At 38.1% G+C, this 288358-nt stretch overlaps 1 long non-coding RNA gene and 1 pseudogene across 2 annotated transcripts; one reads left to right on the top strand and one right to left on the bottom strand.

The window, feature by feature from the left end:
* Nucleotides 1-78272: 78272 nt before the first annotated feature.
* Nucleotides 78273-219116, top strand: LOC131278284 (uncharacterized). Of its 2 annotated transcripts, none has more exons than XR_011648691.1 (3): nt 78273-78500; nt 80931-81044; nt 218287-219116. It is a non-coding gene; the product is annotated as an uncharacterized lncRNA (long non-coding RNA). The 2 variants fall into 2 exon arrangements; XR_009185605.2 differs by lacking the exon at nt 218287-219116 and adding an exon at nt 83119-87074.
* On the bottom strand, nt 137477-138294 carry LOC101429206 (chloride intracellular channel protein 1 pseudogene; annotated as a pseudogene).
* Nucleotides 219117-288358: the final 69242 nt, after the last annotated feature.

The raw sequence follows: 288358 nt of genomic DNA, 5'->3' as shown, positions 1-288358 counted from the left end.
TTGAATTTATGTGAGGATCAAATGAGTTAATATATATGCAGTGTTCAGCACAGTGCCATCATGGAGGAAGTACTTAATAAATATCAATTTTGCTTCTGCCATGATGAAAGAATCTACTGGAGGCCAACATGTGAAGAAATGATGATGTATCAGTAGTAAGTGCTATTGTAAAGTAGCACAGAGAAGTGGACAGTTAGTTTTGTCTGAGATGTAAACAGATATTTAATGTAGATGACACACCCCACCCTGAGATATTATTTACATGTAGATTATGAGAGGGTTAGTTTTACCCAATATCATTCTATGGAAGCACAAGCAAATAATTCAAATATTTATTTCTATTATTGGTACATGATAGTGAGATATTCACTTTGTCTTGTGTTCTATTTCCCTTTGGATTATTCTCCAAGTCCTTGAGTGGTAAAAACTTTCATAAAGTGCAAATAAAATAAAAACTGGACCACTGGTCTTTTTATAGGAATCTATAGAGATGAGTCAATGCTGCTATGTGACCCAATAGCACAATATAATGCAGATGGAGAAAGAGTATTTTACATCACTAGAGTACTTAGCAAGGGTTATGTGGCATTGATCAGAGAAAAATATTTCACAGAGGCAATGAAATTCTCCAGATGGTGGTGACAGCTGTGTCATGGGCATTCTTAGGACAGCATCAGGTCATTAGAAACATAAGAAGTCACGTGGGGATGGTTAGCAAAGTGACCTCTGGTGAGAAATCCAGAGAGAAATGAAGGAGGAAAATAAGTGATGTACTCAAGAATCCTTCTATAATCCTTTTGAATCAGATATTTGAGCAACCTGATTTGGTAGCATAAAACAATTGTTAAATATGTTGTTTGAAAAATACATAGAAATCATCAAATGAGATTTGGAAAATGCAGGAATGCACCAACTCAGGTTGGTCCTTGCCTGTGTGTCCTAAGAATAAAACAAATGCATTTATAAAATATTCTCGTTTCTCTGCAAAGATTCTTAATCTGGAAGTATAGCATATTTTATTACTTCAGCATTCTTATTTCTAATATATTTTTTATTTATCTTTAAAAGATATTTAGATTACATAAAATATCACATAAAAAAAAATAAGGGATTTCCATTTGCCCCACTCCCCACACCTCCCACTTTTTTCCACATTAACAATGTCTTTCATTAGTGTGGTACATTCATTGCAATTGATGAACATGTTTTGGATCATTGCCTCTTAGCATGGATTATAGTTTACATTGCAGTTTACACTCTCTCCCACTCAGTTTGTAGGTTATGGCAGGATATATAGTGGCTGGCATCCGTCGTTGCAATGTCATTCAGGACAATTCCAAGTCCCAAAAATGCCCGCATATTACACCTCTTTTTCCCTCTCCCTGACTTCAGCACCTCTAGTGGCCACTATCTCAACATCAATGATATGTTTTCTTCTATTGCTGGGTCCTATGGGCATGGCAGATAGGTCTGGAGTTTGGTGCCTTGTCAGTGGAATTTATGCTCCCTAGTGTGACAGAGTTGGTCTCAGATCAACATTCTTAGTATTATGTTTGGGTTTTTGAATTGATTTTGCCAATAGTTATTTTGTTCATTGGTGTGGCCATTAGCAATTACTTATGACTCTCAAAAAGATAAAGATGTTTGTAAACTAATCTATTCCTCTGAGTTTTGATATTCTTTGATTGCATTAAATTCAGTTGCAGGACTTTTGATTAGATTAGCAGTTAAGATTGCTTTTAAGGCTTTTGATTATACTGTATCAATGAGGTGTGACTCAGGTTGACTCTCCACCCCCTTGCTGGGTCTAAAATAAACAATGGATTCACACATACAGATGGAGGAAAAAGGGGAGCAGGCATATTTTTTTATTTTGCAATGTGAGAGAGAGAGGATTGCTTAACCACAAACCTCTCAAGAGGCTGCGCCCATAGAGCAACTGACAAGGAGATTAGCCCTGCTATATGACTGATAGCTTACAGCCGAACTTGGAAAGAGAGCAGAACAGCCAAGACTGATATAGAAGGTCTGGAAAGAGATAAGCCCTATGCCAGCTTGAAGCTGAAGTTGAGAAGAAAGCAGAACAGCTGAGCCTAAGAGAAGCAGCCTGGGGGGAAAGGCAGAGACCAGTCAAAGATTGCCCACTATCTTGCTTTAGCACGTGGCAGCTGACTTTGGTGAGAAAGCACCTCTAATGGTGCCTGGAGTTGGACTTTTCATGGCCTTGGAACTGTAAGCTTTTACCCCAAATAAATACTCTTTATAAAAGTCAGCAGATTTCTGGTACTTTGCATTAGCAGCCCTTTGGCAAACTAAAACAATTGGTATATGGGAGATTGAGGGATGATATGGAAAAAAGGGACAATGGTTTTTAGTTTAGTGACTCACCTAAACAATTGTTTTTTTATTAAATCTTTTTTTTTCAATTGTTTTTTCCTCTCATCTGCATAATCAGATGGCCATTTGTCCTTCGGGATAATAAAGATTTTCAAACGTAGTATCCTGATTGCATGAAAACAAAACTATATTAAGCATAAATAGCTGTGAGTAAATACAAACTTTTCTGGTAGAGACCCTTGCGTTTTTTGGATGGAGAAATTCCTAAAGAAAAATGCACACTTTCAGTTTCACAATAACAGACATGGTGCCTGCCTTATTTCTCCTTTCTTAAACCAATCAATAATTTAATGAAAATAAATAAATAGAAAGAAAAATGTCAACTTTAATAAAGCAAGGAAAACATTTAGGCCTTAAACTTTGTATCTATTTGAAGGACAATAAGGGGCAGGGAAAATTTGAGCAAGATAAAGGATGACAGTAAGAAAAATGAGGTATTATGGAATTATTAGTTCGTTTAAGAAAGGATAAAGAGAAACAAAGACAATGTCTACCTTTCAACATTGAAAGTCTCCATTTGTCTTGAGGTACTGTTCCCCACAAAAAACTCAATAGTTTCTGCCGTTAATGTTTGTTTTCACTTATTTTGTTGCAGAACCAGTTGAAAACAGTTCTTCAAAATCAAAAGCTTCTTGCTTAGTACCAACCATTTGGAATATATGGGCTGGAGAAAAAAATTTTGTGAAGCCTGTTTGACAAGATGCCATCATGGCAATTAAATACAGGATAGCAAATCTGTAAACGATAAGCAGCACTACAGAGACTGATCTTTGTCAGCCAAAACAGAGAAAGATAAACCAACTCTCACATACAAACACAAATCATGTGTAACTTGGGGACTTCACTGAGAGCCAAAGAGGCTTCCTGCTAGGTTGAAGTACTGTCCTAGACCCAGCCCATACAATCTTCCTACAAATAAGTAGTCCAACAAGATGATAACACAGCAGCAATTAGAACGAGAAGAAAATAATATGTTGGGAAGCAATGGATAAAATAGTAGATAAAGAACATACAGCAGAAAAATAATTCAGAGGAGATGAAAATTGAAGAAAGCAATGAAAGTACTGTACTATAAACTAAGACTCCTCCGAAGTATCATTACAAGATCTCAAAGAAGCAATGGGAAGCAACAACAACAATAACAAAAAACAAACAAACAAACAAAATAACTATGGAAAGATGAATGGGTTAGGCTCAAGAAAAATGTTGAGAAATATGAAGGTCTCAAGAAAAGAAGGACATATTTGAAGCAGAATAAAGAACTGGCAATGCACTAAGGATCATTAAAGAAGCCCCAAGAAAAGTAAGAAAATGAAAATGGAGAAGACGAGCTAAAAAGATTAGAAGTGATGAAAGTCCCATTCTTCCACAGCCTCACTAATACTTATTATTGTCAGCCTTAATTTTTAGCCATTCCAATATAACATTGTGATTTTATTTTGCACTTACTTAGTGACTTGATGTTGAACATCTTTTCATGGGTTTTTCATGTCATCCATATATTTTCTTTGGAGAACTGTTGCTGAGATCTTTTGACCCCTTAAAAAAAATTGAGTTATTTGTTTCTGATTGAGATTTTTAATATTTTTAAAAAAATTTATTAAAGAACTTGTGTTTACAGACCAATCCTTCATAAAATGCAGGATTTCCATATACCACCCTATCACCAACACTGCACTGGTGTGGAACAATTGTCGCAACTGATGATAGCATTTTTTTGTAATTGTAATATTTTTAACAGTAATTACCTTTATTACAATTGATGGGAAAATATTGAAATAGTTATATTAACTATGTCCATAGTTTACATTAGATGTATTTTTCCATATACTATCCTATTATTAACACCTTGTGTTAGTGATGTACATTTTTTATACTTCATGACAGAACATTCTTATACATGTACTGTTAACTATAGTCCATTGTCTACAATAGGGTTCACAGTGTTATACAGTTCTATGTTTTATCCTTTAATTTTTGTTCTAGGAACATAAACAACCTAAAGTTCCCCCCTTTCAATCACATTCACCCAAATAATTCAGTGTGCTACCATCACCACCATCCATTTCCAAAACTTTACAGCCAACCTAAACAAAAATTCTGTACAAATTATGTATCAAGTCAACATTCTCCAACACCAGTCTATCCCCTGGTAACCTATATTCTATTTACTAACTGTAAATTTGCTTATTATAATTAGTTCATATCAGTGAGATCGTACAATCATTTTGTGTCTGGCTTATTTCACTCAATACAATGTCTGCAAGGTTCATCCATGTTTTCTCATGCATCAGCACTTCATTCCTTTTTATGGCTCAATAATATTCCATTGAATGTATGTATCACATTTTTTATACAATCAATGGTTGATGGACAGTTGGGCTGCTTTCATCTTTTGACAATTGTGGATATTGCCACTATCAACAATTGTATGCAAATATCTGTTGAAATCCCTGCTTTCAATTCTTCTGGGTATAAACCTAGGATCAGGATTGCCAGGGCATAAGGTAATGCTTTATTTAGCTTCCTGAGGAACCGCCAAACTGTCTTCTATAGTGGCTGTACCATTTTACATCGCCACTAGCAATGAATAATTGTTCTATTTCTCCACATTCTCTTAACACTTGTAAAAAATTTTTTTTAATAGTGTCCATTTTAATGAGTGTGAAATATCTCACTGTGGTTTTGATTTGTAATTCCCTAATAGTTAGTGATGTTAAACATCTTTTCATGTGCTTTTTAGTCATTTGTTTAGCCTTTTTGGAGAAATGTCTATTCAAGTCTTTTCCCCATTTTTGTAATTGAGTTGTTTGGCATTTTATTATTGAGTTGAGGATTTATTGATATAATCTGGATATTAAACCCTTATCAGATATGTGGTTTCCAAAAATTTTCTCCCAATGAGTACATTGTGTTTTCACTTTCCAGGCAAAGGTTTATTGATTCACGAAAGATTTTAAATTTGAGGAAGTCCCATTTATCTATTTTTACCTTTTGTTGTTTGTGCTCTGGATATAAAGTCCAAGAAACTATTGCACAACACATGATCCCACAGATGCTTCCCTACATTTTCTTCTAGGAGTTTTATAATCCTAGTTCTTATATTTAAGTCTTTGATCTATTTTTAGTTAAATATTGTATATCGTGTGAGATAGGGCTCCTTCTTCATTCTTTTGCATACGGATATCTAATTATCCCAGGAGGATTTGTTGAAGAGACTTTTTTCTCAATTGAGTGGACTTGGCAGTCTTGTCAAAAATCAATTTATCATTGAGGTGAGAGTCTATTTCTGAACTCTCAATTTAATTCCATTTGTCAGTATGTTTATCCTTGCACCAATACCATCCTCTTTTGACTACTGTAGCTTTGTAACATGCTTTTAAGTCAAGAAGTGATTCCTCCCACTTCATTCTTTTTTTTTTTCCTAGATGTTTTTGTTTATTCAGATCCCCTTACACTTCCAAGTAAATCTGAAAATTGGCTTTTCCATTTCTGTAAAGCAGTTTGTTGGAATTTTGATTGGGATTGTGTTGAATCTGTAAGCCAGTTTGGGTAGAATTGTCATCTTAACATATTTAGTCTTCCAATCCATGAAAACAGAATGTCTTTCCATTTATTTTAGGCCTTCGTTGAATTCTTTTTGCAATGTTTTGTAGTTTTCTGTGTAAAAGTCCTTTACATCCTTGGTTAAATATAGCCCTAGATATATGATTGATTTAGTTGCTATTTTAAGTGCACTTTTTTCTTGTTTCCAACTCAGATTGCTCACTAATAGTGTATAGAAACATTAATGATTTTTGAGTGTTGATCTTGTACCCCACTACATCACTGAATTCATTTATTAGCTATAGTAGTTGAGCTATAGATTTTTGGGGACTTTATATAGGATCATGTCATCTGCAAATAGTGAGTTTTACTTCTTCCTTTTTGATTTGGATTCATTTTATTTCTTTTTCTTGCATAGAGATGATCATGCAGCTTTTCTCCCTTTGTTTCATTAATGTGGTATATTACATTAATTGATTTCTTGTGTTGTATCAGTCTTGCATACTGTATTAGTCAGCCAAAGGGGTGCTGACACAAAATACCAGAAATTGGTTGGTTTTTATAAAGGGTATTTATTTGGGGTAGGAGCTTACAGCTACCAGGCCATAAACATAAGTCACTTCCCTCACCAGGGTCTTTTTTCTCATATTGGTGCAAGATGGTTGCCCACGTCTGCGAGGGTTCAGCTTCCTGAGTTCTTCTCTTCCAGGGTCTTGCTTCTCTCCTCTGGGTTCAGGGTTCCTCTCTTCCCAGGTCTTACTTCTTCTAGGGCTCAGGGTTCCTCTTTTCCTGAGGCTTGCTTCTGTTTCCTCTGTGAGCTTACTTCCTGGGGCTCCAGTTTAAGGCTTCAGCATCAAAATCCAACATCAAGAGTCCAACATTAGAGTAGAATGAGCCTTGTGAAGGCAGACTCGCCCACATGCCGCAGAGAGCTGTCCAGTCCACAAGTGCTGTGGAGTGCTGCCTGGCCCACAAGCACTGCGGAGAGCTGACTCAGCAAGGTGACGCAACATAAAGAGAGACAAGTTAAAAAAACACAACACACAGAAGAGCTTGCAGTGAATGGACAGAGAGAGCAGACAACAAGCAAGCTGCAAAGGGGGGGGGGATAAATAAAAATAAAATACAGACACAGAAGAATACACAGTGAATGGACACAGAAGAGCAGACAGCAAGCAAGCCACAAGGGGGTGTGGATTAAAAAAATAGACATTGGATTATGGTTGTAAACTGGTCTATTCCTCTGGGCATATTAGATTGTATTAGATTCAGAGGTTTCACTTTTACTTGATAAAATTATGATTAAGGCTTTGACTGGGCATTTCAGTAAGATATTGAATCCTTGCCCCTTGGTGGTTGGGGATTCACAGAGAAAACCACATGGCAGATGAGAGAGTGGGTGTTTTGATGCTGGGAAGTAAATACACAGGAGAAGAACACAAAGGAATACACATGGCTCCATAGAAACAGCAGAGGCTCCAGGAAGGGAGTGTGTCTGGTAGTCTACAGCTGACTGCGGCAGCTTGCTCTGTTGGTGGCGGTGGGGTCTGGCTGCGGACGAGGGGTCGGTCCAGCTTGGGACGAGGGGTCGGTCCGGCTTGGGACGAGGGGTCGGTCCGGCAGCAGACGAGGGGTCGGTCTCACAGGGGTTGCGCGGTTCGGCTGATGGGGTCGCCCGGCGAAGCCGGTGACGAAGGGGTCGCCCGGAGAAGCAGGCGACGAACTGGGGACAAGGGAGGCCAGGCCCTTGTCGGGGGCTCTCAGGACTGGAGGGCGCACGGCAGAAGAACTACCGCGGAGACGAGGTAAACACGCAGGTCCAATTTTATTGAGGAAGTAGCTACAGTCTTATAGGGGCTGGGGAAGGCTGATTGGTCGAAGCTTATGCCATGTTCTGATTGGTTGCCGCAAGCAGTTACTGGGGAGAAAGGTCAGTGGGAGGTACTGGAAGGGGGAGGGGTGGTGGTTAGGGATTGGCTGTTGCTGTTGCTGGGGGAAGTGGCAGGGTTTAGGGATTGGGGGCTGGTGTTGCTGGGGTAGAGGGAGACTTGAGTTTCCTGCCTTGCGCCTGGCTGTTGCTGCTGTCGGGGGGGGGGGGGGGTGAGGCAGACTGGAATTTTCCGCCCTGCACCTGTGCAGGGAGAAAGAAGAAGAAGGGTGTTGCCTCATAAGGCATCGTGTGGCGCTATCCGGGAGGAGGGGCGGCCGCGGAAGCATGGCTGCCGAGAAGGGGAGACCCGAGGGCACTCTGCGCCCATGCCGAGCTCCCTTCAGGGGTGGCGGTGAGTCCGACCAGCCACCCTATTATGGGGGCAGTGGCTTGGAATTAGGCCTACCGTGGCTGCTCCCCTGCCAGGCCAGCAAACCACACTTCAGCCCGAGGGGTGACCGCATTTCCCCCTTCTTTACAAATAAGGGCCAGGATGGCAGCAGCAACAAGTAGCCGAGGCCCAAGAGGCAGTAAGCAATGAGGGAAGTGGGGATGAAGAGGGAGGTATGACGGGGATATAAATGTACAATTTGGGGGGCGGTATCTTGCCGTTGCAAGCAAGGGTGGCCAATGTCCAATTCTTGTTGATCTCGGCGGCTATAAGGTCCATCTGCTGTTAAAAGTCCAGGATGACAGCGCGTTACAGGTAGTTGATCTCTTCTTGGCGGGGAAGAGCGGCAGAGGCAGACTGTGTGATGGTCTGGAGGATCGCAGCTGTGAGGACAAGTCGCATCAGGGCACCAGCGGCAGTGGTGGCGGCAGCGTCGGGAGTGGTGGAGATGTAGGCGAGGACAACAAGAAGGCCAAAGTCTCCACGGGCGCGAGAGAGGCCGATGTTAATGGGGCGGGCCGACATGGGGCGGCCCAATCTGCAACGCAATGGGGGTTCAAGCAAAAAAGGAGGGGGGCGGGGGACGAGAAAGGACGCTTTGGATGGCTGAGAAGAGGAGTGAGGTCGAGACAGGAGGAAGCTCTGCAGAAGTATGGGGAGGCAAAAGCAGAAAGGTTATTAGATGCTAGAACGTTATTAGATGCTAGAAAGCAGGCCGCGGGCCGGGGAAAGCGGGTTGTGGGCCGTTTAGCGGGGCTGGAGCTGCTTGAGAGCGATGGCGGCATGGGGGGCCGTGGTTACAGAAGACTTGGGGCACCTGCGGGAAGAGTGAGCAGGAAGAGGTAGGGTAGGAGGAGGCCGAGAAGATGAAGTGGGGGGGGTGTCCTCGGCAGTGGCGAGTCGCTGATAGCTGACCTGTACGTATGTGCTAAAAATTGCATTAGCCTGATCCTTGGCGAGTTGGATGATCCTTCTAATGGCCCATGGTCCGACTGCCAGTGCGAAGAGGACAATAATTAGGGGGCCTACGAAAGGGAGGATGTAGGGGAGGATGCCATTGAATCCCCAGGAGAAGCCTCCTTGGGATTTTCTCTCCCTTTTTCATTTTTCCAGGCCGGCCCTGACTTGGGCCAGATTGTCCTGAATGAGACCAGAGTAGTTAGCATAGAAACAGCACTCCTCGCCAAGAGCGGCACAGAGGCCTCCCTCTTTGAGGAGGAGGAGGTCTAACCCCCTACGATTTTGAAGAACCACTTCGGATAGGGAGTTAAGCGATTTTTCTAGGTGGCGGATGGATGTTTCGAGGCGGGCGACATCCTCGTCGACGGCTGCCCTGAGAGATGAGAAAGAGGTGCTGTGAGTGGTTAAGGCTGCAATTCCGGTGCCAGCTCCTGCAAGACCTAGAAGAGAGGCGATAGTAAGGGCGGTAATGATTTTTCTTTTCTGCACATGGACTGGAAGAAGATAGTGCTGCCAGGAATCAAAGAATTGGTTATTTGTATGATAAAAAACCCGGGGGAGTATGATTGCGAGCACGCAGGTTTCGTTGGTGGAGTTGAGGGTGCCGACATTAAGACACGGGGTGTGACCTGTGGAGGAACACAGCCATCTTGTATTATTGGGGGGTAAAAGAAATTTTGAGGTTACGTTAGGGGTGACTGTAAGGTTGCAAAGAGTCTTCATGGAGGGGTGAACAGCGCCTCCGATTCTGGTGACACAAAGTCTGCTTTGAGAGACAGATTGGATTGTCCTACCTTCGTTTGGTTCCAATTACAAGAGGCGGGATTGCTGCTATCAGAAGATTGGTAAGAGGCATTGGTGGCTATGGCCTCATAGAGAGGAAGTGAGGGGGAGAGGCATAGCCAACAGCTAACGGTAAGGTTAGAATTAGAGGAGTTAAGTGTCATGGCTGTCGTGACAGCCTTGGTGAAAGAAGCAGCCTGTTGGTCGAGGCCGTTACAGGCAATTACCCAATCGTCTATCGACTTTTCCCTCACGGGAGCGATCGCCTGTCGACAAATGGGGCTGGCCCCTTCAAGGATAATTTCACGGGCGAGGGCGTGCCGAGCCTGTTCATCGTGGACCCTGCGCTCACACGCCCGGAGGACTCTGGAAACATAGGTAGAAAAGTCCTCATCCTTGGTCTGGGTGAGCTTAGTGAACTTGTCAGCACTACTGGCAGTGCAGGCCCGAAAGGCCCGTAGGGCGACCTCACGAATCTGAAGCCAGAAGCCAGCCAGAGCACGGTAGTAGGCCGTACCCTGGCTAAACTGACCGGTGCTGGTGAAGGCCTCTGGTGGGTGGTTAACACCCATTGCGGTGTTGGCCGCAACCTGCTTTTCAGCCTCGGCATGAAAATGGGCGCGCCAATTTATAAACTGGCCAGGCGTGAGGATGGCACGGGCCAGTTGGAGCCAGTCGAGGGGGATGCACAGAAGGGTGTACATCTCCTCTAACAAATGCTGAGCATAAGGGCTGCCTAACCCGTCCTCCTTAACGGCCTTGCGGAGCTGCATCATGTGGGTACCAAGGAAAGGGGCACTGAGGGGTGGGAGTTACGTTAAGGGGAAAGCAGGTGGTAGGAGGCGGCAGGGAGGTAGGCGGAGGTGCCCCGGCGGGGGAGGAATACGGGTCCAAAAATAGGCTAGAGGTGGCCGGGCGTGCAGCAGCTTGCCACGGATTGGATGGAGGGGGCTGCCAGGGGGAGGCGGAGCCGGGGGGGCCGCTGGTGCGGAGGGCACGAGAGGAGCCATTGCCCATATGGTGTTACAAATGGCTGCGGGCCGTCCCCAGCGGTACTACAAAATGGTGGCGGGCCACAAAATGGCCGTGGGCTACAAGATGGCCACGGACCGCTTTGAGAAAATGGCGGGGTGGAAGCTTCCGGTGCCCAAATGGTGCCACAAGATGGCCGCAGGCCACCCTGCGTGGAGGGGTAAAATGGCGGGGAAGGAGCTTCCGGCCCACACAGGCAGGAAGTTGTCGGGGGGAGGGAGGGGTAAAGGGACCTTCCCTTTTTGGGCGAGGAAGAAGGCAGAAGTCCGCCATCTTGAGAGTGCTTCCCCTTACTGAGCGAGGAAGAAGGCGGAAGTTCGCCATCTTCACCGGCGCTCGGCACTGCAAGATTACACTGTTTAGGGGGACAATTTTTGAGCGCGTTATTAAGGCGCTCGACAAGCGACTCAGAGTCAGAGTCGGAGCCAGCATCAGGATCCCGATCAGGGTCCCGGTTAAAGTCACTGTCCTGAGAATCACGGCGGCGGCGGTGGCGTGGCCGGGGGGAGTCGATGGTAGGGGTGCCTTGAAGGCAGGAGCGGATGGTAAAAAGCGCTGGTAATAAGCCAGGAGGGAATCTTTTACCTTCCTGCTCCACAGCAGAAGTGACCCTACCTATAAGGCGAGTATAGGTATCTGGGTCTCAAAGCTGACACGTGGTAAGCCACAGATTAAAGGGGAGAAGAAGGTCCCAATATACTTGGAGCTGTTTCAAAGAGATCTTACACCGGTGAGTGTCTAGGAGACCGGTGAGGGCCCAAACTTGCGGGGCTTGCTTAGCAGAAAGGATGTTACCCATTGCTAATGGCCTTTTGGAGCCAATAAGAGAAGGGGTCCTTACCTTGAGAGCGTGGTGATGGGAGCCGAGGGGCAAGGTGAGATGAGGGGTCGGAGCCGGTGGGGCTCCGACGGTGGTCGCGGGCCAAGAGAAGGCCCCGACGAGGGGAAAGCGGAACTAAGAGTTCCTTAGGGGAAGAGGAGAACGACGAGCAGTGGAACAAGGCGAAGGGGGTCCTTACCCTGCCCCAGGTTGGGCGCCAGCTGTGGCGGCTTGCTCTGTCAGTGGCGGTGAGGTCTGGCTGCGGACGAGGGGTCGGTCCAGCTTGGGACGAGGGGTCAGTCCGGCAGCAGACAAGGAGTCGGTCCGGCAGCAGACGAGGGGTCGGTCTCACAGGGGTTGCGCGGTTCGGCTGACGGGGTCGCCCGGCAAAGCCGGCGACGAAGGGGTCGCCCGGAGAAGCAGGCGACGAACTGGGGACAAGGGAGGCCAGGCCCTTGTCGGGGGCTCTCAGGACTGGAGGGCGCACGGCAGAAGAACTACTGCAGAGACGAGGTAAACACGCAGGTCCAATTTTATTGAGGAAGTGGCTACAGTCTTATAGGGGCTGGGGAAGGCTGATTGGTCGAAGCTTATGCCATGTTCTGATTGGTTGCCGCAAGCAGTTACTGGGGAGAAAGGTCAGTGGGAGGTACTGGATGGGGGAGGGGTGGTGGTTAGGGATTGGCTGTTGCTGTTGCTGGGGGAAGTGGCAGGGTTTAGGGATTGGGGGCTGGTGTTGCTGGGGTAGAGGGAGACTTGAGTTTCCTGCCTTGCGCCTGGCTGTTGCTGCTGTCGGGGGGGGGGGGGGGGGGGGAGGCAGACTGGAATTTTCCGCCCTGCGCCTGTGCAGGGAGAAAGAAGAAGAAGGGTGTTGCCTCATAAGGCATCGTGTGGCGCTATCTGGGAGGAGGGGCGGCCGTGGAAGCATGGCTGCCGAGAAGGGGAGACCCGAGGGCACTCTGCGCCCATGCCGAGCTCCCTTCAGGAGTGGCGGTGAGTCCGACCAGCCACCCTATTATGGGGGCAGCAGCTTGGAATTAGGCCTACCGTGGCTGCTCCCCTGCCAGGCCAGCAAACCACACTTGAGCCTGAGGGGTGACCGCAGCTGACCTTGTGGAAAGAGCAGAGCAGATGAGCCAGGAATAAACAAGCCCCTGAAGAGCAACTGGCCTTATACCAGCCTACAGCTGAGACCAGAAGAAGTTTGGACTATAGAGACTAAAGAGGAAGCCTGAACCCTTATAGGGACTAGCAACCATCTTGCTCCAACATGTGACAACAGACTTTGGTAAGGGAAGTAACTTATACTTTATGGCCTTGTGACTGTAAGCTTCTACCGCAAATAAACACCCTTTATAAATGCCAACAGATTTCTGGTTCATTGCATCAGCACCCCTTTGGCTACTAATACAGCCCCATTTTTCTTACTCTTTTCACTTCTGGAACAGTAGTTCAGGTTAATACCCTTCCTTTTTTGTTTCTTCCTCAGAAGAAACCTGGGAACCAGATGAGGTCAATCCAGAAAGATGGGTCACTCCGATAAAGTCTCTCTTGTATTTAGGTGGTCCAGTCAACAGAAACTGGATTGAGTGAGCCCAGCACTTTCTAGTTTAGCATAGCCATTCTCTCTCTCTTTCTTTTTCCTCTTGGGGGTCCTTTTGTATATAGCACTCCTCAGCGGCTTGTGTTCTGCCCTTGGTCTCTGTGGACTTGAGTCCCTGTGCCTGAATATGTGTAGAGTTCTATTGCTCCTGTCCTCAGTTGGAGGTGGGAGGGATCCAAGCTGCTGCCTTGAGCAACTCCCAAGGTGACATGGGACCAAGTGAGGGTGAAGGAATGGCTCAGCAGACTGGGCCAGAAGTAGCCTACTTGATAATTTTCTCTTCCTTCTATTCAGCTTTTGTGGAGTCCTTCTCCAATCTCTATTTCCTCCAGAGCTCTAAGCAAAGGAAATTGTTCTTTTATTTACTCAGTCTCTGGGGAGCTTTTTTTTTTTTTTTTTTTAAGGTATATGTTACATTTCCATGTTGATGACGTCACTCTAATAATTCAGTTTTAAGAGTCCCTTATATATTCAGGATATAAGTAATTTTTCAGATAAATGATATGCCAATATTTTTCCCAATTGCTGACTAATTTTTTCATTCTTTTAATAGAGTCTTTTGAAGGGCAGAAGTTTTAAATTTTATTGAATAGAATTTATCAGTTTTTTCTCTTAAGGATCATGCTTTTTGTGTCACACAGAAGTCTTTGCCTAAATCAAAATCACAAAGATTTTTCTGTTTTCTTCTAGAAGCTTCTATATTAATTAACTGGTATTTTTACACTTATACTCATAAGAGTTTTTGCCTGTAGTTTTCACTTTTTTGTAATGTCTGTCAAGTTTTGGTATAAGGATAATGCAGGCCTTATATATTTCTTTGGGAAGTATTCTCTCTGCTTTAATTTTCTGGAGGAATTTCTGTACAATTGATGTTTTTTTCCTTAAATATTTGGTGGAATTCACAAGTGAAATTATTTGGGGCTGGGACTTTCTTTGTAGTCAGTTTAAAACTACAAATTCAATTGCTTTAATACAAGGTTTCTCAACCATGGCACAATTGATAGTTTGGGCCAAATAGTTCTGTTGGGGGGTTGCCTTCTGCATTGTAAGATGTTGTATTAGTCAGCTAAAGTGGTACTGATACTAATTATCAGAAATCTGTTGGCTTTTATAAAGGGTATTTATTTGAGGTAAAAGGCTACAGTTAACAAGGTCCTAAAGAGTCCAACTAAGCCTGTTTTTTCACCAAAGTGAGTTGCCATGTGTTGAAGCAAGATGGTGAGGGATCTCTGCCTGGTCTCTTCTTCCTTCTTCCTCTTAAGGCTCCATGGACCCAGCTTCTTCTGTCCTAAGCTGTAGGCTGGCATAGGGCTTATCATTCAGGCATTCCTGTATCAATCTGACTTAAGGCTTGCTTCCTTCCAGGCCTTAACAACTGCTCAGCTGCTCTGTTATCTTCAGCTGAAAACTATCAGGTGAATGGCTTGTCTCTTCTCAGGCTTTGGCTGTTTGAACTTTTTCTCCGGTAGCATCTATGGAGCTCTCTTTCTTCCCATGTTTCTTCTGTGTGTCGTTGTGAGTGAGTGTCCATTTATATCAGCCACCAAGGAGGCAGGAATTCAGCTAGAGTCATGCCCTAATCTTAACATAATTTAATCAAAGAATCTCAGCTGATTTTAACACAAGCAAAGGGTATCACACTCAGAGAATAAACATAATCTCTCTTTTGGGGATTCATAAATAATCTCAAATTGCTACATATATTTAGAAGAATCCCTGATTTCCACCCAGTAGAAGCCAGTAGTAAACAGTCCCCAGTGATGACTGTGTCAGTTTGATATTATTTATGAATTCCAAGAAGAGATTTGATTATATTTGCAAGTTGGTCTTTTCTTCTGAGCATGATACCATTTGATTGTATTAGATTCCGTGGAGACAACTTTGATGAAATGATGTTAAGATAGAGCTTTTTTTTTTAAGATTTATTTTTTGTTTATTTCTTTCCCCTTCCTCCATCTCCCCCCCCCCCATTGTCTGCTCTCTGTGTCCATTTGTTGCATGTTCTTCTGTGTCTACTTACATTCTTGTTAGTGACACTGGGAATCTGTGTCTCTTTTTGTTGTGTTATCTTGCTGCATCAGCTCTCCATGTGTGCTGTGCCACTCCTGGGAGGGCTGCATTTTTTTCATGCAGGGTGGCTCTCCTTTCAGGGCACACTCCTTGTGTGTGGGGCTTCCCTACACAGAGGACACCCCTGCATGGCACAGCCCTCCTTGCGCACGGCAGCACTGCGCATGGGCCAGCTCACCATACAGGTCAGGAGGCCCTGGGTACTGAACCCTGGACCTCCTATATGGTAAGTGGACACTCTATCAGTTTAGCCACATCTGCTTTCCAAGATAAGGCTTTAATTCAACCATGTCATTAGGGCAACTCAGTCTGAGTTCCTGCCCCCTTTGTGGACAACATATAAGGACTCACTCAAGGAGAACACAGAATTAGATACATGAGAAAAGAGAGCTCCATAGACATGGATAAGGATCCTGTGGCTCTGGGAAGAGAGATGAGTCATTCACCTGATAGTTTACAGCTGACCTTGTGAAGAGACCAGAGAAGCTGAGCCCAGAAAGAAATGAGCCCTGGAAAGAGAGATGAACCCTATGCCAGCCTACAGCTGAGATCAGAAGAAACTGGACCCATGGAGCCTTAAGAGGGAAAAGAAAGGCTGAACCCTTTTAAGCATCACCCACCATCTTGCTTCAACACGTGGCAACTGACTTTGGGTAAAGAAGTAACCTTGAGTTGTACTCTTTAGGGCCTTGTAACTGTAAGCTTTTTTAAAAAAAAATCTTTTTTTTTTTAAAGATACATAGACCCACAAAATGTTACATTAAAACATATAAGTTTCCTATATACCCCATTCCCCACACTCTCCACTTCTCCCACATCAACAACTTCTTTCATTAGTGTGATACGTTCATTGCATTTGATGAATACATTTTGGAGCACTTCTACACAGCATGGATTATAGTTTATGTTGTAGTTTACACTCTTTCCCAGTCCATTCAGTGGGCTATTCAGGATATATAATGTCCTACATCTGTCCCTGTAATATCATTCAGGACAACTCCAAGTCCCCAAAATGCCCCCATGTCACATCTCTTTCTCTCTCTCTCTGCCTTCAGCAACCCCTGTGGCCACTGTCTCCACATCAATGATATAATTTCTTCCATTGCTAGAGTCACAATAATTCTATAGTAGAATACCAGTCAGTTCACTCTAATCCATATTTTATTCCTCCATCCTGAGGATCCTGGGAGGGCAATGCCCACTCCACCTCTAAATTGAGAGGGAGGTTTAGATCCCATGTGGCTAATGGATGGGATTCTCCTGCTTGCAGTTGTAGATTCTCTTGCTTCTTTGGTGTGGTGGTTGACTATCCTTACCTCCTTGTTAGGACCTGGGTAAGTCCAATGAACTGGAGAGTAGGTGTTGCAACTCTGCTGAGGCTCAGGGCCCAGCTGGCATACGGACAGTATAGAGAATCAAGTCTCCTGGGCATACATTAACCCCAGCACCAACCACAGGCTCCGTAAAAGTGACAGAAGAGGCATATATGTAGAGAAGTCACATTTGAATCCAACTCCATCACACTCAGGAGCACAAATTCCAAAGTAACTATAAGCTTTTACCCAACTAAATACCCATTATAAAAGTCAACAGATTTATTGTACTTGCATTAGCATGTCTTTGACTGATTAATACAGAATTTTGTATCAGAAGTGGGGTGGTACTTTTGCAATTACCAAAATGCTGGAACAGTTTTATAAATGGGTTAGGGGTATTTTTTTGTAGGAATTATGAGATGCTTGCTAGGAAAGGCCTAAATTGTTTTAAAGAGCATGTTGGTATGAATATGGACACTAAAGAAACTTTTGATGAGGACTTAAAAGTAAATGATGAAACTATTATTGGAAACTGGAGGAAAAGCATTCCGTGTTTTAAAGTCACAGAGAACTTAGCAAGATTGACTCCTGATTGGTATGGAAGGCAGAATTTGAAAACTACAAGCTTGGACATTTAGCCAAGGAGATTTCCAAATTAAATGTGGAAACTATAGCCTGGCTGCTTCTTGCAGTTTGTAGCAAAATGTCAGATGAAAGAGATAAGCTGATAACTGAATTTTTGGGCACAAGGAAAACAGAAACTGATTCTGGAAAATCCAAGCCTCTAGAAATCAAGCCTCCAGATAATAGTGCCCCATTTGAGGAATTAACTGAACTTGGAACATGTAAGTCAGACTTTTGCAGTTATCTAGGAAAGACTTGTGGAAAGTCTTACTGTCTGATTACTTAGACCCCTGCTTCCTGCATGCTAAACCAACAAACATATTGTGAGATCTGTGTGAACAAAACCACTGTCATCCTGGACTAAAAGGACATGGAGAGGAGAGATGGAAGAGAAATAGCTCTAAGAGGAAAACCATGGAAGCTGTGGTCTGGAATTAAGACATCTCTTTGGGCTAAGAGAAGGACCCCACCCATGTGTACAGAGAGGGTAAGTTTGCCCCAGCATTTGAAGAGAGTGAATGTTGCAGCCCACTATTCAGGGAAAGTTTTGTGGCCCCAGGCTACAGAGAGGGTGGAACACATTCCCCAAGGGTTGGGGAGAGTGAGGCCCCACCTGAGTGCTATCAAAGGGGTGGATTTTTTGCCCATAGTTCTGGGAAAGTGTGGCATCTTCTCAATGTTCTCAGAGGGTGAGGTCTGGAGCTCTGTTGCCATCCAGATGCTTGATGAGGGTGGAACCAAGAAAATGGCCATTGGGAAAGACTCATAAAGAGTGGGACCCTGAAGCCCCAAGGATGAGAAGAAACCATAATCTTAAGAATGACTCTCAGACTTTGAAGTCTAATCAAGTATGCCTGCAAGTTTTTGAAACTGTAGGGGACTAGTGATTCATGTTTCCCTCCAAAATTCTCCTTATAGTAATGAAAATATTTATCCCTTGTATGTCCCTTTGTAAACTGGAAGCAGATAAATTGTTTTGTTGGTTTCACAGGTCTACAACCAGAGGGGACTTTGCCCCAAGACAAACTGTATTTCTATAAACTGATTGTGATGTGATTTTGTACTTATCATTGTTACTGATTTAAGGATTTAAAAAATGTATATATTGTAGTGTCTTTTTGGAAGTCAGAGGGTAGAATATGGCGGTTTGATATTATTTGTGAATTCCAAAAGGAGATATTATGTTGTAAACTTGTCTGTTCCTCTGGGCATGACATGCTTTGATTGTATTAGACTGAGCTGAGATGTCTTTGATTAAATTATGTTAAGATTAGGACTTTGATTCAACCACGTCATTAGGGCAACTCAGTTTGAGTCCCCACCAACTTTGTGGACTATATATATATATAGACACTCACTTAAGGAGAACACAGAAGCAGATACATGAGAAATGTGTAAGAGCTCCATAGACGTGGAAGAGGATCTTGCGGCCCAGAGAAGAGAGATGAACCATTTGCCTGGTAATTTACTGCTGACCTTGTGAAGAGACCTGAGCAGCTGAGCCCAGAAAGAAATGAGCCCCAGGGAAAGAGACAGGCCTTATGCCAGCCTACAGCTGAGATCAGAAGAAGTTGGAACATGGAACCTTAGGAGGAGAGGAGGCTGAAATTTGCAGACATTGCCTGCCATCTTTCTTTAACATGTGACCAATGGCTTTGGGTGAGAAAGTATCTCTTAGAGTATCTAGAGTTGGACTCTTTAGGGCCTTGTGACTGTAAGCGTCTACTCCAAATAAATACCCTTTATGAAAGTAAGCAGACTTCTGGTATTTTGCATCAGCACTACTTTGGCTGACTAATGCAGAAAGTATTTTTGTTTCAAGGAATTGTGCATTTCATCTATTTTGTTGAATTTTGTTATATAAGGTTGTCCATAATTTTCTCTATTATCTTTTTAATATCTGTAGGCACTATAGTTGTGTCACCTCTTTCATTCCTAATCTTGGTAATTTGTGGTTTTAGCCTAATTTCCTGATAATTTTGGCCAAAAGCTTAACATTTTCTTGATTTATATTATATTATATTATATTATATTATATTATATTATATTATATTATATTAATTTTCTTCACCTTTGTTTTTCTGTTCTTGATTTTATTGACTTCATTATTATCATTTTACCTTTTATTTACTTACTGGTCATCATACCAGTGCTCTAAGAGGGTGGAGCCTGTGCCCTGGCATTTGAGGAGAGCTTGGCTACCATCCTGGTGCTTGGAGAGGGGAAAGCCTTCACTTCAGTGTTCTGGGAGAGCATGGCTGCTGGGGAAGGGTTAGAGGCAGTGTGTGTATGTGGGGTTACTCAATCAGGTCTAGAGGAAAAGACATCATTGCATAGATGATGCAATGCCTTCCTAGGTTTTGGAATTGTTTGGAACCCAAGACCCTTATTTTCCTTCCAGTTTCATCCTGTGGGAGATGAGTCACTTTATTAGTCAGGGTTCTCCAGGGAAACAGAATCAATAAGAGATGTCTGTCAATAGTATATGATTCTATAAGAGTCTCTCACACAGCCGTGGGGATGCACAAGTCCAGGTTCCGCAGGCAGGATGCAACCAGGGGCTGCAATGAAAGTCCAGTGAAGGTCCTTGATAAGTTCTGGGAGATATTGGTTGTCTAAGACTAGCTGGGAAATTCTCTCTCAATGCTGGAATCACTTCCCCTTTTAAGGCATTCAACTGATTGGGTTAAGAGTCACTCACCGCTGATGGTGTAATTATAGCCAGCTATCTATGATTTACCACTGCAGTAAAGTCAATGGTGACTAAAGTCCATAAATGCCCTTGTATCACAGCCCAGTGCTTGCTTGACCAAACAACTGGTCAGAATCACCTTGCCAAGTTGACACAGTAACCTAACCATCACAGTCATTTTTATCAATTTTTATTAATCTCTTTGTACTGAAATCTACTTTTTCCTAATATTAATTAGGGAAAAAGCCTCTCCAACTTTTTTAAAATTAATTTTATGTTGGTGTGCTTTTTTCATCTTTTTACATTTAAAAAATATTAATTGAAGTATGTCATTCATACTTACATAAACAATAATTGTATAGTAAAAGTTGTGAACTTACAAAATAAACATGCATAACATCATACAGGGATCCCATACATCACCTCTCCACCAACACCTTACATTGTTGTGGTTCATTTGTTACAAACTATCCAAGAGCATCATCAAAATATTACTACTAACTATATTCCATATCTTACATTTGGTGTATTTTCCCCCCAACCCGCCCTATTTAAAAAAAAAAATCAGTTTTATTGACACATATTAATAAAGCATACAATTTATCCAAAGTGTACAATCAGTGGAATTTGGTATAATCATATAGTTGTGTGTTCATCACTTCAATCATTATTAAAGCATTTTCATTATTTTAATAACAATAATAATAATAAACAAAAAACCAGACAAACAAATACAGAAATTGTTTCCCTCTAATCTCTCTGTTTCTCCTGCTGTACATAACTGCTATTTCTGGTTATTCTTCACAATTATTTACTTGTTTATTAAGTGGTTTTATTGAGATATATTCATATACCATATGATCTATCCAAGGTGTATAATCAATAGCTTTTTTTAGCTGTTAAAAAAAACTTTATTGTAAAATTATAAAACAAATAGAAAAATAGATTGATAGAAATTACAAATTTTAAAAGAGAGTGGAAGGCCAGGTTAGATTTAATATAACCAATTATAAGAAACAGATAGTAGAACAACAAACCCTTATAAAGGAAAATGATGATTCTAATATAATAGATTAATTAATATTCTAATTTTTATATTACAGCTCTAACTATTGAACATAATAATCTCTAAGAATGAAATAAATTATTAGTTAAGTTAAATTTAATTTCCATTTAGGCCAGAATTCTTTCTGGATAAGCAAATTCCTATTTGGGATTTCTTCACATCTTATTGGAATGAATTACAGCAGAAAACAATATGCCAACTCATAATTTTATGAGGCAGAAAAACTCAGTCTTTTTCAACAATAGTTGTGCTAAATCATTATTGATACAGATTGACTATTTCAATTAGTGAATATGCATAAGAAAGGGTTAAAGAAAAATGAAGTGTCCAAAATTTTTCTCTTCTCCAGTTCTCCTCAATTAAAAAGCAAGAGTATTTTGTATGAAGAAATTTACAGAATACTGATCATAGAACCAATTTGCTAGTTGCACTGAGTATTGTTCAAATACTATAATATTGTTATTTTACAATTGTCTCATCTATTACAACTCTTTTTTGGTTACTATTTGCGTGCAATACCCTTTTCCAACCTTTCACTTTTAGCCCGGTTGTGACCTTTCATCTGAGGTGGGTCTCTTGTAGACAACATAGGGATGGCTCATATTTTTAAACCCATTTTATCAGTCTATGTCTTTTGATTGGAAAGTTCAATCCATTAACATTCAGTGTTATTACTGTAAAGGCATTACATACTTCGCCCATTTGTCCTTCAGTTTTTTCTTGTCATGTCATTCTAGTCTGTCTTCTTATCCTTTAGTTTACCCTTCCTACTAATTTTCTTTTCTAAACTCTTTTCCAAATTTCTCACCCTTGTTTCTTCCTTTCAAGCTGCAGGACCCCTTTTAATATCTCTTGTGAATCTGGTCTTTGGTAACATGTTTCTGTCAGTTTTTGCTTTGAACTCACTCTCATTTTTGAAGGACTGCTTTGCCAGATACAGAATTCTTGGCTGGCAGTTTTTCTCTTTAAGTCCTTATGTACATCATACCACTTTCTTCTCTCCTCCATGGTTTTAGATGAGAGGTCTGCACTTAATCTTATCAAGTTTTCCTTGTATGTGATACTTTGTTTTTCTCTTGTTGCTTTGAAAATCTTTTTTTTTTTTTTTTTTTATCTCTGATATTTGTCATTCTGAATAGTAGATGTCTCAGGGTAGGCCTACTCAGATTTATTCTGTTTGGGGTGCATTGTCCTTCTTGGATATTGATATTTATGTCCTTCATAAAGATTGGGAAGTTTTCAGTCATTATTTCCTCAAATATTCTTTCTGACTCTTTTCCATTCTCTTCTCCTTCTGGGGCACCAATAATGCAATTGAGTTATCTTTCAATTCCCTGAGACTCTGTTCCATTTTTTCCAGTCTCTTCTTTCTGTTCTCCTGTCTTTTCCAGTTCAAATGTTATGCCTTTGAAGTTATTAATTCTGTCTTCAAGCAATTCAAATCTGCTCCAATGTGCCTCTACTGTATTTTTAATTTCATCCATCATGTCTTTCATTCCCATAAGTTCTGTTATTTTATTTACAGGCTTTCACATTGTTCTCTATGTCCTCTCAGTGACTTCATTTTTTTAAAAAGATTTATTTATTTATTTATTTATTTATTTATTTATTTATTTATTTCTCTCCCTCCCCACCCCCACTCCCAGTTGTCTGCTCTCTCTCTGTGTCCATTTGCTGTGTGTTCTTCTGTGACCGCTTCTATCCTTATCAGCGGCACTGGGACTCTGTGTTTCTTTGTGTTGCGTCATCTTGTTGTGTCAGCTCTCCGTGTGTGTGGCTCCATTCCTGGGCAGGCTGCACTTTCTTTCGTACTGGGCAGCTTTCCTTATGGGATGCACTCCTTGAGCGTGGGGCTCCTCTACACCAGGGACACCCCTGTGTGGCACGACTCTTCTTGCATGCATCAGAACTGAGCATGGGCCAGCTCTACATAGGTCAAGGAGGCCCAGGGTTTGAACTGTGGACCTCCCGTGTGGTAGGCAGATGCCCTATCCATTGGGCCAAGTCCACCTCCCCTAGTGTCTTCTTAATATCCTTTACTTTAGTCATATTTTCTATAATTTCTTTGAAGCAATTTAAGAGAGTTGTGTGATTAACACTAATTAATTGTCTTAAATCCTGTATCTTTTCAGGATATTTGGTTTACTTTTTTGGCTGGGCCATCTCTTCCTGTTTCCTAGTATAGCTCATAATTTTTAGCTGATGTCTAGGCATCTGAATATGCTGGTGAATTTACTCAGATGGTCTATTTCTCTCTCATGCCTATTTCTATTCACAGCTTTTCTTTGATATTTAGTTCAACTTATTCCCAGTCTTTAAAACTGCTCAGCTTAAGTTTTCAAAATTGGGCCAGAAACTCACTAGTAGGGCACAGATTTTCTCCCACTGGTTGTATACAAAGAGCGTGAAGCTTTTGTCCATGCAATTTCCAGACCAGTCAGCAGATGGTGCCAGTTAGCATGCCTTGACACTGAGGTGTTTCAGTCTCCGTTTTCCTGTGTTCCTGTGTTGAATCTCCAGAGCAGAGATTCAGAGCAAGTTCTGCTGGCTGAATTCACTGAAGAAAAGCACCCTGACCTCCCCTCTCCTTTCCCTTGAAACAGTTGACAGGAAGGAAGATGTCTGTTCCTCTCTCATTTGGCTACAGCAAGCCAGGGGTTTTACCCTAGCTTAATGTCTTGGGGGTGGGAGAGGGCAGACCTTCCAGTCTGCCACAGGGGCTTGGTAACTCACATATGTTTTTCAGCTGCTTCTCTCTGTCCCTCACCCTCCTGGGGGTTGTGTAGCACTGTCCTTGCCTGCTGAGCCCCAAGGCAGCTCCCTCAGATGGCTATTGCCTCTCTCTCCATTGTTTCTGTGAGAGCATTCAGCTCTGCCTGTTAGTCCATTGCATCTTTCCACAATCCTCTCTAAATGCATTTTAATTCCTATTAATGGGTCACAGTCAAGTAGGAATATGACCTTGGAACACTAGCATAATTTTTCTGCTCTTCAGTTTCCATATGTGTAAAACTGGGATAGTAGCAGCAACCATCTCCAGGATAAAGAGACAACATTCTATACTTTTACTTTTAACCTATTTGTTTCTTTATAGTTAAATTCCATTTTTGTAGACAACATATAGGTTGTTTTGCTTTTATATCTGTGTTAGTCATTCAAAGGGGTGCTGATGCAAAATACCAGAAATCTGTTGGCTTTTATAAAGGGTATTTATTTGGGTAGAAGCTTACAGTTACCAGGCCATAAAGCATAAGTTACTTCCCTAACCCAAGTCTATTGTCATGTGTTAGGGTGTCTTGGCACATGTTGGCTGCTGACATCTGCCAAGAGTTCAGGCTTCTTGGGTTCCTCTCTTCCCAGGGCTGTGTTGCTATCTGGGCTCAGCTGCTGTGCTTACCCACAAGGCCAGTAGACTATCAGGCAAATGGCTCTGTCTCTCTCCCTGGGACTCCTGCCATGTGTAAGAAGCCATCTCTATTCCTCTGTGTTCTTCTCCTGTGTGTTCACTTTCTGGGCTCCAGCTCAAAACTCAAGCATCATAAGGTCTAACATCAAAACTGCAACTTCAAAAACTCTAACTCTATCCTTTTCCATGTCTTTTATTTGTGAGTCCCTACCCACCAAGAAGAAGGGACACAACTGATGTGGTGCAATAAAAGCCCTAATCATAATTTAATCATGCCTACGTACAGAGTGGTTTACAAACAAAATTCAATATTTCTTTTTGGAATTAATCAATATATCAAACTGCTACAACATCTAATCTCAAATTTTTGCCTTTTAGTTGCAGTGCTTATGCCATTTATATTTAATGTGATAATTGGTATGATTAGATAGAAACCTATCGTATTGCTATTTTTTTTCTATTTGTCCTGCTTATTATTTCCTCTTTTTCTGTCTTCTTTTGCATTAGTTGAGAATTTTTGTGATTTCATTTACATTCTTTGCTTATTGTTTATAATTCCTAAGTGGTTGCTTTGAGGTTTATAGTTTAATATTTAACATATCATAGTTTATTTAAAGTGGAATTATACCATTTCTGGTATAGTATGAAAACTTTACAATGGTATATTTCCATTTCTTCTCTCCCAGTCTTTCTACTATTGTTGTCATACATTTTGCTTTTACTAATGTTGGAAATGTCATGCTACAGTTAATGGAATACTTGCAACAGTTAGAAAAATGAGAAATCATTTATGAATTATTAATACATAGAATATTTTCCAAAATATACTGTTAAGTGAAAAAAGAAAAGTGAAGAACAATGTTACCACTTGTGTGTGTGTGCTTTTGTGTGTGTCTATTTTAATATATACCTCTGGAGAAAAGTCCTTCTTGGAAAGAGAAATAAGAAACAGATAACTAGCATAATCCCTGGCAAGAAGAATTGGGACACTTGTACCTTTTGAATTTCATACCTCATGTAGTAGTTTTGAAACTGTATGTATCCCAGAAAAACATGTTCTTAAATTTAATTTATTCCTGTGTGTGTGAACACATTCTAAGCAGGAACTTTTGATAAGATGAAGTCAGTTAAGGCGTGTCCCTCCTAAGTCAGGATATATCTTAATCCTATTATTAGAGTCCTTTATAAGCAGAGTGAAATTCAGACAGACAGAAAGAAACCCACAGAAAGTAAGAAGCTAAAATTGACAAAACTCTGAAGAGAACAGAGAGCCCAGGAGAGGCTGCCATGTACATTGCCATGTAACAGGGTAGCTAAGGACCAAGACCAAAAGTAGGTAGCCCCACAATGTCACAGTCTTTGGGGAGAAGGCATTGCCTTGACAATGCCCTGATTTTGACTTTTTCCCATCCTTACATCTGTGAACTAATAAATTCAAATTGCTTAACCTGAAACATTGCATGGTTTTTACTCGAGCAGCCTAGAAATCTAAAGCACTTAAAAATGTATTATATCCCATGGGATCTAAGCTCCCTTTCAACTAGAAGCAGAGTGGGCATCACCATCCACAAATTGTCAAGATAGGGAAATGAACAATGGACTAGAGTAGACTTATTATTCTAGCAATGGAAAACTCTTATCATTGATATAAAGCCAGTGGCCACTAGAGGTTCTTATGGATGGGAGAGGGAAGAATAGATGTAATATGGGGGCATTTTTGGGACATTGGGGTTAGCCTGCATAACATTGCCGTGATGGATGCCGGCCATTGTATATTTTGTCATAACCTACAAAATTGTGCAGGACAGAGTATAATGTAAATTGTAAACCATAATTAGTGTCAATGCTTCCATACATGTTCATCAATTTTAGCAAATGTACAATAATGAAGGAGTTGTTAATGTGGGAAAGTGTGCGAGGGGGAGGGGAAGGGAGTGGGGCATATGGGAATCCCTTATATTTTTTATGTAACATTTATGCAATCTAAAGCTCCTTTAAAAAAATTATTAAAAAATGCATTACCTAGTTGTAAGTATATAAATAATTGGAGGGACAAAAAGAGGGTATAATACTGGATATGGAGACATTACTAAAAGTCAGACATTTTCTGTGCCAACATTTCATTTAGTGAAAATCATAGATAAGGATCAGAGGAGGATGAGTACTGGAGAATGAATTTGGTTTTATGAATATTATGATTGAAAATGGAAATTTAGAAAACAAAAGAGAGAGGCATGAATTCGTAGTAAATATTTTCAGATCATTTGAACATAGACATTAATTGAAACATGCCAGTGAAGAAGCTCTCCTAGGCTGACTGTGTGTTGAGGAGGGAAGAAAGAAGAAGAAAGAATTCTGGGGTGGGTAAAAGTAGAGGCGCTAAGAAAGAGACATGAGAAAGTAGTCAAATTCTACAAAGAATTCAGGAGGCAGTGATATAAATGGAAACAGAGGGAATGCAAAATAGAGAAAGGGCTGAAATGAATATAAATTTAGGGAGTAGAAGATAGTATATGGCAGAGATTTTAGATCCTCATCTAGTATATCTAGCTAGAGGTAAATTACAGCATTATTTCCTGCAGTCAAACTTTCATAGATAAAAGGTTTTTGTTCTCCTAATTTTGTCTTTTAAAACTTTCCTCCTCACACCTGGATCCAATAAGAAAGAAACAGAGTTTCAAGAAAACTCTGTTTCTTATCTATGAACAGATTGTGAGGCTGTTGGCCAGGGATATGACCAAGGGTGTCATTCAGCCAGGAAACACTGTCAGCTGAAAACAAATGATATGGTCTGAGGTCAAGCTCCACAGCAGGTATAATTTGAACTTCTAAAAAGATAACAGGACATGCTTGTTACCGAAGTCAATTAAAAAGATATATTTGCCAAAGATTCTGTCATGGTATAACAATTTACTATGGTATTCCCACACCTTTCACTCCCTCCCACTCCCCAAACTATAGTCTGTGATATAACCTTGTTTCTTAGGGAAAAGGAGAAGAAATGAAAGAGAATATGAATTAGTTGCTTGTAGATATTAAGATCAGTGGCTTCTCAATGAAATGGATCTGGCTTATTCTCTACAGACTGCCTAAATAAAGGATAGGAAGCCAAAAGGCTTATTAGATTAATGCTTACAAATAATTTTGGTGATCTCAACTTTGAAAGTTAAGATTTAAGTCTCTACAAACCACTGTTTAATTAAGGCCAGAAAGTGATGAAAATAAGTGATTGTATTGAGATTGTAAATATTCCCTAGAGACTAATTTTGTCAGAAATAAGAAAGCTGCCTAGCCTATTTTTAAAGAAGCCAAATCGCATTTCTGTACTTTTAAGTTTTGTGTATCTTAGCAACGAGCAGAGCAGAACATGTATGCCTGAGAACAAGAGAGGATTCATACTTCTATATGCAGTTTTATGAAAATGTTAAAATTCATGATTTTCCACTCTATTTCTGGATAAGACGGTCCCTTTCCAAAATATAAGAAAGTCATTTAATTTTCTTATTTTTCATGGAGAAAAAGTTTTGCCAGATTTTCTTTGGTTTACAGAATTTATATAGTATTTGGAGGGATGAACCAAAGTTTTCACTATAGAATTTGTACAAAATGATAGATTCTAAGCAGGTATTTGCAAAGATGAGAAATTATCCAACTTCATAGAGAAGCCTGACTATTATAGTGGAATTAAGTAAATATCCTGTGAATAGACATTAAAAATGTGTAAGTCATTACATATTTATTGAGTGTCTACTATGTGCTCTGCACTATGCTAAGAACTAGAAATATCTAGGTAAAAATGTTAGTTTCTGTCTCTGATGTATGGACATTTTCATGGAGAAAACAAATTAAAAAAGAAATTACACAATATAATAAAAGCAATAATAAAAAATATGTGTCAGGTAATGTTAAGATCTCAAGTCACAAATATGGGTCAAACAAGCTAAACCTTAGGATATTGCATACACTGATTGTGTAAAACAAACACAAGAATTAAAGACTTGTAATAAATAGTTTTTAGTTATGGAATACACATTTTGGGCTAACTTGACCCTAAAATATATAACACATAAACATTTATATATAAAAAGAAAAAAAAAACCTCATACTTACCTTGAATTCTACTTAATAGATATTTGGGTAATTTTCCCCCTATCTAGTCTGCTTGAAGAGTTATCATTGCTATTACTGTACATATTTTGCTTTTTTTTGTTTTCCTAGGCCATATCATATATCAAATTATGTCAAATTATCCTGTAGGAAAGCAAAATGAATACCTGAAATTAAGAGGTTCTTTTGTATTATGAACTCAGAGTCATCAAATCAATTTACCTGAGCTCTTCCTCCTGTGGTTTACATGCTGCTTTGGTCTTCTTGTTGAAAACAATCTGGTTGAAGTACTCCTTTTATTGTCAGGATTTTTTCTTTGTTTTAAAACTCTGCCTATGGTAAGAGTTACTGACTTAAGCAGAATACTCTTCTTCCTTTTCTGCAGACCTTGTATAACCATATACATATCATATTTAAAACTTGTTAATGTTTTCTTAAAATTTCTCAGAAAGCTCTTATAAAAATAATTAAAGAAATAAAATGCTGAGACAAGAGAATAGTATGAATCATATCCTTGTATTTTCTAATGTATTGCTTACTTTGTTGTGATGCAAGAAGGACAAATGGGAATAGTTGGGGATTTGTCAAAAAATGTTTAATCCATGTATAATACTAAAAATTAACCCAATCCATATAGTATGCTAATAATTATAACAAGTCAAGAAAAACATTAGTCACTGGTTTCTTGATGAGAATTGCAGTTGATGGTATAGATGCAAGAGTATCCTTCTGTAAGCTAGAGCAGATGTATGTCATTACTGCAGGGTGGTGGGAGTGTGGAGAAACGTGGGAAAACTACAATTGGTGTGACCTATGGTTTGTGGTTAACAGCAATACTGTAATATTCTTGCATCAAAGCCCAAAGGTGTAACGGGAAGAGGCTATGGAAAACATGCACCAAATGTACATTATGGACCATGGTTAATGGTAATAGTTTGATGATATTATCTCATAATCTGTAACAAAAATTCCATCACACTGTGGTGTGTTGGTGAAGGAATGTTATATGGGAATTATACCCATGTGCCTGATTGTTTTGTAAGTTTTCAACCTCCATAATAAAAATACATTTAAAAAAATAATAATAAGGTAGGTTGAAGAAAAATATACCAGATGTAAGATATGGAATATTGTTAGTAGTAATATTTTGACGATGCTCTTGTATAGTTTGTAACAAATATTTCACAACAATGCAAGGTGTTGGTGGAGGGATGATGCATGGGACCCCTGTATGATGTTATGCATGTTTACTTTGTAAGTTCACAACTTTTACTATATGCATATTATTTATGTATATTCATGTATGAATGATATACTTCAATAAAATATATTTAAAGAAAAAGATTTCATGGGGCTCATAGGGAGACTTTACAGTTCTCTCTGTTGCTTTCTGCAGACAATACCAAAGTTTGGTGCTCAATTAGTACTTTTGCTCAAATAATGTATAGCTTTGATACATGTACTAAGTTTTTTTTTTTTTTAATTTTTTTATTTTTTATTAACTTTGTAATAATATTACATTAAAAATATATATGTGAGGTCCCATTCAACCCCATCCCCCCACCCCCCCTCTCCCCCCCCAACAACACTCGTTCCCATCATCATGACACATCCATTGGATTTGGTAAGTATATCTTTGGGCACCTCTGCACCTCATATACATTGGTTCACATCATAGTCCATACTCTCCTCCATTCCATCCAGTGGGCCCTGTGAGGATTTACAATGTCCGGTGATTGCCTCTGAAGCACCATCCAGGGCAGCTCCATGTCCCAAAGACGCCTCCACCTCTCATCTCTTCCTGCCTTTCCCCATACCCTTCGTCCACTATGTCCACTTTTCCCATTCCAATGCCACCTCTTCTATGTGGACATTGGATTGGTTTTATGCTGCCTCCTTGTAGATGCATTTGAAGTTTAAAGTTTGAAATTTGCCAATCTTCTCCTGTTGTTTCATATAATTTTCTCCAGAGGATTTTTCTTCTACTAATAAACAAGGCTCCAGTCAAGTCTTTCTCAAATCCAACCCTTTCTATTTCCACTTTGATTACATCCACTGCTTTGGCTCAGGCCTTGTTTCCTGGACTAGTCAATTAGCCTCCATGCCTCTCAATTTGCTCCACATTTCCCCCTCTGAATCCCAGGCAAACCAATCATTCTCAAATCTAATATGAAACCCCTCACTTAAAAAGAGGTCTATATTGCCATTAAGCCACTTTCTCAGGATTCTTGACAATTACCTTGAACAGGTAAAGAGATAGATGTTTCTGGCATTTGGTCAAATATGTATTAGAAATTCTTCCATTACCACTGTGTTAACAGCTTTGGACAAAGTGAGGAGGAAGGCTGCCTTAGAAAGAGAGGAAAAGGCAGCCCAGGCTCTGGGAAAGAAGCCACAGGGAGGATGGCCTCATTACAGCATGGAAGAGGCTAGTTATATACCAGAGACATTTAAAATTTCTGTTTGGACAATGGGAGAAAGGAGAGGAGGAGGGGAGGACCATAGATCAGCCACAATGGGCCTGGGGCTAGGTTGGGGCACTGTGTGTCTCAAGACGCTGAATTGGAAGGGATAGATTATGGCGTCTTCCCTTCTGTATTTTGGGGTTGGTTTTCAAATGGGATAAATATGAAAACAGGCAGTGACATCTAAAAAACTAACAAATTTAATATAATGGATTTAATTGTGTCTCCCCAAAAGACATGTTCATGTCTTAACCTCTGGTGACCTTATTTGAAAAGAGGGTTCTTTTGAAAATGTCGTTAGTTAAGATTAAGTCAAACTGCATTAAGATGGATATTAATCCAGTATGACTGTTGTCCTTATAAAAAGAGAAAATGTGGACATACAGCAGAGAGATGCAGAGAGCAGATGGCTACATGAGGATAGAGGAAATACCTTCACAGTAACAATCAGACTAGTGCTTGCTTGACAAATGACTTAGCTTGGTCAAGTTGACACATGAACTTAACCATCACAATCACCAGCTTCTGTGTTCCACATTAAGTCTTGTGTAGCAGTATGATTTTAAGAGTTATGTGGGGCTTAGTTTAAGTCTATAGATGGGCTTGAGGTGATCTGTTATCTCCCAAAATTACATGAAGAATTTAGTATGCATGTCAATCCTTTGGTGAAAGAATCCTATCTTTCATCATATTCTCAGTGAAGTCTATGGCCCAACCTTAACCCTTAAATAAGCGTAGATGAACTCTAGTGATTCTTATGCAAACATTTCTCTAACTGGACTATGACGTTTGGTGCACAAAGAAGGCCAAAATACAGTCCACGTAGACGAGAGTTAGCAGAAATAATTTGCCATTCTTTTTCACCTTACATCAGAACATCCCAATTTGAATGTCAAGTAATTACATCTCAACTGTAGCAGGATGTTACCAGGGAAAAAGTATTGCTCAGTCTGAGGAATAGTGTGAAAATTTAGATTATAAATGTCAAAAAAATTCTAAGTTATAATTGATTGAATATAAGATAGTCTAGATAGAGGAAATCATAAATTACAATTCTTACGTAACAAAGGAGTTCTATAAATTGTTCTGAAAGATACAGAGGTCTTTTTAAGAACTAGTTACTTTTATTAATAGAGTACTTAATTAAGTTAGAAAGTTTGCATTTTAAAATATCTCTTATTTTTCTTTGAGACCTGGCCCTCTCTATTAAAAACTGATGATGACCAGCATCTAGGAACAGAACAAGAAAAATTACAATATGGTACTTTTCTTTTTTTTTTTTTTAAAGATTTATTTATTTATTTCTCTCCCCTTTCCCTCCACCCTGGTTGTCTGTTCTCTGTGTCTGTTTGCTGCGTCTTCTTTGTCTACTTCTGTTGTTGTCAGAGGCATGGGAATTTGTGTTTCTTTTTGTTGCATCATCTTGTTGCATCAGCTCTCCATGTGTGCAGCGCTATTCTTGGGCAGGCTGCACTTTCTTTCGCCCTGGGTGGCTCTCCTTACGGGGCGCACTCCTTGTGTGTGGGGCTCCCCTACCCGGGGACACCCCTGCGTGGCAGGGCACTCCTTGCGTGCATCAGCGCTGCGCATGGGCCAGCTCCACATGGGTCAAGGAGGCCCAGGGTTTGAACTGCGGACCTCCCATGTGGTAGATGGACGCCCTAACCACTGGACCAAGTCCACTTCCCACAATATGGTACTTTATATATGGACTTCTTATAAGGCTTACATAGTCACAGATAAAAGTTATCACCAATAAATATTTCTTGCTGACATTTCTTAATGTATTGAAATGCTTTAACAGGGCTAGCCCTGTTTTCTGGGTTACATTCAGAAATATGATTTATATGTGTTATTTTATGAAAGCTTCTTGAAGATAGAGACTTGTCTGTATTGTTCAACAGCAAGTATTTCATATGTGTACAGCCACTGGCCAAGTCTGTAGTTACATAGTGCATAATAAGTATTCAGCTAATTATTGAATTTCAAATGTTAATGATAGTGAATGTTTAGGATTGGGGCCAGTTCCAGTCCTAGCCTTGACTTAATCTGTATCCTAAAGAGATTCTTCTCTAATCATTGCTGCTACAGAGCAGAGAATAATGTCCACTATTGTCATATGAAGTTTCGTATTCACTATTAAGTGTGTTTTAAAAGTCCACAAACACTTATAAATGGATATATTTGAATAATTCTCTTCCTCCATACTCTTTCAAAATATATTATCATATAAGTTTCTTTTTTAAAAAAATTGTCAAGCAATATAGAAAAATATCTCTAAGAAAGAAAAAAAAATTAAACTTGGTATCAGCTACCCAGAAACAGAATTATTCTTACAGATAAAAATATGTATTTTTCCATACATATAAAAAATATACATATAAATTTTGTGAAAATGGAATAAAAATAATCATACTGTTATATTTTATTGTTTTACTTCATAAAATGTTGTAGACATTTTCCATTCAAATACATATATATTATTTTAATAAATGAATAATTTAATATACCTTTTTTCCTATTACTTATTGATGAAAATTTACATTGTTTATGTTATTTCCAATTTTTCACACTTATAAACAGACTTTGTGTGTGTGCATTTCTGCATACTTGTTTATCTATATGGGATAAGTTTCTAGAGGTGCCTATTGTGTCAACAAGTATGTACACTTTAACATAGATTACTAAACAAGTCACAGCATTTTTGCAATGATTTGTATCATTACTTACACTCTATATTATTCATTTGCTTAACCCCTCATTAACACTGGATTCTATTTAAAAGTTCTTGTCAATGTAACAATTAAAAAATATATTGCTTTAATTTTCATATCTTAAGTTTTTGAGATTTAACTTTTTTTTTATTATATCGATCTATTGGGTATTTTGTGTATTCCTTGAATGTGCTAAGGACTGCTTATAGCATATACTAAATAAAAAGTCTTTTAAGGTTATTTATAGATTTGTTTTAAGAAACAAAAATAGGACCTTCAAGGTATTTAATATTGTTTATTAAATGTTTATTATGTGTTCTATGCTAAAAAGTTTATCTCCATTCTCTCTTACTTCTCATATCATTCCTGCAAGGTAAGTACTTTTGATATTATATAGATGATTTTCTGTCAGAGGCTAGTAGTAGGACTCTACTTACTTTACAACCTAATTCTTTTGACTCAAACAAATTTTGAATAAACTCATCACTGTAAACATTCCAAGATCATTTATGGGTCAGGTTAGTTTCTGCTCTGCCTCAATCAATATGGATCATGAATAATAGTACTTTTAAACTGAAATACCTGCACCATTAAAAAAAAAATCAAACCAGGAAGCAGACTTGGCCCAGTGGTTAGGGCGTCCATCTACCACATGGGAGGTCCGCGGTTCAAACACCAAGGCTCCTTGACCGGTGTGGAGCTGGCCCATGTGCAGTGCTGATGCGTGCAAGGAGTGCCCTGTCATGCAGGGGTGTCCCCCGCGTAGGGGAGCCCCACTTGCAGGGAGTGCACCCCGTAAGGAGAGCCACCCAGCGCGAAAGAAAGTGCAGCCTGCCCAGGAACGGTGCCGCACACGCAGAGAGTTGACGAAGCAAGATTGACGCAACAAAAAACAGACTCCCGTGCAGCTGACAACAGAAGCGGACAAGAAGAACACGCAGCAAATGGACACAGAGAACAGACAACTGGGGCAGGGTGGGGGGTGCGGGGAGGGGAAATAAATAAATGAAAAAATAAATCTTTAAAAAAAAATCAAACCTAGCCTGATTGGCAATAGAAATATTAAATTATTCTTGAGAGATAAACTGTGACCACTTATAAATGAAACTAATAGAAAGAATCACATTTACAAGCCTATTTAAACTGTTAAAATGATTTTTAGGGAAAGCAATAAAGCAATTGAAGTCAGCAAGAGCTCCTTGCTGTTAAAAACCACGGAGAATTAAGGTGAGACTGGAAAAGATGATAAGAAATTAATTTATAAGAGCCATTCAACATCATCCAGGTAATAAGACACACTTACTCCTTTGATAGATATTTGATTTTGCAGAGCACATTTTATTTTAAAAGGAGCCATAAAAGTTTTAAGTAATGGAGCATAATTCCTGGCCAAGGATCTGTGTTGCTGATAAATGCCGTGACTGGTAAAAACCTCAAATAAAACAGGGGACTGGAGGGAAAAATAAAAATTCCATTCACCAAAAATAAGATTGCTTGAAGGCATGGCTTCCAAAACCAACAAAACAGAGTAAACAGTGCTAGAGAGTTCTGCCAACAGGTAGCAGTTCTTATGAATCACTTTCCTCAACTGCTCAAGAATACTGTGGTGATTTTATTTTCTGCATAACCATATTCTTTCCCAACATTTTATATTATGCAGATTATGATTCTTTATAAACTATCTAGCTCATCTTCACTGGCATAGAATTTTATACCTCTACTTCTCTTTCTCTAATTCTTTCCTTTAAGGTTATTATTTAAACAATAAAGATGTTAAAAGCAAATTTTAAAGTTTCAACATAAAAATTAGAGGTGTTACACAAATTTCAGCACACTCTCAAAACCAGGGATGTTAAAATCACAGAATTTGGTGTGATTTTATTAGCCTATCACCCCAAAGTCACATGAAATCAGGAAACAGTTTTATAGATAATTCTCTTGATGACCATTTTTAAAAATCAAGTAGCATGAAAATTATCCAAAATGCTTTGGACATGGTCTTTAACTGGAGCAGTTCTCAGATGATGGAGTTGATGGGTGGACAGTCAGAATAATACCCTTTCCCTGACAAAGATGCCCACACTTTATCTCTAGAACCCGTGAAAAGTTGCCATAAATGGCAAAAGGGGCATGGCAGATATAGTTCCATCAGGACCCTCAGATGAAGGGATTATCCTGGATTATCTCCGTGGGACCTATGTAATCACAAGGGTCCTCACCTGTGACAAAGGAAGCAGGTGAGTCAAAGATGTGAGGAAGCTGTTGCGGACGGTCCCCTCCAACATAACCTTGCTACCCCGAGTGACTTTGAGTTTTTCCTATAATATTAAGTTGTAGAATGGATAAAAAAGGCCAACAGGGTACAGATGTGGCTCAAGTGGCCTGCTTCCCCCATGGGATGTCCCAGGTTCAGTTCCCCTTGCTTCCTAAAAACAAAAACAACAAGCAAATCAATGAAAAAACCAACTCAGAGGAGCTGATGTGGCTCAGTGTTGAGCTCAGGCTTCCCACTTACAAGGTCCCTGGTTCAATCCCCAGCCCCGGGTACCTCAAAAGCAAAAAACCAACAGCTAGTAATTATGTCAATTTTGTCTTTCTTAAAGAATGAGAAAGAGAAAGAAGGAAAATGATCCTTGCACATTTATAAAATAAAAAGTATCCTTGTGTCCCATACTAGTGATGATTAAGGCTTGAAAACAAGCCTTTATGACTCAAAGCTTCTCTCCCCAGTTATTCCTGAAATAAGTTCTCCTCCCCTAATTCAATTACCAGCATATTCCCTGAACCCTATGAAGATCAAATATTATTTTTAATGGAGAATTAATTGTCAAAATCAGATTTAAGTCAGATTTTTCTTCTTACACACACTGAACCATGAGATGCTTTTTCTTCTTCTGTATTTTAAGCATGCTTCAGACACACAGAGATATCAATGATAAACTATTTTTGACCACTTTAAAATTCCAATTCCAATTCCAATTTCTAACATCTACAGATTGCCTGTTTCAAGTATTTGTCTCCTCCAAGTAACCTTCCCTCATCCCCCATCTGAGTTTGGGGGGATCCTCTATTTAAGAGTCTTCAGTGTACCCTGAAATTCTCACTTTTTAGACTCTTTCCCATAATTTATTTGTTTCTTTGCCTACACAAAATAAGTGCTTAGTAACTGTTATGTGGAAGAATAATGAATTATTGCCACTACTACAGATTTTCTGTAATAGTCTGACTAAATTTTCCTTTCTTTGGGGCATTAAGGTATTTTAAACAAGTAGAAAATATTATTTAATGTAAAAAGTCATTGTTTTGATCTGTTATTAATCTTCACTGCAAAGTAGAAAGCAAAAATTTGTCTTTCCTAACAAGTGTCTAAATCATGGGTAACAAGTTTCAGTTTCTAAATGTAATTACAGTGCAGTTCCTAGTCATGTTGTTCATCTCAGATCTCCCTGTAGCATTCCTCTGGCCTTCTACCTGTGTGTCTTATTTTAAGAACATTCTTGTCAGTTGAAATTAAAATAACATTTCTGTGTGAAAACAAAAGTGGAGAAAGAGGAGAAAGAATTCCAACCACACTGCCTGAGGAACCTGTTGTGCTATTTAGCTTCTCCAGACAGAGTGGAAGCTGTCCCCAAAACAAGAGAGTCAACAGGTATAATTGCTGGGTAACAAAGATGTTATACAACAGTCCTTCAAATGCAACAAACAAGGCAATCACCAGCACCAAGGCCAGCCTCCTGCCATTCTATTGTACTAGAACTGATGTTTTTATAACTAATTCCAGGCTCAGGAAGGGGTTCATTCATAATATTTAGTCTATTTGTCCATATGCTTTCTTATTTTTATTGGCAAAATCATGAGTGTACAAAACAATCATTTATAAAGTGAAGTATTCTCATTTATCACCCTACCACCAACACTTTGTATAGTGGAACATTTGTTACAGATTATCAAAGAGTGTCATCAAAATAATATTGCTAGTGATGGTCTATAACTTACATTTGGTGTATTTTTTCCACAAACCACCCTATTATTAACACCATGTATTAGTACTGTATATTTGTTATAGTTCATGAGAGAATGCTCTCATATTTGTACTGTTAACCACAGGCCATCATCTACCACATGGTTCACTGTGTTATACAGTTCTATGTGTTGTACTTTCTATCTAAAGTGTACTCTCAGTGGCTCTCAGTTTCATCACAGAGTTGTGTTGTCATCAGCTCAATAAATTTTAGAATGTTTTACTTTAATAGAAAAAAAAATTCATATCCCCTATTATTGACCCTTAACATTGATATGGTAGCTTCTTGGACACTGATGCAAGAATATTATATTATTGTTAACTATGGTCCAGAAATTACATTAATACATTAATTGTGTTTCTCCCGTGTAGCATCCTTCCTTCCTCCTTCCTTCCTTCCTTCCTTCCTTCCTTCCTTCCTTCCTTCCTTCCTTCCTTCCTTCCTTCCTCCTTCCTTCCTTCCTTCCTTCCTCCTTCTTTCCTTCCTTCCTCCTTCTTTCCTTCCTTCCTTCCTTCCTTCCTTCCTTCCTTCCTTCCTTCCTTCCTTCCTTCCTTCCTTCCTTCCTCCTTCCTTCCTTCCTTCCTTCCTTCCTTCCTTCCTTCCTTCCTTCCTTCCTTCCTTCCTTCCTCCATCCCTCCCTCCCTCTCTCCCTTCCTTCCTTCTTTCTTATACACTTTCTTATTTTTTTAGAAAGATACTTAGATTACATAAACGCTACATAAAAAATATGGAATTCGCATATGCCTGCTCCCTAACCCATGCACATCTTCCCATATTAACAACATCCTTCATTAGTGTGGTACATTTGTTTCAATTGATGAACACATTTTGGAGCATTGCCACTAAGCATGGATTATAGTTTACATTGTAGTTTACATTCTCTCTCACTCAATTTTGTAAGTTATGACAAGATACATAATGGCCTGTATCTGTTATTGCAATGTCATTCAGGACAATTCCCAAGTCCCCAAAATGCCCCTATATTACACCTATTTTTCTCTCTCTCTCCCCTCAGAACCTCTCATGGCCACTGCCTCCACAGCAGTGATATAAGTTCTTCCATTGCTAGAATTAAAATAAGGCTATAGTAGAATAATAGTAAGTCTACTCTAGTCCATCATTCATTCCCTAATCCTGAGGATTCTGGGATTGTGAATTAGTCAGCCAAAGGGTGCTGATGTAAAATACAAGAAATCTGTTGGCTTTTATAAAGGGTATTTATTTGGGTAGAAGCTTACAGTTACCAGGCCATAAAGCCTAAGTTACTTCCCTCACCAAAGTCTGTTGCCACGTGTTGGAGCAAGATGGTTGCTGACATCTACAAGGGTTCAGGCTTCCTTGTTCTCTCAAGGCTCCATGGTCCCAGCTTCTTCTAATCTCAGCTATAGGCTGGGATAAGTCTCTCTTCCAGAGCTTGTTTCTCTCTGGGCTCAGCTGCTCTGGTCTCTCCACAAGGCCAGCTTTACACTATCAAGTAAATGACTCATCTCTATTCCTGGGGCTTGTGTCTAAATGGAGCCTTCTCTCTTTCCTCATGTATCTGCTTCTCTGTGTATTTACTTCCAAGGGTTCCAGTATTAAAACTCCAACTATGCCCTCTGCCTTGTCATTTTCTCTGTGAGTTGATGTCCTGCTGATGTGGCTCAATCAAAGCCCTAGTCATAATTTAATCAAGTAAAAGTGAAACCTTTGAATTCAATACAATCTAAGGGTATCATTAGCCCCAAAGAACAGACCAGTTTGCAAACATGATCAGTATTTCTTTTTGGAATTCACCAATAATGTCAAACTGCTGCAGATGGTAATGCCCACTCTGCCTCTAATTGAGAGGGGCTTACATCCCATGGGGCAGATGGTTGGAACTATCTTGTTTGCAGTTCCAGACACTGTTCCTGGGGATGGTCATTGTCCATCATCATTTCCTTGTTAGTTGTTCTGGGCAAGTCCAATGAACTGGAGAGTAGGTGTTGCAACTCTGTTGAGATTCAGAGCCCAGTTGACACATGGACAGCCCAAAGATTTAATTCTCTTGGACATCACCTATCAACTCTAGGTACTATCTATAGGTTCACATAGAAGGGGCAGAAGAGCCATGTGTAGGGAAACCACAACTGAGTCCAACTCTGTCACACTGGGGAGCATAACTTCCAAACTAAGTCCCACTGACATGGTGCAAACTCCTGAGGTGTCTGTTCTGTTTATAGTTTCTGGATGTCTCCAGAGCCCTCAGGAGTCCTGCTAATTGAGGCAGTACTTACTTTGGCAGTCAATGAAATCCTGCTGAGATGTGCATAAGCATAACCTCTGGAATGACCTTTCAACTCACTTTGAAGTTTCTTAGCCGTATAAACTCATTTGTCTTTACCCTTTCCCCCTTTTGGTCAAGGTCTTTTTCCAGTTGCATTGCTAGTAGGTGCTTGGGGAGGTTTTTGACGACTGTTTCAATCTCTTTAATTGGTTTGTTGAGGACTTCTATTTCTTCTAAGGTTAGTGTAGTTTGTGTGTTTCTAGGAATTTGTCCATTTCATCTGTGTTGTCTATTTTGTTGGTGTACAGTTTTATTTGCATCTTCTCTCCTTTTTGTCCTGGCAATTGAGCTATGCATTTTTCAATTTTTTTCATCTTCTTAAAGAAACAACTTTTGGTTTTGTTGATTCTCTCTCTTGTTTTTGTTTTTGTTATTTTGTTTTCAATTTTATTTATTTCTGCTGTCATCCTTGTTATTTTTCTCCTTTTGCTTGCTTTGGGAAGAGTTTGTTGTTCTTTTACTAGTTTCTCCAGCTGTGTAGTTAGGTCTTTGATTTTACATCTTTCTTCATTTTTAATGTAAGCATTGAGGGCTATGAAATTCCTTCTCAGCACTGCCTTTGCTACATCCCATTGTAGCTGAGCGAGAGGGTTTCGTCCTCGCTCAGGCCCAAGAGTCGGGGGGGCTTGCTCCTGCCGAACCACCTGCGGGGGGTGCCCCAAGAGGGAGCACCGGTTCTCCAGGCGTGGGGGACGCGCGGTTGGGGAAAAACCACGGAGACCGCTTGAGCGCAAGAACAGGTCTGCTTTATTACGGAAGTACACTTAGCTATATAGGGTTGGGTAGAGGGAGGGGCGTGATGAAGGGAGGGCTGGCTAAGGGGCGGCTGTGGATAGGCTGAAGCTGATGGATAGACCTGAGGTAAGCAGTTACTGGGGAAGAGGGCAGATTGTAGGTTGGCAATATGGGCGGGACTGGCGGGAAGGGCGGCGGGGGCTGAAAGGGGAGGAGGGGTGGAGAGAGGCGGTAACAATTGCTCCTTTAGTTTTAAAAGGAAATAGAAGCAACAAGTTTTGGTGCGCACGGTGGGTGTGAATGGCTCGGCGTGCGCAGCAACAAAGACAAGGATTATGAGGAGGAGAAGGAGGAAAAGGAGGTCATAGGGACGGGCACTGGGATAAGACGAGGGGTGGGGGGGAGACCACCAGGACCGGCTGGTCGCGAGCGGACAACATAGCATCTGGCCAGGATGCATGTGCCCGCCATTAGGGTCGGCACACGCCGGCGCCTGGCGCCCCGAGCCTTGCCAGCGAAACGGGCCTGTGATGCCCCTGTACCCCTCGCCCGAGGGGGAGGAGTAGTTGGGGAGAAGTAAGGAGAGGAAGACAAGAAGCTATAGGCGTGCGGTCTGGAGTAGGTGGCGCAGACGAAAGGGGCGTGGTGGACGGCTGGGGGGGGACTCAGCGGTGGCGAGGCGTTGGTAGTGGACTTGTACAAAGGAGCTGAACACTGCATTGGCTTGGTCTTTGGCAAGGCGGACTATCCTCCTGATGGCCCAGGGGCCCACAGTGAGGGCTAAAAGGATAATGATAAGGGGGCCTAGGAATGGGAGCAAGTACGGGAGGAGAGAGTGGAAGAACGCGGAGGAGTAGGTCGCATTGTCGCGTTCTCTTTGGCGTCGCTCCAGGCCTTTGCGGACTTTTTGTAGGCTATATTCTGCGAGGCCGGTGATATTGGCGTATACACAACATTCTTCCCCAAGGGCGGCGCAGAGGCCCCCCTCTTTGAGCAGGAGGAGGTCAAGGCCGTGGCGGTTCTGGAGAACGACCTCAGAGAGAGAGTTAAGGGAGTTTTTTAGGTGCTCAACAGCTTCTTGGAGATAGGTAATATCTTGATCGACCGCCTGCCGGAGGGAGGAGAGGGAGGCGGATTGCGTAGCAAGGGCGGCGATCCCTGTGCCTGCTCCAGCGAGACCTAAAAGGGTGGCGACGGTAAGGACAGCAGTAACAGGCTCCCTTTTTTGAAAGTGGGAAGAGAGGTGGCGGGTGTGAAGAGAGAGAAAGAATTCATCATCTCCATGGAAAAGGACTCGTGGGGTGAGGAAAATAAGCAGACAGGTTTCATTAGTGGCGTTGAGGGTGGCGACGTTGAGACAGGGGGTTAATCCCGTGGAGGTACAAAGCCACTGGGAGGTGTTATGGGGGATTAAGAATTTGGCGGAAGCGCCGGGAGAGGAGTAGTTAGAGCAGGCGTGCATAAGGGGATGGGAACCTTGGCGGGAATGAACGCAGCGCCCTGTGGAGGAAACAGATTGGAAGGTTAGGGGAGAACCGCTCCAGGCGGCACTGCTGCAGAGCGGCGCTAACTTGCCGGACGACTTCTCGAGCAGCAGGAGTGATGGTAATGCTGCGGGTGGCTGCAGTTGGTGGGCTGTCTTTGGTCTGCAAGAGCTCGAAGAGGGGTTGCATCTGCGCTGTTGTGATGGGCAGCGCCGAGCGAAGCCAATTGATTTGTCCGTTGTTGTTGTTGGAGTTCAGTCAGCGTCATCTTGTGAGAGACATGAATTTGTGGGCTTGTGGGCTGAATGAAGTGATGAAAATGAAAGCCCAAAAATTGAAAAGGAGGTTGGAGGTTTATTTTGTCTGATTGCACGGTAAGTCCGAGGCTTGAAAGGTTTGTCATCACTGCAGAGAGCAGGTCATTGAGGAGCGCGCTGGAGCTCGCTGCTAAGAGAAGGTCATCCATATAGTGGAGAATGTATGTTTGCTCTGGATGAAACTTTGAGCGCAGCGGCTCAATGGCATGGTTGACATAGAGCTGACATATGGTTGGGCTGTTCCGCATACCTTGCGGTAGCACTCGCCATTGGAATCGAAGCGCTGCGCCCTGGTTGTTGGTGCGTGGGACTGTAAACGCAAATCGCGGACAGTCTCGCGGGTGAAGAGGAATAGAGAAAAAGCAGTCCTTGATGTCAAATGTTGCTGCATGAAAATGTTGGGGGACTGCAGTGGGGTGCGGGCATCCTGGCTGAGGTGACCCCATTGGTTTGATATGCTTGTTGATCTCGCGGAGATCGTGGAGAAGGCGGTATTTGCCAGTGCTCTTTTTGCTGATGACAAAGACGGGTGAATTGTAGGGACTAGTGGATGACTCTATGTGCCCTGCCTGTAGCTGCTCTTGGACGAGGGCGGAGAGAGCTTGTAATTTGTGAGCTGGTAAGGGCCACTGCTCGACCCAGATGGGCTCCTCTGTGTCCCACTCCAGAGGGACAGGGTCAGGTCTTGAGATGTGAGCAGTGGCCCCTAGTGGGGGGGGGCAGCGCAGCTGAGAAGGCCTCTGTGGTAATTCGGGCTTTTAACTGGCTGAGGACATCTCTCCCCCACAAGGTGGTCTGGACAGACGAAAGGACGAGTGGGCGAATTTGGCCTTCGTGGCCTTCCCGGTCGCTCCAATGCAGAGGCTGGGATGTTTTCCAGGAGGTAGCGGCTCCCGTGGCGCCGATGACTTGAGGGCCGGTCTCTAGGGGCCAGTGATTGAACGCAGCGACTTCGAAGGGAACACAGGAGACTTCAGCGCTGGAATCCAGGAGCCCATCGAGCCATTGCCCATCGATTTTAAGCTCCAATGAGGGTCTCTGGCAGTGCGTGATGGGCATTGTCCACATTATGGCTTGGGAACTCTTCTGGAGGCCTCTTGGGGGAGGGGCTGAGGCCTGCCCCGCTGGGAGTTTAAAGGCTGCTGAGGACTTTGGACAGAACAGCAGTCACGGGCCCAGTGATATCCTTTCCCACAACGCGGACACGGTGTAGAAGGGCCCCTTGGCCGTCGCATCGGCGGGTCTGAGCGAGGCACTGGGCCTGGCTGGGAGCACTCGCGGACGAAGTGGCCGGGCTGGCCGCACCGAAAGCAGACAGAAGTGGGGGCGGATGAAACAGCCATGGCAGAGGCAAAGGCAGCGGTGAGTGTTTTGACTTGTGGGTCGACGTCACGGCAAGCAAGGACCCATTCGTGCAGAGCTTTGTCGCGTATGGGAAGGACCACGGCCCGGAAAGGCGCAAGGCACCCGTCTATGATAAGTTCTTTGGCCAGCGCAAACTGGGCGTCCTCGCTAGAAATTTTTCGCTGGCAAGCTTCCAGGACGCGGGCGACAAATGCGGAGAAAGTCTCATTAGAGTCTTGAAGCAGTTGCGCGAGCTTGGTGGGCTGCTTGGTGGAGACTAGAGAGAAAGACCGCTGGACGAGGACCTTTACCCGGTGCCAAAACCCTGGGTCAATTTGGAGGTAAGAACGAGGGTCTGCATAATTGTTGGTCCCCGTGTATGCATCGGAGGGATCGAGGACGCCAGCTTGGGCATTCTCCACGATTTGCCGGTCAACAGCCACTTGGTAATGGGCGCGCCATTCAATAAATTGACCCGGCGTCAGGATGGCATGGGCTAGTGCAATCCAGTCATATGGGAGAACGAGTTGGGTCCCCAACTCCTCAAGTAGTTGCTGCGCATAAGGGCTGCCAATTCCGTCTTCCTTCACAGCTTTGCGGAGGGTCCTGACCTCTTCCGCTGTAAAGGGTAGCCAAGTTTGGGGTCGCTGCGGCGTGGGCTGCGGATTTAGCGGATACAGCTGGGGGGTTTGAGAAGACGTGGCACCGGGGACTGATGGAGCAGCCAAGGCAGGTGAAGGGCTATTGCCGTACGGCGGCGGCAAGGGATAAGCGGAACACGGGTAAGAAAATGGCGGCTTAGCGGCTTCTGGGCGACAACAAGATGGTGGCGGGACTCTTCCGGGCGCAGGCCAAGATGGCGGAGCAGCCACATCTGGCAGCGGACAAAATGGCGCGAGGGGCATTTCCAGTTTAGCGGAAGATGGCGACCATGCAGTTTCCGGGCCCGAACCGGATGCTGACTGGGCAGGAAGAGGCGGGTAGAGGCGGGAGGAGGACACCGGCGAAGAAGAAGCCGGATGCGCGCCATCTTGGGCAGAAGTGGGGGAAGAAGGCGGAAGTCCGCCATATTGGGGAGCGGCAGGAGTGGTTTCTGTCTGCTGTGGGGAGCTCGGGCGGGGAGGTTCGCGCTCGAGAGCGGCAGCAAGTTGGTTAGACAGAGAGTCAGTGTCGGTGGGCTCATCGGGATCACAGTCTAGAGGCCGTTTGGGAGAAGCTTCATAAACGGCCTCGGTAGGAGCGCCAAGGAGGCAAGCGTGAATGGCAACGAGAATGGGTAAGAGGCCTGTTGGGAAGGTGCGTTTCTCGTGCTCCATGGCGGAGGTGACTCTATCTATGAGTCGCGAGTACGTGTCCGGGCTCCAGAGTTGGCAGGTGGCGAGCCACGGATTAAAAGGGAGCAAGAGATCCCAGTACTTTTGGAGCTGCCGCAAGGAGACACGGACTCCATTGGCATCGAGCAGGGCAGCGAGGGCTCTGACTTGCGGCGCCTGACGCAATGACAAAGAGGCGCCCATGACGGGATAGGGACGGGACGACGGCGAGGGGTCCCTTGGGGCTCGTCCGGGCAAGGGGTCCCTACCTGGAGAGGAGGACGATCACAGCAGCAGCAGCAGCAGAGAGGGGCCGGGGGAGGAGCTGCCACGTTGGGCGCCAGTTGTAGCTGAGAGAGAGGGTTTCGTCCTCGCTCAGGCCCAAGAGTCGGGGGGGCTTGCTCCTGCCGAACTACCTGCAGGGGGTGCCCCAAGAGGGACCACCGGTTCTCCAGGCGTGGGGGACGCACGGTTGGGGAAAAACCACGGAGACCGCTTGAGCGCAAGAACAGGTCTGCTTTATTACGGAAGTACACTTAGCTATATAGGGTTGGGTAGAGGGAGGGGCGTGATGAAGGGAGGGCTGGCTAAGGGGCGGCTGTGGATAGGCTGAAGCTGATGGATAGACCTGAGGTAAGCAGTTACTGGGGAAGAGGGCAGATTGTAGGTTGGCAATATGGGCGGGACTGGCGGGAAGGGCGGCGGGGGCTGAAAGGGGAGGAGGGGTGGAGAGAGGCGGTAACATCCCATAGTTTTAATTAATTAATTAATTAATTAATTATTTCTCTCCCCTTCTACCCCGTCCCCCCTGACCCAGTTGTCTGTTCTCTGTGTCCATTTGCTGTGTGTTGTTCTTTTTGTCTGCTTTCTGTTGTTGTCAGTGGCACGGGAAACTGTGTTTCTTTTTGTTGCATCATCTTGCTGGGTCAGCTCTCCGTGTGTGTGGCGCCATTCCTGGGCAGGCTGCACTTTCTTTCGTGCTGGGCGGCTCTCCTTCTGGAGCGCACTCCCTGTGCCTGGGGCTCCCCTATGGGGGGGACATCCCTGCATGGCAGGGCACTCCTTGTGAGCATCAGCACTGCATGTGGGCCAGCTCCACATGGGTCGAGGAGGCCCAGGGTTTGAACCATGGACATCCCATGTGGTAGATGGATGCCCTATCCACTGGGCCAAGTCCACTTCCCATTCCATAGGTTTTGATATGTCCTGTTCTTCCTTTCCTTCATCTTAAGATATTTGTTAATTTCTCTTGCAATTTGTTGTTTGACCCAGTGATTATTTAAGTGTGTGTTGTTTACTCTCCATATATCTGTGCCTTTTCCCTTTTTCTTCCTGTTATTGATTTCCAGCCTCATTCTATTACAATCAGAAAAAATGCCTTGTATAATTTTGATATTTTTAAATTTATTGAGTTGTGTTTTGTGATCCAATGTATGGTTTATTCTGGAGAAAATACATGAGCACTTGAGAAGAATGCCTATATTGCTGTTTTAGGGAGTAATGATTTATATATGTCTGCTAGATCTAGTTCATTTATCATATTATTTAAGGAGTCTGTTTCTTTATTGATTCTCTGTCTAGATGTTCTATCCAATGATGACAGTGGTGTATTGAAGTCTCCAACTATTATTAGAGGTGTCTATTTCTCCATTAAGTTTTCCCTGTGTTTGTCTCATGTATTTTGGGGTACCCTGGTTAGGTGCAAAGATGTTTATTTATGATTGTTATTTCTTCCTGGAGGATTCCCTCTTTTATTAATATTTAATGTCATTCCTTGTCTCTAGAAACAGTTTTGTTTTTAAAGTTTATTTTATCTGATGTAAGTATACCTACTTCAGGTATTTTTGTTGTTGTTACTGCATGTATGGATGCCTCTCACTTTCAACCTATTTGTACCCTTGAGTCAAAGGTGAGTCTCTCTAGACAGGATATAAATGACTCACATAAATGTTTTCCCATTCTGCCAGTCTGTGTCTTTTGCTTCCTTCTTGCCATGGTTTCTGGTGAGAAATTCACACTTAATGTTATTGGGCATCCCTGTATGTGATGAATCACTTTTCTTTTGCAGCTCTCAGAATTTTCTTTTTATCTTTATCATGTGACATTCTGATTAGTATGTGTCTTGGAGTAGGTCTACTTGGATTTATTAATTGGAGTATATTGTGCTTCTTGGACATGTGTATTTATTTCCTTCAAAAGAGTTAGGAAATTTTCAACTACTTTTTCCTCAAATATTCCTTCTGCCCCTTTCCCCTTCCCTCCTCCTTCTGGGACAGACATAGTATGTATGTTTGTATGCCTCTTGCTGTCATTTAGCTTCATGAGTCCCGTTCAGTTTTTTCTATTCTTTTCTTTATCTGTTCTTTTGTGTGTTTGCTTTCAAAGGCCCTGTCTTCAAGCTCACTGATTCTTTATTTTGACTCTTGAGATCTGCTGTTATATATCTCTAGTATATTTTTAATTTCATTTATTGTGCTTTTAATTCACATAAGATGTTATTTTTCTATGTATGTTTTCAAATTTTTCTTTGTGTATCTTACTAATATCATTAATCTCTTTAGCCATCTCATGGATTTTATTAAGGAGATTTGTTTGAACAGTTGTGATTAGTTGTCTCAACTCCTATATGTCATCTGGAGGTTTAGTTTTTTCCTTTGACTGGGCCATATATTCCTGTTTCTTAGTATGGCTTGTAATTGTTTGCTGGTGTTTTGGCGTTTGATTTTCTTATGTATTTATTTTGGGCCTAATTTCTTACTTTAGTCTAGTGCTTTCTTGTTGATTGGCTTTGTGCTAAAGCTCCTCTTTGATCTTTGGTTAACCTTATTTTGGAATTTTATATAGTTTGTGTTTCACCAATCTCAATTTTTTCAGCTCTTATTCATCTGTTTCTTTCCCTTTCTACCTTGCTGTAGGTGGAGTAGGAGTTGAGGGTGTAGTTGGTACTGTCACATGTGGAGGCTGAAGTGGCCCACATTGCCTCAGGAATTGATGAAGCTCTGCCCACCTTTTTCCCCTGCTAGAAGTGTGGATGGAGCTACAGCCATGGGCAGTAATCCAAGCCATGTGAGCCAAAACCTTCTGTAGATGCCCAGAGAGACTGATGACTCTCCATGCACCTTCCACCCCTGCCCAGGGTAGGGATGGAGCCACAGGTGTGGGTAGTAGTCTAAATAGTGCAAGTTGAAACTGATCACAGTTGCCCAGAGAGACTGAGGAAGTATTGCTCACCCTTCTCCCCTGCCAGGGGTGGGGATGGAGCTGCAGTTATGTGCAGTAATCTAATCTCTGTGGGCCAAAGGCAACTGCAATTGTCTGGAGAAACTAATAAAGCACCATTCCTCTTCTCCCCTACCAGGGGTGGGGATGGAACCACAAGTAGGCACAACAATCTAGTCAGTGTTGTCTGAAAGTGACTACAGTGGCTGAAGAGACTGATGCAGCTCTGCCCATGTTTCACCTTGCCAGGGGTGGTGCTGGAGCCTAGGGCAAAAATCTGGCCTGGGTGGAAAGAAGCCAGTCCCTACTGTCCAGGAAGTCACTAGGATTTTCAATCAGCCCCGTTTCCTCCCTTCCTAGGGGAGAAGTTAAAATGGAGGCTACCAGCTTCCTTCTGACTTTCACAGGTTCAAACTTTAGCTGTACTTCAGACTGGCTTTTAGCCAGCCATATTTACTAGCCAATAGCCAAAGTCCATGCCCAGCCATCTCTTCATCTCCTGTTTTTTGGCAAATGGAGCCTCCAATTTCAGCCAGGGAGTAGCTCTTGAAAGATCCTGCCTTACAGAGTGCTTTAATCTTGAATTTTCCCCACAGCTCGTTGGCCTTCTCCTTCAGTTCTCCCAAGGATGTTATAGGGTGCTCTTCTCATCACCTTAGCCCCAAAACAGGTGATTTTGAGCTTCTGGCTGCTTACTAACTGCAGTGTAGAATGAGCTGACTCTTGGAACTCCTTACTCTGCTGCTATCTTTCCTAACTACCTCTGCCCATTTTCTTTTGATTTAGTGACTATCCATAAAGGTGAACCCAATCATGGTGCATTTAGGCCATGGGAATTGCTGAGGTCAGGGAGAGGGAAGAAGAGGGGTGATGTGGGGGCATTTTTGGGATTTGGAGTTATCTTGAATGTTATTGCAGGGACAAATGCAGGACATTATATATCCTGCCATAACCCACTGAATGGACTGCGCAAGAATGTAAACTACAGTATAAACTATAATCCATGTAGTGCAGCAGTGCTCCAAAATGTATTCATCAAATGCAATGAATGTGCCACACTGTGTGATCCATGTATCTTTAAAAAAAAAAAGGACAATTAAAAAAAAAAAAAGATTGGAAAGATCCACAGGCCAAAAAAAAAAGTCATATGAAATACTTTTTCTACTCTTGTCAAGATGTCTACTTTTTTCTAAACTGATTTCAATTTGAATCCAAGATTACCCATAAAGTAAAGTTCTTTTTATTATATAAATATTTGTGTGCCTAAGATATCTTAGGAAATGTTAGAGTGGTGAATGAGACAGACAAACTAGGTGCTTGCTTTTATGTTGCTTTTATTCTAATGAATTTCTGTCCTTAATCATCATGGCCCAAAGTTCTGAAGAAGTTGCTTCCCAGATGCTACCTCACTGTATTTTCCAGAATTTTCCTAATACTTTCTCCTAGAAAGAGACAAAACAGCTTCACAAGAAATCGTCTCAGACATTTATTGAAAGTTTGGATTATCAGTGATATGCCAAGTACATACCACCAAATCTAAGTATTTGAAAATGTCCCTGTGGATCAATACTCTCAAAGTCTGTGTTCCCTGGCACTTTGCTCAGAGTCATTCAAACCCTCCTAAAAACATGACATTGTTGTTAAGATTGCACAGATTCTATATAAATCTATATAAACAAAATGAAGAACACATATTTCCAACTTTAAACTAGACTTGAAACACATAAGGAAATTATGAAACATTCTGAAATCAAACATTAATGAAGAATGTTAGACAGCAGCAATATTACCTGAAGACTTTCACCCAAAGGAACAAGAAAAATGGAAAAACTCTTACTTCTTGGTTTGAAATTTGCAAGCGTTCTGTACAAGTATGAGAGGAGATAAATCCAGAACAAATAAATCCAGATCAAATGGAGGTGTATAAGCTTGGATTATTCACTCTATTCTTTGATTTCTTGAACATCTAATATAGCTTCCTCAGATCCTTTTGAGTCTCTCAGCAGTCTAGGCTTTCCTCATAGAAGAATATTTATCTTTCATTTTACATGTGCAGGATGTACTAAGGCTCAACTATCCTCTATATTTTAAATAAATTCTTTCTTTAGAGACCCAGCCCTTTGGAGCTGAAAGGATTTGTTTTTTCCTGCATTCCCGGCTAAAAGTTGATACTTGAAGAGTTGATATCATTATCGCTGAAATAAGCCAGAAACCAGCTGTGAGCTCTTGTAAAAATAATGTATTAGATAGAGAACATTGGAGGGCAAGAAGTTTCCAAATGGAAGAGAGACAAATTAAACAGGATGTGGATCTGCAGCACAAACGGAAAATCCAGATAATTAAAGAGTTAAAGTTGAAAAGGAAACCTTTTTTAAAAAAAGAAAATATCACTGATTGTTTTTCATATATTTGGATTGGAAGGGCTTTCCAACACAAAAGAAAAAGATAGATATTAGTACCCAAAAACCATTATTCAAGAAACTACAAGTAAAATTAAAAGATACACTGGGAAAACCTTACACTTGAGAATTAACATATTTCATATTGATTTTTAAAAACCCAAGACTTGGGATCTTCAAAATAAGAAATTAACAGAATAATTTTCATATACCTCAGTAACAAACTACAGAAGAATAAATGTTATATATCTCAATCCTAAACAAAATGACTCTCACTTGGAAAAACACCCAACTCCAAAATAATACTTTTGCATTAAAAATCAGTGATTAAAAAAACAAACATGTGCCTTAAGTGTACTTAGTTCATTTACTGGGTAGCACATTTTCCCAGTCAGTATAATCATTTGAGTCAGAGATGGTCCTGAAAACAGTGCCTGCTTGTTACTGAACCATTAGGGCTATTAAGGCTGAGTTAGTAAACAAAAGGTGATTAATGGTGGCATGTTTGTTGTCACTTTTGTGGCAGTATAACCACATAGTTTTCCTAGAAACTTTGCACATTAATTTTTACTGGGGCGTATTCTAAAGGAAAATGTTCCTAAATCATTGATTATTCATGAGTCTACGTAAATTCTGAGATAATTCTCTGGTGTTGACTTAATTTCTGGTTTATGTAAGTGCTTTATTTTGCTTTCTTTTTCCTGTAGGCTTCTCCCAAACAATCTGTATGACTCTGAAGAAATGAGGATAGTAAACAAAATAAAGATAGTAAAAATAGGTGTGTGTACTTGTTTAACCTCAATCTTAACCTCAGGTCAGCTTCTTTCCTGCCTAGACTCCATGGAAGTGGTTGTCCTAGCAACAGACCAACAAATCAGTTCTCTCTATATTATCTAAATTGCGTATTATCTGTACACCAGCTACTGTCTCTTACTCTAGTTAAGTCTAGGTTAATTAACTTTGTTCTCTTTTTCTAAGGAAATAAGTCTCAATCTCTTTTCCGCAGTTTTAGCCATAATTTTAATATTATAATGAAAGGGAACTATGGTTTGAAATGCTTTTCTCAAAAATAAGCAGAATTTGCTTTAGACCCAGTGTTTCAGAATGAGGTCTGAAAATGGTATCTGGAGACTCCAAAAGTGTTTTCCAAGAATTTCATATGGTGCCTCCATTTTGATAAAATTAATAAGCACTTTCTGCATCATCTGGTTGCCTACCTTAGAATGAAATAGTCACATCAGCTCCCAAATCCACAATGGGATATTTTGTATTGTGTTTGAGCAAAGTGAAGTCTAAATGGCTGCACAGTTAAGGTTTCACAACAGTTGGAATTGAGAAGGCTTGGGTCAGTCATTACTTCTGTATGACATTCACACGGCAAATGGCTGCTTTATGCAGGAGTTTCTGACACTGACCTGTAATGATTCAGCAACACTAAGTGATTTTTAAAAATGCAATAGAGAAATTGGTTGCTTTCAATTTTTAATAATCAGTAAAATATAAAAATATTTAATTTTAATGTCTTCCTTTTTTTCCTTTTTTGAGGTATTGTGGGGTCTGTGGATTGAACCTGGGACCTCAAATGTGGGAAGCTGGTGCTCGACCAATGAGCCACATCGGCTTTCCTGAATTGTTTTTTTACGTTTGTTTTGCTTAATGTTTGTTTGTTGTTTTTTCAGGAGGCATGGGGAACAAACTCGGGAGCTCCCGTGTGGGAGGTGGGAGCTCAACCACTTGAGCCACAATGCTATTCTGAAATTCAAGTAAACAAAACTTTACCTATTTTTTTTTCCAGGTGTTATATTGGCATTTGAAGTTTGTTTGCTGAATAAATTGTGATTTTTCTGAGCTAGCTAAAAGTCGTGAAACTGTTCTATTTTATATGATAACACATATATGAACAGGAAATCCTTGCCTTAGTAGGATTCATGTAAAAATACAGGAACTCATTAAATATAGAAAATGGTCTAAGGCTGTATCTTTCCTCTATTAAACCCAATACAATCTGTCACTATTAATTTGAATATTTTAAATTTTGTTTGAAAATTTATTTGGTTTTATGGTTGCACATATGCTATAAATATAAGGCCTTTATTCTTATTTTTGTTGTATTTAACATTATACCTAAAGGATTTTAGTCTAAGCATTTTTTCTTTAAATAGGATCCAAATATCATTCAAGGTTGAGAAACAAAGCTTTTGCAAAAAAAAATTTTTAAAAACTACATTTCCTCTGTTTCATTCTAGGGAGTATTAAGAAGAAATTCCAACTCAAAAAGATAAATAAACTTGGGAAGGAATGGAAACATCTCCACCCCATTCAAGCTGTATTTACACCAGCATTAGCCAGATAAAATGCAAAATTTTTAAAATAAATATTTCATTTGGTGATTTCCCAACACCTTGAGAAAATAGATAATAGAAGCCGTGATTCTTTTTCAGTGAACATTTTCAAATGAAAGCTCTTAATTTTCATATCTGATTTTGGATAAGTACCAAAGTCTTGCCTTATAAAATGTGTCCATATAATTGCTTCACCATATATGCCTCTCAGAAGCTTCCTTTTTATACACAGATATTCTTACCTGGCTTCCTTGGCTACTTTTGCTATATGTCTTCAAAACACATGCCTTGTTATGATGGTGCAATATAGTAATATTAATATTCCTACTAGGAGTAACAATAATAAATTACAACTTGTGGTTTTATAGGGATTAATGCCTTATAAAGTACTGTCTCACATACTAGTTTTCACATTGGTATTTTGAAGAAGGCCTGCCTCTCCCAATTTAGAGGTGAAGAAATAGAGGTAAAGAAGCTTGCCTAAGATCATAGAGTTAATGAGTAATTTAACTTAGGAAACCATATGTTGGCAACTTCCAAAAAATATTTCCTTTCTGCTCTATCTTTTTGTCCTGGAACAATTCTAGCTGCTTCCTTACTGGTATTCCTGCCTCACTTTCTTTCCTCATCTGGATCATTCTTCACATGGCTGCAAGAATTACTTTCCTACTGAAATAAATCTGATCTTGTCACTGCCCTTTTCATAGATCACCTGCCAGCTTTCAGTTGACTGCAGGACAGAATATCACCAGCTTCAGCCATCTATCTCTAGGCTAATCTCACAGCCACCTTGTATTATAACCACTGAAATCTTGCATAGGACAAAGGACAAATAACTCTATAAAGTTCCAAAATCATGGGTGATAGGGGATTATAGCTAATGAGGCATAATGGTATTAGTAAAATTACTTGGAATCAATCAATTGTAAAGTCCCACACAGTTCTTTCTGTTCTTACATAAATTCCTATCTGCTTATTTAAGGTTCACTTGTGGAAAGACTTGATATGATTATGCCCCAACAGTGCTTCAAGCATTTGTCATGACATGCTGCAGCCAAGAATGGGACACATTGTTAGTTCACCTGGAAACTATATACTTTCACTTTACTATGCCTGGAATGTTCTTTCTTCGTTTACCTGACAAGCTTCCTCTTAAATACCAGCTAATACTCCTATGTTAATCTCCTTAACTTACTACTTGGGTTAGTGTCTCCATCCCATGCTCCGGCTATGCCTTTTGTCCATGCTTCTTCTGATCAGTCATTCCTTGTTTCTAATGTTTCCAACAAAGCTGATAAATATAAAGGAAGAGAAGCAAAATCACCCATCATTCCAAATACTTATTTTTTTAATAAAACTTTACTCTTGTTTTGGTTGATCATATTGCAGATTTTCTCCATGTCTAGCAAGTTTGTTTTGTTTTGTTTTTTGTTAATAGTTCAGTAATACTATACATATAATTGCCTTCTGTTTTTCCTGTCTCATCATAGTTTCAATATTTCCCCATACTTTCATGTATTTTTAACCACCAGTTTTAATGTCTGCACACTACTCTATTAAGTAAATACATCATCATCATTTATTTCACTCTTCCCAAATCATTCAAGATTTATTAAATTTTTAGTTCTTTCTTTTTTTTAAAAAAAAATTTTTTCTTTTTTTTTAAAGATTTATTTATTTATTTTATTTCTCTCCCCTTCCCCCCGTCCCTGACCCCCAGTTGTCTGTTCTCTGTGTCTATCTGCTGCGTGTTCTTCTTTGTCTGCTTCTGTTATTGTCAGTGGCACAGGAATCTGTGTTTCTTTTTGTTGCGTCATCTTGTTGTGTCAGCTCTCCGTGTGGGCGGTGCCATTCCTGGGCAGGCTGCACTTTCTTTTGTGCTGGGCAGCTCTCCTTATGGGCGTACTACTTGCGCGTGGGGCTCCCCTACGTGGGGACACCCCTGTGTGGCACAGCACTCCTTGCGTGCATCAGCACTGCGCATGGGCCAGCTGCACACGGATCAAGGAGGCCTGGGGTTTGAACTGCGGACCTCCCATGTGGTAGACGGATGCCCTAACCACTGGGCCAAGTCCACTTCCCAATATATATATTTTTTACTTAGTGTGTTAGCCAAAGGGGTGCTGATGCAAAATGCCAGAAATTGGTTGTTTTTCAAAAAGGGTATTTATTTGGGGTAGAAGCTTACAATTACGAGGTCATAAAGCAGTCTTTTATCACTTTCCCTTACCAGTCTTTTGCCAGCATCTGCCAGGGCTCAGGCTTCCTGGGTTTCTCTCTTCCCAGGGTTCATTTCTCTCTGGGCTCAGTGCCTATGTTTACTCCACAAGGTCAGCTGTAGACTATTAGGTAAATGGCTTGATTCTCTTCCTGGGACCTTCTCTCTTTCCTCACGAACAAGCTCCTCTGTGTACTCATTTCCTGAGGCTCCAGTTGAAGACTCTAGCATTAAAAACTCCAACTCTGTCCTTTGCCATGTCTTTTATCAGTGAGTCCCCACCCACCAAGGGGCGGGGACTCAACACCCTACTGACATGGCCCAATCAAAGCCCAATCATAATTTAATCATGCTCAGGTACAGACCAGTTTATAAACACAATCCACTATCTATTTTTGGAATTCATGTACCATATCAAACTGCTGCACTTAGATTACATAGCTGTTACACAGAAAATATAGGGATTCCTATATGCCCTACTCCCTATACCTCCCACACCTCCCACATAAACAACATCCTTCATTAGTGTGGCACATTCATTGCAATTGATAAAAACATCCTGGGGCATTGCCACTGAGCTTGAATAATAGTTCACATGGTAGTTTACACTCTCTTCCATACAATTCTGCATGTTATGGGAAGATATAAAATGACCTAAATCTGTTGTTGCAATGTCATTCAATATGATTCCCAAGTCCTGAAAGAGGTTTCATATTACACCTATTTTTCCCTCTCCCTACCCCCAGAACCCTCAGTGGCCACTGCTTCCACATCAGTGTTGTAATTTCTTCCATTGCTAGAATCACAAGTCTACAATAGAATACCAGTAAATCCACTCTAGTCCATAGTTCATTCCCCAGTTCCAAGGATTCTGGGATGGTGATATCCACTCCACCTCCAATTGCGAGGGGGCTCCAATGCCGTACAGCTGAGGAATGGAACTCTCTTGTTTGCAGTTGTAGGCTTTCTCGTTTCCTTGGTATGGTCGTTGTCAACCCTCACCTCCTTGTTAGTTGTACTGGGTGAATCCAATGAACTGGAGAGTGGGTGTTGCAACTCCACTGAGGCTCAGGGCCTAGCTGGCACATGGACAGCCCAAAGATTTAAGTCTCATACACCTACAAACTCCAGCACCAAATATAGGTTTAAATAGAAGCAATAGATGAGCCATGTATAGGGAAGCCATAATTAGTTCTTTCTTAGCCACATTTGCAGCTCCAATCTGAGCCATTGGGCTCGGACATGTTAAATATTCAATAACTGATTGTTAAAGAAAGCTTTAGTTGTCTAGGAAACTGATGCTAGTCCTCTACTCTCTTACTAATGTGATACTAACTGAATAACTGCCACAGTGTGAGTGGATTGGTGGAGTTGTGGAAAAACTATCCGAAGATTTTTAGTATGGAAATTTTCTTTTGGAAATATGGCAGATTAAAGTTCCCATGGTTATCATTGCCATTCCAGACAAATCATTGTGTGATTGTGTTTGCACCCCAGAAATATTTCATTTGACTATGTCAAGAGCAGAAACTATTTATACTACTCATAGAATATAAATAAGACACAAACATGTGTTCCAAAACATTCAGTGGGTTATATTTGGATAGGTATCATATTTGTGACATGCAAATATTTTTTAAAATTTAATTAAATTACTTGGAAAGTTGTACTCTTTCAGAACTGTCTTGGAGCTCAAGGAAATGTCACAGAATGAATAAGTGGGAGCTAATTTTGGACACTCGTGCCTAAAGTTTTTGGCCTTTTTACCAACACAAGTATTTTTTCACCAAATAAGTGGGAGGTGAGAGTGGGGAATGGGTTAAGAGGCAGGAAATAAATGAAAGAGGCACTTTCAATTTACATAAACATATACAAGTGGCCAGAAAAGTCTGCTACACAAGATTCCAACCAAATAATTCTTTGCTGAAATAAATGATTTATTGGGAAAATTCCTGACGTTAGTATTTTACACAATGGCTTCCATCACATAACAGGGAGCATATATGGAAAGAAAGTCTAAGACATGGAAAGGAACAATAAATTTGGAGTCAGACTTGGGTTCTAATCCCAATTCCATACCTTACAAATTCTGAGACCTTACACAAATCTTTTATCCATTCTGAGCTTTAGATTTCTCACCTGTAAAATCGGAATACCAGTCCCTACTTTGCTAAGCTGATAGCAAAGTAAAAAGGGACAAATACTTGGCATTAAGTAAGCATTCAAATAATGGAAACTATTATCACACTATATTGCATATGATGTAAAATATCAAATAGAAAAACGTGGTTTTTTTTTTTTTTCTGAAACAGAGGTGAATGACATGAGAATCTTGCTGGGAAGAATAGAGTATCATGGTACTATTGCCCTTTTTTGACACCTATAACTTAGTATATGTGAGACTGATTTAAATCCATGAGGCTCTCTATTTGTGGACACAGGCCACAGTTTCCCTGAAAGTCAACTGGAAACTTCTAATGCTTGAGCACCTATTATAGATTGAGTCAATTAACTTTGATTTTCTGCTCCGCCAATAGCAGGAATTTCTAAAATGACATTATAAGCTGCATAAATTTTGAGGGAACATGTGCTATGACATTTTACATTTGACTTATTCTATCTGGAGGATGTTATCTTAATCTATAAAGTTCTCTTGCAAATGAGGTTTCCAACCCAGGAGAACAACTATGCTCAGGTATTCCTTGATAATTAAAATATTTTTCTTCCCAAAGATATCAATAGAAAGGGATTTGGCTATTTAAATCAGGAGAGAACAGCAAGTTCACAAACAGAGCCTCTTCCTCCACGCCCTGTTCTTTCATCTAGAGAAAATAGAAATGAATGTAAGGGAACACCAATTTGGAAGGCAAAAAAGAAATTGCTAATGAGTAAACATGGAAATGGGAAGTTAGAGGAAGGAGAAAGAGGATTGGAATCAGGAATTTCTTTAAGTAAAATATACCAACAGAGTAAAGTTGAGGTTAGTAAGATGGTGTTAGAAATTAACTATCTACCCCACGTGGAGCCTAGAGAAGGTAAAATCAGTGATGGACAGCCTCCCAGTCCACCTCTTATAAATAGACAGTGGGACATGATCTGACATGGGCTCAGAATAGTCAAATCAACACTTCCTCACATTGACCCCGAAGAGGTCAACTGAAGGCTGAGAGGCTTAGGAAAAAAGTGTGTGAAAAGCCCATTTATAGTTTTTGTTTTATAGACCTCTGCTAAAATGAAGAAAACTGAAAGGCATGGGGAGAAATATTAATACCTTCTTTTTTCCTAGGTCACTTCAATGTCAAAATAATTTCCTGACATTCTTTAACTTAAGGAACTCCTGTTGGTCAAATGCTCCCTTAACAGAAGACCAACCACTAATTCATAGTAATGTTTATATGAATCAATCATCGAACCAGACAATTATCTTAATTCTGAGCTTCAGGACTTCTTCTTGATTGAATTCATTTGTTATAAAACCACTGCTTTTGAATCAAGTATTAGGCAAATGACTGCTCCTGATTTTGGCTGTTTCCTTGACTGTATTTTTCCAGAATTGTATAACATATTCTGATGGAAAGAGATCATTTAATAATGTTGGCTTCTTTAGAGTATTCCATTATGTATTCAAATCTTACCATCCTTAAAATTTATTCTTGGCACTTCTAAAATTAAATATTGTCAGGGGAAACAAGAACTTTGCATTTAACATCTAGTTAATTATATGCTTTGACCATTGTCTTAGTTTGCACGGATGCCATGACAACACCACACAATGGATTATCTTAAACAACAGGCATTTATTATCTCATGGTTTTGGATGCTAGAAGTCTAAAATCAAGGTCTAGAAGGCCATGCTTTTCTCCCAGAGCCTGTAATGTTCTGGTGCTGGCTTGCCACAGTCCTTGGGGTTCTTTCGCTTGCATCTGACTCCATCACATGGCTTCTCCTTCTGTCTCTACTTTTCCTGCTCAGTCATCTGTGTCTCTGTCTAGATTTGCTCTTATTATACCCTTATTGCATTCTTATGTCCTCATATTCTTATGGATCCTTCAGCCATAAGGATTAAGGCCCACCCCGATTCTATTTGGCTTCATCTAAACAGGATTTTTGACGATCCTATTCTTAGATGAGTTCATGCCTTAACTAATAACAATATCTTCAAAAATTTTATTTACAAATGGATTCACATCCCCAGGAAAGTGGATTGAGACATAAGCATGTCTTTTGAGTAGCACATCAGACAATTTACACAAAAGAAGATGTATCAGCCAACCACTCAAATTTGACATTGGTGGCCTTAGACTGGATTTGGGATTCAAGAGGACTTCCAGGGTATAGTGGTCCTCTCCAATTCTGCCGTTAAAATCAATATAAAACAACAGTACTCATTTCAGCACTTGCCATGTTTTTCTTTCAATTGTGTTCATTTCTTCATGTCAACAGGGACCATGTCTTAGTCATCTTTGCATTTCTTCACTGTGCCCTAGATCAAATAGATACTCAATGGAACTCTGTTCTGGTAGTCATAGGGTAGGTATGATATCGCCACACTTTGTGCATCAGTTTACCCCTTTCCTGATAAAGTCACTCACAGACCCTCGAGTAGACCAGAAGATGATCTAGAATACTGTGATTGCCTTATTTAGAAAAATTGAGGGCCATGTGTAGAAGTTAATCCCAGTATAGGGAATCATTTTGTGAAAACAAATTCTTTTTTCTCTTTTTGCTATTGGACATGTTACCCCTCTGAATTTTCCCCTTGTCAGTTTAATTGTTTAAACTCTTAGACTCTAAGATGGTCTTTGATTAGAGCACAAACTACTGTTAAGTTGGTGACTCATGGCACTTCCAAAGTTTTCTTCTACTGGTGTCTGTGTTACTTCATAGTGAGCATGGAGTCAAATGCAATTAACAGAATTACTTTAAATGTTATATTTCCTGAGAATGCAAGAACTAAATGTACATATTCTCTCTACCTCTAATGTGTGGCCATAGTTAAAAACCTCTTATCATGTCCATTTGAATAAAGATAGAAATGATATGTTTCTCATTAAGGTGATAAATAGCTGGAAAGTCAAATTTCACTTATTCTCCCTATTTAACAAAGCTTGTGGTCCTCTTGGCTTCACAAATACTAATCCCAATAAATTAGGAAATATGTTATAAGCCAACTTAAATTACCTAAGTTTGTACTTTTTGCAGAGCTATGCTTCCATATCCAAGGCAAACCTTCCTTCTCAGATTGGAGGTAAGATTGCCCCATGTTATGCCTAGAAGTTGAATTGCTTAAATTATCCTATGGGGCCATAGTGAAGTTAATAGACCATAAATCATTTTCAACAACAAAAAAGGTGAGGAATAAAAAGAAAGTTTCCTAAATTTTTAAAAGTTAGTAATAGGCTATTGTTATAAAGGTACTTTCCAGGCTACTTTGTAAGTTACAGAATGGATGGGAACTCTATTTCATAAGATGTTAGTTTGTGGTCACCAGCTAGCTGAATTTGAGCACTATTCTCCTTAATGATGGGTGCAGATGAGAATGAAACCAGCCTTTTATAATGACCTCAAACATTCCAGGAATGTGGTGTGACCCCTAAGAAAGGATGGCCAGCAAGAAACATTACCATGTGGGATGAGATTTCTTCATTTATTTCCCCAGAGGAAATTAAATGAAAGGTTCATACATTTTATTTTCAAGACTTCCTTTGGGTTCATTTCTGGAAGTTCCCTTGTGTATTGATGATGGCTTCTTTCCACAACATGTTGATGCTAAAGCAAATTTCCAGTATCTTAGAACAGGCAGCTGTATGCATTTCCTAAAACACAAAAGTTGCATGTTCAACTTAACTGCTCCTATGTTTTCCATATTTGGGAAAATTTTGAAACACTAGGAAAAATTAAAAAATGACAGAACTTTGGGTATAAATAGGGCCTTAAAATTTCACAAAAACCTTTGGTTTGAGTTCTAACTTTACTACTAATTAGTTACTTGATTTTCTCTAAGTCATAAACTCTCTACCTTCAGTTTCTAATCTTGAAATGGGAATAATATGACATATTTAGTGGTTGCCATATTAATTCAATGATAAAACCTTACAGAAGGACCTAACAATTCTTGGCTATGGTATACTCAATAAGTCTTGGTTCCTACTATTTCTAGTATCTTAACATTTGGGAGCTCATACTTGTAAATCTATAAGTACTTTATTTCTTTGACATATTTTAGATTACCGAGAAAGTGATAAAATAAAACAGTTGAAAACAATTCTTTAAAAAGTTAAAATTTTTATTTCAAGGGTTAGTGCTATAAGCTTATACTCAGCATTTATGAATAAGTGCTAGACTTATTGGGTAAGAATAATAAAGATTGTGAAATTTAGATTTTTTTCCTGATTCAAAGAATATCTGAGCTCAAAATGTGATGCAACTTCTGTGCATTAATTCCTTGCATACTCCCACAGAAACTTCCCATTATGCCTTGACAACAGCTTGTCATCCATTTGGCAGAAATTTTACCCTTTGAGAACAACCATATTCCAAATTGTGGAGGTGTTCTTGAAAAAGGGGAACTTGAGTTCTATTCTTTCTTTTTTTCCCCCTCTCTATGCATAGGAGTAGCAAGAAATTCAAATTCTTAAAGGTAAAGGATTTAATAAAATAATTTTCATATTTTGATCTAAGCTATATTTTAAAATTTAAACACAGAGAATGCTGACTTCCAATTAATTTACAAAGAATTGCAATGAGTTCAGACCATATACTGAATTCAAGCCAAAAAAATCCTTTTTCATGGGTCTGGCAACACATTTCCAGTTTGGTTCGCTTTGGAATTCCATGGCCTTTGCTGTAAAAACAGCTCACTCATCCTAGTTCCCCTCCAATTATTCTTATAGTTACACTAAACAAACAAACAAATATGAATATAGCAGAATGGCTTGGAACAAAGGAGAAATCTTGAGAACTAGATGAGCTTTAACCAATTTTTTTTCCCTATAGACAAAGCAGAAGTTTGGCTCACATGGTAAGAACTGCGATTTTAAGTTCTGAACTGAATGTTTGGTTTTGATTGGTTAATTAGGATCTACATTTCTATTTTAATATATTCACTTACTTCCAGTCTATGTGATAATACTGGCTTCTCTGAAATAGAATTACTGATTCCAAAATATGAGATAGGCTAATGACTTGAATCAGGTGGAAAGTCTTATAGAAATGCTACTATTTTGAAAGAAAACTAAAGGCACATTTAATCTCAGTCTTTCATTTTCACCAAGTATTACTGGTACTTCTGATGCCTAGAATTGCAATAGACTGTCAACACTGCATTGGTAACAAGTTTTGAATGGGACTAAGAACTTTGACAACAAAATCTAAAACCATTAAATGGTAAAATAATCCTTTGGAAATCTGATAAATACGTTTTTTTCCCAATGTGCTTCTCACACTAGAATTTATTCAGAAATAAAATCTTATCTTCCATGTGCTAACCCAGCAAGATAGTGTTATTTTTTTCATTTTTAAAGAAGAAAAATGAGTTTATGAGAAATTAATTTTATCAAGATCACTCAGCTAGATAGGAGGAATATCAGAAGTCTAATCTAGGTTTGCCTGACCCCACTGCTTTTATTTGTTCTACCATGGTCCATGCCTTGATACACAGAAACAAGGTGGTATCTCTGCCTTTCAAAGTTACTATCTAAAGGGAGAGATATGTATGTAAACAACTATTTGAAATATACTTGAAAAGCAGGATGAGCTTTACTAATTTCATGGGAACTTTATGATGGGTCTAACTCAATCGTGGAAAATGGAAGGGAAAATTTCACCGAGGAACAAGCCTGAGGAGGAATAGAAACTTTCTAGACAGAATAGGAATGAGGCCAAGCAAGCAAGAGGATTTTGTAGCATATACAAACCCTTTCAAATTTGAGAGCAGCTGAGTGTTAGGGAATTGCTAAAAGTTTTATGTAACAAGGACTTAGCAAAGAATGAATGCATGAAGTCATAGACATCATGCTTTGCCCTCTCTACAATAGGCAATTGGAAGCCATTTGGAGATATTAATCATGGGAGATGGCTTTTTTCATTCAACAAATATTTGAGTGCCTATTATTACCAGGTACTATCCTATTCGTAATTTAAAATGATTTCAGACAGAAATATAGAAGGTGGTCCAGAAGAAGAAATGACTGGAGACAGTTTCAAAAATTCAGGCAAAAATGGTGAGACATAGTTAAGGCAAGGCCCAAGTCCATTTCACCTTTGGGTAAACTATTGTGAGAGGGTAAAATAATAGCAAACTTGATTTTAGCAGGTTTCTCTTCTCATCTTTACTCCCTTTACCTGCCAAGCTTTCTAATACTTTCAGACCTCAAAGGGTTCCACAAGTTTCTCTTGAATGCAGATCCTGCCACCAGGCTTGTTCTAGTCACCACTGTATTTCACTACTGTGCCTGAGCTGCTTTCTCCACTGAAATTAGAAGTCAAGTTCAGGAACTGAACTGTTGAGACAGCTTATTCATAGGCCTTTGTCTGCAGCCCAGGGCTATAAAGCTCTCCTGCTTCAGACAGTGAAATCCTTTCCAAGTAACCAAACCCACTCAGTCTCCAGCCTTTCTTTGTAGAAACTCATTACAGAGTGACAAGGATACTTCTCCTTTTCTCCAGGCATCTTATGCTAGTAACCCTTTAAATCGTATCTTTTTCCCTTCTCCCTTTTGTTTTCTTCACACCCCAGTTATTGAGTGAGAATTTAGAAACATTCACGTTAGAAAAAGGGTAGAAAGTAGTTCGAGTAATTGAGTTTTATCACAGAGCTAGAAAATGAATGCATTGTTCACTTAAAGAAATCTTTGTCCACGTTCCCCAGGGCTGAGATCTGTGGTTCACAGTAGACAATAGTTTCTTCTTCAATGAATTTTATTAAGCAACAGTTTAGAAAGGAGTAGGGAATTAGAAATATCTGTTACAATTCCATGTCAGTTGACACTTCCAAAGCCCTTTGAATGCCTGATTATTTGAGAGGGCCAGATCATATCACAAACTGTGCTCTTTCATTCCTTTTACTGACTCCCCTCTTTCATATTCTACCACTTCCCAAAAGGCCACGTTACTCTCTGGTAATCCTTCCTATGGCAATCAGTGACAAAAGAAGTAAGGTCTACACCTCTGCTCTTACAGTTACCGGATTTTGTTTAGGTTCTTTGACTACGCTGGAGAAATGAATTTCAAGAGCATGCCGGGTGAGCTAAGCCAGTAATTTATTAAGGAAGGGAGGGAAGAGAAATGGGAGAAAATAACAGATGAGGGGTCCCAGGTAGAGAGGAAGGGGCTGAAAAGTGTAAAGAAGGCTGATGTACAGACTATAATTCCCCATTATGAATGCCCAGGTTTTACTTGCATGGTGAACCAAGTAGGGAGAGGCAGCTGGAGTCTGAGTCCAGAAGCAAGAGAGCATGAGAGAGCAAGAGAGAGCTTGTCCAGGCCTTGTGCCTGGCTTTTGAACTGTTAATTATCCCACTCCTTTGCTAATGGCAGGGGAGGAGTTCCAGCTGTTCACTGCTTTGATTGCTTATTTTCCCCATCAATCTCCCAGGAGGGCCCAATGATAAAGTCCTTGACAGAATATCCGGGGCTACTCCTGGTTCCAGAGGAAGTCTTCTTCTGAGTGGCAGAATCTTGGGGGAGGGTCCTCCAGCATCCATCCTGGGGTTAATGATGTCTACGTGGACCTCTTGCCAGGCTCCAGATCCATCTACTGATTCCCTATCTTACTAGCCTGCTTCATTACTGCTTCTCCATCAAGGAATAGCACCAAGAATTCTGGGCTTTGCAATTTTCTCCACTTTGTTACTCACCTGGCATTTTATGGTTTAAGGACTATTTTACTGTTTGAAGAATTTTATGTGACAAGAATTTTTTAAAAAATCCAGAGATGACATTCTGCTGTAGGATTCTAGAACCTTTTTATAAAGCTGTGATTCAAGGAGGGAGTCCCTAACTCTCTTAGAGGCATGCTGGGCTTACAACAAATTTTGAAGATTTCCTTCCTTTTCCATGCTCATGTGCCCATAAAATGTTTACTGTAGTGCTTGACACTTTGGAACACTCAAATCTTATTTCATATAAGACAACTTGTTAGGTTCTGGGGAATGCGTGTGAACCAGTCCAACAGCTCTTTACTGCTCATTCTTTTACACCTGGAAGGCTCACCCAGTGAGGCCATAAGGAGAATACTGTGGAGTTCAGACAGGAAAAAATGGATAGCACCAATTAATTAAAAAGATAATTTTTTTTCTCTATTTGTATAGCTCTATAGTTCTCTGCCTACACTATGAGCATTGGCAGTCCCATAAAATCATCCATTTCATAAGAAATATTAACTTCCAGATGGAGGTACAACTGAAAACATTTGCAGCGCCTCGCTTTGGGCAAAAAGACATCATGTTCTAAATTTGACATTTTTCCTTGGCTATAGCAACTCAGAGATTTCACATTTTCTGAGGTCTTAACCTGGGGTGCAGTGCAAAGTTTTTCCTATTTAAGACTGGCAAACTGGAGATCACATACAACAGATTTAGGTTAGGGGGCTAAGGTCTCACTTAAATTTGGATCTGAAAAGATATTTCTGGTATCAGATAAGTATCTCCCCCTAGGGTAATGAGGGCAGAAGAATTTATCTAGCAGTAGTACAAGGGAACTTTTTGGTTGATTTATATCTGGAACAAATGGAAGAAAAAAATAAAATGAAAACAAAATCTGTTTTCTCTAAAGCAGGTCTTGGGGGGTGGCGTGAACTCCACTGTTACCACTTCCACTACCACTGCCCTTTGCTTTTTCTTCCTTTACTCCCTTTGCTACTCGTATCTCATTTAGTGCTCTATATATACAGATAGAGAGTTGCTCTTGTTGTTCTCCTTTAATGTCACAAACGTGTGCTTCCCCAACTTTACTGGGAACAAGTGATGAAAAAGACTCACTTAGAACTCTACCTACATGTATTGAGAAAACTATCACCAAGCATCTCAAAATATTAAAGTTAACTAAATAATGTGCTTTAGTCAATATCATATTCAAATAAATATAGCACATAAACTGAAGCAAAAAGTTCAAAATTTTCCCACCCTTCATGAGGGCACATACATAAAAGAGGCTTAGCAAAATTTCATCCAGCAGTTTCTGGAATTAACTGGGCTGTTTGCCACACCCCACATCTTGGAATGCAGACAATCCAGACTTAGAGGGTGTAAATCTCCAACCAAATTAAGATGATGCAAATGATTGCTTTACGTGGTGGAGAAAATCTGCCCTTCTCCTTCTCAAAATGCCTGTGAAACAAGAAATGTGAGTTCAATTAATAGAAAAGTATTGTCTCATATCAGAGAACAGTGAAATAATACTATTGATGATTCTATGTTCAAAGGACAGGGCTTTTGCTGTTAACTGCAGATTTGTGAATCAACTCAGTAGGTTCATGACTAAATAATTACAATGAAAAAACTTGTTTTTGATTCTTGCTAGGGAAAGAAGAAGGCCAAGCCATGTCCAGAGTGGAAATAACTCAGCGTTCTCTCAGAGGCATATATAAGTTAGGTATGTAACAGTGTATTTTTTTCAATGCAAAGAATATGCTGGGCATCAAGATGCTGAAAACTTGAGTGCACACTTGCGTTTTGAGGCTGTTTAATATCCTATTTGGGGGTAATTTTAAATAGGATAATATTCTTCGGAGGTGGTTTCTCATTTTCCTCTACAAAAGGCACAAAGAACAGGGAACACTTTGGTAGCCAGGCGTGAAAATAATTTAGTTCCTTTAATTGGATTCTTCCACACATGACTCGTAATCTTTTACCTGTGATGCACACAAAGATGGCCATAATTCACTCACCATGGTTTTGATCCCATCTGGTGAGATGCTAAGAGATGGCCCCTTAGATAACTCTCCTATCAATTAAATGAAGTACTGATTTTCTGAAGAAAAAAAATATATATATATTTATACATATTATTTTTTACTTTCAAGATAGCTACAGTTTGTTTCTGTTACTTATAGCAACACAATATCCTAACTGATATAAAAAGTAGACTGACACAACCAAAATATCCTTGGGGAAGTTTGGTGAAAATGGGAGTAGTTATTTGCACTGAATGCATCTAATTAAAGTCCTATAATATTCTGGAATAGGAATTTAGCAATCCATGACAAAGAGTTGTGAAACTGCTAATTAAATCATCCTGTGTTCACTTGGGGATGGTAAAAAGAATTCAATGACTGAATGGTGAGAATTTCCTTCTGATATTATTAGATAATTTAAACTAGTAATTTATTAAAGAAAGGGAATTACGAACTCAAATATTTATCTTTAAGAAACAGGGATATGTAGGTGTAGCTTGTCCACTTTCCACTGAGCATTCCCTGCCCTCAGAACCAGATCTGTTTACTTATTTGATGGCTTTTTCTCAGTTGTTTGAAGATTATTTTATAATCATTTCACCATTTCAATGAGTATTCTTGAAGAGGCCCGTAATCGTCATGTTTTCATTTCTAGGCTGCTTAATGCACTAAACATGAAATGGTTAGGCTTAAACAATGGGAATTTATTAGTTTATTGTTGTGGGGCTGACAAAATGTATGCACCAAGGCAATGTTTTCTTCCCAAAGGCTGGTTCCCACAATCCTTGGCTCCTCTGTCATGCAGCAAAGCACATGGCAGTGTCTGCTAGTCTTTCTCTTCTCTTCTGGGTTTCACCACTTTCAGCTTCTTACTTCCCTGGTTCTCTCTCTCTCTCTTTTCATTCTGCTTATAAAGGACTCCAGTAATAGGATTAAGTCCCATGCTGAATGAGGTGGCTCACACCTTAACTGAAGTAACACATCAAAAGATCCTACTTACAATGGGTCTACACCCACAGGAATGGATTAGCTTTAAAAACATGTTTTTCTGAGGTACATACAGCTTCACATCACCACACCACATGTTTCTCTCCCCGCTACTTTATCCAGACCTATTATTACTAGAGTTGTGTGTGAATGTAGCAGAGGTCAACTACAAATAACAACCTGCAAGGTAAAGTCTTAAAATGAAACGAATCGAAGACTTGCTAATTTTCTCATACAAGGGAGAAACATTTTTAGATCACTGGTACCAATTGCTAAGATAAAATTTTTTCTTGCTGGTCTGTGAACATTGGTTACTTATATAACTTTGCTAAAACCTTCCCATGTGTATTTTGAAGAAACTATGATAATCATCATCATCATCAAGTGACTATTACATAAATAAACACATTTGAAAAATTGCAAGTTTAATGAATTATGCAATTTTGGACATTTTAATCAAATGTTTTCTTTTTATTCCTGCATCTCCTCTCCCTAGCTGCCTACATCTGTATTTTTTTCTATCACAACCATAAGTGATTATGTATATATATTCAGTCAAAAAGATTTTGTTAAGGAACAACATTATGTGTCTCTTTTAGAATTCTTACCTTCTATTGCCTGAATCCCAAGTCTTTCCTCCTGCTTGGCCACAACAACAACAACAACAAAAAAAGTTTTAGATTATTTTTGTATTTTTGCAACTCTCAAAAAGAGATTATGTTTGTAAGCTAATTTGTTTTCTGATTATATTGGATTTAATTGAAGGGCCCTTGATTAATTTATCTGTTAAGATTAGGACTTTAATTCCACCATGTCAGTAAGACCTGACTCAGGTTGAGTCCCTGCTCCCTTGATGGGCCAATATAAATGGACACTCATTCAAGAAGACACATGGGAAGAGAGAGAGCTTTGTATTTTTGATCCTGGGGCCCTGGGGAGAGATGAGCCATTCACCTGATAGTTTCCAGCTGACCTTGGGGATAGAGCTGAGAATGATATAGAAAGCCCAGAAAAACAGGAGTCCTCTGCCAGGAGAGAGAGGAAGCCCTGAGAGACAAGCCCTGTGACAGCCTACAGCTGAGAGAAAGGAAAGGAACCTTGAGTTGGACTCTTCAGGGCCTTATAACTGTAAGTTTTTATCCCAAATAAATACTCTTTATAAAAGCCAACAGATTTCTGGTACTTTGTACCCTTTGGCAGACTAATATAACACTTATCTTTTAGACCTCATCTCCATTCCTAACCTACTTTTCTCTTTCAACAAATTATTTTTTCCCCTCCCACCACTAGAAGTTACCCTTAGCAATGGCCTAGCATTCTTGTATTGCCTTTAATAATAACTCTCTGGGAACTATTTTAGGGAATGGGCAGTATTTCCATACATTTAATATATTGTCATTTAATGCTTTTCAATGACAATAGTTGATTTCATAAAAGAGAAAACCTCATTTGCCCGAAATCCACAAAAGATGATGAGACACACAATCATACTTCTTTCATTTACTCAGAGAGGAAAAGAATAAACTTTAATGCTCTTTGAGGATTACTATGAAAGAAATTGTAATATAAGAGTAAGAGAAGAAACTCAGGAGAGTTAGGAGAAATATGTGATAAATGGTTATAAGTGGCTACTATCCTTCTACTTATTGTTTTAAACAAAACACAAAGACATAATATTAAAATAACACTCTAAGAATGAACATTAAGTATATTCTATAAATTTTCACAAAGCATGGCAAATGACAGTTGGAAATTTTTTACACATTCCTTGCCTTGATTATTTGGAAGGTTTGGGGAGAAAGAAAATTCCATGATGAAGACTGTTTTAATGGTTTCCAGTTCTTTCTCTTATTGTCATTTTTCTCAGTTGATTTTACTAAAATTATGCAATGTTTTTGCATATCTTAGGTTGCAGATTTCTGTTTAGTACTTCGTACTATAAGATTCAGCTATGGCAAATTTTGCCACTGAATATGCTTGAATACATTATGTCCATTCTTTCTGCAAGTCAGCATCTGGTGGCACATGCTTTGCTTAGTCACTTAACACAGCAACCCACATATAAAAATAGTGTAAAGAACAGAGTAGACAAGTGCTAATGAAAAATGACACAAATAAGAGTTGTCCCCCAAAATGTAAGAATGAGAACACTGTGTTCTGACATACTGTAAATCAGATAGATGAATTAAACAGGAAAACATACTGGTGTACTTTAAATAGAATTGCAAATTATAAACCTACATGCTAACTGGCATGTGTTTCAAGTCACTTCTGTTGCTTAGAAGAACTTACTCTTATTTATATCTGGAGACAATGTACAGAAGTTTTGAAAAATCCATATCCCATAAAAATTCAAATTCCATCAAAGGTGATGGCACAAGATTAACTGTATTAAGTGTTTCTTCAGAAACAAAATCTGCTTGATATGACTTGATAATGGACACGTCATTCAGAAATAGTTTTCCTCCTTATCTTGATTCCAATGGCTACGTATAGCACATTAGAAAAGTCATCTAAAAAGAGATTCAGTAAACAAGATGCAAAATGAGCCAACATATGAATGACCAGTGCTAGATCTCTCAATAAAAGGTTTTATTTTTGTATGTGTAATGGACAAGGGTGCAATATTTTGCTCTGAATTCTTTAGTGTGATTAAAAAAAAAACTTGTTTGCAGCTCACATGGTAAGTCATTTTATGTTACTTCAATAGTTTCATGAATTTTTTCTCATGGAGATTCTACTGGTCTGGTAGAGAGCATTCAGTTGAATGGAAAATTAAGTAGACAAACATTTTTTTCTGCAATAATAGCTCTGGAGCATCTTAACTGAGTTTCAGTGATTCAGGTGATTTGAAGCTGGGCTTTATTTGAACTTGAATAGCTTTACTTGAACTTGACTAGTTTGTGCCTTTAAGATCCCAACCCAGTACATGGCCTGGACTCCACTTCTTGTCCCTTTACCCCAACCCGAAACATGGCCTAGACTCCCTGTCTTGTCCCTCTAAGCCTGGGAGGATGCCAAAAGACCAATTTCTCCATGGCTAATGTCTCCAGGGGAAGAGTTACCCCCAAATCTGGGCTCACATTTTTGGACTTTGGTGTTATTTTGTATTTTGACAGACTAATTCTTCACTACTTTGTGAGCTCTCCAATACTGTCAAGGTAATGGTTTTTATATCTTGTCTAGCTTTTCTATTTGTCTTAGCAATGTTGCATCAAATTATACAGCCCCACCTTACCAAAAATAGACTCCATCCCTAATTCTCAACTCTTTTTTTTTTTTTAAGATTTATTTTATTTAATTTAATTCCCCCCCCCCCCCCCCCCCCCCGGTTGTCTGTTCTCTGTGTCTATTTGCTGTGTCTTGTTTCTTTGTCTGCTTCTGTTGTCGTCAGCTGCACGGGAAGTGTGGGCGGCGCCATTCCTGGGCAGGCTGCACTTTCTTTCGCTCTGGGCGGCTCTCCTTACCAGGTGCACTCCTTGCGTGTAGGGCTCCCCTACGTGGGGAACACCTCTGCATGGCACAGCACTCCTTGCGTGCATCAGCACTGCGCATGGGCCAGCTCCACACGGGTCAAGGAGGCCCGGGGTTTGAACCGTGGACCTCCCATGTGGTAGATGGACGACCTAACCAGTGGGCCAAGTCCGTTTCCCAATTCTCAACTCTTTATATCCATCCTTGTCTCTCTTAAATTTGGATGTGCACAGTGACTACCATATTCAAGATTAAAGCTAAGTATTACAAAATCTCATTTACATATTGTAATGTGGATGATGTTGGTTTTTAACACTATATATCTTGTTATGCTGACTCCTAGTTGTGCTTGTTTGCATACTGCCTCTGATCCTCTGGTTGAGGCTCTCTTCCAATTTAAAAAGCCTTCCTACATGAAGGTTGTCTATTCTCCTACCTACGTGAAAATGTCCAGCTCAAAGTCAATTCCATTCATGGCATCTTCTTCTAGTCCTCCTCTCCACTTGGTCACTTCATCCCCTCAAATATCATTTTACTTTCTTCTCTGTATTATTTACTTAGTGTTTATATCTGTTATGGTTTAGCAAGCATGGTGGGCAAGATTTTCTTCTTTGCTATCCTGAATTGCAAACTCTCCTGAGATGGGGTTTAAACTCTTATTATTTTCCCTGCATTTGTTCTAGTGCTGTAGATACCACGGGAAGTCAAGCACTTGTTAGAGAGATCAATTTGACTATCTCACAGCATGTTTCCATTGTTCCATTGTTCTCTCTTTCTCTGTTCAAAGATTTATTTATCCCACCCTTCCCCCACCCCCCCGCTCCACCATTGTCTGCTCTCTGTGTCCATTTGCTGTGTGTTCTTCTGTGTCTGCTAGTATTCTTATTAGGCAACTCTGGGACCAATCCTGGGACCTTTCAGAGTGGGAGAGAGGTGCTCATTCTCTTGTGCCACCTCAGCTCCTGGGTCTGCTGCAGCTCTTATTGTCTCTTCTTTGTGTCTCTTTTAGTTGCATCATCTTGCTCCTCCAGCTATCTGCATGGGCCAGCACCCCGTGTGGGCCAGCACTCCTGTGCAGGCCAGCATTCCTGAATGGGGCAGCACTCCACATGGGCCAGCTCTCTGCTTGGGCCAGCTCGCCACACATGCCAACTTGTGTTCACCAGGAGGCCCCAGGTGTTGAACTCTGGACCTCTTGTATGGTAGATGGGAGCCCAATTGATTGAGGTGCATCTGCTTTCCTTCATTATTCTCTTGATCCCACATAAGATTCTGAATATTACCTTAATTCAATGTGTTTCACTGAAAGAATTTAAATTGGTATGTGGATAAGCTTTCATTGTTGCTAATAGTTATGATTTTTAATGTATGTAAAAAATAAAACTTTAAGCTCACAATTTCATGCTTTTGGTTTGTAGATCTCGTGAATAACAGGAACATTATTGAGGTAATAAGGGCATTTTGCAATTATCATTAACATCATAAGTAAATGTAGTTTTCTTGCAAAAATTTCTCCCATTTGTTTGCAAAGTGACTTTTTAGTTCCTCCCATCAGGATGTGGTTTCCTATTATCTTATGCTCTGAATCTAGGCTGACCTTGTCACTTGTTTTAGCCACCAGAATGTGGCAGAAGTAACAAGATAGTAGTTTCAAGTCAAGGCCTCAAAGACATTGCACATTTTGGTTTGTTCTCTTGAAGCCTTCCAAATAATTAGAACAGGCACAGGCTGGTCTGCTAGATCATGAGAGAGCATATGGAGCAGAGCTGAATCATCCCAGCTGAGGATATCCTATATCAATCAGTCCCCAACCAACCCCCTAGCCACTTCCAAATGCATAGATGAGCCCAGTCAAGATCAGTTGGCTTAAATCAACAAATCCATTAGTTGATTCACAGACCCACTAGCAAAAAAATAAATGCTTATTTTTTAAAAATTTATTATCTTTTTTTAAAGATACATAGATCACACCAAATGTTACATTAAAAAATATGAGGTTTCCATTAAGTGACATTATTGTGGCAATACATAACTAATATAGAGAAGAACCAAAATTTGAGAAATTCTAATACAAGTACTTTACTAGTTATTGTCTTTAACTTTTTATATGTATTCCATAATAAGGCCCCCTTCAGGATCAATTCCAGAGCTGGTTGTGGGAGTGTGGTGGTTTGAAACTATATGGACCCCAGAAAAAGCATGTTCTTAAAGTCAGTCCATTCCTGTGGGCATGGACCCATTGTAAATAGAACCTTTTGAAGAGGCTATTTCAGTTCAGGTGTGGCTCACCTCAATTAGGATGGATCTTAATCCTATCACTGGCGTTCTTTATAAGAGAATGAAATGCAGACACAAAGAGGAGAAAGCTATGGATGCAAGAAGGTGAAATTCTGAAACCTGGAAGAGAAGGGAGAGACCAGCAGACACCACTATATACCTTGTCATGTGACAGAGTAACCAAGGACTGCTGGCCACTGGTCTCTGGGGAAAAAAAATCACCTTGATGATGTCTTGATTTGGACATTTTCCCAGTCTCAAATCCATGAGCAAATAAATTCTGGTTGTTTAAGCCAGCCCATTGTATGGTATTTGCTTAAGCAGTCTCGGAAACTAAAACAGGAAGGAAAGACTCAAGCAGTCTTTTATTTATTGAACTTTGTGTAAGCAGACTTTAGAGTCTATTTCTTCCACTTTTCCCTGTGAATCCTTTTCCAAGTACCTTTCCTTACTCTGTCTTTAGGGATTCTAAAGCAGTGAATATGTGGGGAGAGAACAATGAGTGAGATGTGAAAGAGTCATCAAAGGGAGAGGGACACACCTCCCAATTGCTTTAATAAGCATTTATTAATCCTTTTAATTGTCTAAAAGTTTGAACCCCAATCATGGCAAGTCATTTCCCCAAATACTTTTTGCTCTTAAAGGAGACATGACACTGTTTTTTCTCTCTTAGACTGGACTAATAATTCTAGAAGGAAGGCTTTATATCTGTTGTTTAGAATGCTGAGTGGAAAATGTGGAATATTGGGTTTCTGTCCTGGCTTCACAACTGCCTGTAACCTTGTATGAGTTACTTTTTTATATTCCTCAGTTTCTTCATCTATAAAATGAGGATTACACCAATTTTTAAGAGACTGAAATTACTAAATGTAAACTACCTTCCTCCAGGCAAACTTGCTGCTTCATAGACACTGAGTATGTACAGGTACGCATGCACTTGACTGGTTGGCATATTTCTCCAACTATCCTAAAAAGAATAAAGTTAAACTGGTCTGAATTCTCTTCTTCCAAAAGTCACCTCTATGAGATTATTTGCAGGATCCTGGCTTTATTATGGCAACATCCAATTAATGCTTATTGAATCAAGGTCAATTGGTAAATTGATTATATTCTTCCAACATTTATGTAAAACATAGTAAGCCTTCCTAGACGGTTATTCCCTGTCCTATTCCTTTTCCTTTTCCTTTAAAAAACCAACTGGCAATTCTTCTTTGATAGCATTAAATATCCACTTTGTGGAATGCATTTAAACAAATTTTTTTTAAGCTTTAGATTACATGAATGTAACATTAAAAATATAAGGGATTCCCATATGCTCCCATATGGTGAGCATTATTTAAAACAATATAATTCAGAAATATTAGATCATCTAGGACGAATCTTTTCATCATTCAGGTGATGATCTGAGACCTAGAGGGGTGCAGAGTTTTTCTCAAGATGTAAGTCAGGACACCTAGAATTAGAACAATTAATGTGCTGATAAATATTTAAAAACCAGCCCTCCAAAAAGGAAAAATAAGTTAGAATAGAAAAGACCCTGATTTGTAGGGTTTTTAAATTTTCTTGATGGAACTGGGAATACTCAGGTGAGGAAGAGAGAATGCATAAAAAACAAGTGGGGTTTGAATGAACAGAAGTTGTCATGAACTAAACAATGTAATCAAAGCAACTTTCTGCACTTAAGGAATAGAAAGAAGAAAAAAAGCTAGATCTCAAGGCATTTACCCAGCCTTCATTAAGGGACAAATTATATCACATCAATATTTAATAATGTTAATATCTTCTCAGGATAATAAGATGACCAAAAAGATCTCAAGTCAGAGACAAGAATCTGCTTGGGTTTTGCCTTTGACAAAGGGCTGCCAATGCAATATTCCAGAAATGAATTGGCTTTTATAAGGGGAATTTAATTAGGGTAAAATCTTACAGTTTTGAGGTTGCAAAAATATCCAAATCAAGGCATCATTCATCACAGATTCTTCCTCACCAAAGTCAGCAACTGGTGATCATGACATCCTGTCACATGGCAAAACAAGATGGTGGCTGATCTCTGCCTCGGTCCCTGCCTTCTCCTTTAGGCTCACTATCTCCCAGAGCTCAGCTGAACCACCCAGCATCTCTCCCTGGGCTTTATATCCTTGAGCCTCTTGGAGTATTTCTGTCTTTCTGCAGCTGTAGGTGTACCTGGAGTCCTTTCTCCCACATAGCAGGGTCAAAATGATAGAGTTCCTTATCTTTGTGTTTCTCTCTTCTCTCTGTGTGTTCTCAGTGTATATAAGACCCAGAAAGAGGGCAAAGACTCAACCTGGGTCATGCCTCATTGATGTAGTACAATCAAAGGCCCTAAAGAGATTGGATCAAGCAGTCTAATCAAGGTTCTTTAGCTGAATCTAATCAAAAGGCCCCAAACTACACTGCATTTACAGGCACAAGAATAGGTTAGCTTAAAAACATAGTTTTTGGGGTCCACAAGAGACAGACCAAGACAGCTATTTCCTTTTTTGTAAATAGCAATTTTATTGAGATGTATTCATATATCATATAATCCATCCAAAGTGTACATACAATGGGTTTTGGTATAATCACAGAGTTGGGCATTCACCACCACAATCAATATTAGAGCATTTTTATTACTCCAAAAAGAAAAAAATGCAACCCTTAGCAGCTGCCATTCAATCCCTCTACCTATACCCTGCCATACATATCTGCTAATCTAATTCCATCTCTATAAATTTATTTATATTTACATTTTATATAAATGTAGTCAAACAATATGCAGTACTTTGTGTCTGGTTTCTGTCACTTATGATAATTCTTTCTTTTTTTTTACAATTGATATAAAATATTAATATATTACTATTTGTTATAGTCCATAGTTTGCTTTAGGTGCCTTTTAGCTTAGATACCACCCTATTATTAACATCTTGTAATATTAATGTATACTTGTTCTGCTTTCTTAAAGAACATTCTTAAATAAATTTGTACTATTAAACACAATCATCACCTGCAACAGGGTTCGTTATGCTCTATACAGTTCCATGTTTTATCCTTTAGCTATTCTAGTGACACACATGACCCTAAGCTTTTCCTTTCAACCACAATCAATTGACCTGTGTTGCTTATATTCCCAGAAAAGTCCTATGACACGAACCTCTCTTTTCCCAAAGCAGAGTTCTATTTCCTTGCCAATATGTGCTCATAGATGCTAGTTGATCTGTAGATCCATGGTTCTCAAATTACAGGTCTCTAAACAGCACCATCAGCAAATTCTTGTTAGAACTGCAAATTCTCATCCCACCCAGTATTTGCTGAGTTTAAAACTCTCTGAATGGAGCCCAAAAGTCAATGCTTTCATAAGCCTTCCAGGTGATTCTGATACACGCTGAAGTTTAAGAAAGACTGCACTAGATGATACTGTTCTTTCACGAGATGAACACTCTACAGAAATCAGTTTCACTTTTATTTCTCATCAGGCAAAACTGAGTGGAGAAAGAAACAGAGCTTCTGAGAGAGAGTTCTACTGTAGAGGGATTTAGGTTATATATCTTAATGTAATCACTCACTACTTGATCTTTCTCCCCTCTAACATAGCAGTTCATATGAATTCTTAACACTTCAGATTTAAAGAATCACAAACTATTGTGATGTCACTTCTCCTGAAGGGTTATATAGATTCCTCCTGGGTCAGGGGTTCCCAAGACCACCCCCAGGTTTGCTGATTCACTCAGAGGAGTCACATGACTCGGCAGATAGTCACACTCACAGCTATGATTTATTACAGCAAAAGGATGGAAAGCACCATCAAGAAAAGGAAAAGGCCATAAGCTGAAGTCTGGGGGAATCCAGGCATATGCTTCCAGGGGTTCTTTCTTGTGGAGTCACACAGATGTGCTTAATTCCCTCAGCAACAAGTTGTGACAAGAAGTGTGAAATGTGTCCAACAGTGGTGGTTAGGCTCATGTGTCTACTTGGCCAGGTAATGGTGCCTGGTTGTTTGGGCAAGCAAGTGATGGCCTAAATGTTACTATGAGGATATTTGGTGAACTTAAATCATTAGTAAATTGATTGCATCTATGTACGATTCCTTCTACAATCAACTGAGATTAACAGGAGAAGTAATGACTTCAGCAGCCATCTCTACTTTGATCATTCAGTTTCTCCTGCAGAATTCACTGAAAGTCTTCACTGGAGTTCCCAGCTTGCAGCCTGACCTATGAAATTTGGACTTGTGCAGCCCCAGAGTTGTGTAAGACAATTTTATAAAATTTCATAATATTTACAGATATATCCTGTTGGTTCCATTTCCCTAGAGAGCCCTGACTAATACACCAACCAACCAGGGAAGCTCATTAAAGACAAAGTGCCCAGCATTTTTATTAGGGATTGATTATGTAGGCACTCTCTGTTTAGCATATTCCAAAATTCCAGACTCCCAGAAACAAAGCAGGTGTTTAGCACCAAGCACATTGTTTACATAAACAGTTTAGGTACCATGAGTCATTATTTTCAGTTCTGGGAATGATGGAAACCCTCCTGAAATTCAAGTTCCCAGATGCCAGCAAAGGCAAACCTTGAAAATCAAGCCTGCTACTCTACCTCCTGGCCTAGTTTCCTTTATCTGTAAATTGGTAATAATAGGGCCTCTTTCATATGGTTGTTGTAGAGACTAAATGAGATAACATTGGTAAAGTATGGAAAAACTTGCACAGAGCAAGCCCTTAATACATAAATGTTAGCTAAAGTTGATGTTTGTTTTGAGGAGCATACCCACCACCGAAACTAGATGTTGACAATCAGTTGAAGGTCTGATGTTAACCTTTTCCTCTTTCTGTTGCCCACTATTTTGTCTAGCATGCAGTAGATGCTCCTTAAATATTTTATTATGATAGTAGTGATTTCTCCCCTCCAGTCCAATCCCTCTATTTTATCTTTCAAATCTTCCCATGTGGACTTTCTTACACGTAGTTAAGTCTTGAGTCAATCTCTATCACATCCCACTATAAAGAAGACTTGTTTTCCAAGCTCATGAAAAATGGAAGATTTCTCTCCAAAGTTACGTACAAGAAACTTTTTTTTATTGTTTTAAAACCACTTAGCTCCTGTCAGATTTGACATTCAAACTTTGTGACCTCAGATTCCAGGACAGTCTACTGTCTATCTCTCACCTGAAACTTTCTAACCCTACATCTGAGGTAGCAATCATTATTTCTAAAGTAAGCCACTTGTTTCTGTTAATCATACAGTCATTTACAAGATGCCAAGTATAGAGTTTTGAAGTTATCTTTTATTTATGCTTTGTACTTCTGTAAACCACCAAATATTGCTTATTGTTATATATTCCCTTTCTGAATTACAGAAAGCCCTCCTGATTTTCAGTAGTATTACTGATCATGACATGATAAACACTTTCTAAAAACCTCCAAGGTGGTTATTCCTTAGCATCATTAAATTTCAGTGCATTCTGAATACCACCATCTTAAATAAAGATTTATCCTCATGGAATCCCTTAGCCATTACTGAAAATCTAGTGACAGTCCAAGCTGGATATTAAATGTTTTGTTTCCTTGGCTTATATTTAAGATCTATATACAATTTTAAATGATTCCTCACATTCAGTCAAGGCGGGCTCTTTATGCCATCCATGAGAAACAAGCTATTCTGTCAACCAGTCTTAGTTGAGTAGTTTTTTCTAGTCCTAATTCCACTCACCTTCAAGAAGACTTCCTTACTTTCAAGTCTGTGAAGGATAGTCTCATTAGAAATAGCAGACCAGCAAAGACAGAGAAGTGGCATATAAACTGAAAAACCAATGCACAATTTAGGATATTGACACTATTTATAAATCATGGATCTGGGAGGATCAGCCATAAAAGGTGGTGTAGTCATCAGCCAAAGGGGTGCTGATGCAAAATACTAGAAATTGGCTGTTTTTTATAAAGGGCATTTATTTGGGGTAGAAGCTTACAGACACAAGGCCCTGAAAGAGTCCAACTCAAGGTATCATGAGAGGTACTTTCTCACCCAGAGTCTGTTGCCATATGTTGATGCAAGATGGCGGGCAATGTCTTCTTCCTTCTCCCAAGGCTCTGTGGTCCCAGCTTCTTCCAATCTCAGCCGCAGGCTGGGACAAGTCTTGCCTCTCTTCCAGGGGTCATTTTTCACTGGGCTTAGCTGCTCTGCTTTCTCCACAAGGCCAGCTGTAAACTCTCAGGCAAAGGCCTTGTCTCTCTTCCCAGGGCCTCTGCCGTGTCTGGTGGAGCCTTCTCACGTATCTGCTTCTCTGTGTATTTACTTCCTGGACTCCAGGATCAAAACTCCAACTAACTCCTCAGCTGTGTAGTTTTCTCTGTGAGTCCCTGCCCTTTGGTGGACAGGGACTCAGCGTCCTACTAATGTGGTCTAAAGACTTAATCATTATTTAATCAAGTAAAAGTGAAACCTCTGAAATATCTATTTTGAGAATTCGTAAACATTTTGAAACTGCCGCAAGTGGGTTGACCTCCTCTGTATTCTTTTTAACCAATCAACAGGCTCAAGGGAGAGGTTGGTTTTGAGAGATCAGTGTGAATGAGTATGTGGCTGCAGCTGACATGAGGATCATGACTCAAAGACCCACAAATGGCCTGATTAGAAAAACCATCCTGATATTCTTTTCCTTTTCATCTTCTCTCACCAGCCAAATAAAGAGTCTGAACACCATAATTACAGTTAATAGTGCTAGGAGCAAGACAAGGTTGATTGAAAGACCAACTCATTCATTTTAGAGGCGTGGTACATGAAGCACAGAGAGGTAAGTGATGGCAGCCCTCCCACATGCCAAGTGGGTTACTTGGTGAGAGTTTCTCACAAAGGGATATCTTCCTCAAGATGTTTTACTTCCATGAACTGGAAATTTTCACAATAATGCTACAAATATATGCTGATAACAATGCACAACAAAGCACAATCAGCAAAGACAGCCACAGTCCTGATCGACAGCTTTGGTTAGCAGAGTTGGGGCCTTCTTTAGACTAAGGCTGGTGCTTATATACCATGATGTATCCACATTGTGCTATTGCTGCCCTGGGATTTATTTTACTTCTGCATGTAATTTTTTAAAAAATCATCAAACTGAATTAAGCTACTTGAAAGCAAGAATCTTTTCTTTCATACTTTGATTTCCCTATAGTGTTATGTTTTAGGTACTCAATACCTGTATCTTGAGTAAATATTGACTTCCCATTATTCTTCAGAAGCTGCTCTTCAACCGTCTGTCAATTTTGCCTTCCAGGGCTCTTCCTCTCCCCCCGTACGTTTTATTCTTATTGATAGTAGTAGCATTTAAGAATTGGTGTGCGGCTAACAGACAAAATGCCCTAAGGTTCACCTGAAAGTTCACTTCTGCTTTTCTCCTCCTCACTTCTTAGTCCTTTCAAATGCCCTATCATTTGTTAGTACTGCAGGTATTTCCTTTAACATGTCTTTCTCATTACCTCCTGCATTTCCATTTTCACTATCATTACATATTAACCCCCTTTTCTTCCTCCTTCCTTCCCTCCCTCCCTTCCTTCCTTTCTTTCCTCTCTTATTCTCTTTCTCTAGAAATGTATATTCTTGGCTGTGCTAACTACAAAGCAAAGAAGATTGGAATGGGTCTTGGAAGATGCAGTCTCAATTTGCTTCTGATGCTAATTATCATGTGACTTTTAGCAAGTCGCCTACAGTTTCAAATGACTTGAATTAAATAATTCTAAAATCATCTCCTGACCTTTCCATCAACTGATCGCTTTCTGAAACACATTGCTACACTCCCTCTCTTGACTGCTTACTCCTAATCATGCCTTATCCTGCTCTTCTTTTAAGACCTTTCAAATTGTTCTGAGGTGTCTTAGAACACCTTTTGCTTATGTCAATCATACTTCATTCATCCAACAATAATTCAGTCTTTAACCATTTGTGAGACACGTGCTGGAGCCTGGAGACTCGTGTGAATAAGGAGACACTGTTCCATGCCCATTTTTCACCATGCACTATGTTACATTGCATTTGCCTATTTGTGTTTCTGTTTTCCACAGCAAACTGTCTTACTCTGAAGGCAATGACTGTCACATTTACTGTATTACCATATATGTGGCACCTTGCCCAAAACTCAATAAGTATTTGCTTAATGAGTAACTAAATATTCCTTCCAACTAACGATTCTAGATGTATTTGAGTCAAAAAGCTGTGACTTCTGCTCTCTAATATGGTCACACTTCTCTGGCATTAGTGATTTAAATAAGCTCACAATTTAAAGAAAAACGAATGATAAGAGGAAGCACACACACACAAAGCCAACCAATAATGTAAACTGAAGTGTGTACATTAATCTACATGTGATAAAAACTCAAAATGCTGAGCTCAGCTGTAGCATCCATGCCTCCAAGTAACCTAAACTATGTAATAGTTGGTATCACTGAAGGCAATTGCATTCACACAAGTGATTTCAAAATGTTTTCAAAACATGCAGTGTATGTTAATGAAAAAATGTGTTCAACCAAAAAATTTGCAAAATTTAATAATAAATTCACAATTGCACACAGTGTACCCACTTTTTATTCATTTGTTAAAAGTTGTTTGAAGTTTTCTAACACTATCATTTACACACAACATGTGCCAGTTGAACTAACCTGTTTCTTCACTTTTGAGATGCTTCAGGTCCAGGGTATGAAATAAAGCTAGACATTGGTATTAAAACTTTCCCCTTTAATCTCAGCGTTGCATTTCCATATCAGCCATGAAGCATTTGTCTTGTGTTACCCATGGTGGCCACTTGGTGGCAGGAGTATACCATAACATCAAAGACTTTTTTGTTTGGTTTTTCTCTTTTGTTTTTGTTTTTCTAGATGCAGAACTACTCCATTTATTTGAAGAGCAAATTGTTGAAGGGACTTTTTAAACTAAAGGTCAAAAGGTTAAAATATGAACGGAACATAATTTCTCCCTGCTTCTCTTTTCAACCTCATATCTGGATTTCTTCACTGTGGCCAAAAAGAGTACAGGATTTGGAATTGCCCAGAGATGAGATATAATTATTTTCTTCATAACCCAACTACAGAGTTATCAGAGGCAAATTGATAAATCTCATGGAAACTTTGTTTTCAAATTTGTAAGTGCATGTATATGTTATTATTACCTGTCTTGGCAATGAAAAAAACTTGTATACAAACCTAGAAATAATACTCTTTAATCCTCAACAACTTTCCTTAGACTTTTGCTTTCAGGGTAAGATGTTATTGAGTGTGGAGATGACAAAACAAAGTAGAGGAAGGGATTAGAAAAGGCAGAGAGGATTAATCCACTAAGTGGAAATGAAGTCACTGGGTGATCTATATTTAAAAATGATTATAAGAAAGGAACTCTTTCAAAGTTGTGTCTAGATTTTGGGTGGGGGGGGGAATAAAGAGAATTAAATTATGGATTAAAATAAGTTGAAAAACAAAGAACTTCTGTCACGACTGGTTGATCAATGTTGAAACATTACTGAAACAGGTGAAGTTACAAGTCATGGTAAAGAATACTGAGTATGCTATGTGCCCACTCCTTAATACATATATGGAATTTCCAATGTTTCGAATTTGTGTTCTCAAAAAGTGGAAAGATAGTACAGGATACCATTGTTATTTACAAAAGAAGATCTAGTCTTAAAATAAACCCTGTTTTTGACAAGAGTGTCTCCATCGCTCTTTGTTTTCAAAGAGAGCAATCTGTTTAGAAATGTAGAGAAACTTAGACATCCTATTGTTAGACAAATTCTTTTATCAATGAAGTGACTGAGACCTTGAGAGTTTAAATGAGTCGTTCCAAGCTGCAGAGGTAGTTATTGACATAGTTTGCCTCATTCCTAGACCAATAATCCTTTGATTTTAGCATGCTGGCTTGAAAAAATCTCACAATTCGATTTTATTTTTTTTAATTGAACAGATTGGTATGCTTTCCTTTATTTAGCTGGACAAAAAGGGTGCTGATGGCAAAAAAAACAAGCAGACTATAACCTGAAGTCCACATTTATGAATCCAAATTCAGAGGATACTTACATTGGATGGTTTTAGATATCTGGAGGGATTCTTGCTCTTTTTTTATTTCTTATTTATTCAGGAACCAAGAGTATAAACAACCAGAGTACATTAAAATAGCTGTTTTAGCTGTTGCTGATCTCAAAAACCAAACTGAGGGAACATTGGAAAAACAGCCAAATCTAGTTGTAAACTGGATAGAAAGCCAAACACTTAACTGAATTGGATGCCTTTTCAAATCTTGCCTTGCATTCCCAGGGTGGTAGAAAGGTGCTCAGATGCCTCCATTATATTGCTCACTCCCACTGGCCAAAGAGGCCAAAGTTTCTCATTAATGTAATGGGAATCTGCTAAGCCCTTACCATTCTCACCGCTAAAGGCACCATGGTCAGCGCAAGCAGTCATTCTCAATTTATTATTGTCTGATAGCTAAAGTGCTGCTGCCCTTGGAACACTTTAAGGACCATTCTCTTTTGGTAGGCTTTAGATATAGATATTTTAATATCAAATATCAAAAGCCTCTTTTGGTAGGCTTTAGATATAGGTATTTAAATGTCAAATAATAGACAATACCTGTAAACGAGTTATTTTTTTTTTCTGTGATAATTGAGTTCTTTAAAAAAAAGTGTTTGTTGGCATACAGTGGCATTAGAATGTATAGAGAGACCAAGCTTGTTTGAAGGCTGTGGACAGTGTCCCTACTTGCAATTTACTGATTAAATGTGAATTTAAAGGACACCTAAAAAACATATCTACTGAGAGATTCCATTATGGTCAGAGGTGGGTGGAACCCAGATCACAGAATTCCTCGGCGGCGTAGTGGTTTTCATTATACTAAGTTGTTCTTGGTTGGGTCTTATCTGAGGTTTATTTGCCCAGAAGCATGAAAGAATAAGGCAAGTTGCTTTTATAAATTAGAGTTCTTGCCATGGGTAGAGGGAAGAATACCTAGGCTGAGCAGACTTTTTAAAGCAGATAGCATTTAAACTACCATGGTTTGGATCAACATGGATGTAGGCTTTGTACAATGGAAAGATCATGAACCCTGATGGGGTTTCCAATATTCACCTGCAAATTTCTTTGGCCAGAGCAGAAAGGGAAAGTTGCTTTATCCCTTGATTCTTAGTTTGTTCGAGTACTAATAGGAATGAAAACATGAGACTTAGGGACATTGTGTCAAGGTTAAATTAGTTAGAATATGTAAAGCATTCAGCAGAATGACTCAAACACCACCATTTGATGTTTTCTAAGCATTAAAACTAATTTACCACTTTCTTAAAGGCAATTAACCGTTTAAACAGAATCCCGGTAAAGCCAGGTATGAGTAAGAAAGCAAAAGTGAAGGAGACTCCAGAGTTTGGTATATTTTAATGAAGTTCAATTTGAAAAATCAACTGCAGAATTTAATAAAATATTAGTGAGGCAGGATAGAATAGGGACCTAAGGAGGGAGAGGACAGAAAGCCTAGTAAGCCACACAAACAGAAACTGAGGCAATGGCCTGCTGACTTATATCAGCCTGCTGACTCACATAGGCAAGAAAGGAAGGGGCAACTTACAAACACACACACCCAAGGGCTGTGTTATCAGAAGGCAGTCAGCAACATTATTACATGGTGGCAAAGAGGGAAGGGGCAGGAGGGCCCCACCGCCACCCTTACCCACTTTCAGGTTACCTTACATCTAGTGGACAGTGACCAGAGGCCAATCTCCACTGGCCAACACACCCTGCAAAGCTCATGGACAGCAGCCAGAAGACAATCAGCACCAGACAACAGTTCCCACACCCGAAGCAAATCAAACCACCTATAGATTTCCCTTGCTTAGTCTCAAATATGTCAATCAGCATAGACCCTGGAGTCCTGTATACTCATAAAACAGGGAAACCCAGGGCAGAACTTTGCATTTCTCTCCCGTGAGAATGCCCACCCTCATTCCTGAAGGTATACTTTCTCTTACTTTAACCCCAATAAATTCTGTTTATCTGATTAATTTGTAGCTAGCCCTTAAATTCTTTCTCATGACAAAGCCAAGAATCTAGACACTGATTCCAATAACATTAAGTGTAAAATCGGTGTCTACATTTCATTTTTATGGCATACAAAATACATTTAATAACAAAATTATAAGGCCACCTAGACCTGTTTCTTAAATATTCCATCTCACTTTAGTACTTCTCAGTCTTAGCAGTTGCTAGACTGTAAAAGGAACAATTGCAGGAGGCAGCAAAGAAAGACTTCTAAAAGCACATTACTAAAACTAAGAATGTTTTCTTGGTAAAACTTATATCATTTTATTTTTCCATTTGTGCTGCATTGGAGGCAGATTTTCAGATGATATATTATTAATCTGAAGCAAATAGCATTTGGAGGAAAATGTTTTCTTTGGGTTTTGCTCCCTTTCATCCACTCAGGTAAAACATCAAATGAGCAATTTGGGGATCCAGCTGATTGTTTTTCTTTATTCAATTCTGCCATGCAGATGGATGTTGTAGATCACAGGTTCCATTGGTCTTGAGAGAATTAACAATATAGTCTCAATTAAATTTAGGAAAACTTCCCCATGAGGGAGGAGTCTTAGGAAATATTACTGAACAATACATTGTTGTCCTTAGTGAGCTCAGAACTTAATGCTTGTTTATTAAGCTTCTAGAACAACTTAGAGAGTTGTCTTTTTACTCAAGGAAATGAAAGAAGTGTTCATAGAAAAGCATATTTCCTGTTTTAAAAAAGTAATTCCATACACAGAAGTTTGCTGCAATGTAATAAAGAGTTATTGAAAAAGAAAGGAGTAATTGTACTCTCGTTTTTTGTTGTTGTTGTAGTTGGAAGTTTAATTACACACTTCCACCTTGGCAGAAATTTAGATTTAATTTAAGGATATCTTAAATATATTGCTGTTTTTTCCTCTTATCATTAATTACTTCCACTCAAAGTTTAGATGGACCGGCTATTAGAAGTCTTAATGAATGGTTCCTCCATTTTTCCTTCATTACTCCATTCATTCACTCATTCATTGTTCAACAACCATTAATGTTTATTAGCCAGGATCTGAGAAGTCACAGATAAATTAACATGTAATATCTGCTTTTATAAGAAACACAGAGTATGTTAAATGTTTCAAGACTGTATTTACAAGAGGAATAGGGATGAAAAAGAGCAGCTTGAAATTTGCAAATCTTGATTAAACTATATAAACCTAAAACTTCATTTGTAGAACCTTATTTTGTTTTATCTGAGGTATTTGATAATGCAAGGAAAACAGTTAAGAGGATTATGTATGCTCCTTTAAAACAATCATATGGGATGAAAATTTACAAATATTAAGGCAATAGAAGGTGGTTATGAGCATCTAAAATGGTAAAAGAAACAGGTCTTACTTCTACTTTTACCATGTAAAATTGAAAATAGTTCCATTTTCCATTTTCAGTTTTCACTTTTTTGAATATCTGTTTTGAGCCTATTTTAATATTAACAGCATCTCATAATTACAGTGATTATTTTTTTCTTCAAACACAAGTGTCAAAACAACACCAAATGAGAACAAAGGCTATTTATTCAGAGCTTGCTGTATAGCAAAGGTGTTGGCTACCATCACTTGAATTTGGCAGAGACTGAAAAGCACACAGACAAGTGGGATATCCTGACTGGAGGCTATGGAATGGGGAAGTTAGAGGAGGGCTAACTAGAAGTGATTCAGAGAACATCCTCTGTGATTGGTTAGGGGTGTCTATTTACCTTTCTCCAGTTGATCCCAAATTGGAAGGGGTGGTGAGCAAAATTAGGGAAACTGTCAGTATTCAATCAAGTTCTATTTGGGGTTGGTTGGTTTTACTTCTTGGGATATTTTCTATAGATAACAGATTGCAGTTAGTGGGCCAGATTTTTCTGTTCTGGTTATAGCTGATAGTGGGTTGAAATTTCCTGGCCATTGTCCATTTGTATAATCAGTCTCTCACATACTTTATATGAGTTTGATCAATTGTATATTTGTTTGGGAACTGAATTGTTTCAAATAAAATTGTTTCCCCAAGTTTCAATGGGAATTAATTTTAAAACTTTAATATAAAAATTTGCTGTATGGTAGCTTTTAAGGAATCCATCAGATCCATATGTATTGAACAATATGTCTACTGTAGCCATTGGATGATTCCTCAATGGGTTGACTGGGTCAATGGCAGAGCACGCTGTCATCTAGGCAAAGGAAGGGTAGAAATGATAGGCACACAAGTAGTTCCCCACTCCAGAGAGCTTTGGATGCCTAAATATTCATTTCTTTTAGGGTATAGACAAGACTGCAAATCAGAGAATTTCCAATATAATCATTGTTAGAGGATTTTGCATGGATTTAGCAGACTGCAATTTGGGGTAGATGCATGTGGTATGTGAGGGTGTAGATGTGTCTGTGTATGTCCCTGAAAAACAGTGACTTTCTCTATTCCAAACTCACAATCTCTAGAAAAACCTGGAGACCCCTGGGATGAATATGGTTTTGAGGATGCTTGTAGCATAGAACTAATATAAATGTATTCACTTTGAACTGTGAAGATGAAAAAGTTTTGGGCCAGTCTTTAGCAAGTGCTGTTCTTACATGCAGCCATTGATTTGATCACCCAGACCATTCAAAAATATTTATTAAGCTCCTAAATGTATGATACAATGCTAGAAATATATTGGATACAAAAAAGGAAACAAGACTTGGTCTTGCCTGAAGCCAGCTTATAAACTAATTGGGGAGAAAGAGACAAAGGGAGAATGCACTTAGCTAAGAAGCTTCAGAGGAGAAAGCTCACATTCCATGTGGAGCAGAAAGGTGTCAGGGCTCCACTGGTGATTTTTTTCTTTACCTCTTATATTTGGTTTTATTGAGGCATATTTTACATAAAAGTGAATGTGCAGATCTTAAATCTTATAGCTCAGTGAGTTTTGACAAATGTATGACACACACTGTGTAACCCACCCCTTTCTCAAGATACAGAACACTACTGTCACCCAGAAAGTTCTCTTGCATAATTTCCCAATCATTGTACCTCCTACCTGCTAAAATAACTCATTAGACAAGATTTTATTAAAATGAGTTTGTTTGAGCAGTTAATGATGAATTGGGGCAGAATCCAAACAATAGGTTGAAAGAAGCTCTTCCAAGACAAAGAAGAGAGGTAATCAGTAAGTGGTGATGCAGAAACTTAAAGCAAAAATATTTGATTGGTTACTGTAAAATTTCTTTTTTCTTTTTAGGAATTTGTTGACCTTAGGGTTAGGTATGGTATCTAGTGGACATAGAGATTTCCTCATTCAATTTATTCTTATACACTCTCTTGGCTACTATTATATTTATCATACCAGGAGTAGCCATTGTTTTTACTCCTTGCACCAGGTGATGAATTTGGTGTAGTCTAGAATGTCATCTAAATGGAATAATATAGCAAATGCATTTTTTGTGTCTCCTGCTCAATATTCTGCTGAGATTCATCCATGTTATTGCATATATCAGTAATTCATACCCTTTTTATCCCTGAGTGGCAGTTCATTTTATGATTATATCACAATTTATTCATTATCTTGCTGATGAACATGTTTTTAGCTATAATGAATAAAGGTGCTATAAGCATTCTTGTACAAGTTTTTTTTGGTGCCCATATGCTTTTATTTCTCTTGGGATTAATGGAATTGTTGGGTCATTGGATAGATATTTGTTTACATTACAAGAAACTGCCAAACATTTTCTAAAGTGGTTATACTGTTTTATATTTCTACTGTCAATATATGAGGTTTCTGGTTGTGCCAATATCCTCAGTAGTATTCAATGTTGCTTGTCTTGCTGATTTTAGGCAGTTTATCTACTTAATTTATTATGTTATTTCATTGTGGATTTAAGTTGTGTTCCTCTAATAACTATGAGGTGTGGTACTTTTTCAGGTACTTATTGACACCCATATAGATTCCTCTTTCTTCATTTGTTTTTGAGATTTTGGATGGAATTTTGGCAGCTAGAGTTAAGGGATAGAAAGAGTATTCCAGAGAGATGAAAAACAATTGGCAAAAAAACTTTTTTTTAAACACAGGGAGGAGAGGAAACATATGTTGGCTAGTCTTGATAAAGATGGTCATTAGGAGACATTCACCCACATTTCTCTGCAGATTTTGTGATACAAATTAAACTTTAAAAATTGTTTGCTCTGCCTTTCCTGTTTTTAAATTATTATACAAGCGATACATTTTATGTTGAGCATTTAGAAAATACAGAGAAGCCAAAGAAGAAAGTGAAAATCAACTGAAATTCTATTACATGAAGTTAACTAACAAATATTTTAGTTAGTGTTATTTACTGCTGGTCTGCCCTCTCTTTTCTTTCTCTTGCAATGTGTGTGTATATAACAGACAGAAAACAAAAATAGAACACAGCACAATTTGTTAAACTGTTTTGCTTTCAATTGATGTATATAATTTTTTTCTATAGATTTAAATATTCTATAACATAATTAAAAAGGGCTGGTTAGTATTTAACTGCATAAATATATTATAATTTGTGAAACATTTCATAGTCTTAGATCTTTTAGTTGCTTCCCATTTTTTACCTATGAAGAGTATTTCAGTAAACATTTATTGAAGCTATATCTCCAAACATTTACTGAAGAGTCCATCTTTTCTCTACTTGATTTGAAAAGTTAATTTTATCATATATTAAATTCCTATAAATATCTGAGTCTCTTTCTGGTCTTTATACTGTTTCATTTATCTTCTTGCTCTTCCCAAAATTGCTCCACTCTATTTTAATATTTATTTAGTACTTAATAGGGCATAACATATTTTATTACTTCCCTTTTCCAAATATCTTTTGGCCATTCTCCTACATTTATTCTTTCAGGTGATATTTTTAATAATTTTGTCATTTATTGGATTTGCAAAACATTTATAGATTAATTTGGGGAGAACTGACATTTTTAAAGCAGTGTATCCTTTCAGCATTAAGATAATCCATGCTACATTGCCTTCCCATGGTCCACAGGATGGAGAAATAAAATATGGATTAGAGTGGACTTACTGGTATTCTACTATACAACTATTGTGACTCTAGCAGTGGAAGAAATTGTATCATTGATGTGGAGACAGTGGCTGCGGGAGTTGCTGAGGGCAGGGAGAGGGAAGAAGAGGTATATATGGGGGCATTTTGGGGACTTGGAATTGTCCTGAATGATATTGCAGAGACAGGTGCAGGACATTATATATCCTGCCATAACCCACTAAATAGACTAAGGGACAGGGTAAACTACACTGTAAACTATAATCCATGCATGGTAGCAGTGCTCCAAAATGTATTTACCAAATGCAATGAATGTGCCACACTGATGAAAGAGGTTGTTGAAGTGGGAGGAGTAGGGGTGGTGGGGAGTGGGGTATATGGGAGCCTCATATTTTTAATATAACATTTTGTGTTATCTATGTATCTTTTAAAAAACACAATAAAAATTTACTAAATAAAAAAAATATATCATTTAAATTATAAAAAAAAAGATAGTCCATGTTAATTGGACTGAACCTTAGTGAAAATAACACTAGTAATTTTTTTTTACAAATGATCTCAGCTTTTAAATTGAGATGTATAGTCTGTAACATATTAAATAGAAATTTTATTAATGAAATAGATTTCTTGAATCAAGCTGATCATATGATTTTTCTTCCTTTACATAGGATAGGATAAGTAATATTAATGGAGCCCAATTCTGAATCATTCCTTGCATTTCTGGAATAACCATATATTGTATGTGTAATGCTTGTTTTGTTTGCTATTTTATTGGGAGCTTTAGTATCTAAATTTTTCACTAAGACTTTTTTTTTTATTAGGGAAGTTGTGAATTTATAAAACAATCATGCATAAAATACAGAATTCACATACACCACACTACCACCAATACTTGGTATTGTTGTGTAACATTTGTTATTTGTAGTTTGTATTTTTAACAGTAGTTACCCTTTACAATTGGTAAAATATTATTAAAATAGTTTTATCTATTGTGCATTATTTACATTAGGTATATTTTTCTCATACGCCACCTTCTTATTACTATCTTATATTAATATACGTTTGCTATAATTCATGAAAAAATTCTTGTACTATTGCTTATAGTCCATCTTCTACAGTAGGGCTCACTGCATTTACAGTCCTATGTAATTTTTTATTCTAGTAATATATATATCCTAAAGTTTCCTCTATTAACCACTTTCACCTATAGATTTCCATATTGTTGATTCCCCTCAGAACAGTATGCTACCATTACCACCATACCTTTATCATCAGCTTAAATAGAAATTTCTTACAAGTTTAACATCAACTCCCTGTTCTCTAACCCCAGTCTATCTCCTAGTAACCTAAATTCTAGATTCTAACTTTATGAGTTTGCTTACTATGATTAGATCATAACAGGGAACTCATACAATAATTGTTCTTTAGTGTTTGGCTTATTTCACTCAACATAACATCCTTTACGTTCATCCAGATTGTCTCATGCATCAATAATTCATTCCTTTTTACACCGGAATAATAATCCATTGTATGGTGTATACCACATTTTGTTTATCCATTCATTGGTTGATGTACCCTTGGCCTGTGAATAATGCCATCATGAATACTGTTGTGCAAATATTAGTTTTTGTCCCTGCTTTCGATTCTTCTGGGTATAAACCTAGTAGTGGGATTGCTGGATTATATGGTGATTTCTATACTTAACTTCCTGAGGAACAGCCAAATTGTCTTCCAAAGTGGTTGCATTATTTTAACATTCTACCAACAATGAATGAGTGTTCCTATTTCTTCACATCCTCTCCAACACTTATAGTTTACTGTTTTTTTTTAAAAATACTGGCCGTTCTAGTAGGTGTGAAATGATATCTTTTTTTTTCTTTTAAACAAAGCAAGTTTATTGACACATATTAATGAAGCATACAGTTCATCCAAAGTGTGCAATCAACGATGTTTGGCATAATCACATAGATGCGCACTCATGACTTCGATCACTATCAGAGCATTTTCATTAGTTCAATAATAATAAACAAAAATCAGACAAAAAACAAGAAAATTCTTCACTTCTCAATCTACGGTTCCCCAGCTGTACATAGCTGCTATTTATGGCTATTAATTCACAATTAATTACCATTAATTAATAGGCAGTAACTTAGGAATTTAAGCAAGAGTAAGACTGCAGCACAGGGAGTAGAGTCTGAATCACTTTAGACCAACCTTGGGTTCCTCTCTGCACACACAATAAATATAAGTTCTGCTTAACTCTCATGATAAAAGATTTTTTTCTCTGGTTATCCCCAGAGGCCCAACATTGGGGCCTGACAGTTTCTGGTCTGGGCTGAAGTGTTATTAAGAGAAAGGCCCGCTAATACCAAATTGCAGATGATGAAGTTACATTCCTCCTGAAAATTGCTCATTCTGAAAATGGGACACTCTCTATGCCTTCAATGTAATATCATGTGCTTGACTGATGTTATCTCTAAGTTCTTGTCGGCAAAAGCTTTTTTTTTGTAATAAATTACTAATTCATGGAATAACACACTGCCAGATTCTGGTTTCTGGGGAATTCTTTAACCAATGAACCCACAATTGTCCATGACTGACTTGTTTTATTTACATAGTTTCATTTACAATTCCATTCTAAAGTGTGATGGCAATATTAAGTGGTATTTTAAAAGGAGTACATATGTATCATATGCATTAGTTCAAAAGTGTTTATTCATGACTATTTTTATACTTTCCATAAACATATTGAATACTAATAGTTAAAAATCATAAATTTGTATGCTAAATGATTGACATTGAAAGTGAATTTCTGCTTGAATCAAATCTTTGTGTTTAGAACTGCTCAAAAACAAAACGAAAATGTAACCAATGGTTTTGATTTGCGTTTGCCTAATAGCTAGTGAGTTGAACATCTTTTCTTGTTCATTTTAGTCATTAGTATTTCCTCTTCAGAGAATTGTCTCTTCAAGTCTTTTGCTCATTTTAAAATTGGGGTGTTTGCTTTTTCATTGTTAAACTGTAGGATTTCTCCATATATTCTGACTACTATACCTTTATCCAATATGTGGTTTCCAAATATTTTCTCCTATTGAGTATGCTGCCTTTTCTGTGTACAAAGTCATTTACATCTTTGGTTAAATTTTTTCCTAGATATTTGACTCTTACAGTTGCTATTGTAAATGGAATTTATTCCTTGATTTCCTCCTCAGATTGCTTGCCACTAGTGTATAGAAACATTACAGAGTTTTGCACGTTGATTTCATATGCCATCACATTGCTAAGCTAGCTTATTAACTGTAGTAACTTTGTCGTAGTTTTTTCAGGTCTTTCTATATGTCATCTGCAAATAGTGAAAGTCTCACTTCTTTCTTTACACTGTGGAAGTCTTTTTTCTTTTTTGCCTAACTATTCTGGTTAGAACATCCAGCACAATGTTGAATAACAGTAGTGACAGTAGGTATCTGTGTCTTGTTCCAAATCTTAGATGGAAAGCTTTCAGAGTGTGACGTTAGCTGTGGTTTTCTTATATATGCCCTTTGTCATGTTGAAGAAAGTTTCCCTCTATATCTATTATATTCAGTCTTTTTATCAGGAAACAATGCTGGATTTTGTCAAATGCCTTTTCTGAATCAATCGCAATGATCATATTGTTTTTCCCCTTTGTATTATTAATGTGGCCTATTAACTTTCTTGCATTGAACCACCCTTACATACTTGGGATAAAACTCACTTGATCATAGTAGATAATTCTTTTTTAACATGCTGTTGGATTCAGTTTGCAAGTATTTTATTGAGGTTTTTTAAAATCTAAATTCAAAAGAGAAATCGGTCCATATTTTTCTTTTCTTGCAGTAACGTATCTGGCTTTGGTATTAGGGTGAGGTTGGCTTCCTAGAATGAGTTAGGTTGTGTTTCCATCTCTTCAATTTTTTCAAAGACTTTGACTAAGCTTGTTAGCAATTCTTGGATGATTTGTAGAATTCACCTGTGACATCATTTGTTCATGGGCTTTTCTTTGTTGGGAGGTTTTTGTTGCCTGATTCAATGACTTTACTTTTAATTGGTCTGTTGAGGTCTTCTCTTTCTTTTAGAGTCAGTAGAGGTTGCTTGTGTGTTTCTAGGAATTTGTCAATTTCATCTAAGTTATCTAACTGTTTGGTATACAGTTGCTCACCGTATCTTCTTTTTTTTAAAAGATTTATTTATTTATTTATTGTTCTCCCCTTCCCTCCCACCCCAGTTGTCTGTTCTCTGGGTCTATTTGCTGCATCTTCTTCTTTGTCCGCTTCTGTTGCTGTCAGTGGCATGGGAATCTGTGTTTCTTTTTGTTGCATCATCTTGTTGTTCAGCTCTCCGTGTGTGAGGCACCATTGCTGGGCAGGCTGCACTTTCTTTCACGCTGGGCGGCTCTCCTTACAGGGCACACTCCTTGTGCGTGGGGCTCCCCTATGCTGGGGGACACCCCTGCGTGGCACGGCACTCCTTGCCCGCACCAGCACTGTGCATGGGCCAGCTCCACACGGGTCAAGGAGGCCTGGGGTTTGAACCACAGACTCCCATGTAGTAGATGGATGCCCTAACCACTGAGCCAAGTCTGCCGCCCATCGTATCTTTTTATGATCCTTTTATTTCTGTGGGGTCAGTAGCAATTTCCCCTTCTCATTTCTGATTTTATTTATTTGTATCTTCCCTCTTTTATCCTCATCGGTCTAGGTAAAAATTCACCAATTATTTTCTCAAAGATTCAATTTTTGGTTTTTTAAATTCTCTTTTTTTTAATGCTCAATTTAATTTATTTCTGCTCTAATCTTTGTTATATCTTTCCTTCTGCTTGCTTGGGGATTTGTTTGCTGTTCTTTTTCTAGTTCCTCCAGATGTGTTATAAGTGTGACTTTAGGTCTTCTTTTTAAGTATAAGTATTTGGGGCTATTCTTTCATTGCATCCTATAGGTTTTGATATGTTGGGTTCCCATTTTTATTTCTCTCAAGGTATTTACTGATTACTCTTGCAATTTCTTCTTGACCAACTGATTGTTTAAGAGTGTGTTGTTTAACTTCCCCACATTTGTGAATTTTCCTCTTCTCCACCTGTTATTGATTTCCAGCTTCATTCCATTATGGTCAGAGAAAGTGCTTTGTACAATTTCAATCTTTTTAAATTTATTGAGACTTGTTTTGTGACCCAACATGTAGTCTATTCTGGAGTATGATCCATGCACACTTTAAAAGAATGTATATCCTGCTGTTTTGGTGGACAATATTCTTTATAGGATTTTTAGGTCAAGTCTCCTTACATTATTCAATTTCTCTGTTTCCTTATTGATTGACTATTTAGATGTTCTAGATATTGAAGAGAGTGGTGCATTGAAGTTTCCAACTATTATTGTTGAGATATCTATTTCTTCCTTCTGTTTTACCTTTGTTTTCCTCATATATTTTGTGCTACCATGCTTAGGTACATAAATATTATGACTGTTCTTTCTTCTTGGTGGATTGCCCCTTTTATTAATATATAGTGTTCTTCTTTGTCTCTTTTAACTGCTTTTGACTTAGTCTATTTTGTCTGATAACAACATAGCTACACCAGATTTTTTTGATTACAGTTTCCCTTTTCTTAATATATAGTGTGTCCTTTGTCTCTTACAACAGTTTCGCATTTAAACTCTATATTGTCCTATATTAGCATTGCTATCCCAGCTCTTTTTTTGGATACCATTTTCATGGAATCTTTCTCCAACCTTTCATTTTCAACCTATTTGTGGTTTTGGGTCTAAGGCGAATCTCTTTTAAACTGTATATAGTTGGATCATACTTTTTCAAATTCATGCTGCCAATCTGTATCTTTTGATTGGAGGGTCTAAACCATTTATATTCGATGTAATTACTGTAAAGTCAGTGCTTTAGCCATTTTGTTCTTTGATTTTTATAGTCATATTTTTGTTATCTTTTTACCCTTTTAGTTATCCTTACTGATAATCTTCATTTCTTCACTGTATTCCAAACCTTTCTTTTGTGTTTTCCCTTCAGCCTGTGGAACACCTTTTAGAATTTCTTGTAGGGCAGTCTCTTTGTTGATGAACACCCCCAGTTTGTTTTATCTATCAATATTTTATACTCTCCCCATTTCTTTTTTTTTTTAAAGATTTATTTATTTATTTAACTCCCCCCCCTCTCCCCTCGTTGTCTGTTCTCTGTGTCTATTTGCTGCGTCTTGTTTCTTTGTCCGCTTCTGTTGTCCGCGGCATGGGAAGTGTGGGCGGCGCCATTCCTGGGCAGGCTGCACTTTCTTTTCTCACTGGGCGGCTTTCCTCATGGGCGCACTCCTTGCGCGTGGGGCTCCCCCACGCGGGGGACACCCTTGCGTGGCACGGCACTCCTTGCGCGCATCAGCACTGCGCATGGCCAGCTCCACACGGGTCAAGGAGGCCCGGGGTTTGAACCACGGACCTCCCATATGGTAGACGGACGCCCTAACCACTGGGCCAAAGTCCGTTTCCCTCTCCCCATTTCTGAAGGATGATTTTGCAGTATACAGAATTCTTGGCTGGCAGTTTTTCTCTTTCTGTACCTTAAATATATACCACCTTCATGGTTTCTCATGAGGAATCTGCTCTTGGTCTTATTGCAGCTCCTTTGAATGTGAGAGATCACTTGTCTCTTGCTGCTTTCAAAGTTCTCTCTTTATCTTTGGTATTTTACATTTTGCTTAGTTTGTGCCACAGAGTACAGCTATTAGTATTTATTCTGTTTGGAGTACATTGAGCTTCTTGAAATGTATATTTAGGTCTTTTGTAAAAGCTGGGAAATTTTCAGCCATTAGTTGCACAAATATTATTTCTGCCCTTTTTCCCTTCTCTTCTCCTTCTTGGATACCCATGGTGACAGTTTGAATTTGTTGAATTCCAAAAAGAGAAAGATTATGTTTTTGCATATGGGTGTGAGACCCTTTTTAATTGGACCATGTCAGCAAGGTGTGACTCAGGTTCAGTCTCCACCATTTTACTAGAACTGATATAAACAGAGACACAGAGACACACAGGAAAAGGGAGCTGCCATATTTGATCCCTGCAATGTGAGAGAAAGGACTCCGGTTTCACCCACAGCTTAGGTGCAAGGAGAGAAGACCCCAAGAGTTTCAAAGAGCTAAAGCCCAGGGAGAGATGAGCCATATTCCTGACAGTTTGCAGCTGAAATTGGGAAGAAAGTGGAGCAGCCAAAACTGATTGACGAGGCCTGAAAAGAGACAAGCCATATGCATAGCTGCCCACAGCTGAGCTCCAGGAGATCACAGTAGATTCTGAAGGGAAAGGCAAAGACCTTGGAAAAGATTGGTAGCCATCTTGCTTCTCCATGTGACAGCTGACTTTGGTGAGAAAGCACCTCTGACAGTGTCTTAATTTGGATGATTCATGGCCTCAGAACTACAAGCTTTTGCACAAAACAAATCTCCTTTATAAAAACCAACCCATTTCTGGTACTTTGCATCACAGTCCTTGGGCAAACTAAAGCACCCAAGATGTATGTTTGCATGCTTCATGGTGTCATTCAAATTCTTGAGACTATGCTCAATTTTTTCCATTCTTTTCTCTATCTGTTCTTCTGTCTGTAATATTGGTTGTCTGGCCTTCTGGTTCACTGATTCTTGCTTCTGCTTGGTCAAATCTGTTTTATGCTTCTAGTGTATCTGTATTTTTAAATTCTTGTATTGTGACTTCCATCCCTATAATTTCTGTTGTTTCTTGTTCTACTATCAGATTCTTCTTTATACAGTATCTTCTTAATATCCTTTATTTCTTTATCCACATTTTCCTTCACCTCTTTGAATTGATTTAGGAGATTTATTTGAATATCTTTGATTAGTTGTTCTAAATTCTGTGTCTTCTATGAAGTATTAATTTGTTCCCTTGACTGAGCCATATCTTCCTGTTTCTTAGTATGGCCTGTAATTTTTTGCTGATGTCTAGACATCTGATTACCTTAATGAGTTAACTCTGAAGGTCTTTGTTTCTCTCTTGCCTAGGTTTTTATTGCTGATTGACATTGTGTAAAGACTCTTCTTTGATGCTTGGTACAAATTATTCTAGACCTTTAGAGTAGCCCATGTTTAACTGATGAGATTTTTTCATCTCTTCTTCATCTCATTCTTGCCCCAGATATTTGGTACAATTTTTAAGACTAGACATTTTGTGCAATTTTTTTACCTCAAGGAGAAAGCTTGCTTTCCTCCATTCCTTCTCCAAGAATCTTTGTTTATTTTTTTGTTATACCTTGCTGACATGGTCCAACTAAAAAGGGTTTCACACCCATATGCTGCTATAATTTTCTTTCTTTCCTTTTTTTTTTTTTTTTAAACATTACTTGCATTATCTCAAACTACCCCTGCCTAGAGAGCAAACTCCTGGAGGAGAATCATCTTGGAGAGCATATACAGTCAAAACTAAGCCAGAGATCCACAAAGGGGGTGTGGACTGGTTCCAACTTGTCATGAGAAGGGGTCAGAAAGGACACCAAAACCTCCTGATGGCTCTCTGAAGCTGCACCTTCCTGGACTGTCTAGCATATGTTGCCCTTCAACAAACTGTTCCGGCTGCCCCTAGGAGGCACTGTGCCTTTAAATCCTCACTGCCTCCACCCTTGTCTGGGGTTAGGATTGAAAGAGTGGCTTCTGCCACCATTTTGTGGGAAGGGTTGAAACAGTAACTCAGAGCTGGGATCCAGTAGTTCAAATTTGCTAATGAAAAGCCATGATCAGTGATGGCTGTGCTTCCCTGGTCTTGGGGAAAAGCCACCCTTCAGCAAACTGTACCCTGCCACCCTGAGAAGGCACTGTCTTTAAATCTCCACTGGAGTGGGTTGAAATAGTAGCTCAGAGCTGGGACCCAGAGATCAGAATTCACTAATCAAAGTCCCTGATAAGTTCTTTGCATGCCCTCTCCTGTCCTTGGGCAGAGGATTTTTACATTCCTTTCTGTAGCAGCAGCTAGTCGGGGATCAGAATCCAAGGTGGCCTGCCACGAGAGTGGGGGATAGGTGCCAGTAGCCACAGTACCAAGAGAGCTATACACTGTTTTTTTTTTTCCTTTTACTATAGCTTATCAGTCTTTCCCTCCTTCTCTTTTCTGGACACTGTACATTGTTCCTTTTGCCTCTGTAGTCCTAGAACAGTTGTTTCAGATAGTTCCTGCCTGTTTAATAGCTGCTTTGGTGGAAGGACTGAGTCCTGGAGCTCCCTATTCCACCATCTTCCCTTCAAGTAAGTCCATTAAGATTTGTCTATGATTTCTTTAGTCTTTTTTTAAGATTACATTTCTATTATCTTCAGAAAATGAGAAAGAAGTGGAGAAATTTCCCTCTTTATTTATGCACTGTAATTATGCTGTCCAGTATCTATCTGGCTATTAGCACTTAAATGTAGCTAGTCTGAATTAAGATGTGCTTTATGTGTAACAAATACTCAGGATTCCAAAGACTTAATATGAAAAAAATAAAATTTCTCTTTAAAATTTTAATTATAAGTTAGAATAATATTTTGGATATGTCGGCTTTATAAAATCTAATTATCAAAATTAATCATTTATTAAAATTATGTATTATTAAAACCAATTCCTTCTGGTGGATGAAGATTGTAGTTAATACAATAAATAAAAGAATGTTCTGTTACAAAGTGTTAAAAATATGGTGATACATGGGAAAATTACAACTAACGCAACTTATGGTTGATAGTTAATAGTAAACATTTAATATTTTTCAAAAATGGCAAAGAAGATATATCAATTCTAAGGGTCAACAATAAAGAGATATAAGGGTAGTTTTTTCCTTTTGGAGTAATGAAAAGATTCTAAAATTTGGTGAGGTGATGACAGCACAACTCTGTGATGAAAATGAGAGCCACTGAGCGTACACTTTGAATGGATTATACAAAGCGTGGGACTGTATAACACAGTGAATCCTGTGATGAATAATGGATTATGGTTAACAGAACAAATATGAGAATGTTCTCTCATGAACTATAACAAATATATAATACCAATACAGGGTGTTAATAACAGGACGAATTGGAGGAAAAATACACCAGATGTAAGATATGAACTCTCGTTAGTAACATTTTGATGATACTCTTTCATCATTTGTAACAAATATTTCACAACAATGCAAGGTGGTGGTGGGGTGATGTATGGGAGCCTTGTATGTTATGTTTGTTTTGTAAATTCACAGCTTTTACTACACACTTGTTTATGTATGTTCATGTATGAATGAACTACTTCAATAAAAGTTTTTAAAAATAAAAAAACCACAATTTCTCCTGTTTCTTCTACTTATATGGGGCATGTGTTATTACTGTTATTATTTCTATTAGCAGCATTTCTCTGTAACATTCTATATAGGAGATGATTGATACAAGTCAATAGTTTAAAAGGAATTTCTGTGATAATAATTAAAACAGCACGATACATGGATAGGATGAGACAGACGAACACATGTATCAGCATAGAAAGCTCAGATTTTTCCTTTTTTGGGTGATGAGTTTTTAATAAAATTTCAATTTCTTTCCTATAAAATTTCAGTTTCTTTGCTTGGTGTTTATTCACACTTTTGAGTCATTTTTTGATAGTGCATTGTGGCCGCCGCTGCGGTACCGCAGGCGGGTCGCTGCCGCACGGGCCGATCGCTGCCGGGAGTCGGGCCGAGCCCACGGCCGGACTGGGGCGGCAGCGGGCAGCTCAAGGCTTGGTGGGGATGCGCGGTTCGATGGAAGAAGAACCACGGAGACGAGGTCTATGCGCAGGTCTGATTTTATTAGGGAAGTACATGGGGTTTTATAGTCTCGTGGAGGCGGGGAGGTTGTGGGAGGGGCATGTCCGCGGGGCAGCTGAGGATTGGCTGCAGAGGCAAGGGCGGACCTGCGGTTTAGGGCGTAAGCCATTGATGGCAGGGGGGGTTGTTTCAGAGGTTGTGCCGGGGCGGATACGGGATGAGGGCGATTGGAATGAGGCGGGGAGAACAGCGATCGGCTGGGAGGGGGAAGATAACAGTGACTGGGAGGAGGGGCGGAGGGAGGCAGCAGCATAAGCTGCTGCTGAGAAGGGCCATAATACAGAGAGATTTCGAAGAACAGGCGGGTAAAGTACAAGGAAGCGAAAAGCAGGGTGGGAGCAGGGGACAGTGCATAGTTTCATAGAAGGTGTTTATTTCGTTCAGATTTTACTAGTTTTTAGTATAGAGTTTTATATTCATTAACGTTGCTATTCCTGGCAGTGCTTCTTAACTTGTGTGTGTGGTGGTGGTGGGGGGGGGGAGTGGGGGAGGCAATTTTGCCTTCCCCAGGGACATTTGGCAATGTATGGAGACATTTTTGTATATCAGAGCTGGGGGTATGTATGTGGTGGTGGTGGGTGGTTAGTATGGTGAGGGTGAATGACCACTGGCCTCTAGTGGGTGGAGGCCAGGAAAGCTGCTAGACATCCTACAATGCATAGGACAGGCCCCACAACAAAGAAGTATCTGGCCTAAAATGTCAATAACTTCCACTTTGAGAAATCATGGTCTACACTAATATCTCCTTTCTCCTGCTTGTTTTGAATTTAGATTGTGTTTCATTTGTCTTTCTTCCATTTAGCATTTCCAGATGGTTGTCAATCTTTTAGGTCTTTTCAAAGAACTAGTACTTGGATTTATTTATCAGTTTCCTTTTTCATATTTTATAATTAATTTAATTAGGTTCTTAATCTTGATTAAGTCCCTCTTCTGCTTCTAAATTAGCTTCTTTTTGCTGTTTTTTTCCTAGCTTCTTAGGTTGTATGCTTTTAAGCAAAAAATTCTCTGCATTTTCCTTTGAGTACAATATTTAACCAGATTCCATAAGATTTTTAAAACCAGTTTTTGAAGTATAATTAATATACATGAAGTGCACATATCCATAAATTTTCACTGGAACACACTCATATAACCAGCATCAACAGAACCAAAGCTGTGTAACCTGTACCCAGTGTAAGAAAGAGAATATAACAGCTTCCCAGAACTCTCCTGTCCCCATCTACTTGCTACCTTCCCAAGGGTAATGATCTTAGCTTTTTAACAGCATAGCTGGATTTTGTCTGTTTAGTATTTGGATAAATGCAATCATGTTGTATATGTGCTCTTTCTGTCTGGCTTCTTTGGGTCAATGTTATTTGTGAGAGTCAGCCATATTGTTGTGGGTAGGTACAGTTTATTCATTCTCATTGCTATATAGTACTCCATTTTGTGACTAAACTATAATATGTCTAGTAATTCTACTGTCAATGGACATTTGGGTAGTTTCTAATGATACAACAGTATAAATAGTGCTGCTCTGAGCATGCCAGTTGATGTCTTTGAGTGAACATATGGAAGCATTTTAGTTGGGAATATATTGGGAATATATGTTTCAGCTTTATTAGTCTTCCAAATTGGTTGTATCACTTTCACTTCTAACAGCAATGTGTGAGAGATCTGGCTGTCCACATTGTCAACAAAACTTAATATTGCCTGTCCATTTCCATTTTGATCATTTTGATTTGTGTGCCATGGTCTCACAATGTGGTTTTAATTTTTTTTTTTTATGACTAACAAAGTTAACATTTTTCAGAGTGTATTTTCATTTAAATATTCTCTTTTGTAAAGTGACTTCAAGTTGCTTGCCCTTTTTTCTATTGCATTCTCACTTATTTTTAACAGCTCTTTATTCTGATTTTTGGCATTTGTTGCATATATATATCAGATTTCTTCTTCTGTTCTCTGGGTTCTTTTTCATTTTCTCAATGGTATATGCAGATGAACAGAATTTTTAAATTTTAATTACCATTTTTTTTCCTTTGAGTCAATTGCATTTTATGTCTTATTTTAAACTCTTTAATTATTCTAAAGTCACAAAAGATGTTCTTCACTGTTATATTCTAAAAGCTTTATTGTTTTACCATGTCTCCTATGTTTGATTTATAGACCACCATTGGATATATTCTAGACAATATATAAATGGAGCTATTATTTCTTCTTTTTTTTTTATAGATTTATTTTTTATTTATTTCTCTCCCCTTCCCCCCCCCCAAGTTGTCTGCTCTCTGTCCATTCACTGTGTGTTCTTCTGTGACTGCTTCTATCCTTATCAGCGACACTGGGAATCTGTGTTTCTTTTTGTTGTGTCATCTTGTTGTGTCAGCACTCTGTGTGTGAGGCACCATTCTTGGGCAGGCTGCACTTTCTTTCACGCTAGGCGGCTCTCCTTAAGGGGCTGTGTGGGGCTCCTGTGCGGGGGACACCCCTGTGTAGCACAGCACTCCTTGCATGCATCAGCACTGTGTGTGGGCCAGCTCCACACAGGTCAAGGAGGCCTGGGGTTTGAACCGCAGACCTCCCATATGGTAGGTGGACACCTTATCCATTAGGCCAAGTCTGCTTCCCTATTATTTCTTCTTTTATCAAAGAGTTGTGTTTTTAGAAAGGCTTCTTTGTTTATCTTTTATTATTAAATTAGAATTTTGTTGTGTTCAGATATGTGGTCAATACAATTTCTACTTCTTATAATTATTGTTTTTTGTGTTATTATGTTATTTTTGTTATTATGTTATTTTGTTATTATGTTATTTTGTGTTATTATGTTATTGTGTTATATTATGTCATTTTTTGAAAATATCTATAGACATATGGCAAGAAAGACTTTTTCTATTAGTAGAGTTCAAAATTTCATATATGCATAAATATATTGTTAATTGTTGCTATTATAGCAGGTAATATTTGTTGAGTACTTATCATGTGCTGGGCACTATTTTAAGTACTCTATATGTATAAACTTATTTAAACATCACAACAATTATATCTTTCATTTCGTAATGAGGAAACTGAGGCAAAAGAGGGAGAATATATTGCCCAAAGGACCTGATTTTAGTTAAGTGGTAGAAACAAGTTTAGAACTTAGATTTATAGCTCTGCAGTCCATGTCCTTAACCACTACTCTATCTTATATATATTTCCAAAATGTGATATTATTATTTACATATCAGATACCTATTAACATATTACATATAATATTCAATTCATTTTATACTTAATTTTTACCTTGCTTGGTCAATGACTGAGAACATTTTAGACGTTATATTGTAATTACAATGTGTCAAATTTTCACTACTCTATAAGAATTTGCCGGGTTTTTTGGAGTGTCATGTTACACAACATTAAAATTTATCAGGGATTTTGCCTACTATCAATACAAAATGGTTCTCTGTCCAGTTTAATTATGTTTGACCTAAATTTTTACCTTTTATGACGTTAATCTGACACATATGCTTTCTTTTTATTAGCATTTTCCAGCATATCTTTACTTGCCTCTTTATGTCTAGGCTTTGTGTGGATATAAGTTTTGTCTCATTACACTGTTTTCTCCCTTCTTAGGTTTCTGATCTTGATTTTTGCCTTCATCAACTGTCTCCTATTTTTAGTAATTCTCTGGAGGACTATATAGGTACTATGCTTTGTCTTTTCTTTTCTCTGTACACATATTAGCTCAATTGTATTTGGAACTCTTGAATCAGAGACTGATTTCCTTGCACTTCTGAAGATACTGCCCCATGATCACTTGGCATTTGGTACTGCAGAAAAATTCCATGCCACTTTGATGATTTATGTTTTTCCTTTGTAAATCACTTTTTAGTTAGTTCAGTTTTTGTTCCCCTACATTAATACTTGTAGATTTTTTTCTTTAGCCCTTAAATTTAAATATTTTGCCAGGATATATTATGTTTTGATCCATTTTAATTAATTTTGTGTGATTGTAAACATGTCCTTAATATATGGAGTCATGTGACTTTTTTCTGTTCAGAGGAATTTTCAGTTGCTGCTGTACTTTTTATTTTTGCATCTCCATTTACTCAGATGTCTTCTTCTAGAATCTCTATACAGCTTAATTTGGAACTCAGGGCTCTGTCTTCCATATATTTCAACTTTTCTGGCAGCATTTTTTTCTTTTTCCTCCATTCCCTTAGCATTCTGGAAGTTTTCCAGCTTATTTTTCTAATCCATTAATTCTAATTCCACTGAATTTCATCTTGTGTCATGCATTCTAATGCATTATAAAAGTTAATGATCAAATTTTCATCTCTAAACAACTAATCCTCTCAGATTATACCAGATTATGACTTGCTTTTATTTAGTAGACAATATGTCCTCTTGAATCTTTTTGAAAATACTTATAGAGATTTTCCATGCATTTTATTTACTAGTTTTTAGTAATAAAGTCATTTCTTAGGGAATTTATTTTCTGCTTGATCACCTTGATTTCCTTTTTTATTGAACTTATCTGGTGTCATTTTATCATTGTTTATCATTATAAATATGGGTACATGGATGGAACGGAGCATGGAGGAGTGATTGGATAAGTAAGATGGAGGAAATTCTATGCCTGCTCATATCTGGGGATTTATGTGATTTCTTTCAAAGACTGTTTTGGTCCCAATCAAACCTTTCAGGTCTAGTAAAAAGAAAGAGAAGGGTAAGGAGGATGGGAAAGAAGGAAGGCAGGCAGGCAGGCATGCAGGAAGGAATCGCTCTATTGTAGTTTTTCAGTGCTAAACAACAGGGCAGTTACCCCTGGAGAGTAGGGTGTGAATTAAAGCCAGAGCTTACATCAGGGAATTTTGCCCCTATGCCAAAGAGTTTCTATTTTCTCTGTGTTAGCTGGAATAATGTCCCCTTCTCTAACTGGCACAGCATGTCTCTTCAGAGGCCAGCTATGTCAATACACATACTCCGCTTGGCTTATTCAAGAGTAAACTGGAAACAAATTAAGCAGAATGATTTCATTCTTTTAGCTTCAGATTTGCAACCCTCCTCCCAATACTGCCTGCCATTGTCCTAATGCCCATTTTTACTCTAGTCTCTGATGCTGGGTACTTGGGGTCAGTTTGTGAATTGTTAGTCAGCAATTCTCTCAATCCAGTCTTGCATGCAGTATATTCTGTAGAAATTTCTTGATGTTCTTCAGAAAGTTTGATTTTCTTCTCTGATTTTCAAAGTCGATATTAGTTTTCCATATTTCTTTCCATTCCTTTGGTCATTCTACTAGGAATTTGGAAGAGTAAGAAGCTACATACAAGACTTTAGGCCAACAGTCTGCCTTTTTAAATTTTAAATTAGACCAGTTTATCGAGCATTACACAAAACTGCAACTCTACCAGCTCAATGGGAGATATTGAAATATCTCTTAATTTGTAGTTCCCAAACTCTGGGCCACAGATTAGCTGCATCAGAAATACATGGAGATAATTTTATGAATGGAGATTCTTGAGTCCTTTCTCAGAGATTTGGATTCAGAAGGTATGGTGTGAGCCTGGGAATATGCATTTTAAACCTCTTCTCAAGCAATGTTTATGATCAACCAGGTTTGGGATTCACTGCCCTCATCCACAATGGCAAAACGCTAATGTCTTATTACTCTATTTTTTATTTTATGACTCTTCCTCCATCCTAACTCCTAAGGATAACAGAATACATTTTAACTTTTTTTGCATGTATGAAAGAAAATTGAAATTAATTTTTTCTTTTGGAATTTCATGGTAATTGGTAAGATAGCTGAAGACCTACTGAAGTGTGACAATAAGAAATCATTGCTCTAATTGTAGAATGATTGTTGCTACATCTGAATAGGATGCTATTTGAAAATAAGATAGTCACTACCTTCAAATTCTTTGCTGGAATTCTTGAATCTGGGGAAACAATTTCATCACATGCTGGTGATTATTTGGGATAATCCTATTGTATCTTTTTAAGATAGTGTAGAATTGGATGAAAATGAGAGGAACAGCTGGAGGCTCTGCAAGGACTATCGTGGGCAGCCTGTTGCATGGCAGGAAGGACTGCATTGTACGAAAATTTTAAAATAAAAATGTTCTTCGTGAATATGATTTTAGTATTATTTAGAAATTTCAGTACTGGCTTTACTCTCTGGAGTAACAAGCACAGCTATACCTACTGCTAAAGATTTAGGTGACTCAATCATAATTTTTCTTTTTTTGGTGGGGTTGGGTTGGTTACATAGTTTAATACATTGATACTGATTAGAAATGATTATTCTTAGAATGGTATATGCAAATATATGGAAATGAAAGTCATTTTAACTTAGGAACTCTGCCCTCTGCCATTCAAGCATCTGGTTGCCCTTGTCTTTCCTGCCAAAGCTAGCAGCCAGTGCCCCTTAAGAAGAGAGATTAGATGTAAAATACTGATAAATCTCATTTAGTTTGAGAAAGACATTTGTTGTCCATCTGTCTTTGGGTGAAATGGGGAGTGTTGGTGCTAGTACTGCAAAGAAATAAAGGGTTATAAGTTTATCATTTATTGTATTTTTATTCAGATTGCATTCTAATGTTTCCACTGGGTGATGATGTATACCACCCTGTACTCTGAAATCACCAAAATAAAATTGTATGAAGTTTCTATATAATTCTGGTCTAACTAAACCGTAACACTCAAATCTAGATGGTCAATGTGATTACATAGGCGGCAGGATTCTCTGTTAGGTTTGTCACTCCTATAGGAACTTTCAATCTCATGGTATCCAATTTCTAATTTTTTTTACTTCTTATTCTGTCTATAAATACAACTTGTAACTGAAAGCAGAAAAGTGTTTGCAGGGTTTCAGGGTTTAGAGTTCCATCTTTCAAGATACAACAAATTAAATCTGTGTAGATCATGGCATCATTATCAAAATTAAACTTAAAAATGCATTTATTAGAAGCAGATTTGGCCCAACAGATAGGGTGTCTGCCTACCACATGGGAGGTCCAAGGTTCAAACCCAGGGCCTCCTGACGCATGTGATGAGCTGGCCCGCGTGCAGTGCTGATGCGCACAAGGAGTGCCGTGTCACGCAGGGGAGTCCCCCGCCTAGGGAAGCCCCACACACAAGGAATGTGCCCCATAAGGAGAGCTGCCCAGTGCAAAAAAAGTGCAGCCTGCCCTGGGTGGCGCTACACACACAGAGCTGATGCAGCAAGATGACACAAGCTGATGCAACAAAAAGAGACACAGATTCTGGGTGCTGCTGACAAGAATACAAGCGGACACAGAAGAACACACAGCGAATGGACACAGAAAGCAGACAACTGGGGGTGGGGGAAGGGAAGAAAAATAAATTTTAAAAAATTGAAAAATAAAAAAAAATGCATTTATTAAATCTAATTATAGAAGGTAGGCATATAAGATAGGTAGGGAAGGAGGTATTTTGACATAAATACAAGGGAAGGCCAAGTGCACAAAAAATATGAGTTAGGTCCTGCCTAGGGTTTCAAAGTCCATAAATTCTCCTAAGGCACAAAGCTTGTGCATGCACGCTCGCTTACTCTCTCTCTGACACACACACAAAATACAGAATGGCCTTTGGCACTGTAGTAGGTTTCTTTCCATTGCTGGCTAATAAATGATCAGGCTTAGTGAGTTAAGACAATGCAAATTTTTTCTGTGCCTCAGGCATCTGGCATATTTTAGTGGGGGTCTCTGCTTAGGGTCTTACTTCTCTGAAACCAGTGTCACTGGCTGTGTCCTCATCTGGAGACTCCACCAGGGAATCATCTATTTCTAAGCTCCCTCAGGTTGGAGGCACAATTCATTTGAAGTTGGACTGTAGTCCTCTTTTTCTTGCTAGCTGTTACCAGGGACCATTCTCACCTCCTACAGGCTGCTCTCCATAGCATAGATGTCTCCCTTTATAGTTTATTTCACACATGGTAGTGTATTTCTTTAAGACCAGCCTTAAGAGAAACTTACCAGGTCATGCCCACCCTGGATAATCTTCCTTTTGTTTAATTCAAAATCAGCTGATTAGGGACCCTCCTTACAACTGCAAAATTCCTTCACCTTTGAGGTATAATGTAACCTAACCACAAGAGTGGTATATCATACTCACAGGGTCTACTTGTACTCAGGGGGGGGGGGGGGGGTTACAAAGCATTTGTACCAAAGGACAGGGATTTTGGCAAACCATCTTAGATTTTTGCCTACTACTGGCACCCTAATACTTATAGCCTTTGTCTTAATCCATATGCTCTGGCCTACTCTGCACTCTACTTCACAACTTGTTTTCGATTTTTATATACTCAAGGCCATTATTTCATTTATGGTTTCACTACACTTCTAACCTTTAGCCTTGAGTTCATGGGTAACCACTTGTAATCCCTTGTGGCCTGAGCTGTCGCTGATTGCTTTAACTGAAGACCTTACTTGGCCTTATGTACTTGGTCAATTTCCCCACTAGAACAATCTCTAGCCTAGGAATTGGCCTGGATACAGAGAGGCTCCCTGAATGTTGAACTCCTGCCTGCTTAATGTCTCAGATACATGCAAAGTGTGTGATCCTATGCAAGAGAGAAAGAGAAATGAAAATCCCTCCAGAACCAGATGTATGTTTATAAAATTCCACATACCTGTTTGCCAGATAACCGGAGCCTTTTAGGTTGTCAAGAAAATGAGGAGAGAGAATCTTTTGTATCCAGTCAATGCCATACTTGCAGGATTGGGATAGTCCCTTTCAGATATTAAATGTTCTTTGAAGTTGCTGGGTGAAGTACAGAAGATGAGCCTTTCTGGTTAGCTGGCTCAAGGTGCTGTGCAGGACTAAGAAATGCATTTTCTTAGAATCTCATATTTTAACTCAGAATATATTTCTCCATAGAAACAAGGTTTTAAACACTGTTCAGGTTACCAGGTCAACCTACAAACCCTTCAACAAAGAAAACAGATGCTAAGATCCCAGTTTCCAATGGCTACATCTCTACATTACAAGTCTACCATTCATTCTCTTTGAAGACTTGATTTAGGCACTCAAACAAACCAAGGAAGGATGACCCATTTTGAAGGGTGAAGAGGTCTTACCCTACATTTGAAAATTATTTTCTTGGCTAAGGTTTAATGACTGATAAAGGAAATCATGGTGGGAATAGAGAGCTAAAGCATAAACTTCAAACTTCTTCTCAAAGCCTGAGTAAGAAATAAAGTCTCATTTATGGCAGAGTGACTTGCCTCTTGCCAAAACTTTTTCAGTCACTGAGAATATATACTTTCCTTTAATTTTTTTGTCTGAAAAGCTTCAGTAAGACCATGCTGTCTCCTGGTCATATTGAGAGCAGTCTTGGGGCAGTGTATGTGTGGGCTCTGATCTTGGACTCCAAGGACATCAACTTCTTGCTCTGGTTGTTTGAGATTATTTACTACTTTCTCTTCCTATGGAGAACCTCCATACGGAGAGTTGGATAGCAGGTGAAAGTGATGTGCACATTCAGTTTCTAGGGGAATTAATAAGCAGTTTTATAGAAGTAGATTGCTTCAGTGCCATAGCTACAGAGTCAAAGATCCAGATTTGGGGCATAACAGAAATGGTATTCTGGAAGTTTTGTGGAGGTAGACTGAGCCAAGATCTTAGAGGAAGAGGAGAAAGGGAGGGAAAGACTTATCAGAGAGGCACTTAGAGTGTGGCTAAAATACGTAGGGTTGAGGAGGGAGAGTGCTGGGGAAGACACGCACACACTTAGTGGCCATCTTCTAGCTCTCGCCTATCCCTGGCCACTTTTCCTATTGTGCGCAGATATTTCAGTCTGTTTCCATTCCACAGCCAGGGGCAGATGTTAAGTCTAATGAAAATGCCCAACCCTACCTTGAATTCAGAAACTGGGAACAAACAGTCCCAGATACTTCTCAGGGCAGGAACTCTCAAATGGCAGGACCCCTAACCCCTGGGGTGGAATTCAAACATTCAAACAGCCAATTTGTCTCTCCACTCTGCCATGCAGTGGGGCAAGTGGAGCTGCCTCTGCCAACCCTGACCTGAGCAGTTGGGCTTTCCAGGAGAGAGGCCACCATGGGACCTCTTCCCCTGCTCTTTGGGACCCTTTGTGCTGCTTGAGTAATAACACAGTCATTTGCTGAATGTCTCTGCTGTGCCTGAGCCTGTACTCTGCTGACTCACCATACTGCGACTCACTCCACAGAGAGTATCAGTCCTTATAACTTAATATTCATCCTCGAACTAATAGAACTAGAGATAGACAATCCTCTCTCCTCCCTTTTTTTTCTCTTTCATTTATGGACTGGCTTTTTATTCATTCGATATGATCTGAAGAGGGGGAAATTTTCTGAAACACAAAAAATTTGCTGTGCCACTGAAACATTTTGTTCTCTGGATTTCCCAGGGACTAGCACTTTGAAGTGGAACATAAACATCATTACTGTTGGTTACTTACATTGAAGGACAATATACATTTCAGCACATTAATTCACAAAAATGATTCATTGTCATAACATCTGACCAATGTTCTGTAACCAATGACTGCAGTCTTCAGATAAGTGAGAATATGCATGAACGATGTGCAGTCTTTTCTTTGAGTCTCTTGCAGCAGATCAGCTGTTACACAAAGGCCCCTGAACACGGGCGATTTTTCTTTTCTGTTTGCCAGAGTCATTTCAGGAAACATTCCCAGGACTCTGGATCTGTCTTCCATTCTTAAGATCCCTACTTGGCTTTTGTGGAGGGCAAATACAGCTGAAGGGAGAAAGAAGGGCAAGCTCAGGCTTAACCAGCTGGCCCATTCAAAGACCCCTTCGAATGACCCCTAAACATATTGACTACTTTGCCACAATGTCTGAAGTAGAATTATTTGTTAAAATGTTATTGGATTATAGGTAGATTTTATTAGGCCAATTAAATATCAGCCATCATTTTTTTATGTAGATAATTTTGGATTATTCATATGTCTCTTTTTTAACTATGCAGAATGATTTTTAAAAATCTTTTCCGCTTCTTCATTAGAATTGAAGAGGGAAAAAACTATGTCATGAACTTCCTCTCCTGTTCAAATGGGATAAAAATCACAAAGTCAGAAATGCAAAATGTATTCTCTTGACTTTTTCTTTTAATGCCAGTGTAAGAATGACAACCAACTCTTTGTTTTCAACTACTCCCATATAGAGTTATGTATGGGAAGCAGTATGTAGAATTGGCAGTTATATGAGAGGAATTTGCATTCTCCAAAAGAAATGCAGATAGGAGAGAAATAAGCTAAAGTAAAAGGATGAGAAAATGGTAATAAATCATAAATGATGGTCAGAAAGATTTTGATAAATCAGTGGCAGGGATCTAATACATCCCTAAAGGTCCATAAAGTTCCTTGCTTCCACAAGTATAGCAAAGAATATTGTATGAGGGTCATCAACTCATGCTTCTTTATGTTTCTTATTGTGGCAATTCACCTCTTTCTTCTCCCAGATCGCTATACTCGGAGCTCTTTCCTTGTTCTCATATTGGTCACTGAGAAATACTCATGTGCACCACTAGAGGGCACTCTCTTCTTTGTAAAGGAGAGCAAAATCTAGATTGCATAATAAGCCACCCACTTGGAATGACACAGGAAATTGCCAAGCAGGGTGGAGAACTAACTATTTTAGTTTTTAAAGATGTTTCAGTGTCTGTAGACAGGCCTGTGACTCGGAGGTTTCTGACCTCTCTAAAGTCCTGAGACAGAGGTGTCAAATATGGACTTTGGCACACAAATATGCTTTGAAGTTCCAGTGTTCTTAAATGGCAGTTTAAAGGGAAAAGGCTATAATCTGAAGAAAAGACAGGTCAGTCTATCAAAGCCAATAATTCACCACAAACACCTCTTTAATTTGTAACTCCCGTTTTATGGTGTTTGTGAAGAACTTCACAGTTTGCCATTTCAACCCCTTAGAAGTTTGAAAAAGAATGAGAGCAAGTCAACAATACTAGACTTGATTCTTACTGATAAGGTAATAGAGAATAAAATTGTGTGTTTGTAATGGAATAATGCCCCCCACTCCAAATATGTTCATGTCCTAATCTCTGGAACCTGTGACTATGTCACCTTTCATGGCAAAAAGGACTGTGAAGATGTGATTAATTTAAGGCCCTTCAGATGGGGAGATTGTCCTGGATTATTTGGGTGGGTCCAGTGAAATCATAAGTATCTTTATAAGTGAGAGAGGGCAGCAGGGGAGTCAGCATCAGAGAAGATGTGACGAAGGATGTAGAGGTCACAGAGCTGTACTGTTGGGCTTTCAAGATGAAGAAAAGGGCATGAGCAAAGGAAAGACTGGAAAAGGCAAGAAAACTGGTTTCCCCTTACTGTCTCCATAAGAACTGCAGCCCTGCTGACTCCTTGATTTTAGTTCAGTGAGACTCCTAACTTCTAACCTACAGAGCTGTAAGATAACAAATTTGTGTGAATTTGTTACAGCATCAGAAGAAAACTAATACACACTCCTGGAGGAGCTGCATCTCTGTCCCCTGGACATGCTCATTCCACACATGCTCCTTGGACACAGGTGCCTTCTTCTTGCCTCAATTCCAGCATATCCACACTTTCCTCTTCCAAGGAAACTCTGGAAACATAAGGGAGTTCCTGTAGCACAGATCCTAAAATACAAAACTATTTTCAGGTCCCCCAGTTAAAGCCTAGACCTCAGAACAAGGGTCTGCAAATCTTGGCCCATAGGCCAAATGCAGTCCACTACCTGTTTTTGTAAATCAAGTTTTATTAGAACCCATTCATTTACATATTGTCTGTGGCTGTTTTCATACCACAATGACAGAATTGAGACCGCATGGCCCACAAATCCTAAAGTATTTACCATCTAGCCTTTATAGAAAAAGTGTGCTAACCTCTGCCTTAGGACACAAAACTATGGCCAGTCTCTGGGTGGCTAGATGGATAGGGATGGGGGTGTGGAATTTCCTTTTTAATTGTTGTTCTATGGCAGAACTTAGCAAGACAGACAGTATGATCTCAGTAGTTTAACTCAGGGATGAAGTACTGAATTGAATGGTGGCCCCAAAGATATCAGGTCCTAGTCCCTGGAACCTGTAAATACTACCTTATTTGGTCTTTGTAGGTGTTACTAAATTAAGGATATTGAGATGAATCTTGGATTATGTGGACAGGCCCAGCATGCCAATACAAATGCTCTTAAAAGAGAGAGGTAGAGGGAGATTCGACACACATAGAGGAGAGGTGAAGTGGAGATGGGGACAGGGATTGGAGTGATAAGTCCAAAAGCCAAGGAATGCCAAGGAATGGCAGTAGCCACCAGAAGCTAGAAGAATCAAGGAACAGATTCCCCCCAGGACCTCAGAAGGGAGTGTGGTCCTGCTGCTATGCTGATTTTGGACTTCTGGCTTCCAAAACTGTGAGAGAATAAATTCTCTTGCTTTAAGCCACCAAGTCTGTAGTCATTTGTTACAATGGTACTGGAAATCTAATGCCGGTCGAAAGACCACTTGACAAGGCAGCAACTTTTTAACCAGACCATATGATTGAAGCCAATAGAAATTTCATCTACTTTTGAATTCTAGACTCATTATTTCACATAATATCTGGCTTCAATTGAAAAAAATGCAGGGAAATGCACAGAACATACTTTGGGGACTTACAGACTTCATGGGTATTCAAATCACTTAACAGCATGTAAATGATTTCACAGTAATGCAGTCAAAGTTCTTAGAGTAAATCATTTTGATTCCCACTTCTGCCTGGCATAGAGAAATAATCAGCACTTCAAAATGAGCCCTTGGCTGTCCTGTCATTGCCTCAATAACTGCTTACAGAGCATACGGTATGCCAGCTTACTTTCTTTCTTTTTACACTATCAAAGTTTTCAAAATCAATCTGTGTATCTATATATGTATACACATATACTATACTTGATTACATTACATTACCCCATATTATATGCATGTTTATATAGATAGATAGATTTTAGATGCCTCCCTTTGCCCCATGAGTTTTAGTTCTAAATATTTAGGCCTGCTTCACTAAAAATCATATGCAAGTTGACCTATCCTTATAAATTGGTACCTGTTTGAACTCTTTGTATCCATAATAAAATTTTCTAGCTTTAATATGTACTATTCTTTCCTGAGGAAGCGACATCTTTTCATAAGGTTGGCTATATAAAATTACTTCTTGATATTTTGGTTGTTTAATACTAACATTTATAAAAGTATTCATATTAATCATTTCATTACAGCAAATCAAAGACAAGCCTTAAAGTCTAAAAAAACCCCTTCTATGGAGTAGCTTACACTACCTGTGCACCGCATCAGATTCTCCAAACCTCATCCGTTTGTCCATCCATGGTGTGAGAACTAGTTCTGCACAGACATGCCTCCTCTTCAAAGGGTCACCTAACAGGACATTGGGCTCAGTACATCAAGTGTGGCCCTCACTTCCTGCCCTGGGGCATCTTTAATGTCTGAAGGATACCGAGAAAAGGGAAAACTACAGAACCCTGGTGTACACAGTGCATCCCCTACCTGAAAGTACTGAGAGATAAAGTCTTTCGGACACCCTTGCCTAATACGGCATGGGAGCCGATGCTTAAATACTTTCTTCTGCTTCTCTTCAAGGGTCTGCTTCTAAGACTCATTCCATTAGGCTTCTCAGAAAGTCCCTCCTGTTGAGCAATATGTTGTGGTGGCCAACTCAACAATCCATCTTTGTAATGACCCTTCCTTCTTCCCTGTTTACTAACCCTCCTCCATCACATTTCTGAATAATCCTTTCATGCAGCATGTTTTTTCAGGGACTTTGTTTTGGGGGAAACCCAGGCAGAGGCCAACAAAGTCTAAGGCAGCCTATTTTTCTGTAGTCACCCCAAGAGAGTATGTTGTCAAACTTTTGGGTTTTTGCCAGTTTCATACATGTAGTTTTAATGGCATTTTCTTATTATGATCATGATTGAGTATGTTTTCTCATTTATTTGTAAATTCTTCATATCTTTTGTCCATTTTTCTACAGGGCTGTCTTTTCTTCTCATTTTCTGAGGGTTATTTATATGGAAGGTCATATGTGATGTAAGTTGAAAATGCATTTTTCCAGTTTGCCATTTAACTTTTACTTTGTTTTGGTATTTTCTTGCACTTTATAATTAAGACCTTACAAAGTAATTATTGGAGAAGAAATTTGTATGACAGATTTTACTAAGCAAATGTTAATTGTGAATTAACCCCTCCTTAAAATCTACTTGAACTCTTTGCATCCATAGTATAATTTTCTAGCTTTAATATGTACTATTCTCTGAGGAAGCTACAATAGTAAAAGTGCTTAAAAATTCAGTTTGCAACCTCCATTCTAATACTTGGCTCTTCCCATTTTGCCTAATTGTACAGAACCTTTCATTGAAATTTTTTGTCATGCTTTTCTCCACCTTCTCTTTTCTCTCCATCCCTCCTTTCTTCCTTACTTCCTCCATCTTGCTCCTCTCTTCCTCCCTCCCTCCCTTTGTCCATCTGTCCCCATCCCTCCTCCTCCCCTCCCTCCCTCCCTCCCTCCTTCCCTCCCTTCTTCCCTTCCTCTCTTCCTTCCTTTCCTTTTCATGTGACCAGTACCATGTCAGGCCCTGGAGATATTATGATGAGCAAACAGGAGAGTCTAACAGGAGCAACAAACATTAATCAGTAAGTGACCAACACCAGTAAAATTGCTACTATGACAGGTGCAGGAAAGAGAGGTAGCTATAATTGTTGGATTTTCATCTAGCCAAGGGAAGCCAGGGAAGACAGCTTTGAAGAGATAGCAATTAAGTGAAGCTCTGAAAGGTAAAGAAGAATTAAGTAGTCAAATAGCAAAGGGACAAGCTAAAGACTCTGTGGAGAGGAGCATGGAGGTGCAAGAGCATGTGGGCCAGCGTGACTGCAGCAGAGAGAGCGGGGGTCTGCTGGGCAATAAAGCCAGAGATGGGTAAGGAAAGGCTGGAGAGGTCACAGACATGCTCAGCAGCAGTCTTCCAGGTATAACCTACCCCCTCCTTTTTTGTGTGTGCAAATATTTCAATGTCTAAGGGAGATGTTAGGTCTAATGGAACTGCCCAAAACTGTACCTTGTATTTGAATGAAATTTGGAACAAGCTGCCCCAACTGCTTATCAGGATAGGAACTCTGCACAAAGGTTGCTTGAAGTATGCTTTTCCTCAGCGGCAGGGTCTCCGCCTCCTGGGTTGTATAAATACACAGCCTTTGGACAGCACAGGTGTCCCTTATATGACATAAAGCTGGGCCTTCAGAACCACCATCAATCCACCCTGATCCAAGCTGCTGGTCTCCCAGGAGGACGGGCCGTGATGGGATCTCTTCTCCTGTTCTTTGGGAACTTTTGTGCTGTTTAAGTAATAAAATGGCCATTTGTTGAGAATCTCATTTGTGCCTGAGCCTGTGTTCCCATGGTGCACAGTGTATTAAATCACTCCACGGGGATGGCCCTTGTAATTTCTTGAGGGCCATGCTATGGAGATTTGTTTTTATCCTAAGAGTATTGATAAGTCACAGAAAGATTTAATGAAAAGGGAGTGGGTATGAGCAGACCTGTGTTTTGAAAAAGGTCATTCTCGCAACTGTATGGAAAATACATTACGGGGGTGCAAGTAGGTAGAAGCCCAGATAGGAAGTGGGTATTGTAATTTGAGAGAGGGTAGTGGATTGGATTGTATGGGTGGCAGCAGGTGTGTACGTGTTGCACTTAACATTAGAGTGTTTCATTTTTTAATATCCTCCAACATATGACAAATTATTTTCGGTAATAATCAAATGTTACGTTTTGCCTATTAATTAAAATAATGGATAGAAGGGAAATACAGTCAAGCAAGAATTTCTTTCACTAAACTTTAAAACAAATTTAAAATTAAAATTAAATCAATACAGTACAAAAACTTATAGGATAAAAGTCCATCCAGTCATTAAACTGCTTTTATAGCTACTTAATAGTTGGAACTTAGTAAATTTTAATAAAATAGAAATTTCTGAAAAAGTACAATTTAAGCGCTGATGTAATGTTTTCTTAATTGTTTAGTTTTGAAACTATTACGTATTTAAAAAGAATAAATTTCAGTTTTAAAGATATTATTCAATATGTTTGAACTTAATTTGTACTTACCAAACAAAAATATTCTATATTATAATTTACTCTCCTTTTCATTGTTTGATGTGTTAAGCACATAAAGCTTTCTAGCAAGCTGTTTAGGCTGGAATAAAAAAGTTTAGGCACAAATGGGAATTTGTTAAATGTCAAGCAACCTAGTACCTTTACATGCTATTTTGCCAAGCTATAATTCCCCTCTATCAATAAACGTGGTGATTTGACAGGAAGTCATATATATGTAGTCTGAAAATTAAATGCTGGCCTTATTTTCTAATAAGTATTCATTTATTCTGTGAAATATTTATTGATGCTTTTCTCTCCTTCCTTTTTTTTTTTTCATACTATACAATCCATTTTTAAAGAAGTTTTAGAAAATAGAAAAGTTACAATGAAAGTATAGGGGATTCCCATATATACCCCATCCCTCTCCCTCCCACATTTTCCCCTACTGATAACAGTACTGATGCTTTTTGAATGCCAGACTCTGAGCTAGGCTGTTGTCCCTGTCTTCACAGAGCTTGTAGATGAGTTATGATGGAGGTAGAGATGCTTCAGGAGCACTTTGTGTGGTTCCCAGTCTATTTTTTTTTAATAATAAACTTTATTTTTAAAGAGATTTTAGATTACAGAAAAGCTACATTGAAGTTTAAGCCCACTCTCTGCATATATATATATATATATAGCCTACCTCTGCCTCCCACATCTTCCCCTATTAATAATATCTTACAATAATGTGGTGCATTTGTTACAATTGATGAATAAATACTGAAGCATTGCTACTAACCAAAGTCTATAGTTTACATTTTAGTTTACACTTAATTCCAATGCCCTAAAAATGTCCTATGCTGTTTATTCCTAGATATTTGATTCTTTTGGTTGCTATTGTAAATGAAATTTTTTCTTGATTTCCTCCTCAGATTGCTCATTATTAGTGTACAGAATGCTGCTGAGTTTTGCATGTTATTCTTACATCCTGTCACTTTACTGTATTCATTTATCAGCTCTAGAAGCTTTGTTGTAGATTTTTCAAGGCTTTCTACCTTGATCATGTAATGATCCAATATATGCAAATCATGAAAGTTGTACTTCTTCCTTTACAATTTGGATTCCTTTGATCACTTTTCCTTGTGTATGTGCTTCTAATACAAGTTAAATAAGAGTGGTGACAGAGGGCATATTCTCTGTTTCCAGACTTTAGATGGAAAGCCTTTGGCCTTTCACTATTGAGTATGATGTTAATTGTGGGTTTTCATATTTACCCTTTATCTTTTTGAGGAAGTTTCCTTCTATTCCTATCTTTTAAATGTTTTTATCAATAATTGATGCTATATATTCTCAAATGCTTTTTCTGTATGGATAGATATCATGTGATTTTTTTTCTTTTGATCTACTAATGTGGTATTTTACATTGATTGATTTTCTTATGTTGAGCCATCCTTGAATACCTGGGATAAAACTCACTTGATCACAGCATCACAAAGTAAGTTAGATAATCCCTTCACTTCTATTTTTTTAAAAAGTTTAAGCAGGTTTGGTGTTAGCTCTTTCTGGACTGATTGCTGGAATTCACCAGCAATTCAGATGGTGAAGCCATCTGGTGCTGGGCTTTTCTTGGTTGCAAGGTTTTGATGACTAATTCAGTCTCACTACTTGTGATTGATCTGTTGAGTGCTTCTGGCTGCCAGTCTTTTGGTCATCTAGACTTGAATCCACTTCTTGCCTTCTGCTCTGCTCTGTATCTTAGAGTATCTGAAATTTTAGAGTGCATTTCCCAGGCACAGCTGGATCTTCACTGAGTGGTCAAAGAGTGAGGTGGTAGATTGAATTATGTTCCCCTAACAAAAGATATGTACTTAATCCTAATCTGCCTCCTGTGGATATGAGCCAATTATAAATAGGATATTTTTAGTTAAATCTTAGTCTACCTGAATCAGGGTAAACCTTAATCTGTATTACTGGAGGCCTTATAAAGAAAAGTCAGAAAAGGTTGTAGAGAGAAGCCAGAAGTTATCTGAAACTGAAAGGGCATACACAAGGAATTAGAGATGACCATGTGATGGGAGGCAGAGTTGCAAGCCAAGGAACCCCAAGGAGTGCAGCAAGCCAGCACCAGAATACTTCAGACTTTGGAGGACAAAGCATGACCTTGCAGATGCCTTGATTTTATACTCCTAGACCTCAAAACTATGAGTCAATATAATTCTTATTGTTTAGGCAACACATTTTAAGTTATTTGTCATAGCAGCCTGGTAAACTACAGGAAGCATTGAAAAAAAAACGGAAGATGAAAGAATTGGAAAGCTCTGACCTACTCAGGAAGAATTTTTAGAAATAGCTGCCTCTCTTCCATGTCAAGCTTCTGCTTGACAGCTTAGCTTCTGGTTTCTAGTGTGCCAGAACCTGGCTCAAAAGAGCAGATTCTATGCATGACTTCTAAACTCTGCATTTAATGACAGGTTGGTATCTTGAAATTAGTAATGGCAGGATATTTACACCACAGAAATTGGCAAACAGAGAGCTTGTACTGGATGTTAAACATTAACCATTACATCACTGGTTCTAGTAAGCTTACTCATTTGAAGTTCCTTCAGACTCAAGATGTAGGAGTTGGCTTTCTGTTCTCTTTCTCTCACTGTCTTCAATTCTTTCTTTCTCTGTGTAATGAATTACCTTAAAAACGTTCTCTCCTAGAATATCTAAAGTAGTTTCTCTTTTTCGGCTGGAATTCTGACTAATACAGTAAGACATTATTGTATATTCAGAGAAAGATCTTCAGAAGAAAGAATATACTTACATTTTTTAAAAAGAAAATTGTCATAACTTAGTAATAGGATGAGAAGACAAGGAAAAGGCACGATACAGTACCATGTCCAGATTTTTGGTATGGAAATGTAGGTAGGTAATGGTGCCATTTATTAAGGGCAGAAGCCGAGGCAAAGGATCAGGTTGGGGTAGGGGGTGTTAAATTTGAGGTTCCTGTGGGTATCCAAGGATAGATGACCTATAAAATTCGATGGAATCCAGAACACAGAAGGGATATCTTCCCCTGAAACCCTCCTCTTTAGTTTCACCTCTCAGTTGACCTCTACCAGTGACCTAAGTAGTTGATCACATCTCTGTTCTGAACTTTCAAATTGCAACTCCAGGTTTCATTTATATATACTCAATTATCCCCATTTATTAAAAATCTTCCTCCTTAAAGTCCACATCTCCAACAAACTTCTGCTAAATCTCTCTATACACTTGCATGAGTAATCTCATTTCCACATGAGTAATTTCCACTTATTCCTCTACCACTTCTCCTCAAACCTGGCTTCCACCCCCTCTGTTCTGAAACTGATATTGGCAAACACAACAATGACTTGCTTATTTCTGAATCCAATGGGTTCTCAGCTCTGAGGTGGCTAGAGGTGATATATTCTGATGAGTGGCCAGTACATATTAGATATTTAGGAGATGGGAGTTATTGTTATTATGGTTGGGCTGAATTAACTTTTTAAATGTTATTGCTAAATTAATTTTTTCCCAAGAGGGATTGTCATTATGAATCATCACTTTGTATGATCATTTGATTTTTTAATGGATTTTTGTTTCTAATTTATCAACATCAAAACAACTAGTGAATTCAGTGGTTAACAATCATTCACATTCATTACTTAACTTCCTATGGAAGGACTAAAATTACAAACCCCATAAAAATTGTTTGACTGAAATTTTCACCTTTCAACTAGTTGTTTGCTTCAATACATAGAGCCTCAAACAATGAAAATTGCCTTATGGGAATGATAATTTAAAGCATTCACCTCAAAACCTTCTGTCTTTTCCTTCTGTACCCACAAATAGCTAGTAATCTTTAGTTAGAAGGAGAAATGAAGAATAAAGGTCATTTTCCAAGTGTCATATTTGATTTACAGTTTAGTAGTTGCAAAGAATTGCAAAGAATTAGTGGTAAATTCATATTTCAATAGTTCACAACATGGCTATAATGATGAACACTATCTTAAATCATATCTTTGCCTAAGTGTAAAAGGAAACATGTTTTAATAGAACAATGTGACCTAACCTTTCGGTCTCTTTCAGAGAAAATAACCAAATCTACAAATGAGGTGTGATACTCTGTCTTTTATTGTTTTTATTTTGCTTTTGAAACAGCAGTTCTTTATATGTACTCTTTGAATATTGAAAGCAAGCTCTGCCATGGTGTGTGTTTGTGATCATGTGTGCTCAACAGTCCTAATTACAACTGATAAACTTCATTCTCTGAAGCAGAAATACCACAAAGCACTCTTGAAATTGTTAATAAACTAGTTTTGTCTGTAATACCAGTGGTTGGACTGAATGAATGTACAGGGGTCATTTAAGGCAGGGGTTCTTAATAAGGGGTCAATGAGCTTGAAATGAAACTCAAAAAGACATTATTTTTGTGGGGCCGTTTTGGTACAGCTGGGGTATATTTATTAAGTAATATACAGTAGAATGTGGACTGACTAAGGAGTCCATGGTTTTCATCTGACTGGCGAAGGGGTCTGTGGAGCAAAAAAGGTTAAGAACCCCTGATTTAAGAATAAACTTAATGCAGTACTTTTAATTAGAAGATTATGATGAGTAATAAAGATGATTAAATGATCAGTCTCTGATTCCAAATGAAACCTTGAAGGTGATAAAATTCCATGATCGGATAATTGCAGGTATAATTCCATATTAGTTTTAAATAAATAAATTATCTATTATTTTAAATAAGTAAAGAGAAAAAAGGAGACATAGGGATGTCATGTCTTTCTGAAATGCTTACCCATAATCTCTTCTTCATTACTTGGAAAAGCACTAAAGAAAATAAAATATAGTGCTTATGTAATCTGTCATAATGCATTGACATATTGAGTAAGAAAGTTCAGAAGAAAGAAGCATTTTTAAATTTAAAATGAAATTTATGTGTTCTTATTATATCTTTTTTCATATTGTTCTCATTATTCCTTTTTACCTTTTTTCACGTAATTTACCTTAAAGTCACTGAACAGGAATTAGGCTATAACTAACTGTAGGATCAAAATGCAAAAAAAAAGAAAAGAAAAGAAAAAGAAAAAAAATACCAAATAAGCATAGAAAAGAAAAAAGAATCAGCACATAACTAAAAATATACACAAAAAATAAATATTTAGATAGTTTTAATGATCTTTTGGAAGGCTTATAAAATTTTCATGCATTGTTGACTAATGTCAAGCTTAATTTGATAATTTCTCCTTTTTAACACTGGTTTAGAGAATCTACCATACGTGACCTTTTCTGACACATGGGCACTATTTCCGCAGGTCAAGTGCATCCATTCTATTATGGAATTTATGTGATTTAGGCTAAGAACAGAGCCTTACTCAAAGCAGTGTATGTCACAAGGTTTTTTTTAAGGATACATGCATAGGAATCCAGAAAATGTTGAACCATTTGACCAAAGAATCTTGGGAAATCTGCAAGGACTGAGAAATATAGTGTAGGAACCGATGCTTTCTTTACCTTCATTATTTTCAAATAACCTTTAATTTTGTATAGCAGACATCAGCGACTTGAACCATCTTTCATCTCCCAAAGTGTCTTCTGAAGATTGACTAATTAGTGAGTCCTTTCTTTCCCTCCTCCATTCTTCTCTCCTTTACTTCCTTTCTTCTTTCTTTCTCTGGTTCTGACACTTAGATATAGCCTCAAGGGTTTTTGTGATGATTAAATGAGTTAATACAGTCATAATACTCAGAATATTGCCTATCACAAGACAAGAGCTTAAAAGTATTACTATTATTATTCTTCACCATTTTTCCTTCTTTCTTTTTGGTTTTAATTTGATGAGAAATAAAAACTTTAAATGAATACAGAATATGTAGAGTAAAATGTGAAATTTCCCTTTCCCAGCCTTCCACTGACACTTCCCTTTGCAGAGATATCTTTGCCAAGACACTCCCTTTCACAGTTTGACAGTTATAATTTTAGTGCTTGTCTAGAAATTTACGCCATTTGTGTCAAGTCATACACCCACACACGTATACACATGTATTTTTAATATAAATAGGACCATGTAATTTGTATTCTTTCAGTCACATCAATATATCTTAGATCTTTCCATGCTGATACATACAGTTCTACCACATAACATTTGCTTGATTAATTAATCAAGCAAACATGCATTTATTAATTAAAAGACACTGTGCTAGGCTCTGGGCATTTGGTAATAATCTATAGATGAATTCCTTGCCCACAATGCTCAGAATATTGTCTGAGCTCTATTTTAGATGGTGTTCCTGTCCTCAAGATGCTTTTACTCTTATAAGGAGAGAGGACAAATACATGGATGTTTTGATCTAGGGGATGAAATAGATAATAAAAAAAATCCTACTTGATATTTAATATAATGTCAAGAGTTGGTAAATTCCATGAAGAAAAATAAAGATGTATAAAGTGTAGCGATGGTTAATGAATAAAGTCTGGATGGTCAAGAAAGACCTCTGGAGGGTGACATTAAGCAAATATTCTCAAGTGAATGAAACTAGCTATGCGGATATCTGGAGAAAGAATAATATGAGCAGAGGAATAAGAAGCACAAAAAAAGCAGGTGATTTTCAAAACAGAGTGAGGAGGAGATAGAAGATGAGTTTGGGGTGGCAGGGACAAGATAACAAAGGACTGTGAATCATTCATTCCTTGAGTCTCTTGCTACAGTATGGGTATGACATAATTTATTTAACAATTCTTTCTAAATGAGGGAAGTGTTTCAAGTGTTTATGTATTTTTAATGATTATGACAATGGACAGCCTCATCCCATCAGTTTGCGCAATGTGAATATTTCTGCAAGTTGTACTCCTGCAATGGAATAATTCTTTTGCATTATTTGAAAGGTGAGCACAATGTAGATGTTGATAGTGTCATATTGCCTTTCAAAAAAAAAGCATAAAAATTTACATTCTCACCAATGGATTATGGAAGTGACCATTTCCCTTTATTCATTCCAATATTGGATATTATCACCCTTTTATTTTTTAAAAACAATATACTGTATTAAAATCTCTCTTTTTTTTGGTTTCAGTTTTCATTTTCATGATTACTAATGAGGCTGAATATCATTTCATGTTTCATAGCTTTGTGAATGCTATGAAACTTAGAAATATTTTTCTGATGTGAATAGCCTAATGATCATCTTTTCATTCCAGAACATGTCTCTGGCCAGGGTTAGGATTGGCTGCCTTTGAATCAATTGCCCAACTTTGGTACAATCAACTGTGCCTAGAAAACTGGGATTATATACATACAAAACTGCTCTCTGAGGCTGTCTTTCTACATGGGCTGTAGCTAGAGCCTGATTACCTATAAACTGCTATGGGCAAAGCAATTACCCTGACTAATGTTCAGTGCAATTAGAAGCCAAGAGAAATTAGGAAAGCAACCCAATATTTATTGAGCACACATTAGAAGTAAAGAGCTCTATTTTAGATGTTATGAGGGACAGAAAGTTACACAAGACAGTGTCGCTGTCCTCAAGATACTTGTAATCTTATAAGGAAAGATGACAAGGACACAACTAATTATAATTCAGAACAGAATGTAAATTCCCCAAGAATGACACAAACTAAATGATAACGTAATTCTGTGAGAAAGAAAAATCAGAAGTGGGAACACTGCTAAGATTTAATGGTAGCAGTGTGTTTTCCCTAGATTTTGAAAGAGTGTAGGATGTTTATAAGTGGTTACTTTGTTCCTGTTAAAAATAATTTCATGCTAATACACAGTAAAAAAGTAAAAGAAGTAAAAAAGAGCTGTAGTCCCACCACCAAGAGAAAAGCACTTTATTTTTGAGCTAATCACTTTTAATATTTTTAAGAAGATACAACAAGATGTGTGTGCATGTTTTAATTCATATGAATATACATAGACAATTTTACATAAATGGGGGTTTTTCATGGGCAGGAATCTCATTAGTGTTTGTTCCATCAGCTCGTTGCTGGTGCTCAGCAAATATCTGTTGAATTAATGAATGTTCTATAACTTGCTCTTTCTATGTTAATAAAGATATGTCTAGCTTATCGTGTTTATTGGCCACATAGTATTTCATTACATGTATAATTTACTTAACCAGGCTCCCATGGATGAAATTTAAATTTATTTGCAGTTTCATTTTATTTTAAATAAAAACTGGTAAGAATAATCTTGGGCTAAAACTGTTTCATAATTATGTTATTATCTCCTTAGGGTTAATTTTTAGAAATGACTTCTCCTGCTAAAGACAAAAGTATATTTTAAACAATTATGATGCATATAGTCAAATTGTCCTCCTGACTGGCATCAAGACACGGCCACACATAATTCCATACACTAACCGAAACCTGATTTTGTTTTTGTGATGGAAGCAGAGGTGAGAAATTCCAGTTGTTGTTTCTTGTGCATGTAAAGTGGGGTGAGGATGGGAGTGGGCATATTTTTAACAAACACCATTTGAGATTAATTTATTTGGTCTGGTTTGGAGGACCAGAACTCCTTCTATTTTTATATCTTTTAAGTATTTGCCAAATATGTATTATGAGTTTTTACTCTTGGAAGCCAGTCTCTACTGGTTCAGTATTCCTTAAACAAGAGTCAAAATTAGATATGCAAATGCAGAGTGTTCACATAATGAACAGGGATTTGAGTTTGAATTCTTATCTCTTTCTCTGTGAGGGCTATGCTGAGTTATAGGATCTTAGTAGGTTACTAACCTGCATAAGTCATTCAACCATTTATCACAGTGTAACTGTAATCATGAGCCAGTTTTTAGCTACTCTGGAAGAATTTTCAGTGAATGACTGTGCCAGTTAGTAAGCTATTGTTTCTTAGCTCTAAACCGTCCCATCCCTTACCACACTCAGCTAAGATGGAGGTGAAGAAGGACAACCACCACACCATGGAGCCTAGAGTGATTACAACTGAAAATGGGAGGATTGCATCCAGCATCCAGGTGGAATCTGAGCCTCCTCTTGACATAAAGGTGCAATGGACACAACCAATCCAGTGTCCACATAGAAGAGGTGGCATTGGATTGGGAAAAGTGGACATAATGGACAAAGGGTATGGGGAAAGGCAGGAAGAGATGAGAGGTGGAGGCGTCTTCGGGACATGGAGCTGCCCTGGATGGTGCTTCAGAGGTAATCACCGGACATTGTAAATCCTCACAGGGCCTACATGATGGAATAGAGGAGAGTATGGGCCATGATGTGAACCAATGTATATGAGGTGCAGAGGTGCCCAAAGATGTACTTACCAAATCCAATGGATGTGTCATGATGATGGGAACGAGTGTTGTTGGGGGGGGGGGAGAGGGGGGGTGGGGGGGTGGGGTTGAATGGGACCTCACATATATATTTTTAATGTAATATTATTACAAAGTCAATAAAAAAATAAAAAAATTAATAAAAAAAAAAAAAAAAAAAAAAAAAAGACAGACAATAGCTGTACTCTCCAAAGAGAGTAAAATCAAAAGGACCTTGACATAAAAGCCATTAAGTCCCTCATGAACAGCAGCCTTCATCCCTGGATTTTGAGGGAGGACCCTAAACCTCTGATCAACATGGTATTAGGGGAAGCGGACTTGGCCCAGTGGTTAGAGCGTCCGTCTACCACATGGGAGATCCGCAGTTCAAACCCTGGGCCTCCTTGACCCATGTGGAGCTGGCCCACATGCAGTACTGATGCACGCAAGGAGTGCCCTGCCATGCAGGGCTGTCCCCGCATAGGGGAGCCCCACGCGCAAGGAGTACGCCCTGTAAGGATAGCCGCCCAGCACAAAAGAAAGTGCAGCCTGCCCAGGAATGGCGCCACACACATCGAGAGCTGACAGAACAAGATGACGCAACAAAAAGAAACACAGATTCCCATGCCGCTGACAACAACAGAAGCAGACAAAGAAGAACACACAGCAAATAGACAAAGAGAACAGACAACCGGGGGGGGGGGGGGGGAGGGAAGAGAAATAAAATAAATAAATAAATCTTTAAAAACAAAAAAAAAAACAAAAAAAAAAACAAAAAAAAAATAAACCGTCCCATCCGTCCTCTGTATTATGTGTTGAAGTCAGCTCTGCAAACCTCATTTCTGCTTTGCCAGCTGACTCCCTGTTAGGTTCTGCCAAGAGGGTCCACAAGAGGGAGACTTTAAGACTTGAGGAGAAAGAAGGGACTTGCTTCTTTCTGTTTACTGCCTTTGGACTTCCTGTCTGCTTCTAGTTCCTGTCAGCATCATCTTGGCAAAGTTTCTTCACCAGATAACAGCAGTTCTTCCCTGTGTAGCAGAGGCTGAGTCCATGTGCACTTTTCAAAACATGTAGAACCAGCATTACTAGACTCCCCCTCACAGTCACCAGTAGCAGCCAGTGTCTCCTCCTGTGTGATTGGGTCCCAACCTCTTGGGACCTTTCCTCCAAGCTCAGAGATTCCAGCACTTGCTGAGGGGCTGAACTATTACCCCCTCCTCAAAGGTCTAAGCTTCAGGTCTGCAGGACCCATCCTCTGTGTTTCTAAATTTTAATAATTCCAACAGCTTCCCTTTGCTAGCTCCTCCCTGCAGTTTCTGCCACCATGATAACTTAGTGTTCACTTTTTACCCTTTCGGTTACTTAGTCCACAAATTTATACCTAACCGAAAATTCTTTATACTAAATTCTTCTGTTCAGTAACTGGTGTGGTTTCTGTCTCCTTACTGGAGCCTACCTGAGACAATGGTCACAGTAGAACAGTGGGAGTATGCACTGAGTCCTTGATGAAACCAAGTTTTGTACTTTAAAAGAACAAACATTGCTAATATACACTCACTCAACATAAATGACTCCCTAGAAGGAGTCTTTGATTCAAAAGGATGAGGAAAACCAAGGGGTGAAGCAGATAATTAACCAGTACGGTTCATAAAATGCATCCACAGAGCATTGCTCACCATTGGGAGACTCTTGATATCTATTTGCATTTTCCCTCCAATGTCATAAAGTCACATTTCTGCAGCACTAGCAGGATGGATTTTCATGATGGAATCTGGCTAATAGTGGTTGTTTACAGGCCAGGTTATTTCAGTGACCAGAGGTTATTCTAGCAGGTCCAATTACATATGGAGAATATCTCTGGAAACTCCTATTTGGGGGAACTCAGGGAAATATCATTGTGGTGTCCCTTTGAAATGGGCCTATTTGGATCCTGTGATTGAGTTTGAGATTTCAGAATTTACAGCATTGAGATAAAGTCCCAATATCCCAATGTGCAGTGACTAGGGACATAACAGATTTTTCTCTTTTGAACCTTGTTTTCTCTAAAATGTTATACTTCTATGATTTTAAGTTATTCATCAAAACTCAACTATGTTAAATAAACAATAAGAGCCAAGCTCATAGTGGTCTGAGAAATCAAAATGACTGCAGAATAATTTTTAACCTCATTCTAGGGAAACAATTAAGTTGACTTATTTATAGTTACAATCCCTTTTGTCCAATTAGCTCAAGGTTCTATCCATTCAACTGTAACCATTTAGAAGTAAACACTCTCAGATTTCCTAAGATATTGCTCATTTTGAATATAATTTCATCTAACTTTGTAAAATTGTCACTACAATATTTCAAATATGTATTTTTCCATTTCTTAAATGTAGATGCAAACAGAGCAGCATCAAGAGCATTTATGTCCCAGTAGGCTTTTCAGTATGTATCAATTTTTCATATAAGCTGGGTTTAGGGGCTTTATGTAGCTAATCACATCAACTCTGAATAATTATAATTTTGTTTTCTTTCCTATGATGCTTTTCTATTTATTTCCTCAGGTCTAGTATTTCCAATGCAATATTGAATAGAAATGGTGAGAGCAGTATTGTCATCTCATACCTGATTTTATAGGGGATATTTTTAAAGTTTCACCATTGAATATAATACCTGCTACAGTTTTTGGTAAATAGCCTATATACCAGTCAGTATTTAGTGCAGAAAATAGACATCACTTTAGATATCCCAAGAAGGGAGAAATTTATAGGTATTTGAAAAATCATTGGAAGGACTAGAGTATTGTGAGAATGACACTGTGATTTTTTCTCAAGGTCACTCGCAACAGGTGTCAGTAAATTCTCAGCTACTTCTATCACTACTGCCTTGGCTGTGGATATACCTTACACCACAAATCTGGTATTAAAAAGGAGAATAATAAATATTACGACTACAAATCTTGTTGGCTCTTGCTTGTCAGTCATCTCTGCCAAAGGAAAATGACCTCTGCTCTTAAATCAGACACAGTCCAGTAAGGAGCCAAAAACCACACTAGTTATTTAACAGATTGAATTTAATAGAAAGATTTTAAAATGGTAAATTTACTAATCATGTAAGTCAAAAGGCAAAAAGAAACACTAAAACCTTAAATTATGTAAATAGTGATTGCAGGAAGCAGTGACCACTCCTAAGTCTGGGTGAACAAAGGAAAGAGTTTGGAATTACTAAAATTTAGAAGCTTGGAATAAGGGAATTGTGGAGGTGAAACTTGGATATCTGAGAAGTTTGGCTGGTCTTACTTTCTCGGAAGAGGATATAATGAGGTTATTTCTACAAATACTGAGAAAACTCTTAATTGGATTCAACTGCAGTCAAGGGAATACTCCCAGCTGGGGTGAACAAACATCAGCAGGATGATTGTGCAGGAAAGAGTTAATATAGCTGTCTTGATGTTGCTGTTTGAAGGGCTTGCTTGTGGGGCTGGCCATTGGCTGGCATTTGAAAACTTAACTATGGAATGTTCCCTGTATTACTAAATAATAATACTGTTTTGTATGCCTTGGTCACTGAACCCTGCTGTACCAACTTGTCTGGACTATTTGTGCAAACAATGTGATTTATGCTAAACACCTGCTTCCCTTCTGGGAGTCTTGAACTTTGGTATTTATTACTGGTTGTGCAGGGAGAAAGTGTCTATGTGACTAACCCTCAGTGAAACTCCTGGACTTCTAAGTCTTTTGTGGGTTTCCTTGGGCAAAAAATCATAGCACATGTAATGCTGAATTTTGTTGCTAGAAGCAGTATGTTCTTTCCAGTACCCTATAAATCACACCTAGGGGTTAAAACTTTGGAAACCTGAGCCTGTATTCAGACTCTATCTGATGTCTTTTTCTCTTCTGGTCCTGCCTATGAAACCAGATGAAATCTCCTATAAAACTGCCCAGATTCTGTTGTTTTGTTTGTTTGTTTGTTTTAATTTTTTTTTCAGGGTGGATATGGGAATGGATCTTTAACTATTAAATTATATTCTTTCAGGGTTAAATCTCAGTTAGGTTTCCTATTTCTTCTGTCATTTTCTAGCAAATTATTCATCTACTCTATGCATTATATTTCTTCCTATTTATTAAGGTATAATTTGCCTACAATAAAATTCACCAATTTTAAGTGTATAATTTTTTGCATTTTGAAAAATATATACAGTGGTTCAATTACCACTGACAATCATGTTATGGATTGACTTGGTTCCCCTCAAAAGATATGCTCAAGTGCTAACCCCTGGTCCAATGAATATAATCCTATTTGAAAATAGGATTTCTGAAGACATGAGTAGTTAAAATGAGGCCAAATTTGTGTCCTTATAAGGAGAGATAATTTGCGCACAGTAAGGAGAAGACAGACAGCGGTAGAAAGAGAAGACAGCCATGTAAGGCAGAGATTGAGTTATGCCATGGATTGTGGTAAACCTCTGCCAGAATCCTGCAAAATCCTACCTCAATTTTGGACTTCAGTAAGACTATAAATATTCTGATATATTTATCCTTTTATCACTATCCTTTTATCACTATCTTATCTCTTGTTATAATCTTTGTATTGACGTCTAAGTTCTCTGATATTATCATAGTTACTCTATCTTTCCTATGCTTACTGCTTTCATCATATATGGTTTGCAAGTATTTTATTGTCAGTGGACTTGTGTTTTTTATTTAAAAGTGCATCTCTTGTAAACAACATATAGTGTTTCTTGCTTTAAAAAAATCTGGTCTAATAATCTCTGCCTTTTGATTGGAGTATTTAATCCATTTATACTTAATGATATTGCAGATTTTGTTCTGTTTAGGGCTACTTTGTGGCATTTGTTTTGCTTTATTTTGTTTTGTTTTATTTATTTGTCTGAAGAGGTTTTTTTATGGTCATCTTTATTTTTCTTTGTATTAATTAAGTAGTTTTAATACTCCATTTTAATTTCTTCTATTATCTTTATAACTATATCCCTTTGCACTTTTAAAAATAGTTGCTCTATGGATCACAATATACATCTGAAAAGTGGACCAATTACTCAGAGTTAATGTTGAATTGCTTTAGGCAAATTATAGGAAACTTGCAATGGAATATTTTTATTGCCCTTCTTCCAATCCTAGTGCTATTGTTGTCACAGATGTTTCATTTATTATGACATTATAAACACATACTTGCAATGATACATGTTTGCTTTAAAAATTCACATATATTTTAAATTAAGAGAAGAAAAGAAAACATTTTTACCTACATATATATTTTCTGTTACTCTTTATTTCTTACCATGGGTCTGAGTAGCCATCTAGTGTCATTTCTCTTCATACTGAAAAACTTCCTTTAGCATTTATTCTTTATTTGGCTTTCATCTTTGTAGGATAATTTTGCTAGGATATATAATTCTCAGCTGACAGATTTTTTTTCCGTCAGCACTTTCAATATACCTTTCCAAGCTCTTCTGTATTTCTTGGATGCGGCGGCTTGCTCGGTCGGTAGAGGTGGGGTCTGGCTGCGGACGAGGGGTCGGTCCAGCTCTGGACGAGGGGTCGGTCCCGCTTGGGACGAGGGGTCGGTCCAGCAGCAGACGAGGGATCGGTCTCACAAGGGGTTGCACGGTTCGGCTGACGGGGTCGCCCAGCAAAGCCAGCGACGAAGGGGTCGCCCGGAGAAGCAGGCGACGAACTGGGGACAAGGGAGGCCAGGCCCTTGTCGAGGGCTCTCAGGACTGGAGGGCGCACGGCAGAAGAACTACCGCAGAGACAAGGTAAACACGCAAGTCCACTTTATTGAGGGAGAGGCAACAGTTTTATAGGGGCTGGGGAAGGCTGATTGGTCGAAGCCACGCCCTGTTCTGATTGGTTGCCGGCGAAAGGTCAGTGGGCGGTACTGGACGGGGGAGGGGTGGTGATTAGGGATTGGCTGTCGCTGTTGCTGGGGGAAGGGGCAGGGTTTAGGGATTGGTGGCTGCTGTTGCTGGGGTGGAGGGCAGACTTGAGTTTCCCACCCATGCCTGGCTGTTGCTGCTGTCGGGAGGGGAGAGGAAGGGAAAAGGGCAGACTGGATTTTTCCGTCCACGCCTGGCTGTTGCTGCTGTTGGGGGGAGGGAAAAGGGCAGACTGGAATTTTCCGCCCTGCGCCTGTGCAGGGAGAAAGAAGAAGAAGGGTGCCGCCCCACAGGCATCGTGTGGCGCCATCCGGGAGGAAGGGCAGCCGCGGAAGCATGGCTGCCGAGAAGGGGAGACCCGAGGGCACTCTGCGCCCATGCCGAGCTCCCTTCAGGGGTGGCGGTGAGTCCGACCAGCCACCCTATTATGGGGGCAGTGGCTTGGCCTGCCGCGGCTGCTCCTCCGCCAGGCCAGCAAACCACACTTCAGCCCGAGGGGTGACCGCATTTGGAGACTGCTAGAGAATTCCACGACACCACAGGCCTCAGTTCACTCATATTCCTTTTTTAGGGAAATTTTGTGTACAATAAAGCAAGTTGTAAACACAAACCAACCTAGCTTCTAGCTCAATATAATATAATACTAATTAAATACAAAAAGGAGAATGATAGGGATACAAACTTTGGCAAGAAAACCTAATGAGCATTAGCCTTAAAACCCTAGTAAGTGGGAAAATTTAATGTCAGAAATTCATGTAGTAGTACTGTATTTCTTGGCAACAGATGCACAGTGTCAGAAAATTCATCACTTCTATGGCACTAATAAGTGAAAGACTTCTGAATATGTTAAACATTGAAATTTTGACAAGTTAAATATTTTTTTAAGAGCCTGGTTTTCTGTGGCTCTGTCTTTATATTTCTTATGATAGAATATTGGATCACATTTCCAATATAAGATAAGGACTAATTTTTAGGAAATTTTAGTTTCATATTCCATCATTGTATCTTTGGATTTCTAAAGAGAAAGGGACATTTTGTTTTAAAAAAATGGTTTATTGTGCAAGCTTTTTCTGTATGAAGAAGAGAAACTTGTTTAACTTAATTATTTTACACAGTCTAATTTTTATAATGAAATAAGCATATAGTTAAATTGTGTTGCTAAAAACAAAATAAATCTGAAATTATAAATTAAATATGAAAATGAATAAGCAGAAGATAGTAATATAATTTATGTAAACATTTAATTTTTAGTTAACTTGCAGTATAGAACTTAATTTTATTTCTTAAGATCAAATTTATATTCAGGGCCAGTTGCTACATTTAAAGATACGCTCCATTTAATTTTTGCTTAAAGACTTTGAGTGGCTTATAATATGAACTAGCTTAAAGCAATTAGCATATTACAAAGACAATACTTTTCATACTCTAGGAGTAATTAAAGTTGTGTTATTTAATCAACTAATTTATTTGAACAAAATTCTTTACAGATTATGAATTTTCTTTTCTAACACTCTTGCAATATTTCTCCTTGTTTTTGGATAGATGGCAGCCAGGCAACTTGCCTCTTTCAAATGGTGGAATAAACTTTTTTTTTTTAAAGATTTAATTTTTTATTCATTTCTCTCCCCTTCCTTCCCTCCCGCCCCCATTGTCTGCTCTCTGTGCCCATTCACTGTGTGTTCTTCTGTATCCTCTTGCATTCTTGTCAGCAGCACTGGGAATCTTTTTGTTGTGTCATCTTGCTGCGTCAGCTCTCCATGTGTGTGGCACCGCTCCTGGACAGGCTGTGCTTTTTTCACGCACGGTGGCTCTCCCTATAGGATGCACTCCTTGCGCGTGGGGCACCCCTACGTGGGTATGTGGGAGACACCCCTGCATGGCATGGCACTACTTGTGCGCATCAGCACTATGCGTGGTCCAGCTCACCACATGGATAAGGAGGCCTTGGATTTGAACCCTGGACCTCCCATGTGGTAAGCAGATGCTTTATTAGTTGAGCCAAATCTGCTTCCCAAGGAAAAAACTCTTTTTGACTCACAGAAATGGAAGAATTCTTCCTTTCACCTTGTCCCTCTGAAAAAAAAAGGGAAAGTATGTTAAAGCTATGGGAAGCAATACATAGAGTCTGATAGACTGATTGGCCCCAAAGCCTTTTGGAAGTGTGATTCTTAGAAATGTGTAGAATTGTTGAGAGTTTTACAAAACGGATTCTTCAAGTGGCTGCAAACTTATTACATACTTCCTTAGATTATTTTCTATTTCCTTGGATGTAAAGTGATTACAAGATAGTCACATGGGTCTGAAACAAAAAAGTTTTCCTGTAAACTGGGCCAGAGATCTGAAAAGAGGAGTTTTTTATAGTGCTTCCTCTTTAATATTACTTTTCATGACCAAACAGTGAGTATTTTAGGCAGAAGTAATTTAGGTACATTATTTTCTGTCAGTTAATAGTTAAAAATGAAAGGAAGAGGGAAGCAGATGGACCTTAAGTGATTGGGTTTCCACCTACCACATAGGAGGTGCTGCATTCAGTTCCTGGGGCCTCCTAGAGAAGGCGAGCTGATGCAATGAGCAGGCATGGTGAGCTGATACAAGATGACTCAACAAACAGACAGAAAGAGAAGGGACACTGAGAGTCAGAACAAACCAGGGAGCTGAGGTGGCTCAAGTTATTGAGTGCCTCTCTTCCACATGGGAGGTTCTGGGTTCAGTTTCCAGTGCCTCCGAAAGAGAAGACAAGGAGACTGTGAGTGCAAACAATGAGGGGCAAGGATAAATATTAAATAAATAAAACACATCTTTAAAAAAAAAACAAAGGAAGGTCATGGAAAATCCAAGTAACTGTATTTGATATGGTCTTCACAAAAAGATGCATAATTGATATGATGCTTGTTGGTTTGGCTGTGACATTGGTTTGGGACCATGGTTCTTGAGTATTCACACTTCAAAGTGGATCTTCCTTTCTGTAATAGTTGAAAGTTAATTACATGAGACTTTTGATTTTTGTTTTCATTCTGTATTTGTTAGTGAAATGCTGTCTTATCTACCCCACCCTCCCAACAGAAATCTCAACCAGGTATGCCATCATTTCCTTCACCCTTCAAGCCAGCTTCACACAAATGTTCCAGGATTCCCTGCCCACTGGCCACTTTGGAATGTGTCCATTGGGTGGAAACCACCTAGGGCTTTTGTGGAGAAAATGGAGGGAGTGAAGGAGCCTCAAGAGCAGCTTATCTGAGGGCCTTGGCCACTTGGTCAGCATAATCTCCTCCTCATCTGGACAGGTTTTGACATGAAATCTTCCTGAGCATAGGTGTTGCACAATTACCAGTGCATTCCCCAGATCCCCTCCAGAATGGAGAATCCCAGATAATTCTTATTGCAATAGGTTGCTGTCAGCCAAGGTGAGCTCGGTGCCATCCAGAAACTTCCTCTCAGAGCAGCCTTCATCCTCGGACTGGTCTCATCCACTTCTAGTAAGAGGGAAGTCAAGTAGTTGTCTAAAACCTTCAGGGCCTTCAGGAGCTCCTCTTCCAGGTTATCAATGACTGCTGGGCTTGAATTCTTGATCAAGGCAGAAAATTGGCAAATATGCACAGACCAGCTGTATTGGATTCAGGGTTTAAAACTACCAGCTTGGGGTACCTGGGAGGGGCAGCACTGCCTCAAGAGATTCCTCAATCTTCTTGAAGTCTGTGTTCACTTTAGTGACATACAGCAGGAATGGGAGCTGTCCTCCTAGACACAGCTTCTGTACCATCTTGGTCTGGCTCTTGGTTCCAGCATTGGTCACCTTGAAGGCAATTCCATTGAGTCAGAACACCGCAAACCATCTCTGGGAGAAGAGACAGTTCCCTGTGTTGGCTGCATCACAGACGGCCTTCATGAACAACTGACCTGTGGTTGTTCTTCAGTCATAGTTGTAATGGGGGCTACATGAGGTATCTTGAGAGCCAGAGAAAGGGCTCATATTGCTGCTAAATACCAACACCTTCCAGACTAGCTGGACGGACATCCTTACCATGACTGGGAATTTGTGGTTTTAAACATCTTTTCCCCGTATATGGACTAATATGTATACTTATGCAAATATTGATGTGGGAGGTAGGTTTCTTTATTATATCAACTGGGACTTAAAGAAATGTGATACAAAATAGGTAACTCTTACCACAAAATTGGTAAATAGGGAAGCCAAATCTGGATAACAAGTAGTGGCTTGGGTAGTAAGTGTTCCTTGAAGAGAGAGAATAAAACGAAGATACTGGAGATGGACATTACACTGTTTTCCCTTGAGCTGGCTAAAAGGGATGTGTAGATAAGGGTAAGTCACCTTAAAAAGGCATGTTGATATCACTCTGTCAAAATTAAGAAAACTGATATATATATATATGTGTGTATATATACACACACAAATACATACACATCTATACATACATATACACATATGCATGTTTGTGTGTGTATATATGTATGTGTACTTGTATACACATTTACTATATCTCTGCTATAACAAATTTAATATTCTCTTTTTAGAATTTTATTTTGGTAATATTGAAGTATATTTGTAAGAGTAAATGCATGGTCTTTGAATGTTTAATAACATTTCAAGTAAACCTCTGACAAAAAAAACTATATCCATATTTTTAAAAATGACAGACTTTTATGGACAGCCACTTTTCATACTTTGGTTACAGAGAGTATTGGAGTTTTAACTAGTGTACATCCTACTAATGTCAATTAAGAGATAAATAGTTTTGAAATCTTGGTATGTAAGAGCTATAGAATTAACATGTGCAAACTCAAGTTTTTAAATGGACTCCCTGCATCACGCAGTTAGTCCCAAAAGGAGACCAAGTAGACAAAGTATTTTTAATCTCTACATATATCTTGCTTTCCTGGCTTAAAACTAATTATTCACTGTGTTCTGCATGTTAGACAGGAGAAGATGAAGGATGTATCAGAATTCACTTTGAAAACATGCACTCAACGTTGCGTATCCAAAAGCTCCCAAGGGATTAAACAATCAGAAAGCCCCACATCATTTGCATTTTAATGGATAAGAATAAGAGTTGAAGCATTTCTTTACACTTAAACTACCATGAAAAAGCTGTGTACTTAATAGTACTGGAGTGGTGAGGAGGGGAGGAAAGGAAGAGGACTCTGTACAACTTAAGGAAAATTTATTTCTTTTACAGAACTGGAGCTGGGCTGATTAAGTCAAGGTACCTCACTCTGCTAGAGACACATTTTCCTAATGAAAAGTACTGTAACTTTAGACCTTTCACATTTTCTATGAATAGATGCCATTACTCATTATCACATTTATTATTACTTGTAAAACAATGAGGTGGCAGCAGGGGAGAAAGGACTAAAATAGAGTTGAAAAAATTGGGTAGTAGCTTAGGTAATTTAAATGAAGTCTTTTTGCAAAAGCAAAACAACTTCCATCATTTCTCAATCATACTTTTAGAAAACTGACACAAGGTAAGGTGTCCTTTGAAAAGAATAGTAACTATAATTAATAGTGGTTGTTCACCCTCCTTTAATTCCAAATTAGAAATAATAAAGAACTTGACTATTTGGTAAAATTCTGAAACAGGTAATGAGTTGTTCAAGTGATAATTACAGAATCTTCCTTTTTTTTTATAAACCCATTAACAGGTACCTCTCTAGTTATAGAAAAAATATCTTCATAAATATTGTATTGTACCATCACATGTACAAATTTCTTTCAAATTATAGAATCTGGTTAATTTCACTGAAACTAGCTCTATTAGCTGGCTTTCAGATTTAATCAAGCAAAGATTGTTAATTCTGATTTGAAAAGCCAGAAGTCTAACTTTATTGTCATTATTTGAATCTCTTCTAATTAAAAATATGGGTTAGAAATTAGAAACAAAAGTTGCTCTAATGCTTGATACAGAAATCAGGATTTATCAGTGGGACACTTCAGCAGGGCTTTGAGTAAAATCTAGCCTACCTAGAGAATTAAAAGGGTTTGACTAGACTTGTGACAATGACATAATGGCTGTTTGTTGAATTCCTAACTAGTCTACTAGTTAGAGTAGGGAGAAGTAAACTCTTGATTATGGCTAGGGTAAATTAGTTCCACATTTTTAATAAGTACATCTTGACTGTGTTTTTCTAGTTTCAAGCTGTAGTTACATGAGGAAGAGGGTCTCTGGGGCATACAATTTTGAATGGTGAGGAAGAATAGGGGGCCTGGTAGATTAGAAAGCCCTAGATGGCTGGGTGTTGGGAATTCTATTAGCTATTGACAAGGCCCATTCAAAGCACATGGAAACTTCAGGATATGATTCATGTATATAACATGTCACTAGCCCCTCAAGATGGTAAATTGGACTTGAGCTATTTCAGAAGTTTGGGGTAAATCTGTGGATCAATTGTTCTATTGTATGTCTTGGGAACACAGGCTCAGGCACAACAGAATAGAGATTCTCAACAAATCATCACTTTATTACAAATACAACATAAAGGGAACAAAAGATAGGGGAAGAGATCCCATAATGGCTGGTCCCCAGGGGAGGCCAACCACTCTTGTCAGGACCTATGGATGGCGGCTCCACATGACCCACTTTGTGTAGGACAGGAGGGACGCTGTACTGCCCAAGTGTAGGGTTTCTGTATACCCTGGGGTGGGGGCAGGGGGCCCTAACACTGAGCAAAAACTATGTTTCAAGCAAGCTGTGTGCAGAGTTCCTGCTCTGACAAGCAACTGTGGCTGCTTGTTCCCAGTTTTGGGTTCAAGGTATTTTCAGTCTGTTCCATAACACCTAATATCTCCCTCAAGCTGGGAAATAGAAACATATCAAAACATCTGCATGCAAGCAAGCAAGAAAGGAAAAGAAGGGGAATAGGCAAGGGTGGGGATATGGCTGTTCGGTGTGTCTGTGAATTCCTCAGCCAAACTGTACCCATAAATAGAATGCCTATTATAATTCCATAGATTAGGTCAATTTTCCATTTAGGGAAGTGAATACCCTTATCTAAATTCTCCATCCAAGGCCCTTTCTGCTTGCCCTATGAAGATAAAAGTATGTTTTATTTTGGCAAGACGACTGAAAAGAAAAACAATCCCAGTCCTGCTTATTCACTGTAGTGGCTTTGATTTATTTACCCCAGAATAACATGTTCTTAATCTTAATCTATTCTTGTGGTGTAAACCCATTGTAAATAGGACTTTAAAAAATACATGTTTTTATTACAGAAGTTGTGAATTTACAAAACAATCATGAACATGTGTAGAATTTCCATACAACAACCCTTCACCAACATACCACATCACTGTGGAACATCTGTTACAGATTATGAGATAATATCATCAGACTATTACCACTAACTATGGTCTATAGTGTACATGTGGCGTATTTTTTTTCTATAATTCCCTATTACTAACACGGTACATCTTTGGAATTGATGCAAGAATATTACAGCATTGTTCTAACTATAGTCCATAGGTTATATTGATCAAATTTTTCCCATGCTTCTCCACATCCCAACACCATGCAATAGTGATGTACATTTGTTCTAGTTCACAGAAGGATATTCTTGCATTTGTACTATTAGCCACAATTCTTATCCACCTCTTGTCTCACTGTGTTATTCAGTCCCTAGATCAGGGATTCTTAATCAGGGGTCCACAGACCATCAAGGGGTCTGTGGAAAGATTTCAGGGGGTCCGTGAGCTTGAATTGAAATATCTTTATTTTCTCTGACCTCTAACTGAAATCTAGTATTTCCTTCACTTATGAATGTATGCAATAAATTACAGTAGTATTCATTTCATTTCACATTTCAGTTGTTACATATCTCAGAAAATCGCTTTTGCTCATCCATACTTCAAAATTACAGTAGTTGTTAGACCTGATGCTAGTTTAGTGTCATACAACTATCTGCAGCTACATTCTGAGAAGGAGTCTGTGGTTTTCACCTGACCAGCAAAGGGGTCCATGGAACAAAAAGGTTAAGAACCCCTGCCTCTATTATTCTTTAGTTTTCCTTCCATTGACATTTACATCCCTAGACTACACTTTTCAGTCACAATCTCATTGATAAATCAGCTGCTACTCCTCACTGTATGTAAGTAGAACTTTTTGATGAGGTTTCTTCAGTTCCGGTATGGCCCACCTCAATCAGAATGGGTCTTCTTGCTGTTACTGGAGGCCTTATAGAGAAAGCCACAGAGAGGAAAGTCAAGGAGGAGCAAGAAGCTGGAAGTTAACAGAACACAGAAGAGAAAAGAGAAAATGCTGCCATGTGCATTGCCAAGTGATGGAAAAGCCGAGGAATCTCCAAAGATTGGCAGCCAGTCAGAAGACACTGACCCCAGGTGGAAGCAGGCCTTCTAGCCTCTGAAATCTAGAGACAGTAAGTTCCTGCTGTTAAGCCAACCCAATGTACGGTATTTATGGTATTCATTTTAGCAGCTGGGAAACTTAAAACAAGCACTAATTTCTTAAGTACTACCTTAGTTTCCTAGGGTTGCTGTAACAAAGTAGCATAAACAGGGTAGTTCAAAACAACAGTAATTCCTTGTATCCCATATTTGTCCCATTGATAATCAAGGAGTCCCAGGGACATGCTCCATTTGAAACAAGTAGGGAAAAACCCTTCCTTGCTTCCTCCTACTTCTGGGATTTGCTGGTGATTTTTGGTGTTCCCTGACTTATAGATGCATCAGCCTCCCGAGTATCCATCTGTCACTGTGTCCAAATTTCCACTTTTAATAAGGACACAAATCATACTGGATTAGGGCCCACCCCAATCCAGTTTGGCCTCCTATTGACTAATCACATCTTCAAAGACCCCATTTCCTAATAAGGTCACATTCATAGGGCTGGAGGTTAGGACTTGAACTTGTCTTTTGGCAGGATGCAATTCAACCCATGACAAAGCCAAAATAATTACAAAAATGAACTTCAGTATCTTGCCTGCTCATCAAAATTACCAACACTATTTAAAGAAGGGGAAAAAGTACTAGGACCTGCCTGTATTTGCATGGCTTCTGATTATTATTATTATTCTGAAGACTAAAATGTAAATGACACAGGATTTAGAAACTGAAAATAGTCAAAAATAAAGAAAGAATTCAGAATAACTGTACATTAAGATGCTGCTTCCAATCTCAAAACAGAGAGATGATCACAAACCTTGGAAGTGATATAGAACTGGGATTAAATCACAGAATTAGTTCCACAAATCCTCCCTGTCTTCTGTGACTTCTTTCTTATAAGTGCCTTGGAACACTTTTGTAAGGATAAGGGTTGGTTTTTTGTTTTTTTTAGAGCAATTGCTGGTTACATAAAAATCATGCAAAGAATACAGATTTCTCATATACTCTCCCCCTCACACCCAGTTTCCCCATTATTAACACTTTTCATTAGTGTGGTATCTTTGTTATAAATGATAAAATAATATTATTATAATTATACTTTTAATTATAGTCTATAGTTTACATTAGGGTTCACTCTTTGTATTATACAGTTCCATTTTTTTAAACTTTTTATTCTGCTAACTTATATGCAATCTAAAATTTCTCACTTTATCCACTTTCAATCATACAATTCAGGGACATTAATTATTTTCACAATGTTGTGCCACCATCACCACCATCCACTACCAAAACTTTTCCCTCACTCCAAACAGGAATTCCATATCAATTACGGAATATTATTTTTTCCCAAGCACTTAGCACATTTCCTGGCAAAGTATAGGCACTTATTCAACATTCAGCAAATGTTTTTTGAACATCTGTGTGAAGTTCAGTATTGTTCCAGAGCAGACATGGTTTATTCTTTCAGGAAGCTTATAGTCTAGTGGAGGAAATAGCCTAGTAAAATATTCATACCAATAAATTCCTATAAAATTATTTCACTGTGTAAAATTATGTGTTAAATACTATAGATGTAAAGTGCTATAGTGATATGAAGGACAAAATATAGGGATTTAACCTTGCAAAAAGACTTAGGAAAGGTTTCTTTGAGAAAACATACAAATGTGGAAGAAAGGGTGCCTGACCATGTTACATTCTAGTGAAATAGATGCAGTTTGAAGGAAAAGTTAAATACATGAGAAAGGAAAGAATACTTCTATTTACAAAAAAAAAATTTAAAAAGAAGAACTGGTGAGTGCCTAGATATTCTGAAGTTTGACATGTGGGATATTCAAATGGAGGAAAGTGGAGGGATAGGTCTGTGGCTTAGTAGAAAAGCATCTGCAGAAATGTATTTATGGAATCTTTAGTCTGTGAGCCATAGACTTTGAAATTAAAACCCTAGGAAGAATTTATAGCGTGATAGGCTGAATAATGGACCCCCTAATATGTCCACATCGCAATCCCTGGGAGCCATGTACATTACCTCATCTGCAAAAGGGACTTTGCTGATATGATTAAATTAAGGAATTTGCCATGACGTGATTATCCTGGATTATCTGGGTTGACCTGATGTAATCACAGCATTTCTTACAAGAGTGATGCAGGAGGAGCGAAAGGAGAAGGCACTGTGCTTACTGAAACAGAGATTGGAGTGGTGAGCTTTGAAGATGGAGAAAGGGACCACAAAAACACATAGAGGTGGCCACCGGAAGTTGAAAAATGCAAAGAAACTGATTATCGCCTGAGAGCCTCCAGAAGGAACCAGCCTTGACAAAACCTTGACTTTGGCCTGGTAAAACTGACTTCAGATTTCTGTGCTGCAGAACTTAAGAGAAAAAATCTGTGTTGTTTTAACGTCTGTTTCTTGCATTGGCAAGGTTTTAAAAATTGCATTATAGGGAAGCAGATTTGGCTCAACTGATAGAGCATCCGCCTACCACATGGTACAGGGTTCAAACCCAGGGCCTCCTGACCCGTGTGGTGAGCTGGCCCACATGCAGTGCTGATATGTGCAAGGAGTGCTGAATCCCCATGGGCAAGGAGTGCACCCCTCAAGGAGCACTGCCCTGTGTGAAAAAAGTACAGTCTGCCCAGGAGTGGCACCGCACACACAGAGAGCTGATGCAGCAAGATGATGCAACAAAAAGAGACACAGATTCCCGGTGCTACTGACAAGAATACAAGTGGATGGACACAGAGAGCAGACTACTGGGTGGGGGTGGCGGGGGGAGAGGAGAGAAATAAAAATAAATAAATAAATCTTAAAAAAAATTGCATTATAATATTCTTTCATTCTTGCTTGTTAGCTGTTGGTGAACATTTCCTGATTGGATTTTACTATTTTTTTGCTCATTTTGCTAAGGTTTATGGGAAGGAAAGTATAAACTGCAGCTCTAATCCCCCATCTTAACCTGGAAGCTTGTAAACAATATTTCATTGGATATTTTTACTCATTATTTAGAAAAGGGAAGTCAATCTACGAAAATTATATTTCAGTTGGAGGATTAATTCTTTTTATGAAATTGAATTTATTATAGGTACAGCTAGAACTAACTTGTGTTTTTAATTTCCTTAAAGTGCCTCGATTGTATAGTGATAGGAGCAATAAACATCAAACATAAACAAGCACTTGCACCTGACACGTAATTTATAAATATTTTACATGTCCTGTGACCATATTTATTTACATAAAGATAATACATAATCAGACTATCTCTACAAATAAAAATGCTGACCATATAAAGTTGTAATTCATAGGTATTACATGTCTCTTCTTTTTTGGTTTATATTCCTCTGTATCCTTTCCCGTAATTATTTCCTTAACTCATGGCTGTCACTTCTAGTTTAAGGCAAAAGCCAAGGAAATGCAGCCTTTGGAGTTTGTGCCAGAAAGTTTCTTCTTCCTTGAAGAATATAAAATTTTAACTGTATATTACAGTTTTTGTTTTTAAGTGACAATGTCAATTTTACTAAACAAATTAATTGGAGACAAAGAATTTACATTTTGCATTCAACAATGCATACATGTATCATTGTCCTACAATGTTCATTAATTTTTTAAGATCATTTTTTTAAAATTTGAGAAGTTATGAGTTAACAAAACTATCATGCATAGCATGAAAGATTTCCATACATTGCTCCACCACCGTATACTCTAGTTTTTATTAATCCAATGTTATAAGTTAGAAATTATTGTCTATTCTTACTAAACTTCACATTATCATATGTGACATGAAAAACTAAGCAAAGAGATTACAATCAAAATAGTGCAGTAGAAATAGATGACTAAGAGAGTTAATGCAGAACCAAGACCATATGCAATCCACTTTTAACTTGACTCAAGGTTGCCATATTCTGTAATCCTCTTTTAGTTAATACATACTTGAAACATACAAATGTTTCTATGACAATTCAAGAGGACTCAGAATAGGGTATTTGATAGGATCAAAACTATAGAGCCCACAATACAAACACACACACATACACTTAAACAGTGAATGAGATGCCACAATGATTAAAAAGATACAGGTGTAGAAAAGTGACTTAATGCTCCAAATCTAGGTGGTCCCGTGATTGAGATACCTGTTCTGTTCTTTCTCTCTAGCACAGAACCACTTTCATGTATTCTAATTATCTCTTCAGTACTTTAAAGGAGATCACTAGTAAATATATTTCATTTATTTTTGCTGTTACATGAAACAAAAGAACTGTAGTCAAAACTGATTTATTTCCTTAAACTTATTTTAAATCTCACCAACATACATTAAAATGACAGTATGTGTGAGCTATAAAAATATAATTTTATTCTATCCTCTGATCTTCAGTATCTAGAATTATTAATTTAAAAAATCAGGAAGGCCAATATCTTCTAGCTATTATATTTCAGCCTATGGAAAATTACAAATGAAATATCAATGAAGAGTCAATAGGTAATTCAGATGCTTGTTACCTTGAAATGAATTTTTTACTGTCTGTTCATGGGATTTGCTGTTTGTTTGGATAATGGTTACTCTCAGAAACTAAAGGTACTTTTTGTTTTTCTTTGTTGAGAAAATCCATATTGTACCCCAATATATTGCCTCTAAATTATTTTAAGAGATGGCATTTTTAAAGGTTCAAACTCTTTTACCTTCATGTTAAGGAGTATTTTTAACCTGGTCAGAGTACATTAGCTTCTGTGCCTAAGTACTATGAGGTTTGCAAACCATAGTTTATCTAAGGCATGCTTCTTGTGACTTCTCTGTGCCTCATATGTGGCTGGAATATACAGCAACATGAAAACCTGTCCAGGATCAGCCACAGGCAGTACCTCTCTTATCTCATTGATAGCTTTCCGTATGGTCATGCTACTCATTTAATGTTTGCTAAAATAGAGCTGTAGGAAAGATCTTAACTTGGGCACTATATATTCTCACTAGAGAATTAATTAGAATTTTCTGTAACTTCTACCTTATAAAGCTGTAGACATGTCAATGTTGAAAGATCCCTCAACCCTTTAAACTCTATCCCTACCAGCACAAAGCTGTAGATGTCACATTATACTGTAACCTGACCCACCCTCCAAATTCTTCCAAGTTAATTCTGAATAACTGCATGGTAAAGGTAAACAATTTAAATAGGCAAAATAATTAAGTGTTGATTCATGACCAGATTTATGGTTTACTGGGGCAACACTTAGAATTGCTAAATTCCAAAGAAAGAAATGGGATGACTAGTCCAGGGGTTCTATTTATAAATTGAATGGCTTAACTGGATTAATACAAACATACTAATTATATTAATTTAATTATATAATTGGATATTGCATTAAACAATCAGTGAAATCTACTTCTAAGATGAATGTGGGCATTGACTATGTGACTAGGTAATTATTTTGCATTTTGTTTAGCAGGATATAGTCAGTAAAATTTCTTACCACTTCAATGAGTGTTAATTTGTGTGCTCGGTTTAATTGAACAGTCATATTATTTCAGAAAGAAGCTTCCACTAACCACTTCCTTATAGGAATTAAATAGTATTCAATAGTATATGAAAACCTCTGAATTTGTCACTTTTGAGCATGATACTTTTTTATATTATGAGGTATAATGTGCATAAATTGTAAGTTTATAGCTTCATGAATTTTTATATATGTACACACCCATAGCCACCATCTTGGTCAAGACATATAGTATTTTAGCACTCCAGAAAAGTTACCTATTTTGTAATTCCTCTGAGTTTAATGGATCTTAACTGGCTTTGGCAAACTCATAGGTTAGAGAAAAATAAAAAAACACTAAAACCCTACCAAAAGATAAAACCTGTGGTAGTATAACAATAATTATAAAAGATTTCCCCTAAACCAGAGATTTTCCCTTCACACTTTGTCTTTCTGAGTATATATAAACTTGCAAAACGAATGGCTTATCTCTCAGCAGATTAAATCTTTCAAAACTAGTTTTTCAGAAAGCAAATTTCAAAAATCAAATTTGATGTATGAAAAGTCAAAATTATTGTCATAGGCATATTTAATTAATTTTCATCTATATTTAAGTGTAAGCAGTTCAAATTATTTCTTTACTGACTTCTCATGCCAAGTTGCAGGTATATTTTAATGTGTATCTAAAACCATTGCTAAGGCAGGTGAAATGATTAGCGCCTACTACGGACAAACAGGCAATAGACTCTTGTGTTTAATATCCACATGATCAATTTAAAGTAAACTCAAAACAAAACAAAGCAAGAAAAAGGAATTGTTGCTATTTTCTTTAGGGACTTAGCATATTACAACAGTATTTTTGAGTTCCTGTTTTGTTCCTAAGGTTAATTGTCAGCATTAACACATTTTTTTTTAGATTCTCTAAAAAGAACATGAGTAACCAGGAAAACACTGAAAAACTACAATTTTTTGCAAAGAAATACACAAAATCAACCATTTATTTTTATTAGAAATGAATTACATATTTTTTAATGTAAGGAATTAATTTTTTCCTTTTTTTTTTTTTTAGTTAGAGGAGCTGTGAATTTGCAGAGCAATCATGCATAAAATACAGGATTCCCATATATCCCTCTATCATCTATACTTTACATTGGTATTTTACTTTGCTAAAGATGCTGGTAGCAAAATACCAGAAATGGGTTGGCTTTTATAATGGAATGCGTTAGGGCAAAATCTTACAGTTCTGAAAATATCCAAATCAGGGCATCATCAGAGATGCTGTCTCACCAAAGTAAGCCACTGGAAAATCCTGGACTCCTGCCATGTGACAAGGCAAATGGCAGCTCTCCATCTGGGTCCCTGCCTCCTCCCCCAGTCATCTTCTCCCTGAGCTCAGCTGTGGGTGATCAGGCATATGGCTCATCTCTTTCTGAGCCTCCTTTCTTCAGCTCCAGTTCCTCTGCTGATTCTAGCCTCCTGCTTCTTTCTCATCCTCTCTATCCTGGAAACGTTTTCACATGGCAGGTAAAAATGGCAGCTTCTTTTCCCTGCGTGTGTTTCTGCTTTCAGATCTCTGCTTATATAAGCCTCCAGCAAGAGGGCAGAGACCCAACCTGGGTCATGCCTCACTGAAGAAGAAGTCCAATCAAAGTCTCTAAAGTGATCTAATTGAACATGATCTAATTGAAAGTTTTCTTAACTGTGAACTATGTATCCAAAGGGTCCCATACCCACAGGAAAGGATTAGTTCAAAGAATGAGATTCTTTCTGGAATTCACAAAACTTCATACTGGCACAATTGTTGTGATACATGTATTATAATTGATGAAAGCTCATAATTATAATTGTACTATAAACTGTAGTCCCTGGTTTGTTTAACTTAGGGTTCACTGTTCGTGTTGTGCTGCTCTACAGGTTAAAAAAAAATATTCTTTAAGTATTTCTTTTACTATGATCTATTATTTTACCTCTCTGTGAGGAAAATTATCCCTTCATCCTTGAAAGAGCTTTTATCTATTTAATGGCTCTAGTTTATATTCCTAGGAGATTCACAAATATTTTTCCACAGAGAAGGCAATTTCAAGGATGGAACTGCTGCATCTACAGCTAATCCTGGGAGCAGGTTGTTCACTACTAGATTGGTTGATGTTAACTCTCCTTTTGCTGGTGGTGGTTGTTTTTAAGTTCCTCAATTGAGCTCATACTGACTGAGTGGCCTAAGCCGTCTAAAACACTATACATTTAGAAAAGCATTATTGTTGTGGTGATAATAGTTGCAAGATAGTTTTGAAACAGGACAGTTTTAATGCTCTAGGGTTATCTTTGATAACTCAAGTGAAAAGACTAACATTTTCTAAAAAAATGAAGATAGGAATTTATCGTATACGAGAGTGAAGGGATTAGCAGCATTAGTTTGAGTGACATAGCCAAGATGTTTGAAATATCCTCCTCAGAGTTCTTTTAATACCCTTCAGTCCTGACCTGAACACACAGTCCTTGGCCTTCTCCAAAAATGTAGACTGTTAATCTTCACCAAGCCCTTGCCAGTTACTGTCAAGAGAACTATCCGCAAAGTAGAATAATGCCCGAATTATTTAAATATATCCAAAATAATTTTGGATTTTAGTCCTCATGTAATGATTATAAATGTTAAAATTGATTATAATGCCACAGGTGAAATGTCAGTCATTGGCATGGTCTTTTATGTTAAAAAAAAATTCCTTGCAAGTTCGGGAAGCATAGTGAAACATTTTCAGGTAAAATGCTACAATGACTGAGATTTGTTTTAAAAGTGTATGGGAAAAAGATGTAGCTCAAGTGGTTGAGTGTCTGCTTCCCACATATGTGATCTGGAGTTCAATCCCTGACCCCAGTACCTTAAAAAAAAGTGTATGGATAAGGAGGCAGATGAAATAAAATTGGTAAGACATTGATGCAGGTTCATTAGAAGATTCTCTTGACTTTTGTGTAGTCTTGAAACTTTCCATAATAAAGATGTGAAGAATTCAATGGTTCTGATATGCTTACTAGCACGTTTGGGTTCTAGGTACAATATAAACAATTACACAGGAGGTAAATTGTTTAGGTGTATTGTACTCTTTACATTGAACAAAAAGGGAGATGACAGGTGAAATGTCTTTCTTATGACTGTAAAGAGTTGGATTGAGGGAACTCTATTTTTCAGTGTTAGTCAGTATGAATTAACCATCTAATTTGTGTCAGACCAATTAGTGAACCTTGGTCAGACTAATGTGATGAAGGCATAGTGCAGTTCAGAGAGGAAGACAGTTACTCAAACAGATAATTGTAAAACAACATTGTATATGGGTAGAAGGGTCACAACATTTTTTTTTTTTTAATTTGAGATGTTGTGGGTTTACAGAACAATTATGCATAAGATGCAGAATTCCCATTCACCACTCCACCACCAACACCTTGTATTGGCATGGAACATTTATTGTAATTGATGATAGTATTTCTTGATAATTACATTTTTTTAAACAGTAGGGGCCAGCATATATTGCAAGATTCTATGTTCTAGGCACTGTGTAAAGCAATTTACATGGATTACCTCATTTAAAACATCCATTACATAGGTGTATTGGGTGAAATATATCCTATTTAATTGTTTCTTATTAGAGAAGTGGCAGGTTTACAGGAAAAATTGTGTTGAAAATATAGCATTCTCATGTAATCCCTATCATTGGCCCTTTACATTAGTGTGGCTCCTTTGTTACAATTGAAGAAAGATGATTAAAATTGTATTATTAACTACCATCCATAGCTTACATTAGATGTATTTTTACCTTATACCACCCTATCATTAACACCTTGTATTAGTGGTGAACATTTGTTACATTTCATGAAAGAACATTCTTATATTTGTACTGTTAACTATAGTCCATCATCTACAACAGGGTTCACTGCATTATGCAGTCCTGTGTTTTATCTTTAAATTTTATTCTAGTAACATATACAAAGGTCACACCACTTTTAAGGTGGTGTGAACAACATGAGCAAAGGCAGGAACAAGAAACAGCATATACTGTAAAAGGAAAAGTTGGTAGTTAAGTGCTATGAGAGTTTAAAGTATAAGGGAGGAGAAAATAAGAGTTAGACATGGAGAGGCGGTGGAGAATATTGGTATGCTCTTTTAAGGGGTTTGAGCTTCCTTCTGTAGATGGTGGAGAGCCATGGAGGGTTCTAAGGAGCGACAACTGGGTGGAGGATGAGTTTGAGCCAATAATAACCTTGGTGTCAGGGAAGACAGAAAACAGTGGCAGTCAACCAGGTGAGAGATGATGATGACCTGAATAAGATCCAGAATTTGTGGGAAGAAGGACAGGAAGAAAAGTGGATTTCAGACAAAGGCAATTTTGTGGCAATAATCTGATAGAAAGCTAATTTTTCCGATTCTCCTCTCCCTCCCTTCTCCAATCCTTTTTCTCTCTTTTTGTGTCCCTCCTCTTTTCTTCTTTTATCTTTCTTTCCTTTGTTGGATCTTGTGCAAAGATTTAATTGGAACAGTTAATATATGTTGGTGGCACAGGGTTCAAAATACAAAAGGTTTATAGTAAAATATGTCTGTCTTCCTCAGTTCTTAGCTCCTTAGCTGCCCAGTTCTCCTCTCCCAATGGAGCCAGCCGTTGTTCCAAGATTCTTGTGATTTGCTTCAGAGATATTACTTCCTTTTGCAATTATACATACACATTTGCAAGCACTTTTAAAAATAACTTGCATGCAGACTTGGTATACATACTTGACAAGTTAATTAGCATGCTAGCTGCACTAGATTGAAATTCTATTAATTAATTTGATAGGTCATTTGATTATATAGCTCTAAAAGAAAACGTAGAGTTTCCTTTGTAGACAACAATGAGCTCACCAAGGATATTCACATGAATAATCTTTGAAAGATGAAAATAGTTAAACTATCTGAGTCCTTCTCTTTTTAGAGAAGATGAGGACTATTAATCTAATGTCTATCCTGAGTCTTGATTTATCTTAAAAAAATTTCAATTTATAAAAAATCTGTTCATATAACAACATATTACCCAACTGAAAGGCCTCTACTTAACAAAAAAATGAATAAGATTATAGTAAACTTGTTTTGATTTAAAAAAAGAAAAATCCTTAGCCTCTCTTCAGCAGAATGTTGTGGCATTTTCATGTAGAAAAATATTCTGGCTTCTATTTTCACCTTATGTACACTGGGGTGAAACTCTTACTGCAATAATTCCTGGAAGAGTAGAATATATGATGCTTTCATAAATAAATATTAGTGCATTAGTCTTCTTCCAGCTGGAACCAGATTTTCCTGGCTGCTTATTTCCCCAGGTGGCCAGAATAATACAATCCCTGATATAAAAATTTGGCTGCTTCAGATACATACCTGATCAGAAGTAATGCTCTCACTTGCATAATGTGCTTGTATTTCTTTTGGTGAAATATGGTGTAGTGATTTTCTAATAGGCATAATGAAATAATTTCATACATGATTGAAGCCACTATGTCTTAATGTGTGGTTTTATTTTCCTTACAAGGAAGCCTACTTTAATAAACTTGCTCAAGAAATGAATCCTTTAAATACATAAAAATTTAGACAAAAAAATAGTTCTTATATTTTGCTCAAATTCCAGCATTTTCTTAACACGATTTGCATGCCTGAACGCTTAAAAGCATTGTGGAGAATTAAAGAGAATATAGTGTCCTAAAAATATTAGCCATAATACTGTTGAATTATACTTTTCCCCCAATATGAAACTAGCTAGCATACTCCAGCATGCCTTAACTCCCTTATATTTCAAGTAGAAGCATTCCAATTTACTGAATACACAAGTAATTTTAATGTTATTTTGCAAAATTGGTTTGTTTTTAATATGTTGGTTCTGAAATTATATTGTTGCGTTGTACAGGCTATGCTGAATTATTTTTTAATACCCTCTGCACCAATCTTCCAGATTATCTGATTTGTTTACAACAGTATCCCAAGGCCTAGAACATAGCAGCTGCTGAATAAACGTTTTTAAAAATGAACAAATACAACATTATCTATAACTCACATTTTTATTAGAATAATTTCTTGATCACACATTGTACATCTTTTTATAAACTTTGATTTTTTTCTTTGTTGTTATGAAATAAGCACTATGGAGGGTAGATAAAAATAAGTTTAGATTTTTTGCATGATTATCTTATTATATTCTAGTTGCATAAAGTCTAATATAGAAAAATGTTAACAATTTAATTTCTTTTTTTCCATACCTCTTTTCCTTAGTTCAAGGTGACTGTAAATATGGAAAAGTTGTAAACTTCAGCCATACCTATACTCCTGGGAGAATGAATTCTGAGAAAAGTAGAAAGAGGCAGAATTAGAGAGCCAGAGCAGCAGGGCTAGAGAATCTTGCTTATTATACCAAGATTGCCTTTAAGGGTCCTTTTTTGTTTTTTAGGTATCTGGAATTGAATCCAGGACCTAGTACATGGGAGGCAGGCACTCAACTACTGAAGCTTCAGCTACTTCCCAATGAGAGATGGTTTTTTCATTTGTTTGTTTTTAAGGGGTACTGGTGATCCAACCTGGGATCTCTTACATGGGAAACAGGTGCTCAACCACTTGAGCCACATCCACTCCCTAGAGGGTCTTTTTAATATAAGATAGATGCCCATTTTAACACAGTCCTAATTAAAGAGGTGCTTTAATAAGGATGATAATAAGTGATTCCGAGGATGAAAGGACAGAGAGAAGTGAGAAGAAGGTTTGTGGACTAGGGTAGAGAGCAAGCAAACTGTGTAACATTTAAATAACTAGAAATGAAAGGAGGTGGCAGTGTCCTCTTGAGGAAGCACATAGTAAAGTATTAAAATATAACAAGGCCTTTCTGGGCAAATCAGCTTAGTCTCTTTCAATTGTCAGAAGAAAATCAGACTTTCTCTTATTTGGACCAAATCAATAAAATAAAGTTACCTTTATTATCCACATCATTGGTTTAGTCTTTAAATCTGTAATAGTTGTTGATAGTCCTTAGAGAATCTAAGGTCTATCATTTAAAATAGAGAGAAAAAGAACATTCTTGCTTCTAAAGAACTCTTGCTGAACACTTGACTACCGGGATGTTCATTACTATTAAGAATTGTGCTTGCTTAGAATGAATTGATAGAAAATGGAATGTAAATATTGCATGTGACTATAAATCAATGATCCAGTATATCTTAGTGCTTCCTTCTTTTTCATTCTATCATTACTCATGCTTTCTTCTCCTGGTGATCTAGAAAAACTATTTGCTATAAGGTAGGGTAATATTTAGGTAAGGTGCATAAAGAATGATTTCTATTTGCAAGCGAGAGGCATTGATTTTCACCTGCATCTTAGTTTGATTTTCCATTTGGAAAACAAAGATCTCTACAGATATTAGTAGTGAACATCTAGAAATATTTTGGATGAAAACCTCAAAGTCAGCATGACTCAAATGTACTCTGTGGCTGACCTGGGTGTCAATCCCTGTGCTGTTGCAAGTTTGCAACAAGTTAAGTACAAAAACTAAAAATAAACATTTGAAATTTTTGTAGCAATTTGACAGAGGACATTTTTTTTTGTCAACTGATTTTAAGAGTGAAAATTGAGACATTTTTGTCTTTTTAATTTAATTTTTATGAAAAAAATTCCTTTTTTTGTACATATGTACTGGCCTTTGATGGACTAGAAATTTAAACAAAATGCTTTCACCATAGAGAGATGACAGATACAGGAAAACTTTGAAAAAAGTTCTTATACTTGCAGACTTTCTTTGGCATATTCCTAAATATCTAGGATTTTGAGTATTATAAATTTTGTTTTTTGCATTTTCTTTGCTATTCTTAAAAATAAATCTGTCTTAAATACAGAATGCCTTCATATATGTTGGAAGAATTTTTTTAAAAAATCAGTTATGTAAAATTCAGAAATGAAACCTAGCCTGTTTGGAACATCGTATTTTTGTAACAATAAAAATTTACACATGATTGATGATGGAGCTCATAGTAGAAGAACAGAGACAATCTAGATTGCTCTTAGTAAACTGCTTGGTTACAGATTAGGTCATTGACAAATGTCAACTGAGTATGTCAGGAAAAAAGTACTGCATGCTGAATCAGAGTGAATATCATGTTGAGAGAAGCAAACAAAACTGCAAATATTGCAAACTATGACCATTTTGGCTGAAGTTAGATTTATGGGACTTCAGCTGAAGGAACTTTTCATTGGTCCGTAGTCATAAGATTGGTGGTGGCAGAAGGGAGGCCTTTTATTCAACAAATCGATGCCACACTCACTATTTAGAGATCAACTTTCAAACCCCAGCACCTCTGCCTCAGCTGCCTTCAGACTCTGTATACCAGGCAAAAAAAAACCCAGAAACTAAGATATGTTTCTTGAAAATCTTCTGTAATCTACACCCTGCTTGCCATCATCGTTAACTTTCGATATTCTCCTTGCAGTTAAATTTCTCCTTTTCCTTTTTTTTTTTTGTTAAAATTTTCCCTGACCCATATATATATATATATATATATATATATATATATATCTCCTCACTTTCTCAGTGCATAGCGGAACTTCCATTCCAGGCTTTCACCATTGAATTCTTCATTAAACACCTTTTCCTTGCCTTGACAGAAGCCTGACTCTCCCCTAAGAGCATAGCTTTGCATGCAGGGCTTCATCCTTCTCTCTCTAGTGCTTCATCCAGAGCATTATTGTGTTAATGTTTATAAAAATCTCTGTTCCTTTGAGGTTATTTTGTCCTCTAGCCTTCCTTGTTATTGTCATCTACTGACCTTCTGGACAGTCTGTCTCATGCCTTGAACAATTTCTAATTCATAGTTCATGGTCTGCTTGGCCTTTAGATGCTTTATTCCTTGACTACATCATGTCCGGTGACGTTCATCAACACTCCTCGTTAACAATGCACTATGATGACCACATCCAGATCTTTTTATCACCTGCAACTGTCTCATCATTAAAATATTAACTCTGAGTGCCCCACTGTGACCACTGCTCTCTTTCCTCAAGCTCTCTCTCTTTGTCTCCATGGGGTTGGCAGTCTGTGATCCTTTTACCTTCCTCTCTTGGTTCCATCTTGTTTTCTTTTCCTTTTCTGTCTTGCTTAAATGTCCTGGGCCCTCATTTCAACTACTCTCTTGCCAATATTTTTTTACACCCTAGTCCCATTGCCCTTTGCTTATGGTGAATTGTGTCCCCCCAAAATACTTGTTTAGTTTTAACCCCTGGTTCCATAAATGTGACCTTATTTGGAAATAGGGTCTTTGAAGATGTGACTAGTTAAGATGAGGCCAAACTGGATTAGGGTAGACCCTAATCCAATATGACTGATGTTCTTATAAGAAGAGAAAAATTTGGACACAAGATCAGGCAGATACAGAGAAGACAGTCATTTGAAGATGGAACAAATATTGAAGTGATACATCTATAAGCCAAAGAATGCCAAGATTGGTAGCAAATAATAGAAGATAGAAGAGGCAAGGAAGGCATTGGGAATTGAATTATGCCCCCCACAAAAGTCATATTCAGGTCCCAATTTCTGGCCTGGTGGGTGTGAACCCATTTGTAAATAAGATCTTTTAAGATGTTTTAAAGTGTGCTCAAACTGAATGAACATGGGTCTTAGTATGGCTGAAGTCCTTAAACACAAAGGAAATTAGACACAGAAGAAAGAAGCTACAGGGAGCAGCCAAAAGCTGGATGTCAATGGAACCTGGAAGAGAAAGGAGAAGACACCACCATGTACACTGCCATGTGAGGGAAAAGGCAAGGAACCACAAAGATTGCTGGCCAGCCAGAAGATATCTGCCCCTGAGAAAAAGCAAGCATTTTAGCTTCTAAAGCTATGAGTCAATATATTCCTTTTGTTGAGTCAACCCATTATATGGCATTTGTTTTAGCAGTCAAGAAACTAAAACAGAAGGATTCTCCACTTCAGGTTTCAGAGAGTATGGTCATGTCAACACCTTGATTTCATCTAGCCTTCAGAACTGTGAGACAAAAAGTTTCTGTTGTTTATAAGCCACCCAGTTTGTGATACTTTGTTATGGCAGTCCTCAGAAACTGACACCCTTTTATCTATTCTCTTGGCAAATCTTCAGTCCAAAGGCCCTTTTTCTCCCTACCTAACCCAACTGCTGAGTGTTACTGATGATGATCACACAATGTACATGTGGATGACAGTATAAATTCCTGGTGCCCAAACTCAAGTAGCCCTTCAATATTTTTTTATGTTTCCCTGGTGAGCTTTCTTCACTCTTTTCTCAAATATTTCATTCTGCTGTCCTCACTCTTGGCTGATAAACTTGCCTATTTGTTCAGAGAGAAAATATGACTAACTTCCTGGCCCCAATTCTACAAACAGACCTCCCAGGAAAGAGGAGTTATTTCTCTAGGCAAAAGCTAATGCCTGCAACTGTGTTCTGGATCCTATCTCTTTCCCATATATACTTTTCTTTATCTTCAAGCTTTATTTTCCTTCTTTCTTCTTTTTATCAGTCATACACTCAGCCTCACATGCACCACCAGCTATTGTCCTTTCTGACCATCCCTTCACAAGTAAACCTTTTGGAAAAGTTGTCTCTGTTCCCTGCCTTTAGCTTTCAGCTCCACTCACTCATCAACTCTTTTTAATTTGGCTTCTGCTCTCATCAACCATAGAAACTCTGCTTGTGCCAACAATGACTTCCTTGCTGCTAACTGAATGACTCTATTATTTGACCTTTCTCCTCCTCTTGCTACTGTTGAGCAATCCCTTGTATCCCACAACCCCATCCTATCCTATCCAATCTCACCAACACTGTAGTATCTTTTGTAGGTTTTTATTGTAAGGCCCAAAATTTTGATATTTCTTAGAGATCAATTTAAGATTGTCTTCTCATTTCAATTGCACATCCCAGGAAATTTCCTGCTCTGGCTTTAATAACCCTCTATGTATGTGTTAATGTCCTCTAATTTATCTCTCCAGAGGCAACTTCTCTCCAAAATTTTACACCTGAAAATCCATCTTCTTACAGGATTGCCTCCTCTTAATGGTCCACTGGTCCAGCAGTGTCGACTGTTGCAAAATTAAGTTTTTCTTTGCTATCAACCTGCTCCTCATCAACTTCTACCCTCTGTTCCAAGTTGGAAATCTAAGTATTATCCTTGATTTCTCCCTTTCCTTCATATTTCTTCTATATGGTTCAGTGCATTAAATTTTTCTTCATCCTCTCTGTTACTCAGCTAATTCAGACCATTTTCTTATGTTACCACAACCTCATAAGTAGTCTACTCTTCTCCAGCCAAGTCTCCTTTCATTTTTTTTTTCTCCCCACTGCAGACAGTGGTTTTTGTAAAATTTTCCTAAATTTTAAATTTTTCTAAAATTCAAATCTTAAGCATGTGCTAATACCATGCTTAAAACTGTTCAAGAACTTTATTGTATTTAAGGCAGAGCCCAAATTCTTTAACATGCTTCACATGGCCCTTTATCTTCAGGGTATTCTGTAACATTCCTCTTTTTGCCTTTTAATAATGTTCCAGCTACACAGCAGTTTAGGACTTCATTTAGATTTTAAATACCTCATATTTTCTTATCTCCCTCTCTTTCTCTTTAACTCCAGGGCTTCTTCACACAGCCTCTTTCCTGTCTTAAATCATCCACTACACATGCACACATACACACACACATAATTCAAGTCTTACTTGGACATAACTTACTCTGGGAAGTCATCTTTGAGACCACAGAAGTGGGTTTGAGAGCCTCCTTTATGACTCCATATTAATTTATATTTCAATTATTGTAATACTTGTCATATTCTATTATAATTTTTACTGTACTTTCTTTTTTAAAAAAAAAGATTTATTTATTTATTTAATTCCCCTCCCCTCCCCCGGTTGTCTGTTCTCTGTGTCTTTTTCCTGCATCTTGTTTCTTTGTCTGCTTCTGTTGTCGTCAGCGGCACGGGAAGTGTGGGCGGCGCCATTCCTGGGCAGGCTGCACTTTCTTTTGAGCTGAGCGGCTCCCTTACGGATGCACTTCTTGTGCGTGGGGCTCCCCTACGCGGGGGGGACACCCCTGTGTGGCACGGCACTCCTTGCGCGCATCAGCACTGCACATGGGCCAGCTCCACACGGGTCAAGGAGGCCCGGGGTTTGAACCGCAGACCTCCCATGTGGTAGACGGATGCCCTAACCACTGGGCCAAGTCCGTTTCCTGTGTACTTTCCTAATTTGCATTTTTGTTCTCCACTTGCCTGTCAAGTCCATTTAGGGCAAGACCTATTTGTTTTGAATATAGTTGTTCCTGCACATAGTCTTCTAACAGTTATTTGTTCAATTCATGAATGAAGGGAGAAAAGAATAAGAGGATAGAGACAGAATAAAGATAATAGAAGCAAGGAACTTTGGAGATCAAAACCAGATATGTAAGCCAAGGTAAAAAACTTAGGAAACTAGTGTCAAAAGTTAGGAGATGCATCATTTCAGGCTATCAGGTTGTATTAGCCAAAGTGGTCCTGATGCAAAATACCGGAAATCTGTTGGTTTTTCTAAAGAGTGTATCTTTGGGGTAGAAGCTTATAGTTACCAGGCCTTAAAACAGAAGTTACTTCCTTCACCCAAATCTGTTGCTGTGTGTTGGAGCAAGATGGCTGCTGACATCTGAAAGTGTTCAGCTTCTCTCTTCCTCTGAACGGGCTGTGATCCCACCTTCTTCCAATATCTACTGTAGGCTGGCATAAGTCTCATCCCTCTCCTATGACTCATTTCTCTCCAGACTCAGCTGCTCAAGGCTCTGGTCTCTACAGCTGCAAATTATCAGGTGAATAGCATCTCTCTTCCCAGGGCCTCTGCCATGTCTAATGGAGCCTTCTCTGTTTCCTCAAGTATCTGCTTCTCTGCATTCTCCTCCTGTGTGTTTACCTCCTGAGGCTCCAGCTCAAAACTCCAACCTCCCTTCTCTACAATGAGGTTTCTCTGTGAGTCCCCATCCACCAAGGGAGGAGGGATACAACGTCCTACTGACTTGGCTCAATCAAGTAAAAGTAAAAGTGAAACCTCTGAATCCAGTATAATCAAATATGCCCAGAGGAAAAACCCAGTTCACAAACATAATGCAACATCTATTTTTGGAATTCATAAATAATATCAAACTGCTACAAATGTAACAGGATCGGGACAAAAAGATGAAATCCTTGGAGCCTTTAACTACTTGTATGCATGTGGTCACATCTTTTCCATTTGGCTTATCTCCTATAAATTCTTTCTGCCTGCTTCTCAAGGAGACTTCACAGTATCCAATTGCATAGATCTTTGAAATTTTATCTCTATCATTATCATTGAACATTACTTGTGAAACACTGGTCTCTATAGGATGGTTAGCTAGGCATAATCCCTACCCTGCAGAAGCCATACTCAGTCAAATGCAAAGCGCACACATTCAATTGAGCAAATATGAAATAAAAAGACTTACTTTTATTGAATAAATGTACAGAAGGCAATTTCATTGAGCCATATGGCAAATGAGAAGAAATCACAGATGTTGCATGATTTAACCGCCACCCCTCTGTTACATGACTTGTCTCAAAAGTGTCACATACCTCACATGAATATATGAGACTTCCTTCTTTTCCACACTACCATTTTTGACAATTTCATATGTGCTAAAATAATGCAAAACTCCTTATGTAAACTAACTTGTGGGACTCCTGCCCTCCAGGTCATCAAAATGTACACTTCAGTTTAGAATCTAATGTATACTCTACCCTTCACTGCACTGCTAGGTTGCTAAATTGTGGAGACGGCAATCCCTTGGTTTGCAATTCATAGAACTAATGGGATTATTTCCTGAATAGTTATAGATACCTTTTTCTATTATAAGTGCATTATATGTAGATATCAAACAAACATGTAGTTATCAAAGCATTACATGTAGATATCAAGGAATGAATTAAATATTCCCTTGTGTCCACTCCACCATGAAAAATATCTTCAGCTTTTTAAGGGAAAATATTCTTTATTTCTTCTAACTAAATTTTCACTTAATTCTTAATTGATTTTTCATTTTCTATAAAAGAAAAATTAATAGGGTACTTGCATATTCTTATAAGTAATGTAAAATGTCATGATACTATTCAGTTAGGGTATTCAGAAAATTAATGAGGAATATTATTTGGGATGCATTATGTAAAACCTTTCTTAGACTTATGGCCATAGTTACCCCAACATTTTGTTTTCTAGAAATTATGGAATTTTATTATAATTAAATTTTAACAATAAATGAACAAAGAATAATAATCTGGTATTAATTAGTGAACCATGTGGGTAAAGGGAAAATTAAAGATTCACTTAGTTGTCAGAGAGAATCGATAATCTAAGAGTTGCATAAATTTACATTAGTTAAAGTTTAGGTACTTTAATTCCAGTGTTTTAGGGTGCCCTATGGTAGGCAGTCAACAAGATAGCCCTCCTTCTTCTAATGAATAGAATACAGCAGAAGCGAGTGGATTATTACTTCTGAGATTGGGTTACAAGAGAACTGGGGCTTCCATCTTATGTTCTACCTTACTCTGTCTCAGCTCTTGCTCAGAGGAAAGCAAGCTGTCATATTGTGAGTAGGCTTTTAAAGGGGCCCACATGACAAGGAACTAAAGTCTCCAGGCAATGAGGACCTGAAGCCTTCCAAAAGCCACATGAGTGAGCTTGGAAGTAGATCTTCCCCTAGATGAGATGGCTGTCATCCTGACCTACAGCTTGTTTCCAACCTTCTGAGAGACCCTGAGCAAGAGGTCTCCAGCTAATCCATGCCTGGATTCCTGACCCATTGAACATGTGAAGTAATAAGCGTTTCTTGTTTAAAGCTGTTAAATTTGGGTGGAATTTGTTAAACAGTAATACATGCCCAAATGTCTAAAATACAATATTGTGCATATAATTTCCATACATGTTTAAATAAAATGATTAATACATACTAGAATTCTCTTCACCATGGTTTCTGTCCTCCTCTCTTGTCCTAAATCCTATTCTGTTAGAGTGGTCTAGCCTGTGATGAACAGATCACCCTTAAATTTGGCCTGACTTGATTGATACATTATTCTAGTCTTATTGCCCTCTTTTCACTGTTCTTAACCACCTCTTTCTTTTTTATTCTCTCAGTCAGAACTAGAATTTCATTTTGATTCACTCTGCTTCCAAATCTTTAGGAATATGGAAAGTAAAATAGTATAAAATTATAAACTATGAGAGTGTTTGATTAAGCAGTATAGGTAATGAGAAAAGTTATGTTTGGTGGCTGGGTCCTCAAATACCTCAATAAGCGATAGAGTGACCCTTTGACATTGGTTGGCTCTAACTTTAAAATATTTGCAGACTCTGATTTTTTCTCATCATCCCAGAATCACCATCATTGCTTACCAGAATTATACCAATAGCTCCCTTAATGGTCTTCATCCTTATTTCTGTTCTCAACATAGAAGCCAGAGTGATCCTATTAAAACATAGATCAGATCATTTCTTTCTTCTGTTCAAAACCCTGCAATGGCTCCTATTTTCACTCAAAGTAAAAGACATTAGAATGTCCCTAAGAGTCCCTTATCCTCACCTGCATTAGTTTGCCAAAGGGCTGCCGAAACAAAGTACCAGAATGGATTGGCTTTTATAAAGGGAATTTATCTGGGATAAAAACTTATAGTTCCAAGGCTGTGAAAAGTCCAACTCAAGGCACCATAACAACAGGTGCTTTCTGACCAAAATCAGCTACTGCATGTTGAAGCAAGTTGGCCACAGATCTCAGTCTGATCTCTGCCTTCCCCTCTGGACTGTACCGTATCCCAGAGCTCAGTTGTGGGCAACCAGGCATAGAGCTTATCTTTTACGGGGCCTCCTGTCTCAGACTTGGCTGCTTCATTGTGTTCCTGATTTCAGCTGCAAGCTATTAGGCATATGGCTCATCACTCCCTGGGCCTCAACTCTTTGAGCCTCTCCTTTCTCTCACATGGTAGGATAACATATGGTGGAACTCTCTCTTTGTCTGTGCCTCCATTTATATTAGACCCAGCAAGAGGTTCTGATATAACCAACCGGAGTCATACCACACTGAAGCCTCACTGACATAGTCCACATGAAAGGACCTCACACCCACAGGAATGGAATTAATTCACAGACATAATTTTTCTCTTTTTGGGATTCATAAAAAGATTTCAAACTGCTACACTGCCCTTTTAATCCTGATTCATGAACTCCTTTCCTACACCTCTACCTCAATCTACCCACACTGCTGTTCTCCTTGTAGATCTTCCATTTTCTAAGGACATTTCTATTTTAGGGCTTTGCTCTAACTATTTCCTCTGCCTGAAAAGTTCTTCACTCAGATATAATCTTGGCTATCTTATCACCTCCTTCAAGTCTTAGCTCACAATTCTACATTTTCAGACAGGACTACCCTGACCTATATTGTAATCCAACCCCCACCTTCACCTTCAGAGACATTATTCGCCTTGTAACATACTAAATAATTGACATATTATTTATTGCTTTTATGGCTTACTTTCTGTCTCCATCCACTGGACTGTAAACTCCATGAGAAGAGGGATCTTTGTCTGTTTTAATCACTGTTATATCTCAAACACCTAGACCATTTTTAGGCACATAGTAGGTATACAATAAATATTCCTTGAACTGAATTATGAACTGACCTGAATTGATCTGTCTTTTCAGCATTTGTGAGAAGTGGTAACAAAGTATTAATGAGAAATAAATAAATAAGAATGCTGAAAAAGTTATAGCCACCAAATAAGGGAAAATAGGCTACCAGCAGAATCCTTGTTTTCTCTCAAAACAAGAGACCTGATGAAGCATATTAACAAACAGGGACATGATTTATTCATTACCATTTGAAACATCTTGACTGTGAAAATTAAATTGTTTTGTAGATGGTTGATACACTCCGGGACTTTTACAATTTCTTCACTGTTCTTCCCTTGTTAATTTTTCTTGTTTTCCTTAAAGAACTGCAGGCAAGTAAGCAATATTCTGCTCCTTTGGCCAATAATTGATCACTTGGCCTCTTGAACTCCTTCATGGACAGTGTGTCTATTCAGGTTTACTTAGCATCCTGAGTGGGGTGATGGAATTAGAGAGTGATTTCTTACTGGAAACCATGCAAAAAAGAGATTAAATGCTTCTAACTTTGGCCACATTACAAGATGAAACAGACAACCAGCAAAAGGCACTTTCCAACTTCACTTTTTAAAAATATATTTCACAGATCTTCATTGTCTCAGGGGAAAAGTACTTTTCAACTCACCTTTCTTTTTTTCTGTTCATATCAGCATTAAAATTAAATCACAGATTAGAAACATTTTAACATCCCTAATACCTGAAAATATTGCTTTCTATTTTTAATTGAGAAAGATTATGAAAATCAAAATCAAATTCCTTCACACTTAGTATTCTGTGAAACATTATGAAAACATCATACATCAAAACCTCTATAAAGTAGCTTTATAAATTATAAATTGCATTTATAATGAAAATTTGGTGTGGCAAAAATATTTTCAAAACTTAGATTAGGATCTAATAATTGTAAGCAACATCTGATGCACTCAAATTCTAGATCAGAGGTCAGCAAACTTGCTGCCTGTTTTCATAAATAAAGTTTTATTGGAACACAGCCATGTGCATTCATTTATGTACTGTCTATGGCTGCTTTCATGCTCTAACAGCAGAGTTGAATAGTTGTGACAGAGGCATGGCCTTCAAGGTCTAAAATATTTACTCTCTGGCCCTTCATAGAAAAAATTTGCTGACCTCTGTTCTACACAAATAAAAAAATTGCAGCTGTTCCTTATATTTTATTACACAGAAGTTAACCTCCGTGTTCACTTCTATCATTTAAGAGGGAAGGAGAACTTTAAGAAATCTCAGTTTTCTGGCTCTCAGTCATTAGTAGGAATTGATCAGGGAAACACAGAAAGAACTAATGATGCACAATACCTCTCAGGCTGGCCACATTCACGTCCTTGTGTTATCCCTCAAACCCCTTGTAAGAGGTGCAAGGAGCCTGAAGTACTCGAGTCTTCCTGAGGTGCTCACCAATGGCGAGAATATTTACTTTTCTCATGACCTTCTGACATTATCTCTTTCCTAAATTAATCTTCTCTTTAGAGAATAGTTAGGTGTGCTTATCTACCAGTTCTGGCCTGGCTATGTCCTATAACTGTTAGCAACATTGCCCCCCATTGCTGGGCACCCAGATTCTCAAGCTTTGTACTTCAATAATAGTTTCTACTCCTGATTCTCAGATTCCTACCTCAGGCTGCCTTTTCTATTCCGCTTCCTGATCAGAGAAGATACTGTAAGTAATAAGGGACTTAGCAGCATTTTGGTATCTTGAATAAGACATTGAAGACAATTAATAGGAACTAGAATTACTTAGTCTTAAGGAGAAGAGCAAAGAGAAAATTAAGGCTACTAAATTCTTGAATGCCACAACCACAGCCCATATGGAGAAAGGGATTCAGTTGTTCTCTATGCTCACAGAAGGATAGATGTAAAAAACCTTGGTACAAATGAGGATTGCGATAAAACAGTAGAGAAAATTTGCCAAGAATCACAAAATTTCTAAATAGAAAAATTCCATAAACAAGGTAGATCCCTATTTTTTTGGATATTTAAGTAAATATTATAGCCTAAAATCACATGACAATATTGGTGATCTGTAAAGATTTCCTCCAACTCTATGATAGAAGCAATAGCTGTTCTGTCATTTTTACTGAGAAATGCCCAGAGCACAAAAGCTGAAAAGTCATATTTTACAGCATTTGAAAGAAATGTATACCATGAAAAAATATGGTTTTAAAAGCATGACATTTTATTCTTTAAGAGACTGCTTGATTTACTGATTATATGTTTAGTTTTTCATTTTTAGATTTTTAGCTAGTAAAAGTTATTCTTCTCTTTTAAGGATCTGGTCTTTAAGGGGTTGTGCTAAGAAGGGCCCTCTTTACTCCAAAATAATGAAAATAATTTCCTATATTTTCTTCAAGTACTTTTATGGTTCGATTTTTACATGCTAGTATTTATTCACATGAATTGATTATTGTGCTTGTTATGAGGTAGAAATTTTACTTTTATTTTCAAGAATTTATGTGTATATATATTTTTAACCCCTTTATTGACTACCTCGTCTTTATTCACTACCTCATCCTTATTCACTGATTTTATTTTATTTATTTATTTTTTTAAAAGATTTATTTATTTCTCTCCTCTTCCCCCCATTGTCTGCTCTCTACATCTATTCGCTGTGTGTTCTTCTGTGTCCACCTGCATTATCTGGTGGCACTGGGAAACTGCGTCTCTTTTTTGTTGTGTCATCTTGCCACATCAGCTCTCCATGTGTGCAGCAGCACTCCTGGGCAGGCTGTGCTTTTTTCACGCGGGGCACACTCTTTGCACATGGGTCACCCCTACACAAGGTCGCCCCTGCATGGCACAGTGCTCCTTGCACGCGGCAGCACTGTTCGTGGGCCAGCTCACCACATGGGTCAGGAGGCCCTGGGGATTGAAACCTGGACCTTCCATATGGTAGATGGACGCTCTGTCAGTAGAGCCATGTCTGCTTCCTTCACTGATTTTAAATAATGTCTTTAAAGTATCTCTAATTCATAGACTCTTCACTGACCCACTGGCTAGAGCCCAAGACACCAGAGAGAACACTACAGCAGTAAGCCACATGTAGATCATCTAAACATTGGTCTTCATGTGGTCCAGCTTCTTTTTGATGTCAGTCAAGTGAACACAAGTTTTTTAGCTAATAATATTTAATTGCAGAACAAGGCTATATTCGAATTTCAGGAATAACTATTAAAATTCTTTTTGTTCCTCCATCTTTCTATCTCCCTTACAGCTTAGAGCTACTCCCAAAGACTCTCTTCTATCCTCATTTCATATGTGTGCTCTAGGATTTCTTCACTCCTTCCTTGGCTTTCCTGGATCTGTTCTTTTTCCCAACAGCATTTCTCTTCCTTGAGCCTGTTTCTGACTACTTCCCAATCTCAAAACTTTCTATGTATTATCACTATTGGCATAGCAGATGGGTCTTACGTGAATTTTACAAAGGGAAGGAGGAAGCATCGTATATACTTATACTTACTCATTTTTAAAAATCTCTGTTAAATAGAAGTGGGATCAAAACCTACTTTTACATTGCCATCATAAGGATTAGAAATGAAAGGATGGGTGTGAAAATGATATTGGAAGTAGAATGATAGACATTGGGCTTTTAATGCATTATGACAGAAATTAAAGTGTGGCAGTTTGAAATTACTTTGTGAATCCCCAAAAGAGAAACATCGTGTTTGTGAACTAATTCCATTCCTGTGGATATGAGACCCTTTCAGTTGGGCTACGTCAGTGAAGCAGGACTCAGGTTAATTAAATCAGACCTTCTTGCTGGGTCTGATATAAAGAAAGACATGGAGGAAAAGAGAGCTCTGCCATATTTGATTTTGCTATATGAAAGAAAGGAGAAGCTCAAAGAGCTGGGGCCCAGGGAGTGATATTTTCGATATTTTAAAAATATATATTTTATTTTTTAATAGATACATAGATCATACAAAATGTAAACTTAATAAAATATAGTGGATTCCTGTATGTTCCACTCCCCACACCCCCCACTCCTCTCACATCAACAACTTATTTCGTTAGTGTGGTACATTCATTGCAATTGATGAACATAGTTTAGAGTACTGCTACACAGCATGGATTATAGTTTACATTGTAGTTACACTCTCTCCCAGTCCCTTCAGTAGTTTATGGCAGGATATATAATGTCCTGCATCTGTCCCTGCAATGCCATTCAGGACAACTTCAAGTCCCCAAAATGCCCCATATCATACCTCTTTTTCCCTCTCCCTGCCTTTAGCAACTCCAGTGGCCTCTGTCTCCACGTCAATGGTATAATTTCTTTCATTGCTAGAATCACAATAAATCTATAGTAGAATACCAGTAAGTCCACCCTAGTCCATATTTTATTCCCCTATTCTGAAGACACAGGGATGGTGATGCCCACTCATCTTGCAGCTGAGATTGGGAAGAAAGCAGAGCAGTGAGACTGAGAGAGGAGACCCAGTAAGAGACAAGCCTGTCAACTCACAGCTGAGCTTCAGGAGACGTTATAGGCCAGAGAGGAAGGCAGAGACCTCAGCAGAGATCAGGGGCCATCTAGCTTCAATGCGTGGCAGCTGACTTTGGCGAGAAAGCACCTGCTATGGTGCCTTGAGTTGGACTTTTTACAACCTTGGAACAGTAATCTTTAACCCCAAATAAATTGCTTTATAAAAGCCAACCCATTTCCAGTACTTTGCATCGGCAGCCCTTTGGCAAACTAAAACAGATACGGATGAGAAAAGAGTAGGAGTTATCTAGAAATAACCTCCAGGTTTTTGGCTTGAGTGTCAGGGGTACCACTGACTGAGCAAGGGATGCCACTAAAGGAGAAGAGTTAGGGGATAGATAATGTATTCAACCTTGTAAATGTGAATTTTGAGGTGTTTTTGCATTACACGAGTAGAGTTCTCCAGAAACAGCTGGATAAATGAGACTGGGCCTTAGAAGAGTGGACTTAAGATTGACCCTTGTAAAGAAGATAGTTATAATAAGTGGGATAGAGTGTAAACTAAAACCCACATTTAGTGGCAATGCTCAATAGTGTTCATCAATTCTAACAAATGTGCCATACTAAAGAAGGATGTTGTTATGTAGGACAGTGTGCCAGGGGTAGGGGGTGGGGCATATAGGAATCCTCTATATTTTTTTATGTAACACTTATGTAATCTAAAGCATTTTTTTTAAGTCTTAAAAAAATAAAACAAGACTAGGGTTCAGAGAACAGAGGCCTGCGGCCAGAATGCTCCATCACATTACTATGTAAGAATGAAACAGAAGATAAGGAGCCTCTAAAGAGTCTGCAAACTCAGGGAAGCAGGAAGAAAACAAGCTTTCAAGAAAGGGAAATGCTTTATGTAGCAAGTGTCAGATATTTCAGAGTACCTGAGAAATAAACGAGCATACACTTGGAAGTAGCCAGAAACAGGCTCAAAAAGTGTCCTTTGCATTTAGCCATATTAGAGCCATTTTGGTAGAACTGGACACCAGAGCCTGATTTGGGACAGGAGTGTAAACTTCTCTGTCAGTAGTTTTAGCTATAACAGAAAGAGATTGCATTGTAATTGGGATCCAGAAATAAGCTGACCCTAAGTCTTAAGTAAAAGGACCTATGGGGATGAGAAGACGTCTTTTCAAAAGGACAAATGGAAGTGTCATCTTAAGGGAGAATCAGATTTAATATATAGTAAGTATAGAGGATAAATTGGGTGAAGGGCTTGAAAGTGTAGAAGAGTTTATTTACAGTGGAGTAAGAGTTCCAGATAGCATTGTAAGAAGATGTTAATAGGTTCATCCAGCAATCAATATGCTAGAAACTGTGTATGGAGGTGATGTGGGAAGGAGAGAGGAGGATTATTCCTGCCTCCAAGTACTTGATGATCCAGTAGAGAGAGATTCTCATTCAGTAAAAAAATTTTTTTAGTAAGAGCCCACTACATGCTAGCAAACACTGTTCTAGGCCCTGGGGATGTAAAGTTAAGTCTAGGCTCTCAGAGACACTGCATTCCAACAGGGACAGGTATGCAAACACAGAGATTCTTTAACTGTTTTGCAAGCTCTGGGGGCTGCCTGGTCCCATCAAAATGAACAACTCCCTCTGCTTTTACTTCTAAGACCCTATGAGGGAAGCAAAATTGGAGGTAACTGTCAATTCTATGGAGCAGGGAATGTGAGGAGGAGGCAGGTGGTGAGTCTGCTTTGCAGGATTGAGATGAGTCTTGAAAGGTGAGTGGGAAGCATGGAGGGAAAAGCAGGCCAGGCGGAGGGAGCAGTGGGAGCAAAGGCTGGGAGGTTGGCAGGAAAATCGAGTGGCAATGGGAAGATGAGTCATAGGAGAGGAAACAGAGCAGCGTGAGGATGAGGACGTGAGAGGACAGAAGCCTGCAGGAGTGTGCATTTTGGGTGAAGGCCAAGGATGACAGGACTGAAAAGCTCTGTGGGATTAAGTGGCTCCAAGGTTCTGAAAGACTCTGGCTGAGAGGCCTGTTCACCCTGGCACAGCAAGAAGTTCTGGTGTGGGCTCTGGTCGGCAGCCCCACCCAAGCAGCAGGCTTGGCCAGGGTTCCAAAACGCTGCCTGGGAACAAACCTCTGTTAGGTTTGGCCCAGCTGGGCTGGAAGGAGAGTGGTGAAGTTAGACCTCAGGGAGGATGGAAGCATGTGGGAAGTGAAAGATTCCAATGTCTCCCTGTCATTCTCTCGTGATAATATCATGGATGCTCAGTTACAGGGAGAACCCAGGGACACACCCCCAGAAGGTCCTGTGCCAGGTCACATCACCGGGAGCATGGCGACCCCTGTGGGGTCCCAGATCTTGTCCAAAATGAGGGGAGCTGGAGTCAGTGAGCCCTTAGGTCCTCATTAGATCTGAAATTTTAAGAATCTACTTGGGAGCAAAACTTTTTGAGTTGAGGAAATGTGCTTTCCTGGTTCTTGTTTTTATAATATTACTTTGAAACAACCTCTTTCTGCAAAAACCAAAACAAAAAGCTTTTAGTAAAGAGTTCAACCAGGAATAGGTGCACAAGCAACATGTAATTAATTGATTCATGCCATATTTGCATTTCTATTCTTCACACTAAAAAAGCGCCAGTCTTTCTGAGCCCCATGTGCAGATAATATGAACCATATGTGCATTGTCACTTTTTTCTCTTTATCTTCAATTTTGGCTGCCTGACTCTGAATGCTTCTGGGTTATCACTCTTTCTGATTTTCAGCAGGTAAATTAGCACGCAATTTAACAACATCTCAAGGTCTGGATCCTGAATGCAGGAGGGCTGAGATTGAATCATTTTAATTTCTTTAAAGCTTTTCAAATTTAGGAATATTCATTTCCCTGAAATGTATCATTATTTTGTTCAAACAAGTATTAGAGCATCAACAGAAGCCTTGGGAGATGGTAAAATGTTGGGTAAACTCTGTGGTTTGAATTTATCTGCATGTGTGCTCTAAATCTTTGAGTTTTGGAAAAACTCTCTCTGTCATTCTCTCTTAATAATATCAGTAATATTTTAGTTGGTTTCCTCCTTCTATAGTTCCAGCTTTCCTTTGACCCAATGTGATTTGCCTTTTATTAATATTTACCCTCCTTTCTATTGAGCATCTACTGTGATTTCCTTCCTAAGCTCTTCACTCCTTTGTAGATAAGACATGTACCGACTAAAAATAAACTCAAATCCTGATGCATGGACTGCCCTCCCCCCCCAACTACCGTCTTAGGGAAAACTCGCCTCCTGCCCCTTGATTGCCCTGCCATTCGTCATTATCCTTTGTTTACAGTCTTTGAGCCAGTTTTCAATCCTTGCGGCATTTCTGTCCAAATCAATCTGTATTAATTATTTTTAAGCTAAGATTTTGCAAGGCACTACATCATATGTATTACGGGGATCTAGGTATATTACATCTAGTGTTTTCTTCATCCAGTGATTTTGTAATCAGATTTTTTAAAAGTGGAGGTGGGTGGGTGGGGAGGAGATCAAGTTTTGCGGGCGCGATCCTCCTGAGCTGTCTCACCACCTAGTGAAAATTCATGTGTGAAAGTATTGACGCAGACGCAAGTATAAAAGCCGACGATAAGCTGGAGGATTTTTTAATGGAACTGAAATGCCAGCTGCTTCTCGCATTCCTCACCACCGTATTGTCTAATGAAGCGGTCCCTTTTACAGCAGCTCCAGCCAGGAATCTTTGAGTCATTTTTGATCCTCTTTCATCCGTTGGTCAACATTTGATCTATGGAATGAAGCCAGATTCTGAGAGCGCATCAGACTCACTTGTGCTCTTTTCCCTCCCTCTCCTTCCGTCGCTCAGTTATTAACACTCTTGCAGCCCTGAATTCATTTCTAACCAGCCGAGCCTCTGCAATTCTTTATGCTTTGATATAAGGTAGTCACTCGGCTGTTTCAAATTGTTTTAAAATCAGCTGGTCAAGTCGACCCTGGTGCCATGGACACCGGCCTCATTACTCAGGCACTTCACATTCTTAAATGAAGTTGCTTAGAAGCATCGGCTCTTATTGTCTCTTAATATGAGATGGGGGGGCTGAGTGCAAACACAGGTATCTGGAATAGATTGCCATTTCTCAAGCCTTAGGACACTTAATGTCAATAAAAATGAAGTGGATTTTGTGTGTAGTGGTTGAGGTAATATGGTGTGTGTGGGGGGTGGATTGCAAAGCTGTTGCCTGCTCCATCTTGCAGCTTTCCTTTTAATATTTCAACAGACTTTTGTGCTATTTTAAAACAAAGCCAATTCCAGCCCAGCTTCCCCAGATCTGTCATTTTTGTTTGCAAATGATCCTGATGCAGAACTCTCAAAGAGCTAAAAATCAGTACTGACAATTAATGATTATGTTGTGTTCAACTCCTTGTATATATTTGAATATGTATCTCTTTCTCTAGTGAGAATAGCCACTAATTTTTTTGCCTCATTTCTAGAGTCTTGCTCTCATCTGCCTCTATGAACTTTCCACGCTGTAGCCCTTTCAAATCTCTGCCTCCCCAAAATGAATTTTATAATACTTGACCTTTTAATCTAGCAAATCAGAACCTTCTGTAATTAAATTAAACTTTTCATGGGATGAACCCAAGTATCAAATGTCATCTTATCTTGAGGAACAGAAGCTGATGCAGAAATATCAGACACTGTAGACAAGAAAGAGTCAAAACAGATCATTAACACCAGACTAAATGCTTTTACACTGTTTTACAATGGCTTCATGCTTAGCTGTTGGAAATAAGCTGTCAGGAACCATGTTGCTGTCTGTTCAAAGAATACAAAGTAAAAAACCAAATACATTTGCTTTGAAGAATGTTTAGAGCACCCCTGGAAAGAATTAGCAATTTAGCATAGACATATGCGTGCTGGAGAGCATAGAATCAGTTTTTGAGACAGGAGGAACTAAAAGTAGACATGTTCTATATTATGCTTATAAGGCTGTCCTTTGCTAATTAGAGCTCATAGAAAATGAGAAAGTACCAATCAGAATATACAGAATGAAAATAAATGTTGGAAGATATGCCCCAAACTGTAATTAAATACTACGATACATTTTAAATCGTTCTTAAATGTTTTAAAATGCATTTAAAATTAGAATTAAAGATTCTTACCAAACCCTGTGAATAATAAACATGTGAAGTTCAGTCTTAATTCTCAAACTTCAAAAATAAGTCCTGTTTCATTCTAGGTCCAAAAGTAGTTTGAATAGATCTAATGAAACTCAACAAAACTGAATGAAATTTGCCACATCTTATCACCTTTTCCAGCTAATTCTCTCTTTAGACATGTCTTGCGAGGATGATTTCTGAGTTATAAAGCTACTGAAACTATTTGTTGCAGAAAGATACAGATATTCTTTTGTAAGATCAGGAAGGTAGTGATGATGATTTTCGTGGGAAGAACAATTAAAGAAGGATATGTTGTATACCTAGCACCTAACACTGTGCCTGCTACACAGTAGGTTTTCAAAAATCACTTTCCCACTAATGAACCTGTCCAGCCAATATGGGATCAGGTACTGTTTTTATCACAAGGTGATCAGTCTGACCTCTACAATTTAATAGGTTTTCCCAGCTGCATCAGTATATTCCTCTTCAAAGTTAAAGAAAGTAGAGACCTGTTTTGGGTGGAGTTAAAGTAGGTTGTGGTAGCCTCAAAGAGAGTAATGTGGACAATGGGAGATGTCTTTCTAGTTAAGCAGATCTGTATCTGTTTCCTCATCTAGTAGATATGGACTTAAGATCGCTTAGAGCTTTAATTTAATCACCTAAAAGATAGGGATAATTCCACCTACTTTGCAGGGTTGTCATGAGAGTCAAATGGAACTGTGTTTTGTAAAGTGTCTATCAAATTTGGCTAATTCATGGCAGGTGTTTGAGAAGTATAATTAGTCTTTCCTTTGAGAGTGATTTAGGTGATATAATTGCAGCAGATAAGGCTGGTGTTCCTTCTCTAGCTCTAGCCATGCCTGAGAGTTTCAATGGACAATCCAGATCAACAATGACAATGTGTTGATTTGCACTTCCAATCTCCTCCAATGGTGAAGACTGAAGTGGGATCGAGTTCCAGCAGAATAATGCTTGACCAATGGGTGATATAAGCCAATGTATCAGTGTTTTCCTGTCTATTCTCAGGTGGACAATTCTGGGAAGAATTCTGTGGGCTTCTCAAGATGTCCCAGTGGAATAATGAACAATACCAAAATGAGTGACATTGAGAAGGGCAAATGATTTTTGTTCCGAAGTATTCACAGTGGCATACTGTGGAAAAGGGAGGGAAGCAAAAATTTGGGCCAAATCTGCATGTGCATGGTCTGTTTGGGTAGAAAACATGTCTGGCCCCTGGATTCTCTTATGCTCATGGGACTGAGATCAATGAAATCACCCGAGGGAGAGGAAACACTGAAAAAACATGTAAAGACTCTCAAGAGGTACATCCCTAGAACAAAAATGATATTGGTTAAGTGTGCTGTGAAGAATCAACCTTATCCAAAGAGAGACCTGGCCTTCGACCTCAGTCCCTGAGGGGTAATCTCTACACCCTTGGAATGTCTGGCCTGCTAAGAGTCTCTCTGTTTACTGGGGATCTTGGGCCATACCAGATAGTTTATGCTACAATGTGATTTATGGTGGGGGACCTTGGTGGTATCAGCTTGACCTCTGGAGGGACAGACACTAAGGTCAGCCACCAGGTGGTCAACCATATCTATATGACTGGTCCCAGTAAAAACTCTGGGGGAAGTGGATGTGGCTTAAGTGATAAGGCCTCTGTCTACAATATGGGAGGACCCAGGTTTGGTCCCTGGGACCTCCTGGTGAAAAAGAAGAAGAGAAAGTGTTCCTGCACAGTGAGCCAGTGCCCACATGGTGAGCCGAGTGCCCGCACATATGCCCATGTGGTGAGCCAAGTGTCCACATGAGTACCCACATGGTGAGCCAGTGCCTGTATGGTGAGCCAGTGCCCATGCAAGTGAGTCATGCAGCAAGATGATGATGCAGCAAAAGAGAGACAAAGCGGAGAGTCAAAATGAAGCACAGCAGAGACCAGGAACTGAGGTGGTGCAACTGACAGGGAAATTCTCTCTAGATCAGAGTTCCCCAGGATCAAATCATGGTAAATCCTAGAGGAGAAAGATGAGAAGAGAAAACAAAAAATGGAAATAGATACAGAAGATCACACAATGAATGGACACAGACAGAAAAAAACAGCAGAGTGGGGGTGGGGGAGGGGAAAATAAATCTCAAAAAAACCCACAAAAACTCAGGACACCAAGGATTGGGTGAGCTTCCCTAGGTGGTAATACTTTATGCATATCTCATTTTTTCATATCTCATTTTTGGGAGAAATAGGTACTTTCCCCATACTTCAGTAGAAGACAGCTGGAGGCTCCATATGTTGCTATCTCCTGGACCCTGCGCTATGTACGTCTTAACATTATTGAATTTAATCTGTATCCTTTTGCTTTCATGATCTATAACCATGGGTATAACATCTTATCTGAGTTTTATGAATCCTTCTAGCAATTTATTAAACCTGAGAGTTGTCTTGGGGACTCCCAAACTTTGCAGCTAGTATTAATAAGAAGACAGACAGGGAAGACTTTAAGTTTATAGCAAAAGAAGCTACCAATGAGTACTACTTGGCCGCTGCCTTACCTATTATAAGGGATTAAAGTCTCCTGACATTTTTAAAAAATGGGCCATATTTCAATTGGTATGCTAAAAGTGAGAATTCAGATCATGAATGACTGTTAGAATACTCTTGTTGAAGAGTCCTGATTTAAGTAAGATTGGCTGGTAGTTAAATGGATATGATTATGCTTTTTGAATTTTGATAATTTCAGTTCAGTAAGTGCTATTGCTGTTTTCCCTTCTAAAGATATGGGTGGACTTTGCCCTAGGTTGGATTAATTATGTCCAACTTTTCACAAAGATGCTGATTGCCGTCTCACAACCTAGAAGAGACTGACCTCATATTTAGATCTATTAACTGGTTTTATGAATATATTTAAATACTGCAGAAATCCCTTCATTGTCCTATAGAACAGAGAAAGATTTATCTGTGTCTAAAGTTGGTTCCCAGTGATTGTTGTGCCTTCTGGTATTTAGGCCCTTGTGTAATCTCCTTCCCCTGAGTATGGGCTGGACTTGATGACTTCCTTCTAAGGGATGTCATTTACAAGATTAGATTGTAAAAGATAGTTACTTCGTTTTGCTGAAATTTTCTTGGGCTTTCTTTTGAGCCCATTGTGATGAAGCCAGCTGCCATGTTCTGAGGTACCCTATAGAACAGGAACTGATGATATTCTCCAGGCAGCAGCTGCAAGCAACTGAGGCCCTCAGTGCAATAGCCAGTGAAGAACTAAATCCTGCCAAGAACGATGTGAGCTTGGAAGTGTATCCACCCTCAGACGAACCTTGAGAGGACTCCAACCCATCCTTGTGAGAAATACAGAGCCAGAGGACTCTGCTTAGCCACATGGATACCTAAACCTCAGAAAATAAATACTGTTTTAAGTCACCAAGTTTTAGGACAGTTTGTTATACAGCAACAGATAACAAATACACCTGAGTTTATGTCCTAGCTTCACTTCTTCGTGGTAGGGTGGCCATTTATAAGGTATTGAAGGTTTTTCTGTGCTTCAGTTGAGTCATTTGTAACCTTTGGTGTACTTTGTCATGAGATTATTATGAGAATCAATTCGATGTATGAAGCCATAATAGGAGTACGTGGAGTACATAGCAGAAGTTAACTTGCAGTGATATTGGCTTAGGAATTGTGTGGAAGTCAAAATGACTGCAAATGGCAGAGATGGCAGTAATAGGGTTCCTTCAATAGTGATGGCATCTGATGGGATTATCAACTAATCTGATATTATCTGAATGATTAATTCAGAGAATTTGAAACAGTGTGCTGCAATTAAATGCTTAGATTCCTCTTTAGCACCAAAATGTTTAAAGTAAAATTGTAAAAACCTGATACATACACTAAGAAGGCTGGGGTCAATATTGGTGATAAATTACAAATTGTATAGAAAAGAATTTAATATTCTCTCCTATTGTTAGTTTTCCACTGTGGACTATTTAGGCATTCAAGAGTTTGTGAACTAGGATTGATGGTTGTTGTCACACAAGCAAACAAAATAAAGTTACTGTATATGTCAGATTCTCCTCCTCCTCTAACACATTAACTCAGCTTTAGTTATTAAGAATTTGTATCTATAATTAGTCCTCAATGAGTAGAACATCTGTGGTATTCTTATAAATTGAACTATACAAGCCAAGTACACTTTCTCCCCCAAATCTTTTTTCTGGCCGTATCTCTTTTCATCATGCACTATCTTGTGGAGTTTTTGTTTGTTTGTTTTTTGTTTTTTTTTTAAACCAATTCTTACATTTGGGAGAAATATGGATGGCCAAGATTAAGAGGACAGTCAGGCTAGGGCCCCTCCAACCTAATTTAATTTGGGGGCTCTAGAGTTCCAGAAACCTTTCAACTGGTAGGAAAGGCGTTTTAGGAGGACCTGATTGACTGGCAGTCCCTGCCTGAGTAATTGGTATTCTCTTTTCAGCCAACTGCAATAACATCAACTTGAAGTGATAAGGATACTGCTAAATTTGCTTTAATTAATGTCACGTCCCTGAGTAATAAATCACCATTAATTCTTGAGTTAGATTTTTGGAAATGACCTAGTCTTTTTTGGCTGTCACTGAAATTGGCTGGGAAAGTCTCCCACTTGTGGAGGGCTGTCTGCTTGATGATTTTCCTTACTCTTCTCAGTTTTTCAAAGTGAGGTTTCATCTAGGTTGAAGGTACATAAAGTTACTTTTATTTTCTGGATCATAATCCTAATTCAACTTTTTTAACATTGCAGTATTCTCTATACTTTGAAGGTAGACTTATTTGTAAGTCTATCATCAGAATAATTAACTAATTTAGTTTAGACATTTTAGCAATTTTCATACACTTATGTATTAATATAGATTTTCAGAAAAATCCCCTAAAGAGTAGAATTTCATGAAATGGCATAGGTTTTGTAAAAGGAACATATTTATGTGATAGAAAGTAACTGGGCTTTTCAACTTTTACTTCTTAACATTTTCTAGAGATAGGCGTCAGATACACACAAAGCCTGTATCTCCTTTTAATTTAGAGATTATTTCCTTTTTTATTATTTATTTAAGTTTTTGGTTTGCGTATTTTTAGAAAAGGTTGTGTTTGTGTGTGTGTGTATGGGTGAAATTCTCTGTGAAGACCCAGGGCCCACTTCCAAGTCCTCAGCACATAGCTGCCTGCGTGACCTAAATATAAGTTAAAGGTTAACAATCTTCCCCAGAGGGAAGAGAATATGCAGATGGTATCATAAACTGTGATCTTCCTAAATCAATAAACGTCCTTCATATGAGCACCACAAACCCCAAGTGTATGCATCACATGACCCTAGCAGGAACTCTCTTCTCATACCCTATGGAATGTCCTTGTTCTGAAATCCCTTACGTATCACCCCTCATTTTCTCATCTCTTTGCAGAGTGTTAACTTCATTCTTTGACTGGCCGCCAACAAAGACAATCTCCTGTTCATAAGTCCCAATAAAACTTATGCCTGACTAAATGCCATGTGTGTTCTTTAGTCTTGTGGCTGGATCAACTTGTGCCCTTCAGGAGTTGGGTTTAACATTCTCCTAACTATTTATTATGCCCTCTAATTCAATATCTTCTAAGGCCTAGCCTTAGAAAGAATCCCCTTCTCAACTTAGAATCACTGTTGTAGGATCACTCTTATTTTGAGGTTTCCCAGAGCTCTATTTTCAGTTCACTTTTGGTTTGCATTGGCATGCTTCCACTGTATGATATTAAACTTCTTTGTACTTTGCACTGTCTTGTGCATGTAGGTAATATATAGGTAAAATTCTGGTCTGAGCTGGTACTATGGAAGTTTGACATTTTATGTAATTACACCTCCTTGATATTTAACCATAGGCTTTTTCAAATTGTGTTAAATTTAAAAGATACCAAACAGCATTATTGATCAATTACCTGCTGAATGTCTTGAGTTCTGGAGTCTTCTTAATAATCATAATTAGTATTGACTCTGTAAGATTCCCAGAGATGTTGTCTGACCCAGGGTAACAAGGAATCGGTGCTTTCTTAATGCATTACATTGTCATTTAATGAATATGCTAACATACCACATTAGGAATCTGGCCAAGCTATTGAGTCAATTTTCAGTTCATTTGGTGGGGTAGAGGGGTGATGGGATGGAAAGAGACTGCTGAGAGTTAGAAGGCCTGACACTGGCATCTGACACTCAACCACGGACAGTTTACTGAACCTCATTTTCACAGCCATTAATTCAGCAAGAGGAGGATGATAGGACTAGAGAGTTTCTCATGTCCTTTCCACAGCTAACACTCTTGCATCATCCTTAATATCTATCTATTTATTATCCAGTGCATTGCTTATCAATTTCTTTAGTTCAGAGGGAGCAGGAACAAGTCAAGGATATAAAAATTCAGCTTTATCCTTTTCTTGTTCTTACAGCCACTGGCATGTGTAAGATTATGTTTGAAAGGAGAATTAAGCCATTAATGGAAAATAGAGCAGGACATTATCTCTGGATTTGTGTACTTACATGGTCTTTCCTAATTTACCACGAGAAATTTAGAATTCAATGTTCTTTTTTTATAGGATCTTCACTAAAACAAACGAATACCTTTTTTTCAATTCTTTTTTGGCTGCAGTAATTTCTGAATACTCTCCATGTAACATCACTCATTCTAGTTAGAATGAAGCACCTAGCTTCTCAAAAGCTTTGAGTTCATTCATCCATCAACTGTGATTATGAGAGGCAACCAATCAAGAGGCAACCTATTTCACTGTCTTGTTATCTTTAAGTCATTTTCTGGCTTCACCCAAAGAGTGATTTTGTGAGATAAAGGTAGAAACCACTGGAAAAGATAAAACTGAGAAATGTGTGTCATTGTATATCATAAGTGGGAATATATGTTTTTATTTTTTAAATGCTAAAGCAAAATAATGAGAAGAGGATCATATTTCAATAAAATGTGGGAAACTTTTAACAACAAGAAATATAGACTACTTTTTTCAGAATAGCGTGGTAGAAGATCTATTCAAGACTTAATAAATGACATCAAATCCAGGAAAAATTGTTCTGTTTGGATAGAAATTGCTGCATGAATTTTAGATCCATTTAGTTCTGAGATCCTGTGATAATTTATCACCTGACTGATGAAGTTTGTTTGGTCTTTCTCATGGAATCCATTAACAAATACCTTTTTCTGGTTTTAATTTCACTTTTTGTTCAAAAGTCTTTCATCACAGGTAACCTAAGCTCTTTTTGCATCTAACAATGATGAGTTCAGCTTTTCAAGTGTTTATTTTTCTTGACTTTCACAGTGAAAATTTGTATTTATGATTTGGGGTTTGCTCAGCATCTTTCATATATACGAAAATGTTTTGAAAATGGCAATTCAATAGATTGATTCATAAGTGTTATGTACATAAATTATAGCAAATTTTTAATGAGAAGAAACTGTTCAGAATAACAGCATTAGGAATGAATGCTATTGAAAGATTATTTTCAATGAGTGCTACTGTGAGCCACAATCTTCGATATAAGAAATGTTATATTTAGAGTGACCAACTTATCTCTGTTTTCCTGGGGTTTGAAAATGCTGCATGTCAGGAAACCCTTCAGTGCCAAGCAAACCAGGATGGTTGTTCATTTTGGTTTTATTCCCATTAGTATTTCTAATTCAGCAGGTCAAAAATAGATTCGCAGTTACTGGTATATAACATCATAAAAGTAGTTTTATAGAAGTATGCTATTAATTGCTGCATGTGTAATGATGAAAAAATTTCCAGGAACACAGTAAGTACTTGATGACTGAATAAGTATACAGCTGCCAGTTGGTGTCTAATTACTCAGAAGTTGCATTTCACTGGAAGATCATCCTAAGTAGTTAGGGACTGTATCTTCTAAATCATGTAAGGTAAAATAGTTTTCTAATGAGAATACTCCAACAAAATGTGCTGAGCCAATGGAAGAGAATGGATGTACTCCAAAATGTGAAAGTGAGTTAAGGTAGTGATGGGTATTGTTGAAACATACTCCTAAAAATTCAGATGCTTTTTTATCCTGTTACTCAAAGCATCTTTCGTGACAGACCCAAACCACTGCAATTTCCAACTTGACCAGACCTGCCTTGAGGATGTTAAGCAACCACTCAGGTCTGATGTTGAAAAGAAGCTGCCCCAAACCCACAGTTGAGCAGGGAATCGGAAACCACCTGCTGTAGTTCGTCCAGCAGAGGGCGGTGGTACACCTATGCAGACACAAGGGTTCACGCTTGCCTGAGTGGGACTGGTCGGTAAGATGCCCGGGCTCTGACTGTAAATTGAAAATTAAGAACAGTGGGAAAATGTGTCATGCAGGAAAGCTTGGAGATTGTCTGATCCATGTACAAATGCTCTTGCACAAATCATGGCTACCCAGTGAAAAGCCCGAGTCCCTAACTCAAGCTTGAAGTCTCAGAATTTTACTTCAACATAAAACACAACAAAAACAATTTCAGTACAGTATCATTCCTGAGGTCCAATGCATTCTTTTTCTAAAATCTAATTTTAGAAGAAAAATTAGGTACTCAAAGTCAAGAAAAAAAAAGAATGTATAATGTCTGCAGCTGCACCTAAAACTTGTTTTTCCAGCTTCTAATGATGACAATATTAGTAATGATAATATCTAACATGTTTAGACCTTAAAGTTTCCCAAAATTTCTATCACATGATTTTAAACATATCAGTCTGTTAAAGTAGTTAGGACTCTAGCTAGCATTTTGCTTTACAGGTGACTCCTACCACACAGAGTTGATGAATGATTTATTTAACAACACAAAGCTAGATGCAGTAGAGTCAGTAATTCTGAGTACAAGTGTATTTCTGTCTGCATTTACCTATGGCACTCTGCAATTACATGCCATGTATTTAAAACACATTATATTTATCACTAATTATTATCACACTTTTAACCAAAGGCATGTATTTCTTAAAAATATTAAGATATTTTCAGGAAGACTAAATATGATAATCTGATTTATGACCCAAAATGTCAAATTGCCCTGAAAATATTAATTCAGTAAAATATGAGTGAAGTGTTGTTTTCCAAAAAGCAAGAAAAATTCTTTGTGCAGGAAAGAAATACTATCTCTAGAAACAGCTAGGCATTTTTAGTACTTTAAGAAAGGGCACAAAGAATCTTTAGAAAAGAGAAGATAATGGTGAAATCACAGAGGATCTGTGCTCACCAATGATATTTAATTTCCTTTGCTGAGTATGAAGAGGAAGATAAGGTCTCTGGGGCAGCTTCTAACACGCCTGTGGTAATATGACATTGCTGAATGCTTTCTCAGACTCCCATTTTTTTCAGAGTAGTGACAACTGTTTGGCTTCTCCCACTAGACCCCACAGTCATTTGCTACCCTACAGCAAAATCCGGTTGATCACAGTGAAGAAAAAATGGATTCTGTGGCTTAGCATTTACATTCTGCCTTAGTGGTGTTGGGCTTCATGATCAAAGAGAGATTCTCATGGGACCCCATTTCCCTGGCCCTGGAAGCTACATGGCAAATCAACAGCAAAGCTCTTTGAGCATCTATTTACTTATGAGTAACTTGTGGGCTAACCTCTACCAGAACAGATCTCATTCAGTAACAATTATCTAACAAGTGGGTTGCTTGGCTTGGCTACTGGGAACCCATCTGCAAATGTTGGATTTGTGTCCAAATATATAACTAACAATAACAGATTTTTTTAAAAATCAAGATTTCATAAAGATAACAAAGAAGGTTAATTGAGAATGACAGAAGCCATAATGCAGAATGAATTGAATTTATGCAAATTATATTGTGTAAAGTGTATGTATATACACATATTTGAAATGCCTAGAAACTGTGCTTACTATAACTACAATGTAGAAAAGGCTAACCTTTTCTAGCTATGAACAATCAAAGAAAAACATATATAGCCCAGGTGTGACCCTGGTTCTCTTATTTTGTCATTATTTGGATTTTGAACACTGGTTGATTTACCTCTGTGCTCTCACTCTCTTTTGTGTTGATCAGCCTCACTCAGACACTTCCTTGGGTCAAGACTGATGTGTTAATTAGAAGAATTCTGAGTCTCTCTGCTTGCAACCATTTAGAGTTCAGACTTTAAAATATATTCTTTTTCAGCTGAATTTCCATAGCTACTGTTTTTGTCTTATTTACTATGATACACAGACCTGTATGGGCTAGAAATGTGAATCTTTTCTATTCTGAAATTATGTCTATAGTAACTCTTGTTCTTATCACAACTCTAGTGGACCTTCAGAATTGGATTTAGATACCCAAAAGAGTTTTCCTATAGCACATTGTGATTCTCTTGTCACATATTTTATCCCATTATCTTCTCTTCTCTTTCTATTAATTTCTATTCCTCCTTAGATTGTAAACTCTGGAGAGAGAAATAGTGGGATCTTTGTTCATTCATGCAACCAGTGAGTTCATTATTTACTCATTTCTTCATTCCTCAATTATTTGTCAAGCACCTACTAGGTACTAGATTACACACACACACACACAGAGTATCAAAGCAGACATTTCCTTGCACGCATTATGTAACCACTGAGCTAGTGTAACAGGGCAGGCACATTAATCAGCTAATCAGACAGATCAAATATATAATCATAAAACGTGGTGAAAGAAGGAAAGGTATATGGTACCAGGACAATAATGAAATTTAGTGTGGGGGTGGGATAGTTGGTCAAAGAAGAAATCTTTGAGTAGTGACTTCTGAGCTGTGATCTGACAGGTGATTTAGAGTTACTTTAAAGGAAAGGATGGGAAAAGAACATTCCAGGTGATGAAAACAACAGCCTCAAAGGTCACAAGGCAGAAAGAAAATGGGAAAGTCTAAGAACTGAGGGAAGCACATTGTGGTTGGATTATAAAGTGCAAAGGGGAGAAGAGGTGTATGAACAGGTACAGAAGGAAACTTGCAGGACCTTGGCAACCAGCAGGGGAATCCAGTAGAGAGTTTTAAACAGGGTTACCACATAATCTAGTGTGAAATTTTAAGATTGCTCTGGCTCATTGTGGGGAATGGTTTGGGTGAGATAGGAGTGAATGGTTTGATTTACTGTAGTGGGTACTGCAGCAGCCCAGGTAAGGGATGATAGAGTTTGAACTGAGGTGGTGGCAACAGAGGCTAAGAAGGTATTTCAGAATGGTAGGATGTGACTAAGGTCCATGTAGCTTTCAGCAAAGTGAAGTAAATCTTTCCATAAGGGAAGGCCTTGGAGGCTGTACACTACTTAAAATTTCACCACTGTGTTTTGGTCACCACTGTATTCCAGCACCTGGCACAATGCCTGGCAGGTGGTAAGTGCTTAATTTACATGTGTTCAAGGAAAGAATGAAGAAAGAGACAAAAGAAGGAAGAAGGAAATGAACAATTTTCCTAGGCTTCTATTGTAAAGAAAAAATTTCTGGAAAGACTGTTTTCCACCCTTCAAAATTCATAAATCATTGGCTCATCTTTGAAATAAAATCAGCTTTCAATTGAATGCAAAGTTGATCTTATTTTATTTATTAATCGTGGCTACTTCCAGAACTGGGATGAAAAGACTGCTCTGTGGGAGGATGTTCTCCTTTAATAATGTCTGCTTTGCAGTGCAGAATGGGGAAAGGGGTGGAGTGAACAGTACCTGCTGCCTCTCCTAGAAGAACACGCTATAGCTCCTTCCTGAATTATATTGCGTTGGAATCTCTGTCTACCTTCTCTGAAGGTTTTCTCTGTTAACCTATTTTTTGCCTCTCTCTCTCTTTCTATATATGTGTAGGCAATACATATCTATACACATTTCTGTAAATATATACCATAAGTGTATATATAATTATATATAATATGTGTGTATATGTATACATATGTGAACATATGTAAGACAAGTATACACACAGGCATACGTATTCATACTTGCACATTATTTTGTTCTTGTTTCATGTAGATCAATTGCTGATAAGAACATAAGAGTTCATTTTACATGAACAGACCTTGCTTTTCACCAACATTATCTGTTTTTTTTTTACTTTTTTAATTTTTAAAAGATACTTTGATTACATAAATGTTACAGAGAATATATAGGGGATTTCCATATGCCTCGCTCCCTACCATTATCTGTTGTATTCACTCTTCAATGGATTTAAAGGCGAAATAGTTATTTGTTAATTTTTTTTTTCATGGGAAAAGGATAAATTGAGGCAGAGAACTTTTACTGTTTTCTGAAAAACCATTTTAAGATTGCGATCAATCTCTGACTGTTATGCATCTCCCCCCACTATTGATCCACTGCCCACTTTTCCAGCAGTATTTTTCCCCACCTCCGTATCATTTAGTACCTTTATTTTCTGTTGGAAACTTCTACTTCACTGATTGTCTGCTCTTTACTCTCTGTCGAAAGGGTATAGATTCTCAGGTCCATTCATGGTGACCTTAAGGATCCTCCTGCTTGAAAATATTGTTTTAATTTTTAAAATTTCATCCTCTGCCATTTTGTATTTTTAAGGATCTCTAAAGATTTGAGCATGGATTTGGCCAAAAAAACCTCCCAAAGTTCAGACTGCCATCTGAAACTTTGAGTATATTCTATTAACATAGCTAACATACAAAGTTAATTCCCTCTGTCATTAAAAGATGACATTAATTGCTCCCAAATTCCCAAATGCCAGAAGACTAAGCAAGAGCATGCAAAGCGAATTCTCATCAGCCCCTGGATACCAAAACTCAACAGGAAATCCCAGGAGAAAACAGTAAGCCCTTGGCAGGCTTAATTTGCCACCGCTACAACAGTTGTCGGGGTTTGAATGATGAAATTCAGCGCAAGACTATGCCATCATTTTGCTTTTGCCTAGTAATATGTTGCTATTTGCAGTCCAGATGAATGAGTGAATGTAGTTACCTGAATAAGAAGATGCAGAATATATATCATGAAAATTTAAAAATGGACTGTGTTATATACTTCTGATACTTACCTCTTTCTGATCCTCTTCTTTTTTCTGGCATGAGGTGGGTTGTACTTCTCTCCGTCCCTTGCAATTAGGCTGGACCTGTGACCAGTCCCTGGCAAAGTTTTGTGAGCAGAAGGGATGTGGGTTGTCACTTCTAGATCAGAGCATGTAATTACTGCAGTGAGATTTCTCTTCCCTTGCTGCACTGACCAAGAGCCTGTGTGCTACAGATGATATAGCTACAGTATGCTGGAGACCTGCTCATTCGAGACCACTGAGGCACTGCGTGGACAACAGCTGCTCTGGAGAGTGATCAGAAACATGCTGGAAAATTTATATGAGTGAGAACTAAATATCTGTTGTGTTAAACTCCTGAGATTTGCAGTTTGTTTCCAGAGCATAACCTGGTGTATCATGATTAATGCAAGGACTTTAGAAAAATTGCTAATTTCTTACCAAATGCAATAAAGCTACTGGATTTGGGATGCTTTTATTCAACTCTAAATGGTTGTGGTAAGTCAAAATAAATGATGATAACCCACATCTACTTTCCTGATCGTGGCTTGGTCCTGCTTAGGTGAGTTTGGATTTGGAATGAGCTATCTGTCCCATGTGATGGGTGATCCATGGGATATACTGCATCATTTTTTAAAGTCAAGTTTATTGAGGTACAGTTCATATATGGTTACATTAAGGCAAGTTTTATGAATTTTGATGAATATATATAGTCTTGTAACTATCATTAACATAAAGATATAGAATATTTCCCATCACTCCAAATATTTCCCTTGTACTCCTTTGTTAACAATCCTTTTTCTCACCCCAAAACACTAACTGCTCTGATTTATGTCCCTATATTTTTGCCCTTTCCAGATATTCATGTAAATGGAAACATCCTGTGTGTAACCTTTTGTGTCTGGCTTCTTTCAGTTAACACATTGCTTTGCGATTCACCCATATTGTTTGTAGTGGTTTGATATAGTTATGAATTCCAAAAATAGATATTGGATTGTGTTTGTAAACTGGTCTGTACCTGGGCATGATTAAATTATGATTAGGGCTTTGATTGGGCCACGTCAGTTGGGTGTTGAGCTCCCGTCCCTCGGTGGGTGGGGACTCACAGATAAAAGGCATGGCAAGGGACAGAGTTGGAGTTTTGATGCTGGAGTTTTGAGCTGGAGCACAGGAAGTGGACACACAGAAGAAGAACACAGAGGAATAGAGATGGCTCCTAACACATGGCAGAAGCCCCAGCGAGAGAGATAGCCATTTGCCTGATAGTCTACAGCTGGCCTTGTGGAACAAGCATAGCAGCTGAGTCCAGAGAGAAACAGAGCTGGGGAGGAGAGGAACCCAAGAAGCCAGAACTCTTGGCAAATGTCAGCAGCCTCTTGTCCCAACACGTGGTAGTAGACTTTGATGAGGGAAGCAACTTATGCTTTATGGCATGGTAACTGTAAGCTTCCACCCCAAATAAATAACCTTTATGAAAGCCAACAGAGTTCTGGTTATTTTGCATCAGCACCCCTTGGTTGACTAATACATCATTGCATAAATAGTTCATTACTTTTGACTGATGACTAGTTCTCCATTTTATGGAAGATTCATCATTTGTTTATCCACCAATTGATGGACATTTGAATTGTTTGCAGTTTGGGCCAATTATAAATAAAATTGATAATAAACAGTCATGTACAGGTCTTTCCGTGGTCCTGTGTTTTAATTTCTTTTAAGTAAATAATACTTAGAAAAAATATCACTTGGTCATATTGTAAGTGTATGTTTATTTTTCAAAGGACATCTAATGAAAAACTGTACAATGCATTAGAGTTCCAGAAGCTCCACATCTCCCGCAGCACTTGGTATTATCAGTTTTTAAAATGTTCTCTAGTCTAGAATGTGTGCAGTGATGTGTCACTTTCGTTTATGATTGACATTTACTTAATTTCTAATTGTGTTGAGCATCTTTCCATTTGCTTGTTTATTATCTATATCTGTTTCTTGGTAAGTCATCTGTTCAAATTTTGTGCTCCTTTTTCAAATGTGATTGTCTTTTAATTATGCTATAACATTCTAGATATTCTAGATCGAAATCCTTTACCAGATATGTATTTTTCTGTATCACTTTTTAATTAGGTAAAATTAGGTTTAAAGGATGTCTTGAGGGATGAGAACATCATTAAATTGTGCAGGTTTGTGCAATAATCAATAAGTAATTTATCTCTCTCTTTCTCTGGAGCTTTGGGGAAGAGAACAATGTATAAGGCCAATGCATAGGCACATGGCTTCATGCCTTATTATGTACAAATTTTGGAACTTCTCCATCAATTTCTACCTGTCTATCTTTATAACTACCTTGAAGCAGGATTCAGCCACAGGCCCCAAATCCCTCAACACTTTGCCCAATTCAAGTGGTTCTAAAGACTGCTTTGATAATTACTCTTTTGTAAAATACATGATTAAATGATTTGAGCATTTCCTCATACTATGAGAACTTATGTTACTTTCAGATGAAGAGCTTACTAAAATTAAACTTGATTGAGATGGATCTTTGAAGAAGTCACCCAAGTAAACAGGAAAAATTGCCAACAACCTGGAAGTTTTGCCTGCAAAAATAATTTAAATTGGTTTTTATCCTTAGACTCGAAGAGTGTTCATCAATAAAATAGCTTATGCAATGAGGAAGCAAAATTAGTCTATGTTTTGTTTCTGCCTTAATGACACTTTGTAAAGCCATTCTCTAGATTTTGCTGGTCTTATTCTCTACATTAGTCTTTTTATATTTTTATCGTTCATTTCTAGGTTTTTTTAAAAACAAAGTTTATTTAAACAACAAGACACTTGACTTGAAGGGAAAACTATCTAGGATTCATTTCTTTTAGAGTAATTTATCCCTACTTGAAGACAGATTGCCCTACAATAACAGCTACATACAAAAATGTTATAAAATTGTCCTTGGTTTTACAATGATAAATGAAAAACATTAAAATTCTCTAATCGAGCAAGGTATGCAGGGGTTTTTTGTGTTGTTGGTTTTTGTTAAACAGTGAAAGCAAAATAACTTACTGGAATATAAAGATAAGAGCTGAATGAGCATGCCACTATGGAGAAAGAGGGTATTTTCACAGAACCTGTATTTTTCCCCATCCCAGCTCCATTTGATGTTGATCAAAACATACTATTGACCATTTAGTTGAAAAAAAAAAAAAGTAACATGCTTGTGCACATACACGAGTTATTTTATGTACAAAAAGTAAAGGGTGAAATGAAAGAATAGGGAAAACTATACCGTAGTAGTGGAACCACCGTAGATGCGGTGGAACCAAATTGTGGTTTTTCTAATTGAGAATGTTTTCTTGGTCTGTAGGAACAGAGTTCTGGAGTAAAGTTGCAAGCTTCCTTTTCAATAGACTACACCAGTCTGCTGCTGGACACATCAATTATATCTTCATTCTCCATTTCCAACTGTGCAGGTGTGTCTGTTTCATTGACTGGTTGCCTGTCAGATTGGAATCTGATCTGCCTCATTAACAAACCCTGTCATTCACAATAGGCTTTCATTAGTTTACTAGGTGGTGTATGCCTCTTAATCTTAAACTGCACCACAGAACCATCCTGCCCCGCAACCTTCAAATTAATATGATCATTGTTCTCAGTCTTGACTCCTTCCTTGCGTTTTTCATCGGCCATGGCGAGGGCCGGAGTATCCTCAGCTGTTGCTTCACAAAAGAGGTACCAGGTCCACACCGTATGAGCATACAAGCAGCACCAGGACCAGCAGAAGAAGGAGGTGGCAGTGGTGGAGGAGGGAAGGGCATGCCCATTTCTAGATTTTAAAACAATTATCTGTCTGAGTGAAATAATTGGTTAGCCAAGAGGCTCTATTACTAGGTTGTAATTTTCCACATTTTATAAATATATATATTGTATTAGTTTGCTAAAATGCTTTCAAAGCAAAATACCAGAAATAGATTGAACTTTATAATGGGGCTTTTATTTAGGATAAAAGCATATAATTCTAAGGCCATGAAATGTTCAAATCAAGGCATCAGCAGAGATGCTTTCTCCCCAGAATTAGCTACTGATGATCCTGGGGGTCCTGCCAGGTGGTGAAGCAAGATGGCGGACAATCTCTGCAGAGGTCTCTCCTTTCCCTTCAGCTCCTTTTTCCTGGAGCCCAGCTGTGGGTGACCAGCAGAGGGCTTGTTGCTGGGCTTTCTCTCTCAGTCTTGGCTGCTCCCATCTCTTCTGAAGTACAGCTATCAGGTATATGGCTAGGCTCATCTCTTCAGCCTTGAGCTGAAGTGTGGGCATAGTCCCTCAGGGTCCTCTTTCTGTGTCTCTGTGCTCCACTGATTCCAAACTCCTGGAACTCTGTCCATTTCCTTTTTCCATGCCTCTCTCTGTGTCTCCAGTAAAAGGGAGGAAACCCAATCTGTGTCACACCTCATTGTCATAGTTCAATTAAAAGGCCTCCATACCACAGGAATGCATTAGTTCAAAAACAGTCTTCCTTTTGAGGATTGATAGAACTTCACACTGTCACATATTTACGGATGTGTTCAGTATCTCTTGGATTAAGAAGAGTTGATCTCAAGACGTTCATTTCAATATGTCATTGAAAATATTTAATTATTTAATTGCAATATTACTGTTAATTGCACTTATCAATGAGTACTGAGTGATGAAAAGAGTTTTCCTGTGTTGGAGTTGATAAATATGTTAAGATTAAGACATTAATCAAGAACACAGAACCTGGAACTCCACCATTAAAAAAAATGTACTCAAAGAATACTGTAAAATTAAAAAGAAAATGCTTCATCTTTAAGAGTATGAAAGAATTGATTCTTAAAGAATTTAAACATTATCAATCCTTAAATGGAAACCTACTTCTATAAAGACCATTACATTCTTTTCACCATGCTTGATTTAATCATACAAAACAATCCTCTATCCTTTCTATTATCCATGCAATGATAAGTTTAAACCCTTTATTTTGTGCCAATGAATTTCATTTCCGTCTATTGTTAATATGATTTAATATATAATGAAAGTATGTAGTGATTAAAAGAGAATTTGTAAAATGCAGAGGAAAGATATGATACCAAAAGACAATAAAGACAAATCAAGAGATAAAAGCATGGCTTGTAGAGAGTCTCTGGGGTTAAAGTTTTTCATTTCTTAACCAAGTTAAAGAAATTATAGGCAACTTCCTTGGTTCAGGAAATTGAAGATTTAGGGAACTGGATCAAATCAAATAAAAAGAGACATGAGAAAAGTGAAGCATTAACAAAGATAATCAACATATATTGAGTTGATTATATAGTACATACCACATGCCAAAACTTACTCTTAAAGCTCTGTACATATTAACTCATTTAATCTTTACAACAATGAGGTTGAGACTATTAGTAGGTCCATTTTACTGATTAGGAAATCAAAGTCACACAGGAAATAAATAGAAGAGTCAGAATTGCATCTTGGCAATTGAGCTATCAAGCTCATTATTTTATCCAGTATGCTATGCTGCTTTTCAACTAAGTTCATTGGTAGTGCAAAAGAGCATTACTTTTATTTGGATTTAATAATATTAGCTAAAATGTTATAAAGAAAACTTTTCTGTTTTCAGAGAATTTTTAGATAGTGGATCGTAGACTCTATAGTTTGGAACCATAAAATAATTAAGAAGATTTTTTAAAAATACAAACATGCCCAAACTGAATGCAAATGCATATTATTTTCCTCAGAGTAGTCATCTTGGAGGAATCTTATATTTATTTCAAAGATGTTATCTTTTTTCAAAAATATTTTTGGATTCTCCTTTTGAATTTTCTTGGAAAACTAAGCATTTTCTGAATATTTATAGTGGTAGTAAAATTTAAATTTCAAATGTGGATTTGAATGTGGGAAACAAATCTGGTAGATAAAAACCCAGTTGAATTAAATAAGAATGATTTACTGTTGCAATTCAACCTGGCCATTATTCCAGGTCTAAAATGTTTGGGAAAGGGGTCCATGGCATTTTTGTGGGTAAGGAGTATTACTTACTAAGACAACCACAACTTTGAAGGAGGAAAATTTGGTAATGTACATTGTTATGTTTTATTAAAACAGACCATGTTAAAAGCTCATAGATCTATACCTCGTGTCTTGTTTTAACTCATAAATAACTTGAGTATTTCTGAATTCATGATTAGATCCACTGTTTGAGAGTTTCTTATTGAATCAACCAATAATAAGGATTAATCATTAGTGTTTATAGCCTTTGGTATAAAACAGAGATTTTTCTGCAACTTTATCTATGAATATCATATATTTTTCTGTCAAACCCTTGTACAAATGAATTCAATTTCTCTTTCCTGGTTGAAGTTTGTAGATTTCTGCCCATTTTTGAACAACAGTTAAGCAGATTGGAAAGTACATTTTTGCTTGATTCTTTTCTTGTCTTTTTCAGTGTAGACTATGCCATCTAAAGCAGTGCCCACATTAGAAAAATGTTCCATTTCATTATTTTGGACCAAAATGAAATAAAGCATTATTATAATATTTTCAGGGAAACAGACTAGATCAAAGATTGATTTTGGTAAATTTTCATGTTATAAAGTAACTTCTAATGAACCCATTTAGCAATGTTTGATGTAGACCAGTAGTTTCCAACCAAGCATTCCCTCTCCCACCTCTGCTCCATGGTCATTTGGCAATGTCTGGGGACATTTTTTTAATAGTCATAATTGGCCAGTAGTGAGAAGGCTGTGCTACTGGTTTTCAGGTGTAAAGGTCAAGCATGCTGCCAAACATTAAACAATAAACAGGATAGCCTCCCACAACTAAGAATTACCCAGCTCAACATATAAATAGAGCCACGGCTGAGAACCCTTAAGTGTAGACAATCTACTACTGAAGATAATAAAAAGTTAAAATATTTACTTAAGGTATAGACATAATCTTAAAATAAGCAGATTAATTTTCAATTACTTTTAAAGCATCAAATATGATATCATAAATTTCTAACCTTCTTAATTTCCAGGATTCATTTATGATACAGTAGAACAAGTAATTCTACATCACTTGCTAATTTTCCCCGATCAAAGGAATTTTTCAGGGCCCAGGAAGTCTGGGGATAGTTGAAAAATTCAAGGGGAAACCTATCTGAACGCTGTAACCCTGCCAATAGAGTGGGCCAAAAGGACTCTGGAGCTAAATCAGTCTCTCAGGGAGCCCTCTACTGGATATTATGTTCAGTGAGACTGAACTGGCCATGAGGGATGAGCTCAATATAGATACTTATCCAAAAGCCAAGACCAGAACCAAAATACATTTGAAAGGTCAAGGCCAGAGAAGTGAAGTCTGTCAGGACACTTACCCCATAGCATGCATTCATCTTGAAAATGAAGAACATAGTACAGTATGTTGTACATCCAGACAATAAGCACTGTTAAGAAGAATTCTGTAAGTATTACTTTTTAACCTGTTTTTCTCCATTCAGAACATCAGAATCATGGCACTAGTTTGGAGGCCTATTAAATTATTGATTCAGTCATTCAGCAATATTTGTTGGGTCTGTTGTTCTAGATACCTGTCCATGAAACTCCAGTGGTGGGTTCTTTAATTCAAGACTTTATGAAGAGGACAAATGGGTTTGATGATAGTGACTGTCCCAAAGGTTGGTAATGAGAGCTACCACGAGTTTACCCTACTTCCTCGGATATGGTAAACTCTGTGTTGACAAGGAATTGGAGTGTGACCCTCTACTGCTTCTGGGGGAGGAAACTGGTGATAATCATTAATCAACATGGCTGACGGAATAGGGTTTTTTTCTATTATCCTTTGCCTAAAATGTCTGCCTTAGGATGTAGACTCTTTTCTTTCAGAGCCTTATTAATAATCAAGCTTAACTTTCATCTGCACTTACTCCAAATAATATTTTTAAGTATTTATAGCTTCTCTTGATTTTTATTGGGGATTTGCTTTTCTTCAATATTTCTTAGAGAATTTGAGGAGAGACTGCATGATGATCAGTGCTATACATACTTCCTTTAGGTTGTGGTAGGATCAACATTCTCATCTTGAGAGTGAAGTATGGAGAGTGCTTTAAATTTCCAATGGTGGAAGAAGTTACTCCCTATTCAGAATGTGATTAGCAAATACATTTGCTGTTGGCCAAAAACTTGGGTGCCATAATGTTTCCTGTGGAACAGCATGAACGGTTTCCTGAGCAGTGACATATAAGGCTTACCAGTTTAGTGGTGGTTCAAGCAGGGGCAGTGCTTGTGGGATACAGAAAGCTTATTATGCCTTTATGAGTGACACAAAGGAGAATGCTGTAGGTGAGTCTTCACTATCTTCCTCATGGCTTCCTTAAAACATTAGGAAGATATTTCATAATTTCTGCTGTTTAAAAAACATATTGGTTGAGAAGCAAACATGACTCAACTGATAGAGTGTCTGCCTACCATATGGAGGGTCCAGGATTTGATCCCCAGGGCCTCCTGACCCACGTGATGAGCTGGTCCGCACGCAGTGCTGCTGCATGCGAGGAGTGCCGTGCCAAGCAGGGGTGCCCTCACGTAGGGGAGCCCCACGTGCAAGGTGGGTGCCCCGCAAGGAGAGTCGCCCTGCGTGAAAAAAGTGCAGCTCGCCCAGGAGCAGTACCCCACACACAGAGAGCTGATGCAGCAAGATGATACAACAAAAAAGAGACGCAGTTTCCCAGTGCTACTGGATAATGCAAGCAGATGTAGAAGAACACACAGTGAATGGACACAGAGAGCAGACAACGGGGGGAAGGGAGAGAAATAAATAAAATAAAATCTTAAAAAAAAATTAAAAGCACATTCAATACAGTATTCTAAACCTTTCCAAAGGTTCTTCACTCTTAAAGCCTTATCAGCTTTTACAGTTGAGTATCTTAGGTTTGCGGCCTAGGGAATGGTTTTGTTTTATTAGCTGAATGTTGAAAGTACCTCCTATTCAATATTAAATAAAAATATCCAGGGATTAATCACTGACATTCCACATTTTCCATCCTCCTCCTTCTGCCTGCTTTGGACTTCTTTTCTGGTTTTTTGTTTTTTTTTCTTTCATTATTACCTTCAAGGAGTTGAAAGAGAAATAAGAACTGAGAGATAAATCAAATAACTTTAGCACTGAATTTAACTTTAAAGATATGGAAATGGAGTCAAATTAAATGGCTAAAGTAGAAAATTATCTGTGGATTGATTTAACATTGCTAGTTCTGTTGCTCATTGGTACTGATACTTGAGTTGATTGTAGTGAAAAATTTCCTAATGCGCAGTTTAATTTTGATTCGCTGCCTCTTGGGGTTAAGAGACTCTCTAAGGAAAGCCCCTGGAGCATTTATGTAAAGCTAGGAAAATTGCTTTCTGTTAATGCAATGGTGATAAAGCAACATTCTTGTCCTACATCGAGAGTCCCTTCTAAAATACTAAAAAGTACTTCAAAATCACTTGTAAAACAAAAATAATATACGCTGAATTACATTATTCTTACCAGATATATCTGCCACTATATCCACTGTGCAGTAATTCATGAATTTCTCCCTGGCTAAACAGTCATAGTTTTAACACAAAGATTAACCCAACACATTGGAAGAGAGAGACATGATTGGATTCCATTTACCAATGCTAATTTGAGATGAGTAGAATTTTAAGAACTTATTCAGTCCTTCTGTGCGTGTTGAGAAGGCACCCTTGAAAGAATAGGTCAGAAGAAGAGAAGAGCTTTGGCGTTTTGCACATTTTTATTTATTTGCAAAGATGCTTGTGCTTTATAGCTACCACATAAAACATCACATATAGAAATTCATCATTTCTTCTTCTGGAACACAGTACATGGTCTTCTTCTGCAGCCAATAAACCACAGATGGTGTTTTGTCTCAATAGTGCAACTCTGAAAAGTAATGTCCCATCTCCCTGGCCTATCACCCTTAATTAACAGACATAACCAGACCTCTGAGCAAATGAGGGCCTCCACATAAAAGAATTTTCAAAATTACTGATGTTTCTTCCGTTAAGCCAAAATGGTTAAGCCATAGACGCCAACCATTTCAACGGAAATGTTGCAGGCATGAATAATACTCCTCTGTTTTCCAAAACAGAGAATGCAGACCTTATTATAATTTGTACCAAAGGTTCAGCATCAACATTATAATGATCAATGATAGAGACAGGCTGTGTAGACATAGATGCAATACAGTGCTGCCCCACGGAAACCGAGACAGGGAGCAATATGTCTAACTTGCCACAGAAACACTAAGCTTTTTTTTTCACTATGCATTGTGACTTTTCTCATTGGCATGCTACATATTATGCTTATCAATGGGACTACAAGGATGCAAAGATGCTAACCCTGCCCCCTCCCAAAAGCTTACAGTTTAATGTGGGGGGAGAAAAACATTTTGCCTGTAATTTACTATGTGGTAAATGCTCCTATAGATGTGAGAACAGTACTCTCTTGGGAGACTCAAGGGAAAAAAAATTAATTTAATTTTATGAAAATATCCTTAATGCCTTTATGGACTGTAAACATAAAAAGTTTAGATAATATTAAAAAGGGTAAAGAAGAAAATAAACAGGACTTACAATCTCATTATGGAGAAATAACCACTAATGCCATTTTGGTATTTTTTTTCCTGAATTTTTATGGAGGTTGTTTTATATGGTGTTTTGTTTTTTTTTGCTTTCCTCCATTTTGTCTTCTATGCAGCTGTGTGGCAGCAGTCTACATTGCAGCTCTGCCCACCTTGTGACTATAATTTCCTGCTTTTTTTTTTTTTTCTTGTCTCTATTGCTTAAAAAATCAGACACCCAAACTTATTCGAATGGTGTCTAAAAGAAGAATAAATTACATTGAGTGCAGGTCCAAGGGTCTCTTCTCAGGGAAAAGAGAATGAGCTTTAGCACACAGTTTCTATTTTGGATCCTCGGAGGCCTTTTTTCTCCCCCATACTTCCTAGGTTTCAGCTGTGTTCCTGGGAATTGAGGTTATTGGGTAGATGACCTTTCCAGAAGAAAGCTGCTTTTTTTTCTAAATGTAGTTCCGGACTTTTAGAAACTAATGAGGATTTGGCAATGACTGGCTATCAGTAGCTTGTTACTATTTGGCAGTGAACAAAGACAGCCTCAATATTAAACCCCTACTTCTAGCTCAGGAAGAGCCTGCCAATCTGTGTAAAAGACATGTGGCAATTGAAATGCAAAACAAAATATTTGTTCTATGTGAGTCTACATGTAACGTTTCCAGATAAAATATAGGGGATCCAGTTAAATTTGAATTTGAGATAAACAACAGATTATTTTTTAGCAAAAATGTTTCATGAAATATTTGGGACATACTTAAACTAAACAATTATTCATTGTTCGCCTGAATTTCAAATTTAACTGATCATTCTATGTTTTTATATGCTAAATCTGACAATGCTAGCTCCATCTTTTCCAGGTAACCACTCACCACAATGAAGCTGTTCCCCTATTTCACTCTCTTTTCTCTTTACACATAGGTCTAGCCAGAAAGGCTCAGTTGAGTTGAGTTGAGTTAACCTCACTTTCTACTTGACTATAGTCCAAACAATTCAAACATAAAATATGTTTGATAGTGGAATAATATCATTTAAATAAAAGAAATGCCTTAAATTGGAGTTTATATAGAAGTTAAAGAAAAAATATATTTATTTTAATCTTCCATGGAGTCATTCAGGTTTTAAAAGAGAAATCCCTTTCCAGTTTAATCTGAATCATAAGGATTTGAATGAAAAGTTTTAGAAGGTACTAGTAAAGATTAAGTTTTAAAACCATGGTGGCGGTGGGGGAAAGCCCTAAAAAATAAACTGGTTTTCTCAATGCCCTTTCAGTGATTCTACAATCATAGTCAAGGCAATCAATTTATTAATTCTCCTAAAGCATTAAGCCAAGTGCCTCAAAACAATTTATCTACTTTTCTTCTTGATAATGACAATGATGATGATACTTTTTTAGAAGATGCTTATTTCGAATTTGAGAATTTAAGCTTTTTTTCCTATTAATATTTAAAATTATGATTTACTATCTTATATTAAGGCCAGAAAAGTATGGATTTCAGAATTCATCCTGGATTAGAATTGTACTGTTGACTCTTTTTTTTTACTGGGAACATGGAGAAATCACTTAGTTGCTCTGAGTCCCAGCTCTAGTATCTGAACAGGAGGGTAACAATACTGTGGGGCTTTATGAAGGTTAAGTAAGGTCACATATGTGAAAATATCTGGTGTTATACAGTGGGTACCTAATAAATGTCATAGTTTGCCAGCTGATAATAGGAAGTAGACCAAACAACCCTAGTTGCATGTTAATTGAAGACCCATCAAACTAAACAGCATAATGCTCTGGAACTCAAGTTTCATTGTTTTGGGTCCCCAGTTGAATATACAGAGAAGACACATTGTCCCTCTTGCTTTGCATGGATGGTAGTAAGGGTTTGGTCCTTGAATCACACTCTAAGCATAGCAGGTTTTCCAAGCAGAGAGGAAAAATATATCTGCATGTTAAGCAGTGCCACTGCTGAATTCATTGACATTGGGAATGCAAGATCCTCCATTTGGGGTTGGTGGGAAGGATGGTGATAGGAGAAGAGCCTTAGCCTAGCTGCTCCTTGGTGAAACTGTTACGTATTAAACTGTCAAGATCATAGTTCCAAGCTAAATGGGGATAAGGGAAAGTGCTGGGACACTGAGTACCCTAATCTTTCAGACTTGAATAATACTGTTATGGGGCCACTAGATGAGCCTAAAAAAGAAGGGGCATCTATTTTACTACACAATGGCCCTCCATCTTCATGCACAGAAACACAGGCTCAGTTTCATAGACACGTTGCATGGGAGATATTCCTGGTGACTGTAACAGCAGCAGCCATGGAAATAAAAATGTTAACCTTAGAGCATTTTTTTCCATGGAAGCAAGGAGACAAAGATGAGAGCCCTGGCTTGCTAGCAAACAACAAGGACTGAGAAGTGACCCCCAGAAAGTGTCAGAGTACAAAACACCTGACTTCCTACAGGAACAGAAAGGTGGATTAGGAAAATAAATATAGGATATTAATATCAATGGAAACTTCTCTGTACTGAGTATGGGAAGAGTCTGCAACACTTGGACTACACTTATATTTATGATGTCACATCTTCACTCACTGATGTATCCAAAAAACATTTATTGAGCATCTACTTGGTGCCAGCCACTGAGCATTGCTTTGGGAACACAGTAGGAATGAAACAGACATAGTCTCTAACTTCTCTTGATGGAATCTGCAATCTAACTCTTGCATATCATCATGGAAACTTTAATGTTTCAAAATCATCTTTCCATTAATTTAAGGCATTGAAATTGAAACCCAAGGATTTAAAAAAATTCTTGCAAGTGTGTGACATAACTAGACATAGATACTACTTTCAGTGTGTCAAAATACTGATTATTGCTATTGGCTCCTAAAATATGGCAGCAAGGAAATGTGACTCCTTTTATACTCTTGACTAATAGAATGGCCCTCCTTTTCCAAATGAGATGCACATCCTCTTGATTCTATCTCACAATTTCGGCATCCAGAAATGAAAAGGACACCTGACCAGTCAGCCAGATGAACAAAAACCATCCTTGTAATCAAATGGAGAGCAGAGATTGCAGCCAAAGCAACCCCACATTCAAAAGGTTGATGCTAGATATTTCTGATTCAGGAAAGATAGGACAAATAGTTTTCTTGACCTGGACTTTCATAAATAAAATCACTATTCCATGTTATGATAAACAACTTTGCTTAGAATACCACACATAATCTGAAGTATAGCTAAGTCATTTGGCTCCCCTTTAATGGTATAATGTACATGTCAACATCTGCCATGACATGTATTAATAATCAGTCAAATAAAATAAATGGTTGTAAGTACTTATGATGTGTTAGTTTCTACTAGGTAGTGAGATTTATTCATCCCTTCAAAGGGAGAAATCAGATTAATTTAGAGTATGGCTTTCATGCTCAAAAAATGTATAATTCAGTGAGGAAGGTAATATTAAAACATATGAAATAGGTAAACAAATAAACACAAGGAAGCATATAACAAAATGCTGACGTGTACAGAAGGTTTACTAAGGGGAATCAGGGAATGTTATTGAGGGTTGCAGAGGTCAGACAAAGGTTCACAAACTAGATCACATTTATGTTGAACACTAAGAGAATGACAAGTGTCATGCAAGTAGAAGTAAATGTAGAAAACTACAGGTGGGTAAACAAAGTATGAATCTGTTACGTTTCTAGTGCAAGAGGTAGATGGGTTTTACTGGAATGAAAGATGAAATAAGATCACCAGGAGGACTGGATAATTTAGGGATGATTTGAAAGCAAATAGAGCTGTTTCAGTGTGAGTAGTGAGTAAAAAGTCACAGCAGATGTTTGTGCAGAGAAAGCACATGCTATAAACTGTAGTTTTTGGAAAATTAATCTAGTAATCTGGGAGACCAGCTAGGATACACAGTTACTGGGTAATGGTGAATCATTACTCTATGTTTAAAGATCTAATATTATCTGTAAGTGATTCATTATGCATTGAAAAGGGTACAAATGAAAAGAGAGTAATTAATGAAAAATCCACAAATTAGGCAAGACTGCCAAGAGTTGGGGAGTTTGGAAAGAGTGAATTAGAAGGCAAAGATGAAGGATGGATGTCTGCTGTTTGGAATGTTCTGGGTAACACAATATTGAGAAATATTCTCTTGAAAATCTGTTAATAAACAATAATTGGAGGACCTTACAATAAATTATTAGCAGGGCCCTGACTCTGAAAGAACTATACCAACCTGGTGAAATATACACATAATGGAAAAATGTGTAGAGAAAAAAGGAATATTGAGGTCAATGAAAACCCCTATATCCATAAACAGGTCATCATCTGAGATCAGCTCTAGATCAAAATGTGAAAAATGTACCATGTACAAATTAGTATGCAAAATAAAGAATCACCGTGGAATGACTTTACGTGATTATACCATGAATAATTCATTAGCAGAAGCAATACAATTAGCTTCTTATAATATAATGACATAACGATTGCATTCATGGACAGTAAGCTTGACCCAAACTGGAGTATAGTAAGACCCTAAATTTGAAAGCAAAAGAAAGCCCCAAATGTCTCAAACCCAAAGGCACACAGTGACATTTGCTTCTAATAGGAACAAAAGTGGCAAGTTATCAGGACAAGTTCATGATTAAAATTGGTTAAAATGGTGTGAGTGTGTGTATGAGCATCCCATCAGATTGAATAAAAATTACATTTTTCAGCATTAAGATTTAACTGATGTGTTCGAGAAATATATATTATTTGACACATTTTTGGAATTGTATAAAATATATGTAGAAAAACAATTAAATAGCTATTCTGATTGAAAATAATTTTAACTATCAAAATAACTTACTCAAAATTCCAGTAGATAGAAATTAGGGGACTGAACAGACACAAGATAATCAATGTTTGGCCTGGATCAATAAGTAACTGGCATCTGTAGTCAGCACAGGACATTCACTTTCCAGATCAGAGGTTCAATTCACTTTAAGTCCTGCTTTAGTCCTTTTCATGATGAAATTACACCCTGGTCCTTACCTTACCTTGTGTTGTTTCAGGCTTACATTGCCTATTAATAGAAATTTTGTGGTAATTTCCTCAGAAGTTAACTCTTCTCTCTTTCAAGGAGCAGCCGCAATTTCCTACATAGGAATCTAACAGAATAACATATTTCAGGTTACTTGATTTTGCTTCAACACTGATTTTTAGAAAACAATAAAATATGTAAATTGAAAAAGGTAAACCAGAATGTTCAGTGTTTAAAAGTTGCACCAAAAATATTCCAATGTGCCAGTGCCTGGTCAGTGAGCCAGTGCCCATGTTGTGAGGGAATGCCCGCATGGTGAGCCGAGGGCCCATGCAGCAAGCCAAGTGCTCATGTGGTGAGCCAGTGCCCGTGCCAGTGAGTCATGCAGCAAGATGATGATGGGGAGAGTCAAGGTGAAGGGCAACAGACACCAGGAACTGATGTGGCACAATTGACAGGGAACCTCTCTCCACATCAGAGGTCCCTGGGATCAAATCCCAGTGACTTCTAGAGGAGAAAGAGGAGAAGAGAAGACAAAAAGAAATAAATACAAAAGATCACACAGCATGTGGATATAGACAAAAACAGCAGGGAGAAGGAGAGGATGGGGGAGGGGTGGAGGAGAGGAAGCGAGAGAAAAAGTATTACAATGTCCTGGTCTCTATTGTTGGTGCTTGGGTTAGTAAACCTTTTAATGAGGGGAACAGTATTGCAGTTAGGTATGTGGTACCATTTAAGTAAAATCAATTAGGATCCAAGTTTTTCACTCCATTTCCCAGGATAGCAGATAATTATATTTTGAAGCAATAGTAACTAGTAATTGATTGTTATCTATTTTTTTCACACTTCCTAATAATATGTATAGAGAAGTAAAATGATATCTATTGAGTAGGAATTACATTTTATGCTTTTGTGCACATAATTCATTTTTTATATCCAAAAAATTCCTCTAAGAAGGGTTTAATGTTTCTGAGAATATCCTATAAACTATCCTGTAAATATGAAATATTCTATAAAACCCATCTATGGAAAAACATTATAAAATACTGAATAAAATGTGCAAACACTCACATTGGTGAGTTGGCAAGATAGGTCAAACATGGTTAAAACATGAATCTAGAGGAAGGAGTGGTGGCTGCCATATAGATAATTTCTAGAGCTATCTGAAAAGGGACTTTGAAATTAATGGACTACATGTAGTTGTAAGAGACAAAGCCTAAGATTCCCAATAAGATGGAGAATTGGGTCCGAGACTTCACATAAAGCTGGATCTCCAAAGTGTCCTTGGCAAAATTGTCAGAAACAAAACAATACAAAATAACTATGTCTTGAAAGATTTTCAGCAAGGAAAATTGACTCTGTCTTATCTTGGTAAAGGGGAAAAATCAAAACAAAAGTAAACAAGCAAGCAAACAAACAAAAAACCCTCTCCTGGGAATTCATAAACACAAGCAGAACTTAATGTGGGCTTGTGCTCTGAATTTATGTCGCCACTAATTGGTAATGACATCTGAACGATGGCATAAGTAAATGAAAATAATTTCTGGAGGAATACACTTGCAAAAACTTAAAATATTCTCTTAAAAATGTTTTTCATCAATCCTGAACTCACAACAACAAAAATAATCAAACGCAAGAGGAAATAAAAGACCAAGCTCAAGAATCTGCATAAATTACAAAGATGAGACAGGTTTGATTAAAAAACAGAGCTTCTTAAAATTAAACTATAATTATTGGTTTTAAAAGCTCATTGGAAAGTTTAAACAGCATATTAGATACAGATGAAGAGAGAATTTACATTTGGACTATAAAAGCTGAAGAAAAGATTTGGAATAAAATAGAAGCAAAGATGTGGAAAACAAGAAATGGAGGTTGAGACATGAGAGTAGAAGAAATGAATGAGATGCAAGAAGTAATGTGAGTTTTTGAAAACCCTATAATGTTGGAATTATTTTACTTATTGCTCAAACTGGAAAACTGAGGTTCAGAGTATTTATCAAAATCTATAACTAGTACCTGAGATTGTCAGTCTTAACATGTGCTTATCTGTATGACTCAAAGCCTATATTCTCTTCTAATATGTGTATCTAATACTTGGCCCAGCCTTCCACATAGCAGCTTTCTCAAAACTCTTGAAAATTAGTTATATACCCTATGGTTAAATGCACTCTAATTTCTAAAATATTTAACAGGGATGTTTGGTGCTGGTTGTTCTTTACACCCCGTCTCAAAATCACTCTCGGCCATCTCTTTCCTTCCTGGTGCCTCAGGAGTCTAACATCTGCAGTAGCTCCTTTGCTGGCAGGTAACTGATTGGATTTGACCACTGAAAGGCACTGGCAGGAGATTGATGGTGGGAGGGAAGAAAAGACAGGGCATTTCATCCCTGCTTTTCCCTGCTTCAGCACTGCATCTTGGCAGTTATTGTGTTCTTCCATGATTACAGTTCCTACTGGGCAGACTTTCCTCCATGATTCCAGTTTTCACTGGGTTCTGATAACATAATTCATTCTTCTAGTGTTTTAAGTCCAAGAGGTGTTAATGTTGCTAGTTCCTGGGTATTTCCTGGGACTCAGAAGTGACCAGCACTACTTGAAGATTTTTTTCCCAATTTAAACCTCAGGTAATAGGGGACTAGCCTTCCATTCCAAATTTATATTTGGGAAAAGATGTATGTACATAAACATGTACTTAATTAGAAGGAAAAGATAAAAAAGGATAGGGAAGACATGCTAGATGGAGTGAGGTGGCCTTTGCAGACCTTTATAAAGAAATTGTCCCTTGTACATTTAGAAAATCCACACATTGCCAAAGGCCCTCTCACAAGGGAGTCATACAGAAAAATGGCCTTTTGTCTTATGAATATACTGAACATTATTATCCCAGTATTGTCCATTCATTTAATGGAAGGGTTATAAGAGGAGATCTTTTATTTTCTTTATGACTCTTTTTTTTCTTTTTCCCCTTTGGAATGAGAATAAGTAGACATTTTCAATACTTAAGTTTAAAAGAGGTCATTTCCCTCTTTCTTTGTCAGAGAAGTCTTACTTCCCCAAATTGGGCAAATGAGTATATTTATTGAGGGAGTTCCTCTAAGCAGTGAGCTGAGTTTCCATATCAATGTCATTCTCAGTGTTTGAAACTTGTGATAGAAATCTGTTGGAGTTGCTTTGTAAATGCAGATATAAGTCATGAAAGTTCAAAGGCACTGGGTTGGAGAGGGACTAGGAACAGCCTCAGCCTCCAGTGGCTTCTTCCCCACTAAGCATCTTGAAAATTGGAAGCATGACTGTGATTTTGTATTCCTAGTGCCCCAGAACTGCTTTTGCCCTTTGTTATGGTTTGAATTGTATGTCTCCCCACCACTACCCCCGAAAAAAGCTGTGTTGATGTCTAAGTCCAGGTACTTGTGAATTTATTTGGAAATAGGGTCAGTGCAGATGGAATTACAGAGTTAATATGAGGTTCTTCCAATATGACTGGTATTCTTAAAAGGAGAGAAGAGGCAGAACGGAAAACATCACGTGAAGTTAGGCGAGAAAGGAGGTCGTGTAGAGAGGGAGGCAGAGATTGTAGTGATGTTTCTACAATCCAAAGAAAGTCAGGGATTGTGGTCAACCATTAGAAGCTAGAAGAAGCAAGGAAGGATTCTCCTCTACATGTTTTAGAGGGATTATAACCCTGCTGGCAGCTTTATTTAGGACTTCTCTTCTCTAGAACTAGTGAGAAAATAAATTTCTGTAGTTTTAAGTCACCTAGTTTTTGTTATTTTGTTAGGGTGGTCCTAAGAACTAAGATACCCTCTAACAAGTAAACTGTACAGTGTTGCTGAATGAATGCAAAAAAAAAAAAAAAAAATCTCATCCCTGACTCCTTCAGTCATTTTCTCACCTTAGCCTTCCCTTCGAAATGATGGACGTGAAGAAATGGGACCTAAACTAGCCTCCTGCTTTGCTGGCACCGCACCAGCCACTCTGCTGCAGCATGTGGCTGCTAAAATTTAGCTGAAAGGCTAGATGCAAATGGTTCCAGGAGGAGGATGGGGCAAACTTTTCAGCTAGAGTTTGGCCTAAAGAGAGACTTCAAAACTTGTCCCTGCAATACTTAACAGCATTAAAGTCAAATGGAAGCTTTTCATAAAGTGAAATCTGCAGCAGCTCTCTGTGGTGGACAGCACCACCAGCCAAATATACCTGAAAGCAAGAGCTTGCCTTACTCTCTCTGCCACAAAATGATGACACAGAAATAACAAAGGGAAATACCAAGGAATGTCAAGTCAAACAAATCATAGCTCTTCTCTACCGGGATCTCTGACCTTGTTCTGAGGTAAGTCACACCTGCAGGAGGGACTTTCATTATCCGGATAAACCTGCTTGTCATTTGAGGCTTCTATCTGCTCCAAAAGGAAATTTAAATCTTCCTTATGGAAGCAATGACATTTAGTTTGGCATATTTTCAGATACTAGAAAAAGAACCATGACTTGATGAAAAAAAATATGTCAAGTTAATATGAGGCAGTAGAGGCAATTATTTCAAGTCATTTAGAGAATAATTTCCACATAAATGTGCAAATACATAAGTTTCCAGGTACTGGGATTTCTGTTTTTCCTATCAATCCATACTACCTCATGCAAAATAATTTTGGCTTTTCCAAATCTTCTAAAATCTAGTAATTTTTTTTTTTTTTGCCGTAGTCAGGGTTTTTTGTTTCATTTTGTTTTCCCAAGTGTGATTTCTGATTCCAAGTCCAAAAGCATCATATCAAGCTTTATCACATTTGAAGATGAAGGGGGTAGTTTTTCATAGAAGCTATAGCATCCCTTTTGGAGTACATATAAATCTTAAATTTGGCATAAGCTTATCTGATGAACCTCACTGTGTGTTCCAAGTTTCAATTAAATTCCTGATGGGGCAGCAAACTCATTTGTTGATTTGACCGGGATGTTACCCTTTTTCTTGTGACAAAGTGAGCCTGAGACTATCACAACTTAAAATGTAAGGGATCCAGGGGATTAAAAAACATTTTCCATATTAACAATCAGGTTTTTATATGTTGATATACTTACTGAATGTTCAGATTTATTTATTTTTTCCCAAAGAGTCACCTCATTCTTTGCTCTTCTCTAACTTTTACATCCTGTAACTTCCATGTCTTGACATTTTAGGCAATGTTTGATTCCTCTAAGTCTTTGATTAACATTTTGCTTGTCCCCAGATTAGCTATTCCTTATTCTACTTTTAAAGATAAAAGGCTGGCCCGTGAATGAAATTAGAAGGGGCAAATTCATCTTTATAATTCCAGCAACGGAACTCATCCCAAACTTATTACTGCCCAAGTATCTGTTATTTGAAGGTAAATTAAAAAGACAGAAATATTAATATGTCATGGCCACTTCATATAGAGCCTCTTGAACTCTAAGCAGAAAAATAGCCTATTTTTAGACCTTCTGCTTTCCTTATTTCCTTGACCTTAGCCATTTCTCAATCAGCTGCTTACACATCCATTTCATACACTGGAGGTGTAGAAAATTTCATAAGAAAAGCAACCGGCATAAAAATGACTTTTTAAAGAAAGTTCAATAACCTCTGTATAGATCGAATATGACGTGTTCAAGTCACTGACTTCATTTATTAAATGCACTTCCCTGATGTATTAAATAACTCTTTCTCCTAAGTGCAAAGGATTTGTGTTACTCTCCCTTTCCCCTCCCTTCCCATCTCCACGATTTATGGTGTTCTCCTGACAGGCTTCATATGTCTAGGGCCCATTAGGTAGGGATGTAGTTTTACCTCTGGGTGAGTCTTGAAATAATCCTGCGGTAAGCATTATTGTTTGGCAATTTTATGAAAGAACAAACAGAAAAAGAAATAACCCGCATTAGAGATTTTAGGAAGCTCTTGCTTTTGAAACAGGCTTTAGGCTTGTTTGTTTGTTTGTTTTCCTATATGGGCTTTATTTTTTTACTGTATCAATGCACATTGTTCTCCCTTTTAGGAATATATAGAACTGTAACAAAGATCACCTCGAGAAGATGGCTCAACATTTTCAAGATTTGGGCAAAAATGTGGAGCAACCTAAATTGGGGCCACTTGTTGGAAACTTGATGATGGAAAAGTGCATTTTGCATTAAATCATGGCCTTGTGCTTGTGAATCAGTAATGGATGTTTATAGATAGGAATATTCTAACGCTGTGTAGAAATAGCTGCTGATGCTGGATCAGTATCATGTTTGCACACATGCATATGTGTGTGTAAAATATACCCACAGAAAACTGAAATTGGTCGTAGGGGTCAACCGTAAGTTAAGTACCTGAGTAAGTCAAGATGTCATCTTTCCAGTAGAGTTTGATGTTGAAAGTACTTGGTAGTGCTATCACCACTTTGGTAGTAGGGATCAACTGTAAGTTAAGTATTTGCATATTCAAGATGTCTGCTTTTTCTGAACTTTTTTCCAGTAGAGTTTGATGTTTGATAGTACTTGGTAGTGATATCACCACCTCTTTGAGCATTGTTCTCTGAGGATTGGTTATTTAAATGGAAAATTGTCAGGTTGAAGCAGAATTAATATTCAGCTATGTAAGGATTTATTCAGCAAGAGTTTTGCACAAATTCCATTAAAACTGGACTGCAGATGTATTAGTCCTTTTTTTTTTTTCCCCTCTGACTGGATTTTATTACTAGGTCATGAAAAGCCAACTGTCAGCCCCAGCAAAGAAATCATTCATATCTTTCACTACTGCAATAGGCTGAGTCTTCAGAGTACCTTTTGGATTAGGAATAATAATAGTTCTTAAAAAATATGAAAGCATGGGTTGCCAGTTGCTACCTGTCCTCAGGTCTAGTTGCTGACACAATGCAATGAAAGAGCTCAGAATGAAATCTGAATCTGTTGCTAGAAGTCCATTCCTGTATTAATCACTTGAAATAAAAAAATGTCACAGTTATGATTCTTTAGAAACTGCTGCACTTAACTTCCAAACTGTTGCTTTAAAAAAGGCTAATTCGAGGTTGGGTACATTAATGTCAGTGTCCTATAAAACTGCCAGCTAAAAAAAATGTCAGCAGAGACATTTTTTCTAGCCGATGTCAGCACAAAAGGGTGCCTCAGTTGTTTCATCTCCGAACAGCTGCATGCTTTCATTGACATTTGGTGACCTTTCTTTGTGCACCCAGCCTAACCCCGTAGGTTATTTCCTGGCCTCCCTTCAGTGACCTTTGACCGAGGCTGACCTTTAGCTGGAGAATGTGACATTTTGTTCTCCTCTAGCTGACATGTGATGCTCTCATTATTCAAAGGTATGTGAAAATATTGACCCTGAGTGACCTTTGAGTTTCCTTTCATTTATTGGTTGTTTTCAATGCTTGTTCAGCATGTACTGGCCTAGGTGAAGGGGGTGAGTGTAAGGATTGGGGTAGGATAAAATGGCCAGTATCGCTTTTTATTCCATTTCTAATCCTTTTCCTGCCAGACAAGCCACTTACAGTTTATGACTAAGCTTTAGTATTTTCTGTTTATTGATTTGGGTACAGTTTTGGCCTTTGAACAATAGGCCTTTTCGAAATTCAAGAAAACTTGGTACCTTGAGCAAAGCTGCTTTTTTCTATCTTCTTTCTACTAATGGCAATTATGCATTTTCTGGTGATACTTTTACATTTAATGATGCCACTTGTTTTATATTTAGAAAATGAATTACACTTATAGAAGGGTAATGTGTGACAAAATGAATAACTGAAAAAATTGCCATTTATTGTTTTTGTATGTGTTTTCCAGTTAGATCTTTGAAAGAGTTCCCTTTCTAAATAAAGCTTTGTGTATTTTATCATATATATTTTAACAAACCTTGATTTTTATTATAGCTTTAATGTCACATTATTTTAAATATGTATGTTTATTATATATGAATATGTACAATGGGTAACAAGTACAAGAAAGGAAAATTAAATGTGGATACTGCAGAAATAATAGCCATAAATTGCTTAAGTCTGAGCTGGGATTTCACAGTCAGACTGGAGGGGTTTATGCATCAGAATTTAAAAATACTGGTAGTGCTGTTTTTATCAAAATATTCTACTAAGTAATTTATGGCATGTGATATCTAGCTTCTCAACAAGACAACTATATTATCCTTTCTTTGCATTTCCACTTAAAAAATAACATAAATAAGGAATCATCATGTACATTTTAAAATGTGACTCTGCTTGGAGTTTGCACACAGTCTCTCTCCTCTCTTACATAATTACCATCTAGCCACTGTAGAAAATTGAGGGCAAAAATTTGGATTATTTGGACAAAATTTAAGTAGGGTGATTAACTCTGAGAGTTCATAGCTTCTAAGTCAAGTTGTTGGGATGTTTATGATAAGTGACTTGAGAGTTATGATAAGTAACAACTACCTAGTCTTCAGCAAAATATCAGGAACCTCAGGCTATGCACATTCAGTAAAAGAAAAGCCTATCATTCCTAAATTATCAACCCCCTCTAATTTCATTTCTAAATACTTGCATGAAAAAAATTATTATAGTACTTTAAAATTTACTTTTGGATATATTAAAAAATCAGACCTGTAAATTCCATGGTATTTTTCCACTCATGACTCAGACCATTGTTTAAGACCAAATTTAAGAAACATTTTCACAAGGTATTACTTTTTTCAAAAAGAACAATTGCAAAATTATCCTTTCTCATTCCTGAATTAATGAGGCTAATTTTCAAAAAGAGATTCAGCAAAGTAGATGCTTCCAGGAACTTGGTTCTTCCGAAGTTCTGAAACAATCCTTGACAGTCAAATATCCTGATGCAGGGTAGCATCTTTCTGGAGGGTGAAGTGCTTTATACCCCTAATTTGCAAATGGTGCCATGTGGGCTATGTATTCAACAAATATTTGAATGGCTAATTTGCATAGAGAACTCCACTAAAGGGAAGGAGGTGCAATATCAATTGGACATGATTCTGGCCTTCAAGGAACTCACAATCTGGTAGAAAAGAAAAAACATTTAAGTGAAGTGAAACCACTAAATACCATAATAAATATATAGAAAAAGTTCTATAGGAATCCATGAGAAAGAATCAATGAATTTGATATTTGGTCAATTTTAACAACTCTGTTCAAAGAATTCTAAATTTCCATTCACAGATAAGCTTTTGACTTATCTGTAAAATTCACATCTCATGCCACTGTCCTGGTGCCTAATTAGTATATATTGCTTTATCATCCTCCAAGCATCAGAGCAAGCTTTGCAAATCATTAGATTAGGCCCATTAACTCCTCTCCATTGACAGTTGGAGCTAATGCCAAAGCCAGAACTTCTAGTTCTTGAACAAACAACAATAATACACATTTAAACTCCTAGGTCAGGGGTTTTTTTTGCTACAAAGCAAACTAGAGAGGTAATAAAGTGCAAGATTAAGCTCAATGTGACCTCAAGAACTGAAGGAAAAGAAAGTAGGGTGTGTCAGAATGGCTACGTGTTCACTCATGAGCTTTAATGCTGTCTACATCCAAAATGAGTATTTGGTTCATGAGGTTTTATTCTTCATTTTTTCTGCCTGATACTGATGACTTAGACACTTTTTAAAATCATTTTTTAAACCAATGTTATACCTCATAGACTCAGAAGGAAACCTCAGAATTACTCTGAAGAATGTTTCTTGTGATTTGCACTGTGCAAATATGATTTCACAGAGGTTTAATTGCTGCATTGTTTCCATTCAAATAGATCTAATCCAATAAAGAACCAAGTTAAAAATATTTCAGGGGTCTTGTATTAAATAGAAGGGAATGGTTTTGTACTGATTGCTAAGCAGAAAAATACAGAGCAGATGTGTGTCCAGGGTAAAAATATTCAATTAAAGTCAGCTATTACAGGAAAAAACAAAACCAAAGAGATGATCAATATTTTGATAACTATATACATTACAGAGGAGGAGATATCTTTATTCTGTCAGTTTGTAGGGTTATATAAAGAAATTATTAAATTTACTTTAAAGACGTTTTGGATTGCCCAATTTTGGAAATACTCAGTGCATTAATCTTCTTTATTTATTTGTTATTTATTTTTGGAAACGGTGCTAGAAGCCTGCTTTGGCACTTAGCTCATTTTGTTCCCTGTAAAAATTTAAACTCGTCAAGCATTTAATCACCATTAAAGACAAATGTTTTCACTTGTTCAAAAACGTTTCCACCTAATAATAAAATATGACTTGCCACATAAGTGTCACCCTTCATGGACAAAGTGCTTTACAGTGATAACTGGTAACCAAGTTATAAATGTTTAAAAATCATGTCTGGCAGGAGACATAAGTTTCCCTCTCTAAACCTCAAGAACCCCAAATTGAAGAAAGCTAAGGTCTGTTTCCTGCTTTGCGATATTGCCTTATTGTTGTTTAGACATCTTTAACCACAAAAGGCCTATGTTCCATGTAGTAGATTCCTAAAGAGTCATAAATCTAACTTCTTAGTCAAGTGTGTTTTTAGCTTTGTAATATGCTCTATTTTTAAAATTAATTAAAAAAAAAACATTTTAAGAAGCTTTAGAGTACATAAATGTTATATCATAAATAAAGGGGATTCCCATATGCCCTACTCCCTCTCCTCCCACACGTTACAGCATCCTTCATAAGTGTGGTACACTTGTGACAATTGATGAACACATACTGGAGCATTGCTTATAGTTTACATTATAGTTTGCACTTTGCCCTGCACAATTTTATAGGTTTTGACAAAATGTGTAATGGCCTGTATCCATCATTTCAATGCCATGTAGGACAATTCCAGTGGCCCCAAATAAGCCCCAGACAGGTGCACACAAATAGAGTAAAGAATAATTACTCTTTCCCTGGGTAACCCTTTACTGAATTTCCAGGTCTTTTGTAATCAGGTTCCTCAGACTTGGCCTGGTTTCTGGATTATTAGGTGAGTTAGCATAAACACCAAAAATAATACCCCAAATGGAGAAATGGAGATTCAAATAGCAAAACAGCACACTTTTTTTCAGTTTTATACAGTTTTTTTGAAAGAGTATTCCATGGGTAGTCTGATTATATATGATAAAACCATTTTCTGTCTGGTACTTTGTATAATCACAATCTTGTCTCCTTCTCACCTTCAAAGTGATATATATTTTGATTCTTGCTAATTTCACAGAGATTCCCTGCTGTTTCTTAAGAAACAGTCTAGATATCATGGAAATTTCTGCATAATTAATATTTTCAAGGTATATATTTCTTTTCTCCCTTTGAGTGAGGATTTATTTTAAAATTTTGACTTAAAAATACGCGATAAAAGTGAATCCTTTATTTTAGACCCATTAATTCCAAAATAGATTATTATTTACCTTTGGAGTGAAAGAAAAGTGATTTATAATGGAAGCTGGAGAAGAACAAATACATCAAATTCTTTGTCAAGTCAAAACAACAGTTGTGAAAGCTACCAAAATTTAGCATATTGTGCCAATGATTCTCTTTATATTTATCTTAAAATTGATAATCGCAGAGTTTGAATAGTAAATTTTTGTCCTCTCAGACCTAACCAACTCTTTATTTTACCTATATAAATGAGTGAGTATTCTCTTAAGTCAAGAAAGTACCTTTCAATATTATTTTATAGTTAACAACAAAATCCTTTGATATGATATAGTGCTGGAAGTTTTTTTTTTTTCATCAATAAATTGCTGTATGGGACTTAATAGCTCAATATTTATTCTCAAATGCAATTGAAATACCCTCCATGTACATAAAATTTGCAAAGGAATTTATTTCAGTAGGATAATAGTTAATTTACAATGTTAAGTTCAAAAGGGAAGAAAAAGATAACAACCCAATTTAGTTAAAGATGTAGCACATATATGATGGAGGAAAATAAATGTCAAATAGAAGACCATATCTGAAATTCAGATCACATTTAGATGCACAAAAAAATGTTAAGAGTAGTAAGGGGGCAATTGTATTCCAATTAAATTTTTTCTCCACTCACATCAACTAGTCTTGGTTTGAAAGTTAATCATATGATTTACAGGACTCTTGAATGAATAAGATAGGGAGAAGCAAATGAGAGGGAGAGGGAAGTGATAATATAACATTCCTAAGAAGACCATTAATTACAGTTTGGACTCAGAGTAGGGGAAGGAGAGTTGGGGTAGGTTAAAAGAAAGTCATTAAAAATGAAAAATTTTACATTCTGTTCTTTTCTGTGTGTGATATCAAACACTGGAAACTGCTTTCAAAGAATAGGAAAAGTCATGTAAAGAATGCCAAAATTTATGCAATCTTTAAAGAGATTGTAACCAGAAACCAGAGATTTCCCAAGGTTTTTTTCTCACTTAGGACAAATAACTAAATATATATTTTGGTTATGAGAAAGTCAGAGAGTCTGGCTGTATCAAATTGTACTTGGGTTTATTTATTGGGGAAACAGTACTAATTGGATGAAAAATTTAGAGAAGTAAAAAAAAAAATTTTCAATAACAGACCTAGAAGAAAAGAGTGTTTAGATATTCGCTCCTTTAAAAAAACCCAAGGACAACAAATACTCTGAAGGAGACTAGATGGAGATTTAGAGACAGGTCTGATGAGTTCTTTGTTGTCCCCAAAGGCCCTTGAGGTATGTATTGAACTGGCACCAGTTTTATAAAACTGTGATAGGTGATAGTTAACTCTGTAAATATTGAAAAGCACATAACAGACTCATTTGCCCACATATTTGAGCGGAATCTTGTGATGCCATGATGGCTTTTTATTTCTTATATCTGTATGATGACTAACAAAGATTATATCAGTTGTTTTGACAGACAGCTAAGATATTAAAAATATTTTATTGCAAGCTCTTCATTTCCTTTGAATGTTCTGTTCTCTTCACACAATGGTTAACCCATTAGAACTTAAAATCAAGAACATTACGGTAAAGAACACTTTTAATGCTCTTTGCACAGCCTTAGATGACTTCAAATGTACTTGTTTATCAAACAATATCTTTTGATATTTGTGGGGGTTTAAATCATGTCCACCATAAAAGTCTTAAAAAGTCATAAAACATATTAAAAAATCATGTCCATCCCTGATCCTGTGAGCAGAAACACATTTGTAAATAGGCCCTTTGAAGATGTTATTAGTTAAGGAATGCCAAACTGAATAAGGATAGGTCTTTTTATTTTTAAAGATTTATTTTATTTATTTCTCCACCCTCCCCCCCTTCCCCCATTGTCTGCTCTCTGTGTCCATTCATTGTGTGTTCTTCTGTTTCTCTTGTATTCTCATCAGGTGTCTCCAGGAACCGATCCTGGGACCTTCCGGAGTAGGAGAGAGGTGCTCATTCTCCTGTGCCACCTCAACTCCCTGGTCTGCTCCATGTCCTATTATTGCTCCTCTGTGTCTCTTTTTTTTTTTTTTTTTAAATTATTTATTTATTTATTTTTTTAAATTACATTATGAAAAATATGAGGTCCCATTCAACCCCACCGCCCCCGCCCCCCACTCCCCCCACAGCAACACTCTCTCCCATCATCATGACACATCCATTGCACCTGATAAGTCCATCTCTGAGCATCACTGCACCCCATAGTCAATGGTCCACATCATAGCCCAGACTCTCTCACGTTCCATCCAGTGGGCCCTGGGGGGATCTATAATGTCCCGTAATTGTCCGTGAAGCACTATCCAGGACAACTCCACGTCCCGAAAATGCCTCCACATCTCATCTCTTCCTCCCGTTCCCCACACCCAGCAGCCACCATGGCTACCGTTCCCACACCCATTCCACATTTTCTCTGTGGACATTGGATTGGTTGTGTCCATTGCACATCTATGTCAAGTGAGGGCTTAGATTCCATATGAGTACTGGATGCACTCCTCCCGCTTCCAGTTGTAGACACTCTAGGCTCCATGTTGTGGTGGTTGACCTTCTTCAACTCCACGTTAGCTGAGTGGAGTAAGTCCAATAAATCAAAGTGTAGGAGCTGAAGTCTGTTGAGGCTCTGGGCCTGGGTGTCATATTATCAGTCCAGAGATTCAAATCCCCTACATATATCTTAAACCCAGCACCGACTTCTGTGTCTCTTTTTGTTGCATCATCTTGCTGCACCAGCTTTCCACATGGGCCAGCACTCCTGCGTGCACAAGGCAGTACTCTGCGCAAGCCAGCACTCCATGTGGACCAGTCACACAGGCCACCCTGCCTTCACCAGGAGGACCTGGGCATCAAACCCTGGACCTCCTATGTGGTAGATGGGAGCCCAATTGCTTGAGCCACACCCACTTCCCAAAGGTGGGTCTTAATCCAATATGACTAACGTCCTCATAACGAAAGCAAATTGGACACAGAAAAAGAAGTACCTGGGAGCAGCAAGAAGCTGGAATTCAATGGAACCTGAAAGAGAAAGAAGACACACTATATGCATAACCATGTGACAGAAAAGCAAAGAACCAAGGATTGTGTAGAGTCAGTCCCAGAATGCCATAATATTCAGGAAGAAAACATTACCTTGATACCACTTTGGTTTTGGACTCTCTCAGCCTCAAAACCTGAACCAATAAATTCCCATTGTTTAAGTCAACTCATGGTATGGTATTTGTTTTAGCAGCTGAGAAACTAAAACAATTTTGGACTACTATTTGTCTTAAAAATATTTCTATCGTGATGGTGCTTAGGATGACACTGGAGACAGAAATAGGAAGAAATCACTACGAGTTATGATGTATATATGTACAAGATCTTTTCATAATGCAGATTACATAAATTTGAATTAAGTAACTTTTAAGGACATTGATTATTGATCTGATAAACTATTAGAGCCATTAGGGCCTTTTGTGTAAACAACAATTTTTAAATGCATGTGGCTTTATAATAAAAATTCTTATGAAAAGTACTTATGGTCTCCTGCATGCTGAATAGCCACTTTTCAACATTAAATGCCTTGGCCAAAAATACATTTTAAAATTAAGAACCATTTAAATTATACAACTATGAAAAAAGAGAAAAGCTCTCCTGCAGTTACTCAGCATGCACTTTAGCACTTATATAACTTCAAAATGGTGAAGACACTTAGTTTTATATCCCTGTAAACATGACTATGATGGTTTAAAACTGTATGCGCTCCAGAAAGACAGGTTCTTAAAGCTAATTCATTCCTGTGGGTTTATAAACCTATTATAAATAAGACCTGTTGATGAGATTGCTTCAATTAAGGCATGGCCTTAAGGGTGGGTATTAATCCTCTTACTAACACCTTTTATTAGGGAATGAAATTTGGACAAAGAAAGAGAAAGTCATGGAAGCAAGGAACTAAAAACAACAAAACCCAGAAGAGAAGAGAGAGACCAGCAGATGCCACCATGTGCCTTGCCATGTGACAGAGGACCCAGGGATCACCCAGCCAGTCTTCAGGAAGAAAACATCCCCTTAATGATGCCTTGATTTGGACATTTTTCCCACCTTCAAAACTGTAAGCTAATAAACTCCCATTGTTAAAAGTCAACCCATTTTATATCTGCTTCAGCAGCCTAGGAATCTAAAACAATGACTTATGTATCTTTAAAATTACAAGTCATTTTATACTCTACTGATTGTATGCTCTGCCAAAAAGAAAGTTGTACTTTTTATTGTGGTGTGGATCCCTGTTTTCGAACACTTATGGGGAACAAGCAGCCAATGTAGAATGATAAATAACATTCATTTTTAAAAAAAGTAACATGGAAATATGTCATCACTCTGAAAAGAAATGTGTTTAGCCTGTGGATGAAGATTGAGTTCTTTCTGGCATCTCATCTTGGTGGGAAGGTAAAATTAGAGAATGTACATCAATTTATTAAATGTCCAATAAGTCCTATTGATGGATTAAGTTATGTCCCATCCTTCCCTTGAGGAAGGATCCTTCCTTGAGGTCAGGAACTACAACTTATTTATTTTCAAGAACCAGCAATATCTTGCTTGATAAATGTTTGCAGAATGAATAAATGATAGATGAATGCATGTGTCTAAAAGGAAGAAAACATTGCTGTCCAGAGAAGAGAAAAGGCCAATAGGTGTCTGAAAGAAAATGTATCTTTCCAAGGGAAGATATTACTAGAATGTGTATTAGAAGCATAAAATTTTAGAATCAGAAGATTCCTCTGAAAGTTTCAACAATTGTATGTATACATTCGATGTCACATTTACTTAATGTTAATAAATTTCAGAAAGCTTGGAAGCTACTTATTTTTCAGCTGGATTCCCTCCCTTTTTCCCCCAATTTGAGATTTCTCATTTCTAAATGGTAAGGAAATAGCTCTTTATTAGAGTTTACCTTGTTTGGTACAAGTCCCATAGTTAATTTTCACAAAACCACCTAACTTGGGAGCAGAAGAGGGGATGGTATCTCTAAACTGTTTGACTTACTGAGGTTGAGCACTGTGTTGATGTGACCAGAGTATTGCAATTACTCCACTCTCTGGGCCTCTTGACTTAAGTGATCTTATGCAGAGGGCAGGAAAGGAGAGAGGAGTTCGGCACCACTGGAAAAGCCAGTCACTGCATAGGCCAACTCTCATCAGATCAACGTCATCACTTTTGTCCAGTAAGCACAGGACATGATCATAATGCATTGCAGATCAGCCCTTACTGCTGCAGTGTTATGAGTAAGGGGTACATAAAGCCAGACTTGGTCTCTGTGCTATTCTTCCTTTCTACTTCCCTTTCAGTAAAAGTAGAAGAATGAGTGGGATATTAGGAGTGGGTGGGGAATCACTATTACATTTTTAAAAATCTGGAATCACTACAAATGCATCAATATGGGGTAATTTCAACAGGACAATACTCCAAGTTTTAAAGTTTTCAATGTTACGTGAACTCTGAAGCATGCTTACATTTCTCTGGTGCCAAGATAAACACCCTGTATTATATAAATGTTTACATTGGTATGAGATTCTTGCTAGAATTTAAACCAGCCTAGGGCCCCCAGCTGGTGTGAGCACAGGGGTGGGAAGCATGACTGAGGTAAGCTTGCTCTCTGCCAATTCTTTCTCAGGTCAGTGAGCTCCGTAATTACTGAAGGATCAACATCTAGTGCCAATAGCCAGGGATTCTCTTGAGATTCCTGGCCATGCGCTATTTTAATGCCAATTCTTTTTTGCCACCTGCTTTACATCTAACCTGCTGCTTTTGTTGCTGTATCTGCTGCAGTTGTCTTTACTAGAGTATCTGGTTTGTTCCAAATGTTTATGTGCTAAAAGTCATTTTAAACCTATATGAGTATCTGAAAAGGATCAGATGCTCAACAGAAAATAAGATTGACAGTCCTGGAAGGAACATCACTTATTAAGAGCCCAGTACATGAGAATAGCTCCAAATAAAATAAACCCAATAGGCAAACACAATGCATTGCTGCAAAATAGTCCAAAGTAATTGCGAAACCCCAGGGACTTCATTAAGAAGCACGTATTCCAGTGATATCACATCAACGAAGGTATGTACATTGGGGATCTCAGAGGTGATATTAACCCTAAACGTAAGGCTGGTTTTCTTCCAGTAGGTGCTGATAGCATGGCTAGCCCAGGGTTTACCCTAGGACTTCATTTGGATTGGTCAGAACCCATGCAGTCCAGGATCTTTAGTATTTTGATTATCGTCAGAACCTAAAGGAGTTTGTAACGTAAGTGCCTGCCTATAGTTAAATAACAATATACTGTACACTTACTCTGTCTTTTAGAAATTTCACAGGCACTCTGGGAAATATGTAGGCAGGATTCATTATCCCTACCTGAGCAATGAAAAAATAAGATTTAGAGAGGTTAGAGAGTGCTTGTTTTTGTGTTTTTCCCACGCTAGTAAACCATTATTCCTCCCACTCTACACACGCATAACAATGAGTTTATTCCCCTGGCACTGCAGCTTTGCGAGTGAAGCCCAAAGAAATGACTCTTTTAAGATGCAGGCATCGTTTTTGCACATTAAAGAGAAATACTCTGTTGGCAAAATCCCAGGAATTCTCAGGATACTTAGGTGAGAGGAGCTAGAAGGACCAGCAAAGGGGAGGCGAGTTCTGACATCTGCTGTTGAAAGGCCCTTCTTAGGCCACCTCCATTCTCTGCGTCTTGGGCTTCTCATTTGTAAAAAGCGGGGATGACCCGAGGCAAACCCATAGTTGGTTTATGCCCACAGCACTGTGCTCTGTGACCTCTGTCTCAAAGGCGTTCCTGATCCTATTTAAACCTTCTCCAGAGAAAGGATCTGAAACTGTTTCACCAAGAAATCCATAATGGGTATCAGTTTTAAAGGGTGACTTCTCAGGAATATCTGTGTTACAATTAATGTGCAGAAGGTGAAACTTCAGGAGGCATCGGTGTTTGAACAGTAAGGAAGAGTATTTTTTGGAGGGTGGCAAGAGTGGCATGGTGGTCACCCAGATACTGCATGGAATGATGCACTGCCAGCCACAGATGGTGGTCAGCAGCTTCGTCCCAGTAGGCAGACCCTTCAGGGTTGGCCTCAGTTGCTGAGTCACTCCCTCAAACTGGGCCCAACCTCCCAGCTCACTTGCATCCTGTGATGAGCAAGCAGATGGTGGCAGAGGGAAAATAAGGCCCTGGTTACTTGAGTCCAACGTGGGAGGCTGACATTAATACCTTCTTCAGAGCTTCTTCCAGGATGGTCTGCAGGTCACCTTCTTACCTAGCTACAAATAATGGGAGCCAGACTGACCTGGGGAGAGGGAGTAGGGGATCATGGAAAGAGAAAGTTTAGGCTCTGAATGGTCACTGCTTTCCAAAACCTCATTTAATGTGGTAGTTTGGGAAAATACGTGTGCAAAGGACCACAGCAACGCAGGAAAACAAGAACACATTGGTGTTTTCTAAGGAAAGTACCTAAATGTGGAGGCCCCAAGGGATAACAATGTCGTAATGGCTGGGATTCTTCCAGGAAGCCTTTAGGAAATGCCCTGCTCACAATCACTTCTGGTGGCCTGCTGTCATCCCAAGGTTTTGTTTATGATTCTCCTGAGGAAGGTGCTCAATTCCCATTGAGTGACATAGTACATTCGTGACCACACACTTGGCTTTGAAATTAATACCAGCATTCAGGTATTGTTTTTTTACAGAATTTTACAGGGAAGTTTGCAGGCTATGTGTGGCTTCTTGTCACCATATCTGCATCTATCACACCAAAACCACGGAAAGTCTCTTAGGACAAGGTTAATAACAGGATACTTGGATTTCCTAGTCCTTTACAAAGGATTCCATGCTATCTCTTCTTGTTTCAGAGCTGCAAAACATGGAATGGTGCAGTAAAAATAATACTAAATGTCAGTGGGGGCTTCTTTAATAATCCATTGAAGGTCAGGGGTCACAAGAGATGACATATGACTTCTTAATGAATATTATCCCCAAGAAACACTGGCAATCAGAACAAGGAACCTTTATTATTGTGTGAATTATCACTGATTAAAAGAGAACTCACTTTTGATGATAATACTAGTATCATCCCAAAATGGAGCTTTTGAGTTTGCTCCAGGTCTTGATTAAGTCTTTCTGAAAAAGACTAAAATCTCCTTGTAAGCATTCAGGGTCTTAATCCATTATCTTCTCATCCAGAAGCAGAATGAAACAATGTCTTAAATTGAGGGCTGGAGGCCAGGAATTTTGAGACCTGGAATAGCCTGGTAGGACAAGCATGGGTAGTGGGGTTTGATCTAACTTGAATCTCCTTTGCCCGCTAACCATCTTTGAACATGAAACCATTTCTGTGATGCACTCTGAGCCCCACTTTCTTAATCTGTAAAAGAGGGATAGCAACACTAACCTTGCAGAATTATTGTAAGGCTTATATAAGATCCTGTGTTCTATGCACCAGAATATACTGGGCACAGAAGATGTGCCAGTTTTCCTTACTGACTATTGTTAGTCTGGAGCAATGAGTTCATGCTCCAAGACAGTCTTCTGAATCTGACTGACACTTTTCCTGAGAAATTAATTATTAAATGGTTGTGACCTTTTTCATCATTATGAAGTACCTGAAAAATACTTACCAATCGAAGTAACGTGCATTCATTGTCAGTCTTATTTTAAGTGGGTAGACTCATAAATATTACATGTTTTCTTGCTTATGGCAATAATACAATGACACTCATATTCATTAATAATCATTGCTTATATTTTTGTGAATTATGCTTTAGGTATCATATTTTCAAATATAAATACAGTTAGTATGAACTCTTCTTTTACCCTTTGATTCTAATTCCGCAAATTGTTTCTAGTCCCCAAGGTTTGACTCGTATGTTAATTAAAACTACCATTCTTTTTAAAAGATGTATTGTGTGAATGTGCAATCTCTGTATATTTAATTCTTCTTCTGAGAAGTGTTGGTAAACTGTGTCCTCTAATTTGGGGTGCCCATTAAAATTACACATATATCATATATAAAAAGACAGACCTCAACTCATATTCATTATGATTTGTCATTGAGTCATCTGAAAAGCTTGAATGGTTACATTGATTACTCATAGAATATAATTTATTAACTCAAAAAAATCACAAGGAAATCCTTTGTCGATGAAACTATATAATTCATATGCTGTCTAAAGGATTATCATCCCTTTTTAAAGATCATCAACTAATTATAAGACCATTATCAATACAGAAATGAACACAAAAATCCAGCTTTGGAATCCAGCTGTAAAATTCATTGCTTGTACAAATTTGGGAAATTGGCTTACCGTTTTGGAGCCTTAGCTTCCTCATCTGTTAAGGTTGGGTCAGTAATGATACTAATTCATAATGACATTATGAGGGCCAGTGAAAGAATGCATCTAGGGCATAGAGTATACCTCCTGACATATAGTAGTTGTTCAATTCATTATAATTACAGTTTTTTCACCTTAGAACTTGATGATCACACCACTATAACTAGGCAATAAAGTTATTATAAGGACAAAATAGGAGATGACATGTTATGAGAACACATGAGAAAGTATGTCCCTTGAAGGGAACTCTTCCTAGAGAAGTGCTGTCTCACCTGAGCCTTGTTGGATAAGTAGTCTTACCTGGCATGTCTAAATGAAATGATTAACCTTGAACAGCATTTTCCTTATTCTTCTGTCACCCTAATGATGGTATCCCTTGTATATATAAGTTCCATTAGGTCAGAAACTATATTTTCTTTAGTATCACGTCTTCTTAATATCCCACTTCCTCTTCCCCTTCCAAGTCCAACCTTAATACAGAATACCCAGAATTAGCCACAGAGCTGGTTTAAAGTCACATCCTTCTGACTACAAGGTCTGGTCAAGATTCCTGACCCCAAATGCAAGGAGTCAGTTTCCAACTAAATAGTTAGAAGGAAGACTCAACACAAGACCATTCTTATTTCTGATACCAACTCATTTCCCAAAACCGCCTTCCATCAGGTATGATAACTCTCCAGAAAGACTCATAGAACTCACTGAAACCTCTTATACTCACAATTTCATTTATTGTAGGGAAAGGATACATTAAAATAAGATAACAGAAGAGATACATAGAGCAGGGTCTGGGAGGGGTCCAATCCTTGCCTGTGGAGTCATGGACAGCATTACCTCTTTCTAACCATGATCTGTGCAATATGCACAGAGTATTACCAGTCAGAGAAGTCACTCAAACTTCAAGGTCCACAGTTTTTATTGGGGTTTATTACCCCAATTATTGTCCATGTGGTTGAACTCAGTCTCTAAGTTGACTGATATCATGCAACACAAAGCTTCCACCTTAAATCATATGATTGGTCTTCCTGGAATAGCCAGCCTTACCCCTGAGTTATCTCATGAGCATAAACTGCCACATGTGGTCTGACAGGCCCACAAGAGTCACCTGGTTAGTGTAACTATCAAGTGTGGGCCAAGGAACCCACCATGAAAATCTAAACCATTCCTATCACTCAGGAAGTTCCAAGTGTTTAGGATTTACCTCTCAGGATCCAGGGACAAAGGCCATATCTCTCTTTGGATAAGGCCAAATTTCTTGCTACATGCTTGGCTTCCTATGTGATAAGTGGGTCAATAAATGTTTGTTGAGTCCTACAAGGAAAGTAGTCCATATATTATTATTTCTTCCCTTTTTAGAGACAGAGGAACACATCTTATTAGAGGGTAAGTGTGTGACCAAAGTAACCAACAAATGGGAGTGCAGTGAAGACCAAAATAAAGTCCTCCTGACATATTCTATAGTGACTTTGATCAAACCACAATTAAATGATTGCTATAAAAACCAATACAAGAATAAATTACAAAAGAAAAATAAATAATTTGGGCTACATCAAAATAAAAAACTTTGGGGCTGCAAATGACACCACCAAGAAATTGAAAAGACAACCCACAGAATGGGAGAAAATATTTGCCAATGATATACCTTATAAGAGACTGGTATATACTTTCTGAAGGACTCCAATAACTAAATACTAAGAACACTGTACAAATAATCCAATTAAAAATGGACAAAGAATTTGAATAGACATTCTTCCAAGGAAGACATACAAATGACCAACAAGCACATGAAAAGATACTCAATATCATTAGTTATTAAGGAAATGCAAATCAAACCACTGTGAGACAACACAATACAAACTAGGATGGCTAGAGTAAATTTTTTTAAAAAAGTAAGTAACAAGTATTGGTAAGGATGTGGCTGTATTGGAGCCAAAGTGCATTGCTGGTGGAAATGTAAATAGTATAGTCACTTTGGAAAATAGTTGGGAAGTTCTTCTAATAGTTAAACACAGTTACCATGTCTCACTCTATGATGATCCAACAATTTCACTCCTAGATTTATACCCAAGAGAAATGAAAACATACATCCACAGAAAAAATGTGTATGTGAATGTTCATAGCAGCTCTATTCATAATGGCTAAATAGTGGAAACAACTAAAATGTCCATCAACTCATGAATGAATAAACAAAATGTTTCCATACAATGGAATATTATTCAGCCATAAAAAGGCATGAAGTACTAACACATGTTACACACATGGGTGAACCTTGAAAACTTCATGTTCAGTGAAAGAAGTCAGGAACCAAAACCACATATTACATGATTCACATTGTATTAAAGCTCAGTATATGCAAATTGATATAGACAGAATATGGACTATGGTTGCCTCTGGCTGGGAAGTGGGGGAGGAGTGAAATGAGGGTGGCATGAGATGGGGTAGTGACTGCTAATAGGTACAGATTTCTCTTTGGGATAATAAAAATATGCTAAATTTAGCTCGTGGTGATGGTTGCACAACTACACGAGTATACTAAAACCATTGGTTTTGGCAGATTTATGGTATGTGACTTATATCTCAATGGAGATTAAAAAAAGAAAAACATACAAGTCTCATGTAATCTTCTGAGAAGATGGTGGAAATTCCAAAGCTCAGTGTACTTCTAAGGTCTTTTTGAAACTTTGTGGAAATTAAGAAGAATTATGTATACATGTGTTTGAAATGTCCTGATTTATAAATCAAGCCTCTTTTTTCAATTTAAGTGAAACTAGATTAAGTGAGTAAACTCAAAATGAAGTTAAGTCTGTCAAAATGATAAGATACCATTGCAAAGTTATTTGGCTTTCTCTATTTATCATGTTAAATTTTTATAGCCTCTTTACAATTGCTCTTCAGATATGTAGGATTGTGGTACTATTATCCTTAGCTATATTCAAGTATTAAGGTATAATATCTGGCAGGTACTGTAATAGTAGGGTATACTGGTCATCTGTTGTTTTTTTAGTTGATGGTAGTAGATATACCTCCATTAAAATAAGATCCGCTTATAACAATTGTAATGCATGAGCTGGATACAGAAAACTACTTTATTTTCTCATCCAGTCTTCTTTTAAATCTGATCTGCAAACTTGTTCTTTTACACCCCTTGGATGAAATCTCAAGTATTCACATTATAAAAATGGAACTATGGAAGCAGACTTGGCCCAATGGATAGGGTGTTTGCCTACACATGGGAGGTGGTTCAAACCCCAGGCCTCCTTGACCCATGTGGAGCCGACCCATGCTCAGTGCTGATGCGCGCAAGGAATGCCCTACCATGCAGGGGTGTCCCCTGCATAGGGTGCCCCACGTGCAAGGAGTGTGCCCCGTAAGGAGAGCCACCCAGCATGAAAGAAAGAGCAGCCTGCCCAAGAATGGCCCTACACACACGGAGAGCTGACACAACAAGATGATGCAACACAAAGAAACAAAGTTTCCTGGTGCCGCTGATAAGGATAGAAGCAGTCACAGAAGAACACACAGCGAACGGACGCAGAGAGCAGACAACTGGGTGGGGAGGGGGAAAGGGGAGAGAAATAAATAAAAAATAAATCTTTAAAAAAAAAAAGGGTCCAGCCACTTTTAGTTACAAATATAATCTCAGTTATCAACTAAAATACCTAGTACGGTGTAATAATCAAAACTCTAAATTCGTACCTAGTTTAAAACTTCCCTATCACAGTTCAATAACGAATCATGCCTGGAAAGCAGTGGCAGGAAGAAGGTGGGCAGACATACAGCCTTGCTCAGCCCCCTCATTAGCTATGGTTTCTAATCCCTCCATGACCAGGTTCTGGGAGACTATGGATCAGTGATGTGGAAGGGTGAATGTGGAATCTACAAGAGCATTCAGCGAAGGGGGCTGAAATCTGCTCATGCTTTGCTCACTAAACCATGGGCTCTTGCTTGGAGCTACATTCACTGAGAGGAAGAGGCACCCTTCAAATTTGCAGTTGGAGCCACCTAGACATAAGGCATATGCTCATAGGAAGGGGCTTCTTCTGTTTCAAGATGGGACCTTTTACTTTTCTTTTTAAACTATGAAATTTCCAATATCATAAAAATAGGGCACCTTTCCCCATACACATCACTCAGTTTGAATAATTTCCAAATTTCAGAGGTAGGGGGAAGTCCTTCTATTTCATTGGAAAGCATCATCCTCTTGAGTGCCAGAGGTCTTGAACATATCATGTGTAAACTTGCTTCAATGACTGCCTCACACCGTGCCTTCTGCCAACATAAATCCTCCCTTCCACTATCCTCATCACTTGTCTAAATTATACCTGTCCTTTCAGTATTAGCCGCTCATGAGATCTTGAGCTAACAGAGCTGATATAGTCATTCTCCATCATTTGATGGCCCAGAGCCTTCAGTACCACTTCATAGAGAACTTCCCTAATATTGCATTCTCTTCCTTCCTCCCTCTCTATTTTCTTTATTTTTTCTCTCACTTGTTGTCTTTCTTTCTTTTGTTCTTCTTTCCTCTGTTCTTTCTTTCCCCTCTCTCCCTCCCTTCCTTTTGTCCTTCCATCCTTTCTCTTTCACCTTACTTCTATCTCCTTATATATTCATGATTTAAAAAGTCAAATGGGGAAAACAGTTTGATGGTTCTTCAAAAATTTAAACATAGAATTGTCATATGACCCATTAATTTCACTCTCGGATATGTACCCAAAGAATTAAAAACAGAGACTCAAATTGATACATGTATATCAGAGTTTATAGCAGCATTATTTGCAATGCTAAAAGGTAGAAACAACTCTGGTGTCCATTGACAGATAAATGGATAAATAAAATATGATGTGTCCATACAATGGATTATTTTTCAGCCATAAAGAGAGATGAAGTTCTGGTGCATGCTACAGCATGAATGAACCTTAAAAACAATGCTACATGAAAGAAGCCAGACACAAAAGGACAAATATTGTATGATGCCACCTAGATGAAATATCTAGAATAGGCAAATTCATAGAGATAGAAAATAGATTAGAAGTTGCCAGGGGATGGAAGGAGGAATGAATAATGGGCTATTGCTTATTGCATACAGAGTTTCCATTTGGAGGTGATGAAAAATTTTGGAAATGTATTGTGCCAATGGTTGTACACATTGTAAATGTAAGTAGTGCCACTGAATTAAATACTTAAAATTGGTTAAAATGGTTAATTTTATGCTATGTATATATTTTACCTTAATAAAAAATGTCAAATGATATAATTCTTTTAACTAGAAGGAATAGTGCCTTCCTCCTTACTTCCCATCTCGTTGTCCTAGACCTCAGAACAATCACTTTCTAATGTTTTGCCTATCTCTCCTGGCATATTCTAAATAGTTTATTTCATATTTCTAAATAACCTGCTTCTGCTATTTCTAGACATTTTCCAATTCTACAAATTATCTATTTACTTTGTTCTTAAATGCTTTAATCATCTTCTATCAACACCAACACCCATACTTTCCTTTTCCTCTGTCTTTCCATGATAGTTTCAGGTCAAGATTTTAAATCAATATTTTGTGTTTACATTGTATATTTAAGTAAAGTTTTATTCAAATTGAATCTTGTAGATAATATTATTATACTTCCTTTTTATATAACTTTTAGTTTTCTCTGGATTTAATACTTGCCCCATTTATTTGCTTGTTTCTATTATTAATGCATCCTGAATCTCCACTGGAACTCTAAACCAGTATCAACAGAGTCAGGCATATTGGCCTCTTGGTTTTCTTGGCAATATCCCTTCTGGAATCCTCTTTTTCCCATTCTGACTTATTTCCCTGTTAGCCCCAGCACAGTTATTTTCCTGGGACTTTCCTGCATCTTCATCCTGGAAATTCCCTTAGCTTCTCTTCCACTTTGACTCCCAGTTCCTGAATTATCTGTCTTCCTTGATTTGTGTCTTTGTTTTGGAGCAGATACTCCAGTTTATATGCTCCCAAGAGAGTGCATGTGTGTTTGTGGAAAAGAAAGGAGGGATAATTATTTTGAGACTTATTTATTTATTTATTTTTTGCATGTGTGAAGATGTCTTTACTATAAATTCATGGTTGATAATTTGGTTTGGTATAGAATTCTATGTTGGAAATCATTTCCCTTGAAATCTTGAAGGTTTTCCTCAATTGTCTTTTAGCTTCCATGGTGCCTTCGGAAGTCAAAAACCAATTCGATGTTGGTCTGTCCTTGCAAGCTTTAAGATGCTCTATGTAGCAGTTTGATATGGTTCATGATTTCCAAAAATAGATACTGGATTATATTTGTAAACTGGGCTATACCTGGGCATGATTAAATTATGATTAGGGCTTTGATTGGGCCACATCAGTAGCATGTTGAGTCTCCACCCACCAAGGGGTGGGGACTCACAGATAAAAGACATGGCAAAGGACAGAGTTGGAGTTTTGATGCTGGAGTTTTGAGCTGGAGCCTGGGAAGTGAACACACAGAGGAGCTTGGTTGTGAGAAAAGAGACAAGGCCCTGGAAAGAGAAACAAGCCGTTTGCCTAATAGTCTGACCTTGTGGAGAAAACAGAGTTGCTGAACCTGGACAGAAATGAACCCTGGGAAGAGAGGAACCCAGGAAGCCTGAACCCTGGCAGACATCGGCAGCCATCTTGCTCCAACACATGGCAAAAGACTTTGGTGAGGGAAGTAACTTATGATTTATGGCCTGGTAACTGCAAGCTTCTACCCCAAATAATTACCCTTTATAAAAACCAATCAATTTCTGGTATTTTGCATCAGCATCCCTTTGGCTGACTAAAACACTCTATATGTTACAGGTTTTCCAGTTTTGATGCTGAGCCTTGGGGAGGATCCTTAACAGTTATGGTGCTTTATATAAATGGCTCCTTTAGAATTCATGTTTAAACATTTACCAAGTCCTCACCATGTGCCAGAACTCATATTCCGAAGTTCTACGAAATTTTCTTTTATTATTTTCTAACAATTTCTGTTTCTGAAGCTTCTCTTATCTGTTTAGTGGATATCCCGACTCAATCCTCTTAACTTTCTTACCTGTTCTCTCCTATTTTCATTAATTTTTTCTATGAATTCTACATTCAAGAAATGTCCTAAATTATCTTATAAACTTTCTGTTGAATATTTTATTTCTAATACCAACTTTAATTGTTCAAAGTTCTTCCTTATGCTCTTACTTTTCTATAGCCTTCTGGTCTTGTCAAAATTCAATTTCTTCTCTTAAGTATCTGATTATGTTAATTAAAATTTTGAAGTTTTTTCCTCCCATTTTTCTTGTTTCCTCCAAGTTCATTTTTTTTTTTTTTCTGTTTTGGATTCCATAGGTAATAATAGAAGATTCTCTAAATGACTGCACAATGTTCTAATTTAACAGCGAGGTTCTAAAGAATTGAGGACAAACTAAGAGATGGGGCACATTGATTGCAAGTATTTATTCTCAGACTCAAATTCTGCTAAAGCTAGTCCTCTGCTCTCCTGCTGGGTAGAATATAAACCTGGCAGACCACAGTCTGGACCTCCAGGGGAAGGAAGTAGGAGGAGTGGGCTGGGAGTCTCACCACTGCGAATGTAGACTATCAACTAATGCCTTTATGGTCAGTACCGGCTTCTCTTCCATAGTTGTGTTTCTGGTTTCCACCATCAAGAGCTTCATTTTCATGGTAATGTTGATGGGGAATTTCTCATTTCTGCCCAAGTCTGGGAGGGGCAACTGACTGGTTTTGTGTAATGAGAGAAGGAACCTGGGATACAACTAATCTTTCCAGAGCTTTGGTGGATCTGTCCAGGTCAGCTCCCTTTCACACCTCCTTCTGAGCAGTCTTGTGCCTCCAGTTCTTTAATCTTTCCAAGTCTCCCTGGCTTGCATTTGACTTCTTTATGGAAGGATGTAAATTCCTAGAAAGCCAAAATCTATGTGAGTTACCACTTGTTCATGACTCATCTACCATTTTGTCTGCTCTTCTCTTTTTTCTAGTCAATGGGGGTTTTGGGAAGATAAGCATATATGTTCAATCTGCCATATTTAATTCAAAGGGTTTTATTGTTTCTCTTTAGTCATTTGCCCTTTAGTCAAAGTATTTTCTTTCTCCCCTACCCCACTTTTTTCTTCACAGTCTCCAAATACCCCAAAGCAGTGGCCATGGCTTGGAACTGGTCTGGGCAGCCAGGCCATTTCAGGACTAGTTTCCAGGATGGCTGGAGGTGAGTGGGAAACAGAATGAGGTAGCTGGCCTCAGACTCCTCTGTTCTAGACTAAGGAGTAGGAATGGCTCACACTGGACTGGGCAGCAGCTGAGAGGCAGCTGGGTAGCAGGAGTTCCTCCAGGCTTGGGGTTGCTCTAAGCTGCCTGGAAAGGCAATGGTAGTCCTTGTAGGGATTATCTGGACCCGGTCAGGGGAGAAATTCAGAAAGTCTAATCAGATCCCGAAGTGGTAGAAGTCACCAGTCCTCACCTCCCTACCAGCAGACATGCTGTCAAGGTATCTGTGACAATAGAAGACAGGCAAGGGCTCTAAAGTCAGACTGTTGAATTCATGTCACAACTCCACCATTCACCGGCTGTGGGGCTCCTGGGAAACATGCTTAATTCTCTAAGCCTCAGTCTCTTCAATTGTAAAATGAAATCATTAGCCATACCTTCCTTCCAGAGTTTAAATCTGTTAATATACATAAAGGTTTTATATAGTTTCAGGAACCCAGTAATGATTCAAAAAAAAAAAAAAAAATGGAGAGGGGATCTAGCTCAATCATGCTTTGGGCCACTAAACATTTTTTAACTAGATGAAATACATCTGGAGATAATGATACTGCGCTACCTTTGTCTCTGAATGTTGTGGTCAGTTTTCTGTGCTTGGCAACTGAACTCTAATAGAACTGTTTTAATGGTTTCTTTTATGTGAAATGATTAGCCACACAGCACTGCAATTGAAGATACATACACTTTCAAGTCTCTTCCAATAACACCACCAGGTAGACAAATCATGACTGATTAACCAAGAGCTATGCTTTGCTTGGTCCAGTAACAACTCTGCCCCAGGCACGTCAGCCCAGTCTTCCAGGGACTCTGACTGATCAGCTAGGATCCAAATGGCTGATAATTTCTAATTTATAAACACTGCTTGACGTAAACACTTGGGCAGTCTGCCACATTGCTATGGCCTGAAATGGCCCAACCACTTTTCAGTGTAGTAAAAGTAATTTCAAGTGGCTTAATAACTCTTAACCCACCTCTCCACTGGGGTCCACAAACATCTTTGGATGGAGAACAATGTGGAATGGCCTCAGGACAAGGGTTTGAGTTACAGCTTCATAGGGTTTACAGCTGAACAATAAGTATATTGTGAAGATCCCATCTGTCAAAGTAATGAAAATAAAAGAGAGAAACAATACAATTAGATCTTTAAGGCACGTATATTTATCTTCAAATTTGATCTCAATTCGGCAGATTTTCTTTGGCAAAGAGGTCAGAAATTGGGTGTTCTTTGTTACAAACTGTGGTCTTGCTTAAAAATGAGTCTCTGGGTAAAAGATGAGGATAAGGAGAAACAAATGGTACTATGTAGGGGATGGGGGAGAGAGAATCCTGTCTGTAAACTAAGGGTTCTATTAAGACAAATAAACTAGTTTAGGTTAAGCACTAATTTTCGTTTTGTTTTGTTTTGTTTTGACAATGGAACATCTCCTCCTGCTGATGGCACAGGAGGGCTAGGTATGGGGAAAGGAAAGAAATGAGATAATTGCTGATGGTAAAAGAAGCCAGTTCTTCCTGGTTGCTGTGACCCCTAGCAGTGTTAGCACTGGAATCTGGATTCCCTCAGCAGTGCAGCCCCCTTGGCAGCAACAGTCACCTCCTGGATCTCTACTGTCTGAATCTAGAGGGATGCTGCTCCACTTGTCAGTTATTTTCTCTCTGGTCATCCCAAAGTCACTTCTCACCTCTTGCCATCAGCCATCTATGCAGCCAATACACATGAGTCTCACTGTTTCAGGATTGCCACCCTCCCACCATGACCTGAGTCCAGGTGGCCACACTCAGATGTACCATCTTTGGACCCTGCCTGGGTTTCATACAGAGACCACAGGATACCAATTGTGATTTCTCCAAACCTGGTTTCCAGGATACTGGCAGAAATCATCTCCCCTCCTTGAAGGAGAACTTTGCCTCCTCTTCCTTCTTTCCCATTCTCAGAGACTAAGCTGAACAAGACCGACTATCCAGGTTCTGTGGCCTCTTCCTGGTTTTCTTGTGAGTGAATTATTGGCTATGCAGTGCACCTATAACCTTGTCTGGGTCTGGAAGGGCAATGAATGGAAGGCAGACACCTAGACATCGCTCAGCAACTTGGAACGCCATTAGGCTGATGTCCTTCTCTGAGCAAGGTGCCTTAGCTTAGACCAAGGGCTCATCATCATTTGTCTAGACAAAATCCTGATCTGTGGAATGAATCGAGGCTTACAAGAATCTTGGGACAAAAAGAACACTACCCTAGGACCAACCTTAAAAAAAAAACGTGTGCTCAAGAACCCCAAAGTGAAGTCCCTGGACCATATTTCATCCAACCTACATGATGACATAATGCAACTAAATATTGATGAATGTCCCCAAACATGATCAGGGATATACATTGGTTTACGGGGTCAATTCTACAATCGAATTGACTTGTGTTCCGTTTTTCTACCTTGATGGTAGAAACAATATCTTCTTTGGGGAAGGGAAGAGTTTGTTTGATACTAGTAATATCCATAAATTACTGGCATTTAAAAAATTGAGTTAATATTTACCATGGTCCTGGCTGACTCTATCCTATATAACAGAGACACAAAAGCTTTCAACTTTGAAGGAGCCAGGAAACTCCTTCCTAGCATTGATGTCCTTAGGAAACACAATGGTCAAATCCATCACCCAACACTGGAGGAGCATTTTTAATGACCAAGACTACCTTTGGCAGTCAGATTGCCACCTCTTGGAAGAGTTAAGGCAGACCTAGAAACTTGGTTTGCATGAGGCTCAGGTAAGTTAGGAGCAGTCAATCAGGAAAATATCTTGGCTCTCAAGGTGGAATATCCAGACAAAGAGGTGGCTCCAATTCCAGAAATTTTCTGCCCTTACAACTTCAAGCTACAACTGAGTGAAATGACCCAGCGCAGGTAGCTAGCAAATAAATACCACAAAACTGGATCAAAACCTACAGCTACCAAGAGGCAGTCAGTGGTTTATGAAATGGTATATTTATCCTGGACCAGTGAAGAGACCCACACCCAAATTTTATGATATTGTTCCCCAAACAGGCTACTGGAGCATATTCAGAAAATGAACATAATCCAAATGGATGTCTGGATGTCTCTAACGTGAAATGATATCCTCCAGGTCACAGACACTTCCTGTATTTTCACAGGAGTGCTACCTATAGAGATCCAAGGAAACATATCCTTGTTAACCTTGGGGATTGTACCAGGAAGTTCTACTGGGTATCACTTCATATTTCTGCACACATTTATGGAAACATGACACCATCTTAAATGGTAATGCTTTAGTTTGCCAAAATGTCAGAGATCATGATATAAACCAATTCCCCTCCCCACTTCTTTTGCTTATCTGCTCCAGGCCATTATTTTCATAAAGAAAATCTTCCAGCTCCACAACACATCTGGAGAGCTCAGCTTTGTCCAAAGCCCCCATTTTTCATCCTTGTTTTTAGGTTCTTTAAAGTTCTCTATAGCCACTACTTGTTTGTTTCCACTCATGACAGCATAATGACCTAATGAAGCATGTCTACTGTGACCTGAGGAATATCTTCTTAACTTCACTTTGCACAATGTAATGGGTCACATAAAAATTAATATCCAATAATATACTGCATTTCTTCTCCCAGCCCACTGTATTTCACAGCAATTATAGTTCTGTCTTTGACCATTATCACTTTAGTAGCAAGTATATACCAATAAGCACTGCACAAGAGGACTTTTTGTGTACCTGATCAGCATAAAATGTAGACCAGTCAGGAACAAGGACAGCATCTGGCCAAATAAAGGAATGTTAGCTGAGGTTCCTTCAAAGGAATGGCGATTGTTAAACCCATGGCCTTCATGTGTTCTCTCTCTCTTTGTACAAATTTTCCTTTGTACAAGTTTGATTTTCAGATTGCTAAGAACATATTCTTTAGTCCACATCTCAATTCTTAGTCCCAGTGATATAAGAGAACACCCTAATATGTGGCTCCTAGTTGACATTATGACCAGCATCAGTACCTGGATAACTGTGAAGAGTACTGGCTGGAAAAATTGTCATGAAAACCATTAACCATTTTACTTTTATCAGGGCTGCTTCCAAATGAACCAAGGTGTCTCACTTTATTGCTCCATGTAAACACCAGGCTCATCATGCCCAGGGGATGGGGTCAACTCTCTGTCCCTAGTTTTTAAAATGTAACTGATCCATGCATTCATTATGGTGTGGAGATCATAGAAGCTATGAACATCACACTCATCTCAAATATTTGCCTATAACTCTCTCATATGACTTTTGTTTCCTGCTCTTTAATCTACTGGCTTTATCCTTTAGCTCCCAAATTTGTTTTAAACTTTTGGTATTTTAACCCTCCATTTGGACCACTTTAATATTTGTCAGCCTCAATCCCCTGCTACACTTTTAGGGTCTATACTATAATGAAGAGCTGCCTGGTATTTGTCCCCACTTCTTGGGGAAGCAACTTCTGAGTTTGAAATTTCCTCATAGGACTGTTTTTTGTTTGTCATGATGGACCCAGGACCACACCTGATCATTCTTATGCTAAGTAGATGACAGGTAGATAGTAGCCACACCTTCAGTTTTAAGTCAGGGCTGGCCACACCAACCAACAAAGTGTTTGGGGATTAGGACTTTGAGCCATGTCATACCAGTCTATATGCCAGACCTCTGAGAGGGCTATAGAGTGAGTTCAGTGATGTGGGTATTTTATTTTATCAAGCTTACCTATGTAATGAGACCCCAGATAAAGTTGGGATACTTGAGACCTGGCAAGCATCCATGATTGATTATGTCTGGAGCATGATGTGTCTTAAATCCATGTGGAGAGGAGAGGAAGACTGAGTTTGAGACCCTTCCAGATTTTGGCTTATGTGTCTCTGTGGAGTAAGATGCTGTATGGTGCATCATGGGAACATGGGCTCCGGCACAACAGAGAATCTCAACACTTAATTACTTATATAGCACAAAGGGACTGAAGGAGCAGAAGAGATCCTTGCATGGCCAGTGCCCCAGGGAGGCCTACTGCTTAAGTCAGGGTTGGTGGACAGCAGCTCCACATGCCCCACTTTGTGTTGGAAATGGAGCTGAGGGACGACTGTGCTGCATGACGCCTACACAATCAAGCAAGAGTGAGAAGGGGGGAGGTTGAGCTGGGGCTAGGAGATGGCTGCTGAGCATGTCTGTATATCTGTGACTTTCAGCAGTCTCTTCCTTGACTTCTGATTTGTATTCTTTTGCTGTAATAAAACCACAATCATAAGTATGGTGCTTTCAGTGAGTCATTCTGGCAAATTGTTGAACACAAAGGGGTAGTGCAAACCTCTGAATTTGTAACTAGTTGGTCAGAAGTGTAGGCGCCTTGGTTCCCAATCTTGAGACGGGTACCTAAAGGGAAATCTTAGCTCGTGGAGTCTAACACTCTGAGTAGTTAGAGTCAGAAATGAATTGGATTGAGTTACTACAGTATTTGGAAGGGCTGTGCTAAAAGTGATAGAAGTTTTTTTATAACCTTTGGAGGTCCCTAGTGGGATACTTTTTCTACAACTTTGGCTTCACAGGATACCAACTTTCACTCCCATCCCACTTCCAGTTCCCTTAAGCTCCCTTTTTTTAACTTTTGGCTCTACCTGACTCTGTACCTCTCCTGTCCAAACACAGTGCGGCAAGCTGGTCTCACTTCATTTTAAGAGAGTTTGCTTTAGATGCGCTATTATCATCTCTTATCTCTACATCCAAAGCCATGTCCTCATGCCATTGGCCCCTGATTAAACAGTTTCTCAATACACACAAACACACCTATAAAAAGTATCACTCTGCCTTTCATCACTGATTCCTGCTAGCAACTAGATTATTGTTGCCACATCTTGGTTTGGACTCTGTTCTGATTCTTGGCCATCATTTTATCCTGGGTTCAGTTAGTTTTCTATTAAGTGACTTCCCATTCCTGCCATTTTTCTTCCAGCTGGTCACACAACTATCTTTAAATAGCACTGTATTGTGAACCAATCCTAGGCGCTAATGCTGAAAATTCGGCATTTGCTCTAGACACATCTAGGACAGACAAAATGAAATTACAGGGAAAGAAATGGCATCTTTTTTCTTTTGCAAGTTTTTTTCTTTATTTTTAAAGAAATTTCAGATCACATAAACGTTACATTGAAAATATAGGGATTCCTATATATCCCGTTCTTTCCCCTTCCCACACTTTCCCCCATTAACATCTTTCATTATTGTGGTACATTTGTTACAACTGATGAACACATTTTGCAGGATTGCTACTAACCATGGTCTATAGTTTACATTATGGTTTACACTTTGCACTGTACAATTTTATAGGTTTTGACAAAATGCATAATGGCTTGTATCTGTCATTGCAATATCATGCAAAACAATTCCAATATTCCCAAGATGTCCTATGTTATGCTGATTCTTCCTTTTCCCTCCTCTCAGAACCTCTGGTGACTACTTCCTTTATATCAAAGTTACAAGTTCTTCCATTACTAGAATAATAATATCTACTTTAGTCCATAGTTGTATTTCCCCCCTTATGTTTTTTCTTTCCTCAATCTTGAGGATTTGAAGAGAGTCATGCCCACTCTGCTTCTGATTGAGAGGTGACTTAGATTCCAGATGGATGGAACTGTCTTGCTTGTAATTGTAGATACTCCGTTTTTTGGGGTGGGTGTTGTTCATTATCATCTTTTTGTTAGTTGTTCTGGGTGAGTCTGATGAACTTGAGAGTAGGTATTGGCTGAAACTCTGCTGAGATTTAGGCATCAACCAGCATATGAATAGGTGGAAGAGTTAAGTCTCTGGGACATACATTTAATGGGTATAATGTTAATTACAGTTTCAAATAAAGGAAGCAGAAGAACCAGGTGTGAGAATATTGTAAATGAGTCTAACTCTGGTACACTGGGAAGATGGGTTATCATATATTCCAAGGTAAAGACAACTGGCAGGGTGCCTATTTCCTGGGGTTGCCCGCTCTGCTTATTGTGTCTAGATGTTTCTAGAGACCTCAGGAGCACCCCTGCTTGAGACACTGTTTACTGTCACAGTAAAGGAGATCCTCCTGAGATGTGCATAAGCATAAACTCTGGAATGACCTTTCTACTCACTCTGAAATCACCATCGCGAGCACTAAAAGAACTGCTAAATTGGGAAGGAGTGCTCTGCTCCCACCATCTTAAGTCCGGGCTTTGTGCAGAGAAAGTTTGATCCATTTCTCTAGTGTTGGGATGAGGGAAGAGGTGGGGAGAACACAGGAATAAAGAAAGGGGTCAGACACAAGTTTGAGAAATTTACAGGGTACAAGAATGACAAAAACTTCCCACCTCGTGTCAGGAGAAGGCCAGACAGGAGAGACTCAGGGAGTTTCACTTTCACCCACAGGCTCAGTTTCTCGGGCAAACGCAGCTGGCCTTGAGCCACTGTGAAACAACATTGCCTACGGGTGCCCGTGTGCTGAGCCAGTGCCCACGCAGTAAGCCAGTGTGCGCGTGGCGAGCTGAGTGCCCATGCAGCAAGTCAAGTGCCTGCGCAGTGAGCCAGTGCCTGCACAAGTGAGTCACACAGTAAGATGAGAAGAGAAGACAAAAAGAGAAATAAATACAGAAGATCACACAGCAAATGGGTACAGACTGCAAAAAACAGCAGTGGGGGAAGGGGGCAAAAGAACCCCAATAGAGAAAATGGATGTGTGATGGAGTGCTAGTTGTTAAGGCTGAGGGAAAAAATGGGAAGTAGACAATGGGGGGAAGCATCCCAACAGTCAATTAGTACACATGGCCATATATGGAGGCCCTTACCGTGAAGATAAATAGGACAGATTACTTGTAATAATACAGGAGTTTGGGGATCAGTGGAGCATTAAATTAGTATTAAACTGTGAAGGGTCCTATATGTCAGGCTAACCTCTATAGTACAAACAAATAAGTGGAATTCGACATAAATATTGGACTGAGAGAAGTCACAATGGCAAATAATTGGAAAATCTACACTTCCTTTGGTCCACTTAATCCTCTATAATGGACTGGATTTTCCCCAAATCTAATTTTTTTTCTCCCTACCTCCCCGCTCCCCCCCATTGTCTGCTCTCTGGGTCCACTCACTGGTGTTCTTCTGTGTTTGCTTGCTTTCTCATTAGGTAGCTCCGGGAACCGACCCTGGGACCTTCTGGAGTGGGAGAGAGGTGATTAGTCTCTTGCACCACCTCAACTCCCTGTTCTGCTAAATCTTCTTATTTTCTCTCCTCTGTGTCATCTCGTTGAGCCAGTTCCCTGCATTGGCCAGCACTTCTGCACGGGGACACTTTCCCACATTGGCGGCATTCCCACTCAGGGCAGCACTCCTGCATGGGGCAGTATTCTGCATGGGCCAGCACGCTGCATGGGCCAGCTCGCTGCCTGGGCCAGCTTGCCCTCACCAGGAGGGCTGGGGCATTGAACCCTGGACCTCCTATATAGTAGACAGGAGCCAATTGATTGAGCCACATCCGTTTCCCCCAAATCTAATTTAACCCATTTCTACTGAGGATTATTCTTTTACATACTTTTTTCTTTAACTCAGCTTTCTTGCTTCCAAAAATTTAGTTTTATTTTATGCATTCAACCCACATTCATTCTTGTCTTCAATGCCCTATATTGAGTTTCTTTGTCTGCTGATATCATTCCCTTTTCTTGCTACTGATGTAAATGTTATCAGAAACTCATTATTTCACCTCTCATCTACCAAATCCAAACTTTCTTTCCTTCTTAGAATTTCATCCTATTATATCATCAAACCATTTTACTTGAGTCTTTCAAAATTCATCTCAAAACCCAATTCTTTCATGATGTATAATACTTTTAGAATCATTGATATTCTCCTAAAAGAAAAATTCCAGATTAAAGGTATGGAAAACTATGTTCATCCTAAAAATATTCACATTCTCCACCTTACTCCCAACTCCTTTTTTTATCCTTATCTCAGTGTGAGCATTTCCTTGAGATAGTGCTGTTTTTTTTATAAGATGTACAGTCCATCCTAGCAAATCTCAACATTTAAAACTGCTAATGATGCCAGTAATTTGTTAGATAAATGCTTTTGAAAACTTCTAGCTCTGCAAGTGTTTTCGACCAATAACTGTTGATGACATTTATTAATAATCATGGGAAGAACAAGTAACTTCTATATCCGTAAAACTTTATTTTTTTAATACATATTACTCTTGTCTCTTGAGAGCACTTTGCATATATTCAGTAATTTACTTAATGCTAAAATATTGAAACTGCTCTAGCGGGACACATACAGAGAAAGGGTCTCTGGAATCTAAAGTCTTTCCTGATTCATCACAATTTATTAGGGAAAAAAAATGACTGTCTTGGCAAATCTCCACAATATTTTGCTGCATTTGTTTGTTTTTTATTAAAACAAGTCATGTTTGAAGTAAGAACTCATATTTTATACAGTACTATTTGTTCCTTTTGATCTCTATAATAGCACATCATTAAACATATTTTAAATAAGTATGTAGGGAAGGATTTTTTATTTTTAGCTTTTTTTTTTAAGCTGTTGAAGCTACAAGTATGTGTGTGTGTGTGCTTTAAGAATTCCTTCAGGTTTATTCAGCTTGTCTAATTTTTTTTTGCATACCTAAAAATCAATCATTTTTCTTGTTTCATGTTAAATAGTCCACATAAAAAGCAAAAGCAAGAAATTTCACCTGATACTTGAAAGTTGCGATTCCTGACAGCACTTCATCTTTTTTCATGCCCATATTGGCTTTTTTCCCAGCCCATCCATTCCTTAATGTAAGTGTTATAAATTGCTCTAAAGTGCCATAAAGCATAATAAACATAAATCAATATTTCTTGGTTAAAAACTTAGAAATGCTGATCCAGCCCAGGTTGGTTATAGATGTCCTGAACCTGTCATATCCATTGGTTGTTTTATGTTACCAGAAGCCATTTCTGGGCTAGAGAACACCTCTCTTTTTGTTTTTTTCTCTGACCCTTGTCACCGAGACAGTTGCAATGACACATCAGGATGGACTGTGGGGAAGCTACCATCCAACAAGCTAAGAAAAGTCCCATTCTTTTTCCTTTTGGCCTCTGATCATGGCAACTTTGGAAGAGTAGAATGACATTCTCAGACAAAGTTAGACCACACGCCAGCAATATGTCAAGCTCGACTGAGGAAAATTCCAGTTTGTCATGAAAAAAAAATGTTCATTTTCTTCTGGGATTGAATGAATTAGCAAAAGCCCACTCCTTTACTTTTGATTTGTGAATGTGGCATCTGATCTAAATAGAACACCTGCAGGCAGTTTAATGACAAAACCGCTCCATTTGAATTTCTGCTATCTTTGGAATTTTTTTTTAATATAATCATATGCTGCACCCTTGGGTATAAAACCACATCCCCTTTCTGGAAATGACAGCTTGCCCCCATAGCCAACTGAGCTATTTATGTGGCAGTGTTGTTATTTATTCTCATTTCAAAGGGAATGATTGAATGGCTGTGTGGTTTCTCCCAAGAAATTGTGGAGCTATATAGATGAAATCTGCAAGCTCAGGTGATCATCTTTCTTGTAGAGATTTTCACAGGATGCTCTTTGGAAATTGTATGAACAGGTTGGTAGAAATTAGACAAAGTGATTTTATTAGACTTATTGACTCACAGCCCATTTTTCATACCAAATTTAATCCATGACATACAGAAGACAGACTGCCTTTTCCCCAAATCCTCACTCTTCTCCAGTCAGAGATAGGCTTTCCTAGGATATCAGGAAGCAAGTTTTGTCCTAGAAAGAGACAACTGTCTATATTGTGAATTGTGGGGATGGAGCAGAAAGAGTTAGGCAGATTTCATTCCCCACATTATCTCCCCCCAATTTACCCAAGTCTGAAACAATTGCCATTAACCATTCATTCCTTTGGATTCTGGAAACTTTTAGATCAATAGTAAAAAAAAAAAAAATCAATTACTTCTAAATGTATGAAAAGATGTTCCAATGTACTCATAATAACAATAATATAAATTAAAAATATACTCTGATAAAATATTTCATGTATGAGAGTGGCAAAAATTAAGAAAATTTAACAAATTTCTTTTAGCAAATCTTGGGACAAATAGACACTCTTATGGCACTGTGCAGGTACAATCCTGATGGAGTCAGATTTAGCTATAACTATGAAACTTACAAATGCATTTACCCTCTGATTCAGCAAACTCAATCTTAGGAATTGATTCTACAGAAAAAATCTGCAAAAATGAATGACATATGTTTCAGAAGTCTCTTTAAGAACAAAAATTCAGAACAACTTGAGTTCTATCACAAAGATATTGGTGTATATGTTAACTTTTATAAAAAAGGGGAAAATAAGAATACTTTTTTTTTGCTATTTGCATAAAGATGTACTGAAGAGCTATGAGAGATATGAGTGGGAGTGGTTACCTGGTCAGTGAGGGGACCATGATGAAGGAGATCAGGGATAGGAGTAAATTCTCAGTATTAATATTTGTATACTGCTTTTATTTTTGAACCATGTGAATATGTAACCTTACTTTAAAATTTTATTTTATTTACTTATTTATTTTTAAAGATTTTTTAAAATTAGTTTTTCTCCCCTTTCCCCCCACCCCCCAGTTGTCTACTCTCTGTGTCCATTTGCTGTGTGTTCTTCTGTGACCGCTTCTATCCTTATCAGTGGCACCAGGAATCTGTGTTTCTTTTTGTTGCATCATCTTGCTGCATCAGCTCTTCCTGTGTGCAGCGCCATTCCTGGGCAGGCTGCACTTCCTTTCGCGCTGGGCGGCTCTCCTTACAGGGCACACTCCTTGAGCGTGGAGCTCCCCTATGCGGGGGACACCCCTGCGTGGCAGGGCACTCCTTGCACGCATCAGCACTGCGCATGGGCCAGCTCCACACGGGTCAAGGAGGCCCGGGGTTTGAACCGCAGACCTCCCATGTGGTAGACGGACGCCCTAACCACTGGGCCAAGTCTGCTTCCCTAGTTTAAAATTTTTAATTAATAAGAAAACCGTTCAAAAAGTCTTCTATTACCTGAAACACCTGTGAAAAATAATATCCCAAACCTGTTATTAAATCAACACATTGGTTGATAGCTATCAGGGATTAAGTTGCTGAGGGGCAGGGATTGAATGGGCTCTATCCTCTGAAAATACACATGAAGTCACTACTAGTTGAGTTATTATTACTGAAAGGTTAACACTATGCTAACTGCTTTATCTCATTATTCCTGACCATATTCCTGTGAGGTAAGTATTTTTATCCCCATTTTATAGACAAGGAAGCCTAGGGCCTTCTGGGATAAAGAACATTGCTAAAGCCAGTTTTAGTAAGTGGCAATGTTAGGATTCAAAACGATTTTCATTTGACCTTCTGAACCTAGGCTTTTTCCATCATGGCAAGACTTTCCAGGGATGGAAACCATTGCAATCGATCAAAGCGAGAGGCAACATTTTACCTACTTTCAGTTTTGTACAATTTGACTCTATCATTAAAGTTGTTCTTTCTATCCCAGAATTTGTTCCATTAAACCCACCTCCTCTTTTTTCTTGATGATTTGGCACTATGGCATCTGATCTAAACTGAACCATTTTCTCTGAAATCCAGGGTTCATAAAGCAACTTTGCCAGTGAACCCGAGCCTTCCTATCAGTTGGCTCCTGGTGTTCTCTCCTTTCTCTGGGACCAGTGAATACCCCAGGCCTCAGACCACAATTTCAAATACCCCTGTAATCAAATGACAGGTTCCTTTACAAAAAAGTGGTGAGATATAATGCAGAACAGGTAGGCTGAACTCCCAGACAACCTCTGGAGCCTGGGCAGGACACAGGTAACACACCCAATGGTCAGTGAATTCATTTCACTCATGATCTGACATGTGGAATGAATGGTCAACCCCTCCTGTGGACAGCATATCCTTGCTCATGGTGCCCTCATATGTAAGCAGCTGCTGCCAAATGCTGCTTGAAGGCAGCCTAACCCACCAAGCAAGTCTCCTGGAGAGCTAACCCTTTCCACAAACTTCACATGTGTGGCCACTAGCAAGACCTGAGTGACTATTAGCACACAGAGAAACGTCAAACCCTGAGAAATCCATGATTTGACCAACTGTACGAAGGTCTTTTTTCCATTGAAATGCGAAGTAATTTTTCACTGCTTTGCCTCAACATGAAGAAGCTTTTAATGGAATCTATTATAACGGAAGCATTTCACCTGGAAAGGAGTGTCAAAACTTAAGCTATTACTCCAAGATGGATTTCCATCCCTTGAGTATGATGTAAAAATGATCTTTTTAAAACTTTGACTCAAGTTTCAAGAAAATCTTTCTTCAGGTATATGAAAACTACTGATTATGAAAACAAAACAATTCTGACTGCTTTTGGTAGGCTGTGAATTTGGACTCAAAGGGAAGATCAAAAGAAAGTGTGGTGGGCTGCAGCCTGCTGGGAAGATTTGGAATACATATGCCTCCCTGCTTCTTCCTTTGTGACATCTGGACCAGTGTGACCTGAGAACCAAACCCAGGACTCCACAAGACCTTATTTTTCTGTTTGTTAGTTTTTAGGTTTAATTGTTTTGTTGTTTGTTGCTGATTTTTTTTGTTATTGTTCTAAATAACAAAAGTAAAATATGGATTTATTTTCATGGTAAACTTTAAAGAAAAAGTGAAATCTCCTTAACCCTCTCCCAATCTCATTTACATAGACATTTTCCATTAGCAAGTTAGTGTGCATCCTTGTGGGTCTTTTACAGACATTCACATTCACCTAAGGACATTGTGACCCAGGTTTTTAATCAGTGAACATCCATTCATTCAGTCAATTATGAAACAAATACAATTTGAGAACTTACTATTTAGAAGGCTTTGTGTTAGGCATAGGGGATGTAGAAAGATTGTCATAACATATTGAATACTTAATTTATGCCAGGCACTGTGCTAAGAGCTTTACTTTTAGTATTGCATTTAATCCACAGAACAAGCCTGAAAAGATATACCAATACTCTCGTTATATAGATGAAAAAACTGAAGTTCAAAGAAGATATATAATTTACTCAAGGCCACGTAGATGAGAGAGAATAGCACTCAGAATTAAACTGAGACTTATCTAGAGCCCATCATCTTAATGACACAACCACATTGTACTGAAATCATAATTTGCCTTTCTCCAATGTACATGACACTTGTCTAAGAGTTTCACATATATTGTCTCATTTAATTTTCACAGCAACATGAGTGCATACAGTTATCACCCCCACTTTGTGGATGAGGAAATGGTGGTATAGCAAGAATAATTAAGTTAACAAGATTATACCAATAATAAGTGGCATAGCTATGACTGATATCTTGATAGCCTAGTTGCATAACTTCCTCTTCTAACCACTATATTATTCTATTTATCCTAATATTTTCTTCAGAGAACACATACTTGTGCTTAAGTATAGTGTAGCTCTTAATCATGTTTATTTATGATTTTTAACACTGAAAAATGCTTATGCTATAATGTAAATAAATATTTGGGATGTGGATTTGGCTCAACTGATAGCGCATCTGCCTACTATACTGGAGGTACGGGGTTCAAACCCAGGGCCTCCTTGATCCGTGTGGAGCTGGCCCATGTGCAGTGCTGATGCACGCAAGGAGTGCCGTGCCATGCAGGGGTGTCCCCCGCGTAGGGGAGCCCCATGGGCAAGGAATGCACCCCACAAGTAGAGCTACGCAGCATGAAAAAAGCACAGCCTGCCCAAGAGTGGCACCACACACAGAAAGCTGATGCAGCAAGATGACACAACAAAAAAGAGATACAGATTTCCAGTGCTGCTGATGAGAATGCAAACAGACACAGAAGAACACACATAGTGAATGGACACAGAGAGTAGACAATGGGGGAGGGGGAGAGAGAAATAAATAAACAAATAAATCTTTAAAAAATAAATAAATAAAATGTACAGTAGAGAATTGCATGTATGGTATGATCCTAGTTATATCAAATACATATGGCAGGAAAATATATTGGAAAATTAATTTGTTTTATGTTTTTCCCCACTATTTCACAAAGGTCCTCTAGGCTCTGTGTTCTTTTATCTGAGTGGATACTTTCAGGGAAGGCTGAAGTAGAAATTGCCAGATACTCCTGGGTGGGCAGGGGTCATGGCTGGGAGCAAAGTGTTTTCGGAGAGGTAATAGAAACAAGAGAATTGACATGAGGTTTAGGGACCTTCTCCCATTACTGGGAAGTAGATGGAAATTTATTTTCAGGTTCCTCAGTTAATGGAGACCAGTCTCCCCATTCTTGTGGTGATATCCAACACACTAGTAAAAGGACTTGTGATGAAATAATAGGGCAAATGTAGGGGGGGAGGGTTAGGATGGAGAAGGGATTTGGTCTGAGTCCTAAAGCCATGAATTGGGAGGTCATTCAAAGATCCTTAAGCCTGATGCTTACGCCTTGCTTTAGAAGTTTGGCTAACAGTGGTGAACAGGGTGGAAGGAAGAAAAAGTCCCTTTCAGAATGTTCTTAACTGGGTACGATGACATAAAACCTTTTTGGAAAATGTCCCCTCCACCCAGTATTACCTGAAACTCCATACAGTATAGGGTTAATAGTGACTGAAATTTTTCTCCAACTCTGCAACTGGGGTCTCAGATTAAGTTTAATTTGAGGATAAAAAGGACCATGGCATTACTGGCACCCCAGTGTTGTGACTAATTAAAACTTCCTATATCCACATAGAGAAAAGGCACAGGAAAACCTCAGCAATCATTGTCTCAGGGTAGTGAAATTGTGGATCATTTTCTTCTGTATAATTTTCTATATTTTCAAGTTTTTTATGATTCTCGCTTGTTACTTTCAAAACCATAAAACCAATTACTTTATTTAAACTCTTATTAGTTATATCACTTCATGGTCCATCTGGCTTAGTCATACTTTATTTTCATCTAGACATTTTTATACCGCAAATGTTTGTTCTAAGTAGGACAGTTATGATTTTTCTCTAGAATCTAGTCCTAGCATTTGCATTTAGATATATGTAAATTAAAACAATTTAGGCCAACCTTATTCTATATTCTACTTTAAAAGAATTTTTACAGTGTTATGGAAAACTAGAGGGGTTTATCAGTTTGTTCCATGGCAAACTTAAAATCTGGAAACTAAATGACCACAGGAGCCAGGATATTGCCATAAATGAGTGAAGCAGCGACACAACAAATGCTCCTGAGTGGTCATTTTTGGCAACTAACTCAAATGTTTAAAATACAGAACATGGTATATGTTTAAGCACATATACTTTAAGAGAAAACACTGACAGGCTGCTTGCAGAAAAAGAGGTTTACAGTTTTAGTTTTTCACTTCAATTAGATACGAACTGATATGAAAAAGGATGGACTATGTCAAGTATCTTTATCCCAGACTTTAATAAGTCTATTATAATCCTACATAGAAACTAGTGTTCTTTAGAGACCCTCTCCAGACAGGTCTGTCCTTAGCTAGACCCTTCAAGGTGTCAGGTCAGCACCAGGATGGTAAATGTCAGGTTTCCCAGGTTTATTTCCACAGCACTGTTTTTCCTTGTACCACACCATCATGTTTTCAAGTTTATCATCCTGTTGTAAGCTGGTTGAATAAATGCAAAGTGGCTCCTAATACTTAGTCTAGCGTGATTTCTTTGAGCTTGCTGACCTGCCTTCCAGGCCGGAATCAGGCACCCTTTAGAGGCTTGGGGATGTGCTTGTTATTTATCACTTTAGTCCTGAACTACTTTTCTTGACCCCTCCCTGCTAAAATATCTGTCCTTTATCTTTCATTCCCTCCCACTCCGTATCACCCAGTAATGGAAGAATACATGATTTTCTCATCTTCTTTACTCTTCAAGAAATCAGCTCTTTGCCTTGTGGTTCTTCACCTCTCAAAGAATTAAGTTCAACAAATATTTACTACCTCAGGTTGGTGCCATTTCAGGAAATACAAAGATGAATAAATTAGACCTGTATTCTTAAGGAATTTATATTTTAGTGGACAAAGTGCATACAAATGCATAATAAAATATTATACACCAAATACTAATAATGAGAGCTATGTGCTAGCAAAGCCCAGGAGGAGTGTTACATTGTGATTGGGGTAATTAGGTGGTGGTTTGAAGCTGCATGTACCCCAGTAAAACATGCTCTTAAATCTAATCCATTCCTGTGGATGTAAACTCACTGTAAGTATGACATTTTGATAAGACTATTTTAGTAGTGACCCACCTCATTCAGGATGGATCTTAATTCTATTACTGGAGTCCTTTATAAATGGAATGAAATTCAGACAAAGAGAGAGAAAACCATGGAAGTAAGAAGCTAAAAACAACAAAACCCACAGGAGAAGGGAAAGACCAGCAGACATTACCATTTGCATTGCCATGTGGCAAAGGAACCAACAAGGATCGTTGATAGCTGGTCTTCAGAAAGAAAGCATTACCTTGAAGATGCCTTCATTTGAACATTTTCTCAGCCTCAAAACCATAAGCTAATAAATTTCCAGAGAAGAGTTTCCCACTGTTGCTGAGGATATGAAAGCTTCCCCCTTCCATGGGCTGCAGGCCATAATGGTTGGGCTCCACGCTGTATACTTTTTTTTCCCCCTATTTATTTTATTTTATTTTTTTGTCTTTATTTATTTTCTTAATGTTACATTAAAAAAATATGAGGTCCCCACATACCCCCCCACCCCCCTCACCCCACTCCTCCACCCATAACAACAACCTCCTCCATCATCATGAGACATTCATTGCATTTGGTGAATACATCTCTGAGCACTCCTGCACCTCATGGTCAATGGTCCATACCATAGCCCACACTCTCCCACAGTCCACCCAGTGGGCCATGGGAGGACATACAATGTCCGGTAACTGTTCCTGCAGCACCACCCAGGACAACTCCAACCCCCGAAAATGCCTCCACATCACATCTCTTCCTCCCACTCCCTACCCCCAGCATCCACCATGGCCACTTTCTCTATACCAATGCCACATTTTCTTTGATTACTAATCACAATAGTTCATGAAGAGAACACTGTATACTTTTGACCCATCTCTGAGCCCACCACAGCGGAAATGGTCTCCCTTACAGCATAAGCTCTCCATCCAATATCAGTGTGTCAGAGTCCACTGCACTTATCAGATTTATTAGATAAAATTGCCTGAGGGCGGAAGTACCAAAAAGTATGAGCAATTAAAACACTGAACAGCAATATTATTAAAGGTATATTAAAATCAATGGCATCCATTTGAAAAGATATATTTCACACCCCGTCCTCCACGGTGGGAGATGTGGCTGAGCAGAAGCAGGTCAAGCAGGGAGTATTGTTAATGAAAGTCCCCTGTGGAAAAGGCTGCTGAGACAAAATGAGTTAAAATCTTTATTGTGACTTGACAGCTCACATGAATCTATGATGATGATAAATGTTCTCATTTAGAACTTTTTCTTTTCCTGAGACATTTTACAAGGCTGCCTCCAATTTGCTTTGAATTTCTCAAAAGACATATGTTCTCCAAAGTAAGGCTCTGCTTGCTTTTTATTAAATAAGATCTTATCAAGGTGTTTGCATGTGGAATCACGTTTAAACTATTAATCTTATGGCAGGATATTAAAAAGGGGGGATGGAGATTCCTTAACAGGTTGAAGGGCCATTACACTTGAGAAACAGCCCTCAGCATCCAGCAACAAGAACCAGCCCAGAAACTGCAACTGCAATGATTAATAAGCACTTTCTAGAAGCTAATACTCTAGGGAAGAAGTTTGCTCCTGAGTAGGGTACACAGTGGACAATGGAAGTTAAAATGACTTGTGCACCACTGGGCTAGAACTTGGGGATGCTGGATCATTGACCAGCGGGTTCCTGGCAGTGCACCAAGGCAGGAATGTTAATATTCAGTGACATTAAAACTTCTCTGGGTATCGTGGAACAACAACACAGATAAGATGTAGGGTAAAAGGAAAAGACAACAATTCCCTACCTCTATTGTCTTTAGTTTCCTAGGGCTGCCATAATAAAGCAATACAGTATAGGTGGCTAAAACAAACAGTAGTTTATTCTCTCATGGTTCTGAAGGCTAGAAGTTCAAAATGGAGGTTTTGACAAGATCTTTCCAAATACGCTAGGGAAGAATCCTTCCTCACATCTTCCAGCTTATGGTGGTTTTCAGGAATCCTTGGTGTCCCTTGGCTTGTAGATGTATTACTCCAGTCCCTGGCTGTCTTTTCCTCATCTGTCTCTGTGTTCTCATGATTTTCTTCTCTGTGTCTCTGTGTCTGTGTCTCTTCTCTTCGTATAATGACACATCCTAATTCAGTATGATCTTATTTTAACTTGTTTTAATGCCATCTAAAATGACCCTATTTCTAAATAAGCTCATATTCTGAGGTAACGGGGGTTAGTTCCTTAACATATCTATTTCAGGGGGACACAGTTCAACCTGTAGCACCTTCCTCCACATTTCTATAAGGTCCACAAACATATACATACACACATAGACATGCACAGCACTCTAACAGACCAATAGGAAAGTTAAGTCCAGAGAAGTAAACAGAGTCCAGTCTTGCTGGACCTTGAGAATCTGAAAAGGATATTGATATTTGTTCTAAGAGATATGGGAAGACTGATGGATTTTAAACAAGAAAATACATCATATTTACATTTCTAAAGGTTATTCCATTTGCATTAAGGATAACAAATTTAAAACAGTGCAAGAGACAGAGAGTATTTTAAAAATCCAGTGAACCATGTTAGCCTAAAGTGGTGACCACGGAAAAGTGTACAGATCCCAGTGATATTTAGGATGTCAAATCAAAGGACTTGACAGGTGCTTGAATACTGGGATTGGGGCAGAGGATGGTGTCAACAGAGACTCTCAGGTTTTTTTGGGTTTTTAACCAGATAGAGGGCAATGCATTCACAGAGACAGGGAGAAATAGGGAAAAGTCATGAGTTGGATTTTGGATATGCTGGGTTTGCAATGTCTCTAAAACTCCTAAGTAGGGATGTCAAATTGGGTATGTCTATACTTTAATATAGCCTGACATCTAATGTAACTCATATAGCCTAAATATCTTTCATTCCTTTTTCTAAGTCTGTATTCAAGGTTTTAAGAAATTTTAAAATATTTTTGTACTTGGGAGAATAAAGGGAACACATAGGAAATATTAGAACTATGATTTCAAATTTATAAATCAAAGGTACTCAAAATAACCCAGGATCTAATCTCTCACTTTTTTTCTAGGAAAAGTGACGTGATGTTGGCGAGTAGAAACCACGCGATGGTCAAGAGTCTATCAGACCATCAGAATAGCTAGTGAAGCCAGCTATTCATTGGCAAATGTCTAAGAGAAATGGACTTCACCATCAATAAGGAGTAGATGTGTTCTGTTATGTGTTAACCAACATTTTCCAATATTCTCTGAACATTTGGTATCTCTGCTTAGGGGACCACAGAAATAGTTTGGCCACATGGTAGTGTTCTGTCACTCTGTCTACATCAGACCACTTCCTGGGAGGAGAAATATTCCTGCTCCATAGTCTTTCCAATTAGCTTCAGAAATGTCTCAATATTTTCTTCAATATTATTTTGAATTGCTCTATGAAGTAAATGTCAAGTATTTTATCTCCATTTCCCAAAAAGATACAATGGGTTGCCAAGGGAAATACCCAAGTAAGTCATAAAGCATTTCAAAAGGGAGGATATATTAAATGAAAATGTTAATTCTTGTCTTGTTTAACAAGCTCTCATGGCAGCTCCTGGGGGTAGTAAAATTTATACTCCTGCTAGGACAGCCTCAGAATATGGTATTTGCATGGGATGGAAGGCAGACCTAGGCAGCCAAGAAAGAACCCAGAGAATAGTGCCATTGTCAGCAACCCTACACTTGGATGAAAAATTTATTTCTGTGTACCTAAGAGGTTTGAATATCAGGTGTGTGTATATGTGTGTAAGTGTGTGTAATAAGGTAAAAATTATTTTACCTAATCTTTTCTCAGTAAAAGGATGACTATTAAGTATGAGCTAGAGTAGAGTAGATAGGAGCTTAAAATTTGCAGGCATCTAAAACTGAAGACAGGGTACAGCTAACGGATCTGCGCTCTTTGAGCCACCATGGGCTAAGAGGGGTAGCTGGACCATTGTAAGTATCTCAGTGGGACGTGGCAGGATGGAATAGTTTGAGCAATCTTATAAGAACACAGACGCTTATCAGAAACTATAGGAGCTCCAATGCTATTTGGTATAGCCCAATACTTATCTTTTCCAAATTCTCAATTTTCTTATCATTAAAATGGGATCAAGGACATCTATTGTCTTCATTTTCTACGACTGTGTATTAGTCAGTTAAAGGGATGACTAATGTACCAGAACTGGTAACAAAGTACCAGAACTCTGTTGGCTTTTATAAAGGGTATTTATTTGGGGTAAAACTTACCATTACAAGGCCCTACAGAGTCCAACTCAAGGTACCATAAGAAGTATTTTCTCACCCAAATCTGTTGCCATGTGTTCAAGCAAGATAGTTGCCAAACTCTGTAAGGATTTAGCCTTCCTCTTCCTCTTAAGGCTCTGTGGACCCAACTTCTTCCCATCTCATTGTAGGCTGGAGGGCTTGTTTCTTTCCCGACCTTCTGAGCTGCTCAGGCCTCTGGACTCTTCAGCTGCAAACTATCAGGTAATGGTTCAACTCTCTTCCTATGACCACAGGAACAAAGTTGACAAAGTTCTCTCTTCTCTTATCTATGGAGTTTCCCTTTTCCCATATGTATCTTCTGTGTGTCTTCTTGATTGAGTGTCCATTTACATAGACCACTAAGGGGGCAGGAATTCAACCCTGAGACATGCTCTACTGATGTGGTCGAATCAAAGGTCCTAAACTGATTTTAATTAAGTAAACTTAAAACCTTTGAATTTAATACAATCAAAGGATATCACACCCAGAGGAACAGACTAGTTTACAAACATAATCAATATCTTTTTTGGAATTCATAAAAAATACCAAAATGCTACAGACCTCTATGACAAATATTACACAATGGGTTGGCTTAAAGAAATAGGAATTTATTGCCAATAGTTTGGGAAGCTTGATTTCCAAAATCAAGTTCTTGACAGCTCGTGCTTTCTCCTAAAGTTTGTAGCATTCTGGGGCTGGCTTACCACAATCCTTGAGGTTCCTTGGCTTGCACATCTGCCTCCATCATACTGTGATCTGCATCTTCATTGCCTCCTATGGTTTTCTCTGACTGCCTGAATCCAAATTTTATATGAATTAAGTACTACCCTGAATCAATTTGGCCTCATCTAAAATAGGAACTTCTAAGATCCTATTCACAAATGAGTCCATACCTCAACTAATAACATCTTCAAAGGTCTTATTTACAAATTGGTTCACACCCACTGGAATGCAGATTAAGACTTGAACATGTCCTTACAGGCGACATGATTCAATCCCCATCACCTATCTTTATGGTTCTTGTGAAGATTAAATGAGGTGAAGGATGTGAAATATCAGTGGAGCTTTTGACACTTGGCAGAAACTATATAAATAATAGATAATTATTGATGACAAAATAAAGATAAAACTGGTAGAGATTACTAAGAAATTATTAGAGATCATAGATTTTGTGGGTTAATTCTACATAAGATTCTTATATAGAGAGAAGAGATAATTGCTATTTAAAATTTTTAAAAATTATCACACTACTGCCTTCTATGGTGAGATAAAATAAGTCATGTTAGTAGAATAATATATCTGGATATTCTTTCCTACATCTACAAAAACTGATGGGTATGTGAGCCCTGCCTATGAATTTGTGATCATATTTAAGAAAAGATTATAATTTTAAAAACTTGAATATTACCTTTATTTAGCAAAAGACATTTCTTGGCCTTCTGATTGTGTCAAGAGACAATTTAAAACCCTGTAGCTGGTTTTAAAGGAGGAAGAGGAGGGCAAGAATACTGAAATGTTCTGCAAAATAAAGCAAGGAGAATTTTTATTTGGGTGAAGGAACACCAGGAAAAGAAGGATGAGGAGTGAGGAGAGCTTAATGGAATGAGACAGAAGAGCAGATGATATATATATATAGAGAGAGAGAGAGAGAGCGAGTGAGAGAGAGAGAGAGAGAGAGAGAGAGAGAGAGAGAGAGAGAGAGAGAGAGAGAGAGAATAGTTTGAGGAATGTGGAGGAAAACCAGGGTCTGAAAAGAGGAGACAGCCAGTGAAGGAGACATTCTGAATGGGGGACTGGATTAGGAGCTTTCTAAGAGCGTGGTATGTCATAAGCAATTTTAAGTTGCTTGTTGTGCCTGGACAAAATTTTCCTCCATTATCCTCCCCCAAAACCTGCAGTAAAACTGCTGTACTAAATAGCTTAGTTGCATTGGAAAATAAAAAAAAAAAAGTTCCATGTTTGATGGGATGGGAAGAAGAAACCAGCCATAAAAGGGAGAAACTGGAACCAGAGGTGATAAAGAAAAATGTAGGCTTTCTATAAATCCTTAATAATATGGGCAGAGAAAGAAGGCTCTTTCAAATTATGGGTGATCTGAAGATAAATGCTGGTGTATATATATACACATACATACATTACATATATTTAATGTAATATAAAAAATATATATAATATAAATAAATTTATATGATTATATATAAAATATATAAATTTATTTATATATATATATAAATAAAATGTCTTAGTTTTTCAGGCTGCTATGACAAATCCCACAAACTGGCTTTGGTTTAACAACAAGAAGATTTTGGCTCATGGTTTTGAGGCTAGGAAAAGTCTAAAATCAATGTGTCAGCAAGGTGATGTATTCTCCCCAAGTCTGTGGCATTCTAGTGCTGGATATAGGCAAACTTCAGGGTTCCTTAGCTTGTGTCACTGACTTGTGTCACATGGTGATAACCTTGTCCTTCTTTTCTGGGTTCCATTGACCTCAGGCTTCTGGCTCCTCTCCTGGGCTTTCTCTTATAAGGCCTCCAGTCATCTGAATGAGGACCCATCCTCATTTGTTGTACTACATCTTAACTAAGAATAATATCTTCAAGAGATCTATTTACATTGGGTTTGCTGATCAAGACAAAGAATTTATCTAAATTGGGGTACATAATTTAATCTATCACAATAACCCGAACTCAGAAGACTGGGGGTTCCACGAGGCTGAAGAACCCCAAGTAGTTCATACTTGGGTTACATTTTGTCTACTGATATGCTTTTATCCAAAGGTCTTTATTAGTCTTTTTTTTTTTTTTTTTTTGGTATATCTAGCACATCTATATTAAGGAACACTGAGATATCCAGAGCTAAGACCATGACTTGGTTTATAATTAAATCTGAGCTACAAGCATAGGAACAGTTTGGATATTGCTGAGACAATTGATGAGGATTACTCTAAAATACTCTAGAAATATTTTCCTTAGAAATATGAGCAAATAAGCTAAGCCAAAAATTTCACTTGGCAAAATACTCTGAGAGGGCAGCAGAGTGGACGTCCCCGTATGATAGCCTTGGTTGGATAGCCTTGGTCCTTCACTTAGGCCAAACAAAAACAAAAAATGCTCCATGGAAACGCCCCGTTTTCACGGTCCATGTGGGTATCTCCCAACTTTGGTCTAGCCTAAGTCAGTTCCTAATTAGTTTACCTGTTCAAGTCTACCTTTTAATAATGCAGATGTTGGAAGGAGAACTAGTGCTTGTTAATCATAGATATAAGAATTTTGTTGAAGTTTCTTGAAACTTTTGCCACTCTGATGGCTCAAAGTGAACATATCCCTGATAGGACTTCTCCATTTTTGTCATGTCTTTACTTAACTTCATGGTTATTGTTGGTTATTTTTAATTTATGATTTGGTTTTATGAAAAATGAAAGGCATTTGCCTTTATAGGAGAAATTGCTATTTTATTCCCTCTAGTCAGTCTCCCTCTTAGTAAAACAACCCTTATGTTTAAAGCTGGGCACATTGTCATCCAACTAAAGATACATTTCTCTTGCAGCTAAGTAAGGCCAAATGACTAAGCTCTTGCCAATAAGATGTAAGCTGAAGTGTATTGTGACATTTTTTGAAAAGTATCTTTAAAAAGGAGGTACACCCTCTGTTCTGTATTTTTCCCTTCCTCTTCCTGCTATTTGAAATGTACATATAATGTCAGACACATCTATAGTCATATTGGACCATCAGGTATCTTTAATGGAAATCAAGGAAAGTAGATTTGGGATTGCAGGTACTATAGTACTACTGTGTCAGGCTTGGATTTCAGTATTAAATTTGGTGAATGTCAAATTTTTATTAAGAGACCCTAAATATGAGGAGCTCAAAGAAGTTAGAATTTCAGTTCTTCTTCAAAGGTAGGTAGTCAAGCTGGCTCCTCAAAATCACCCAGGGACCCAGAGTGGCAGGGCTATCTGCCATTCTTTTTTTACACTTTTTTTAATTAAAGTTAATAGATAACAAAGAACGCTACATTAAAAAAGATAAAACAACATAAAAAACATAAGAGGTTCCCATATAACCCACTTCCACCCCCCACCCCATCATTTTTATAAATTGTACTTTTTTGAAGACATATACATGACAAAAAAAATGTTATGTTAAAAAACATAAGAGGTTCCTGTGCCATTCTTAACACATTCCTCCTAGATTGCCTCAGTCTTTCTTTTCCAGAGGAGCAAGCACCAATGACCAAAGGCACCCACCATGTCTGCTAACATTGTCCTGGTGAGAACGTATTTGGTAGGCCACACCTCTATGCTGGGGAAACAAAGAAATGCAATCCAGCTGAACAACCAGCCCTTTGTCCAGCAACAACTTTATTACAACAGAAGAAGGGTAGAATGCTTGCTGGTGAGCCAAGAGTGATCTCCACCAAAGCTGCTGATCTTCATATTATATCCACATGATAGGGTAATAGAAAGCATGCTTTTCTTGTTTAACCTATTGTATTTGGGGTCTTTATTATTCACAACTTAGCATAATGTTAATTGATATATACCTTTCTTAGTGTACTCAGTGAACCTCTTTACTTATTTGGATTCATGCTAAAGTGCTTTCCAGTTGTTAAAGTCTAAGAATGAACAAACCTTCCTTTCTTAGTGTTCTTAGTGAACAACTCACAAGTTAAAAAACAAGCAAAAAATTATTTTTGCAAAGAGCTGTGTGGTATTGTTGCAATTACTTTTAGAAGGCCAGTCATGAGCTGTCTTCTCGGAATGGTGACGAGAATGTAAGAGTCGGAATTACCCAGCTTTCCCAGGAACTATACAAGTCTTGGGCAAAGAAGCAAGTTTTACTGGGAAACTTATCTGAGATATTGCCAGCTGAGAGTAGCTGGGGATCAACCTTATAAGAAGCCAGAAGAAAGTCTTTCATCACTGAAAGATGCTGAAAGAAGTAGTCACTGATATTTTCTACTGAGAATAACAGCAATTAGAAAGTAAGGTTGAGGAATCTCTTCAACAATACTTGTTCCTCTCTGGCATTCCAGCAAAGGTCATTCCTACAGGATGAGGGAGTTATTATTAGTTAGTATACTTTTGGTTGCAAATGGTCTTTTGTAATGCATGACTGATATATCTAGAGATATATTTGTTTGGAGAGATCGCTATTTGGAACAGAGCTTGATTTCTGTCTCAAATATCTCCATATTACTTTCTTGGTTTTGCTTCTTCTGAGTTGGGTCCATTTCAGATTTTACAGGTGACCCAGAATATGCAGACCCCCAGAAGCACAAAAGTGAGAGTCTCCTTCTCCATTCCATAGTCCTAGAATTGAGTATCCTTGTTCTGATTGGCCAAACTTGGTTTATATCCCTGACCTGACAGGAGGCCAGGGAAGGAGAATGAGCAGATTGACTTGACCTTGGTTACATACTGCACCCCTGTAGATTTGTCACGGATCTTCTTTCCAGACCCTGTTCTTGACAGCAATTTTGCTGATATTATAGAATACTTACTACCACACCAGCAATTTGCCACAGTCAGTATGCCTACAGAATTTAAGCACTTAGCAAAAATTCTTTGAGCTTACATACAAATACCTGGACTTGCTGATCATATTTTTCAGATGTGTTTTGAGTGGAAATAACTACGAATATCCACAGAAAAAGATGAAATTAGATGTGTCTCCTAGCTCTGCCATTTAGTATTAGCTTCCTACTGCTACCTGCTCGCCCTGTCCCCACTCCCCAATATAGTTGCTCCCTGGCTCTCCCTCGTCTCAACTTAACCAGGTACAAATAAGATCTATTTCAGCTATCTTCACTTTAAAACAGGAGAAAGCCTCCATGTTTCTCAACACCTATAAACCTGCAGGAAAAAGAGCTGAAACTAAAGGGAAAAATTGCTTTGGTAATCTTGCAGTGTAATTCAGCATGAAAAGAAATATGTCACAACCTTATTTTTAAAGTCCAAATAAAAAGAAATGTTTCCTTGGCTGTCTGGGCAGTTGAACCAGGATTCAGGAAACTACTTAGGTAACAATTTAAGCATCATTGTCAGAAAACAGGAAATTAAACAACAACAAAAAACTAGAGCTGGCTTGATCCATGGTAAAATCTCTTTCTATATAAATTTTTATCTTCATTCATTTCTACTACTATCTCTATCACCATCTCTAGCTTAACTCTCTCCTTATCTGAATTTCCATCCATCCCCTTAACATTTTCAGGTAAACATGTTTAATTTATAATTTTTACTTTCTGTGTTTCTTTGGAAAAATTAAGCAAATGAATACATTTATTTATTGTCCAATCTTTCTCACAAAAAAGGAAGCATATTACTCTGTACTTGGCTTTTTGTCTATTTAACAATATATCTTTGAAATAATACCATATCACTTCATAGTCTTTTTCTCTTTTGTGTTATGTATGTGTAGTTTCACAATACTTCATTTCATGGCTGTATTATGTTTATTCAATCAACTTCATATGGACGGCTATTTAATATATAAATAATGATGTAGTGTATAACTTTGGTCTTCTGTTTGTGGAAGTGCATCTTCAGGTAAATTCCTAGACATGAGTTTGCTGGGACAAAGAGTAAATGCCTGCAGAGTTTGTCAGATATTGTCAAATTCCCTTTCCATTCTGTACTCAACCAGCAATTTCCTCACAGCCTCACCAACAGAGTGAGTTAAATCATTTAATTTTTGCCAATCTGATTGCAAAGAAAGTATAGCATGCAGTAGTTTAAATTAGCATTTTTTCTGATTCTGAATGAAGCTGAGCATTTTTCTCATGTTTAAATGCCATATGTACATTGTTTTATGGGATTTTATAGTTTTGGTTTTGCCCATTTTTCTATCAGATTTTGATTTTTCCCCTATTAAATAATTCTATATGTATTAAGGAAATCAGCCTTTTTTCTGGAACATTTTAATACTTTTCCACAGTGTCATTTTCTTTGGATTCTGCTAACAGTGTCTATGCATTGCAGTTTATTTCTACTTAGTGAAATGTATTAATCTTTTCTTTTATTGTAACTGGATTTTCAGTCTAGTTAAAAAGTCTTTTCCCACTTCAATTCAATATAAATTACAATAATGTTTTCTGCTAGTATTCCTTTGGTTTCATCATTTACATTTACATTTCAAAATCATTTGGAGGTTTTTTTCCTGGTGTGTGTGTGTAAGATATGAATCCAATTTTCCTTTTTTTTTCAAAATTGTTATTCAGTTGTCCCAACATCATTTATGAAATATCCATCTTTCTTCCAGTGATTTGAAACATTAACCATATCATATACTAAATTTTCATACCCACTCAAGTTTATTCCTGGACTCTGTATCATGTTTCATGGACACAACTCACTATTTATGTACCAGGACCACACTGTTTCAATAGAGGCTTAACTAGATATTTTACTATCTAGTGGCATTAGTTCCCCTTTACCCTCTTTTTACCAACAGTTTCCAAGCTACACTTGCATGGTTTTCCTCCACGTGATATTCAGCATCAACTTTCCTTATTCCAGGAAAAAACCCAACTTGTTATTTGTATTGAGATTGCATTAAATTTATATATTAAATTGAAAAAAAATTGATAATTTTATGATGTTGAGTCACCCTATCCAGGAACAAGTATCTCACTCATTAAATCTAAATATGTGTTTATCAGGAGTGCTTTCAAGTTTTCTTCATATATGTTTCCCATATATGAGCATTTCTTGTCTATTCTTAAGTATTGGGGTGGGTATGGAATTGTAAGAGGGATTTTCTTTGCTGTGATATCTTCTAATTGTTGTCTGCATTTATGTAGAAGTCATTGAATGTTACAAAATTTTATATCATAGTTGAATGTTGTGTTTGTTACTTTTATTATGGGTTCTCTTTGTTATAAATTTAATTGGGGTCTTCTTTTAGATATAATACATGATTAAATTTGGTAAAATTACCATGGATGCTTGAAAAGAAGGTGTGTTCAGTTTTTAAAGAAGAAGGGTCAATATTTCCATGAACTGATACTTAATAATTGTATTACTCAAATTCTCCCTGTCAGTTTCTGTATATTTGCTTTGACAGAGTCTATTAATATTTGTTATTGTTTCAAAAATATTTTTATTTCTCTACGTACCTTGTTTTATCAAGAGTTTTGTTCTAATATGCCATTTGGTAAACTATGCTCCTGGGTAAATAATTTATCTCTAGTGCATTATAATTAATGTAAATTGAATTATGTGATTCATATTGCATATCAGTACTGAAAACAAAATTAAAAAACAAAATTTGATCTTTTTAGTTTTAATTCCCCATTTGCTTTTTAAATATATTTCTTCTAAGGGTAGTCTTATGGTTGAAGCTATAGTGTAATTTCAGTAGCTATTTTCAAATATACTAGATTTCACAAATTGCCCCCAAAATGGATGTACTGGTTTAGAACTCTATGAATGGCTAATGAGAGTTCATTATATTGTATTTTCACAAAAGACTATGTTTTTACCAAATGGATGAGTGTAAAATTGAGTCTCATTATGGACTTCTTTTCATTTCTGTACATCATTTTTGTATTTTCTCGGGAAAAGTGTTTTCTTCTTCCTCTCCTGCTTACTTGTATGTGCCTTAGGGATTTGTAGAGGTCTTTAAACATTCTGGATATCTGTCCTCTGTTGATATGCATTCGGGATGTTTTCTCCCAACCGGTAGTCTCCATTTTAAATTTAAATGATATATTCACATGAACAAATGTAAACTTTGTACACTTTAATGTAAATGAATTATTGTCTTTTTTTGCCAAAGGCTGCGGATGCAAAATATCAGAAAAGGGTTGGCTTTTTTAATGGGAATTTTGTTAGGGGAAAACCTTAAAGTTCCAAGACATGAAATGTCCAAAGCATGGCACCACCAGAGATGCTTTCTCACAAAGTCTGTATTTTGGCACATGGCGAGGCAAGATGGTGGCCTGTCTCTGTGGAGATTCCACCTTCCCATCATGGTTTACCGTCTCCTAGAGCTCAGCACTGGGTGATCAGGCATTGTTTCCTTGAACTTCTTGGGGCTTCTCTGTCTTTCTGTAGCTGAAGACAACCCTAGAGTCCTCTCTCACATACAACCGGGTCAAAATGGCAGAACTCTTTTTTTCTAATGTGTCTTCTGTGTGTTCTCAGTTTATATAAGACCCAACAAGGAGGTGGAAACCCAACCTGTGTCACACCTCTCTGGCATAGTCCAATCAAAAAAGATCTAATCAAATGATCTAATTAAGGTCCCTTAACCAAAGTTAATGCAATCAAAGGGTCTCACACCCACAAAAATGAATTAATTAAAAAAATAATCTTTTTTTAATTTTTTTATTCACCAATTTCAAACTGTCACAATTGTCAGTCTTATCTTTTTATGGTTTTTTGAGGTCTTATTTAAAAATACTTCCCTCAGGTTCTTAATGATAACTCCAATATTTTCTTTTGAGAGTTTACATTTTTCTTTTCACTTTTAAGCTTTTTTTCCTATCTATTATTGATTTTTATGCATGGTATAGGATAAGCAAAAAATTCTATTTTTTTTCTGTAAGAATAAGCAATTTTTAAGCTCCTTATATTTCATATTTCATGTTTTCCCTATTGTTCTGAAAAGATACCTTTGTTTGGCATCAAATATCCTTTTCTCAAGTTTGGTCTGTTTCCATACATTCTATTCTGTTCTATTGTTCTCCTTTTCTTTTACTGTTGTACAATTATAAATGTCAAATTTTATTGCTTTATAAAAAGTCTTGGTACCTGATGGGGCAAATTTATGCCTCTTTGACTAGTGTTATCTATTGCAATCTAGTTCACCTCCCTAGGACTTGAATTTCATTTTTTAAATATCCAATAAATGGGCAGTTCAAAATATACTTAATTGCCTCCAGTGATGATAGGACCACAATCTTGAAGTTAGGTTTACATCTCAGACTGGTAAGAAAGCCCTGTTTATCATACATATAACTCTTATTTATGAAGCTTCCCTTTAATCCTTGTTTTCTCTCAAGTTCACACATAGAATTCCTACTCTATCTTCCACTAAATAGTCCTACAAGTAGTTGATATTACCATCATGTTCCCCAGAACCTGCTCTTCTCTAGGCTAAGTATTCCCAGGTTTTTTTGTTTATTTGTTTGCTTTTTTTTTGGGGGGGGGTGGATTTCTTTTTAGATCTTATTCCACAAGATTGAACTTGTAAGCTAAAAAAATCAACCAGCCTTACTCTCCTCCCTATGCTTAACTAAAATGCCCCAAGACTTTTGATATTTCAAGAGAAAGTTCCCCTTGAAGTCCTCCTGTAATCTTAGCTTGAATCAGACATGCTCAGTTTGAACAAAGGATCATTTAACTGTTACTAACAGCCCTCTTTCTTAGCACCTTTCAGAAATTCCTTGTTCTAGTTGTATTAGCCAGAAAACACACTCCTGTCTATGCCTTCAAATGGAGCCACAGAACAAGTAGACAATTTTTTCATTGATTGAGGAATGGGAGCTAAAAGAGAAGGTGGAAATTATAATCCTGTTGAACTGTGTGTTTCTGTTTCCTAATTCATAACTTTAAGAATAAGAGGTGACATAAAATTGCATAACTCTGAAAAGCAATCAACAGAACTGCAGATTAAATGCCCTTGGTCATCTTAATATCATCAGAATCTTGAGTTTAGTTTATCCTAAAATTGATATTTCAGCAATTTGTTTTTATTCTAAAATTAGGATTAACTTTACTTAATAAATGTTTTATAGACATGTTAAAAATATATTGTCTTGCAAAATATCTTCACTTGGACCGTTCCAATTTTAATAGACATGTGTCTGGGAGCAGTGGTATCTGTAGCTTAAATCTGACAGTTTGTTTTAAGTAGTTTCTAATTCATTTCTTTAGGCTATGCCTTATTTCTTTTAGTCCTGAGGTCTGTACTAATCTGCATAACAGCATCAACAGAACATTGTGAAACATAATTTTCACTCATTAAAAAATGCAGATGCTAAATGTCACACATTTACATTTTGAAACAGTGATTTGCTTCAATCTTCTTTATCTTATTTAACTTTTGAAATGATTTCCCAAGGGCTAAATTGTAGGAAAACCTTGATAAGTAACTTTAACTCAGGAATTTTTTTAATCACATAGAGCGATAGCAGTTCCCATCCTTATTAGATGTAATGTACCATATGGCATGATCCTAGTTCTACAGTTGAGGAGGAGTTATAAACCTCTTTGTTGCTTAAGACAAGTTGTTGCTGGCTGTCACCAGGACTACTATAACAAATACCACAGTATTTAGTTTAAACATTAAGAATTTATTGTCTCATGGTTTTGTAGACTAGAAACCCAAAATCAAAATGGCAGACCATGCTTTCTCTCTGAAGTCTGTAGTATTCTGGTAGTGGCTTGCCAGCAACCCATAATTCATTCCCTGCCTCCGTCATGTGGCAATCTGTCTCCTTTTACCTCCTACTCAGTCGTCTGTCTTAGATATCCTCTTCTTATAAGGAGTCCAGTCGTATTGATTCAGTTTGGGCTCATCTTAACTAATATCATCTTCAGAGATCCTATTTGCAAATGCATCCACACCACATCATGATTGAGTTTGGCTTCACCTTAACATACAGCATCTTCAGAGAATATTATTTACAAATGGGTTCACATCCACAGGACTTTATGGAGAACATGATTCAATTCACCAGAGTGGGAAATATTTGCTTTCTCTTCCCAGACTCATGATTGGCTCAGTTGAACTTGTCTCTTAAATGCTCTGCTTCTTTCTATAATGATTATACTCTAGGGTTAGATTTGAAGCTGGAGTCATATATTTGGTTGTTCAATTCTACTACCCATGGAGAAGAAATACCTTTCAGTGAGCTATGGTGAAAAAGAGGAAGGAAGAATAGATTTGAAGTGTCTGAGTTTTTTTCAGTCTGTTATTTGTTTTCTTGTCACTCTAAGATACAGCTGGGAAAAAGAGCTAAATGGATGACAAGTCTGGGAGTTGATCACAGAAGAAGGGTTGGATAGATACAGCAGGCTTTACCTACACAGGAGCATTATATGAATAGCAAGAAGCAGCAGAAGTAACTACAACTACTATTACTTAGACTTTGCCTTATTTTCTAATACTTGTTGAGTGTAGGTGACAGTAGGCAGTCAGGCATTTATGAGCACTCAAAAGAAGCCAAAAGTTCTCCAACTTTAGTTATTTTAGTTTACACTCCTCCTCTGGGTATCTTTTTTATTCCGTTTACCAAAATACCTTGCACTCCTACTGTGTGTCAAGCCTCAGCCTAAGTGCTGAAATGCAAAACTAAATAAATCATGTTCTCTGCCTTGAAGTAGTGTACAGGCAAGCCAAGAAAAAAAACGATTGAAATAGAGTTTAATAAGACTTAAGATTGAGCTCTGCCAAGTCCAAATCTAAACTACATTTTACTAGACCAGAGAGAACTTCCTGAGAAAAATAACACATGAACTGAATATTAACAGATGACAGTTAGGCAATGAGGAGTACAGGAGATGATAGTGTTCAGACAGAATGAGATAAGAGCCACCAAGTACAATGATGTGGAAGTCTGAAGGACCCTAATGGCCTCGTGTAATAAATGATTTGTTGTTGTTTTGGGGAACATTGACTATTCCCATCTATATTCCCTGCCTCTATTAATAGCACAAAACAGTCACTCATATTAGAGTCCACTCTTTCCATATAACTTATTATTATAACTACAGAAATAGCTCCCAAATATTTTTTCCCTCTATTCCCCACTCACTGCCCTAGGTCTCCTCTGGAATATTATGAAATACTTCTATTAGTTTCTAAGCCTCCGTACTCTTGCCTCCTCACTTTAACCTCTGTAAGAAGCACAAATATCATTTCTGTGCTTTAAAAAATACCAGGAATTTTGCATGGGCTACAGATAAATTTCAAACCTATGCCGTACAAGAATCCATCCAGTCTAACCCAGCTGAACTTACCAGCCTGTGTCCCAGGCACTCCCATACTATGTAGGCTGTTCTCTAACTACTGTGCCTTTTCATAGCTCTCTTTTCCTTACAGTGCTCTCTGTGACTTGAATGAACATCCTTCCACCTTCTATTAGGCAAACACCTACTCACCCTTCAGGATTCAGCTTAAATGCTACCTTATCTATGAATCTCTCCCCAAATCTCCTGATAAAATTAGTCAGCTTTTCACTTCTATTATCTTAGCATGCTATAAAGAATTCTATTAAACATATTATATTATTTGTTGATTATGTTTTATTATCCACCAATAAATTGTAAACTATAGACATATTCATTTTATGATTCTTGGCACCAAGCACTACTATATCTGGGATTTGGAAACTGTAGTGGATTGAATGGTGGACCCTCCCCCCATAGTAAAGATATGCCCACATCTTAATTCCCAAGATGTGTGAATGTTATCTTATTGGGGAAGAAAAAAAGGTTTTTGTAGATATAGTCATTAATACTTTTGAGATGAGGTAATCATCCTGGGTTTTCTGGGTGAGCCCTACATCCAATGATAAGTGTCCTTATAAGAGTGAGGAAGAGGGAGATATTACACATAGCAGAAGAGGAGAAGACAATATGACCATGAAAACAAAGATTAGAGTGATTTGCCCCAAGTTAAGGAATGACAGTAGCCACCAGAAATTGGAAGAGGAAAAGAATGGATTTTCCCTTCCAGGGGGAGTGTGTCCCTGGAGACAGGTTGACTTCAGACTTGTGAATTCTAGAACTTTAAGAGAATAATTATCTGTTGTTTTAAGTCAACAAGTTTTTGGTAATTTGCTACAGCAACCACAGGGAGCTAATACAGAGACCAAACAATGGTTGCTATTATTGTTATTAATTATTATTATCACCAAAGAATACAAATCTGTTAGAAGTCTAAAATCCATATATTACATTTTAGATTCCTTTTTGTTCCACCTATAAATATAAAATAAGATTCATCTGCAATATTCATTCATTCATTGGTAGTTATGGATTGATCCTTTACTACATGGTAGACATTGTGCTTAGGACTTTGAAAATATTATCTCATTGAATGCTCACAAAATAACCTTCTAAAGGAGACGTTATCACAGTTTTGAAGATAAGTTAACAGAGACGTATAAATTTTAAATCATCTCTTCAAAATCTCTAGGAAGTGACTGAAGCAGGATATAAACGAAGTTCTTCCTGAATCTAAACTCTATTCCCTTATCACTGGCTATCCACACCATATGATTTAAAACATGCAACCAGAATTAAATCTTTTGTAGTGTAAGTAGCATTTATTTCATTATTCTTCTTTTGCCAAAGTATGGAATTGTGATGTCAATTAAGGGGGCATTCTCAGATAGTTTGATTTTGCATGAAATAAATAGACATGATTTTTCTGTTTTTATTACAAAAGTTGTTTAGTCCCATACCTATTATAAATATTCTTTGTTTATTTTGATAAACTAAAATTTCATTGTTATCACTTAAAATAATATTTCACCTTGTTTATTTCCTATTAATGGCAGATTAATTGCAAGGATCTACTTGAACTAACACAATGCATTCACACAATAAGATCCACCTGAGGTAAGGAAAGGAGAATTTAAGCTTTCGCTCAGTTTATAAATCCAACTTATTTTGTAAAAAAAAACAATTTTGTCACCAACTGCCTTGATATTTTTTTTAGATTACCTCAATTACATTTTTTTCCCAAAGCTACTGGGGATTGAACCCAGGACCTCATACCTGGGAAGCAGGAAATCAAACCACTGAGCTACACCCCCTCCACAATTACATTTTGTTCTCTCTATTATCAGTTTCTTTATGTACCAAAAGGCACAATTTTACGATCATATTTTATTTTAAGTGGATAGACTTATAGACAAGTTGGTTGCAAAAACGTCAACAATATTATCTTCTCTCTCAAATAAAGGATGATAATCTCAGGTCTTTGAAGTTCCTAGCAGAATAGTTCTGAAAGCAATAACAGAAAAGAGGGAGGGGTCGAGTGGGTATGGCAAAACACCATTGCTTTCCCATTAATTTTTCTTCCAAAATCTTAGACCTCGCATAAATATACAAATACCATTAACCACAAGTAATTACATTATTTGCAGCCTTAACTATATTTAAACCTGGTTATTTGTTAATTTTCTTGTTTAGTTAAGATCACAGTTTCACAAATGAAACTACCAAAGAGCTGGAAATTTCTACAAACCCAGTTTTGCCTAGTTCTTCAGAAAAATACCAGATTTAAAAATGAGTATTTATATAATACTAGCTTCACATTTATCAAAGCCCAGTCACAGCTGCCTAACTACATACCCCTATGAAAGAGCGCTGGACTGAATCAGAAAAAGTAGGTTCAAATCCTGAGGTTTTCAGTACAAATTATAGGAACTTAGGTGAGGACCTGATCCTCCTGGGCCTTAGTTTTTTTATTATTGCAAAAGCAGTGAACAGAGCTAGATATCCACTAAATCCATTCTAACTTTAAAAGGTTATAATTCCAACCCAGCAAGAAGGGATTTGGGCATAACATCACTATTTTGTTCCTTTCAAATCAGAGGACCTCCCCACCTACAGTGCAATAACTACAGGGTTCCATTAGCTTCACGTTTTTTCTGAAATAAACCACTGGGCAGATAGAGAAACATACTGATATTAGAAACACTGGAGTACAATATTGAAAGGAAGGACTGAAAATTTAGTTTTTGAGAATTTAAGTTTGGGATGCTTCTAGGAACCAATGATATGTGTAGTTAAATGCACAGTCTAGAGTTTTAGAAAAGAGAGATAATTATAGAAGTCATCAGCATATTCATGACAGTTTAAACCAGAGAATCTGATGTGATTGACTATGGAGAGAGTATAGAATATGAAGACAAAAGCTTGAGACTAAAGTCTGAGAAAATCCCATATCTGGAAAAGTAGGATGAACTTGCAAAGGGAAGTAGTCAGAGAGACTGGAAATAGCTAGGGAGACTGGAGGAAATCAGGGAAGTCTAGTATCAGAGGTCAAAGGCAGTGAACTGCTCGACAAGAAGGGGAGAGCCAATTGCACAGAATGCTCATGAAAGGATGGGGTAGAAGTCAAGGGGTCAAGATGAGTATTTACTCTCTGACACAGCTCTTCTGCTTCAAACACAAACCAAAATGGCAAAAATATAAGATGAGAGATAATTTAATAAGCAAGCTTGCAAACAAGTTAAATATTTCCATTGACCATGAATGGAAGACCATGGAAAGTGATTAATGTGGTTTAAGCCATGAATAGGCAATTGGACTCAGAGATCAAAAACGTCTATGTAAAATGGTCTGGGGTTTTAGAGGATTGACTAGGCTCTCTTAAGTTAGGGGTAGGGTTAGAGCTATGACTTTCATAAAACATTTAACCGAGAGATGGGCTAGGATACAGACACAGCCTCAGGACAAAATCCTAAACCAACATCTTACTGTGGCATAAGAAACTTAATCTACCACTGTAAAATGTGGCTCTGGACAAGTTTTTCAGGAGGCTAGGTGCACCTTCAAAAATTGGAGTGGCCCACAGCTCAATCCCCCAACCTCTTCTCTAGCTACAATCCATGCTCATATATTTAAATACCATCCATATCCTGATGGCTCCAAAATTTACCTTTCTAAATTTCAGATTCACACACCCTATTGCCTATTTAATGTTTCTATTTGGATGCTCCAAAATGGAACTCCTAATTTCATTCCCAAACCTTGCTCCTCACTTGGTCTTTCCCATCTCAGTTCGTGGCAACACTAACCTTTCCTTTCCTGGGACTCAAAACTTGGCTGTAATCCTTAGCACTACTCTTTCTCTCATTCCACATCCAATCTGTCAGCAAAATCCTGACAGCTTGACCTTAGAAATCATATCCAAAATATGACTATCTATTACCTCCACAATTCCCACCCTCTTTCCAGCTACCATCATCTCTCATCTGAATTATTACAATACTTTAGTGCTTCTGCCCCCCTATCATCTAATCTCAATACAGCAGCCTGAGTGAGCCTTTGAAATGTCATTCATTTCATCTCATATCTCAGCCCAAAGCATTTTAAAAGTTTCCCATCACATCCAGAGTAAATGCTAAACTCTTTACAATGCCCTAACAATTTGTTATCTCTATGACCTTTTCTCACCATCTCTTCCTTGCTTTACTTCACCCCAGCCTCATTGGCCTCTTTGGTGCTCCTTAAACACAGGACATGCATATTATTCTCTCAGGCCTTGCATTTGCTGTTCCCTGTGACTGGAATGCTTGTCCCTTAGAAAGCCACAACCCTCTCACCTTTAAGCATTGCTTAAATGTTACCTTTCAGGGAAGACTTTCTGACCATTCTATTAAATATTGTAAACTCTGCCATGGGCATTCCCGACCTCCCTTTCTTGTTCTGTTTTTCTCCATAGTACTTTCAACCATTTAGACTTATACATACATGGTCAGTTTCTTCATAATGAGAATACTAATTCCATGAGAATAAGGATTTTTTTTTTGTTCTGCTTCTTTCATCGTGATATCCCCAGTGCTCAGGACTCTGCCCATTACTGACAAGTTCTCAAACATATTTGTTGAATGAATGAATGAGGTAAGAGTAAAACGAAAGAGAGAAGGTAAACAAAACAAAAATAAAACTCCCATAAGAACAAAAATCTCATCCACTAAATATGAGTTTATGAACCAAAATTTTAATGCATTAACTTAACCTGCTAAGACAGTCAAATCAACAGGTATAAGTTTGAAGTACACACATTTAAGGGAAAAAAAAGCAAAATTCTTAATCACAAGTAGTGTATTTTATACTGTTTAGATAAAGTTTAAATACATCAACAGTGCTATATACTATTTAGAGATGCGTGTATACATAATAATAGTATAAAAAGCATGCACAGGAATGATAACCAGTAAGTATTACATGTAATGAGGAGAGAGGGAATTGAGTTCCTAGAGGGGTATCAGGGCTTAGGTGCTCTCAGCAGCTATTTTTAAGGTGAATATAAACAGGGCCTCTGCAATCACAGCTGAATAAGCCCAGGAGGGCAGGAGAACGGGTGATGAATAGGGAGAATGCTTCCAAGATTACACCAGCCTCATTTGATGGAAGAATGTGCTTACCAATTGAGCTGGAAGGATGAGGGCTGTGATTGACTCACAGGAAGTCTAGTTCTTTCCTAAAGTTCTCCTCTTCCCAATTATTTCACAAATTTCTTGGGACATCTACCTGTATTTCTGAGTAAAGCTGGCCTTTGTCCTTTCAAATTACACAATTGGTCATTTCTCTCAGCTTTCTAATCCCCTCTGGGCACGAGTTGGGAAGAATCCCACAACAGTTGAGCAAGTACTTAGCTCAGGCATCATCAGTATCTTGGTGATGAGTGCACGTTTTGGCCCCAAATCTCTATTCCTTCATCGCAAGTTTTCTAGTAGAGTCCTCATTATCCTTACTGGCTGTGGGGCAAAAGCTATTCTCTTCCATTGACATCATTTGTGACACCGGAGCTCAGTGTTTGTCAGAGGTCTAATTCCTTTACCTACATGTGACTCCTCAGCTTCTGCATTAATTAATGAGGGATCAGCTTAACTCCCCCTCCAAACAGCATCCAAGTCCCAAAGCTAATGACTATGTTGGGGGAAGGGAAATTGCATAGCTGGCTATGGCGCCCAGAGAGCCATTGTACAGCAGTGAACATTTTCAGAAGTGGCACCTTTAAAATAAGAAAACAAAAATACATTATAATGTTCTTTGTAGTGACTATGACAAAATATATATGTGTGTGTGTGAATGGAAGCAATGTAAAAGCAAGATACGTGAGAAACAGGCAGTCAAAGGGCATGGATTTCTTCACTTGCCTGCTGCCTAGCCAGGGGAAAGCAGCCCCTTACCATTGCCATTGGGGAGCTTCGCTTGGCCTTTGGAGGGTAGGGGGCGGGTTGTCTTAAGTTGCCCATGAGCAGTAGCTGTGCTGCAGGCAAAATGTCCTAGGATGCCGTCACACCTTCTGCCTCTTCATCTCGAATGTCTTTCTTCCCTTCTATTTCCAAAGAAAATTCTACTCTTCCTCCCAAGACCTATATAAAGACCCTAAACATTCCTTAATCTCCTTAAGTTCAAAGTTGTCCTTCTCTTTCCAAATATTCTTTGTCCCTCTGTGTTCCAATAACAGTTACTTTTTATTGGACAGTACCTTCCTTACCAAACTATCAATTCCTTAATTCTGGAACTAGCCCCATCATCTTTGTTCTTAGGAAAATGCTTTTTTCTAAGTAACGATTTAGTAACTATTTGTTGTATTGAAATATATGTTGTTATAGAAATTACCAATTCTTACTAAGATTTGTGGTTCTCCTCTCCCTCCAGGCATATACGTTCTTAACATTAGGTATGGTCATGTGACTTTCTCTGGGCAACAAAATGTGAGCAGAAATGAAGTGAGTCACTTTGATCTGAAGCGTTTGATAGCTGATATGCACCTCCCCAGGCTCTCTTCCCTTGCTGTGGAAACCCGTGAAGATATTGAGATGCTTCATGAACAAAGCAGCCTGTAATGCTGAGCGTCCACATTGAGGATAGTTGTTGACTGTTGAGGAGTTGCCCAAATCCAAAAACAAGACTTTGTTTGAACAACAGATAAATTAATATTGGGTTATACACCTGCGATTTGGGGATTATCAATGATCACAGTATAACATACCCTATTCTGAGGTACATGGTAGCACAATGGAAAGGGGATCCATTTTCTTTTTTTAAAGAGAGATCTGAATTCAAATCCTGGATTTGCCACTTCATAGGAATGTGACTTTGGAGAAGTTAGAAGCATCTTTCAACCTTCAGTTTTCTCATCTGTGAAACTACTTTTCAGAGATACTATAAAAATTATAGAGATTATACAATAAACATTTATCACAAACAAGTTCAGCAAAGAGCAGCTATCATTTCATAAATATTTAGTTATCTTTCTGAGATTAAGACATATATATTTACACACACACTATATATATATTATATTTTCACACTTTCTGTATTACCTAGCACAATACAAAAATACTTAGGACATGAGGCAAGTTGGCTAATTGACTGGTCAGAATGTTTTCAATAGAGTACCTATGGACAATACAATGAGAGGTTTACAGAGGTACTTTAAGAGATCATTTCTAAATTAACAAAGAATTAAAATAAGTTTTGAGTATAAAATTGACCTGGCCTTTAGAGAATTCAGAAGTAATGCATTATTAAATAATAAATTGCACTAGAAAAATATGTCAAATACGTTGGTGCCAGGCTTTCAATATATGTCACATACCAGACATTCTTGTTCTCACTGCCTTGTTTCTAGATGTTTGCTTCGTAATTAACCCTTGAAAATTTCCACCTTTTATTTTCTTTATATTCTGTTTTAGCTTTTTATTTTGAATACTTTTAAACTAACAGGCCAGTTACAAAAATAATACAAACCCCATACAGATCCCTGGTGATCTGAATTCTACCTTCTCTACTTGATAGCTGTATATTTTGGGTAGGTTTTCTTTCTTTCTTTCTTTCTTTTTTTTTAATTTTTCTGTGTCTTCCTTTCTTTAGCTAAGTTAAGATAGTAATACCTACATCTGAGAATTATAAAATTAAATGTAATAATCTATGTAAAACACACAGCAGAATCCTAGCATAATGTTAGCACTGGATAAAATATGGGCCTCTTCCATCATGAAATTTATAAGTTTACTTGGGAGATAATGAATCCACATGGAATTGAAAAAAAACTTCTGTAGAAGTGAGCTTGAGTGAGCACCCCTTATCCACAAAAAGGACAATTAAGGGCTGAACTCTATGAAAAACTTCAGGTGGAGGAAGGAAGCAGATGAAAATACCAGTGTATACAAAAATAGAGAACCCTAGCACTCAGAGAAACTTAAAGAGTAACCAACCCTGTGATGCAGGATTTGAGATTTCATCTGAACTCTGAAGTATAAACCCAACTTGAATAAATAAGGCATTAGTTTGGCAGTGGAAGGGACAACATGAGCTGCTATGCTTTGGCAATAGAAATAATATTTAATAATATGTAAAGGAATGAGCTGACCACTTGACTGAATCTAAGACTTTGCCTTGGGGACCAGTATAAAAATAGATTGGAGAAATAAGATACAGAAATTAAGGGAAGATTTCAAATATGCAAAGGGATATTTATTTTATTTATTTTAACCTGAAGGAAATTTGGAACTCTGGCAGTGTAGTGGCATGATGGACAGTGACATTGGAACAAAGCAGCTTATTTGTAGATGATGGGAGAAATTCAAGAGTAAGGGATGTGGACTTGGAGTAGTGGCAAATGGGAATAGAAAATGGTGAGTCCTTCTAAAAAAAATAGTTATTGGGTTTGGTGGTAAATTCCAAACAGGAAATTAGTTAAGAAGTAACAGTCGAGGATGACTAAGATGAGCATTTGAGTATCAAACCCAAAAGATTCACCCCCCTCACCAAAGAAATCTTTGAAAACTTCTTTTTGTGAAAGCACTCATTTGAATCTGAATGATGAATAATACAGAATAAAACTGCATGTATTTTTAAGATGACCTGTGTGTGGACTGGTTTACAGGTACGGCCAAGTAAATATCAATGTTTTACCTGGCACCATAAAGACCTATGGACTGAAAATGGAAAGATATAGCTACCTTTTATAATATTTGTACTTTATCCACTTTTGTATCATGAAATCAGAGACTTAGAAGAGCTCATGGAAGATTCCCATTCTCCTTTCATCTTCATTTGCAGTATTGTTATGAAAAATACCATATAAGGCATGACTGAAAAAGCAGGAATTTATTGCTTATGATTTTGAGGCTAAACAAATCCAAAACCAAGATATTAGCAGTACTTGCTTTTTCCTGGAGTCTATGTTCTGGTGCTGGCTGCCAGTCTCTTCAAAAGACTGTTGGTATAATTTTTCTCTTCTGTATCTTATGCCAGTCCCATTATATTTTGGAATCAGATAACTTGTTTACTACATTTTGCAGGTCCACAGAAGGAGAGGAATTAAGTCTCAGGACAGACCATACCTATAACTGATTTTGATGAGAGTTTATACATAGAGTCATAACTGAAGTGACTTAAAGCTTTGGAGATATTTGCGTGTGGGAAGAACATTGTCTCTTTGGTGCCCAGAAAGTGGACCATAGTAGACTGAGTTATGTCCTTCAGAAAAATCATGTTCTTAATCTTAATCCATTTCCCTGTGGGTGTGAACCCATTATAAATAAGGCCTCTTGAAGAAACTATTTTTATTTAAGTTGTGACCTAGCTGAGTGAAGGAAGGGGTCATAATCCATATTACTGGGGGCCTTATAAGGTGTACATAGTGAGAAAGGAGAGGACATCATCTTGTGATTGGAGGCACATCTACAAACCAAGGAAGAAGAACATAGGTATTTGTAAAAGCAGTGCCCCCACTTTCCATTACCAAAAACTACCTAGTGTGCCAGGCCATTAGTGAAAAAATCTGTGCAATGGGTTAGTTTAAACAACAAGAATTTATTGGCTCATGGTTTCCCTAAAAGTATTCTAAAACCAGTATATTGGCAAGACTTGCTTTCTCTTGGAGTCTGTATGCTCGGTGCTGGCTGCCAGTGATCCTCTGGGTTCCTTGACTTGTATATATGTCTCCCTTCACATGGCAATGTCTCCTCCATTCTCACCTCTGTGATTACTTGGATCTTCTTTATAAGGCCTCTAGTAATCTAGATTAAGATCCACTCATCATTCAGTTGGGTCACACATTAATTAAAAATAGCGTCTTCAGGAGGTCCTATTTATAATGGGCTCATACCCACAGCGAAGCAGATTAAGAATGAGTTTTTCTGGGAGACATAACTTGATCTACCATACTCTAATGTGGTGATTGCTTTTGAGGCAAGAGCTTGCTCCATTGTGTCAATTATCATGTGACCTCAAACCTCCTGTGGCTGGCTTTCATACCTTATGAAAGTCTGACACCATCCTTTCCCCTTCATCAACGGTAGTGTAAGTATCAACTCCTCCTCCATTAACAATAGTCTCATACCAGGTGATCTACCCTAATGGGGTGCTGTAAAAATGCCTCAGGGTCAAAAAAAAAAAAAAGGGACTAGATTAAAAATCGGTTAAGTGAAAAATATGTATATAAAATTATATCTTTTAGTACAATCTTTTAAAAAGGAATTGCATCAAGTACTGACCTAGAGATTATTTCATTCATTCAAATGGCTTCGGCTAGAACGATGATTCTCAATCCTGGCTACAAATAAGAATCATAAAGGGAGCTCATAAAGGATACCAATTCCCAAGCTCCTTCCTCAGAGATCTGATTCAAGGATATATGGTAGGGCCTCTGACATAAGTAAGTTTTAAAATTTCTCCAGGTGATTATATTAATAATATATGGATATTGTTGAAAAATATTCTTCTGTACCAGACCTGGCTGTTCATTAGGGTCACCTGGAGAACTTATAAAACATGCCTCTAATGGATAGGCTAATGTGTCAACTCAGCCAGGTAATTGTGCCCAGTTGTTTGGTCAAGCAAGCACTGGGCTAATTGTAATATAAGAACATTTATGGACTTTAGTCACCAATGACTTTACTGCATATATAGCTGATTACATTTAATTTAATCAGGTAGATTGCCAGCAGCAATGAGTGACACTTTATCCAATCAGTTGAATGCCTTAAGAGGGGAAGTGATTTCAACATTCAGAGAGAATTTCCCAGCTCATCTTTGGACAGCCAGCATCTCCTAGAAACTCATCAAGGACCTTCACTGGACTTTCATCAGAACCTCTGGTTTGCAGCCTACCTGTGGAACCTGGACTTGTGCATCCCCACAGTCACCTGAGAGACTCTTATAAAATCTGTAACTATTGACAGATATCTCCTGCTGATTCTGTTTTCCCTAGAGAACTCTGACTAATGCAATGCCAATGCCCAGGTCCCACTCACAAATGGTTCTGAATTAAGGGATCTTAGGTGGAACCCTGGCATGCATATGTTTTCAAAGTTCCCCAGATGAATCTTATATGCAGGCAATTTGAACACGAATGAGCTTAGCAGTGACCTTCAGATTTAAATGTGCCTCATGTTCCCTGGAACAGGTTGATATCACAGAGATTGCTGGGCTATCCCAAGAGACTCTGACTCAGTAGGTCTGGGTGAAGCCAAAGAATTTATATTTCTAACAGGTTCCCAGGACAGGCTGTTGCTCCTGGTCTGGGGACTACACTTTGAGAACCACTGAACTGAAAATCATTCATGTTAAAAATATCTTCAAGACAGAAGATTACATAGTCTTCTTAATATGTTTCAAAACTTTAACCTCACTTGAATACAAACCAACTTGTCTTTAGCAATACTGTGGTATATGCAACCCTTTGAAATTGGAAGTTGAGATACCATTGAATTTACTTAACTCTCCTAGTTACCAATTAATTTTTTCACTTTCTACAACCCCACCCACACATGCAAAAAAAGTGATTAATTTCTTTGTAATTTCAGTTTGGAAGAAATGCAAGCAGATAATTGTTAAGTAGTTCTAATTTGATTTTCTGCTACTAAAGGTTAAAGTCCACTGATTCACAGTAATTCTTTAAACACTGTATAAAAACAAGAGTATGAGGCACTGATAAGACCCCATTGTACATATCATATAATAAAAGTAAAGTTAAGGTCATATTGACCCATAGTGTTAGAGAACGCCATCTACTAAGCACAAAAGAAAACAAATTGTCACACTTCATTCTTTCAGTGATTGTAAATGAAAGAAGATATTTTGAGGAACAGGATTAATAAAACATTAAAATAACTTGGAAGAAAGACTAATAATTAAGGATGTACTGTAATTCAAACCCAACCTGAACAATGACTCTTTTCTTGATTCTGTTTCTTTTTAATTACAGAAATGACAGTTTTCCTGGATCTGCCCTCTCTTGTCTGTCATCTTCAATGAATACAAAGCCAGTTTTAAAAATACCATACCTGCAGAAATGATTCATGCTTTCTCCCTCCATTTTTGTCCCTAACCTTGTTCCTCCAGAAAATGTAAAAGGGCAGCTAAACCTTCTATTGGTACAAAGGGTACACCTCAAACACATCCCAGTCATATTATTGTCTTGCAGGTTCTTTCAACCATGGTCAGTGATCTCCAAGGGAAACAAGTCAGAGAGGAGCTGGGAGGATTGCTGGAAAGTGGTGGGCAATTGGAAATCATTTGCCAAAAAGCAGATTGTGTTTGCTCAGTGAGGGCTGCTCAATCCAATAAAAGTTTATACTGAAAAAATCTTTTGGAAAAGTACAAAAAGCAACCAGCTCTATGTTTTAATTATACAAGAGATTAAATTTAGGGGAACAAAATGTTGACAAAGAATCAACTATGAGGATATTTTCAACCAGGACAACATGATTGACACCCTTCATATTAATGCACATATACAAGGAGACATGAAATTTGAAGGCAGGCCTTGTGCTAACTCAACCCTCTACCTAAAAATACATTGATATTTTGCCTGAAAATCAAGATCAGGTTTGTAAATGAAGGAGCCTTTCATCCCTAAACACACTACACAAGCATTGTTCTTAATTAATCAGGGACACCTTATATTGAATTTTTTAGGATGTGAAGACAACAACAGGGAAATAAATAACAAACATCTTAGAAAACAGAGTATAAAATGCAAAGAAATTTAGATATAAGTAATGAAGTTTTCATGATTCTTTAAATAGATGAATATATACAATATTATACAGCACATTATTATTTCCAAATCTATTGTTTTATATTTATACCAATTATGTAAAACAAGTGGAACATATCATTATTCCATTTGACAGATGCATAAACTGAGTTCAAGAGAAATTAAGCATCTGTTAAAGTCATACAGCTTGGTGGTAACAGAATTGAGACTAGCAAGCACATCTTCTAAATCCAAGCATTTTCTTTTCTCTAAAGATAACGTCAGAATATAGAAGGCAGAACTTAAAGTATAAACACCATTCTGAATCAGAAATTGTTAATTTTCCCAACAAGTAATCAAAAAACAAAACCCTTGGAGATAATGCATGTAAGTTATCATGGACACATGTTGCTGACACATAGCATTTATTCTACGATTCTAGCATTCATTATTCAACATTTTTTCTGATTTTAAGACTAAACTTTATCATATTCTAATTGCTCACATTCATATTCAGAGCTCCGTATGGGTATTTCTGGGTCTCGAGTAAGACTTCATTTAATTTAACGACTATTTATTGAGAGTCTACTACATCTAAGGCAAGGTTCTGGGTGCCATGGATAGAGGGGTGAACAAAAGAGATGAGGGTTATATTTTCATTTCACATTATAAAAAGAACTGCAAACTATAAACAAGTAAACAAATAAATATATAGGTAGTGATAAAGTAAACATCATGGTAATGTTAACTATAGACAGTGACAAGAGGGGATATGAGAGAGTCAGTTCATATATGTGGTCAGGCATGGCTTCCCTGAGAAGGTGACATGTAACTTCAACCAACTTGACATGAAGGAGGTATCCATAGGAAGACTGAGAGAAGATTTTCAAGGACAAATTAATTTAAGAATTTAAGAAATGCTTAAGCAGTTTGTTTACAGCCCAGGGATGGGGGTAGAGAGATTTTTCTGGCAAGGTGAAAAATTCTATAGGATTCAGAAATTCATTTAGAAAAATAAGAAAATTTACTGTAACAAATTAATTTGGTTAATAAAGCCCTATCAGTTACTGTGACAGTTTGAACTTGTGAATTCTAGAAAAGATCATGTTTTTAAACTAATCCATGCCTCTGTGTGTTTGCATTAAATTGTTATGGTATCTTGACTGGATCACTTATTAGATTGCTTTTGATTGAACTATGTCAGTGAAGTGTGACTCAGGTTAGGTCTCCCTCCTTTCTTCTTGAAAAAGAACATAGTTGGAAGACTTAAACTTCCAACTTGAAAACTTAACTATAAAGTTCTAGTAATCAAGACAGTGTGGTATTGGCCTAGGAATAGACATACAGACAAATTAAATAGAACTGATAGACCAGAAATAAATTCTCACATTTTGATCAGCTGATTTTATGATGAATGCCAGGACAATATAATGGAAAAAAAAATAGTCTTTTCAACGATTGGTGCTGGGATGACTGGATAACCACATAGAAAAGAATGAATTTGGATCCATACCTCACACCATGTACAAAAATTAACTAAAAATGGATCAAAGACCTAAATGTAAGAGCTAAGATTATAATACTCTTAGAAAAAACACCTAGAGGTAAATCTTCATAAACTTGGATTAAGTAATAATTTTTTAGATATGACACCAAAAACATAAGCAACAATAAGAAAATAGATAAATGGGACTAAATCAAAATTTAAAACTTTTGTGCTTCAAAGAACACTGAAAAAAAAGGGAAAAAAATCACAGAATGGGAGAAAAATTTTACAAAATAAATATCTGAAAAGGGATTTCTATCTAGAAAACATAAAGAGCTTTTGGGCCTCAATAATAAAGATAACCTGATTTGAAAATGGGCAAAGGACCTGAATAGACATTTTGCCATGAAAGATAAGCAAAAGAAAACTAGCATGTGAAAAGATGCTCATCATAACAAGCCATCAGGGAAATGCAAATCAAAACCACAATGAAATACCACTCCATACTCACTGAGATGGCTATAATCAAGAAGACATACAATTACAAGTATTAACAAGGATGTGGAGATATTGGACCTCTCATACACTGATTGTAGTACTCTAATATAGTGCAGTTCTTCAAATGTTCAAACATAGTGTTGCTATATGATACAGTAATTTCCACAACTAAGTATATATTCAAAAGACTTGAAAACATGTCTACATAAAAATTTAGATAACAACATTCATAACAGCATTATTCATAACAGCCAAAAACAGAAATGACCCAAATGTCCACCAATAATGTACAGATAAATAAAGTGTGGTATATCTATACAAGGGAATATTAAAAATATTGAAATTTTGGTACTTACTCCCATATGGTTGAACCGTGAAAACATTATGCTAAGTGAAATCCAGTAACAAAGGACTATGTATTTTATGATTGCCTTTATATGAAATGTACAATTAGGAAGATCTATAGAGGCAGACAGTAGATTAGTGGTTCCCTGGAGTTAGTGGGGGATGGGGAGTTGGGGGTGAATTTAAAGGATGCAAGGTTTCTTCTGAAGTGATAAAATGTCCTATAATTGATTGTGGTAATGGTTGCACAACACTGAATATTCTGAAAGCCACTAAATTGCATATTTTAAATGAAAGTTGTATAGTAAACAAATTATATCTCAATAAACCAGTTCAAAAAACAATCAACCATAGTCTCTATTTCAAATCTTGTCCAGGATCAGCTCTACATCCAGAAGAGGTAGAAGAAATATTCTTCCTTTTCCTCATTCACTCTTTTCTCAATTAGTTGTCCCATTTCTCAGCACTCAGTACTCAAGTTATTTAACAAGTTATTTAGAAGGTACAAAAAAGTTGGATGGACTTTCATTTCCCTAAGAATCTCACCTTAAATGTAATACTTTGATGGGGAAAAAGGGAGATTGTGAGTTCTCCACATTTTACAGCCATGAACTCTTTGGAATACAATTTCTCCGTAAAAATGACACTGAATGGTTGTTAATCTCACATCCATTGTTGTTTCTTTCCTGTGACCTGGATTCTTGTGTTGCATTGTTCCAAAACATTTCAGGACTGCAACTCTAGGCCATTTGGTGCATTGAAAAACACCGTAACCACTATTTACTTGACTTCACATCTTTCCTTTTTCTATGTTTTAGAGAAATAGTCCTGAATATCTCTCCAACCCACATAATTATTAGCTTAACTGATGTGACAGTTAGAAATTTGTGAATCCCAGAAAAAGTTTATGTTCTTAATCTAACCTATTCCTGTGAGTGTGGTACTCTTTGATTGCATTAGGTTCACTTTAGATTGCTTTTGAATGGACCATGCCATTGAGGCATGACTCACGTTAAGTCTCCACCCTCTTGTCGGTTCTAATATAGAGAGACACACAGAGAGAGACACACACACAAGAGAAAAAGAGTCTCTATTTTTGACCCTGCTGTGTGAGAGAGGACTAGAGGATCTCTAGCAGCCAAAGCCTAAGGATGAAGCACCCAAGAGGCTGGGCCCACGGAGCCGGTTAAGACTGAGGAAACAAACCCTGCCACATGCTTGATTGCCACGTGGTGGGATGCCAGGATTACCAGTAGCTGACTGGTGAGAAAGCATCTCTGATGGTGTCTTGATTTGGTCATTTCATGACTTGGGAACTGTAAACTTTTACCCTAACAAATTTCTCATTATAAAAGTCAACATAATTCTGGTACTTTGCATCAGCAGCCCTTTTGCAAACTAAGACAACTGGATATAATAAAAAAAATTTTTATATGAAATCATTCCCATAGTAACAATCCACAGAATTTTTGGCTCTCTAATTTTAAACTGTTTAACTATTCTCTCTTCAGGTGCAATGTAGGATAAAACAGAGCACAATTTTAAAAACATATTTAAACAAATCTTAGGCATATTATATAGAAGTAGGAGATCATTTCATCATATGAATGAGGTTGAGTTAAATTTTTTCTTATTTTTATGTATTATTTCCTTAACGGAAAAGCCTGCTTTAAAAAAAAATCATCTTTATATGCTCTTAATAACTTGGATACCTTGAATAATACCTAGCATATTATAGGTGCTCAATGTGAAAGAATCAATAAACAAATGAGCGAACGAAGGACTAAATTAGTCACATCTTGTTTTTAACAGACTGGAGTCAGATTGGAGACAAATAGCCCTGGGTGTAAGATGTGATTCTTTCACTTACTATCTGTGTGAGCACTGGCATGTAGTTGAAAGTTTCTAACCCCAGTTTTCTTTTCAGCATATGGGATTGCTGATGTTGGGGTGAGGGTTAAATAATAGAGCATCATTCCTGGTATATAAGTAGCACTAAATATGTAATGTCAGCTTATAGGTATCACTATTTGCAAGAATCATATTGACCACAGGAAAAAAATCAGAATTTAGAATTAGTCAAGATGAGAAAAAGTAAAAGAGGATGAAACCAAGGGAAATTTAACAGCTGAACATAATTGTGGTCAGTCTGATAATTTTGAAAGACCATGAGTAAACACGGCCCAATTCATTGCAAACCATCTTCGTGGAATCATGTCTTTTATGTAAAGCAGAAACACTTTTCTTGCTGTCCTGACAACTTTGATGGTGGCGGTTTGCAAAGAAATAAATTACAATTTAAAGAAAGGTCAAAAATAATCTATTCCAGCTGTGATTTGAGGAAGCTAATTTGAATTTAAAAGAAACTAAAGTCTTTTCTCATTTCCCTCTTGCCTTATAAGACTTTAATATTGCCGGCTTCTAATATATAATTGCATGGCATCATTAGAGCACTCAAAAGGGATATTCAAAGGGAGAAAATAATAGTTGGAAGAGGAATCGCCGATTAATTCATTGGAAAAGCAAATGACACATGGTAGGTGGCCAGGTCCAAATAATGATCTATCCTTTCCCAACATGGTTCCCAAGCTCCCTTCTCTGTGAACCATGTGGTAGTCACTGTTTTTCTGGTTATATATTGTTTTGTTATTCTGACACTTAGTTCTCCAGAGTACACTGAAAACCTCCTGTGTGACAGTGTACCATTGGCTATCAGATGATGTAGAAGACATGGTCGCATTCCCTACAAGACCTTACAATCTACTGGAGAAAATTCATTCTCTGACTACTACTCATTATTTCCTCATTTTCTCTCTTTATCATGAAGGCTTTAGGAATTTAAGAGTGCTCTTTCAACCTCAGATAGATGTTATATTTAGGTCATTTTGGTGAGGTAGGACTTTCCAGTTACATGGAAGATTGTTTTCCTGAAATTTGTCGTGACATGGAAAGAATATTAATGCAGATCATATAAAATAAATGTGTTTGGCCAGCTTTCAACTACTCTGATTCTATTTGCTTCTACTTGGGCTCATATTGCCTGCAATACCTGCCAAATATTCAAAACACAGTTTTTAAAGCATTATGTGGAAGATAGGTTAATGGCAAAGTAATATTGTCATGAAGAGATGTGAGAATTAAATTTTGTATCTTACAGAAAAAAAAAACTGAATTCATTATATAATTGAATTGAATAGAGATTAGACAAGGCAAAGTTTATTTTGGTGATTTATTGGACTTATAGTGAGTTAAATATCCAAATGTTCTTCATGCTTTGTGCTAGCTATAGATCAACTTCTTATTCCTAGAATTTTTATGTATGTCCCTGGAAAAATTTTAATTTCATGCTCTGTTGTTTTACATTTGATATTTCAGATTGGAGCTAGGACTCCTACTGGAAAGTTAAATAGAAGGAAATTTTGAGATTTTCCTGTTTCTCCAAGTTTGTTTCTCCTAAGAGTGACATTCACCAAGGTAGATCATGTGCAGAGCCATAAAATGTCTTAGGATTTCCAAATGGTTGAACCCATATGGGACATATTTTCTAACCACAAAAAATTAAATTAGAAATGAATAATGAAAAGATATCTGGAAAATCTCCAAATATTTGGAAATTGAAAATCATTCAACTAAATATGCTACGAGTCAAAGAAATCAAAAGTGAATTTTAACTATAACATGATGAACTTTGAAAGCATTATGCTAAGTAAAATAAGTCAGGCACAAAAGTTAAACATGGTAAGATACTCTTTATATAAAATATCTAGAATAAGCAAATTCATAGAGACAGAAGGTATACTAGAAGTTAAGAGAGACGGGGGGAGAGGGAATGGGGAGTTATTCCTTAATGGATACAGTTTTTTTCCTTCCCCGCCACCTCCCTGGCTGTCTCCTCCACCCTACCGGATTTTTTTTTGCTGTCTGTTTCCATTCCCTGTGTGATCATCTATATCTATTTCTCTTTTTGTCTTGTCTTATTGTCTTTCTCCTCTATGATTCTGATGTGGAGAAAGGTTCCCTGTCAATTGCACCACCTCAGTTCCTGGTCTCTACTGTACTTCACCTTGACTCCCCTTCGTCTCTTTTTTGTTGCATCATCATCTTGCCATGTGATTCACTTCCTCAGGCACTGGCTCACCATGCAGGCACTTGGCTTGCTGCACAGGCACTCAGCACACCATGTGGGCACTCCGCTTCCCCAGAGTTTCTTTTTGGTTGATGAAGAAGTTTTGGTAATGGATAGTGGTGAGGGTAGCACATTGAGAATGTAATTAATGCTTCAGAATTGTACACTTAAAAGTGGTTAAAAAGGTAAATTGTGGGAAGTAGATGTGACTCAAGTGATAGGGCCTCTGCCTACCATATGGGAGGACCTGGGTTTGATCCCTGGGGCCTCCTGGTGAAAAAGAAGAAGAGAAAGCATGCCTGTGTGGTGAGCCAGTGCCCACATGATGACCCAAGTGCCCACACGGTGAATTGAGTGCCTACACAAATGCCTGAGTGGCGAGCCAGGTGCCTGCGTGGTGAGCCAAGGGCCTGCGCAAGTGCCAGCATGGTGAACCAATGCCCACATGGCAAGCCAGTACCCACGTGGCAAACTGAGTGCCCATGCAGCAAACCAAATGCCCATGCAGTGAGCCAGTGCCCATGCATGTGAGTCATGCAGCAAGATGATGAAGCAACAAAAGAGAGACGAAGGGGATAGTCAAAGTGAGGTGCAGCACAGACCAGAAACTGAGGTGGCACAATTGACAGGGAACCTCTCTTCATATCAGAGGTCCCTGGGATCAAATCCCAGTGACTCCTAGAGGAGAAAGATGAGAAGAGAAGATTAAAAAGAAAAATAGATACAGAAGATCACACAGCAAGTGGATACAGACAGCAAAAATAACAAAGAGAGGGATGGGAATGGTAGAGGAAAAAAAGAGTAAATTATAAAAAAATGAACTGAATGTAAATGGAAAAACATGCCAAAATTTAAGAGATGTTTAGAGGGAAATGTGTACTGTAAATTCATGCATGAAGAATAAGAAAATATCTAAATTCAATTATCTGTTTCTGTCTAATAGGCTAGGAAAAAAATGAGCAAATTAAACCAAAGAGAGAAGGAATGAAATGATAAAGATAAAAGCAGAAATCAATAAAACAGAAAATAGACAAAAATAGAGAAAAACAATTAAATAATAAGCTGGCTTTGAAAATAGAAATAAAATTTGCAAACTTAATAGTTAAATTTATTTTTAAAAAGATAAAAGACACAAATTACCCATATCTGGAATGAAAGATAAAACATCACTACAGATCCCACAGAACACTAAAGTAGTGAAAGAGAATAGAATGAAAAAACTTATGAAAATAAATTTGACAACTTGAATAAAATTCAAAGTTGCCTGAAATATATAAATTAGCAAATATGACTCAAGAAGACATAAGAAACCTAAATAACCTTTTATCAAATGAAGATACTGAAATTGTAATTTAAAAATCTTCCTATGCAAACTCTTCCAGAAAATAAAGATAACTAAATACTTCCCAACTCATTTTATAAACCCAAAATTATACTAATGACAGAAAAATCAAAGACATTACAAAAAGTAAAACTGCAAAAGAAATCCCTCGTGAAGCTAGACACAAAAATCCCTAACCTATGTTAGTATATCAAATTTAGCAATTTATACAAAGGCTAATAGATACATGACTCAGTAAAATTCATCTCAGAAATAGAAGGTTGTTCAAACATTCCAAAGCTACACAGTATAATTTGCCATATAAATAGCCTGAAAGAGAAAATTCATATGCTTATTTCAATTGATGACAAAAAACCACTTGACAAAATTCAATAGCAATTCATGGTAACAAGGAATAGAAGAGAACTTCTATAACCTTATTTATCAGTCAAGTTTCTGGTGAAACTGAATCAATAGATGATGTCTGTGAATAGATAGATGATATTTAGATTAGATAGATGATAGATAGATAGATAGATAGATAGATAGATAGATAGATAGATAGACAGACAGACAGACAGACAGAAAGACACATTAAAAGATTTGTTTTAAGGAATTAGATCACATGATTGTGGGAGGCTGGCAAGTCTGAAGTCTGTAGAGCAGGCTGGAAACTTCCACAGGATTTCTATGTTGTAATCTTGAGGTAGAATTTCTTCTGTGAGAAACTTTGGATTTTGCTCTTTGCATTTTGCTATGGGTTGAATTGTGTTCCCGTAAAAGATATGTTGATGTCCTAATCCTCAATGCCTCAAAATGTGACCCTTTTTTGGGAAATAGTGTCATTATAGCTGGAATTAGGCAAGTTAAAATGAGGTCATACTCGATTAACAAGGAGATGATGATGGACAATAGCCATCCCAAGGAACAGAGAATGCCTGCAACAGCAAGCAAAACAGTTCCATCCAACTGCCCCATGGGATCTATGCCCCCTCTCACTTAGAAACAGAGTGAACATCACCACCCCAAAATCCTCAGGATCGGGGAATGAACAATGGACTAAAGTAGACTTATTATTATTCTATTACAGACATATTATTATTCTAGCAATGGAAGTATTTATATTAGAGTTATAAAGGCAGTGGCCACCAGAGGCTCTTCAGAGGGAGAGGGAAGAATAGGTAAAAATATGGGGGCAATTTTGGGACATTGGAATTGTCCTGCAATGACATTGCAATGATGGATACGGGCTATTATAAATTTTGTCAAAGCCTATAAAATTGTGCAAGGCAGAGTATAAATTATAATGTAAACCATAATTCATGCTTAGTAGCAGTGTTTCAGTATATGTTCATCAACTGTAACAAATGTACCACACTAATGAAAG

The sequence above is a fragment of the Dasypus novemcinctus genome, chromosome 4, assembly GCF_030445035.2.
Source record: "Dasypus novemcinctus isolate mDasNov1 chromosome 4, mDasNov1.1.hap2, whole genome shotgun sequence".
NCBI lineage: Eukaryota > Metazoa > Chordata > Mammalia > Cingulata > Dasypodidae > Dasypus > Dasypus novemcinctus.
This window is presented reverse-complemented; position numbering and strand designations above follow the sequence as displayed.